The sequence below is a fragment of the Miniopterus schreibersii genome, assembly GCF_964146895.1.
Source record: "Miniopterus schreibersii genome assembly, chromosome: X".
Lineage (NCBI taxonomy): Eukaryota > Metazoa > Chordata > Mammalia > Chiroptera > Miniopteridae > Miniopterus > Miniopterus schreibersii.
Window position 1 is genome coordinate 62,240,967 of NC_138104.1, and position 288,358 is coordinate 62,529,324.

The following is a 288,358-nucleotide window of genomic DNA, read 5'->3' on the forward strand; positions in this document are numbered from 1 at the left end:
GAACAATCATATACCAACAAATTAGAAAACCTGGAAGAAATGGATAAATTCAAAGAGAGCCAAAATATTTCAAAAGAGAAAGAAAAAATCTGAATAGACCAATGCTGGCTTCACAGGTGAATTTTTACCAAACATTTAAAAAAAGAATTAATACCTGTCCTCATACTATTCTAAAATCCTGACTATGAAGGAAGGTTCCTAAACTCATTTTACAAGGCCAGTCTTTTCCTGATAAGAACACCAGACAAGGGCACTACAAAAAAGAGAATTATAGGCCAATATCTCTGATGAACATAGATGTAATAATTCTCAACAAAATAGTAACAAACCAAATTCATCAATACATTAAAAAGATCATACATCATGTTACAGTAGGATTTATTTTTGGTATGCAAATTTGGTTCAATATCTGCATATCTATTAACATGACATGCCACTTAAACAAAACAAAGGACAAAAAAGATATGATCATATCAATAAATGTAGAAAAAATATTTGACAAAATCCAACACCCTTTTATAATAAAAACTTTCATCAAAGTTGAGATAGTGGGAACATACTTCAACATAATAAAAACCATGCCTGAGGAACCCACAGCTAACATTATACTCAATGGGAAAAAACTGAAAGCTTTTTTGTTAAGATCAGGAACAACACACAGATGTCCTCCATTTTCATCACTTTTATTCTTTATATTGGAAATCCTAACCACAATAATCAAACACACACCAAAAAAAAAAGAAGAAGAAGAAAAACATTGAAACTGGATAGGAAAAAGTAAAACTGTCAGCATTTGTTGATGCCATGATACTATATATAAAAAACACCAAAGAATCCACCAAAAAATCTATTAGAGCTGATAAATGAATTCAGTAAAGTAACAGTATACAAATAAATATTCAGAAATAAGATACCTATTTTTATACCAATAACACTGTCAGAGAAAATAAGAAAATAATTCAATATAATTGCATCAAAAAGAATAAAATATCCAGGAATAAATTTAACCAAGGAGATAAAAGACCTATACCCAAAAATCTGTAAGACAATAAAGAAAGAAATTGAAGAAAATACAAATGGATGGAAAGATATACTATGCTCATGGATAGGAAGAATTAATATTGTTAAAATGCCCATACTACCCAAAACAATTTACAGATTCAATGCAATTCCTGTAAAACACCAATAGTATATTTCACAAAAATAGAACAAGTAATTCTAAAATTTACATGGAACCACAAAGACCCTGAATACCCAAAGCAAATCTGTTTTTAAAATATATTTTTATTGATTTTTAGAAAGAGAGAAAGGAAGAGAGAAACATTGATTGACTCCCTCCTTTACGTCCCCTATTGGGGATCAAGCCCACAACCCAGGCATGAGCTCTGACTGGGAATTGAACCTGTGACCTCTTGGTGCATGGGACAATGATCAACCACAGAACCACACCAACCATACCAAAAACAATCTTGAGAAAGAACATAGTTGGAGGTTTACTGTGGTGATCATTGTGCAGTATATACAATAACAAACCCTTATGTTCTACACCTGAAATAAGAGAGTTGTCCCATCTGTCCATGGAACTTAGTGTGCTGGTCTGTTTTATTTGATTCTTAAATAAAGAGACTTGCCAGCTTAGAGACTCTTCTATAGCCCCAACTGTGCAGGGAAGCTAAGATATAGCCACTTCAAAGAGCAATACACTTAACAGGAATCCTAACCAGATCTCCCAGAAATCTATGTAGCTCATCTTGAAACTCCAATTCTAGTGGAACTTAAGCAGAGAATCTAGCTGGCAGCACTTCCCATCTGCAGAGCTAGGAGAGTGGTCCATCAGTCCAGAGAACCTGTTCCAAAGTCCTGCCTAATTTTATACACAAAGTAGAGCATTGCCAGCCTTGGGATTGTACAGTGTCCCACATGGACAGAAAATCTAATTCTTAGTCCCACATACTGCTAAATATAGGTTTCTGCATAGAAATCTGCATAGTTCATCTTAAAACCATGCTTACAGTGGCACTTGAACAGAGAGCACAGTCTAGGACTTTCCCCATTTGCAGAACAAAGCCAGTGTCTTGTCTAAGGAATTCAGTGTGCCATCTTACCTGATTTGGTTTCTCAAACAATGAGCAGTGCAAGTCCTAGAGTGTGTTTTGCTGCCCTGCCAAAGCAGGAAAGCTTATTCATAGCCTGCCAACTGCTGATTATAGTACCTAACTGCAATTGGTTAGAAAGCCTGATGAGTGAACCCAGGCAACATTTGAGCCCATTCCACACCCTCACATCTGCAGGAAACCAAGCCGTAAGTCCTGTCCAAATGTTCTGAGGCAGCAGCACTCCCCTATTAACCTCAAAGCACAGGCAAAAACCTCACCAAAAAATAGACTCTGATAGCAAGACCACATGGGCAAGGACATTATCATCTGAAATATCCAGAAACCCAAGCTGGGAATACTGGAAAAGTACTGCATTTGCCAAAGTGAACCTGTAAAGCCTGGAAAAGTAAAGTGCTTACTTAAATGTGCACATACTAGTGTAACACTGCAAGGATCACAAAATATAAAGTAAACATGATATCACCAAAGAAAACTAATAAAGTGCGGATAACTGACCCTTTTTTAAAAAGTTTAGTAAACTATAAGAATAAAGAGAGGAAAATGAATAAAATTAGAAAAATAATGCATGAGCCAAATGAGTTCAACAAAGAAATAGAAGCCATAAAAAAACAACAACACAGAAATGCTAGAGCTGAAGATGAGTAAACTGAATAATGAGTAAACTGAACAATGAGTATACTGAATAATTTTATGGAAAGCTTCAATAGACCACTTGATTATGCAGAAGAGGGAATCAGTGATATAGAGGAAAAGACATTTGCAATGATCCAGTCAGAGGAGGAAAAATAAGAATAAAAAAATGAAGAAAGCCCACAGGATTTAAGGGACACGATCAAAATAAACATAATTCACTTTAAGGAAATACCAGAAGAATAAGAGAAAAAAAAGGACAGGAAGTATTTTTAAAACAATAATGGCTAAAAGCTTTTAAAACATGGGGAGAGAAATGGACAGTCAGATCTATAACGCCAAAAGGACCCCTAATAAGTTATACCTAAACAGGGCTACACCAAGACACATTATCATTAAATTTTCAAAAGTCAAAGACAAAGAAAGAAATATGAATGCAGCAAGAGAGAAAAAAAACAATGTATGCACCCCTATGCTCATAGAAACACAATTTACAATAGCTAATATCTGGAAACAGCCCAAGTTCTCATCAGTACATGAGTAGATAAAAAAGCTGTGGGACATTTACACCATGGAAAACTATGCAACTGAAAAAAAAGGATCTCTTACCCTTTGGGACAGCATGGGTTGACCTGGAGAATATTATTCTAAGTGAAATAAGCCAATCAGAGAAAGACAAATATCACATGATCTCACTCATATGTGGAATATAATGAATAAAAGAAAGTGATGAACAGAATAGATTCAGAGACATAGAAGCATGGAACAGGCTGATGAACCTCAGATGGAAGACAGGGGTGGGTCGGTGGGGTGAGATTAATAAAATAACTTATATGCATATATGCATAACCCATGGACACAATATTGTGGAGAAGGCCTTGGGGGCAGATGCAGGATGGAGGGGATCAATGGGGGGAAAAAGGAGGACATCTGTAATACTTTCAACAATAAAGACACATTTTTGAAGAAAGAAAAAATTTATAAGCAAAGAGGACTCCAGAATCCCAGCAGTGCATTTCCCAACAGAAACTTTTCAGGTAGGAGAGACTAGGATGAGATATTCAAAACTCTGAAAGAAAAAAACCTGCTAATCAGAAACGCTATACCTGCTGAAGCTGTCCTTCAGAAATGAAGAGGGTCTAAAGACTTGTGAACACACAAAAGCTGAGAAAATTCATCACCACTATACCTGCCCTACCAAAAATGCTAAAGGGAGTTCTTTGAGTGGAAGTAAATGCATGCTAATTAACATCATAAAAACATAAAAAGATAGTGTAAAGTTACTGCTTATAGGAAATATATAGTAAAAGTTAGATTCTGTAATATGATAATGGTGGTATATAATTCACTTACAATTTTATTATACATTTTATTAAATTTATCAGAGTGACATTGGTTAATAGGATCAAATAGGATTCACTTGTATCATATTCCTATGATACAAGATCTGTATATAGTACTGTGTGACCATCACCCAAAGTCAAACCATCTTCTGTCACCATATATTGGGCCCCATCCAACCCCCATTTTTTCCCCCACCATCTTCCCTCTGATCACCAGAAGGCTGTTGTCTCTGTCCATGAGTTTCAGTGTTATATCATATATATGAGTGAAATCATATGGTTTTTAGCTTTTTCTGACTCACTTATTTCACTTAGCATAACATCTTCAAGGTCCATTCATGTTGTCACAAATGTCAGCATTTCATCCTTTCTTATGACTGAGTAGTATTCCATTGTATATATGTACTACATCTTCTTTTTCCAATCCTCTATCAAAAGGCACTTTGTTTGACTCCATGTCTTGGCCACTGTGAACAATGCTACAATGAACATAAGGGTGCATATATCTTTGGGAATACGTTTTTGAGTTTTTCAGGTAGACACCCAGGAGAGGGGTTGCTAAGTCATATGATAACACAATCCATAATTTTTTGAGGAACCTTCATACAATTTACCATAGTGGCTATACCAGTTTATATTCCTACCAGCAGTGAATGAGGGTTCTTTTCTCTCCAAAACCTCTCCAACACCTATTTTTATTGTCTTGTTGATAATAACCATTCTAACAGGTGTGAGGGGGTATCTCATGGTAGTTTTTATTTGCATTTCATTAATAGATAGTAAAGTTGAACATCTTTTCAAATACCTGTTGTCTATTTGTATGCTTTCTTGGGAGATGTGTCTGTTCTGGTGTTCTCTCTATTTTTTAATTTGATTGTTTGTTTGTTTGGTGTTGAGTTTTAACACTTTCTTATATATTTTGGATATTAACTCTTTCTCAAAGCTGTTGTTTTCAAATACCATCTCCCACTCAGTTGGTTGCCTTTTTGTTTAATTGTCAATTTTTTTGCTGTGCAGAAGCTTTCTAGTTTAGTATAGTATCATTCATTAATTTTTCCCATTACTTCCCTTGCCTTTTTGGTCAAAATCATAAAATTATCTCAATAACTAAGGTGCATAAGTTTAGAGCCTATGTTTTATTCTATGTAATTTATTGTTTCAGATTTTATATTTAGGTTTTTGATCAATTTTGAATTAATTTGTATACATGGGGAAAATGTGATCTAGTTCATTATTTTGCATGCGACTTTCCAATTTTCCCAGTGCCGTTTATTGAAAAGGCTTACTTTTTTCCATTGTGTGTTTATGGCTACTTTGTAAAAAATTATTTGCCTATATACATGTGATTTATTTCTGAGCTCTCAATTCTGTTCCATTGGTCTGTGTGTCTGTTTTTCTGCTAATACCATACTGTTTTGATTATCATAGTTCTGTGGTATAATTTGAAGCCCGGTAGTCTAATACTTCTGGATACATTCTTTTTTCTCAGAATTGCTTTGGTTATTCAAAGTCTTGTGTTGTTCAATACAAATCTGATGATTTTTTAATCTATTTCTTTACAAAGTGACATTGGGATTTTGATGGGGATTGCATCAAAACTGTATATTGCTTTGGGTAATATGGCCATTTTAACTATGATGATTCTTCCAATCCATGAACATGTGATATCTTTCCATTTTGTTGTGTTTTTTTATCTCTTTTAATAATACTTTGTAGTTTTCAGTATTTAGGTCTATCAAATTCTATATTAAATTTATTCCTAGTTATTTTATACTTCTGTCTGTAATTGCAAATTTTTTTTTCCGTTTCTTTTTCTAAAGTTTTGTTGTTCATATACAGGAAGGCAATGGATTTTTGTACATTGATTTTGTACCCTGCAACTTTACTGTATTTGTTTATTGTTTCTAATAGATTTTTTTGGTGGAGTCTTCAGGGTTCTCTCTATACAGAATCATGTTGTCCACAAAAAGTGACAGTTTTATTTCTTCCTTCTTTATTTGGATGCCTTTTATTTCTTTCTCTGACCTTATTGCTCTGGCTAGGACTTCCAGAACTATGCTGAAGAAGGGTGGTAAGTATGGGCATCCTTTTCTTGTTCGTGATATTAGAGAAAATGTTTTCAGCGTTTCACCATTGAGTTTCATATTTGCTGATGGTTAATGATATATGGTATTTATTATATTGAAGTACTTTTCTTCTATACCTAGTTTATTGAGTGTTTTAAGTATAAATGTATGTTGTATCTTATCAAATGCTTTTTCTGAATCTATTGATAAATCACATATTTTTTTTCTTTTTCAAAAATTAATTTAATTTTTTTAATCCTCACCCAAGGATATTTTTCCCCACTGCTTTTCAGAGAGCATGGAAGGAGAGAGAGAGAGAGAGAGAGAGAGAGAGAGAGAGAGAGAGAGAGAGAGAGAGAGAGAGATGTAAGACAGACATCTTGATTTGTTGCCTCCCACACATGCCTTGACTGGGGCCAGGGATTGAGCTTGTAATTGAGGTACGTTCCCTTGGCTGGAATCAATTCCCAGCCCCTTCAGTCTGCAAGAGACCGTTTTAACCACTGAGCAAAACCAGCTAGACCAGGTCATTTAAATTTTATTCTTTGTTTTCTTTAAGTGGTGTATTGATTGATTTGTCTGTGTTGAAACATCCTTGTGTCCTGGAAAGAACCTCACTTGATAGTGAAGTATTATTTTTTAAAATGTATTGTTATATTCAATTACCTAGTGTTTTGTTTAGGATTTTTGCATCTACATTCGTCAGAGATATTGGTCTGTCATTTTCTTATTTGTGTTATCCTTGCCAGGTTTTAGTGTCAGGTTATGTTGGCCTCATACAATGTGTTAAGAAGAATTGTCTCTTCAATTTTTTGGAAAACTTTGAAAAGAATAGGTTTCAAATTATCTTTGAATGTTTGGTAGAATTCACTAGTAAAACCATCTGGTCATGGAATTTTATATTTTTTCAGAGGTTTTTGATGGTTTTTCAGTTTCTTCACTGTTGATCAGTTCATTTAGATTTTCCAGTTCTTCATGATTTGGTCTAGGAAGGTTATATATTTCTAGGAACTCATCCATTTCTTTTAGGTTATTGAATTTGGTGGCATATAGTCTTTCATAGTATTCTAGTATGATCCTTTGTATATCTGTGATGTCTGTGGTGACTTCTTTTATTTTGATTTTGTTTATATGGGCCTTTCTCCTTTTTTCTTCAGTGAGTCTAGCTAAGGTTTGTCAATTTTATTAATCTTTTCAAGACACAACTCTTTGTTTTTTAAATTTTTGTATAGTATTTTTTTCTCACTTTTATTCAATTCTGCTCTAATTTTTATTATTTCCTTTCTTCTGATCACTTTGGGTTGCTTATGTTCTTCTTTTTTTAGTTGTTTAAGATACAATGTTAGGTTGTTTACTTTAGATTGTTTCTTGAGACATGCTTGTAATGATATAAACTTCACTCTCATTGCTGCTTTTGCTGCATTCAATGAGATTTGATACATTGTATTATCATCTTCATTTGTCTCTATATATCTTTTAATATCACTTTTTATTTCTTCTCTGACTCAGACATTCTCAAGGATAGAATACATGGTAGGATACAAAATAAGTCTTTACAAGTTCAAGAAGATTGAAATCATATTAAGTATCTTCTTGGATCACAATGGCATGAAATTAGAAATCAACAAGAAAAACCTCAAAAACATTCAAAGATATGTAGTTTTAAATACAGTGTTATTAAACAATGAATGGAATACTAATGAGGAAAAAAAGGAAACTAAAAACATCCTGGAAACAAAACAAAATGAATACACAAAAAGCCAAAATCTATGGGACACAGCGAAAGCAGTCCTGAGAAGGAAGTTCATGGCATTACAGGCTACCTCAGGGAATAATAAAAAAAAAAAAAAAAGCTCAAATGATCAATGAAAACAAGACGTGGTTCTATGATATGATAAACAAAACTTATGAACATTTAGCCAGACTCATCAATAAAAAAAAAAGGATCCAAATAAATAATATCAGAAATGAAAAAAGCAGGGTAGGAAAAGCATACCTTGGTGCACATCTTGGTCCAGTCCAAACACACCTAACCCCAGCAGAGAAGGTGACAAGCTGTGGAGGGCAGAAAACTTCAAACAGGGTACTCAAGGCCAGTCACAGTGTCTGACATTGGCCTGCACCAGAGACCATCCAAAAAACTGGGGGTCCTAGCAGATCTACCTAATACATAGAAACAAACCTAAGTAGGCAGCCAAAATGGAGAGACAAAAAAACCCAAATGAAAGAATGAGAAAAGTCTTCAGAGAAAGAGCTAAATGAAATGAAGATAAGTAGCCAATCAGATATAGAGTTCAGAATACTAATTGTAAGGATACGCAACAGCATGAGAAAAGATATGGAAACTATGAAGGATGACATAGCAGAAATACAGAATACATTGGAAGGAATAAACAGCAGATTAGAAGAAGCTGAGGATTGGATCAGCAAACTAGAAGACAGGGTAAAAAAGCTGACTCAATCAGACATCTAAAAAGAAAAATCAATTAAAAAACAGGACAATCTAACGGAGCTGTGGGACAACATTAAAAAAAGCTATTCACATTATAGGAGTGCCATAAGGGGAAAAGAATAAGCAGAAGATAGAGAATTTGTTTGAAGAAATAATGGCAGAAAACTTCCTTAACCTAGTGAAGGAAAAAGTAACACAAGTTCAGGAGGCACAGAGTCCCAAGCAAGAGGAACCCAAAAAGGTTTACACCCAGACCATCATAATTAAAATGCAAAAAATTCAAGACAAAGAGAATCTTAAAGGCAGCAAGAGAAAAGCAATCTGTTACCTTACAATCTGTTACCTACAAAGGAGCTGCCATAAGGCTATCAGCTAATTTCTCATCAGAAACTCTACAGGCCAGAAAGGAATGGCATAAAGTATTCAAGGTAATGCAAAACAAGGATATGAAATCAAGAGTACTCTAGCCAGCAAGGCTATCATTCAAAATAGATCGTGAAATAAAGAGCTTCCCAGGCAAAAAAAAAAAAGTCTTAAGGAGTTTATCACCACCAAACCAGCATTGTATGAAATGTTAAAGGGACAGCTATAATAAGAAGTTGAAATAGAATAAGAAATATAGGCAAAATGAAGCAATATGTAAGTACCTATCAACAATAACCTTAAATATATATGGATTAAATGCTCCAATCAAAAGGCACAGGTAGTTGAATGGATAAGAAAACAAGACCCAAATATATGATGTCTACAAGAGACTCACCTCAGAACAAAAGAGGCTGAAAATAAACAGCAACTACAAACTTCTGGAGGTCTTTCAAGGAGAGATCAACAGCAATACAGTCATTTTAGAGGACTTTAACACACCACTGACTTTATTGGATAGATCTTTCAGACAAAACATCAACAAGGAAACAGTGATTCTTAATAACATACTAGATGAAATGGATTTAAGTGACTTTTAGATAACATTTCACTTCAAAGCTAAAGAATATGCATTCTCCTCAAGTCCACATAGTAAACTCTCAAAGACAGACCATATGTTAGGACACTAAGTCTCTACAAATTCAAGAAGATTGAAATCTTATCAAGCATCTTCTTGGATATTTACACCATGGAATACTATGCAGCTGTAAAACAAAGAATCCCTTACCCTATGAGAAAGCAGGTTGAGACCTGGAGAGTATTATGCTAAGTGAAATAAGCCAGTCAGAGAAAGACAAGTATCACATGATCTTACTTTTATCTAGAATCTTAAGAACAAAATAAACTGAAGAAAAGAGATCCAGAGACAAAGCATGGAATCGACTGACAAATCTCAGAAGGAAAGCAAGGCTTGGTGAGTGGATGGGGAGAGATTAACCTAAAAATTTATATGCATATATGCATAACCCATGGACACAGACAACAATGTTGTGAAGGCTGGGGAGGAGGGATGCACTGTGGAGGAAATCAATGAGGGGAAAAAAATGGGATATTTGTAAAGCTATCAACAGCAAAGATGAAGTAAAAAAGAAAAAAAAGAAATGAAAGAGGCAAAGTAACAATTAACAAAAAATACAAAGGATTTTAAGAAAAAAATACAAAGGATTTTAAGAAAATACTATGAACAATTATGTCCCCAAAAGTGGACACTCTGGGTGAAATGGAGAAATTCCTGGAAACATGCAATCTTCCAAAACTGAATCAGAAATCATCAGAAAACCTGAATAGACTGATGACAACAAATGAAATTGAAGCAGTAATCAAAAAGTTCCCAGAAAACAAAAGTCCTGGACTGGATGACTTTACAGGAGAGTTTTATCAAACATTCAAAGAAAACTAACACCTGTCCACATCACTGTACTCCAAAAATTTCAAGAGGATGAAGACTTTCAAGCTCTTTGTTTAAAGCCAGCATTATCCTAATTCCAAAACCAGATAAAGACACTATCAGAAAGAAAATTAGAGGTCAATATCCTTGGTGAACATAGATGATAAAATCCCCAACAGAATATTAGCAAGTCAGATCCAGCAATACATTGAAATGAGCATACATCATGACCAAGTGAGGTTTATTTCAAGAATGCAAGGCTGGTATGATATTTGCAAATCAATAAATGTGATGCATCATATAAATAAATTGAAGGATAAATATCACATGATTATATCAATAGATGTATAAAAAGCATTCAACAAAATTCATCACCCATTTTTGATAAAAATTCTCAGCAAAGTGGGAATAGAGGTACTATACCTTAAGATAATAAGAGCCATATATGAAAAAACTAAAGCCAGCAACATACTCAATGGACAAAAAATTAAAAATTATACTTAAGAACAAAAACAAGATAGTGATGTCTCCTTTCATCACTCTTATTCAAAGTAGTACTGGAAGACCTAGCCCCAGCAATCAGGCAAGAAGAAAAACTAAAAGGCATCCAAATTGGAAAAAAGGAAATAAAACTGTCATTATTTTCAGATGGCATGATATTGTACATAGAAAACCCCGAAGAGTCCTCCAGAATACTACAAGATTTAAGAAATTAATTTGGCAAAGTAGCAGGATACAAAATTAACATCCAGAAATCGATGCTATTTTTATACACCAATAAATGATCTCTCAGAAAGAGAAATTTTAAAAAATAATCCTATTTACCATTGCAACAACAACAAGAAAATAAAATATATAGGAATAAATTTAACCAAGGAGGTTAAATACCTGTGCTCATAAAACTATAGGATATTGAAAAAAGAGAGGAAGATACAAGCAAGTGTAAGAATACAGTGTATTTATGGATTAGAAGAATTAACATCATTAAAATGTCTATACACTCCAAAGCAATCTATAGATTCATTTCAATCCTTATTTAAATACCATGGCATAATTTACAGATTTAGAGCAAATATTCCAAAAATTTATATGACACTGAAAAAGTTCCCTGATAGCTGCTGCAATCTTGAGGAAGAAGAATAAAGTTGGAGGAATCACAATACTTGATATCAAACTATTCTCCAAAGCCATTGCAATCAAAACAGCCTGCTACTGCCACACACACACACACACACACAAAGGCATAGAGATCAAAGGAATAGAACAAAGACCCCAGAAATCAACCTAAACCATTATGGTCAAAAAATTTGTGACAAAGGAGGCAAGAGCATACAATTGAATAAAGACAGTATCTTCAACAAATGGTGTTGGGAAAATTGGACAGGTACATGCAAAAAACTGAAACTAGACCACTAACTCTCATCATACACAAAAATAAAGTCAAAATTGATAAGACTTACTGTAAGTCATGAAATCATAAAAGTCCTAGAAGGTGGCATAGGCAGTAAAATCTCAGACATCCCACATAGCAGAATTTTTACAGATACATCTCCTAGGGCAAGAGATACAAATGAAAAAATAAACATATTGGACTACATTAAACCAAAAAGCTTCTGCACAGCAAAAAAAACCCCAATCACTAGAGTGAAAAGAGAACCCTCTGTACAGAAGAACATATTTACCAATTTACAAACTATATAAAAAACGCAACAACTAGAAAAGGAAGACAAACAATCAAATTAAATAATGGGCAAAAGACCTGAATAGACCCTTCTTTATTGAGGATGTAGAGATGTCTAATAGACATATGAAAAAATTGCTCAACTTATCATCAGAAAAATGCAAATTGAAACCACTATGAGGTGTCACCTCACACCTACTATAATGCATACAATCAGTAAATCAACAAATAACAATACTGGCAAGGATGTGGAGAAAAGGGATCCTTAGTTGCACTACTGGTGGGAATGCAGGCTGATGCAGCCACTATGGGTAACAATATGGGGTTTCCTCAAAAAATTAAAAATAGAACTTCAGTTTGACCCAGTGATCCCACTTCTGGGAATATATCTTTAGAATACTGAAACATCAGTCAGAAATTGTCTATGAACCTCTATTTTCATAGTAGTGTTATTTACAATAATTAATATCTGGAAACAGCCCTAGTTCCCATCAGTAGATGAGTGGGTAAAAGAACTTTGGTACATTTACACAACAAAATACTATATGGCTATAAAAAGAAGGATCTCTTTACCTTTTGCAATGGCATGGATGGACCCGGAGACCATTATGCTAAGTGAAATAAGCCAGTCAGAGAAAGACAAGTACCACATGATCTCATTTATATTTGGAATCTTATGAACAAAATACACTGGCGAACAAAATAGGTCCAGAGGCATGGATGCATGGAACAGACTGACAGATCTCAGAAGGGAAGGAAGTAAGGAGGGATGTGAAGTGATTAACCAAAGGACTTATATGCATATATGCATAGTCTAAGGACACAAACAATAGTTTGCTGAAAGCCTGGGGTGGAGCAGGGGCTGGTTGGACAGGGGTAGTTGGGGTGAAATTGGGAACATCTGTAATAATGTCAACAATAAAGAATGAACTCAAAAAATTATTGGAAGCATATGGCCTTCCAAGATTGAATCAGGAAAAAATAGAAAATCCGAACAGACCATTTACTAAGGAGTTTGAATCAAAAAACCAAAACTCACAAGGAAGAAAGTTATAGGACCAGATTACTTACTCTTGAATTTTACCAAAGTTTTAAAATAGATTTAATGTCCATTCTTCTCAAACTTTTCCAAAATTTTGAAGAGAATTGAACATTGTCAAATGTATTTTGTGAGGCCTGTATAACCTTGATACCAAGTCTAGAAAAGTACATTACAAGAAAATAACACTACAGGCCAATATTCATGATGAATAGATACACAATTCTCAATATAATACTAGCCTATCAAATTTAGTAGCATATTAAGTGCATCATTCATCCTGATTATGTGGTATATATCCCCAGGGATACAAAGATGGTTCAACATACTCAAATCAATAAATATATTTCATCACATTGATCAACCAAAAGGTAAGATGATGTAATCATCTCAATGGACACAGAAAAGCATTTGACAAAATCAACATTTGTTCATGATAAAACCTCTTAACCTATTAAGTATAGAAGAAACAACAAAATAAAAGCCATATATGACAAGGCCAAAGCTAATATCATACTCAATGGTGAAAGGTAGAAATCTTTTTTTCTAAGACCAGGAATAAGACAAGGTATCCACTCTCCTATTTAACGTAGTACTGGAATTTCCAACCAGAGCAATTTGGCAAGAAAAAGAAATAAAAAAGAGCTGAATTGAAAACAAAAAAATAAATAAAATTACCTCTATTTGCAAATAACATGATTCATATATAGAAAATTCTAGACTCCACCAAAAAACTCTTAAAACCAATCCACAAATTATTTAATGTTGCAAAATACAAAACTAACAAAAATAAGTGGCATTTTATACACTAACAGTGTATTATATGAAAAATAAATAGAGCAAACAATCCCATTTACAATTGTATAAAAAACAATAAAATACTTAGGAATAAATTTAACTAGAAAGTGAAACATCCGTACACTAGAAACATATAAAACATTGATGAAAAAACTTGAAGAAGACAAAAATGAATGAAAAGGTATATGCATTAAAATAATTAATATTCTTAAAATATCCAAATAATCCAAACACATCTACAGATTTATTGCAATACCTATGAAAAATTCAATGGCATTTTTACATAAGTAAGTTAAACAATCTTAATGTTTATATAAAACCTCAAAAGACCTTAATAAGGCAAAGCAATCCTGAAAAATATAAAACAATATGGGAGGCACCACACTTCCTGACTTCAAGCTATATTTTTATGGTATAGTAATCAAAACAGTATGGTACTGGCATAAAAACATATACATGGACTAATGGAAAAGAATCAAGAGCCCAGAAATAAACAAATGCATACACAAGCAACTAATATCTCACACTGGATTCATGAATACTCAATAGAGAATAGACAGTCTCTTGAATAAATGGTGCCATGTAGTATTTCATCTTTTCTTATGGCTGGATGGTATTCCCTTGTGCATACATTTTAATTAACAGGGATCAGCCTGGAGCAGGTCTTCCTCAGGCTGGCCTGTAGTTTATGGTTTTTTGACTTCATGTAGGAAAGATTTCACAACATGAGCCCAGATGGGTTTGAGAGTATGTCTATTAATGTCGGGGAAAATAAAACAATGGAAGAAATTAGGGTAGAAGAAAAAACAGAGGAGAACCTAGGTGGTGTCCTATATATATAATATATATATAATATTTCCTAGAAATATTATAGGAAAGAAGTGAGTCAAGGCTGGACTGCTGTTAGCTCACTGAGAAGGCAGAGAAAAAGGGAGTCTTGGAGACAATGTCAGGGGGTGTGAGCTGGGGCCAACCAGCCTGCCCTCCACTCCCTTGGCTGCAAGTCTCATGGGGACACTTAGAAGTAAAAAGCTCAGCCAGGCCAGCATGACTCTGTGGTTGAGCATTGACCTATAATCCAGGGGATCGAGGTTCAATTCCCAGTCAGAGCACATGCCCAGATTGTGGGCTCAATCCCTGGTAGGGGGCGTGCATGATGCAGCTGACCAATGACTCTCATTGATGTTTCTCCCTCTCTCTTTCCCTTCCTTCCTCTCTCTGAAATCAATAAAGATATATCTTTAAAAAAAAAAAAAAAGTAAAAAGTGGCATGGGGGGTGCTCTAGAGTGAGCAAACATTGAACCTTACTCCTAAGGACTTTTTATCCTTGCTTTTTTCCTGCAGGTGAGAATCTTAGGGGAGGGTTTCAGTAGAATATTCATCAGCTTTCTAGGTGCATTTTTATATGCTGATTCATTAAAATAAGTGTTTAGGGGAGTTTTGGATAGTGCTTTGGTCAGCTTTACTGTTTTACTTTTTTCTTAGGTCTTCCTGGCTTTAATGGGGTTTTTGTTATTTGTTCTGCACCTTCATCTGTCCTTGGGTTTAGGTGGAACAAATGGCATTAATTGGGTCTTTGTTTTCTATTTTCCCAGACCAGGGTGACAAGCTATGCATTTTCTGGTTAGGGAGGAGGGCATAAACCATTAGCTCTCAAGTGTAGTTTGTAAGGGAAGATAAGGTCTTGCAATTCATAAGCTGGCTATAAGTTGCCTAAAATATTTGGTCTTGTTTAATTTTATTGTCTCAGTTTTCCCATTCCACTTGCCCAGGAATTTCCTTAGCTTCTAACTATCCTGACACATATGTACCACATATTGTTTATTCAATCTTCTATCCAAGGACACCATGGTTGTCTCAATGCCTTGGCCACCATAAATAATGCTGCAGTGAACATAAGAGTGCATATATCTTTGCAAAAACATGTTTTCAAGTTTTTTGGGTATATACAGGAGGATAGCTGGGTCATATGGTAGCTCTATGCTTAATTTTTTGAGGAATCCCCAGACTGCTTTTCATAGTGGTTGTACAGTCTACATTCCCACCAGCAGTGAATGAGGGTTCCCTTTTCTCCACAACATCTCCAACACTTGTTATTACTTGTTTTGTTGATAATAGCCTCTCTAACAGGTGTGAGGTGGTATCTCATTGCAGTTTTGATTTGCACTTCCCTAATTACTATTGAGATTGAACATCTTTACATATATCTGTTGGCTGTTTGTATGTCTTCTTGGGAAAGGTGTCTGTTCAGGTCCTCTGCCCATTTTTTAATTGAGTTTTTATTTGGTGTTGAGTTTTATGAGTTCTTTATATTTTTTGTATAGTAAAACTTTGTCGACAACATGTATGGACCTTGAGGATATTATGCTAAGTGAAATAAGTCAGGCAGAGAAAGCTAAGAACCATGTAATTTCACTATATGTGGAATATAAAACAAACTCATGAACACAAACAACAGTGTGGTGTTTGCTAGAGGGAAGGAGGACGGAGTGAAGGGGATGAGGGGGATCTAATATATGGTGATGGAAGATGGTTTGACTTTGCGTGGTGGGAACACAGAGCAATATACAGATCTTGTAATATAGGACTATACAATTGAATCCTGTTTGATCCTATTAACCAATGTCACCCCAATAAATTTAATAAAATAATAATAATAGTACATGATGCTGAGAAAATAAGATATTTACATGTAAAATTATAATAAAAACTATTTTATATGACTCACAAAGATTAATGTGAAATGAATTAATATTTAACATGAGAGCAAAAAACCATAACACAGAAAAAAATCAAATGAATAAATCTCCTCAACATGGGTCTTGGCAAAGATTTTTTGAATATAACACTTAAAGCATAAGAACAAAATAAAATAAGCATGTAGGATTGCTTTATTTATCTGTGCTTTTACATATGTTTTTATTGATTTCAGAGAGAAGAAGGGAGAGAGACAGAAACATCAATGAGAGAATTATTGAAAAGCTGCCTCTTGAAAGTCCCCTGCTAGGGATTGAACCTAAAACCTGTGCATGTGCCCTGACTGGGAATTGAACAGCTATCTCCTGGTTCCTGGGCCTAAGCTCAACCACTGAGTCATGCCAGGGGGCATGTAGAATCACTTTAAACTAAAACTTTTGCACAGCAAAAAAACGTTCAACAAAATTTTTAAAAAAACTTGCAAAATGGCTGAAAATATTTGCAAACCGTATACCTGATAAAGGGTTAATATCTAAAATATATAAAGAACTTATACAATTTAATAACAGAAAACCTCAATTAATCAAATTATAAAGTAGGCCAAGTGCTTGAATAGATATTTTACAACAAAGCTATGCAATGAACAACAGGTACATGAAAAAGCATTCACCATCGTGAATCATCAGGGAAATGCAAATTGAAACTGCAAAGAAGTATCAATTTATGCCTGTTAGAATGGCTAACATCAAAAAGACAAGCAATAAAAAATGCTGGTGAGGATGTGGAAAAAGAGATTCCTTGTGTGTTGTTGGTGTGATTATCAATTGGTGCAGCCATTTTGTAAAACTGTATGGAGTTTCCTCAAAAATTTAAAATTAGAATTACCATATAAACCAGCAATTCAATTTATATGCAAAGAAAATCCAGTATATATGCAAAGAAAAGGAAATCACTGTGTCAAAGAGATATCTGCACCCCCATGTTTACTGTAGAATTATTTACAATAGCCAAGGCATGCAAACAACCTGTGTCCATCAATATATGAATAAAGAACATGTTATACATGTATATAATATATATATGCACAGACTATTACATTATGAAATACTATTAATCCATAAAAAAAAAGTCTGCCATTTGCAATTACATGAATGGATCTTGAGGGCATTATGTTAAGTAAAACAAGTCAGAGAAAAAATATTACATGATATTACTTATATGTGAAATCTAAAACACCCAACAAAACAAAAAAACTCATTGAAAAAGATATCAGATTTTTTGTTATGAGCAGTGGGGGGCTGGCGGGGGCTGTTGTGCAGAAATTTGAAGAAAGTGGTCAAAATGTACAAACTTCCAGTTATAAAATAATTAAGTCCTGGGGGTGAAATATACAACACAATGACTATAATTAACAACAAAAGAAATATTTTTTGTTTTCTGTTTTTCTTTTGTATGTATCTGAGATGAATGGATGTTGACTAAACTTACTGTAGTAACTATTTCATAATATAGGTAAGTCAAATCATTTTGTTGTACATGTTAAACTAATGCAGTGATGGCTGCAAAGTATGTCTCCATAAAGAAGAAAAAAAAGTAATTAAAAAATTTCAACATAAACAATTCAATTAGAAAATGGGCAAAAGTCACTCAGCAGGCATGGCTCAGCCGTTTGAGCATCAGTCTATGATCCAAGAAATCTCAGTTCAATTCCCCTATCAGGGCACATGCTCGGGTTGGGGGCTCAAGCCCCAGCAGCAGTCATGCAGAAAGCAGTTGATCAATGACTTTCTCATCATTGATGTTTCTCTCTCTCTTTCCCTCTCCCTTCCTCTCTGTGAAATCAATAAAAATATATTTTTAAAAAAAATAAAATGGACAAAAGTCACGAAAAAAGACATTTCACTGAAGAAGATATACAGATGGAAATAAGCACATGAAAAGATGTTTAGTGTATTTGGAAAACAGTTAAATGCAAAATAAAGCCATAATGTAATATCACTACAAACCTAGAGAAAGGCTAAAATAAAAGTAGCAATCATATCAGATTTTGACAAGGATACATGCTGGTATGGACCACTCATATACTGCTTGTAGAAATGTGAAGTGATAAATCCTTCCAGAGAAAAATTGATAGCTTAAAAAACTGACCTAAACATATATTTACCATATAACAAAGCAACTCCTGGGCATTTATCCCAGATAAGCAAAAGTGTGTACACAAAAGCCTGTACATGATTGTGTGTAGCAGTTTTATTTGTAATAGTCCTTAACTGGAAACAATCAAGATTTCCTTCAACAGATTAATGGTTACACAAACTGGTGAATACATTCCATGAAATACTACAAAGTGATAAAAAAGAATAAATTATTGATGCACAAAACAATTTTGGTGAATCTCTGGGGGCTTATGCTGAATGTAAAAAGCCAATCCACTGAGGTGGGTGTGTTCAATGAAGAAGCCACTTGAATTATAGAAGTGATTCTTGTGCCATCTGCTGATTCAAGTTGCTCATTCCATTACCTTGACTAAGTTATATGAAGCACAGTTAGGGATAATTTGCATGAAAAGTGGTGAATACTAGGTAAAAGACATGGCACTGAAGTCACAAACATGTGAGTTGCCCTCATATCTGAACTTCTGGCAAATTGTTCTGCCATCCCTATTGCCACTTTGTTAGTATAGGTTTTTGTAAACTCTTGTCTGGGATACCCACCATATTTTATCTTGTTTCCAGACTGTGCTCAGGGTTCCCTCCAACCCAGTTTCTACACAGTAGCCAGAATGGTCTTTGTGGCACCCTAAGCACACAAAAATCTTCACTGACTACCCATTCTTCAAGGGTAAAATACAAAATCTTTGGTACAGCATATAGGGTTCACATGGACATTTATTTTCCTACTTTTTCAACTTGATATCCCACCACACTCCTCCAGGAAACTTACAGTGGACAATAACCTCCCTTGTAAGTTTTCCTTTGCATATACTGATCCCTCAGAAGTGTCTTTCTTCCCAAATACATTTATTTACTTGATACTTCAAAACTTAGCCCTTACATTTCCTTTCTTGACCACTGCCATAAATCAGTGTCTTGCTAGAATATCTCCATTTTAGAGAGAGAAGCCCATATGAAACAAAACTGAGTTATAAACCCATCAAAGTGCTCATCCTTTTCTAAATAACTGCATTGTTAAAATACCTACAGAAATACTATAGGTATTTCTATAGTTGCTTTTACTACAGAGAAAGCTTTACAAAATTACCCACTCTTGCTGATTAAAAAAGATTGATATTAGTAGAGGAAGAATACAGTGGATACCAGGTGATACAGTGGTTATATTTTAGTGTTAGCATTCCTTGTGGACATTTGTCAGTTTTGTGATCGTTTTGAGTTCCTGCAGTTCTATGTTAAAGTTACATAGGATGAAGTAAGGCCAGAGGATATGTCTGAAGTGATTTAAAAAGTGAAGTAAACAAGAAAAGGGTTGTGTACATTCATCAAAACATGGTGTGTAGCCCTGGCTAGTGTGGCTCAGTTGATTGGAGCATTGTCCAGTCCACATAAGTGTCATAGGTTTGATTCCCTGTCAGGGTACATACCAAGGTTGTGGGGTCAACCCCAATTGGGGTGCATGTGGGAAGCAACCAATCTATGTTTCTCTCTCACATAGATTTCTGTCTCTCTCCCTCTCCCTTCTGTCTATAAATTCAATAAGAAGGAAGGAAGGAAGGAAGGAAGGAAGGAAGGAAGGAAGGAAGGAAGGAAGGAAGGAAGGAAGGAAGGAAGGAGGGGGAGGGGGAGGGGATGGGGAGGGGGAGGGGATGGGGAGGGGCATGGGGAGGGGAGGGGAGGGGAGGGGAGGGGGAGAGGCATGGGGAGGGGGGGAGGGAGAGGGAGAGGGGAAAGAAAGAAAGAAAGAAAAGATGGTTTACCAAACATTTCACCTCAGCATTCTGCAGGTAGATATGTTTTCTTAAAAGAGATTTCTTGTAAAACAGGATTTATTTTATTTCATTTTATTTTTTCAATTACATTTTATATTCAATATTATTTTTTAAATTTTATTTATATTATTTATTTATTTTTAATTTATCTTTACTGTTGAAAATATTACAGATGCCCCCATTTTTTCCCCACTGACCCCAGTTGAACCTGCATCCACTCCCCACCCAGGCCTTCACCACACTATTATTTGTGTCTATGAATTATGCATATATGCATATAAATTCTTTGGTTAATCGCTCCCCAACTACCCGGCTACCGCCAACTTCCCTCTGAGATTCAACAGTCTGTTCCATGCTTCTATGCCACTCAATCTATTTTGTTCCTCAGTTTAGTATGTTCTTTAGATTCCACATATAAGTAAGATCATGTGATATTTGTCTTTCTCTGCCTGGCTTATTTTGCTTGGCATAATATTCTCCAGGTCCATCCACACTATCTCAAAGGGTAAGAGGTTATTCTTTACAGCTGTGTAGTATTCCATGATTTAAATGTCAAACAGCCTTTTTATCCACTCATCTACTGATGGGAATTTGGGCTGTTTACAGATCTCAGCTACTGTAAAATGTGCTGCTATGAAAATAAGGATGCATATATTCTATATGAATACTGTTTCAGGATTCTTAATATATGTATCCAGAAGTGGGATCACTGAGTCAAAAGGCAGTTCCACATTTGATTTCTTGAGGAACCTCTGTACTATTTTCATAGTGACTGCACCAGTCTGCATTCCCACCAGCAGTGTACCAGGGCTCCCATTTATCCAAATCCTCATCACCATGTGTCATTTGTGAATTTGTTGATGGTAGTCATTCTGACACGTGTGAAGTGACACCTCATTGTGATTTTAATTTGCATCTTTCTGATGATTAGCGATGTTGAACATTTTTTCATATATCTTTTGACCATCTGTATGTTCTCTTTGGAGAAATGTCTATTCAGGTCCTTTGCCTATTTTTTAACTGGTTTTTTGTCTTCCTCTTGCTGAGTTGTGTGAGTTCTTTGCACACTTTGGAAATTAGCCCCTTATCAAACATATCCTTGGCAAATATGTTCTCCCATCCTATCGGTTTCCTTTGTGTTTTGAGGATGATTTCTTTTGCTGAGCACAAGCTTTTTAGTTTGATGTAGTCCTATTTGTTTATTTTTTTCTTTGATTCTCTTTCCTAATAAGATTTATGGGACAAAATTCCCCTATGTGAGATGTCTGTGAATTTACTGCCAATGTTTTCTTCCAGGATTTTTATGGTTTCTTGACTTACATTTAACACTTTTACCCATTTTGAATGTATTCTTGTTTATGGCATAATTGGTGATCTAGTTCCATTTTTCTGCCTGTACCTGTCTAATTTGGCCAACACCATTTATTGAAGAGACTCTCCTACTGCATTGTATGCTTTTGCTTCCTTTGTCAAATATTAATTGACCATAATGGCATGGGTCAATTTCTGGGGTCTCTGTTATGTTTCATTTATCTATATGTCTTTTATTGTACCAATACCAGGCTGTTTTAATTACAATAGCTTTGTAATATAGTTTGATATCCAGTAAAGTGATACCCTCAATTCTCCTTCTTTCTCAAGATTACTACAGCTATTTGGTGTCTTTTTTGGTTCCATATAAATTTTTAGAAAACTTGTTCTAGCTCTGTGGATTATGCTGTTGGTAGTTTAATTGGAATTGCATTGAATCTATAGATTGTTTTGGGTAGTATGGACATTTTAACAATACTAATCCTTCCAATCCATGAACATGGTATATTTTTCCAATTGTCTATATCTTCCTCTATTTCTTTTTTCAGTGTCTTGTAGCCTTCTGAGTACAGGTCTTTTACATCCTTGGTTAAGTTTTTTCCTAGGTATCTTATTTTTTAGTTGCAATGTTAAATGCTATTGTTTTTCAGTTTCTCTTTCTGAGAGTTCATTGTTGGTGTATAAAAATGCCATCGAATTTCAGATGTTAATTTTTTATCAAGCTACCTTGTTGAATTTATCAAATCTTGTAGTACTTTTGTGGACTCTTTAAGGTTTTCTATGTACATTATCATGTCATCTGTGAATTATCACAGTTTTACTTCCTCTTTTCTCTTTTGGATTCTTTTTATATTTTATTCCTGTCTGATAGCTGTAGCAAGGACTTCCAGTACTCTGTTGAGTAATAGCAATGAAAATGGACAACCTTGTCTGGCCGTGTTTATAAGGGGAATCACTTTAGCTTTTGACCACTGAGTATGATGATGGCTGTAGGTTTGTAGTACATGGCTTTTAGTATGTTGAGGTATGATCCTCTTTTTCTACTTTGCCTAAAGTTTTTATCAAAAATGGATGCTGGATTTTGTTAAATGCTTTTTCTACATCTATTGATATGATCATATGATTTTTGTCCTTCATTTTGTATATGTGATTTATCCCATTTATTGATTTACAAATATTATACCAGCCTTGCATCCCCAAAATAAATCCCACTTGGTCGTGGTGTATAATCTTTTTAATGTGTTGCTGGATCTGGTTTGCTAATATTTTGTTGAGGTCTTTAGCATCTATGTTCATCATGGACATTGGCCTGTAATTGTCTTTCTTTGTAGTGTCTTTATCTGGTTTTCAGGTTAGGATGATGCTGGCCTCATAAAAGGAGCTTGGGAGTCTTCCCTCTTCTTGAATTTTCTGCAATTGTTTAAGAATAGGTGTTAATTCTTCTTTGAATGTTTGGTAAAACTCTCCTATAAATCCATCTGGTCCAAGACTTCTATTTGCCTGGAGTTTTTTTTATTACTGCTCCAATTTTATTAGTTGTGATCAACCTATTCAGGTTTTCTTATTCTTCCTGATTCAGCTTTGGAATATTGTATGTTTCTAGGATTTTGTCCATTTCACCCATGTTGTCCAGTTTGTTGGCATATAGTTGCTCATAGTTTTGTTTATGATCCTTTGTGTTTCTGTTGGGTCAGTTGTTATATCAGCTCTTTCTTTTCTAATTTTATTTATTTGGGTCCTCTCTCTTTGTTTCTTGGTGAGCCTGGCTAAAGGTGCATCTATTTTATTTATCTTTTCAAATAAACATCTTTTGGTTTCATTGATCTTTTGCATTCTTTTTTTAGTCTCTATGTCATTAATTATTTCTCTGAGCTTTATTATTTTCTTCCTTCTACTTCCTCAGGGCTTTTCTTGCTGTTCTCTTTCTAATTCTTTTAGTTGTCATGTTAGATGGTTTAGTAGAGCTTTTTCTTATTTCTTGATATATGCCTGTAATGCTATGAACTTTCCTTTCAGGGACTGCTTTTGCTGTGTCCCATAGATTTTGGGTTGTTGTCTGTTCATTTTCATTTTTTTCCAGGAAGTTTTTGATTTCTTCCTTGATTTCATTGGTACCCCATTCATTGTTTAATAGCATCCTATGCTGCCTCCATGTGTTTGAATATTTTTTAGTTTTTTTATAGTGATTGATTTCTAGTTTCACTTCATTTGGATCTGAGAAAATGCTTCATTTGATTTAAATCTTCTTGAACTTAAAGAGTCTTGTTTGGTGTCCTGACATGTGGTCTATCTTTGAGAATGTTCCAAGTGCACTTTAAAAGAATGTATATTCTGTTGCTTTGGGATGAAATGTTCTATATATGTCAACTAAACCCATTAGCTCTAGTGCATCATTTAAGATCTGTTTCTTTGTTGACTTTTTGTCTGGCTGATCTATATAATGATGACAGTGGGATGTTGAAGTCCCTTTTGATTGTGTTGCTGTTGATCTCACCCTTAAAGTCCACCTTTTTTTTTTTATATATATTTAGGTGCTCCTATATTGGCTACATATTTATTTATAAGGATTATATCCTCCCGTTAGATTGATCCCTTTAGTATTAGGTAGCGACCATCTTTGTTGTTTTTTATGGGCTTTATTTGGAAGACTCTTTTGTCAGAAATAAGTATTGCTACCCCAGCTTTTTTTTTCATTTCCATTTGCATGGAATATTTTTTTCCTTCCCTTCACTTTCAGTCTGTGTGAATCTTTTGTTCTGAGGTTGGTCTCTTGTAGACAGCATATACATGGTTCATGTTTTCTTATCCATTCAGCTACCCTTTGTCTTTTGATTGGAGCATTTTATCTATCTACATTTAAGATTATTATTTATATGTACTTGTTTAACACCATTTTCCCCTTTCATGCCTATGTGCCTTACTCTCTATATTCTTTTTCTTCTTAGAGCAGTCCTTTTATCATTTCTTGCAATGCTGATTTGGTAGTACTGAACTCCTTTAGCCTTCTTTTGTTTATAAAGCTCTTTATTTCACCATGGATTTTGAATGATAGCCTTGCTAGATAGAGCAGTCTTGGTTGCAGGTTCTTCCTTTTCATTATTTTGAGAACTTCATGCCAATCCCTTCTGGCATGAAGTGCTTCTGTTGATAAATCTCCTGACAGCCTTATGGAAGCTCCCTTGTAGGTCACTTATTGTCACTCTTTTGTGGCCCTTAGGATACTCTCTTTGTCCTTAACATTTGCCATTTTAATTATGTGTCTTGGAGTGGATCTCTTTGGGTTCATCTTGACTGGGACTCTCTGCTTCCTGAACTTCTATAGCTTTTTCTTTCACCAGGCTAGGGAAGTTTTCTAATTGCTTCTTCAAACAAGTTCTCTATCCTTTGCTCATCCTAATGTTCTCTTAAACTGTCCTCCTTCTTCTTAATTCTTTTTGTTGCTCTATTTGAGATTTTTTTTTTCTATCTTGTCTTCTAATTCACTGATTATATCCTCCACTTCATCCAGCTTACTTTTAATTCCTTCCACTGTGTTCTTGATAACAGAAATGATATTCTTTATTTCTAACTGTTTTTTTATCTAGAATTTCTACCTCCTTCTTTACATTGATGTGGTTGTCATTGAGTTATTTGTAGTTCTCACTAAGTTTTTTGAATATCCTTATAACCATTATTTTGAACTCTGATAAATCGCTTGCTTCTATTTCACTTAGTTCTTTTTCTGGAGATTTTTCCTTTTCTTTCATTTGGGAGTTGTTTCTTTGATGCCCCATTATAGCTGTTTGTTTGCTTTTGTTCCTATGTGTAAGATAGAGCTACTATGACACCCATTCTTTATGGGATGGTCTTATGGAGTAAGTGTCCTGTGGGACATGGTGTTAAAGTCTCCTTGAACTCCTGAGTTGACTGCTCTAGTAATGTCCCTTGTGTGGGTTATGTGGAACCTCCTGTTGTGATTGGGAGCTGATTGTTGTTGGCCCATTTGTGAGTGGGATTGGCTTTCACCCCATAGGATTGAGCTTAACAAATTGGAGTCAGCTGGAGATGGGAGTGCAAATCCAATGTTCTCTTTGAATGGGTTGACACAAGCTCTCAGTCCTCGAGAGGAGAGCTAGTTGTTTGCCTTCTAGCTCAGCAGTGCCCTGTCAGAAACCCTGAGGGGAGGCTCTGAGGGGATCACACCAGATTCCCCAGCTCTGTTACATGTCTCCTTTCCCCTGTGTGGCTTCCCCAGCAGGGATGTGCAGGTGGAAATTGTAGGAAAAGAATAAGGCTGCCCTCCTCTACTTAGAGTGTCACCTTACCTTGGGAGGAGAAAGAGCTACTGCCTTTCTTCTGTCTGCAGTGTTCTGCCAGAGGCTTTGTTGGATTTCTCTGAGTCAGGTCCAATGTCCAAACTCTGCTTTACACCCCCTTTCCCCAGTGGATATGAGATTAGCAGGGCATTGCCAGGATAATCTGGAGATGCTAGCCTAATCCACCATCTGATTGAGGCGGTGAGGGTCCTTAGCCCTCAAGACAGGAGGCAGGTGCTCTCCTTTAAGTTCCATGACAGAGCTCTGGAAGTGAAGCTCCTAGGGGGATGCACCACGTTTCACAGTTCTGATTTGTGACCCCTTTACCCTGTGAATCTGTTACCAGGAAACCCCAGTGGGGCTTGGGGCTGCCTGTCACTGTATCCAATTCAACAGAGGCAGGGTTGAATCATATAAGGCGTTTATTGTGAAGGCCGGCCAACCAAGACAAGGAGCACGTAAGCATCCAAAATCTGTCTTCAGGAATGGCCTGAGGGATCAGGTTATATGGGGCAAACTGAGGTTGGGAATGGAATGCACCTATGTGCAGTCCTAGAAGTCATTCTTTTGATCTTGCCTACCTGGGGATGTCTGGACAAGGTGATATCTTCACTATTTTAATCTTGGTAGCATGGCCATGTCTGGAAGAGGTGGTATCTTAACCCATTGTTCACAGCTGCACCACCTCCTTAATTGCTTTAGTCCAGGATCAAGGGGAGTGCAGAGTGCAAAGGCTTAGGAGAAAGAAGCTTAAGGAAAAAAAACTTAAATCCTTGCTTACATAAACATATGTGTTCTATAATATTATAAGTAATATAATTATATTTCAGATTAATTCAGGTGCTCAATCTTTGGAAATTTTAGGTGCCCCTATCAAGGCTTCACTTGCAGGACAGTGCAGGTAAGGCTTGGGGTAATATATCAAGGCTGTCCCTTCAGCTTGGGGTAGCACCAGCTCTTGTGTGGGGTGTGAGAGAACTTGTCACCGCCCTCTCTCATTGCAGCTCACTGCGAAAGACCCTGATGTAGACCTCCAAGGGGGTAACTCCAGATGCCTTAATTCTGACCTGCAATTCCTACCCCCTTATAATCTGCACTTGGCTGGTGGTGTGGAGGGGTTTTGGGAATGCAAATCCAGGTGGCCATGTTGGAAGTGGTACAGGTCTTCAGACCTCAAGAAGGGAGCTAGTTGCTTCCCTACAGCTCATCAACACCCTACCAGAGCTCTTGAAGGGAGACTTTCGGTCACACCAAATTTCACAGTTCTGATTTGTGACCTATTTTCCCAGCAAGCCTGCCCCTGCAGGGTGGTGCATGTGGGGTTTGGAGTGATAACACAAGGCTACCTCCTCTGTTAAAGGTTTCTCTGGCTCTTGTGGAAGGAGTAGAGAGCTTGTCACCTTCCTCTATCCCTGCAACTCACTGCCAGAAGCCCTAGTGAAAGCATCTGATGGGGGAGTTCCAAAGATCCAGTTCTGGTTCACACTTTGTTCCTGCTATGATTTGTTCTTGGCTTGTGGTACAGGCCACTTTTGAAATGCAAATTTAGGCTTTTGGAATGCACATTCAGAAGGAAACATGTTAGGGGTGGTGCAAGGGATTGGCCCTCAAGAAGGGAGCTAGGCACTTTCCCTACAGCTCAGGGGCACCTCACCATAGATCTTGAAGGAAAGCTCCTGGGGAATGCACCAGTTTCACAGTTCTGATTTGTGACTCCATTTTCCCAAGGAGTCTGCTCCCACAGGGTGGTGCAGGTGGGGTTTCAAGTGATAGCACAAGGCTGCCTCCTCTGCTTGGGTTGGTCCAGCTCTTGGGCAAGTAGAGAGCTTGTCATGTCCCTCTATCCCTGCAGCTCACTGCCAGAGGCTCTGGTGAAGGCCTCTGAGGAAGGGATCTCCAAAATCCCAGTTCTGGTTTGCACTTTGCTCTGGCTGTGGATTCCTGCTTGGCTTGAGGTGTAAGCAAGTTTTGGAATGCAAATCCAGGCTTTGGGAATGCAAATTCAGTTGGTCCCTGTTTGGGGGTGGTGCAGGACCTTAGCAGGTTAGTTAGCTGCTGGCTTTCTAGCTACTGTGGTGCCCAGACAAAGATCCTGTAGGGAGGTTTGCAAGGGCAGTACTCCCCTTATTCCCCAGCTGTTAGTAGCCTGAGGCCCTGCCCAGGGCAACTTCCTTTGGAGTTTGAGCCCGCCTACCCCATGAGAGGGGGGAAAGATGGGCTCTTATTCCCCAGCCACTCAGTTCAATGTTAGTTTATGGCTGTCTATAGTTTCTCCAGAGGAAAAAGCACTTTTCAGGTCCCTTTTGGGTACAACTCTCAGTTCTTTAAGCCAGGCTCAAGCTTCAGAGAGTAGTGTCAGCAGTATTTGGAAGACAGGGTTAGTGCACTTTCGGCAGCTGGTGCTGTAAGAATAGAAGTGCTGGACCCTGGGAGTTGGTGCGGGATGTTGGCTCAGGACTGGGACCTCAGCAGCCTGCCTTCCTGATCTCCAGTACTATGCCACCCTGATCTCCTTTTGACTTTTTTACACCTTGAGTCTCCATCCCCCCACCAGAGATCTGGGTGAGTGCCTGAGAGTGATCCCCTGTGTGGTGGCCTATACAGAGATGTTCTGGATTCAGGCAGACTGCCTCTCTTTTCCAGTGGGCCAACTCCTCACTTATTTTTTGCCGCCAAATATTATGTAGGCTTTCTTTCAGTCCCTGGTGTTCAGTGTTGGGAGTCTTGGCATGGGATTGAGACCCTTTTTTCCTCTGTGGGGTCTTTTGCAACCTCAACATTTCTCCTGCTAAATCTGCTCCCCCTGGGTGCAGACACCAGCCCTTTCCACCTCTCTACCCCTCTTACCAGTCTGTGTGTAGCTTCTTTTTTTCAATCCTTGAATATAATACTCCTGTTCATGTATCTTTCTGTTGTTAATTCAGGTGAATTGCTCTATGTTTTAGCTGTATCTTTACATTGGCCATGGGAGCAGGAGTATATTGCTTTCACCTATTCTGCTATCATCTTCTGACCTAATTATATATTTTTTTATTACAATTTGTATTCAACACTTTTTTTGTATTAGTTCCAGGTGTAAATCACAGTGGATAGACATTCATATAGGTTACAAAGTGTTCACTTGAATAACTCAAGTGTCCACCTGACACCATAGATAGTTATTACAATATTGTTAACTATATTCTCTATGCTTTACCTTACATCTCTCTGCCTATTTTGTAACTACCAATTAGTACTTTTTAATCACATCACATTTTTTTTATCCCTTCCCACAAAATCCTTCTCCTCTGGCCTTCATTAGTTTTTCCTATGAGTTTATAAGTCTGTTTCTACTTTGTGTGCTTGTCTATTTTGTTCTTTAGATTCTTCATGTAAGTGATATAATATGTTATGTGTCTTCCTCTGTCTGACTTATTTCACTTAGTATAATACCTTCTAGATTTATCCATGCTGTCGTAAATGGTAACATTTCATTGTTTTTCATGGTCAAGTAACATTCCGCTGTATGTATTAACCACAACTTTTTATCTACTTGTCTACTGATGTACTCTTGGGTTGTTTTCATGTCTTGGCTATTGTAAATAATGCTGCAGTCAATATGGGGGTGAATATATTCTTGCAAATTAATGTTTTGTGTTTCTTTGGATATATACCCAGAAACAGAATAGCTAAGTATAAGGCAGTTTCATTTTTAATTTCTTTGAGAAAACTCCACATTGTTTTTCATAATGGTTGCACCAACTGGCATTTCCAACAGTGCACTAGGGTTCACTTTTCTCCACATTCTTTCCAACACTTGTTGTTTTTTTGTTGATGATAGATTTATTGATGATAGATTTTCTGACAGGTGTGAAGAAATATCTCATTGTGGTTTCAATTTGTATTTGAGCAACTTTTCATATGTCTGCTGGCCATCAGTGTGTCCTCTTTGAAGAAGTATCTATTCAGGTTTTGTGCTTACTTTTTAATGGGTTGTTTGTTTATCTGGTGTTGAACTGTCTGAATTCTTTGTAAATTTTGAATATTAACCCATTATCAGATTTATCATTGGTGAATATCTTCTCCGATTCAGTAGGTTGTCATTTGTAGATGGATTTCCTTGTTGGGGAAAAAAAATTTAGTTTGATGGAGTCCCACTTGTTCATTTTTTAATTTTGTTTCCCTTGAAAGAGGAAATATGCCTGAAAAAGAAATATTGCTAAGAGAAATGTTTTCAATATTACTGCCTATGTTTTCTTCTTAAAGTTTTATGATTTTAGGTCTTACATTTAAGACTTTAATCTATTTTGAGTTATTCTGATATATCTTGTAAAAAGGACTAGTTTTGTTTTTTGCATATATCTGTCCAATTTTCCCAGTACCATTTATTAAATAGATTGTCTTTACCCTATTGTCAGTTCTTGCTTCCCTTGTCATAATTTAATTAACCTTGTAAGCATGGATTTAATTTTGGGGTTTCTATTCAATTTCTTTGATCTATGTGTCTATTTTTATACCAACACCACACTGTTTTGATTACTATAGTCCTGTAGTATAATTTGATAATAGGTAGTGTGATACCTCTCACTTTATTTTCCTTTTTCAAGACTGCTGTCACTATTCAACATCTTTTGCATTTTTCCACAGATTTTTGTTTTTCCTTTCTTTTTTTATTGTACTTATTAGGGTGATATTAGTTAATAAAATTATATATGTTTCATGTATAATTCTATAATACATCATCTGTATATTGTATTGTGTGTCATGTCTCCTTCCATCCCCATTTATCCCTCTAAAAGCCTTTTCTACTTCCCCCCCCCCTTTTCCCTCTGTTAATCACTATACTGTTTTCTTCACACAAATTTTTGAATTATTTGCTCTAATTCTGTCAAAACATGCTATTGGTATTTTGATACTAATGGCTCTGAATCTATAGATTGCTTTGGGTAGTATGGATATTTTAATGACGTTAATTCTTCCTATCTTTAAGCATGGTGTATGCTTCCATTCATTAGTATTTTAAAAATCTTTTTTCAATGTTTTATAATGTTCTGAGTGCATGTCTTATGTCTCCTTGGTTAGGTTATTCTTAGGTACTTTAATTGTTATGCAGTTGTAAATTGGATTACTTTATGTTTCCCTTTCTTTTTATCTTTCTTTTAAAATTCTTATTGATCTCTAGAGAAAGAGGAAGGGGGAGAGAGAGAGAGAGAGAGAGAGAGAGAGAGAGAGAGAGAGAGAGAGAGAGAGAGAAATATCCACATGAGAGCAAAACAGCAATTGGCTGCCTCCTGTACACCCTCTACCAGGGATCCAACCAGGAAACCCGGTGTGCACCCTGACCAGTAATCAAACCAGCATTCTTTCAGTGCATGGGACGATACCCAACTAACTGAGACACTGGCAGGGCTCGCTCTTTCCCTTTCTGATAGTTCTTTATTGGGGCAACCGATTTCTGAATATATAGTTTATATCCTGCTATTTTACTGAATTGATTAATCAGTTTTTGTACTCTTTCAGTGGAATCTTTAGGGTTCTCCATTTATAGTATCATACCATGTGCAAATAATGACAGTTTTATCTCTTCCTTTTTAATTTGGATACCTCTTCTTCTTGTCTTATTGCTTTGACTAGGAATGCCAGTACTATGTGGAATAAGAGTGGTGAGAGTGGACCACAACCCCTGACATTCCTGATGTCAAGAAAAACACTTTTTGTTTTTCCCTGTTGAGTATGATGTTAGCTGTAGTTTTGTTATATAAGGCCTTAAATAAGTGAGGCGTGTTCCTTCTATTCCCACTTTGCTGACAGTATTATCAAAAATGAGTGTTGGACCTGGCCGGGTGTGGCTCAGCGGTTGAGCGTCAACCTAGGATCCAGGTGATCGGGGCTCGATTCCTGGTCAGGGCACATGCCTGGGTTGTGGGCTCAATCAATGACTCTCTCATCATTGATGTTTCTGTCTCTCTCTCTCCTTTCCTCTCTCTGAAATCAATAAAGATATATTTTTAAAAAAATGGGTGTTAGATTTTGTTGAATGCTTCTTCTGCATCTATTGATATAATTACATGATTTTTATCCTTTTTTTGTTTGTTTGTATCACATTAATTGATTTGTGGATGTTAAGCCATCTTTGCATCCTGGGAATAAATTCTATTCAATCATGGAGTGTGATATTTATAATGTATTGCTGAATTCAGTTTGTTAATATTTTGTTCAGGATTTCTGCATCTATGTTCATCAGGAATACTGGCCTATAATTTTCTTTTTTTTGTAGTGTCTTTATCTGGTTTTGGAATCAAGAGAATGTTGGCCTCGTAAAATAATATTGGGAGTCTTGCTTCCATTGGAATTATTTTAATAGTTTGAGAAGGATAGGTGTTAATACTTCTTTGAACATTTTGTAAAATTCACCTGTAAAGCCATCCAGTTTAGGACTTTTGTATGCTGGAAGATTTTTTTTTCTATTTTTTTAAGTTCCATTTATTGGAGTGACATATTATGCTGAGAGTTTCTTTGCTACTACTTTAATTTTGTTGTTTGTAATTGGTCTGTTCAAATTTTCTGTTCCCTCTTGATTCAGTCTGGGGGATAGTATGATTTTAGAAATTTTTCCATTTCTTCCTGATTGTCCAATTTGCTGGCATATAATTGTTCATAGAATTTTCTTTTGCTTGTTTGTTTGTTTGTTTGTTTGTTTAGGGTATTAAAGGTTTATTTTTTGGAAGAGGAGGAAGCATAATTTAAGGCATGACTTGTAGCATAGTGCATTTGAGATTCATCCATGTTTTTTACATGTATCAGTAGTTTGTTCCCTTATATTGCCCTGTGGAATCCTAATGGGTGGATGTATCACAATTTCTAAAATCATTTTTATTTTTCAATTACAGTTGGCATGTATTATTATATTAATTTCAGGTTTATACCCCACTAATTAAACAGTACATAACTTACTAAGTAACCACACTTATGCTGTATTTTATCTCCTTATGACTATTCTGTAACAACAAATTTGTACTTCTTAACCCCTCACCTTTTTCGCCTATCTCCCCAATCCCCTTCCCATCTGACAACTGTCAAAATGTTCTTTGTATGGATGAGTTTTTTTCTGTTCTGCTTCTTTTTTTATTTTTTTATTCAATCATTGATAAACATGTATTTATTGACATTTTATTGTTCAATGTTTTTATCCTTTTTGTCTTCTTCTTAAAGAAGACACTTTAACATTTCATGTAACACTGGTTTGGTGGTGATGCACTCCTTTAACTTTTTATTCCCTGAGAAGCTCTTTATCTGTCTTCATATTCTAAATTATAGTTTTGGTGGGTAGAGTAATCTTAATGATAATTCCTTGCTTTTTATCATTTTGAATATTTCTTGCCAGTTCCTTCTAGCCTGCAAAGTTTCTGTTGAGAAATCAACTGACAGTCATATGGGAGTTTCCTGGTAGGTAACTAACTGCTTTTCTCTTCCTGCTTTTAAGATTCTCTTTTTCTTTAACCTTTTGTATTTTAATTATGATGAGTCTTGATGTGGGCCTCTTTGGGTTCATCTTGTTTGGGACTCTCTACAACTCCTGGACTTTTATGTCTATTTCCTTCACCAAGTTAGGAGAGTTATCTGTTATTATTTTTCAGATAAGTTTACAATTTCTTGCTCTATCTCTTCTCCATATGTCACACCCATGATGTGAGTGTTGGTATGTTTCGAATTGTCCCAGAGGCTTCTTAAAATAGCTAAGATCTGGAAACAGCCTGTGTCCATCAGTTGATGAGTTGATAAAAATGCTATGGTACATTTACAGAATGGAATACAATGAAGCTGGAAAAAGAAGAATCTCTTACTTTTGAGAGGGCATGGAGGAACCTAGAGATTATTATGAAAAGCAAAATAAGCCAGACAGAGAAAGACAAATATCACATGATCTCACTTCTATGTGGAATATAATGAACAAAGTACATTGATGAACAAAATAGATCCAGCATCATGGAGGCGTGGACCAAACTGAAGAACCTCAGAGGGAAGAGGGAAAGATGGGCAAGCAAAGATTAACCAAAGATCTTATATGCATATATGCATTGCCCATGGACGCATACAAAAGTTAGGTGAAGACCTGGGGTGGGGCAAGAACCTGAGGTAGGGGGACAATCGGGCAAAATGAGGGGAGACATCTATAATACTCTCAACAATAAAGATAAATAAATAAATACTCATATTTTTTATTCTTTTTTATTTTTGCTATTCTGATTGTTTGTTTTTTTCTATTTTCTATTCTAAATCATTCATTCAATTCTCAGCTTGATCTACTCTACTGTTGATTCCCTGTGAATTATTATTTGTTATAGTTTAATGTATCCTTCATTTCTAACTGGGCCTTTTTTATGCTGCTGATGTTTTCACTAAGTCGCTTGAGAATCCTTATAACCAGTGTTTTGAACTCTGTATATAGTAGATCACTTGTCTCCATTTTGTTTAGTTCTTTTTTTCTTTTTTTTGAGTTTTGGGATTGTTCTTTTATTTGGGACATGTTTCTTTGTCTCCTCATTTTTACAGCCTCCCTGCGTTCGTTTCTATGTATTAGGTAGAGCTGCTGCATCTCCTAGGCTTGGTAGAGAAACCTAATATAGTAGGTGTCCTGTAGGGTCCAATGGCACAGCCTCCCAATTCAGTTGTGCTAGTTGCCCAAAGTGCACCTCCTGTGTGGGCTATGTACACCTTCCTCTTGTAGTTGAGCCTTGACGGCTGTTGGGATGTCAATGAGAGGGATTTACCCCCAGGTTAATCAGCTTCAAAGACTGGCTGTGACCACCTGCCACCAACTTCCAACCACTATGGAGGATCAGATGTGCAGGAACCCACCCTACAGAGCGAGACTTACTTTAGCATAACTCTGGTGCACTCTGAGTTTACCCCTTGTGTGTGTCTCTTGTGGAGTTGTTTGGGTGGTGGTGTTGCGATGTGGTCTGAGGCTGTTCACTGAGTGCGCTGGGTCTGGGGCATCTTAGTTAGTACAGGTCAAGGCATTGCAATCAATGATAACCAGGTTGATGGAGATTCAGATATGAGCCCTTGTGTCAGCTTTTTGTGGGGGAGGTTCATCAAAGGAACAATTTCTTCTGCCAGCACTTCTGTCTGGGAGAAAGTTGCATGCCCAGCTCTTGCTCTGATGCTGGGCAATTTGATTCCTCTCCACATGCCTCTGGTGAGTCCAAGTAATTCTGTGTGCAGGACCTTTAAAAAAAACTGCCTGGGACTCCAGCAGGCCTCTGTATTCCTCAACTTTAGTCTCTGATGGTTTAAATAGCCAAAAATTATAAGGACTTCTCTTTCTAACAGTGGTACCCAAGACTGGGGCTACTGGTGTGGGGTTGGGACTCCTTGCTTCTCAGGGGTGATGTCTTCTGTGGAGATTTCTCTCCCAACTTTTATCCTCTACATGTGGGTGTGAGACCAGTCCATTCTGTATCTCTGCCCCTTCTATTAGTCTTGATGTTGCTTTTTCTTTAATTCCCTAATTTTAGGTCTTCCAATCATCCACATTTCAGGTGTTCCTGAATGATGGTTGTTCTGTAGTTTAGTTGTAATTTTCACATGTCTGTGAGAGGAAGTGAGTACCTCATTAACTATGCTTCAATCTTGACCAGAAGTCTGTCACAGTAATTTCTTATGATCCTTTTTCATTTCTGTGATGTCCATTACTTCTCTTTCAGTACTGGTTTTATTTCTTTGGATTCTCTCTTTTTCTTGATAAGCCTAGTTAAACCAAACATGTTTATTTTTTTCCAAAAAACTAACTTTTTGTTTCATTGATCTTTTGTAGTGGATTTTAGGTTCTATTTCGTTTACTTCCACTCTGATATTATTTCCTTCCTTCTAATCACTTTGGACTTTGTTTGATGTTCCTTTTCTAACTCCTCTAGATGTAAAGGTAAATAGTTAATTTGCATTTTTTTTCTTTTTTTTCTCACCTGAGGATATGTTTATTGATTTTAGAGAGAGGAAGGGAGAGAGAAAGAGAGAAGCAGAGATGTGAGAGATAAACATCAATTGGTTGTTCCTTATACATACCTCAATGGGGGATCAAACATGCAACCAGGAATAGACTTTGACCAGGAATTGAACCCATAGTCTTTTGGTATATAGGATGATGTACCAAACAACTGAGCAACACTGGCGAGGGAACTTTTTTTTCTTGAGGTAGGCCTGAATTGCTATGAATTCTCTTCTTAAGACTGCTTTCACTGTGTCCCATAGAATTTGCTTTAATGTGTTCCCATTTTTATTTGTCTAAAGCTACCTTTTTATTTCTTCCTTGATCTCATTATTAACCAAGTCATTGTTTAGTAACATTGTATTTAGCCCTCATTCGTTTGTGTGTTTTTCAGGGTTGTTTTTTTTCTAGTAATTGGTTTCTAGTTCCATACCATTGTTTTTGGAAGAAATGCTTGAAATAATTTCACACTTTTTAAATTTATTGAAGCTTGTTTTATTGCCTAACATTTAATCTAATCTGGATATTATTTTATGTACACTTGAAAAAACGTATATCTTGCACTTTTGAGAGGGGAAATGCTCTGATTAAATTCATGTCCTCTAATGTGTTTTTTGAAGTGATTATTTCCAACTAGAATTTGACAAAGGAGGCAAGAACATACAATGGAGTCAAGACAGGCTCCTCAATAAATGGTGTTGGGAAAATTGGACAGGTACATGCAAAAAATATAACAAGCTCTTGTAGGAGTTGATCAGTGGTTAGAGCATCACCCTGAGAATCAGCCATAGCACCAAAGGGCCATGGGTTTGATTCCCAGTTAAGGGCACATGCCTGGGGGGCAGGTTAGATACCCTGCCCTAGTAGGACCTCAAGCTTGAGGTTACTAATTAATGTGTCTCTCTCACATACATGTTTCTCTCATTCTCTGTTTGTTTCCCCCTCCCTCAATCCCTTCCACTCTCTAAAAAATAAAAAAATAAAAAATCCTTAGGTAAGGAATAAAAAAAGGTAACTGGACCACCAACTACACCATACACAAAATTTAAAATCAAAATGGATAAATGTTTAAATTTAAGTCATGAAACCATAAAAATCCTACAAGAAAAGATAGGCAACAAAATCTCAGACACCACTCGCAGCAAGGAAAACTCAGGAGAAGATAAACAAATGGAAATACACAAAGCTAAAGGATAAACAACTGTGTGGGAAAACATATTTATCAATGATTCATCCAACAAAGGTTTAATTTACAGAAAATATAAATAACTTACACAACTCAACATGAGAAACACAAACAATCTAATTTAAAAATAGCAAAGTACCTGAATACACACTTCTCCAAAGAGGACATACAAATGGCCAATAGACATATGAAAAAATGCTCAAGGTCACTGATCATCAGAGAGATGTAAATTTAGATGACAATGAGGTATCACCCTGCACCTGTCAGAAAGGCTATTATGAATAAATGAACAAACAACAAGTCTAGTTGAAGATATGGAGAAAAGAAAATCTTATTGTGTACTATTGGTGGAAATGCAGGCTGGTACAGCCACTGTGGAAACAGTACAGTTTCCTCAAAAAATTAAAAATGGAAATGCTTTTTGACCTATGTCTGGGTATATATACTAAGAATCTTGAAATATTAATCAGAAAAAATATATGTACCCCTATTTTCATAACAGTGTTATTTACAAGAACCAAGATCTGGAAATAACCCAAGTACCCAGCAGCAGATGAGTGGATAAAAAAATGTGGAACATTTACACAATGAAATACTCCATGGCTTTAAAAAAGAAGGCATTCTGGTGCTTTGTCATAGCATGGATAGACCTGGAGATTACCATGTTAAGCAAAATAATCAAGTTCAAAAGCCAAACACCATATCACCACATTAGTATGTGGAATCTAACAAACAAAATGGAACTAGAAGCATGGATATGTGCAATAGACTGGCCAATGCCAAACAAGAGGTGGTGGGGATGACTGCAAAAAGAAGTTAAAGGGATTAGCTAAAGAGCATATATGCATGTCCTATGCATAACCCAAAAATAATGTGGTGAAGTACCAGAGTGCTTTGAGATTTTACTTGATCTGCTTCTGGAACTGGGCCTTGGAAAAGCATACTTTCATGAACATCTTGGTCCTGTAAAGCCCACCCAGACATAGCAGAGGGAACAACAAGCCATGAGTTGTTAACTCCAAACAGGGTACTCAAGACCAGTCACAAACAGCATCTGGCATTGGCCTGCACCAGAGACCCTCCAAAAAGACTGAGAGTCCTAGCAGATCTACAAAATACATAGAAACAAATCCAAATAAGTAGCCAAAATGTGACAAAAAATACAACCTGACAAAATGTGACAAAAAACACAACATGAATGAAAGAACAAGAAAATTCTGAAGAAGAGTTAAGTGAAATGGAGATAAACAATCTATCAGATAGAGAGCTTAGAATACTGATTGTAAAGATGCTCAACAGTTTGAAAAAAGATGTGGATACTATGAAGAAAATTAAGAATGACATAGCAGAAATAAAGAATACATTGGAAGAAATAAACAGCAGATTAGAGGAAGCTGAGGATTATTTCAGAAAATTACAAGACAGGGTGGGAAAACTCACTCAATCGGATATCCAAAAAGAAAAAACAATTAAAAAACAAGAGGACATTCTAAGAGAGCTGTAGCACAATATGAAATGTAACAATATTCATATTATAGGAATGCAAGAAGAGGAAGAATATAAGCAAAGGATAGAGAATTTGTTTGAAGAAATAATGGCAGAAAACTTCCCTAACCTAGTGAATAAAAAAGACACAAGTTCAGGAGGCACAGAGAGTCCCAAGAAAGAAAAACCCAAAGAGACCCACACACAGACACATCATAAATAAAATGCCAAAAATTCAAGACAAAGAAAGAATCTTAAAGACATCAAGGGAAGAGCAATCTGTTACCTACAAATGAGCTCCATTAAGGCTGTCAGCTGACTTCTCATCAGAAACTCTACAGTCCAGAAGGGAATGACATGAAGTATTTAAGGTAATGCAAAACAAGGATCTGACCCAAGATTACTCTATCCAGCAAGGCTATCATTCCAAATAGATGGCAAAATAAAGAGCTTCTGAGACAAAAAATAAATTAAAAAGTCTAAAGGAGTTTATCACCACCAAACCAGCATTGAAGAAAATGTAAAAGGGACTGTTATAATAAAAAGTAGAAATTGAGAGAGAAACACAGACATAAAGAATTAAAAGGGCAAAAGATAAGTACCTACCAATAATAACCTTAAATGTAAATAGCTTAAATGCCCCAATAAAAAGATACAGGGTGGCTGAGTAGATAAGAAAACATGACCCAAATATATGTGGTCTACAAGAGACCCACTTCAGAACAAAAGACTCACACAGGATGAGAATGAAGGGATGGAAAAAAAAGTTCCATGCAAATGGAAATGAAAGAAAGGTGGGTTAGCAATACTCATATTAGAAAAAATAGACTTCAAAATGAAGACCATAACAAGAGAAAAGAAAAGTCATTATATAATACAAAAATGATCAATCCAATACTCATATCTGACTAGGATTCAAAATGGAGATCATAATGAGGTACAAGAAATGTCACTACATAAAACTAAAGGAATTGATTCAACAGGAGAATATAACACTAATAAACATATATACACCCAATATAGGAGCACATAAATTTATTTTAAAACTTCTGGAAGACATCAAGAGAGAGATTGACAGCAATACAGTCATAATAGGGGACTTTAACACTCCACTGACTTCACTGGCTAGGTCTTCCAGACAAAATAAATAAAGAAGAAAACAGTGACCCTATATGATACACAACATCAGATGGAATTAATTGACATTTACCAAATATGCACCCCAAAACTGAAGAATATATATTCTTCTCAGGTGCACATGGGACATTCTCAAACATAAACCACACGTTAGAATGCAAAACAAGTCTCTACAAGTTCAAGAAGATTGAAATCATATTAAGCATGTTCTTGGATCACAATGACATGAAATTAAAAATCAACTACAATAAAAACACTAAAAGACATTCAAACACATGGAGGCTAAATAGCATATTTTTAAACAATGAGTGGGTTACCGAAGAGATCAAGAAAGAAATAGAAAACTTCTTGGAAACAAATAAAAATGAAGACACAACATCCCTAGATCTGTGGGACACAATGAAAGCAGTCATGAGAGAGAAGTTTATAGCACTACAGGCCTACCACAAAAAACTAGAAAATCTTTGAATAAGCTCTCTAGCCTCACAACTTAAAGACTAAGAAAGAAAACAATAAAAGCCCAGAGTAAGAAGAAGGAAGGAAATAATAAAGATCAGAGTAGAAATAAGTGACACAGAGAGTAAAAAAAAAAAACAATACAAAAGATCAATGAGACCAAGAGATGGTTCTTTGAAAAGATAAACATGATTAATTAACATTTAGCCAGACTCATCAAGAAACAAAGAGAGAGGACACAAATAAACAAAATAAGAAACTAAAGAGGTGAAGTAACAGCTGACCCAAGAAAAATTCAAAGGATTCTAAGAAAATACTATGAACAATTATATGCCACCAACCTATACAAGCTGGGTGAAATGGAAGAATTCCCAGAAAAATAAAACCTTCCAAACTCAATCAGGATGAGCCAGAAAACCAAAATTGGTAAATAACTGCTGAATAAGTTGAATCTGTAATCAAAAATACTCCCAGCACACATAAGCTCTGGTCCAGATGGCTTCACAGGGGAATTTTACCAAACATTCAAAGGTGAACTAACACCTATCATCGTCAAATTATTCCAAAAAATCCAAGAAGTAACACTTCCAAGCTCTTTGTCCAAGGCCAGAATTAGCATAATTCCAAAACCAGATAAAAACACAAACAGATAAACAATGAAAGGCCAATAATCCTGATGAATATAGATGCTAAAATCCTCAAGAAAATATTACAAATCAGATCCAGCAATATTTTAAAAAGATTATACACCATGATTAAGCAACATTTATTCCAGGGGTACAAGGTTGGTACAATATTCCCTAATCAATAAACATGATAAATCACATAAACAAATGGAAAAGCAAAGATCACATGATCATATAAATTGATGCAGAAAAAACATTTGACAAAATCCCACACCCATTTTTGATAAAAACTCTCAGCAAAATGAGAATAGAGAGAACATTCCTCAACATAATTAAGGCCATATATAATACACCTACAGCCAACATCACATACAATGGGAAAAAACTAAAACCATTTCCCTTAAGAATAGGAACAAGAAAGGGGTGTCCACTTTCACCACTCTTATTCAACATAGTACTGGAAGTCATAACCACAGCAATCAGACAAGAGGAAAACATAAAGTCATCCAAATTGGAAAGGAAGAAGTAAAACTGTCATTATTTGGAGATGACATGATATTTATTGTACACAGAGAATTCTAAAAACTTCCCCAAAAAACTACTAGATTAAATAAATGAATTCAGCAAGGTAGGAGGATAAAAAATTAACACCCAAAAATCAACGACATTTTTATACACCAATAATGTACTCTCAAAAAGAAAAACTATGACACAATCCCATTTACCATTGGAACAAAAAATTAAAGTACTTAAGAGTAAGCTTCACCGAGGGGGTAAAAGACCTGTATTTGGAAATCTACAGGATGTTGCAAAAGTAAATACAGGAAGATATAAAGAAGTGGAAGAATATACCATGTTCATGGATTAGAAGCATTAACATTATTTAAATGACCATATTGCCCAAAACAATCTATAAATTCAATGCAATGCTTATTCAAATACCAATGGCATATTTGACAGATCTAGAACAAATATTTCCAACTTTAATATGGAACCAAAAATACGCCAAATAGCCATGGCAATCTTGAGAAAGAGGACAAAGTTGGAGAAATCACAATACCAGATATCAAGTTATACTCCAAAGCCTCTGTAATCAAAGCAGCCTCATACTGTCACAAGATCATTCATATAGATCATTGGAACAAAATGGAGAATGCAGAAATTGACCCAAGCCATTACCCTCAATTAATATTTCACAAAGAAGGCAAGAACATACAATGGAGGAAGGACAGTCTCTTCAATTAATGGTGTTGGGAAAATTAGACAGATTCATGCAAAAAATGAAACTAGATCACCAATTTACACCATACACAAAAATAAACTCAAAATGGATAAAAGACTTAAATGTAATTTGTGTATCCATAAAAATCCTAGAAGAAAACATAGGCCACAGAAATCTCAGACATCTCTCATAGCAATGAGTTTGCTTATACACCTCCTACTCTAAATGAAACAAAGGAGAAAATTAACAAATGGGACTACATCAAAATAGGAATTTCTAGTGCTTGCTTCTGCCTCAGAAACATCAATTAGAGAAATCATCTGGGTATAAAATTACTTTTACAAGAGCCAAGAATTCAAGATTTGGGTTTACCACACCTGGGTGAAACAAATAAATAATAAAAAATGCAGTAAGTTGGATAAGAAAGAGATTCACACCATTCCCGCACCCCATCCCCAATCTCTGGCAACCCAGCATGTAAAGAGATACCCTCTTAATGGGACAAAGAAGTAAGAGTCTCATATCACCACAGACCCTAGAACAACACTCTCTGAGCATTAGACTTGCTCCCATGGTTGTAGGTGGTTCCTTGTATGATATCACAAACACAGGACCCTGGATCATCCTGGCCGATGTGGTCACTGGTAGCACCCTTGGCACCTAGTTCCAAGAAAGCTTTCTAAAATCCAGATCCTTGGCTCACTTTGAAGCTTATGGGCTTCAGCAGCCCCAGGAAGCATCCTTGATGCAAGGTTTCCAGAAAGTCCAATGAATATAGGCCCCAGGCTCAACACAATGCCTGCCAGCTTCAGTAGCCTCAAGTGGCTCCATAAAACCCAGGGGGCCTTCATGTCACTTGGCTCTGGAAAAGCTCCTATAAAACATTGCCTCCAGCTTTTCCAGGCACCTGCTGACTTCAACTGCTCCAGGAAGCTCTCACAGCTCCAGGTGGTTTCTTTAGCTTTGGGTACATGCTTCCACCTTATTTCCTGCCAGTTCCCATGGGGCCAAGTGGCTCCTGTGTCCCTATGCTCCAGATGGTCTCATACAACCAAGTATGTGACCTACCATTATGACAGCTGGGATTCATGGCACCAAGCCCCAGATGGACACCTAAGAACACTGGCTCCTGAATTCTCCCAGTCCCAAGACAGGACTCATGGATCTAGTTTTGAGACTGGCTTCCAATCATCAAGCCAGCTCCTGATTCCACAGATTACAGGTTATTTCTTGCAGCTCAGGCTTGAGATTTCTCCTAGAACTAAACCAGCCAACATAACTCCAGCCTACAGGCTGGTCTCAACAAACCCTGATACTGGGCCCATCCCAGTGGCCACCAGTGAATGTTGTCTGAGGATTGAGGTCTTCCCATGCACATCCAGGTCCTAGGCCCATTACCACAGTCTCAAGCACCAGGACTTCTCTAGTGAATCCAGGCTCTAGGATCACTCCCACAGACCTAGGCACTAGGGTGGTCCCTGTGTAACCAAATATACCATTTGCTTATACTTACTAGTCAACAAACCTGCTCACCAAAGGATTTCAGCAGCAAACATACCCACAGACCCCACCAGATAGCCCACACAGTATCTCTGGACAAGCTGATTGGTGAAGGACTTAACTCATCTAAAAAAGTTTAAAAGAGGCTTATGCTTCCTCAAATTTGAAGGCACCAACATAAGACAACAAAGATTATGAATAATAAAAAGACATGACTTAACCAAATAAAATTAATAAACCTCCAGTGATAAACTTTAAAAAATGGAGATGTATGAATTATCTGACAAAAAACATCAGAAAAATCCTCTTGAAAAAATTTAGTGAAGTACAAGAAAACAGATATAAACCACTAAATGAAAGTAGGAAAAAATGCATCAACAAATTAAGTTCAACAAAGAAATAAAAACATGTTTTAAATCAAGCAGAAACCTTAAGGATGAAGAATATATTCAACGAACAGAAGAATTCAAAAGAGAGCACCAAAAATAACTTCAACTAATTGCAAGAAAGAATAAGTGAACTAGAAGACAGGTGATTTGAAACCTCAAGTCAGAGAAGTAAAATAAATGAATAAATAAAAAAGAGTGAAAACAAGCAACATATCCCCCCAGAAGATCTTGGAAGACAAGCAGTCCTGTCTTCCAGGTCTGTTGGACAAAATCTGCTTCATGGTGTCAGCCCCTACGCAGCAGCTCACACATTGTGGTTGGGGTCAATCCTCATAGCAGGCCAAAAAGACAACTCCATCAACTAAGAAGCAAACAGAAATCAAGACTGAACTACAACAGGAGGGCTCACATAACCCACACAAGGGATGTTCCTTAGAGCACATAGCTCAGATGATCAGGGAGATTGAACAACTGAGCCCCAAAAGACACCTAGTACATAAGGCCACCATACCAAGACAGAAGCATAGCAGATCTGCCTCATACACAAAAACAAATACAGAAAGGCAACCAAAAGCGGGAGAAAAGGAAACATGCCTCAAATGAATGAACAGGAGAAATCTCCAGAAAAAGAACCTAATGAAATGGAAGCAAACAAACTACTAGTGTTTCAAAAGAATGGCTATAAAAATGCTCAAAAAACTTAGGGAAAAAATGGATGACCTCAGTGAAAATTAAACAAAGAGATAGTAAACACTCAGAGGGAGGGATGTGGGGGTGGGAGAGATTAACCAAAGAACTTATATGCATATATGTATAACCCATGACACAGACAATAGTGTGGTGAAGGCCTGGGGGGGTAAAAGTGGGGTGTAGGGGTCAACAGGAGGAAAAAAGGAGACATCTGTAATACTTTCAACAATAAAGATAAATTTAAAGAGAAATTACATAGAAACAATAAAAAGAAAATAGTCAGAAATAAAAAATAAAGTATCTGAAATGAAGTACACATTTTTTTAAAAATCAGCAGCAGGCTAGATAAAGTGAAGAATCAGATGAGCAACTAAGGAAGACGTGATAGCAAAAAATGCCCAGAGCATATTTTATTTTATTTTAATTTTATTATTTTATTTTATTTTAATTTTATTATTTTGTTTTATTTTACTTTCTTATTTTATTTTATTATTTTTAAATAATACTTTATTGAAAGTATTGGGCTGACAATGGTTAATATGAATATATAGGTTTCAGGTGTGAGTTTTTATGTTACAAGATCTGTATATTGCTCAGTGTGCCCACCACCCAAAGTCATATCTTCTCCCATCACCATATATTAAGACTCCCATCACCCCCACCCCTCACCCCCTTTCCTCTAGAAATCACCACACTGCTGTTTGTGTCCACGAGTTTCAATTTTGTATCCCACATATGAGTGAAATCATATGGTTCTTAGCTTTTTCTGACTGATTTATTTCACTTAGCATAATATTCTCAAGGCCCATCCATGTTGTTACAAATGGCAGTAGTTCATCCTTTCTTATGGCTGAGTAGTATTCCATTGTGCACAGGCACCACATTTTCTTTATCCAGCCCTGTATCGAAGGACACTTTGGTTGTTTCCGTGTCTTGGCTACAGTAAGCAATGCTGCAATGAATATAAGGGTGAATATATCTTTTCGAATACATGTTTTCGAGTTCTTCAGGTATATACCCAGGAGAGGTCTTGCTGAGTCATATGGTAATTCTATTCTTAATTTTTTCAGGAATTGCCAGACTGCTTTCCGTAGTGGTTGTACCAGTCTACATTCCCACCAGTACTGAATGAGGGTTCTCTTTTTTCCACAACCTCTCTAACACCTGTTATTACTTGTCTTGTTGATAATAGTCACTCTAATGGGTGTGAGGTGGTATCTCATTGTAGTTTTGATTTGTATTTCCCTAATTGCTAGGGAGGTCAAACATCCTTTCATATATCTATTGGCTGTTAGTAAGTCTTTTGGGGAGAGATATCTCTTCAGGCCCTCTGCCAGCTTTTTGATTGGGTTGTTTGTTTGGTGTTGAGTTTTATGAGTTCTTTATGTATTTTGGAAACTAAACCTTTGTCGGAGCTACTGTTTGAAAGTATCATCTCCCATCTGGTTGGCTGCCTCTTTGCTTTGTTTTCAGTTTCTTTTGCTGTGCAGAAGCTTTTTACTTTGATATAGTCCCATTCATTTATTTTTGCCTTTACTTCCCTTGCCTTTGGGGTCAAATTCATAAAATGCTCTTTGCAACCAAGGTCCATAAGTTTGGTTCCTATGTTTTCTTCTATGTAACTAATAGTTTCAGGTCTCACATTTAGATTGTTGATCCATTTTGAGTTAATTTTTGTTCATGGGGGCAAGCTAATCTAATTTCATTCTTTTGCATGTGGTTTTCCAGTTTTTCCAGCACCACTTATTGAAGAGGCTAACTTTAGTACATTGTGTGTTTCTGGAGCCTTTTTTGAAATTTATTTGCCCATATACATGTGGTTTTATATCTGGGCTCTATTCTGTTTCAATGATCTGTGCATCTGTTTCTGTGCCGATATCATGATGGTTTGATTATCGGAGTTCTGTAGTATAATTTGAAGTCAGGTAGCATGATAGCTCCAGCTTTGTTCTTTTTTTTTCAAGATTGCTTTGGCTATTGGGGGGTCATCTGTGATTCTATACAGATCTGATAATTTCTCGTTCTATTTCTTTAAAAAATGGCATTGGTATTCTGATGGGGATTGCATTAAATCTGTATATTGCTTTGGATAATATGGCCATTTTAACTATGTTGATTCTTTCAATCTATGAACATGGGATATTTTTCCATTTGTTATATCTTTTCCAATCTCTTTTAATAATGCTTTGTAATTTTCAGTTTATAGGTATTTCATGTTCTTTCAAGTTTATTCATAGATATTTTATTCTTTTGGTTGCAATTTGAAAATGAATTGTTTTTTCATTTCTGTTTCTGAAGTTTTGTTGTTATTATACAGGAAGGCACTGGATTTTTGTAAAATGATTTTGTATCCTGCAACTTTACTGTATTAATTATTTCTAATAGTTTTTGGTGGTGTCTTTAGGGTTTTCTAAATACAGAATCATGTTGTCCACAAAAAGTGAGTTTTATTTCTTCCTTCCCTATTTGAATGCCTTTTATTTCTTTCTCTTTCCTTATTGCCCTGGCCAAGACTTCCAGAACTATGTTGAGTAAGAGTGGTGAAAGTGGATATCCTTGTCTTGTTCCTGATCTCAGAGGAAAAGCTTTCAGTTTTTCACCATTGAGTATGATATTAGCTGAGGGTTTCTCATATGTGGTCTTTATTATGTTAAGATTCTTTCTATTCTTATTTTATTGAGTTATTTAATCATAAATAAATGGTGTATCTTCTAAAATGCTTTTTCTGCATCTATTGATAAGATCATATGATTTTTATCCTTTCTTATGTTAATGTGGTGTATTGCATTGATTGATTTATGTATGTTGAACCATCCTTGTGCCTGTGAAATGAACACCACTTGATCGTGATATATTATTTTTTTGATGTACTGTAGAATTTGATTTGCTAGTATTTTGATTAGGATTTTTGCATCTGTATTCATCAGAGATGTTGGTCTGTAGCTTTCTTTTTTTGTGTTATCCTTGCCAAGTTTTGGTATCAGGGTTATATTGGTCTCATAAATATGTTAGGAAATATTGACTCTTCTTTACTTTTTTGGAAGAGTTTGAGAAGGTTAGGTTTTAAATCTCATTTGAACTTTTGGTAGAATATACTTGTGAAGCCATCTGGTCCTGGAATTTTATTTTGGGGGAGGTTTTTGATGTTTCAATTTCCTGCTACTGATCAGCCTATTTCGATTTTCCGATTCTTAATGATTTAGTTTAAGAAGGTTATATATTTCTAAAACCTTATCTATTTCTTCTAGGTCATTGAATTTGGTGGTATATAGTCTTTCATAATATTCCAGTAGGATCCTTTGTATATCTGTGATGTCTTGGTGACTTCTCCTCCCTCATTTCCGATTTTGTTTATAGGAGTCTTTTCCCTTTTTTCCATAGTGAGTCTAGCTGAGTTTGTAAATTTTATTAACCTTTTCAAAGAACCAGTTCTTTTAAAAAAAATTTTGTATAGTTTTTTTGTTTCCTATTTCATTCAAATCTTCTCTAATTTTATGATTTCCTTTCTTCTGCTGACTTTGGGTTGCTTTTGTTCTTTTTCTAGTTTTTTAAGATGTGATGCTACATTATTTACTTGGGATTTCTCTTGTGTCTTGAGATAGTCCTCTATTGATATAAACTTCCCTCTTATTACTGCTTTGGCTACATCCCAGACATTTTGATTGTCATTCTCATTTGCCTCTATCTATCTTTTGATCTCATCTTTTATTTCTTCTTTGACCAAGTCATATTTTAGTAGTATGTTGTTTAATCTCCATGTATTTGTGTGTTTCTTTACTTACTTTTTGCAGTTGATTTCTAACTTCAAGGCACCGTGGTTAGAGAATATGCTTGGTATAATTTCTATCTTCTAGAATTTGTTTACACTGGTTCTGTGACCCAACATATGGTCTGTCCTTGAGAATGTTCCATGTGCACGGGAGAAGAATGTATAATCTGATGTTCTGCGATGAAAAGTTCTATAAATGTCAATTATGTCCATTTGGTCTAGTGTTTCATTTAAAGTGAATATTTCTTTATTGATTTTCTGTTTGGTTGATCTGTCTGGAACCATCAATGGAGTATTAAGTTCTCAAACCATGATGTGTAGTTACCATTAGGTTTATAAAAAATAAAGTTGCATATATATGAAATAGTGTTTTTCCTTTCTTTCTAGTGCATCTGATGTTCATCTTCCTTTGCCAGGTCAGTCTTTTACCCCTTCTCTTTTTATGTTTTTGTTGTCACAAATTATCCCTGTTTATGCTATAAGTTTTTTGGTGATCTTACTCATAGTGTTGTGACCTTATGTTTTTTGTTTCAGGTAGAATATCTCCCTTGAGTATTTCCTGTAATGGAGATTTTCTGGTGATAAATCCTCTCAGCTTCTGTATATCTGGGAATGTCTTTATTTCTCCTTCATATTTAAAGGTTAATTTTTCTGGAGTATACTATTCGTGACTGGTAATTTCTCTTTCTCAGATGTTTGAATAGTTGGTTCCACTCCCTTCTGGTCTGTAGAGTTTCTGCTGAGAAGTTGGATGAAATTCTGATGGGTTTTTTTAGGTCACTTCTTTCTTTTCACTGGCTGCTTTGAGAATTTTTTCTTGGTCATTAATTTTTGGCAGTTTTAATACAATATGCCTTGGAGAGGGCCTCTTTGGATTAAAGTAACTAGGTGTTCTATTTGCTTCTTGGATTCAAGGATCTAGTTCTTTCCATAGCTTTGGAAAGTTTTCATCCAGTATTTGCTTAAATAGAGTCTCTGTTCTATTGTCCCTCTCTTCTTCTTCAGGAATGTCTATTATTCTAATATTGCTTTTTTCCCCAATGGATTCAGATAGTTCTTGAAGAGTTCTTTCATTTTTCTTTATGCTCAGGTCTCTCTTTTCTTCCTTCTGTGTCATTTCTAGATTCTTATCTTCAATATCACTATTTTCCCCCTCTATCTGGTTGTTTCTGTTTCCTATTCTCAATAGCTCCTTCCTAATTTCCTAATTGCATGCTTCATTTCCAGGATTTCTGATTGGTTCTTTTTTAAAGTTTTGATCTTTTTGGTAAAGTACTTGTTTTGTTCATTGATTTGTTTTCTGAGTGTACTGAATTGCCTGTCTGTATTTTCTCACATCTCACTGAGTATTTAAAGAACTGTAATCTTGAAATCTCTGTCATTTATTTCACATATTTCCATGTGTTCCAGCTTGCTTTCTGGGGATTTCTCATTTTCCTTCTGATCATCCTCATGACAATGGTTGATCATGGTATTTACTCCTCTCCTTTGTCTAAGCATCAATGTCCCTTCTATAGCAGTTATCTGAAGAGGTCTTTCTACTATTTTCCAGTGGATGAGGCTGAATCCAAAGATTTTTTTACCTCTGTGATCTCCCAGACATGACTTCCATGGGCTTTCATAAGACAGTACAGTCATGCTCCTTGGGGGTGGGTTTTTTTCCCCCTCACCATAATGACAACCCAAACTTCTGTGGGGTCTAGACCAAAGCCGTAGATCAGTCACAGAGTGAAACAATGGTTCTACTATAATAGCTCTTGGTTTATAGATAAAATATTCCTTCACCCAACACGGAAGGCAATGGGAGGTGAGTTTTGGGAGCCCAAGGGGCAGAATGGCTCTTTGGTTCCATTTCTTTGTCAGAAACACCCCTCCTGACAGTGGAAAGCCGTGAGGCAAAACCCCGGTGCTCTGTCAGACATCTGCTGGCTCAGTCATTATTCACTCTGCTCACCCTGCTGGGCTGCCCCAAGCAACACTGTCTTCCTCCTAGCTGGCAGAAGGAAACACCTGCTACTGCCAGCTTCCTCCCCTCTCCAAGCAGAGCCACAAGACCCCAAATGCAGGGCTGCTTCTGAGGTCTTCTCCTTTCTCAACTCCCACTTTTTCCTGTTGCCCACCTTCAGATGTTTCAGTACGCAGGTCTCTCAGGTATGCCTCTGTGTTGAGTAGGGAATTCTTTGTTGAATTATAGTTAGTTAATTTGTTGAAATTTCAGGGGGAGAGACCAAGGGTATCTCTCATGCTACCATTGTTCTTAAGTCACTCCCATAATTTTTTTTTTTAATAAAATAGTCTAAGGAACATTTGGGACAACATAAAGCATAATAACATCCACATCACACAAGTACCAGAAGGAGAAGAGAGAGAGAGAGCAAAAGATCAATAACATATTTGAAGAAATAATGACTAAAATATTTCTTAATTTCCTAGGAAAAAAAAGACACACATGTCCAGGAAGAGCAGAGAGACCCAAACAAGATGAACCAAAAGAAACCCACACCAAGACACATCATAATTAAAATGGCAAATGTTAAAGACAAAGAGAGAATCTTAATAGCAGAAAGAAAAAGATATTTAGTTACCTACAAGGGAGCTCCCATAAGATATCTGCTGATTTCTTTTTTCTTTATTTACTTTATTATTTTATTTATTTTTCTTTTCTTTTCTTTTTTTCTTTTTTCTTTTCTTTTCTTTCTTTTCTTTTCTTTCTTTTCTTTTCTTTTTCCTTTCCTTTCCTTTCCTTTCCTTTTTTCCTTTCCTTTCCTTTCCTTTCCTTTCCTTTCCTTTCCTTTCCTTTCCTTTCCTTTCCTTTCCTTTCCTTTCCTTTCCTTTCCTCTCTTCTTTTCTTTTCTTTTCTTTTCTTTTCTTTTCTTTTCTTTTCTTTTCTTTTCTTTTTTCTTTTCTTTTTCTTTTTCTTTTCTTCTTTTCTTTTATCACCATGCCAGCTTATTTCTCAACAGAAACATTTCAAGCCAGAAGGGACTGGCATGAAATAACCAAATTAATAAAAAGCAAACACCTACAACCAATATTACTTTAACCAGCAAGGCTGTCTTTTAAAATTGAGAGAGAAATAGAGCTTCCCAGTCAAGAAAAAGCTAAAGAAGTATGTTAGCACCAAACCAGTGTTCCAAAATGTTAAAGGGTCTTTGTTAAAAAGAAAACACACACACATAGTTTTAAAGTATAAAATGGCTAAAAATATGTACCTATCAATAATAATTTTAAATGTAAATGGTTTAAATGTTCCAATCAAAAGACATAAGGTAGCTGAATGGATAAGAAAACAAAACCCATACATATGTTGTTAAAATAAGATGCAACTCAGACAATAGATGCACACAAACTGAAAGTAATTGGATGGAAAAAGATATTTCATGTAAATGGTAACTAAAAATAAGCAGAGATTGCAATACTTATATCAGACAAAATAAACTTTAAAACAAAGGCCATAATAAGAGACAAAGAATGAAATGACATAATGATGAAAGGATCAATCCACAAGAGGATATAACACTTGTAAACATTTATGCACCCAACAAACGAGCACGTAAATATTTAAAGCAAATCTTGATGGACATAAAGGGAGAGTTATAGTAGCCTTAAATGGCACACTAGGCCAGATGGATTTAATTGATATCTTAGAGCATTTTGGTTTCATATATATATGAAACCAAGGGACGATTCTTTGAAAAGATTAACTACATTGACAAACCTTTTATGAAACTCATCAAGAAAGTAAAAGAAGGGGGACCCCAATAAATAAAATCCAAAATTAAAGAGGAGAAGTAACAATGGAAACCACAGAAATACAAAAAATATTTTGAAGAAAATATTGTAAGAAAATATTACGAAGAACTACATGACAAAAAATTGGAAAATCTGGGAGAAATGAATAAATTCCTAGAAACATATGATCTCCCAAACCTGAATCAATAAGAAACGGAAAACCTGAACAGATCAATTACAACAAATGAAATCTGAACAGTAATGGATAAACTTTCAGCAAACAGAGGTATTGGACCAGATGGCTTCACAGGTGAATTATAACAAACATTCGAAGAATTAACATCTAATCTCAAACTCTTCACAAAAATTCAGGAGGAAAGAAAATTCTGAACCTCATTTTATGTTTATCATTATCCTAATTCAAAAACAAGATACACTACAAAGAAAGAAAACTATAGTCCAATATCCTGATGAACATAGATGCAAAACTCCTCAATAAAATATTCACAAAATTAATGCAGCAATACATTAAAAATATCATGCACCATTATCAAGTATAATTTATTCCTGTAATTGAAGGTTGGTACAAAATTCACAAATCAGCTAACTTGATACACACATAAACAAAATGAAAGATAAAAATCATATGATCATATCAATAGATGCAAGGAAAAGCATTTGACAAAATTCAGCACCCATTTATGATAAAAACTCTCAACAAAATGGGAATAAAGAGAACATACCTCAACATAATATAGGCCATATTTGACAAACCCACAGCCAACATCACACTTAATGGGGAAAAACTAATAGCATTTCCCTTAAGGTCAGGTTCAAGACAATGATGTCCACTCTCACCACTCTTATTCTTGGTAGTACTGGATGTCAAAGCCACAACAATAAGAAGAGAACAAGAAATAGAAGACATCAAATTAAACAGGAGGTAGTAAAATTGTCATTATTTCCAGATGACATAATATTGTTTAAAGAGAACCCAAAAGGTCCCTTTAAAAAAATATTAGAACTAATAAATGAATTAAGTAAAGTAGCAAGAAACAAAATAAATATCCCTAAATCTTTGCATTCTTATACACCAATAATTAATTATCTGAAAGGGAAACCAAGAAAACAATCATATTCACAATTGCATAAAAAAACTAGGAATAAATTTAAACAAGGAGTAAAAGACCGATACTTGGAAAATCATACAATACTGAAGAACATACAAATAAATGGAAGCATATATCATGTTCACGTGTAGAAAGAATTAACATCATTAAAATGTCCATACTACCCAAAGCAATCTATATATTTAATGCAATTCCTATAAAAATAAATGGCAAATTTCACAGAACAAGAACAAATAATACAAAACTTTGTACTGAAAAACAAAAGATCCCGAATAGCCTCAGAAATCTTGATAAAGAAGAACAAAGTTGAAAGTTTTGTGTTACTTCATATAAAACTACACTACAAGCCCATAGTAGCCAAATCAGCATGGTACTGGTGTAAAGCAGATCAATGGAATGGAATAGAGACCCTAGAAATAAACTCTCTCTTATATGGTCAATAAATATTTGACAAAAGAGGTAAAAACATACAACTGGGTAATGACAGCCTATTCAATAAATGGTGCTGGGGAAATTAGACAGATACACACAAAAAAGAATCTAGATAACCTTCTTACACCATACAAAAGAAGCTCAAAATGAATTTAAGACTTAAATGTAAGTTTTCAAACTATAAAGGAAAATATAAGACAGTAAAATCTCTGACATTTCTCTTAGCAATATTTTTTCTGATATATATTCTTGTCAAGACAAAAGATAAATAAATGTGACTACATCAAACAAAAAAGATTTTCCACAGCAAAGAAAACCATCAAAAACCAAAAAGACAATCTACTGAATGGAAGTAAATATCCACCAATTATACACCTGATAAAGGGTTAATATTTCCATTTTATAAAAAAAACCTGTAGTGCTCAAAACCAAAAAAAGACACAATCCAATTAACAAATGGGCAGAGGACTTGAATAGACACTTTTCTAAAGAGGACATATGAAAAGATGCCCAACTTCATTAATCATCCAATTAAAACCACAATGATATATCAGAAAGGGAAACTAACATTCTCACATCTGTCAGAATGGCTACCATCAACAAATCAACAAAAAATAAGTGCTGGTAAGGAATCGGAGAAAAGGGAACCCTAGCACATTGCTGGTGGTAATGCAGACTGGTGCAGCCACCATGGAAAGCAGTACAGAGTTCCCTCAAAGATTAAAAATTGACCTGCCATTTGACCTAGTGATCCCACTTCTAGAAATATATCCTAAGAAACTCAAAACACCAATGGCATTGAACTTATCCTATGTTCATAGAAGTGCAATTTCAATAGCTAAGATCTGGAAGCAGTCCAAGTGCCCATCAGTAGATGAGTTGGTAAGAAGGCTGTGGTACATTTACACCATGGAATATTATGCAGATATTAAAAAGAAAGATCTTTTATTCTTTGAGACAGCATGGAAGGAACTAGAGAGTATTATGCTAAGAGAAATAAGCCAGTTAGAGGGAGACAAATACCACATGATCTCACTTATATGTGGAATGTAATAAACAAAATAAACTGATGAACAAAATAGAACCAGAGACATAGAAGCATGGAACAAACTGAGGGTTCTCAGAGGGAAGGTGGGGATGGGGGAGTGGGTAGGGAGAGATTAATCAAAGAACTTATATGTTTATAAGCATAATCCATGGACGCAGACATTGGTCTGGGGAAGGCTTGGGGGTGGAGTGGATGTGAAGTGGAGGGGATCAATGGAGGTAAAAAGGGGACATCTCTGTAATATTTTCAACAATAAAGATAAAGAAATGTTTTAAAAAATTCCATTTTATAAAAAAACCTTGTAGTACTCACAACCAAAAAAAGAAACAATCCAATTAACAAATGGGCAGAGGACCTGAATAGACACTTTTCTAAAGAAGTCATACAGATGGCCAATAGACATGAAAAGATGCCCAACTTCATTAATTGTCAAATTAAAACCACAATGATATATCAGAAAGGGAAACTAACGTTCTCACACCTGTCAGAATGGCTACCATGAGCAAATCAACAAATGAGAAGTACTGTTGAGGCTGTTGAGAAAAGATAAGAGAACCTTGTGCACTGTTGGTGGAAAGGTAGATTGGTGAAACTGCTTTGGAAAACAGAGGTTCCTAAAAAATGTTAAAATGTAATTGCATTATGACCCAACAATTCCACTTCTTGCCATTTATCCAAAGAAACCCAAAACACTAAATTCAAAAGAATATATTTATGCCTATGTTCATTGCAGCATCATTTACTATAACCATGCTATGGAAGCAATACAGGTGCCCATCAAAGAACAAGTGATTAAAAAGTTATGGTATATACATAAAATAGAATATAACTTGGCCTTAAGAAAGACTGAAATCTTACCATCTGTGACAGCATGGATAGACCTGGAAGGTACTATGTTAAGTGAAATATGTCCATCAGGGAAAGACAAATATATGATTTCACTTATATGTGGAATCTAAGGAACAAAACAAACAAAATTGGGACAGACTCATAGACACCAAGACCAGACTGTTGGTTGAAAGAGGGGAGAAGGTTTTGGGGACTGAGTGAAAGAGGTGAAGTGGTTAAGAAGTACAAATTGATAATTACAAAATAGTCGCAGATATCTGAATTAGAGCATTGGGAATATAGTCAATCATGTAATAACTATATATGGTGCCAGGTGGATACTGGAAATATCGGGGGAAACATTAAAATATATGATTGTCTAAACTTCATGCTGTACACATAAAACCAAGATACAGTAATATTGAAAGAATTAACAAAACAAACAAACAAAAAAGAATTAAGAAAGCCTACCTGGATTATGGGATCATATTTAAAGAAACAATCTCTGCATTATTGAAGTCCCAAAAATAGAAGAAAGAGAGAAAGAAACAGAAAGCCTGTTTTAAAAATAACTGCTGTGAGCTTCCTAAATTTGGAGAAATATTTAAACATTCAAGTTCATGAAGCTAATAGGGCATCTGAAAACCCAACCCAAAATTATCTTCTCTGAGACACGTTATAATAAAACAGTCTAAAATCAAAGACAAAGAAAAAAAAATTTAAAACTCAAAGAGAAAGAAATTTCTTACATATAAAGAAACTACCATAAAGCTAACAGTGGATTTCTTAGCAGAAACATTGCAGGCCAGAAGAGAGTAAGAAGATATAGTCAATGTGCTGAGATAACAAAACTGCCAACCAAGAATATTTTACATGTCAAAGATGTCTTTCAAGAATGAGATACACAGATTTCCCCAAACAAAACCTGTGGGAGGTCATCATCACTAGACCTGCCTTACAAGAAATGCTGAAAAAAGCTCTGCTAACTGAAATAATATAACACTAATTGGTAACATGGAATATATTTTAAAATACTGGTAAATGTAAGAATTTAATCAAATTCAGAATACTCTAACACCATAATATGGTGATAGGTTAATAATTTAACTTTAGTATAAAAGTTCAAAGGACAAAATTATTAAAAATAACTAGTGCAATAATTTGTTCATGGATGCACAACATAAAAAGAGGTAAATTATGACATCAAAAACATAAACTATGGGGAAGGAGTAAAAAGGTATAGTGTTTCTATGCAATATAAGTTAAGTCATTATCACCTTAAATTAAAATGTTATATCTTTAAGAAGTTTTATGTGAATCTTATGGTAACCACAAAGAAAAACCTACAGTAAGTAGATACACAAAAGATAAAGAGAAGAAAATCAAAGTAAACCACTGTAGAAAGTTACCAGCCCACAAAGACAGTAAATGAGGAAGAAAGGTACAGGGGAACTTCATAACAGCCAAAAAACAATTCATCATATGGCATTAGTAAATTCTTACCTGTGAATAATTATTTAAAAAATATATGGACTAAATTTTCCATTCAAAAGACATAGAGTACTGGAATGGGTTAAAAAAATAAGATCCAGCTATATACTGCATACAAGAAATTCACTTCAACTTTAAGGACACATATAGACTTAAAGTGAAGGGGTGGAAAAAGATATTCCATACAAATGGAAACCAAGAGAGCAGTGGTTTTATATATATATATGTTAAGTGGTTATATATATATATAAAAACAAAATAGAGTTTACTTCAAAAACTAACAAGAGACAAAAGTCATTTTACAATGATAAAGAGATCAATTTATCAAGAGGCTGTAACACTTGTAAATATATATGCACTCAACATTGGAGCACCAAGTATATGAATAAAATGCTACCAGATCTAAAGGGAGAATTAGAGAAATAGACAATAATACAATAATAGTAAGTGACTTAAATACCCCTTTTTCAACTTGGGAAGGTCATTCACACAGAAAATCAATAAGGAAGTACTGTACTTGAGCTATACCTCAGATCAGTGAACATAATAAACATACACAGAATATTCTATTTAAAAGCAGCAAAATACGCATTCTTCTCAAGAACACAGAGAAAAATTTCCAAGATACATCAAATGTTAGGATACAAAACAAGTTATAGCAAATGTGAGAAGATTGAAATGATACCAAATATTTTTTGTGATCAAAGGATATGAAACCAATAACAGAAGGAAAGCTGGAAAAATCACAAATATGCAGAAATTAAACAGCACATTGCTTAACAACCAACGTGTCAAAGAAAACAAAATAAAATCTTGAAACAAACTACAGTGTAACTGCAATATGCCAAACTTTTTGAGACATAGAAAAAAAATAACCCTGAGAGAGTTTATAACAATAATTTCCTATATTTGAGAAAAAAAAAAAAATCAAAAAAAAACAACCAAACTTTACAACTTAAAGAATTAGGAAAAAAAGACAAATCAAGCCCAAAGTTAAGCAAAAGAAGGGAAATAACAAAGACCAAAGCAGGAATAAATAAAATCAAGTCCAGAAAAGCAAAAGATCTAGAAAACCAAGAGTTATTTCTTAAAAAGATTACAAAATTGACAAACCTTTAACTGCATTAAAAAAGGGATAACACTCAAACAAAGAAAATAATAAATTATAACTGAAAGAGAAAACATTATAAAGGACACCACAGAAATATAAAGGATCAAAATAGACTACTATGAATAATAATAAATGAATTCGGCAAGGTAGTGGGATACAAATTTAACACTTGAAAATCGATGGTATTTTTATTCACCAATAATGAACTCTCAGAAAAAGAAATTAAAAAATCAATCCCATTTACCACTGCAACAACAACAACAAAATATAAGATACCTAGGAATAAATTTAACCAAAGAAGTTAAAGACGTGTACTCAGAAAACTACAGGTCACTGAAAAAAAGAAATAGAGGAAGATATAAACAAGTGGAAGCATATACTGTGTTCATGGATTGGAAGAATTTACATCATTAAAATGTCCATGCTACTCAAAGCAATCTATAGATTCAATACAATACCTATTAAAATACCATCATCATATTTCACAGGTCTAGAACAAATATTCCAAAAATGTTTATGGTATAGAAAAAGGACCCCGAATAGCAGCAGCAATTTTGAGAAAAAAGATCAAAATTGTAGGTATCACAGTACCAGATATCAAACTGTACTGTACGCATAAAGATCAATGGAGGAGAACAGAGACCCCAGAAATAAACCCATATAATTATGGTCAATCAATATTTGACAAAGGAGACGATATTGTACAATGGAGTAAAAGATGGTCTCTTCAATAAGAGGTGCTGGGAAAATTAGACAGGTACATGCAAAAAAATAAAACTAGACCACCATATTACACCATACACAAGAATAAACTCAAAATAGATAAAAGACTTAAATGTAATTGAAACCATAAAAATCTTAGAAGAAAACATAGGTAGTAAAATCTCAGACTTTTCGCATAGCAGAATTTTCACCAATACATCTCTTAGGGCAAGGGAAAAAGAGGAAAAAATTAACAAATGGGACTACATTAAACTAAAAAGTTTCTGCACAGCAAAAGAAACCATTCTCAACATGCAAAGGGAATCCATGGTGTGGGAGAACATATTCGCCAATGATACATCTGATAAGGGGTTAATTTCCAAAATATATAAAACACTCATACAACTTAACAAAAGGAAGACAAACAATCCAATTTTCAAAGTGGGCAAAGGATCCAAATGGACATTTCTCCAAAGAGGACATACAGGTAGCCAATAAACATATGAAAAAATGCTCAATGTCACTAATCATCAGAGAGATGCAAATTGAAAAGACAAGGAGGTATCACCTCACATCTGCCAGAATGGCTACCATCAATAAATTAACAAATGACACATGCTGGCAAGGATGTGGAGAAAGGGGAACCCTGGTGCACTGTTGGTGGGAATTCAGACTGGTACAACCACTGTGGAAAACAGTATGGAGTTTCTGCAAAATATTAAAAATGCAACTGCCAGTTGACCCAGTGGTCCCACTTCTGGGAATATATCCTAAGAATCCTGAAACACCAGTCAAAGAGAATATATGCACAACCTCCTTTCATAGCAGTGTTATTTACAATACCTAAGATCTGGAAACAGCCCAAGCGCCCATCAGTTGATGAGTGGATAAAAGAGCTGTGGGACATATACACAATGGAATACTTCATAGCTATAATAAAAACAAGACTTTCTTACCCTTTGAATGGGATGGACTTGGAGACTATTATGCTAACTGAAATAAGCCAGTCAGAGAAAAGCAAATATCTCATGATCTCACTTCTATGTGGTATCTAATGAACAAAATAAACTGACCAACAAAATAAGTCCAGAGTCATGGGAGCATGGAAAAGACTGACAGATCTCAGAGGGAAAGGGGGAGGGAGGTGGGAAGAGATTAGCCAGAGAACTTATGTGCATAGATGCATAGCCCATAGACACAAACAATAGTGTAGTGAAGGCCTGCGGTGGAGTAGGAGCAGGAGGAAGGGGGCAAAGAGGAGAAACTGGGTGACATCTATAGTACTTTCAACAATAAAAATAAATTAAAAATAATATGTCAACAAATTGAATAACTCATAAGAAATGAACAAATTTCTAGAAACATATTACCTACCAAGACTGAATTGGCAAGAAATACAAAATCTGAAGAAACTAATAATGAGTAAGGATATTGAAAGTGTAATCAAACACTTTACAACAAAAGAAAGTCCAAGAACAGATGGTTAAACTGATGAATCCACTAAACCTTTAAAGCAGAATTAACACCAATCCTTATCAATCTCTTCAAAAAAAATTGAAAACAGGAGAACATTCTCAAACTCATTGTATGGGGCTAGTATTACACTGATAACTAATTTAGATGAGGACACTACAAGAAAAGAAAATTACAATCCTGATAAATATAGTTGCAGAAAATTCTCAACAAAATATTAATAAACCAAATTCAATAGCTCATTAAAGGTATACAACATGATAAAGTGTGATTTATACTTGGAATACAAAGATTATTATTCAACATAAATAAATCAACAAATGTGATACACCGCATTAACAGAAAAATAAAAATCATATGATCATCTCAATAGATGCCCACAAAAGCATTTTAAAAATTAATATACTTTCATGATAAAAAAAAATAAACCTCGAAAAATTGGGTATGGAAATTATATACCTCAACATTGTAAAGGTCATATATGAAAGTCCCACAATTAACATCATAGTGGTGAATGTTTGAGAGCTTTCCTGTTAAGACTATAAATAAAACAAGCATTTCCATTCTCACTACTCATATTCAACATATTACTAGAAGTTTAAAGATCTCTCCACTAAAAAATACAAGATATTGATGAAATAAATTGAAGACACAAATAACTGAAAAGATATCCCATGTTCATAAATCAAAAAAAATGATCTTATTAAAATGCCCATAGTACCCAAAGCCATGTATCCCTATCAAAATTCCAATGACATCTTTCACAGCAATAGAAAAAAAACAGTCCTAAAATTTGTATAAAACTGCAAATGACCCTGAATAACCAAGCAGTATTGAGAAAGGAAAAGAAAACTGGATGCATCACAATTCCTGATTTCAAACCTTGTTACAAAGCTATAGTTATCAAAATAGTATGATATTGACATGAAAAAGGGACACATAAATTAGTGGAACAGAATCAAGAGCACAGAAACAAACCCATGCATATAGGGTAAACTAATATTTGACAAGGGAATCAAGAATATTCAATGGGGAAAAGATAGTGTCTTCAATAAATGGTGTTTTGAAAACTTTATTTCACATGCAAAACATGAAATTGGACCCATATGTTCTTCCACTCACAAAATTAACTTAAATAAATTAAAGACTAAAATGTATGACCTAAAATCACACAATTAATACAGGAAAATTTGAAGGAAAACGTTCCTTGACATTGGCCTTGGCAACAATTTTTTGGATATAACACCAAAAGTGTAAGCAACAAAAGCCAAATTAAACATATAGAAATACATCAATCTAAAAAGCTTCTGCACAGTAAAAGAAATAATCACAAAAATAAAAAGGCAATCGGAGAAAATATGTCAAAATCATCTATCTGATAAGGGGTAATATCCAATATATAAAAGAAACTCCTACAACTCAATAACAAAAACAAATTTAACTAAAATATGGGTAAAGAACTTGAATAGACACTTTTCCACAGAAGACATCCAGTCATTAGGGAAATGCAAATCAAAACCACAAAGAGATCTTATTGATGAAATATATTGAAGACACAAATAAATGAAAATATATTTCATGTTCATAAAATGATCTTATTAGAATGTCCATACTACCCAAAGCCATATCACTCCTGTTAGAATTGCTATTATCAAAAAGAGAAGAGACGATAAGTGCTGACGAGACTGTAGAGAAAGAACAACACTTATGCACTGTTGGTGAGATTGTAAATTAGTACAGTCATCATGAAAAACAGTATGGATGGTCTTCAAAAAATTAAGTATAGAACTACCGTATGACCCCAGTAATCCTACTTATGGGTATATAGAAAAGAGATACCTACACTTCTATGTTTACTGCAGCTTTACTTCCAATAGTCAAAACACTGAAATAACCTGTGTCCATTAGTGAAGATTAAATGCATTAATGCATACCACCACGCACTTGCAACAATGTTTGGCACACAAGGAGTTCCCAATGAATGTTGGCTGGCATTATTTCCAGAATGAGAAAAAAGATTTCCTTATTCTAAGTTTGGTGGTGCCTATGAAATGAAAGAGATGGACAGAACTAAGTAAATCCTACCTTTTAAGTGTGCATCTCTTCAAATTCACCTGTTCTTCATCCCCACTGCCTGGGACCTTATAGGGTCCTTATTATTTCTCACCTGGTCTTATTATACATTGACTGGGACAAGTAGGATATTATTTGAGGAATAAGAAGTAATTGTGTTAGCCTGAAGCATCAGGTTAATGAAACATCAGGTTGCAGAAGGATCTTGATTGCCTGGTGAAAGAGTTCGGACTTTATCCTGTAGGAATAGGGAGCCCTGGAAGATTATAGAACAAATAATAGTATTGCAGAATTGTGTGTTAAGAAGTATTAATGGGAGAAAGACTGGGTGTGGCAAACTAGTTAAGAGTCTTCTGATTCTTTTGCTTTCCAGTTTTCCCAGAACCATTTATTGAAGAGAATATCTTTACTCCATTGTGTGTTTCTGGCTCCTCCATCAAAAATTACCTGCCCATATACATGTGGTTTTATACCTGGGATCTCTATTCTTTTCCACTGATCTGCATGTCTTTTTCTATGCCAATACCATGCTGTTTTGATTATCTTGGCTCAGTAGTATAATTTGAAGTCAGATAGCTTGGTTAGTTTTTCTCAGAATTGCTTTTGTGGTCCCATACAAATCTGACGATTTCTTGTTCTATTTCTTTAAAAGATGACATTGGAATTTTGATGAGGATTGCATTAAACCTGTATATTGCTTTGGGTGATATGACCATTTTAACTATATTGATTTTTCGAATCCATGAACAAGGGATATTTTTCATTTTGTTGTATCTTTTTCAATCTTTTTAAATAATGCTTTGTAATTTTCAGTACATAGGTGTTTCACGTTCTTTGTTAAGTTCATTCCTAGGAATTTTATTCTTTTGGTTGCAATTGTAAAATGAGTTGTGTGTTTTTTCCATTTCATTTTGTGAAATTTTGTTGTTTTTATACAGAAAGGCAATGGATTTTTGTACATTGATTTTGTATCCTGCAACTTTACTGTGTTTATTGTTTCTAATAGTTTTTTGGTGGAGAATAATCATAGTAGAGATCATTATTTCTTGACCTGGTACTGAAAGAGGAAGGACAGATGCAAGATATATTGGGGAAGATGATGAGTTTTTTCAAATTCATTTGTTTATTCATTTAATATTCACTGAACAAGTACTATATCCCTGGAGTGGTAATAGGCAATGATGATGCAGCAACATATAATCATTTATTCATTCAACAAATATTTATTGAACAGCCATAAACTGCTATGCATTGCTCTAAGAGCTGGAGATTCAGCAGTAGTTCCTAATTTCAAGGAGCTCACAGCTTAGACTAGGGGAAATATAACTAAACAGATAATTATTGTACATTTTTACAATGTTGACATGAAGATTAAATGAGCATCTAAGTCTATTTTGGGAATGGGAGACATGTTACCTAAACTGTGCGGTGTTTGGGAGTAACAGGGCAAGAGTGGAGGTTCAAAAAGGAAGAAGAGACCAGATTGTGAAGGTCTTTGATTTCACAGTAGTGAGCTTGAGCTCTTTTTTGTGGAAAAAAGGGGGCAGGTATTAGGGGATTTAAACAAGGGCATCTGATCTAATTTTAAATAAGTCGCTCCAGGAGTAAAGGCAGGGTGGAAACGTTTGGAAGTGTAAATAGTGTAAAGGACAGGGAAGACTCCTAGAATTTTTGCAGGTCAGAAAAAGCCTATAGAGATCCTCCAAAATTGGCCAACATCTTTCCATTTTATAGACTGAGACCCAGAGAGATCACACAACTAATAAAGTGGCAAAGCTTAAATTTGAAAGCCAGTCCTGATTCTCATTCTGCTGCTCTGATTACTACTCCTTGGTTTGGAGCTAAATGATGGTCAGCAAAAAGGACTGCAAAGGTGCAGGTGGCAAACGTGAACAACAAAATAATGAGAGATTAAGAGACTGGGTCTTAAACTGGGGCCTGGGTAGACTTTTCTTTTTTCAACATTTTTAACTACACAGTTTTGCAAACCTCACTACTAAAAACAAACAAACGAAAGAATATTCCCTAGTTAGAAGGCAAAGAAATTGTGAAGTGGTTAGAAGATTGGAGGGGATCCGCGGTTAGAAACTTTATCCAGCCTGAGAAGGAAACATGAGGTTCAAACCCTAAAGAACAGATCAGAAAGTTGTGATTTCTGCCTATTTGGCTAACTACAGGGTCTTCCACAAAAGATGTACTCCAGCACCCTCTGCCGAGCCCTAAAGGATGTCTCCCTAGCTCCTGATGACGCAGACTGTCCCAGAAGCTAAAATGGAGGCTATACCTCCTCCCCCTAGGCCCCCCTGCACGCTGTGCCCTGGAGCATGATGGGACCGATTCAGCGGCAATGACAAGAATGGACCCAGGGCCCTGCCCACAGGTTTGGCCTTTTAAACCCGCGAGCTGTGACAGCACCTTGCTGTGAAAGCGTTTTGGAAAATCTGAAGATGTCTGGAAGTGATAGGTATGGCGATTTTGTCATTATTGCGGCAGTCCAGTAGGCGGCGGTAGAATGCTACATGAGAGACACAGCCATTTCTAATTTTTTTTCCTACAAGGCTGCTAGGACAAGATTTGAAGCTGTTTTAAAGATTAGTGGAGTTTAAACTTTAGAGCAAGAATTTTTAATGAGATATCTGGGTGAGCCAAATGGCAGGAGTTTATTGCAGTAGTGAAGATCAGTGAGTGAACTGTAATTGAAAGACAAAAACAAAAATAGGGGGAGGGGATCCTTCTTTTTTTACATCTACGTATTATTCGAAGGTGTAAATATCCAAGAAGATGCCTGATATGATTTCAATCTTCTTGAACTTGTAGAGACTTGTTTTGTGTCCTAACATGTAGTCTATCTGTGAGAATGCCCCATGTGCACTTGAGGAGAATGTATATTCTGAAGCTTTGGGATGAAATATTCTGTAAATGTCAATTAAATCCATCTGATCTAGCGTGCCATTTAAAGTCACTGTTTCCTCGTTGATTTTTTGTGTGGAAGATCTATCCAGTGAAGCCAGTGGGGTGTTAAAGTCTGCTACTATGACTGTATTGCTGTTGGTCTCTCCCCGAAAGTCCTACAGACTTTTGTTTTGTTTTGGGGTTTTTTTCAGCTTGTGTGAATCTTTTGTTCTGAGGTGGGTCTCTTGTAGACAGCATATATTTGGGTCTTGTTTTCTTATCCATTCAGCTACCCTATGTCCTTTCAATGGAGCATTTAATCCATTTATATTCAAGGTTATTATTGATAGGGCCTTATCTATTGCCATTTTATTTCTTTATATCCCTTGGCATCATTATAACATCTTTTGTTCTTACCCTTTCAAATCCATTATCTTTATTGATTCTCATTATGATTTTGTGAGGTTGGTTTATATGTAAGGAAATTTGAGAAAGAGACAGGATAAATAACTTATATGAGGTTGTTAAGCTAGTCAGTGAAAGAGTTCAGAATCTAGAACCAGACCCACGAGATTCTTGGCCTAGTGCTCTTTCCATTATACTGTGTTGGTCCAGTGCAAAAGACCTTATAGAAATTTGAGTTATACTTTCTAACTCTGATTCTCATAATAGTTGCAAAAAAGAATCATCGGGTAGCTCTGCATCCAACTCGGGCTTCAACACATGTGATAGGGAGCAGATTTCATATTGGGCAACTCAATCTATTTTATAGACGGGTCACTTTATTGCTATGTGCCCTATTAACATTCAGACTTCTCCAGATTTCTCATGTGTTAGAAGAAAATAAAAGCTTTACTTGATGCTGGTTCCTCTCCAGCTATCACCTTCTTTCTCTCTTTTTCTTCTCAGCAGGCTTTAAGAAGAGGACTGTTTATTCAGGACTTCAGAGCCTTCACTTTTGCTTCACCTATCAGCTCACTTCCCTAAGTATTTTATCAGTGTCCTTCTTGGGGTACTTTTCGGACCCATGTGCTACATTTAACAGTGTTGAACCTTGATCTCTAAAGTACCATACTGTTCTCATATTTTTTTAGCTTTTCTGTCCTTTCCTTCTCCTTTTCCTTATGTGGTTTATTTTCCTCTTCCTATCCCTTAAATGTTGATATTCTACAAAGATATGCCCTCAGCCTTTTCTCCTTCTTATGTTACTTTCATTGTCCAGATGATCTCATTCCCTTACCCAGTTTCAGCCAACACCTGGAGTTATTGGCTATTAAATTTATGTCCACAGCCCAGGCTGCTTTCCCCAATTCTAGACACACATGTGAAACTGCCTACCATATATCTCAGAAGCATCTCCAACTCTTTCTTCTAAAACTGAATTTGTCACTTGTCTCTTGCCTCATCCCTGATGTGCTATCATTCATCTTAGTCACCAAAGCCAGAAACTTGGCTATAATTCTTGATTTATTTTTCTACCTTAACTCTTACATCCCATCAGCCATCAACTGATTCATTCATATAACAAATACTAACTGAGCACCTAATTTCTTCCCAGCATTATCTAGGTGCTGAGGATTCAGCACCTAGCTCAGTCCCTAGCACAGTGTCTGCCTTCATGCCACTTTCATTCCAGTACCAATCCCAATATTAAGCTGCTATTTACATACTAAATCATTTACAATTTTAAATTCTGAAAATGAAAAGAGTGGTATGCTGAGGGCATGTGTATTGGGACAGTGGAAGACTTTCCTTAGGAGGTGATTTTTGAGTTGAAGGCTGAGGAATGAATAAGAGTTAATTAGATAAAGAGAAGAAGACCTTGTACACAGAGGAGAGAGCATGTGTACAAGGTCCTGAGGCAGCAGGGTGGGTGACACATTTGAGAATCAAAAAACCAGTGTGCTCTTGGCACTTACAGAACATAGGACAGATTGTCATGAGACAAGGCTGGAGAGGTGGGCAGGGGCTTTATAGGTAAAGGCAAGAATTTTCACTTTTTCTAAGAGTTATGATGAGCTACTAAAGTGTTTTCATCAGGGAGGTGACATGGTCAAATTTGGGCTTTGAAAAGATCACTCTGCCTTGCTAATAGCAAATCAGAAGATTGGGGAGACCAGTTAGGATGCTTTTGAGGTAAATCAGACAAGAAAGTTGGTGGCTTCTATTAGCTTTGTTACAATGAGGGTCAGAGAGATGGGCATATTTAGGGATTATTTAAGAAGTAAATGCACTAGGACATTGAGACTGATTAGATATGATGGGTAGAAGGTGGTGAGGTAACAGAATAGAAGTCCCAGGTTTCTAGTTTCTAACTTGAACAACTAATGAGGAACAAGTTTGGAGTACAGTAAGAAGATCAGTGCAATTTGAGATATCATAGTTTTATTGGAAGCATTTTGCTTTCTTAGTGATACATAAAATAATGGGATTTCTTGAAACAGATGACGTATTAATTTTAGTTAGATTTTCTTGTTGAAACTAAGAACACAGATGATGAGTTCACTCAGGGAGAGACTATAGACTCAGAAGAAGAGACTAGAGGTCTGAGCCTTGAGGATTTCTGACATTTAAAAATCCAAGAGAAGGATATGAACTAACAAAAGAGACAGAGAAAGAGCAGGCAAAGAGATAGGAAGAAATCTAGAAATGTCTGTTGTTTTAGAAGTCAAGAGAAGACAGTACTTTGAAAAGAAATGTCAAGTAAGAGGAGGCCTGAAATATTTCTACTGGCTTTATTGCCGTGGAGATCATTGGACACTTTGAAAGAACTGAAGTTGGGTGGTGCTGTGGAGGCAAAAGCCAGATTAAATAGGTTTAAAATACATGAAAGGTGGGGAAGTGCTACCTGCTAGTGCAGGCAGACAGGTCTTTTAAAAATATCAGCTATAAAAGGCACACAAAATTGGGGAAGTATCTGTATGGGGATCTGAAATCTGTTTTTACTTCCTAGTTAGCTCTTAAATTTTTCTGTTCCTCAGATTCTTTATTGCTGCTGCTTTGATTCACATCCTCATCTGTTGCCTGAACTATTGCAGTGGCATTCTCTGTGGATCTATTTTCCACACTGCTGCCAGAGTGGTCTATCTAAAGCCAAGACTTGACCAAGTAACTTCCTTGCTTGAAGCCCTTGAATGGTTCTGTAGCAAGTACAAGATAATATCCAAGATTTTAAACCCCGGCTTATTTCTTGCCCTTTGCAATTCCATGAAAATACCATGCAGTCTATGTTTCTATGCCTTTGATTTTACTATTTCTTCTTCCTGTAATGCTTTGTCCTCACCTTGTTTGCCTAGTAAATACCTGTTTGTCCCTGTTCAGGCCTTCACCTCCTCTTTAAAACATTTCTTATTCTTTCAGACAGTTTATTACTTTCTTTTACTATTTCTGTATTCTGTATATGTTTCTTTTTAATTACATAGAATTTACTATGTTATAATTATTTGCTGACATATTTGTCACCCCTAGTAGACTATAAGTATGCAAAAGTACTGGCTGTTCCTTTTTGCTCTTTTATCTATCCCAGTGCCACACACTGTACTTAGCCCATAATAAGCACTCAAACAAGAATGAAAATTTGATTTTAAAGCACAAGCACAAAAATCTGTAGAGTAAAATATTGAGAAATTTGAATATATTAATGCTAAGATGAAATGAGAAACTGTCCATATCACATACCCTTCTCAGAGAGGACTTCTTAAGTGTTTTCACCATTCTTTACATTCTTCACCTCATCAGCCTCATGATTTTTCTAACTCCTACATCAAAGACTGGTGCTACCCACAATGCTTTGCAATTTCCAAAATCTCATAATCCTCTAAGACCTTGTGAAACCATCATCATCCTAGACTTGTACAGCTCTCCTTGAGCCAATTGATCTTCATCACTGTTCAGTTTGCTGAGAGAAAAATGACCCAAATTTATGTCTTGCTTGGCCAAGTACAACTTTTTCTCATTTGTCTTAAATCTACCCCCATTCAAGTATTCCCCCTTTCCAAACACTTTGGATCTTAATTGAAGAAGCAAAGGCCCCAGAAAGCTACATTTTCCTTTTAGTGTGTATTTATTTTTTATTGCCAGTTCAGTTGCACTCCAAATATAATTATATTTATGAGGAGTGTTAAGTACCAAAATTAAATACCTGTGCTGTTTCCTCAATTTACATTCCATGGGACATTGCATCTAAAATAACCACAGAGAAAATGGTATTATACTGTGTGTGTGTGTGTGGTGTGTGTAGACTTCCCCAAAGGATGTTGTTATTGAAGTAATGGAATTGAGAAACCTCAGTTATAGTCCTGAATCTGTTACTATCAAAAACAGTCAAACTGAGAGAGTGTCTCCCTTACACTCTTTTGTTCTAGTCAGGCCTTCAACAGATTGAATCCTTAACCTGTTATTACTAATTTACTCATTTATTCATACAGTCAACAAAAGTATTAAGGTCCTATGATGTTCCAGATACAGTGCCAAGTTTTATAAGGGACTAAAGGCCAATATTTTTCTTTCCTCAGTGTACTGTGATTTAGCAATCTCAATAAGTATCACACAAAGTTAGATAACTTCATTCATTTACTCAGTAGATAATTATTGAAAACCTATCTCATGACAGGCAAGTTATTGGGAAAAAGTGATAACCAAGACAGATGTGTGATTCCCTTCCATTCCTGCCTTTCTTCACAAGATGATACATAGCCGACCCTTTGCCATCATACTGCTCTGAGTTCCATATCAAAGTGAACATTGCTAATAAACACTTTCAACAATCTTAGCAAACCACAGTTACATACATAAAACCTATACATAAATAAACAGCCTAAGTGGGGTATGGAAAATACAACAAATGCCTTTACAGAAAATCTCCTTTTTCAGATGCAAAATACCATAGTTTTCCAAATGTTGTTTGATGAACTGCGACTCAGTTTGTTGGAGCCCATAGTCCACTGGATACTCTTTGTAGAAAGTTGTCAAACAACAAACTGCAGTCCACCCATAATGATGTGGTTGATGCATTTTTCCTGAATATTCTGGTTTATGTCAAAATACATTCCCAGGGACCAGTGGCCAAGCTGGATCATTTATTTTTCCAGGGATTTCAAGCCAAGGTGAATTACCTGTGGACTAGAGGGCAGAGAGGAGGTTCTTCCAGTAGGGAGACATGAACTGAATTTTCCAATTTAAAATAATTACTAATTATGTATTATTTATATCTTGTGTTGCTCCAGAAAGTAGTTAAGATGACATATACCTTCTTGCACCTTTTTTCCTGTATCTCTTCTCTTGATTTTTGTGGTAGTTGGCCCTAGTGATTTCCCCACATTTAGGTTTATCTCTGCCCTGTAGTGCAGACTAATTCTGGATTGGAGCAAGAAATACTAAAGAAGTCTCTTTCCATACCCCTACCTATCTACCTACATAAAAAACAAAGTTAAATCTATATGTATGTGGGGAGTGAGGTGGGAAGGCTTAGTATATATTTTTTTAATTTTTTATCATTGACACTATTACAGATATTCCTCATTTTTGCCCCCTTTGCCCACTTCCACCCAGTCCCCACCCCCATTCCCCTGGCCTCCACCACACTGTTGTTTGTGTCCATAGGCTATGCATATATATTCTTTGGCTAATCTCTTCACTTTTTTTATCCAGTCATACCCACCCACCTCCTCTTTGAGAACTGTCAATCTGTTTCAAGTCTATGTCTCTGGATTTATTTTGTTCATCAGTTTATTTTGTTCATTACATTCCACATATAAGTGAGATCATGTGGTATTTGTCTTTCTCTGACTGCCTATTTCTCTTAGCATAATACTCTTCAGGTCCACCCATGCCTTCACAAAGAGTAAGAGTTCTTTCTTTTTTACAGCCACATAGTATTTCATTGTGTACATGTACCACAGTTGTTTTTTAATTTTTTTAAATAATTTTTTATTGATTTCAGAGAGAGGAAGGGAAAGGGAGAGAGAGAAATATCAATGATGAGAGAGTCATAGATCGGTTGCCTTCTGCAGGCCCCCTACTGGAGATGGAGCCTGCAACCCGGGCATTTGCCCTGACCGGGAATTGAATCTTGGCCTCCAGGTTCATAGGTCAATGCTCAACCACTGAGCTACACTAGCTGGTCACCAGAGCTCTTTTATCCACTTATATACTAATCAGTTCTTGGGCTGTTTCCAAATCTCGGCTATTGTAAATAATGCTTCTGTGAATGAACATAGGGGTGCATATATTCTTTCTGATGTTTTAAGATTCTTAGGATATATTCCCAAAAGTGGGATTTCTGGGTCAAAAGGCAGTTCCATTTTTAATTTTTTGAGGAAACTCCATGCTGTTTTCCACAAGTCTGCATTCCTACCAATAGTGCACCAAGGTTCTCTTTTCTCCACATCATCAGCACTTGTTCTTTGCTGATATATTAATAGTAGCCATTCTGGCAGGTGTGAGTCTATATCTCATTATCATTTTCATTTGCATCTCTCTGATGATTAGTGACATTGAGCATTTTTCCATATAGCTATTGGCCATTCGTATGTCCTCTTTGGAGAAGTGTTTATTAAGGTCCTTTGCCCATTTTTTTGACAAACTTTTATTGTTGACAGTATTACAGATGTCCCCTATTTTCCCTCTTCTGCCCCCCTCCACCTCCTGTCTTACCCTAGGCCTTCACCACATTGTTGTCTGTGTCCATGGGGTATACATACATCTTTGTACATTTTTAATTAGATCGTTTGTCTTCTTGGTGTTGAGTTCTATAAGTTCTTTATTTTGGAGATTAACTCCTTATGAGATTTATCATTGGCAAATGTGTTCTCCCATACAGTGGGTTCCTTTTTTATTTTGTTGATTTCTTTTGCTGTGCAGAAGGGAGGCTTAACATCAAGTCACCTTCTCTGTTAACTGGATCCAGGGACTGAACATTCAGGCAACATAGTCCTTTTCTGATGGTGGGGACTCTGAAGAGACAGATGCTCACCTTCCATTCTCTTCCTTCCTTGTTCCAGTAAGGAACCAAGAGTGTGGGTGGATTTTTCAGAGCCAGGAAATTATTATCCTCCCCACAAACAATAAAGAAGCACAAAGAACCAGAGAAGTATCCAAAACCAAACTGTAGTCAAGTCAGGAGCCCAGATGCCAGGAAAGACAATGTATGGAAGAATTCTGAATTCTGCTAGGATTAGAGCCAGTGGGCTGGAGTCAAAGTAGAGAACCATGAATTTAACACATAAATGAGAATGAGAACAGAGGAGGTCTGAAGCAATTGTCCTGAATGTTATCTAGCAATTATAACTAGCACCTATGGGATATATATAATATGGACAACAGACATTTCTAGGCCAAAATGTGCCTTCATGCACCCCAGTTCTTAACAATAGGCAACTGACCTGTTTTCCATCATGAGGATGGGAGGGAGGGAAAAAATATTTTCTGCCCCTCTTAAATGTCAGCTGTGCACTAAGTGTTTTCATTAGTCTTAAGAATTCTATGAGGTGGTTATTATTACTATTTTACAGATAAGAAGACAAACCCTCCTAACTCTCAGGCTAGTGCACTTCCCCCTGTGAACCGTCAGCCCTATTGTCAGTGTTTCAGTCTTTCTCCCCCATACTAAAACTATGCCAGTGAAGGATGCAGATTTTACTTCCTGTTTCTGGCTGCCTCATCTCTGCTAATGCTCTAGTCTCTGCCTGCTTTACAAGAGGGTCTCCTTCCCTGAGTCATGCCTCTAATTTAAACCTTGCCACTTGTGTGGCAAAACTAGTCACTGTCAACTTGATAATAATAACAATGATGACATGTATCAGTTTTTGAGCACTTACCATGTGTCAGACTTGTATCAAGTTCTTAATATGCATTATCTCAGTTATTTCTTATAAGTGCTATTATTATTATTCCATTTTACAGAAGAGGAAAAATAAACTCTTGCTTACATCACATATCTCATCTTTCATCTTTCCCCAGCCAATTGCCTTTCTTGCTTTCCTTAGATAGGTCAAATATGTTCCCACCTCATGGTCTTTATATTTGCTATTTCTTCTGCCAGGAACTCTGTTCCCTCATATTTATTCTCCATGACTGACTCCTTCACATCATTGAAATCTTTGTCCACCTTATCTAAAACAGCTTCATGTGCACACACCCCTATAACTTTTTTCATGATCCTGATTTTTTTATACTTGATATCATTCATGAAAGTGTTTAAATTTGTTTACTTATTTATTGCTTTTCCCCCCTACCAGACTGTAAGCTCCATAAAACCAGGGATTTCATATATTTGTTCATAGCTACATATTGCCTTTAATGCATGGTAAGCATTTAACTTGTATGTGATGGATTACCCTAGTGCTGTCTGACTCCTATCAGTGTTCTTAATCAATACACTTGACTCCTACTGTGAAAAAAATGTATGTCACTTCCCTTGGGGCAGAGGGAATTTCTCCCTTAAGATTTTTAAGTGAAATAATTAGACAACAGTTTTCTTTTCAACTAACTAGGCTGTGTGTTGCCCAAGTACAAGGACTTTATCTTCCCTCCTGTGCTGCAATCGAAAGAAGATGGACTTTAGGGTCAGAAATAAATAGTTTCAAATCCCTGTGCTGCCTTAGGTCTTTTTAAAACTTTAAAGTGTTTAATCCAGTTCCACTGGGCATGGCTAAGCAGTTGAGCATCGACCTATGATCCAGGCAGTCACAGTTCAATTCCCCATCAGGGCACATGCCCAGGTTGTGGGCTTGATCCCCAGTAAGGGGGCGTGCAGGAGACAGCCGATCAATGACTCTCTCATCATTGATGTTTCTATCTCTCTCTCCCTCTCCCTTCCTCTATCTCTGAAATCAATAAAGATATACTTAAAAAAATAAAAATAAAATATTTAATCTCTTGTGAGCCTTAGTTTTCATAGACAGTACTTGTAGTTATGGTGACAATTAAATGAGCTATCATTAAGCCTGCCTAGTTTACTGCCTGCCACATAGTAGGCACTCAACATATGTCAATGCCTCATCTCTTGGCATTTCCCTCAGAGTGAAGCTTATCACAACATTTTTAAATTAGTAGATTGACTGTTTCTTTATTCTCTACCTTTCAGTAGCATCCAGTATAAAACTTTGCACATGGAGGGTACTGAGAGCTTTTCCTTTAATTAACTTGCTCAATTAATATTTATTTAATTCCTACTTGGAGACAAGTCTGGAAGTATTTTCAGTATGGGAATGTTATAAAGCTGGAAAGAGGAGCAAATAAGCTAGATGACAAAGGGAAGATCCAAAAAATACCTCCACAAGCCAATCTAATTAAGACAAATATGATTATAATGTAAAGTTCTTCATTTGACTCCAAAAATACATTTATTCAAGTTCAGGCTGGAAAAGGCATGGCATAGACCCATATGTGCCTGAAAACTTTAACTTGGGAGTGTCAGCTCAGTACGAATGAGCAATGTGATATGATTACTAAAAACAAGTATCATCTTGACTTAAGGGTACCCGTTGGACTTATAATTGATCCACTTACACAATCTTAAATAACATTATCTTACTTGGACCACAGTATCCTTCTAGCTTTCTCTTTTGTTCCTACTCAATACATTTTCCTCCTGCTTAACATTTCCAGTGTCATTGTCCTGGTATTTCTTTCTGGTCCACTAACTCTGTGTGACTCTACCTCTTTCTCTATGAAGCCTAGACCTTACAACAGATCATATTAACAATAGGTTTAACGTTATAGTCCCCTTGTATCTTACCCACATGTACCCTTTTAAGTGATTCTCAACAAGGTCATCTCAGAATATCTAAAATGGCTGATCCAGGGGGCAGGGTGTGGCAAGGGAGGGATATTCAAAGTCAATATAAGTTTTTCCAAAAGACTCCATTCCGCACCCACTCCAGACTGGGCTGATAATCACTGCCCTACAATGGGCTACAGTTATAGTGTTGCGGTTACAACATGGTCTCATATTTATATCACCTGTGTTTGAATCTTGGCTCCTCAGTTTACTAGCAGTGTAGCTAACCTCTACATTTCAGTTTCTTTATCCATAAAATGAAAATAGACTCTTAAACCCTAGAATTGTTGCAAGGATGAAATGAATGAATATATATAAAGCATTTAGGACAGTGACTAAGGTATGGTAAGTGCTCAGATAATTATTTTCTTGTTCACACCCTTCAGGAGTGTTGGGGTGGGAAAAGTTTGAGAACCTTTGCTGTGTGCCCGCTTTCCACAATATAGCTGTGAAGCTACAAATACCATGCAGCAAGGCACATTAGGGCACTTGCAAATCTATATGCTCCATCCTCAGTTGAACTTTCAGTGTAGACTTGGTAGTCTTTTTAATGTGCCTTTGGTCAACCCCCTTTGCAGTTGTCCACTCAGGTATTCCATATCTGTACACACTCCTCAAATCATTTATCCCACTCTACCCACCACCTCTTCTCAGTTGGAAGAAAAATCTCTCTGTCATGAATCTCTCTCAAACTGTCACCCTGTCACTCCCCTTTCCTTCACTGGGAAGTAGCTCAACAAAAGAGTATCATATCATTCTCTGTATTTCCTCAGTTTAAAACCCACTGCACTCCAGTTCACACTCACAACTCCCCTAAGAGTGCTCTGGTAGAGACCATCAACAACCTCCTTATTGCTGGATTCAGAGGTCTCTTTGCAGCAATCTTATTTACTTGCCCCTCCCTTTGACTCTGTTGTCTACTTTCTTCTTCATGAAATTCTATACTCTCTTGGCCACTGCCATATCTTTTAAGCCTGCTTCACCTCATAACACTTTAATCATTCCTTCTTAGTCCCCTCTGTAGGCTTCTTTTTTACATATACCTGAAAGCTTGTTGTGCCTAGAGATTTTACTCCTTGGCCCTCAGTTTGCATGGATATCTGGGACAATCCCATATACTGTCAATACTTCATTTACAGCAGTGACTAAAATGCAGGCATTAAATCCAGATTGACCTGGGTTCAAATCCTGGCTCTGCCATTTACTAGTTATGTGAATTACTTAAAAAGGGAACAGTATGCTTCCTAAATCATTAGGTCTTAGTGAGGATTAAATGTGATAATGTTTGTTAAATACTGGATATATAATAAGTATTGTACTTGATAAATGTTAAAAATAATAATTCCAAATTCACAGCCCAGCATTTTCTCCTGACTTCAGTGCCATATAACTGATTGCCTACTGGACATATCCCTTAGGAAACTCAAACTTGCTGTGTCCAGGCCTGCTCTCATAATTATTTCTCCCAATATTGTTCATCATGTGTTCTTGGCTTAAATAAATGACATCATTTATCGAGTCACCCAAGCCACAATGTAAACTTGCATGTGCATAATCTTAGGTTCCTCCCTTTTGCTTACTCCCCATATGTCCAACTAGCACTAAACCCTACTTATATTCTCTTGTTAATATTTGCCTTGTCTATGCTCTCCTCCCCATCTATCTTGCTGCTGACTTAAGACCTTCAACTACATATTCTTCTAATTGGTTCTTCTTTCATCTGCATGGTCTTTTAATTTGTCTCCCTGCATCCTGCAACCTTGTTTCTTTTTAGTCCATTCTCTAAGCTGCTGCTAGAATGATCCTCTACTGGTTCCCTTATGCTTATAAGATAAAGTCCAAATTATTTAGTCCAAATCACTGTGTTCCTCAGTGATTTTACACTTCCATGTGGAACAGCTATAGTGCTTTTTCTACTGGAAACACTTCCTCACCTTGGACTTCTAAAAAGAACATGTACTAAATGGCCAGGATTAAGCTCCAGGCTCACCTTTTTCAGAAGGATTTCCATGACTTCATTACCCTTTGCCCCAATGAGAACTGACTTCTCTTTCTTGTGTTCTTCCATTTTACCCATGAATATTTCCTTAAATGCTTATGTTTTTCTTAAATACTTTGTCTCCCATATAACATACATATTCCATTTTTGTCTTTTAAGTTGTAAGCTATTTGAGGGCAGGACTTTGTTTTGATTCCTCTTTGTTTTGACTTTGTTTTAATTTTCTGCTTACTATAGCACCTGATACCACAGCATTATTTGCCAAATGAATGAACAACCCATGAGCTGTATTAATTTAAAAATATGCATCTTCAGAAAGATGGAAGATAATCTTTGTGATTTTATCGTTTTTTTTTAAATCTTACCATAGTCAGACAACTATTGAAAGAAGAGTTCCAGTTAAAAGATCTTTCAGATTCCTTTTACTTCTAAGAGTTTGTGATTCCCACTTGTCCTTATAATGAGAGATAGCAAAGTATGAGGCATAATGTGTGTTCTAGTGAGCTTACAATATATCTGAAGAGATGAGTCTAATATCTATGAAAAATGTAAATAATAATACTTTAAGGGTGATATGGCAACAGGGCTAGAGATTAAATTTGTCATATACCAAAATAACAACTCAGAGGAAGGAGTATTTACAACTGGCTGAAGTGGTTAGACAAGGCTTCCTGGAAGGGATGGAACTTAGTTGGACTTTAGCAAATGAGAAGGTATGCGTAATGTAGCAATAACAGCATAGAAGCAATATAGCAAGTGGTTAGGAGCATGGACCCTCTAGTTCAACTTTCTGGCTTTAAACCAAGCACTTACTAGCTATATGATTTTGGGCAAATAGCTGCACCTCTCTGAGCCTCAGCTACTCCCATACATTTAAGGTGGTAATCTTGTTTCCCTCCTGCTGTGAGAGATAAATAAGATACTGTATATAAAGAACTTAGCAGAGTGCCTAGTTTATAGTAAGCACTTACTAAGTCACTTAAAAACATTGATTGTTGTTATTATACCTTATATATACTGAGGGCTTCCATTTTGAAGAATTTTTTATAGCTGTCTTCAACAATGCTATGAAAGCAGTGAAATTATTACTATTCCCATTTGACAGATGGTGAAACAGGCCCAGTAAAAGACATTGACTTATCAAAGGTGAGCTAATAGAAGAGTCAAGCCTTTTGAATTTCTGGCAGGCCAGCACCCTTCTTGAGACTTCCCTTTGACCATGGGTTGGTCCTTCATACTCAGTGACATCACAGCTTCTGAAAAGCTGTTTTATTCAAGTTTGGGAAATAAAGCAGGGTTTAGTACAGTGAGTTGGGGGAATATAAAAGAGGAAGAGTGTTGGGAATAACCTAGAAACATCTTTAGGATTTGTTATTTGTTAAGGACCAGTGAGTTCAATAGAGAAAGTCCAGGATCTGGTTTCTAGGACATAAAAGAGACACAACAGGCTACTCACCCCACTAGGATAACAATCATTTGATGGGGAGGGTATAAAAGTAGGCTAGGCCTCACCATTCTTATCAGTTCATAAAGGCAAACAGAAAGTCCTGAAAGGGTTGAGTCAATTTCCTGAGGAGGAAAAGAGAGCTTTAGTGCAATAATTAATAACATCTGGCAAAACTGGTTCTGATTGGCCAACATGGGTTCTTAGGGTAAATATCCAAGATTCAGTGTTGTACAGTTCGTGTTTGGTTCTCACAGTAAGACAAATGTAACAATAAATATATATTCCTTACTCAGGTCACTCACTCATCAGAATCCCCCACTCAAGGAGAAAAACAATTCTTGGGTTAGCCTTTATTTTTATAAGCACCACTACAAATGGGCCCTTCCTCCCTGTTACTAGGCAAGGCTAATTCAGACCACAGGAAGACGGCTCCACTAATTCTGTTTCACCACCACCCATCTCAGTTATTTTTCTCCCACTCCCCCTCCCTCTCCTTTCATCCCTTCCTCCCTTCTCTCACAAGCACACAAGCAAACATATGCACACACACACACACACACACACACAGTCTCAGTGCTACCTCTCTATGATGACCTGGGAGATTGATACTCTCTAACTATAGGTATGGTGTGGTTTTTAAATGTGACAGCCTAGAATGTCAAAAAAATTTAACTCTACTAACTGCCTACCATATGCCAAGTATTGTATAGTTTTTAATGAGGCCACTGTAACAAAATTGGTTAGAGGGTATTTTTTATTTGGAAATAATTGACATATAACATTATATTAGTTGCAGGTAAATAACAATGATTCAATATTTATACATATTTAATGGTTGGGGAATACTATTAATCTCCATCTTACAGATGAGCAAACTGAGACTTGAAAAAGGTGAAGGAGGCAATGGAACTAGAAGTCAGTGCCAACTATCTCTGGTTCCAAAGCCACATGCTCTCTGCATTAAAATTTTTCATTTTGGAAGAAACAGAGCACCAGCCAGGAACTAAATATGATAAAATTATATCTGTTTTATTTAATTCTCACAACAAACTAATGAGTTTGCTAGTTCTATTATCTTCACTTTACTGATGAAGAAACTAAGGTTCATACTCATTTCCTTAGCACATAAACTAAAACTGGACCACTGGATAGATGATGAGTATGGCTCTATATAAAGAGGACATATAATTTTGCAAATTATACTATATTTTTATATATTTGTACTAGAAAATGATGACTAGCAACAAGAATGGGTAACTGTAATACTCACTATCTTGAATTTATCTCACAACCATAATATTGAGTAAAAGACATGAGATACAAAAGAGAAAATAGCATGATTCCATTCACATAAAATTTTAAAGCAATCTTAAATTACAATGTTAATATAGAGAGAAAAGCAAGGAAACCATTATGTATTGTTGTTTATTCTCATTTATATTCCCTCTCTCCCAACCTCCAGCCCTCCCTTCATCTCTCCCTCTTTACCTTTTTTTCTTTGTATTACATATATATCAAAATTAAGTGTTTACTTTTCCAGAACCTAGGGAAAGGCCTGGGACATTTTTGAGAGAAATTTTACATGTGATACCCCACATTCTTGGTCTAAGCATGATGACTGTAAGAAGGCCAAGGTAGTGTAGAACAGTGGGTTGGGGACAGTTACCATGCATGGCCTTATTGTGAGTAAAGCAGTGAGCTCATAAGAGACAAGTGGGTCGTTAAAAAGGGTATGCCCAGGGCAAAAAGTGCTCCTTGGCTCTCTGTACTCCAAATCCCCAGAGTGAAGAAATTTAAGAATCCTAAGTAGGCTAAAATGTTAATCTTGAAACTTCATAAATATAAGCCTCTATTTCTTACTCTAGTTCAGGAGTTGTAGGGACCAAAGAATAATTACTAATGACATGGTATAGTATAAAAAGAACAGAGTTTGGGATTCTGACTGACTTGAGGTCATATCTTGACTCTGACTCAACTGAGTAACATTGAGCAAGTTGCTTCCTCTCTTTGAGCCTCACCTTCTTCATAAATACAGATAATGATAGGCTTAGCATATACATACAAATCAGTACAATTAAAAGAAGCTAATAATTATATGTGGAATTTAAATAGCAAAATAAACAAACAAGCAAAATATAAACAGACTCATGGATACCGACAATAGACTGATGGTTGCCAGAAGGAGGGTGTTGGGGTGAAAAAGATGAAGGGATTAAGAAGTACAAATTGGTAGTCACAAAATAGTAACAGGGATGTAAAGTACACTATAAGGAATATAGTCAATAATATTTTAATAACTATGTACAGTGCCAGGTGGGTACTTGAAATGTGGGGACCACTTTGTAAAGTATATAATTGTCTAACCACTTTGCTGTACAACTGAAACTAATACAAAATAATATTAAATGTAAACTGTAATTGAAAAAATAAAAAATGAATTTCCTATTGTTAAAAATTAAGATTGTTTCTATTTTTAATGTAATAAAAGTGTAACAGAAAGGGTAATAATACAACCTAATTTACAGAATTGTTTTAAGAAAGTACCTAGGGGGAAGCAAAGATGGCTGCACTCTAATAAGAGGCTGACTGCCCTTGCTCCTAGCCACAGACTGGATTTACAGCTAAAATACTGCATAGTCACCTTGAAAAAAACAAGAGCAGTGTAGTTGATTGGACACATTTTGTTTAAGGAACACTGAAGTAACAACATAGACTGGTAAGAGGGGGTAGGTCACAGAAAGGAGGAGTACCCCCTCGAGCTGGTGCTTGGCTGAGAGGCCCTAGGGATAGTGGTTGCAAAGTTCCCTCCCTTCGGGAGTGTGGACAGGTATCCAAAAGCCGAAATCTCACACCCTGAGTGGTGGAAATGGGAAAGAGAGCCCGTGTCAGGCAGAGGGATGCAGGGGAACAGTCTGCCTGGGAGGTGGGGTCTGTACCTTCCCAATAAAAGAATACATCTAATGGAGGCAGCCCCAGCAGAAGAGATTCACCCCTGGCTCTGACTGCTGGAAAGGTTGTTCTGCAGTGTGTGGCTCCAGAATAGAAAGGGGCCTGTGGGTTGCACCCAGCAGTGACCTAAAGGGACCCACTGCTTTCCTGTAAGACATTGTACGGAACCCTAGAAAGCATCTAAACTGTGTGGCACTGGGAAGGGCACCCTCCCATCATCAGAGAAAGACTGGAGCTGCTGGCAGGGCAGAGTGGGGATTTTTGACCCACACTGAAGAGAGGTGAGATTGTGAGAACTGGGAATCTTGCACCAGTTTTATTGAGATCAGCTGTGCAGAAGACGTGAGTGGGTCTGACTTTGTAACCCCTGCTGCTTGGACCGGAGGCACAAGGGTGCCAGGTCCTCGCAAAGCAGGTTTTCTGCTTGTTTGTTTCTTTATATATTTTTGATTTTTGGACAGCACCCCATGGGCTCCACCAGGAAGGCTTATATTAGGAAGACAGACCAGCAAAAGCTGAGCTTTGTGTCTGCAGTATGGAAAGGCTGACCTTAGCGCCCTGTGAGATCAGCCAGCTAGAACTGGGAAAGGAGAGGTAGAGTACATCTACTTAGCCTGCAGGCTATGAGCACTTCTACCAATAGTAAAGGGGCTGGTTCAACTCACTGAAGCCCCAGATACCTCTGCAGGGCACATTTTGGTGGGGTAAGGGAGAACAGTTCACAAGAGGGCATTCCAAGAGTAAGACTCTCAGGGACTATTTGGGACCAGGAGGAAATGCTTAACACCCCTCCTGGGGCCTGGGCAGGTGCTCACCAGAAACTCTTTTGATCAATTCCACTGAGCCCAGGGCATCTAAAACTGCCCATACAAAAAAGGCAGTGAGTTGTATCCAATGTGAATCTGATTCAGGCCATTTAAGGGGGAACTAGAGTTGGAAGTTACAGTAGAGACTGAAGAGTTGGCTTTGAAGCAGAGGTTATTTTCCCCTCAGTGAGTGCCTTATAGTGAAATCTCTGAGTAAGGGGCCCACTAGCCCTAGTTACACTAGCCTGCCTCCACTCTTCGGAAGACACTGGAGAAAGACCAGGCAACTACAGGTGGAGTAGCTGACAGGTAGAGGCAGTCTGCAGAGAGCCTCAGACTGGCCAGCTACAAAAGGACACAAAGAGCCAAACTTGGAAAGCTTCTGACATTGGCTAACATACTACCAGGAGTCCTGAATTCAACATACAAAACAGTGAGCCTCAGACATCATAAGCTGCCCAGAAGAACTTCACTTGGCTGGCTTAAAAAAAAAAAAAAAATCTGCCCTAGCCAGTTCAGTCAGTGGTTAGAGATTCGGCCCTTGGAACGAAGGGCTCAATTTCTGGTCAAGGAAAGGAACCTTGGCTGCAAATTCAATCCCAGCCCCAGTTGGGGCACATGCAGGAGGCAACCAATCAGTGTGTTTCTCTCACATTGATGTTTCTCTCTCTGTGTCTCTCCTCCTACCTTCCACTCTAAAAAAAAAAAAAAAAAAAATCAATGGAAAAAATCTCTTCCAGTGAGGATTAACAAAAAAAATCTGTTTTTTGGGTTTTATTTTGGTTTGCTTTCCTTGATTTTTGTTCTCTTTTTAATATTTTCTTCGTATTTTTTGCTTTATTGCTTTGATATTAAGGTTTTTGCTTTTCTCTCTTGTTTCCTTCATATCTCTTATTGTCATCTTCCTTACTCTATTTTTTTTCTTTTTTTCTCCTTTTCCTTTTCTATTAATTATTTTGCTTTACCGTTTTCCTCTTCTTGTTACCTTTGCATAACTTTTTTTCTTTCTCTCTTTTTTTACTGTTTTCCTTTTCTTACTCTCTATTCTTATTTTTTGCTCTCCCTTCTTTGCTTGTAGGATCTTTTTTCTGCTCCTTTTATTTCCCAGTAGTCTTTTTTTTTTTTTAATTTTAAACAATAATATCCCTTTTTTTCTTTTTTGCCTAAGTATTTGTGTTCTCTCTTCTTTTTCCTAATTCTCTTTTCTTTTGGGTTGTTTTCATCGTGGTTTTCGAGATATTTTGTATGTTCTTGTTTGTATCTTGTCAGTTTGGTTTGGTTTTGTTTTGCCCTGTCAGCACCTGTACAATAGCTTACACAACATGGTAGTGGCTGAGTCTCACAGTTAACTAGCCTAAGAGTAGAGTCTTCCCACAAACGGATCAACAACAATCTAGACCAATCACAAAAGGAAAGCCCAAAGAACCCACAAAAAGTAACACCTAAATCATACAGCTCAGAAGTACAAGGAGTTTTTTTTTTTTTTACCACCAAACCAGCATTGCAAGAAATTTGAAAGGGACTGTGGTAATAATAAGAAGAAATAGAGAAACATAGGCATAAAGACTTAAAATGGCAATAGATAAGGACCTACCAATAACCTTAAATGTAAATGGATTAAATGCTCCTATCAAAGACATAGGGTAGCTGAATGGATAAGAAAACATAACCCACATATATGCTGTCTATAAGAGACCTACTTTGGAACAAGAAATTCACACAGGATGAAAGTGAAAGGATGGAAAAATATTTTCCATGCAAATGGAAAAAAGAACAAGGAAAGCAATAGTTATATCTTAAAAAATAGACATCCAAGAAAAGGCCATAAAAAGAGAAAAGCCACTACATAATACTAAAGGGATTGATCCATGAAGAAGATATAACCCTGGTAAAGATATATGCACACAATATAAGAGCACCTAAATATATGAAAAAGCTATTGGAGGACTTTAAAGGAGAGATTGACAGTAATACAGTCTTGTAGGGGTCTTTAACAACCCACTGGCTTCACTGGATAGATATTCCAAACAAAAAATTAAAAAGGAAACATTAAATGACACACTAGATCAGATGAATTTAATTGACATTTACAGAACATTTCACCCCAAAGTTGCAGAATGTACATTTCTCTCAAATAAACATGGGACATTCTCAAAGATAGACCACATGTTAGAAAACAAAACAACTCTACAAGTTCAAGTGAATTGAAATCATATCAAGGAACTTCTCAGATCACAATGGCATGAAACTAGAAATAAACTACAATAAAAACATTCAAAAATATTCAAACACATGAAGGCTAAATAGTAAGTAATTAAACAATGAATGGGTTACCTATGAAATCGTGGGAGAAATAAAACACTTCCTGGAAAACAATGTAAATGAACACATAACAACCCAAAATCTATGGGACACAACAAAAGCAGTTCTGAGAGGGCAGTTCACAGCATTATAGGCCTACCTCAAGGAATAAGTAAAAGCTTTAATAAACGATCTAAGCCTACAACTAAAAGAATTAGAAAGAGAACAAGAAAAGTCCAAAGGAAGCAGAAGGGAGGAAATAATAAATATGAGACAGAATGGAAATAAATGATATAGCCCAGCCGGGCGTGGGTCAGCAGTTGAGCGTCGACCTAGGATCCAGGTGATCAGGGTTCGATTCCCGGTCAGGGCACATGCCCGGGTTGTGGGCTCGATCAATGACTCTCTCATCATTGATGTTTCTGTCTCTCTCTCTCCCTCTCCTTTCCTCTGTCTGAAATCAATAAAGATATATTTAAAAAAAAAAAAAGGAAATAAATGATATAGAGACACACACACAAAAAAAAACAATACAAAAGATCAATGAATCCAAGGGCTTGTTCTTTGAAAAGATAAACAAGATTGATGAACATTTAAGCAGACTCATCAAGAAACAAAGAGAGAGGACCCAAATAAATAAAATCAGAAATGAAAGAGGTGAAATAACAAGTGAAACCCCAGAAATACAATGAATTGTAAAAACTACTATGAAAAACTGTACTCCTACATGCTGGACAACCTGGACAAAATGGACAAATTTCTAAAAAATACAATCTTCCAAAACTGATTCAGGAGGAATCAGAAAACCTGAATAAGTGGATAACAACTGATGAAATTGAAACAGTAATTAAAAAAAACTCCCAGCAAACAAAAGGCCTGGTCTGGACAGCTTCACAAAGGAGTTTTAACAAACATTCAAAGAAGAACTAATACTTATCCTCCTCAAATTATTCCAAGAAATCCACAAGGAAGGAACACCTCCAAGTTCTTTTTATGAGGCCAAAATTATCCTACACCCCAAAACAGATGAAAACAATACAAAGAAAGAGAATTACAGGGCAATTTCCCTGATGAACATAGATGCAAAATCCTCAACAAAATATTACCAAATAGGATCAAGCAACATATCATACATGATAACCTAGTGGGATTTATTCCAGGGATGTAAGGCTGGTGCAATATTGACAAATCAATAAATGTGACAGATCACAAAAACCAGCTGAAAGACAAAAATCACATGATTATATCAATAGATGCAGAAAAAGCATTTGACAAAATCCAACACCCATTTTTGATAAAAACTCTCAGCAAAGTGGTAATAGAGGGATCATACCTCAACATAATAAAGGCCATATGTGACAAACCTACAGCCAACATCATACTTAATGGGCAAAACCTAAAAACATTCTCCTTAAGAACAAGAGCAAGACAGGGATGTCTGCTTTCACCACTCTTATTCAACATACTGCTGGAAGTCTTAGCCACAGTGATCAAACAAGAAGAAAAACTAAAGCTCATCCAAATTGGAAAGTAGGAAGTAAAACTGTCATTATTTTCAGATGACATAATATTCTACATAGAAAACCCTGAAGACTCCACCAAAAAAATTAGTAGATTTAATAAATTTATTTGGCAATGTAGCAGGATACATAATTAACACACAGTAATCAATGGCATTTTTATACACCAATAATGTACTCTCAGAAACCAAACCAAAAAATATAATCTCATTTACCATTGCAACAAATAAATTTAGATACATAGGAATAAACTTAGCAAAGGAGGTAAAAGACCTGTACTAATAAAAGTACAGGATGTAAAAAAAAAAAAAAAAAAAAGAGAGAGAGAGATAGAGGAAGGTATAAACAAGTGGAAGAATATACCAAGTTCATGGATTGATAGGATTAACATCATTAAAATGGCTATACTACTCAAAGCAATCTATAGATTCAATGCAATCCTTATTAAAATGCAACCGGTATAGCCCAGCCGGGCATGGCTAAGCAGTTGAGCATCAACCTAGGATCCAGGCAATTGGGGTTCGATTCCCTGTCAGGGCACATGCCCGGGTTGCGGGCTCGATCAATGACTTTGTCATCATTGATGTTTCTCTCTCTCTCCCTCTCCTTTCCTCTTTCTGAAATCAATAGATATATTAAAAAAAAAAAATGCAACCGGTATATTTTACTGATCTAGAACAAACACTCCAGAAATTCACATGGAACAAAAAAACACCCCAAATACCCACAGCAATCTTGAGAAAGAAGAAAAAAATTGGAGGGATCACAATATCAGTTTATCAAGTTATACTGCAAATCCACTGTAATGGAAACAGCCTGGTACTGGCACAAGAACAGGCACATAGATCAATAGAACAGAAAAGGAGAACCAAGAAGTCAACCCAAACCAATATACTCAATTAATATTTGACAGTGGAAGCAAGACCTTGAAATAGAATAAAGACTATGTCTTTAATAAATATTTTTGGGAAATTTGGACAGGTACATGAAAAAAATTAACTTAGACCACCAACTTACACCGTACATAAGAATAAATTCCAAATGGATAAAAAAATTAAATGTAAGTTATGAAGCCACAAAAGTCTTAGAAGAAAACATAGGTTTCAGGCATCTCATGTAGCATACATATCAGGTAGCAGGATTTTCACAGATGCATCACCTAGCACAAGAGAAACAAAGGAAAAAAATAAACAAATGGGACTACATCAGACTTAAAAGTTTCTGCACAGAAAAATAGATAGGCATCAAATTGAAAAGAGAACCCATTATGTGAAGAACATATTTGCCAATGATATATCTGATATGTAAATTCCAAAATATATAAAGTACTCATACAACGCAGCAAAAGAAAGACAACCAAATTTAAAAATTGGCAGAGGACCTAAACAGACATTTTTCTAAAGGGGACATACAAATGGCCAACAGACATATGAAAAAATGCTCAATGTCACTAATTTCAGAGAGATTCAAATTAAAAGGACAATAAAGCATCATCTCACACCTCTCAGACTGGCTACCATCAATAAATCAATAAACATCAAGTGCTGGAGAGGATGTGGAGAAAAAGGAACCCTACTGCTTGTGGGAATGCAGTGGTACAACCACTATGGAAAACTGTGGAGTTTCCTCAAAAAATGTAAAATGTTACTGCCATTTGATCCATGTTTCCCCTTCTTAGAATATACTCTAAGATGCCTGAAACACCAATCAGAAAGAATATATGCATCCCTATGTTCATAGCAGCCCAATTTACAACAGTTAAGATCTGGAAACAGTGCAATTGCTCATTAGTAAATGAATGAATTAAAAAGTTGTGGTACATTTACAAAATTGAATACTATGCAGCTGTGAAGAAGAAGGAGCTCTTACCCTGTGGGACAGCATGGAGGGACCTGGAGAGTATTATGCTAAGTGAAATAAGTCATTCAGAGAAAGATAAATATCATATGTTATCACTTATTTGTGGAATCTAATGAACAAAATAAACTGATGAAAAAATAGATCCAGAGACATTGAAGCATGCAATAGTTGGGCGTATTTCAAAGGAAAGGGAGTGGGGCTGGAAGAGATTAACCGAAGAATTTATATGCATATATGCATAGCCCATGAACAAATAATAGTACCAGGAAGGCCAGGGGAGGGGCAGGAGCAGGTTGGAAGGGATAAAAGGGGAAAAAAATATAAAGTACATGCCCTTGGTTGGAATCAAACCCAGGCCCCTTCAGTCCATGGACAGGTGCTCTAACCACTGAGCCAAACCGGGTAGGGCTCATTGAGTATGATCTTGATTGTAGGTTTGTGATATATGGCCTTTATTATTTTGAGTATGTTCTTCTCTTCCCTCTTTGCTGAGAGTTTTCATCAAAAATGGGTGCTGGATTTTGTTGGATGTTTTTTTCTTCACCTGTTGACATAATCATGTGATTTTTACCCTTTATTTGGTTTAAGAGATATATCACATTGATTGGTAAATATTGTACAAGCTTTGCACCTGTGGAATAAATTCCACTTGGTCATACTGTATGATCCATTTAATGTATTGCTGGATTTGAATTGCTAATATTTTGCTGAAGATTTTAGCATCTATATTCATCAGGGATTTTGGCTTATAATTGTCTTTCTTTGTAGTGTCTTTATCTGATTTTGGAATTAGTATGATGTCAACCTTATAAAATTAGCTTGGAAGCTTTCCTTCCTCTTGAACTTTTTAGAATACCTTGAGGAAAATATGTGTTAGTTTTTTTAATGTTGGGTAAAACTGTCCTATGAGGCCATATGGTCCAGAACTTTAGTTTGCTGGGAGATTTTTATTACTGTTTTAATTTCATAAGTTGTTATCTGCCTATTAAGGTTTTCAAATTCTTCTTGAGTTTTGGAAAACTATGTTTCCAGAAATTTGTCCACTTATCGCAGTTTGTCAAGTTTTTGGCATATAGTTGTTCATGGGATTTTCTTACAATCCTCTGTATTTCTGTGGGGTAAGTTGTTATTTCCCGTTTCATTTCTGATTTTATTTATATGGGTACTCTCTCTTCATATCTTGCTGAGTCTGACTAAAGGTTCATTAATCTTATCTTTTCAAAGAACCAGCTCTTGATCTCACTGATCATTTGTGTTGTTTTCTTTTAGTCTCCATGTCATTTATTTGTGCTCTTTATTATTTCCTTCTTTCTACTTACCCTTGGTTTTCATTGTTGCTCTTTTTAAAATTCTTTTAGTTATAAAGTTAGATTGTTTATTTAAGCTCTTTCTTATTTCTTGAGTTAGGCCTGTAATGCTATAAACTTTCCTCTGAAGACTGCTTTCACTGTGTCCCATAGGTTTTGGTTTGTTGTGTGTTCATTTTCATTTGTTTTCAGTTAGTTTTTTATTTATTCCTTTATCTCATTAGTAACCCTTCATTGTTTAATAATGTACTATTTAGCCATCATTTGTTTGAATTTTTTTTTTTTTGTAGCTGATTTCTAGTTTCATGCCATTGTGATCCAAGGATATACTTGATGTGATGTCAATCTTCTTGAACATATAAAGACTTATCATGTGTCCTCACAAGTTGTCTATCTTTGAGAGTGTCCCACATGCACTTAAAAAAAATGTATATTCTGCAGCTTTGGGATGAAATATTCTATAAATATCAACTAAATTCTTCTGATCTAATGTGTCCTCTAAGGTTACTGTTTCCTTGTTGATTTTTTTGTCTGGAGATATATCCAGTAATTTCATTGGGGTGTTAAAGTCCCCTAGTATAACTGTGCTGCTATTGATCTCTCCCTAAAAGTCCTTGAAAGTTTTTAATATATTTCGCTTCTCTTAATTTTGGTGCATATAGGTTTACCAGGCTTATATCTTCTTCTCAGATGGATCCCTTTAGTATCATGTAGTGGTATTCTTTTTCTCTTACTAAGATCTTTGTTTTGAAGTCTGTTTGGTCAAATATAAGTATTGTTACCATGCCTTCTTTTTTCTTTCCATTTCCATGGAAAAAAATTTTCCCTCCTTTCACTTTTACCTTGTGTGATTCTATTGTCCTGAGGTTGGTCTCTTATAGACAGCATAAATATAGTCATGTTTCTTATCCATTCTTATACCCTATATCTATTAATTGGATCATTTAATCTATTTACATTAGAGGTTACTATCAATAAATATTTATTGCCATTTTTATTCTTTATGCCTATGTTTCTCTCTTTCTCTCCATTTCTTCATCTTACAACAGTCCCTTTAGCATTTTTTGCAATGTTTGTTGAGTGGAAATAAATTCCTTTAGCCTTTTTTTGTCTGAGAAGTTCTTTATTTTTGACCATCAATTTTGAATGATAGTTTTGCTGGATACGGTAGTCTTGCGTTCAGATTCTTGCTTTTACTTGGTATATTTCATGCCATTCCTTTCTGGCTTGTGGCTTTTCTGTTGAGAAATCAGGAGACAGCCTTATGTGAGCTCCTTTCTCTATCTCTCTCTTGCTGCCCATAATCTTTCTTTGCCCTTAATGTTTACCATTTTATTATGATATATGATATGTCTTAGTGTTGGTCTCTCTGTGTTCATCTTGATTGGCACCCTCTGTGCTTCCTGAACCTGCATGATGTTTCCCTGCATCATGTTAGGAAATTTTTATGTCATTATTTCTTCAAACAGGTTCTCTATCTCTTGCTCACTTTCTTCTCCCTCTGGTATACTTGTGATGCAGATATCGTTCCATTTCTTGTCACAAAGTGGTCTTAAACTATCCTCATTCTTTTTAATTTATGTTTTATTTTTTTATTTTTATTTTTAAAATTTTTATGTTTGTTTAAAGTATTACAGATGTCCCTTTTTCTCCCCAATGCCCCCTTCCCCCCGTTCCTTCCCCCTCCCCAGTCACTCTCCCCACCATTATCTGTGACCTTGGGTTGTGCATATATGCATATAAATTCTTTGGTTACTCTCTCCCCCTCCACCCACCAGCCACCCTCCATCCCTCTGACATTTGGCAGTCTCAACTATGCTTCCATGTCATTGAGTCTATTCTGCTCATCAGTTTATTAAGTTCTTTAGATTCCACATATAACCGAGATCATGTGATATTTTTCTTACGCTGCCTGGCTTATTTCACTTAGCATAATATTCTCCAGGACCAACCGTGCTGTCCCAAAGGGTACGAGGTTGTTCTTCTTTACAGCTGCATAGTATTCCATGGTGTAAATGTCCCACAGCTTTTTAATCCATTCATCTACTGATGGGCACTTGGGCTGTTTCCAGATCTTAGCTATTGTAAATAGTGCTGCTATGAACATCGGGGTACATATATCCTTTCTGATGAATGTTTCAGGATTCTTAGGATACATTCCTAGGACTGGAATCACTGGGTCAAAAGGCAGCTACATTTCTAATTTTTTGAGGAACCTCCATACTGTTTTCCATATTGATTGCACCAGTCTGCATTCCCACCAGCAGTGTACTAGGGTTCCCCTTTCTCCACACCCTCACCAGCACATGTTGTTTGTTGATTTGTTGATGGCAGCCATTCTGAAAGGTGTGAAGTGATACCTCATTGCGGTTTTCATTTGCATCTCTCTGATGATTAGCGACGTTTAGCATTTTCTCATGTGTCTCTTGGCCATCTGTATGTCCTTTTTGGAGAAGTGTCTATTTTAGTCCTTTGCCCATTTCTTGAGTGGGTTGTTTATCTTCCTCTTGCTGAGTGCTATGAGTTCTTTGTACACTTTGGAAATTAACCACTTATCAGATTCATCCTTGGCAAATACGTTTTCCCAGATGATGGGGTTCCTTTGTATTTTGAGGTTGTTTTCTTGTGCTGTGCAGAAGCTTTTTAGTTTGATGTAGTCCCATATGTTTATTTTTTCCTTTGTTTCTCTTGTCCTAGGAGATGTATCAGTGAAAAGTCCACTGCGTGGGATGTCTGTGACTTTACTGCCTACGTTTTCTTCCAGGATTTTTATGGTTTCGTGACTTACATTTAATTCTTTTATCCATTTTGAGTTTATTTTTGTGTATGGAGAAAGTTGGTGGTCTAGTTTCATTCTTTTACATGTATCTGTCCAATTTTCCCAGCACCATTTATTGAAGAGACTGTCCTTACTCCATTGGATACTGTTGCCTCCCTTGTGAAATATTAACTGACCATAATGGCGTGGGTCTATTTCACGGGTCTCTGTTCTGTTCCATTGATCTAAACGTCTGTTGTTGTACCAATACCAGGCAGTTTTGATTACAGTGGCTTTGTAATAGAGTTTGAAGTCCGGTAACGTGATCTCTCCCACTCTGTTCTTTTTTCTCAAGATAGCTGCACCTATTCGGGGCATTTTTTGGTTCCATATAAATTTTCGAAATGTTTGTTCTAGGTCTGTGAAATATGCTGTTGGTATTTTCATACGAAATGCATTAAATTTATAAATTGCTTTGGGTAGTAAAGACATTTTAATGATATTAATTCTTCCAATCCATGAGCATGGTATCTTCTTCCACTTGTTTAAATCTTCCTCTATTTCTTTTTTCAGTGTCATGTAGTTTTCTGAGTACAGGTCTTTTACATCCTTGGTTAAGTTTATTCCTAGGTATCTTATTTTTTTTAGTTGCAATGGTAAATGGTATTGCTTTTTTAGTTTCTCTCTCTGAAAGTTTATTGTTGGTGTATAAGAATGCCATTGATTTCTGGATGTTGATTTTGTATCCAGCTACCTTGCCAAATTCGTTTATCAAATCTAGTAGGACTTTGATGGAGTCTCTAGGGTTTTCTATGTACAGTATCATGTCATCTGCAAACAATGACAGTTTTACTTCCTCCTTTCCAATTTGGAAAGCTTTTATGTTTTCTTCCTGTCTGATGGCTCTGGCAAGGACTTCCAGTACTATGTTGAATAAGAGTGGTCAAAGTGGACATCCGTGTCTTGTTCCGATTTTTAAAGGAAATGGTTTTAGTTTTTGCCCATTGAGTATGATGTTGGCTGTAGGTTTGTCGTATATGACCTTTATTATGTTGAGGTATGATCCCTCTATTCCCACTTTGCTGAGTTTTCATCAGAAATTGGTGCTGGATTTTGTCGAATGCTTTTTCTGTGTCTATTGATATGATCATATGATATTTGTCCTTCATTTTGTTTATGTGGTGTATCACATTTATTGATTTGCGGATGTTGTACCTGACTTGCATCCTTGGAACAAATCCCACTTGGTCATTATGTATGATCTTTTTAATGTATTGATGGATCCAGTTTGCTAATATCTTAGTGAGGATTTTAGTATCTATGTTCATCAGGGATATTGGCCTGTAATTTTCTTTCTTTGTAGTATCTTTATCTGGTTTGGGGTTGGGATGCTGTTGGCCTCATAAAAAGATTTTGGGAGTTTTCCCTCCTCTTGAATTTTCTGGAATACTTTGAGTAGAATAGGTATTAATTCTTCTTTGAATGTTTGGTAGAACTCGCCTGTAAATCCATCTGGTCCAGGACTTTTGTTTGCTGGGAGTTTTTTCATTACTGCTTCAATTTCATTAGTTGTTATTGGCCTATACAGGCTTTCTGCCTCTTCTGGATTCCGTTTTGGAAGGTTGTATGCTTCTAGGAATTTGTCCATTTCCCCCATGTTGTCCAATTTTTTGGCATATAGTTGCTCATAATATTTTCTTACAATCCTTTGTATTTCTGTTGGGTCAGTTGTTATATCGCCTCTTTTATTTCTGATTTTATTTATTTAGGTCTTCTCTTTTAGTTTCTTAATGAGTCTGGCTAAAGGTGCATCAATCTTATTTACCTTTTTGAAGAACCAGCTCTTGATTTCATTGATTTTTTGTATTTTTTTTTTTTTTTTTTAGTGTTTATGTCATTAATTTCTGCTGTGATTTTTATAATTTCCTTCCTTCTACTTCCTTGGGGCTTTTCTTGCTGTTCTCATTCTAGTTCTTTTAGTTGTTGTGTTAGGTGGTTCATTAGATCTTTTTCTTGTTTCTTGAAATAGGCCTGTAATGCTATGAATTTTTCTCTCAGGACTGCTTCCGCTGCATCCCATAGGTTTTGGGTTGTTGCTTGTTCATTTCGTTGCTTTCCATGAAGTGTTTGATTTCTTCCTTGATCTCCTTGGTAACCCATTCATTGTTTAATAACATGCTATTTAGCCTCCACGTGTTTCAATATTTTTCAGTTTTTTTATAGTGGTTGATTTCTAGTTTCATGCCATTGTGATCCGAGAAGATGCTTGATATGATTTCAATCTTCTTATATTTGTAGAGACTTGCCTTGTGCCCTAACATGTGGTCTATTTTTGAGAATGTTCCATGGGCACTTGAGAAGAATGTGTAGTCTGCTGCTTTGGGGTGAAATGTTTTAAAAATGTCAATTAAATCCGTTAGGTCTAGTGATTCATTTAAGGTCTTGGTGTCCCTGTTGATTTTTTGGCTTGATGATCTGTCTAATGCTGACAGTGGGGTGTTAAAGTCCTCCACTATGATTGTGTTGCTGTCAATCTCACCTTTAAAGTCTCCCAAGAAATTTTTTATATATTTAGTTGCTCCTGTATTGGGTGCATAAATGTTTATAAGGGTTATTTCCTCCTGATGGATTGATCCCTTTAGTAATATGTAGTGACCATCTTTGTCTCTTGCTATGGTCTTTAGTTTGAAGTCTGTTTTGTCTGAAATAAGAATCACTACTCCAGCTTTCCTTTCCTTTCCATTTGCATGGAATATTTTACTCCATCCCTTCACTTTTAGCCTGTGTGAGTCTTTTGTTCTCAGGTGGGTCTCTTGTAGACAGCATACGTTTGGATCCTTTTTTCTTATCCATTCAGGTACCCTATGTCTTTTGATTGGACGATTTATTCCATTTACATTTAAGGTTACTATGGATATCAACTTATTTAATTCCATTTTCCCCCTTTATGCTGATGTACCATTCTCTCATTATTCTTTGTTTTTCTTAAAGCAGTCCTTTTAGCATTTCTTGCAATGCTGGTTTAGGGGAACTTAACTCCTTTAGCCTTTTTTTGTCTGGAAGCTTTTTATTTCACCTTCAAATTTAAATGATAGCCTTGCTGGATAAAGCAATCTTGGTTGCATGTTCTTGCTTTTCATTACTTGCAGAACTTCATGCCACTCCCTGCTGGCCTGAAGAGTCTCTGTTGAGAAATCAGCTCTCAGCCTTATGGGGGTTCCCTTGTAGGTCACTGCTCGTCTTTCTCTTGCAGCCCTTGATATTTTCTCTTTGTCCTTGCCATTTGCCATTTTAATTACGATGTGTCTTGGAGCGGGTCTCTTTGGATCCCTCTTGTTTGGAACCCTCTGTGCTTCCTGAGTTGGTGTGGCTTTCTCCTTCACCAGCCTAGGGAATTTTTCTTTAATTATTTCCTCCACCAAGCTCTCTATCCCTTGTTCTCTTTCCTCCCCCTCTGGCACTCCTATAATGCGAATATTGTTCGCTTAATGTTGTCCCAAAGCTCCCTTACACTATCCTCATGCTTTTTAAGAGTTTTTTCTTTTTGCTGCTCTGATTGTGTGATTTTTTTCTACCTTGTCTTCTAAGTCACTTATTCTATCCTCTGCTTCATTGAGCCTGCTTTTTATTCCTTCCAGTGCATTCTTGATATCAGATACAGCATTCTTTATCTCTGTCTCAGTTTTATTTATGGTATGTATCTCTTATTTCATATTTTCACTAAGGTCCTTGATTTTATCATCTCGAGTCTTCTTAAGTTCCTTGAAAATCTTCATCATCCATAATCTGAACTCCATTTCTGATAGCTTGCTTAACTCCATCTCATCAATGTCTTTTTCTGGCGATGTTTCCTTTTCTTTAATTTGGGGGTTGTTTCTTTGCCTCCCCATTTTGGTAGGTCTTAGTGTTTGTATCTATATATAAGATATATTTGCTGACCCCCAGTCTTGTGGGATGGGATTTTGTCTTGTAGGTCCAGTGGAGCCCAGAGATATGTTTTCCTTATACCTCTGCGCTCTTTGCTCTAGTCGTGACCCTCTTGTGGGTGCCCCTTTTGTGGTTTCTTTATGTTCTCCTGTTGTACTTGGGTCTAGATTGTTGTTGATCAGTCCTTGGGAGGACCCTTCTCTCAGGTTCCTAACTGTGTCTCAGCCCCAACCTCGATGTGTAAGCTGTTGTATGGGTGCTAGCAAGGCAAGCCAATGCACAACTAAAATTCCAGGAAACAAGAGGTATATTATAAAATATCTTGACAGTAACAATGAAAACAACTCAAGTGAAAATAGAACTGGGAGAGTGAAGGGAGAACACAACACCCCCACACCCCCACACCCACATACAGAGAAAAAAAAGAAAAGACAAAAAAAAAAACATGCTTAACAAAAAAAAAAAAAAGAGAAAAAGAAAAGTGACTTTTAGAGATAGAGAGATGTATATAGTTGTTGATACTGGTCAAAATTTAGAAACTAATAATAAACTAAAATGTAAAAAATGGAGAAGCTACTGGGAGGTAACAGAAGCAGAGAAAATATTCCGAAAGAAGGGCCAGCAAAGAATTAAGGGAGAGAATAGAAATAGGATAGTAGTTGAAAATGAGAAAACAAAAATACAATAAAGAGATTAGGAGAAACTAACAATCATACAGGAAGACAGAAGAGAGCATAATGAAAGAATGAAATAAATGTAGAAAATGGAAAAAGAAACAGAAGAAAAACGTTATGCCAATAGATTGAGAGGAGAGAGAGAGATAAAGCCCAGGCAGGGAAGGAGTCCAGTAAGAGATTTAGGGGAAACTATAGAGGGAAGCAGTAAACTTGGATATAATGATAAAGTCCCAGTCTTTGAGCAGGGATATCAAGAAATTCTTGATAATAGAAGCAAGGATACAAGAAAACAAAGCAACTATCCAAAACAAAACTGAAAAACAAGTAAAGCAAATCAAAATTCTTTTATAAAAAGGAGAAAAAGAAAAAAAAAATTAGTAAAAAAAATGTAGAAAAAAAATTATTATAAAATTTAAAAAAGAAGAAAAAACAAGTTTTCTGCCCTTTCTCTTCTTCCTAAGGGGAAAAAAAAAAAATAAACAAGCCCACAAACAAAAAACAAATAAAAATATCCCCAAAACCAAAGAAACACAAAACCATACAAAAGAAAAAAACAGCAGAAAAAAATGTAGTCTATCAGGTGAGTTTTTTCTGGGCAACTTATGTTGTCTGGTGGTCACTGTTTTGTGTGCTGATTTCAGTTTTCCTGGGAGGTGTTTGTGTATCACCCCAATGTGAGGAGCCATCCAGGTTTGGCTCTGGTGCCGTTAGGTAGATGGTTGATCTGAGGCTCTCCGTGGGCCACCTCCTCTTGTCAGCTATTTTGCAACCTTGTAGTTGCCTGGCCTTATTCCAGTGTCTTCTGTAAAGTCTTTAGGGTGCAGGGTGGCTAGTGTAGCCCAGGGTATAACTCCCCCTAGAGATGTCGCTGTCAGGCACTCTGCGGGGTTTAGTCTCTGCTCCAGTGTCAGCTCCTCAGTCCCTACCCTGTCCTCTGATTCTAGTTCCCCAGGCTCTGTCTTGTTGTAGCTTCAGACTGATTTCAGCCTGTTGCCTTTTCTGTATGGGCCGTTTCAGCCGCCTGTGCTCAGTTGATCCTAATAAAAACATCTTCTGGTGAGCCCTTTGCTTGTCCAGCCCCCAGCAGGGGTTTTCAGTGTTTCCTCCAGTTTTCAAAAAACAGTCCCTGAGAGTCTTATTCTTATAAAGTCCTCCTGTGAGCTGCTCTCCCTTCCCCCTCAGGACTGTGCCCTGGAGGATATCTGGGGCTCCAGTGAGCAGGGCCGCCCCCTTCCCTTTTGGGGGGGGTGCTCCGGGCTGCACGAGAGGCCGGTGGGCTCTGCCCCTCCCTGCTCAGTTCTGGTTGGCTGGTTGCACCAGGCCCGCCCCTCAGACCATCTCCCGTGCTGACCCCAAGCCCAACCTCTGCTTGTCTGTCCGTGGTGTGCCATCCGGGAAGGTGGGAACTGGTTCTGCAATGAAACTTGCAAGCAATCAAACTTGCAAGCGATCAAACTTGCAAATGCACAAAGCAACACACAGGCAGAGTTTGCTCTGCAGGGTCCCGCCACCCTCGCTCCAAGGCACCCAGCAGGAGGGGACCGAAAGTCAGCTCCAAGCAGCTCCCTGTGCCACTGATCTCATCAAAGCTGGAGTGGCTTCACGCGCCACCACAGTGCCCCTCAAGCCTGGTCGCAGGTCCCAGCCTCCCGGCACCTGGAGCTCAGGGCGGGGAGGGCTCCTCTCCTCCCCTGCACCAGGCAGATTCCGTGCTTTTGGGACTCAACACAATGCCCCTCGGAGGCAGAGGGTCCCCCTGTGTGGCTGCTCAGCGCAGTCCTCTGGTCCCTCACCATTCGGGTGCCACAGACCTTGGGACAGCCTTCCCTATGGTTGGCACCCCGAGCACCAGAGGCTGGTCGCAGCCACCACTAGAAGCTTTGTTTCCTAGGAAGGTGCCGTCCCCTCCTGGACTCACCGCTCCCCTGGGATCCTCTGCCCTGTGTCCGGGGCGCTCCTTCCCCTCGTTGCTCTGGGTGTGGGGTCCCCACTCATGGATGCCGTCCGCACTCCGAAGGGAGGTAGCTTTGCAGCCTCTAAGACTCTGGGCTCAGAGTCCAGCACTGGCTTCAGGGGTTCTCCCCCTTGCTACGCCCCCCCTCTCTTACGGGACTCTGTGATGTGTCTTAAGTGCTCCCCACTTGCACTCCGTCCGCTCAGGTGTGTTTCTCTGTTTTTTTCAAGCTGGTTATGTAGGATTTTAAGAGTAAATCGAGTCCGTGGCTGGGAGCGGGGCCTCTCTGCCACTTCTCACAGTGCCGCCATCTTTAGGTCTCTCCTCATTGTTTTTAAGAATTGTGGGGTTTTTTTTTAATTTGTTGCTCTAGTACAGTGTTTTTGTTTCCATGTTGTCTTTGAAATCATGATTGATTTAATCTTGTGCTTCATCCAGCTTACTTTTAATTCCTGCCAGTGTATTTTTGATGTCTTTATTTCCGACTGCTTCTTATTAATGGTTTCAATGTCCTTTTTTATTCTGGTGTAGTTCCCACTAAGTGTCCTGTAGTTACCTTTAAGTTCCTTTTAGTTATCACAAGTTCCTTGAGCATCCTTGCAACCATTGCCCTGGACTCTATGTCTGATACATTGTTTACCTCTATTTCATTAATCTCTTTTTCTGGGAATTCTTCCTTTTCTTTCATTTAGGTGTTGTTTCTTTGTGTCCTCATTTTGGCTGTCTCTTTGTGTTTGTTTCTATGTATTAGATAGAACTACTCTGACTCCTAGCTTTCATGAGTGGCCTTTTGTATTAAGTGTTTTGTGGGACCCAGTGGTGCAGTCTCCTGTACTCCTGAGCTGGATGTTTTAAGAGTGTAATGGTTGTTATTTATTTGGGATCTCCTGTCATCATTGTGTCTTGATTGTTGTTGGTTCATTCATGGGTGTGATCTCTCAGGCTGGCTGACTGTAATGCTCATCCTCAATGACAGTGTGTCAGCTATTCTACAGGTGCTAACAAGAAAAAAAATTAAAACATAGAAAAGAAGCCAACAACAACAGCAAAAACAACCCAAAAAGAAAAGAGAATAAGAAAAGAGCAAAAGAATATTAAAGACAAAGAAATAATAAAATAAAAATAAAAATAATACTGGAAGGAAAAAAAGAAAAGATAGGAAGGACACAAGATTGTGACAAAGTGGAAGCTATACTAACACTCTCCCAAGACCAAATTGGAATTACAACTAAAATATAGTAAACCCATCCTGAATAATCAACTGAAGACCAGCTGTAGAGAATCCTAATAACCAAGGAAGGAAAGGGAAGACCTCATAGAGACTGGTAGTAAGTGTGGAGGAGTGAAGCCAGACTGGGCTTCCATAGGCAGCAGCTGTTGGTGTGGAGGGATATCTCAGCTGATGGGAGCTCCCACTGAGAAGTCTGGGGTCTAAATCCCAAGCTGGGCTTCCGAACTCAGAGCACAAGAACTGAGAAAGGTACCCACATAACATCTGGTTGTGAAAAGCAATGGGGTTGATGTCTGCCAAGAAGAGATGACTGGAAATGCAGGCACCCTGTTAAAGGGCAAATGCACAAAATTTTGTTTGCAACTACTCACCTTGGGCTCTGGCAGAAGGAGGGCAGGGTGGAAAAGAACTGTGTGAGGGGAATCTGATGTTGGAGACTTTGGGGGAACAACCACTTAGACCCCAGCATGAGTCATTATCCCATACTGCAGAAGATGTTTATCTCAAGCAGACCTTAACCATCAAAGCAGCTTTAGACTGGGGGTGGGGAAGCAACTGCCCCACCTATTGGAAACCAATTCAGCCCACCCTGTCAAGTTTTTGACCTGTTGAGCTCTACAAATTGAGGCCCATTATGTGTCTGAGACTAACAATCAGCCTACAGGCAGAGGCATATCTCTCAGTGATTTGAGTCTTTGCCTAACTTGCTTCTGGGCCAGAGTCCAAGCAAAGCAGACCTTGGTGCACAGTTTGGTTCTTTCACATGCCTCCAGCCACAGATACAGAGTCACACAAGCTTTGGATTGTTGATAGCTCCAAATAGAGTACTCCAGGCTAGAAAGAAGTGGTATCTGATATTAGTCCACACTAGAGACCTTCCAAAGAGGCCTAAAACAAATATATGAAGGTTAGCTTCAGACAACAACAGAGCAGCATACAATATGCTTCAAAAGTGGTCTATACACAGAGAGATATTGGCAGGCTCCAAACCCTGGTGAGGTGAATTCCAATTTGTTTGATAAGAACCTGCACAGCAGTTTGTATGTTGTGGTGGGTGTTGAGCCTCACTGTCAGCAAGCTTGAGGGACAAGCTGATGCACAAATAAGCCAATAGAAATTAATACTCAATGACAATATGCACAAGGGACATTATTAGAGGAACCAGGTTTGGTGATCAAGGAGACTGTGACACTGGGACCCACAGGTAATCTAGTACATAAGGCCGCCCTGCCAAGACTAGGAATGGTAGCAGATATACCTAATACATAGGAAAAACAACAAGCAGGAAGACAAAATGGGGAGACAAAGAAACAAGTCCCAAATGAAAGGACAAGAGAATTCTCCAGAATAAATGGTGAATGAAATGGAGATTTCAATTTTATCAGACATAGAGTTAAGTGCAATGATTATAAGGATGATCAACAGCATGAACAAAGATGAGGAAACTCTGAAAAATAACCAGTTGGAAATGCAGAATGACATAGCAATACTAAAGAATACACTGTAAGTAATAAAACAGCAGATTAGAGAAAGTTGAGGATTAGATCAGCAAATTAGTAGACAGGGGAGAAAAAAATTACTCAATCAGAGAACGAAAAAGAAAAAAATTAAGAAACAGGTGGACAGCTTAAGGAATCTGTGGGACAACATGAAATGTAACAATATCAGCATTACACGAGTCTAGAAGGAGAAGCAAGTGAGAAAAAGATAGAGATCCTGTTTGAAGAAATAATGGCAGAAAACTTCCTTAAACTGATGAAGGAAAAATACACAAAGTTCAGGACACACAGAGAGCCCCAAACAAGAAGAATCAAATAAGCCCATGCCCAGACACATCATAATTAAAATTCCAAAAATTAAAAGCAAAGAATCTTAAAGGCAGCAAGACAAAAGTAATTTGTTTCTTACAAATGAGCTCCCTTAAAGCTATCTCTGATTTCCCAAGAGACTCTACAGTCCAGAAAGGAATGGTATGACATATTCAAGGTAATGGAAAACAAGGATCTGAAACCAAGAATACTCTATCCAGCAAGGTTATCATTCAAAATAGGTGGTGAAATAAAGAGCTTCCCAGACAAAAAAAAAGCTAAAGGAGTTTATTACCAACAAACCAGCATTGCAAAAAATGATAAAGGAACTGCTGCAATAAGAAGAATAAATAGAGAGAGAAATATAGGAATAAAGAGTAAAAATGGAAGTAAGTAGCTATCAATAACAAACCTTAAATGTAAATGGATTAAATACTCCAATCTAAAGACATAGAGCAGCTGAATGGATAATAAAATGTGACTCATATATATGCTGTCTACAAGAAAGCCACCACAGAACAGAAACTTGCACATGATGCAAGTGAAGGCAGGGAGAAAAAAATTCCATGCAAATGGGAACAAAAAAGCATGGGTAGCAATACTTATAAATCACAAATAGACTTCAAAGCAAAGGTTAAAGGGTCACTACATAATGATAAAGAGGATTGATCCAACAAGGAGATATAAGCCTGGCAAACATATATGTACCAATATAAGGGCAACAAAATATATAATAAAACTCTTGGAGGATTTTAAAGGAGAGATCGACAGCAATACAGTCATAGTAGGGGACTTTAACACCCCACTGACTTCACTCGATAGATATTTCAGACAAAAAAATCAACGAGGAAACAGAGACTCTAAATGACACACTAAATCCGATGGAATTAATTGACATTTACAGATCATTTCACTGCAAAGCTACAGAATATACATTAGTCCCAAGTGCACATGAGACATCCTCAAAGATAGGTCACATATCAGGACACAAACTAAGTATCTACAAGTACAAGAAGTTTTAAATCATATCAAGCATATTCTTGGATCAAAATGGCATGAAAACAAAAATCATCTAAAACACTCAAAAGCATCACATGGAGGCTAAATAGCATGTTTTTAAACAATGAATGGGTTACTAACGAGATCAAGAAAGAAATCAAAAACACTGGAAACATGAAGACACAATAATCCAAAATCTATGGGACACAGCAAAAGCAGTGCTGACAAAGAAGTTCATAACACTACAGGAATACCTCAAAAAACAAGAAAAACCTCTAATAAACTCCCTAACCCTACAAATTAAAGACTTAGAAAGAGAACAACAAGAAAAGCTCAAAGTAAGTAGAATGAAGGAAATAATTAAATCAGAGCAAAAATAAATGACATAGAGGCAAAACAAAAACAAAAACAAAAATCAAAAAACAATACAAAAGATCAATGAAATCAAGAGCTGATTTTAGAAAAGATAAAAAGGCCCATGAACCACTAACCAGACTCATCAAGAAACAAAGAGAGAGACCTCAAATAAATAAAATGAGAAATGAAAGAGGCGAAATAGCAACTGACACAACAGAAAAAGAGAGAATTGTAAGAAATTGTAAGAAAATATTGCAAACAACTATATGCCAAGGAGTTAAACAACCTGAGTGAAACTGAAAAATTCCTAGAAACATGCAATCCTCCAAAACTGACTCAGGGAGAATCAGAAACTCTAAATAATGAAATTGAAGCAGTAACCAAAAAACTCCCAGCAAACAAAAGTCCTGTATGGATGGCTTCCCAGGGGAGTTTTACCAAACATTCAAAGAAGAACTAACACCAATTTTTCTCAAGGTATTTCAAAAAATTCAAGAGGAAGAAAGACTTCCAAGCTCTTTCTATGAAGCCAGCATTATCTCAACTCCAAAACCAGATAAAGACACTACAAAAAAAGATAATTACAAGTCAATATTCCTGATGAACATAGATGCCAAAATCCTGGACAAAATATTAGCAAATTGGATCCAGCAATATATTAAAAGAGTATTCACTATTGTGCAAGTGGGATTTATGCCAGGGATGCAAGGCTGGTACAATATTCGCAAATCAATAAATGTGGTACATCATATAAACAAATTGAAAGACAAAAATAACATGATCACATCACAGAAAAGGCATTTGACAAAATCTAACACTCATTTTCAACAAAAACCTTCAGAAAAGTGGGAATAGATGGAAGATAACTCAACATAATAAAGGCCATATATCACAAACTTACAGCCAACATCATGCTCAATGGGGAAAATCTGAAAGTATTCATACTAAAAGAAGGAACAAAACAGGGTTGTCCACTTTCACCACTCTTATTCAACATAGTGCTGGAAGTCTTATTCACAGTAATTAGAGAAGAAAAAATAAAAGACATCACAATTGGAAAGAAGGAAGCAAAGCTGTCATTATTTGCAGATGAGATGATATTGTACAGAGAAAACACTAAAGACTCCACCAGAAAACTACTAATTTAATAAACAAATTTGGTAAAGTAGCAGGAAACAAAATTAACATCCATAAATCAATGACATTTTAATATACCAGTAATGAGCTCTGAGAAAGAGAAACTTAAAAAAAAAACAACATCCCATCTACGAATGCAACAAAAAAATTTCATATATCTTTGAATAAATTTAACCAAGGAGGTAAAAGACCTGTACTTGGAAAACTACTGGACATTGAAAATAGAAATAGAGGAATATACAAATAAGTGGAAGCATATACTGAGTTCATGGATTGGAAGAATTAACATCATTAAAATGTCCATACTACCCATAGCAATCTATAGATTCAATGCAATTCTTATTAAAATACCAATAGATGATTTCAAAAATCTAGAAGAAATACTCCAAAAATTCAAACCAAAAAAGACCCAGAATAGCCATAGCAATCTTGAGAAAGAAGAACAAAGTTGTACAGATCACTATACCAGATATCAAATTATACTACAAAGTCATTGTAATAAAAACAGCCTGGTACTGGCACAATCACAAGCATATAGATCAATGGAACAAAACAGAGAGCCTAGACATCGACCCAAGCCATTACAATCAATTAATATTTGGCACAAGACACAAGAGCATACAATGGATAAAAGACAGTCTCTTCAATAAATGATGTTGGTAAAATTGGGTAGGTACTTCCCAAAATATGAAATTAGTTAACCAACTTACACCATATATAAGAATAAATTCAAAATTGATAAAATACTTGAATGTAAGTTATGAAACCATAAAAATCCTAGAAGAAACCTTAAGAAGAAAAATATTAGACATCTCTCTTAACAATATGTTTGCTGATACATCACCTAGGGCAAGGAAACATCAAACTAAAAAGCTCTGCACAGCAAAAGAAACCATCAACAAAATAAAAAGTGATTCCACTGTATGGGAGCATATATTTACCAATGATACATCTGATAAAGTGCTGATTTCCAAATTTATAAAGAACTCATTCAACTTAACAAAAGGAAGACAAACAATCCAATTAAAAAATGGACCTAGGGCTGGAATAGACACTTCTCCAAAGAGGACAACCAGATGGCCAAGAGACACATGGAAAAATGCTCAAAGTCACTAATCATCAAAGAGATGCAAATTATAATGACAATGAGGTATCACTTCACACCTGGCAGAATTGCTACTATCAACAAATCATCAAACAAGTACTGACAAGAATGTGGAGAAAAGAGAACCCTAGTACACTGCTGGTGGGAATGTGGAATGGTGCAGCCACTGTGGAAAACATTGTGGAATTTCCTCAAAAAATTAAAAATGGAATTGCCATTTGACCCCATGATCCCACTTCTGTGAATATATCCTAAGAATCCCAAACAAGAACCAGATAGAATATATGCACCCCTATGTTCATAACAACTCTATTTACAGTAGCTAAAATTTGGAAACATCCCAAGTGCCCGTCAGTAGATGCCATCAGTGGATTAAAAAACTATGGTACATTTACACAGTGGAAACCATGAAGGTGTAACAAAGAAGGGCCTCTTACCCTTTCAGACAGCATGGAGGGACCTGGAGAGTATTTTGATAAGCAAAATAAGCCAGTCAGAGAAAGACAAGCACACTGAAACCTCAGTTCTTGAACATCTCCCATCTTGAACAGATCACTTCTCAACCTGACAACCCTTTTATACTGGTACCTATATAATCAGTCAGGGTCCCTCAGGTGACAAATAAAGGAGAGAATGCACCAGTATGAGTCAGTTTACCACTGTTAAAATCTCAGGATACTGTGTTGAGAATATTTTTGTGTTTTTTTGCTTTCTTTGCTGCTTACTACTATTATTAAATTTTTATTTTTCATTGTATATTTCATTTCCTTTTTGTTAAATTTTCATTTACATTTCATGTCCTTTTTTGTTTTAAAGTTTTATTTATAGATTAAACAGTACATTAGACATGTACTGTATCTAAGAAAGGTTCAAACAAGGATTCATTTAGGAGTTTGTAAGATTAATTCAATTTACATTATTCCTAACGGGACAATATGATTCAGTTTTTGACAGCCTTCTGAAACAAATTAAGTTCAAGAAATGAGGTTCTACTGTATCACATGATCTCACTTATATGTGGAATCTAATGAACAAAATAAACTGATGAATGAAATAGTTCCAGAGTCATGGATGCCTGGAATACACTGACAGATCTCAGAGGGAAAGGGGTAGGGGGGGGCAGGAAGAGATAAAGCAAAAGACTTATATGCGTATATGCATAGCCTATGGACACAGGCAATAGTGTGGTAAGTATGGGAGGATAGGGTGCGGGGTTTATGGGGTCCGTGAAGAAAAAAGGAGAAATCTGTAAAGCTTTCAACAGGAAATATAAATTTAAAATAAAATGATAAATTATAAACTAAAAAAAAAGAATACTAGAAAAGGGGAAGAAAAGGGATTATGAAAAGAAAGGAGAGAAAAAAATAAGAATAAAGAATAGGAAAAGGAGCATGCTGAAATAGAAAAGAAAGAAAAAAATTATAAAAATGTAAAAAGAAGAGAAAGGAAAAGCAAAAGAAAGAAACCAAAAAATAGAGTAAGGAATGAAAAAAATAAGATATATGAAAGAAACAAGAGAAGAGAGAGAGAGAAAAAATGATACCAAAGCAATTGAAAAGAAAAAATAAAGAAAATAATGAAGAAAGGAAGGAAGGAAGGAAGGAAGGAGGGAGGGAGGGAGGGAGGGAGGGAGGGAGGGAGGGAGGGAAGGAAGGAAGGAAGGAAGGAAGGAAGGAAGGAAGGAAGGAAGGAAGGAAGGAAGGGAGGGAGAGTTCCTCTAGGCAGATTTTAGTGCTTGCTAGTATTTCCCTTTGTATCTTGCTCTTATGTTGTCTGAGGCTGTTTTGTATGCTGATTTGGGGCCTCCAGGGAAGTACTTTTTTTTTTTTTTTAAATATATCTCTATTGATTTTAGAGAGAGAAGAAGGGAGAGGGAGAGAGAAACATCAATGATGAGAGAGTTGTCATTGATTGGCTGCCTCCTGCACGCCCTCCACTGGGGATTGAGCCTGGAACCTGGGCACATGCCTTGACTGGGAATCGAACTGCGGATCTCCTGGATCCTAGGTTGATGCTCAACTGCTGAGCCACACCCAGCATGGCCAGGGAAGTACTTTTGTACTAGCCAGTGGCAGAAGCTATCCCTGTTTGAAGTTGCAAGGCATCCACAGCTTGTGGCTGCCTCCACTGTGCTTGGCTACCTCTGGGAGGGGCCAAAGCTGAGCTCCCAGGTCTGCTTTTTAGCAGCATGCCATCCTGGGGTGGGACAGCAAACTTTCAGACTTCTGGGAAGATGATGCTTACAAGTTCTTTAGTTAATCTCTTCCTGCCCTCCTTACTGCTTTCCTTCTGAGATTCATCAGCCTGTTCCATGGTTCTATGTCAATGAATCTATTTTGTTAATCAGTTTATCATGTGCTTTGGATTCCACATATAAGTGAGATCATATGGTATCTGTCTTTCTCTGCTTGGCTTATTTCACTTAGCATAATACTCTCCAATTCCATCCATGCTGTCCCAAAAAGTAAGAGATCCTTCTTCTTTACACCTGCATAGTATTCCATGGTGTAAATGTCACACAACTTTTTTGTCCACTCGTCTACTGATGGGCACTTCATCTGTTTCCAGATCTTAGATATTGTAAATAATGCTGCTATGAACGTAGAGGTGCATAAGTTCTTTCTGATTGGTGTTTTGGGATTCCTAGAAGTGGGATCACTGTGTCAAACAGCAGTTCCATTTTTAAATTTTTTTGTGGAAACTCCATACTGTTTTCCATATTGGCAGTACAAGTCTGCATTCCCACCAGCAGTGTATAGGAGTTTCTATCAGCTCTCCATTGATGGGGAATCACCAGCCAGGTTTCTGGGAATAAGGGTGAACGGACCTGCCCCAAAGCGAGTCACTCAGGCTCCCAGAGACTACTGCCCCCCTCAGCAGGGGTAGAGATGCAGGCTTGGATGAGCTGGATTCCAGAGGGTTTCAGGGAGTGGGATTCCTTAAGGTGGGGCATCCTGTATCCTGGGGAGGCAGGGTGTTTGCCTTTCACTAGACTTCTGCTGCTGGGTGGGGCCTGTGCCTCTCAGGGAAAATGGCTGCTGTGATATGCAGAGGGTGAGGGGATGACCCAGCACAGGTATTCAGAGAACCAAGATTCTCCCCAGTTCCTTTCACCCCAGTCTCTCCTCAGCAGTTTCCAGTGGGCACCGCCCTACCTCTGCCAAAACCTATGAATATCTGGGAACAAAATTCTTGTCTAGCAGCCCTTTATAAAAGTGGCTTTGTCTCGGGGAGGCTCAGACTCTCCCTAGCAGGTAGAAGCCCCACCACTGGATGCTGCATGACTGGCTGTTCCTGGCTCTGGCCATGCGGGTTGGGGAGCCCAGCCTGGTGTCCAGGCCTCTCTCCTCTCAGCGGGAAGCTGCAGCAGCCGAGATATCCCTCCTCAGCCTTGGCCAGCAGCTCTCACACACTGCCTTCCTACCAGTTTTAAGGTGGTTTCTGCTCTTCTTTGTTTAAAAGTCTTTTCAACTAGTCTTCAGTTGGTGATTCAGGGTGAATATTCCCCATTTTAGTTTTAATTCCAGTTTGGTTCTGGGAAGAGGTTCTAGAAAGATCCACCTACTGTGGTCTAGCTGGTTAGAGCATCGGCCTATGGACTGAAGGATTCTGGCTTCAATTCCCGCCAAGGGCATTTACCTTGGTTGCAAGCAGGATCCCAGCAAGATTGGGGCACGTGTGGGAGGCAACCAATCGATGTCTCTCTCCCCCCCAACTCTCTCTCTCTTCCACTCTCTCTGAAAAGCAATGGAAAAAACACCCTCTGGTGAGGATTAAAGGAAGAAAAAAAAAAGATCCACCTACTCTACTACCATCTTAATCCTCCCAGATTAAAATTTATTTAATACATGAAAAAACACACACTTGAATTCCTACCCTCATAAAACTTGATCCTCCCACAGTCTTCTCAACTGAATAAATGGCATTACCATTCACCCACTTGCTCAAGACTAAAACCTAAGTGTCATTCTTGATTCCTATTGTTCCATACCAAATCCAGTAGCAAATTAATAGCAAATTAACTAAGCCTTACATCCAAAGCAAATACGGAATCCAATTATTTTTTAACAATTTAATCTAAGCCCAAACCAACATTATTTTTTGCCTGGGCTAATCTTATAGCCACCTAGCTTTTGTCCTCATATCTACTATTGGACCCTAAAGTCTGTTTTCCACAGAGAAACCAGTTATCTTTTTAACATGGAATTCAAATCATGTCTCTTCTCACAGGAATACCCTCCAGTGGCTTCTTACCACACTTACAATAAAATCCAAACTCCTTACTATGACCTATATAAGGCCCTAAATGATCTGTCTCCTGCAAATCTCTGACTCTATTTCTAAGACTTACATTCTTCTTATTTTTTGAACATCTCTATGCTTATGATCAGGCATTTCACTCACCCTGGAATACTCTTTACCCAGACGTTTTTATGGTTTGATTTCCTACACCATTCAGATCTTTGCTCAGATGGCACTGGCTCAGAGATACCTTCCCTGACAATCTTATCTGGAATAGCCCCTATCATCATATACTCCCTTTCTGTATTTTATTTTTGTTCCTGGTGCTTATCAATACTTGAAATTATGTTGTATATTTACCATTTATTTATTTTTATATATATTTTCAATAATAATAGGTATCCTTTGATCTGTCAGATATATGGCAGATCTCAAGATGAGATTAGGCTCCACTATTGTCTCTCCTATCAAAGAAAATATTTGGGGACCAGAAAAAAAACACACCTATTTGAAACCAATGACACACATTGAATATGTCTCAACTAGAGCTCTTTATAACTCTTATAATGCAAGCTAGGCTCAGAAGAGATAACAATTACAAGATTACTATTTCACCAAAACTGCAGGGACAAAGTCATGTTAACAAGGAATACATGTTTTCTTAGTGTGGGACTAGATTGTCTTGGGAAAAACTAATGCTCTGATTGGTAAGGTGCTTACTTCTTAGATAATTAATGATGAAATTATCTGTGGTTTTTACTGGTGATGTGAATGAATTTAATTCATAACACCTACCACTCAGACACAAGACCAGAGTTCACTCTTTTTACTTTAGGGTAGAAACAGGGCAGAGAATCGTTTTCATTATAAACCAGCCAAAGCCTGAGGAAATAGAATTTTCAGAACGATACAAGGGCAAGACCTATGGAATGGGTGGGGAACTAGAATGAAGAATATTGCAAAAGAGGACTCTAAGAGCAGTAGGAGGAGAAATATTGGAGAGAAAGTGAGATCAGAAGATAAGGAGTGTCTGCTTGGGGCATGTGCTTGAAGACCAAAGTGTTAGGCCTTCTTCCCACTGAGTGGTGCAAGGAAACTAGAAAGCTGTTCAGTAAAAGCACACTGTACCCCTTCTGCACTCTGTGGAATCCATTTCATTTACCTTTTTCATTGTCAAGTGTATGTTTGGTTAAGGGAAAATGGGTAAGGTAGGAGATATTAGGGGTGAGGGTTGTTCTAGAAGAGAAGCATTCAGGCCATACAGAGAAGTATTAGGTGGCATCACCACAGAGTATCTCTAACTCTGGAGGGGCCTGTGGACAAGTAGCTGTAAAAAAGAAAAACTTACCAAATGATGACAATTTACTACCCACCCAGCACCCCCACCAAACAGCTCATCTATAGGGTAGCAGGGAGAATTCCCAAGAAATTTAAATAAGGGACTTCACTTCATCTAATAAAAAAATTATGAGGTAAAAAGATAATAAATTAATAGATATTCAGTTATTGAGCACTTACAAAGACATTTGATTATCAAAAACCTCTAGAAACATAGTATTTCTAACATATTTCAGATGAAGAAGAAATGTTATCAAAGCCATACAGTAGGTGAACAATTCAGGGTCTGAGCTCCCGAACCTCCTAACTAAAACCCTTGCCCTTTTTACTATATTCTAATACCATCTCATTATTGATCTATAAGAGCCAAGATGCTGTACTTGAAAGAGCAAAGGTTTTTCAGTCAGAAACATCTGTTCCAAGCCCAGTTTTATGTGCTTTCTAGCTTAATGGTCTTAGTCCTGTCACTTCCCATGTCTTAGTTGCATAATTTGTGAAGTAAGAATATGTGATCTGTCTAAACATGTAATTATATTAAATGAAATAATGCATGAAAAGGGCTAAATATAGCACAGGGCACATGTAAAGTTTTACTACTATTTTCAAAATGAACCTGGCAAAATACATACTACATTATTAGATAATGATTTTATGGTAGCTAATGTTATTCAGGGGGTTGTTGTCAGAAAAAACTATATTTAAATCTTTATGTTCTTACTGCTTAATTACATATCGTTAGGTAAATCACCTAACCAGTCAGAATATCAATTTGATTATTTTTTAATAGCCTTTTGGATAGGTATACCTCAAGATTCTGTTGAGGTTCAGATAAAGTACTTACATAATCCTAGGCACTCAGTTGACGCCGAAAAAGTATAGCTATTGCTGTTAATGTCAGGCTAATGCATTAAAATACTTCAGAGTTTATGCCATGTGCAGTGGGAAGCTGCCATGCACTTTCTTGGGAAAATGGTAGTAAAGGAAGTGGGTGAATGCTTATTCTTGATTTAAGTGTAGAGGTCCCCAGCAGGGGCAACGTGACAGTCAGTGTTCTTGTGTTGAAAAGTGGTTTCTAGATGGGTCTGGATGACCCTTTGATTTTAGTGAGGACATTTTTTCATAGGTGGAGGGCAGGGGTGAGGGCGATGAGGTTGTCAGAGGAAAATGGTTGGATGGAAGCATACATAAGGTTATTGCTGGAGAACGTTAAAGTCTCTCGGTATAAACTCGGAGACATAATTATTCCAGGAATCAAAGTAGCATGAAGTAATTAAAATATGTTTGTGGCTAGAAGGGCTGGACACAAAAAGGAAGGTGAATAATAAAGGTACCAGTGAGAGAGGAGTAAAAACTAAAGTATGGTCCATAGGGAGCAGGGGATGGGAAAGAAGCTCATGCTCTCCTCTTTCCAAGAGGAAAGGCTGGCATGAGTGGAGAGAGAACCTTATAGGTGTAAGAGAAAGAGGTGGAAGGACTTCATGTCCAACAGCATCTGTTTTCTTGATGATAAGAAGAAGGGTTGATTTTACTGGACTGATTAAGCACCAAAGTAGGGACTTTTGGAAAAGGGTAGAAGTTTAGAACAGCTGTGCAAGGAAGATGGGAAGAACCTGTGATTGGTAAGGAGAGAAAAGGTTTTACTTAGAGAGTGCTTTAGAACAGTGGCATTCAAACTTGAGCAAGCATCAAAATCACCCTGGAGGGCATGTTAAACACAAATTTCTGAGGCTACCCCTAGAAATACATGATTCATTACATTTGGGGTGGGAATAAAGAATTTGCATTTCAAACAAGTTTCCAAGTAATGATGATTTTGCTGATCGAAGACCTGAATGAAGTTCTTGAATCCATTCTTATTTTCTGGCTACATGATCATGAACAAGCTCCTTGGTCTCTTTGTATATTGGTTTTTCATCTGAAAGATAAGGATGACAAATATTATCTATTTTATAAGGTTATTGTGAAAATTAAATTTGTGAAGATACATAAAAAAGAACAATCTGATGGTAGCTTGGCAGCAATGTTAAGGACTCAAGAAGAGTTGGAAATCAAACAAGACTGGGCAGTCATTTTTTCTGGCAACCTCCCTTCTCTGTCATACCCCTATCTTTAACTCAAGACCCCAAGACTTCCTTCACTTCTCTCCTGTTGCCTGTTTTCTAAAGATATCTCTGGAGAGGCCTGCTTCCTTAGGCTCAGTAATAATTCTGCCTGTTATTTCTATACCTGAGTCACCTGCATCCACTTCCTAAGATCATCCATTAGAATTGCTCCACAGCAGACTGTGAAAGTACCAGCTTGCCTAGTTAACCTTCAGCTTTCACATGAGGGGCCAACTTGTACCTCACTGAGTGATGATACAGCCAAGTCCCACAAAGCCAGTTGGGGAGAGGTCTTGAGAGGTATCTGGAGGGGAATCTTAGATCTAAACTCTCCCCTGGATGAATCACTCTGATTCCAGATAGGCTGGAGGCAGACACTAAGGAGAATGACTGCCTGACCAACTCTAGGCTGGTAACATTATATTAGTGAAGATAAATGGAAGAGAGTGTTATCTGGAGCCCTGGAGACTGACCTGACCCTTCACTGTGATTATTAGAAAAGTATTGCTTATATTGAGCACAAATCTATATGTTTGTACATTCTACCCATAGGTCCTCACTCTGGTCCCTTAAACTTACAAACCTTGTCTGTTTCTTCTACCCTGTGATAGCCCTTTAGATATTGGCAGAAAGGGATGAAGTTCTCCTGAGTCTTTTCAAATCAAACACAGTGTAGAGGGGTGGCTATGCAATGCATGTCTGGATGTCTCTCCAATACTAAGGAAAATAAGAATTTAAAACCTGCCCTCTGGACATTAGATAAATCTCTTATATGACTATGGATATTTTATACGATTACGTATCCTTAATGTTGCCACTCACCACAATGACTTTCCCTTCCCTCCCCTCCTCTCCCCCCACCCGCCCCCAGGCATATCATTCTGCAGATTCATTTTGAAATTGAAGTGAGCTAAAGAGTCCTAATTTTTTGCACAAATGCTGGCATTGTGGGCCTCATCTTATAAGTAAGGTCTTAGAGAGGAGTACCTAAACGTTTTTGTGTCCCTGTTGAGAGTTTTCTATCCCCACAAGGCTGCTGGAAAGTGAAAAATAGCATAGTGCAGTGAACAGAGCTTTAGGGTAGGTTTTAAATTAGGTTCAAATCTCAACACCCCTGCTTAGCAATTCTGTGCTCATTTAGATGTTACATAATGTTATATTTATTAATTTGTTTATTTTTTTAAATGGAGCTATTAATCCCAGGTCATGGATTTTCTCTAGAAGGGCTAGTGAGATAACAAACAAATTGCCTATAATAGTTCCTGCATATAGTAAACCTCCAAGAGATGGTATTTCTGCCCTTTCTAATTAGTAAATTATTAGCACAATAGCAGTAATACCACCTTCCTGAGATTATAAAGATTGAATGAGATACAAAACTCTAAAGGGCTATGCTACCCATTAGTTAAAAGTAATATTATAAACAAATACACATGTAGAAGAGTCAGAACTGCACAGCCTTCTGGTCAGTACACGCTGAGTTTCCAAGCCTTGGCTTACAGTGGTAGTGTGTAGAGGAGACGAAGGGGTTTGGCTACTTGCCTCAGTTGAAATTACATTTTCTCAGAGGAGGTTTGAGTCAAACAAAAACAGAAACAACTGACAAGAAAGTAGATTAATAAAGTTAAGCAAAGGGTAGGAAAATTAGTTGGGGGCAAAAGGTTAATAACGGTAGTAGTCATTATTACCATCATCCTAACAAATCTCAGTTATTGAGTTCCTATGTATGGACTTAGGTTAGGAAATCTATCAATATTCCTCTTTAATCTTCCCAGCAACCTTGTTTCTTTTCATATTTTATAGATGAAGAAAATGAGTCTCAGAAAAGTAAGTATTTGCCCAAGATCACACAACATGCAAATTAGTGACAGATCTAGGATCCTCATTCAAAATTCAGAGCCACTCTACCACAATAGTTTTGGATTAAGCTTTTACTTGCTGTGTGTCCTTAAGCAATTCAGTTAACTTCTCTGATCCTGAATTTCCACATGTGCACAATAAGGAAAATAATACCAACTTCAAACGGCTGTTCTATGAGATAAATAAGATTGTGTGTATAAAGTGTTGTGAGGGTCCTAGCCTCACTAATGTCATGGAGTGATATAAGGGAGAATATCTAATGACACAATGTGAGAAAGAAGGGTTTGAGGAATATAGGGAAACCAGGAGACAGTGGTGTTTCCAACACAAGAAAGACTGATGAATCTCAGAGGGAAGGCAAGAGTGAAGGAGTTGGAAGGGGGGAGATTAATCAAAGAATTTATATGCCTATGTGCATAACCCATGGACACAGTCAATAGTGTGGAGATGGCTTGGAGGGATTTGGGGTGGATGCTGGGTGGAAGAGATCAGTGGTGAAAAAAAAGGGGACATCTGTAATACTTTCAACAATAAAGATAAATTTTTTTACAAAAACAAAGTATTTCTCAAAGATAAGAATGTCCAGTACTGGAGAAAAGCTGTAAATAAATAGGAAAATTAGTGAAAATATTCCCTAAAATTTGCCAGTAAAGAGATCATGTGTTATTTCCGGGAGAGATCATAAGGTTAAAAGCCATATTACAATAGATTGGGAAGCCAATGGATACTGAAGACATGGAAATATTGAGTGGACACTACTCTGGCCAGAAGTTTGGCTGAGAAAGGAAGAGAGATGAGGTTGTTATTTGAGGAGGAGGTGGTGTGGAAGAAGGTTTGATTTTATAATGAATTGGTAAGAATCTGAATATGTTTGGAAGTAGAGAGAGTGGAGACAAGAAGGAAGGTAAATGTTAAAGATATCAGTGAGAGAGGGGTTAAAAATGAAGTATGGTTCATAGGGGGCAGGGGATGGGGATCAGGCTCATCCTCTCCTCTTATTCTTCCAGAGGAAAAGCCAAAGTTGGATGAAGGGAGAAAGAATATTATAGGCATAAGGGAAGAAGTTAGAGGGACTTCATACCTAATAACATCTGTTTTCTTGATGAAGAGGACAGGAGTGCATTTTCTGGACTGAGAATTAAGTGCCAAAGTGGGGACTTTAGGGGGAAAAGTACAGGTTTAGAATAACTGTCCCAGGAGATTTAGAAAGAGCACAGGTTTAGAATAACCTCTGGTTGGGGAAGAAAGAAAGGATAGTATTTTTTTATGTGGCAGTAAATCAGGAATCAGCTGTTTTTGAGAGTCTTGGGTCAATTATCACCTACTGGTTGTGGCACCATAGGCAAATTACCTCTTATTTCTGTGCTTCGGTTTCTTCATCTATGAAATATGAATGTCACGGTATTTATCTCATTGGCTTATTGTAAATGCTGAATTAGATATTGCATGTAGAACATTTAGCATATGTTCTGACATATAAAGTTGATTAAGTACTGATCAAGTGTTGGCTGTTATTATTTTGACTGTAAGCATCAATGTTATTTTTGGCCATCTTCTTTGTATGATGCTCCCCCTCCCTCCAGGGACAAGAAGCTTCTTAAAGAAGGATGAATTCAGAATCAAGCATTCTTTTCCTTGGACGCACCCATTTAGTTATTTATTTACTCATTTATTCAACAAAGATATATTGAACACTTAGTATGTTTTAGTACTGTTGTGCGTGGGAATCAATCAGTGAAATGACAGATGTGATTCCTGCCACATAGGTTCACACCCCAATGAGAGAAGTTAGAATCAAGAAAGAGGACTAAAGGGGTGGCTCTGAAAAACCCCAGCATTAGAAGGGCAAGTGAGAAGGAGAATCTGGGAGGTTATAGAGGAAGGAGTGAAACCATGGGTTCTTTGAAAGTCAAGAGAAGACAGTCGGTAAGGAAACAGTTTTAAGTGTCTCAGAGAATTCAAATAAGAACACAGGAAGAATCCATGGGTTTGATAGCAAGGAATATATAAGTTATCCTGAGGAGAACAGAATGTAGTGAGTTTAGAAATGAAGAGATAGAGGTGAGGATATGAAAACAATGTTTGTGGAAAACACCTTTACATAATATTGGCCCAGAATGCAAAGGCAGGGTTTAGGGGAGACAGAGGAAGAGAGAGTGGGAAGACACAAGATAAAGCAAAGTAGAGCATACAGGAGGAGTGGACAGATGTAGAAAGATTAATCCAGGACAGTAAGAAGCTCTGAGATAAGAGACAAAGTGGAGGGATTAAGCAAAAAAGAGAAAAAGAAAAAAGAAAGAAACTCATGGACATGGGCAATGGTGAGGTGATTGAGAGGGAAGGGAGGAAGTGGAGGAGGGTATAGGGGCGATAAGTGGTGATGGAAGAAGATTTGACTTGGCAAACACACAGTATAGTGTACAGATGATGTATTATATATTTGTACACCTGAAACCTATATAATTTTATTAACCAGTGTCACCTCAATAAATTCAATAAAAAGGAAAAAAGACAAGGATAAGCTTAAAGGCGGAGGGATCAGAAGTTGTTTAGAGGATTCTACCCTGGTGCTCTTTTACGGTCTCACAGGAATTGGAGGTGAAGTCATCTATTAGGAGTTCAGAGTAAGATGTATTCATTTTAGATGATTGAAAATGAGGAATGAGTTTTAAACAGCCATCTTGGGAAGGTGGGAAAGAAGATAATTAAGAATGAGAGAAAAAACTGTTGAACTAACCTAGCACCCAAGAGAGGTCTGAAAAATCCCAGGGCTGAGAGTAACTCTTTCTTATATCCCAACATTCTAATCCATGCCTGAATAGCCCATTGCCTCAGACATGTATGGCAAAGCTTATCTAAACACATCACACAGGCTGGGGACATCCCTAGAGAAACTGGATTCCATAGGGCTGACACACAAGCCTCAGTATACCCGGATGCCTTCAGTCTCTGCTTATGCTCTTTGTTCCCAGACTCCAGAAGGGCTTTAATGGCTCCAGTCTTCCTGAATAACCTGGAGAATCTCCCATGAGGAGTCCTGCCTGTGTTGAACTCTGGAATTAGAGGCTGTTCAGGCTTCTCTAAGACAACGCCAAGTCCAATATTCTCCTGAGTGAACCTAGGTGACCACTGACAGAGACCTGGGGATGGCATCAGAGAGAACTGCATCTTTCACTGGGCTCAGAAGAACATCTCTAGCTCCAGAGATAGGTGGGGGGAGGCTGACCCTGCCTATGAAGCTGTCAGGCCAGGCTGATTCCAGCAGTGAAGTATAATCGGAGAAACATTTTACTTGGGAGTAGTTGTTTTGAGTTTATGAAGTGACTTCTGCTTATATTAAGAGGAGATAGGAAGAGCTCCCAATTAATGAGCTGATTCAACCTCACTTCTACTGCCCTAGCACATGAGGCCAGAGTGGCTCCCCCATAAAGTGCAGTGTTGAGAGCCTTAACTCTACTGATCCCCACAAGTACCTCAGGTCCTTGGGGTTGGTTCTGAGAAAAAGTCCAAAAGGGCCTGGTAATCCTATTATTAGATAGGGTGTTTAAGAAAGTACTCTCTGAAGAGATGAAATTTGAGCAGGACTGTGGAAGAAGTGAGGGAAAGACATGCAGATATCTGGGGAAAGAGTTGCCCAGGATGAAGGGACAGCAAGTACAAAGACTGGGTTCTTTTAGTGTTCAAAGAAACAGCAAGGATGCCAGTTTGATTGACTATGGTGGTCAAAGAGCAGTGGTAGGAGATGAGAATAGAGATATAGGGGTAGAGTGGTGGGGATGGGATGGAGTAGCCCAGAGTGTAGACTATTGAAGACTGTTGTTAAAGATTTTGGCTTTTAATCTGAATAAGAAGCCAACTATTGGAGTGGTTTAGACAGACTTGGATTGATTTACATTTTCAAAGGATCAGTTTGGCTGCTGTTCTGAGAATTGACTGAAATGGCATAAGGACGAGAGCAAGGAGACCCAATGGAAGCTATGGCAATAATCTGGGTGAAAAAATAAAGGTGGTTTGCAATGGAGTAGATGCAGTGAAGGTACTGATAAGTTCTGGGACTCATAATATGTTTTGAAGGCAAAGTTGATCAGTGTTGCTGATGGATTACTTGCGAGATGTGAGAAAAAGAAGCCAATGTTTTTGGCTTCATAAAGTTTCTGTAAGGATGAGATAAATTAATCCATATAAAACACTTGGAACAGTGCCTATCAAGTTCTTGGTGCATGTTAGCCACTAGTATAGTGTTATTAGACAAGTTATGGTGGAGGGTAGATGTTTCATAGTTGCCGTTTGAGGTCATTGTCCAAATAAGGCTATAACATTTGGACCCTGAAGCTTCCCTAGTACTTTTACCTCAGGATTCCTCCTGTCCTCCAGGAAGCATCATGGAGCACGAGGAGCTCTTTCATCTGTAACATGCGGATAGTAATTCCTATTTCATAGGACTGTTGTAAGCTACGAAGGGGAACATGTGAATGTTTTATAAATGCTCAGTAAATATTGTTTCTTCTTACTTTCTCTTCAAAGAATAATTCTGATGGTACTGTCCCCTACCCAATGCACTAGCAAATGTCCTTCCAATTAAGTTTACTCAGAGAAGTGTTGCCAGTGGCATGGCATGGTTCTCTGTTTTTGTAAAACACTGTATCTGAGAGCACAAAGTTTGGATGAGCCCTTGAGGCTGGAGTTGTTAAAAGGCCCTTAATCCTGGCCTTGAAGGATGTTCCCATCTCAGATGGAAAAGAATTGTGTTTAAAACATCAAAGGCAGTGTGGTTGTTCCAGCTGGGAGTGTCTCAGGCTAAAGGGTCCTTCTTGCCCCCAGCTTATATTTCTTTCCCTGCAAGACATTTCAGTATAGGGGTTTTCTTGGAAACTCAAGTTCAACATGTTTGAAGTCTTCCTGATATTTCCCATTTTGTCCTTTGAACCCTGGCACACTCCTTAATTTGTTTACTCCTTTGGCTGTACACCAGAAACTCATTCCCAGCCCTGCCACTTGCTAGCTGTTTCACATTGAGCAATTCAGTCTGTGCCTCAGTTTTCTCATCCTTAAATTGTGAATAATACTAAGATAGTTATAAGGATTAAATAAGTTAATATATGGAAAATGTTGAGAAGAGTGTCTGGCAGGTAGCAAGTGCTTTATAAGTGTTCATTATTAAATATTAGTCCATCATGTCTGCCAATTAGTGGAAAGGAAAGAACAGACATTAAACAAGTAAGAAAATTAATTAATTAAATGATTAAAGTTTATAATTGAATGCCAGTAAGGAAATGAACAAGGTACAAGAAAAAGTGAGAGGATTGGATCATGAGGCTTATATGAGAAAGTGACTCTGCCATGAAGATTCAAATCCTCCTTTGACACCACATATCTTAACTTCACAATTTTAACTGCAAAATCCCTCTTGCTTCCATTCCCCTTCTTCATCATCATAGATCAGCCCTTTATTACCTTTTGCCTTTATCATAGCAGTAATATACTAATCACTATCTACCACCAGCTTTTACTCCAACAATCCATAGCCTACTCTGCCGCCATACCCATCTTCTAGATCTCTGGAACCTAGAATATCTTTTGAGTACCTACTGTATTCTACTTGCATTATGAACATCTGCTAATTTCACATTCACAACATCATGAAGAAAGAATTATTAGCTTTTATCTGCAGAGAAGATAACTTCTCTGCTGAAGAACCAACAGCTCAGAATTGAAAGAGAGGTCTCTGGATTCTAGAGTCTATATTCTTTCCAGCTGCCTCCCTGAACATTTATTTTATTCATCATGTGATGACTATGGACCCAAGGGAATAATGATAACAGACATAATACATATACCATATGTTTCATACATTAATTCATTCCATCTTCAAAGCAACTCTATAGTTGCTTTGTAATAGGAACTACTGTAACCTCCATTTTAGACATGAGGAAGTTGAAGTACAAAGAAGTTAAAAAAAAAAACTTGCCTAAACTTCCACAAGGGCTGAGGGCTCAGCCAGGATTTGAAATTAGGCTCTCTGACTCCTGTGTGCTTAGATTTTATTTAAATTCAACACTTATATGATAGTATATGTCAGACACTGTTTTAAGCTCCTTGTACATATTAACACTATTTTATATACTAACTCGTGAGTCCTCAAAACAACCTTATGAAGAAGAAATTATTATTGTTCCCATTTTACAGTTGAGATTACTAAATCACAGAGCAGTTAAGTAACTTCCCCAAGGTCACACAGCTAGTAGGGACAAATCCAGTATTCCAGCTCAGGCAAGTTTCCCTCCTTTTAAGCCTCATCTCATAGTAGCAGTGTAAAAGGCCACAATCTGGCCCCAGATCTAACCAGGGGCCATATGTCTAGTTAACTTGGGATCTATTCAAAGTCACCTCAGGGCCTATTCAGCCTGTTTTACTACCAAAGACTTTGCTGCCCCTGTACTGAGACTCCACCATAAACTCCTAACATACAGCCTTTGCCCACGTCAAGTGGGGAGTCTGATCATGGCGCATTGTTTGGTGTCCTCCGCCCCCATGCCTTGGCTGAAACTTCCCTTTCTCTCTACCCATAATGATATTTGCTTCTCCATGTTTTTTATGCCCCTCTATCTCTTTCCCTCTCCCTCCCTCCCCTCCCCTCCCTCTCCTCTCTCTCTCTCTCTCTCTCTCTCTCTCTCTCTCTCTCTCTCCCCCCTGGCCCCTTTCTGCCCTCCTAGCCTGTGCCTCATACTATGGCCCTTCATTCTATACTGTGTGCTGTTCTCTGACTATTCAGTATCTTATCTCCCCAACTCCTCTGCAAGTTCTTCAAGATCAGGGCCTAGTAATATTCCAGGACTTCTTCACTGCTGCCTCTGAGATCATAGATTCATGAACTCACATAGTGTCATTGTTGGAAGAGCCCTTAGAGGCTATCTAGCTCAATTCTTTCTTTGCACAGAGACTCTGGGGCACAGGGAACATGATTCCAAGCCAATTCTCCTTGATTTTAGTGGTCCTTCCTCTGCTTTATGTCTCCTCTCCTTCCCCTGTCCAAATCTTACTTACTCTTCTAATAGGAAGAGTGTTTTTCATTTGTTTTTAAAAGTCAGAGCCAGAACTGGGAAGTGGTTTTTCCATGAGTTTGAAAACTGTTACTTTTCCAACACTAATTCTCTCTGCCAAGCCCCAGGCCTGCTAACACTCGTGTACAGAACTTTGAGGAGCTGAGCTGCATCCTACTGTGAAATAGTCACAAGAGGTGGAATCTTCAAGGTGCCTCCAACCACTTGACCTTCCCTCTGTTTCCACTGCCCATCTACCATCTCACTCTTGCTTCAGTCCTGGAGCTTTTAGGTTCCTGCCATAGGAATGGTTTGGTCCCTGTTTACTGCCGCCCCTTTTATCACTCCAGCACAGTGCCCCTCTCAGAGGAGGCACTTCTTTGCATAGCCACACCTACACACTCGAGTAGTCCAATAGCTGCTTCTGGAGCCTCACAGAAGTGAAGAAGTGGGCATAACATGAAAGGAAAAGAAGATGGTTTGGGGCTGTTGTTACATGTGGATCTGAACTGAGTCAGAGAGGAACTTTGATTGCAAAGGATTTCATCTACTGTGAGTGTGGTATGCAGGTTGGGGTCTGAGTGGTGGGGGCTTGTTGGGATGTCTGGCCTGCACTGAGGTACATTTGTCCAGGAATTCTGTTGCTAGAACAAGATCCATCTATCCATCCATTTACAGGGTAAATATGGGAACACCTCCTGGCATGGCAAGGTAGCTCAGACCTATGGGAAATAGGGGTGGAAGTTCAGGATCAGGCTAGGATTACCCTTTTTAGGCACTACAAAATCAGAATGGCTGGGAAGGCATCCTGTGGCCATCTGTCTGTCCATCTATCTGTATCCAGAGAGTGCTTTCAGGTGACAGGGACCTGGGTTAGTGCTCTGATGGCCTTGGCAGCAAGTTCCTTCCTGTGTAGACTTTTACTGGATTCCTAGAGCCTCGGGGAAAAGACCTGGATATGCCCAACCACCCTGAGCATCTGAAGTTGGGAGAAAAGGAAGAGAGGGTGGATGAAAGCTCAGGGAAGGGAGCTAGAGGTTGGATCAGACATGTGAAGCATCCAGAGGGAAGTTGAGCTGCCAGCCCCCCCTCCCATGTTGCCCTTAAGCAAGTCAGGGCTTGTGTAAAGAGCACACAGTCTCTATTTGGGGGCTTTCAGTATGCCCCCTTATGCAGCTGGCTCGGTTTCACTTGATCCCTCACTCCTGGAATCTAAGCCCAGGGCAATGATATTTTGATCCTGCCATACCCCAAACACTGGCCAAGACAGAGGCAGCTGTGAGAACTAGAGGCCAAGAAGAGACCCGCCAGAAACCAAGCTGGGAAAGCAAAGACATCAAGGTCTGGTTTAAACAGGTGTTGGCATGTCATGCAGGGTGGCTAAAGCAGGAGAGTGGGGAACATCTCTTACATATCAGACTCACTGAGCACCTACTCTATGTCACCACTGTGTGAGATAGAGAAATGCTTAACACATAGGCTGTGCTCACTGAGATCTGACAGTTTCAGCATGGGTATAAGAACAAATAAATATAATACAAAATAGGTTTTAAAGGTTCAGTCAAAATGTTTTGAGGTTGTCAAGTAAGGGTCATTCATATCAAATTGAGCCAGGGAAAATCAGAAAGGTTTTTTTTATTGTTTTTTGAAATTGTAACTCCTTTCAGGGCTCCAGAACCAGACTACTTGAACTCAAATTACATTTCCACCATTTATAAACTTGTGTGACATTGGACAAGTAGAAATACTCCCCCCTCTTTAAACTCTGATTTACTGTAGGCTAAAATGTAGATAATAATAGAGCTTACTTCATCATATTTCTTGTGAGGATTAAATTAGATAATCCATGTAAAATATTTGTATACACTTAGCATGGCTGCTGAACCAAAATAAGCACTCAATAAATGTTAACTATTATTATTATTTAAGAAGGAGCATGAAGCACAGATAGGATTTCAACAGGTGTAAATAGGACAGGATGCAATCTAAGCAGAGCAAACAACAGGAACAACTGTTTGGAGGCAGGGAAGCTCAGGGCATGTGAAAAGAACACTGCCTGAACTGGATTTTAAAGTACAGTTAGGGAAAAAGTGTAAGTTAAAGTTGCATGGTTAGATTTTGGAAAACTGGAAGATTTTGGATGCTATACTTTCTGTTTAATTCAGCAGAGAGTGGAAAGACTTTATAAGTGTCTGAGCTAAAAAAAAAAAAAAAAAAGTTGAATCTGTATTTCAGGAAGAATAATCTGGTAAACGTGAGTCAACTAGATTGAAACAGGGAAACATGAGAGGTGGATAAACCAGATGCAGAAAGGAGGTAAGTTATTCCAACTGAAGTGGTGGCAGTGGGAATAGAAAGAAGGCAATGAATTTAACAAGGCATTACAAAACTTTAAACTACCAAATTTAGAAAGTGATAAATTATATGAGATTGGAAAAGAAGAAATGAATCAGAATCTCTTGGGATTGGCTTAGACTTTGAAATGTTGTGCATTGCATTCCTACTTTCATCTACTTCTGTGGATAGTGCATTAGAAAATATACCCATTTTCTAAATTAGATGCAGCTATGTATAAGTCCTGGGTCTGCTGCTTACCTGCTGTTTGTGATGCTAAACATATTATTTGTCTGTCATTCCTGACCAGCATTGCATTTCCATAGGGCATTTAGAAATATGCGTGGGGAGTGTGCTGGGTTTCTTTTTGGCACAAATACTGAGGTACTACTGCACTTAGTGCCAACCAGTTTGATGCAACAAAGAACTGTTCCTTCTACCCACTTACAATACCAGTAGTAAGCCCAGTGAGAAATACTGAACTTCTCTGATCCTCAATTTTCTATGTTGAAAAACATGAATAGTAACACTCATGTTATTGTTTTGATGGGAGGATTAAAAGAGATAATCCCTGTAAAGTATCTAGCACAACATCTTATACATAGGCTTTCAATAATCGTAATGTTTTTTCACCCCACTTGACTTTATTTTAAAACATGCATGATAGTTTCTGCTTTGAATGCTTCCAGAGGGGCTATACTTACTGACCTCTGAAATAATCCATTCCCTTCATGGAAAGACTCTTCAAAAAGTATTCCTTTTGTTAAGTAGAACACAGTCTTCCTATGGCTTTTACCCAGAGATCCTTGTCAATCTCACTGGAGCCACTCATGACCAGAGACCAGATCTTCCTGCATCCTCCATTCCCAGGTCAAACAGCCCAGCTCTTCCACCATTCATCAGTGTCAAGTCAAATAAGACTGTGGTTTTGAGCTGTAAAAATTGAGGCAATGGTCATGATTTCAAAATGATGGGAAACATTGCAAAAAGAACAGGATGGGTGAATATGAAAAGTTGCTTTGTAATATACTAATTATTTTTGTGTGTGTAATGTACTATTTCCTAAGTTCCTACTATGTGCCAGTTTATTTCCAATCCATCATCCAACTGACTCCTCACCCCAGCCCAAGTGCAGGTATTCTTGTCTTAATTTTACCAGTGGCCAAACAAGCCCAGAGAAAATGAAAATTGCTAAAGATTGTTTAGTTTAGTCAGTGTTTGAGCCAAAACTGGAATCCATATTTTTCTTACTCCCAGGTCAGTGTTTATTTTTATTTATTTATTTATTTATTTATTTATTTATTTATTTATTTATTTATTTATTTATTTATTTATTTATTTTCATTTCCTATGGTTCTTTAGATTTAAGGAGCAGGCCGGAAATTAGGCTAACTTTGGCAGTAGAGAAAGGATCTTCTAATTACCTTAAACTAATTGTTCCTTCTTTGACGGAACTGATTTAGAGATCTCTATTCTCAGAAGAGAATCAAGCAATACCTCTCTACCTGGGAACACAAGCCAGGCCAAAATACCTTACTTTAGATGTCTTCTTGAACTGCTCCACCTGAAGGCTTCCTACAGAGAGGGAGATGTCTTTTGTAGCCATTCCTCAGATCTGAAGCTTGATATTAAAAGAGAAACATTTTTTTTCTCTCCTTTCTTTCTGGAAACTAGTCCCATTGATCAGCTCTCCCTTTAGGTTATTAACAAGAAGGGTATGAGTCGGTTTTACCATCAGTCTTTAAAATGGAAGGAATATTATTCTGTGCTCATGTGAGATATGAGGATGGCTAAAACTTGTCTTGTATTAGAATTAACTGTATATGTTTTCTTACAAGACTATGATTTCCTGAAGGTAAAGAAGATTCTTTATTCATCTCTGTTTTTTTCTCTTGTCACCAAGTCCTAACAGAATGACTATAATAAAAGGTTCTTGCCAAGTGTTTTTTAACTGTCAGATAGCCATTCTTCCTATCCTAGGGTGACCACAATTATGATATCTCTCAAGCGCCCCAAAATATACCCTGATATTCTCAAAAATAAAGGAATTGATGGAATCAAAGAGTAAGATGTTTTCACTTTTAGGAGGTTGTTAGTCACCATGTGGATAAGCCAAAGGGAGTGGACAGCACCATTTTCTTCCATGGGCCACCTCTCCTGACCCAGCCCACCCATTGGAATAGCTTCTGTTGAGGGTAAAACAAACCAAGATTAGACTTTGGAAGTACAGAAAAGAGAGAGAAGCTTGAGCCTTGGTAATATACTCACTGAGTAATCAATCAGTCCTGAAATTGGGCCTACCCTTTTCTTTAATTATGGGAAGCAGACAAGACTCTTCGCCTTGACTTTGGAGACTTATATTCTAGTCTCGGCTCTGCCACTGACCAACTGTGTTACTTTGGGAAAATTCTTTTTTTAAATTATTTTTTAAATTTTATTTTTGTTTAAAATATTACAGATGTCCCTTTTTCCTCCAATAACCCGTTCCACCAAGTCCCATCCCCCCCCCTCAGTCCCTCTCCCCACCATTGTCCATGTCCTTGGGTTGTGCATATATGCATAGAAATTGTTTGGTTACTCTCTCCCCCTCCACCCAGCCACCCTCCTCCATCCCTCTGACATTTGTCAGTCTGATCTATCCTTCCATGTCATTGAATCTATTCTGTTCATCAGTTTATTAAGTTCTTTAGATTCCAAGTATAAGCGAGATCATGTGATGTTTGCTTTCTCTGACTGGCTTATTTCACTTAGCATAATTTTCTTCAGGTCCATCCATACTGTCCCAAAGGGTATGAGATTCTTCTTCTTTACAGCTGCGAAGTATTCCATGGTGTGTATGTCCCATAGCTTTTTTATCCACTCATCTACTGTTGGGCATCTGGGCTGTTTCCAGATATTAGCTATTGTAAACTGTGCTGCTATGAACATCGGGGTACATAAATTCTTTCTGATTAGTATTTCAGGATACTTAGGATACATTCCTAGGAGTGGAATCACTGGGTGAAAAGGCAGCTCCATTTATAATTTTTTGAGGAACCTCCATACTGTTTTCCATAGTGGCTGCACCAGTCTGCATTCCCACCAGCAGTGTACTAGGGTTTCCCTTTCTCCACATCCTCGCCAGCACATGTCCTTTGTTAATTTGTTGATGGTAGCCATTCTTACAGGTTGCAGTGATACCTCGTTGTGGTTTTAATTTGCATCTCTCTGATGATTAGTGACATTGAGCATTTTCTCATGTGTCTCTTGGCCATATGTATGTTCTCTTTGGAGAAGTGTCTATTCAGGTCCTTTTTCCCATTTCTTAATTGGGTTTTTTGTCTTCTTCTGGCTGAGTAATATGAGTTCTTTGTACACTTTGGAAATTAGCCCCTTATCAGATACATCCTTGGCAAATATGTTTTCCCAGACCATGGGATTCCTTTGTATTTTGAGGCTGTTTTCTTTTGCTGTGCAGAAACTTTTTAGTTTGATGTAGTCCCATATGTTTATTTTTTCTTTTTGTCTCTTGCCTTAGGAGATGTAACAGTGAAAATTTCACTATGTGGGGTGTCTGTGACTTTACTGCCTATGTTTTCTTACAGGATTTTTATGGTTTTGTGACTTAAACTTAAGTCTTTTATCCATTTTGAGTTTATTTTTGTGTATGGTGAAAGTTGGTGGTCTAGTTTCATTTTGCTGCATGTATCTGTCCAATTTTCCCAGCACCACTTATTGAAGAGACTATCTTTACTCCATTGTATGCTCTTGCCTCCTTTGTCAAATATTAACTGACCATTATGGCATGGGTCTATTTCTGGGGTTGCTCTTCTGTTCCTTTGATCTATATGCCTGTTTTTGTACCGATACCAGGCAGTTTTGATTACAAATGCCTTTGTAATACAGTTTGAAACCCAGTAATGTGATCCCTCCCACTCTGTTCTTTTTTCTCAAGATGACTGCAGATATTTGGGGTCTTTTTTGGTTCCATATAAATTTTCAAAATGTTTGTTCTAGGTCTGTGAAATATGCTGTTGGTATTTAAATAGGAATTGCATTGAATTTATAAATTGCTTTGGGTAGTATGGACATTTTAATGATATCAATTCTTCCCATCCATGAGCATGGTATATTCTTCCACTTGTTTAAATCTTTCTCTATTTCTTTTTTCAGTGTCACGTAGTTTTCTGAGTACAGGTCTTTTACATCCTTGGTTAAGTTTATTCCTAAGTATCTTATTTTTTTAGTTGCAATGGCAAATGGTACTGTGTTGTTTTTTTAATTTCTCTTTCTGAAAGTTCATTGTGGGTGTATAAGAATGCCATTGATTTCCTGATGTTAATTTTGTATCCAGCTACCTTGCCAAATTCCTTTATCAAATCTAGTAGTACTTTGATGGAGTCTTTAGGGTTTTCTATGTACAATATCATGTTCTTTGCAAATGACAGTTTTACTTCCTCCCTTCCAATGTGGATACCTTTTATGTTTTCTTCCTGTCTGATGGTTATGGCGAGGACTTCCAGTACTATGTTGAATAAGAGTGGTGAAAGTGGACATCCCTGTCTTGTTCCTGTTTTTTATGCAAATGGTTTTAGTTATTGCCCATTGAGTATGATGTTGGCTTCAGGTCTGTCATATATGGCCTTTATTATGTTGAGGTATCATCCCTTTATTCCCATTTTGCTGAGAATTTTTAACAGAAATGGGTGCTTGATTTTGTCAAATGCTTTTTCTGCATCTATTGATATGATCATATGAATTTTGTCCTTCATTTTGTTTATGTGATGCATCACATTTATTGATTTGCGGATGTTGTACCAGCCTTGCATCCCCGGAATAAATCCCACTTGGTCATGATGTATGATGTTTTTAATGTATTGCTGGATCTGGTTTGCTAGTATTTTTGCAAGGATTGTAGCATCTCTGTTCATCAGGGATACTGGCCTGTAATTTTCTTTCTTTGTAGAGTCTTTATCTGGTTTTGGGATTAGGATGATGCTGGCCTTATAAAAAGAGTTAGGGAATTTTCCTTCCTCTTGAATTGTCTGGAATAGTTTGAATAGAATAGGTGTTAATTTTTCTTTGAGTGTTTGGTAAAACTCACCTGAAATCCATCTGATCCAGGACTTTTATTTGTTGGGAGTTTTTTGATTACCACTTCAATTTCATTAGTTGTTATCAGCCTATTCAGGTTTTCTGCCTCTCCTTGATACAGCTTTGGAAGGTTGTATGTTCCTAGGAATTTGACTATTTCCCATATGTTGTCCAATTTGTTGAAATATACTTGCTCATATTACTTTCTGACAATCCTTTGTATTTCTGTGGGATCAGTTGTTATATCACCTCTTTCATTTCTGATTTTATTTATTTGGGTCCTCTCTCTTTGTTTATTAGTGAGTCTGACTAAAGGTGCATCAATCTTATTTACCATTTCAAAGAACCAGCTCTTGGTTTCATTGATTCTTTGTATTGTTTTTTCAGTCTCTATGTCATTAATTTCTCCTCTGATGTTTATTATTTCCTCCCTTCTACTTCCTCAGGGCTTTTCTTGCTGTTCTCATTCTAGTTCTTTTAGTTGTTGTGTTAGATGGTTAATTAGATTTTGTCTTGTTTCTTGAGATGGGCCTGTAATGCTATGAATTTTCCTCTCACGACTGCTTTCACTGTGTCCCATAGATTTTGGGTTGTTGTCTGTTCATTTTCGTTACTTTCCACGAAGTGTTTGATTTCTTCCTTGATCTCATCGGTAACCTATTCATTGTTTAATAACATGCTATTTAGCTTCCATGTGTTTAAATATTTTTAAGTTTTTTTATAGTGGTTGATTTCTAGTTTCACAGCATTGTTATCTGAGAAGATGCTTAATATGATTTCAATCTTCTTGTATTTGTAGAGACTTGCTTTGTGCCCTAATATGTGGTCTATTTTTGAGAATATTCCACTGCACTTGAGAAGAATGTGTGTTCTGCTCCTTTGGGGTGTAATGTTCTGTAAATGTCAATTAAATCCATTAGCTCTAGTGAGTGATTTAAGGTCTGTGTTTCCCTGTTGATTTTTTGTCTTGATGATCTGTCCAACGCTTACAGTGGGGTGCTAAAGTCCCCCACTATAACTGTGTTGCTGCCAATAGCCCCCTTAAAGTCCCCCAAGAAAATTTTTATATATTTTGGTGCTCTTATATTGGGTGCATAAATGTTTATAAGGGTTATTTCCTCCTGTTCGGTTGATCCCTTTAGTATTATATAGTGACCGTCTTTGTTTTGAAGTCTCTTTTGTCAGAAATAAGAATTGCTACGCCAGTTTTCTTTTCCTTTTCATTTGCATGGAATATTTTTTTCCATCCCTTCACTTTTAGCCTGTGTGAGTTTGCTCTCAGGTGGGTCTCTTGTAGACAGCATATATTTGGGTACTGTTTTCTAATCCATTCACCAACTCTATGTCTTTTGATTGTACCATTTATTCCATTTACATTTAAGGTTACTATTGATATAAACTCATTTAATGTTATTTCTCCCCTTTATGCTGATGTACCTTTCTCTCACTATTCCTTCTTTTTCTTAAAGCAGTCCTTTTAGCATTTCTTTCAGTGCTGGTTTGGTGGTACTGAACTCCTTTAGCCTTTTTTTGTCTGGGAAGCTCTTTATTTCACCGTCAATTTTAAACGGTAGCCTTGCTGGATAAAGCAATCTTGGTTGCATGTTCTTGCTTTTCATTACTTGGAGAACTTCATGCCACTCCCTTCTGGCCTGCAGAGTTTCTGTTGAGAAATCAGCTGTCAGCTTTATGGGAGTTCTTTTGTAGGTCACTGCTTGTCTCTCTCTTGCATCCCTGAATATTTTCTCTTTGTCCTTGACATTTGCCATTTTAATTATGATGTGTCTTGGAGTGGGTGTCTTTGGATCCCTCTTGTTTGGAACCCTCTGTGCTTCCTGAACTTGTGTGGCTTTCTCCATTGCCAGCCTAGGGAAGTTTTCTATCATTATTTCCTCTACCAAGTTCTCTATCCCTTGCTCTCTTTCCTCCCACTCTGGCATTCCTGTAATGCGAATGTTGTTTCACTTCATGTTGTCCCAAAGCTCCCTTAGACTGTCCTCATGCTTTTTAAGTGTTTTTTCTATTTGCTGCTCTGATTGAGTGATTTTTTCTACCATGTCTTCTATGTCACGTATTCTATTTTCTGCTTCATTGAGCCTGCCTTTAATTCCTTCCAGTGTATTCTTGATATCAGGTACGGCATTCTTTGTTCTGTCTGATTTTTGTTTATATTATATATCTCTTTCTTCATGTTCTCCTTAAAGTCCTAGATCTTATCCTGTATTGCTGTGTTTTTCTGTTTAAGTTCCTTCAACATCTTCACCAGCAATACTCTGAACCGTGTTTCTGATTACTTGCTTAACTTCATCTCATCAAAGACTTCTTCTGGCGATGTTTCCTTTTCTTTAATTTGGTAGTTGTTTCTTTGTCTCCCCATGTTGGTAGGTCTTAGTGTTTGTATCTATATATTAGATATATTTGCTGTCTCTCAGTCTTGTGGGATGGGATTTTGTCTTGTGGGTCCAGTGGAGTCCAGATGTATGTTTTCCTTATACTTCAGAGCTCTTTGCTCTAGGCGAGTCCCTCTTGTGGGTGTCCTTTTTGTGCTTTCTTTATGTTCTCCTGTTGTGGTTGGGTCTAGGTTGTCATTGATCAGTTTTTGAGAGGACCCTCCTCTCAGGTAGGCTAACTGTGTCTCAGCCCCAACCTCACTGTGTAAGCTGCTGTATGGGTGCTGGCAAAGCAGGACAATACACAACTAAACTTCCCAGAAACAAGAGGTATCTAACAAAATATCTTGACAGTCTCAGTGGAAACAACCCACATGAAAACAGAACTGGGAGACTGAAGGGAGAACACACATAGAAAAAAAAAAAAGCTTAAAAAAAAAGAAAGAGAAGGAAAAGTAATGCTTAGAGAGGGAGATGTATATTGTTAATAGTGGTGAAAATTTAGAAAATAATAATAAACTAAAATGTAAAAAATAGAGAAGCTACTGGGAGATAACAGAAGGAGAGAAAAGATTCTGAAAGAAGGGCCAGCAAAAAATTAAGGGAGAAAATAGAAATAGGATAATAGTTGAAAATGAGAAAACAAAAATACAATAAATAGAATAAGAGAAACTAACAATCGAACAAAAAGACAGGAAGACAGAAGGGAGATAACAAAAGAATGAAAGAAAAGTAGAAAAAGAAAAAAGAAAAAAGGAAAGTTATGCCAATGGATCAAAAAGAGAGAGAGAGAGAGATAGCCCAGGCAGTGAGGGAGTCCAGTAAGAGATTTGGTGGAAACTATAGGGGAAAGCAGTAAACTTGGTTATAATGATAAAGTCCCAGTCGTTAAACAGGAAATATCAAGAAGGTCTTGAGGGTAGAAGCAAGGATAAAACAAAACAAAGCAAATAGCCAAACAAAACAAAACTAAATAAAAGCTAAGCAAGACAAAATTCTTTTATAAAAAAGAAAAAAATTTAGTTAAAAATGTTTGTTTTTTTTTAATTAAAAATAATTATAAAATTTAAAAAAAGAAAAAGAAGTATATTTTCTCCCCTTTCTCTTTTTCCTAAGGAGAAAAGAAAACAAACAAACAAAAAAACATCAAAGCAAACTAAATCAAAACCAAAACAAAACAAAAAAAAGAAGAAAAAAAGACAGTCAATCAGGTGAGTTTCTTCTGCTCACCTTATGTTGCCTGAGGCTCACTGTTTTTATGCTGATTTCAGTTCTCTTAGGAGGTACTTGTGTATCACCCAATGTGAGGAGCCGTCTAGGTTTGACTCTGGTGTCCTTAGGTAGATGGTTGATCTGAGGTTCTCTGTGGACCACCTCCTCTTGTCAGTTATTTTGCAACCTTGTAGTTGCCTGGTCTTACTCCAGAGTCTTCGGTAGAGTCTTCAGGGTGCAGGCTGGCTAGTGTAGCTCAGGGTATCACTCCCCTTACTTAGAAGTTTTGTTGTCAGGCAGTCACTGTGAGGAAGTTAGTCTCTGCTCTACAGCCACCTCCTCAGTCCCTACCCTGTCCTCTGATTCTAGTTCCCCATGCACTGGCCTGCTGCAGTTTCAAATTGATTTCAGCCTGTTTCCTTTTTTGTATGGGCTGTTTCAGCAGCCTGGGCTCAGTTGGTTCGATTAAAAAAAATTCTGGTGAGCCCTTTCCTGCCCAGCCCCCAGCAGTGGTTTTCAGTGTTTCCTCCAGCTCCCAAACAACAGTCCCTGAAAGTCTTATTCTTGTAATGTCCTTCTGTGAGCTGCTCTCCCTTCTCCCTCAGGACTGTGCCTTGCGGGGGTATCTGGGGCCTCGGTGAGCTGGACAAGCCCCTTTCCTGTTAGGGGCGGTGCTCCTGGCTGCAGAGGAGGCAGACGGTTCCACCTCTCCCTTCCCAGCTCTCGTTGGCTGGTGGCACCAAGCCCACCCCTCAGACAGTCTACTGTGCAGACACCAGTCCCAGCCTCTGCTGATCTTTTTGCGCCATGCATGCCTGGAAGGTGGGAGCCAGTTCAACCATCAAACTCACAAATACACAAAGCAACACACAGGCAGAAAGTCCACCCTCCAAGGTCCTGCCACCTGCACGCCAAGGCTCCCCACACCGCTGGTCTTGGCAAAGCTGGGGTGGCTTCACGTGCTACCACAGCACCCCTCAGGGCTGGTCACAGATCCCAGCTTCTCAGCACTCGGAGCTCAGGGCAGGAGAGCTCCTCTCCTCCCCCATGCCATGCAGATTCAGTGGTTTCTGGGGCTCAACACAATTTCTTAAAGGGAGGCAGATGGTCCCCATGTGCAGCTTCTCAGCACAGCTCTCTGGTCCCTTACCACTCAGATGCCCTCACTTTATGACAGCCTTTCCTATGGTTGGCACCCCGAGCACTAGACACCGGTCACAGCCCCCACTAGAAGCTTTGTTCCACTAGGAAGGTGCTGTCAGCCATTAGAGGCTTTGTTTTCTAGGAAGAAGACGTCCCCTCCTCACAGACTCACAGCTTCCTTGGGTCCCTCTGCCCTGTGTGAGGGGCACTCCTTCCCCTCTCGTAGCTCCAGGTGTGAGGTCCTGGCTCTTGGCTGCTGGTCCTCACTCCCAAGGGGAGAGAGCTTTGCAGCCTCCAAGCCTCCAGGCTTGGAGCCCAGCACAGGCTTCAGGGGGGATTCCCCTTTCTACTCCCCCTTCTCTTACCGGCCTCTAGGATGTTTCTTCAGTGCTCCCTACTTCACTCTTTCCACTCAGGTATGTTTCTCTGATTTTTCCAAGCTGGCTACCTAGGATTTCAGGAGTAAATCGAGTCCATGGCTGTGAGCAGGGGCACTCTGCTGCTTCTCACAGTGCTGCCATCTTCCCTCCCCCTTTGGGAAAATTCTGATCCTACTCTGGGCCTCAATTTTTTCATCAGGATCATCAGGGAATATGATTAAATTATCTTGAAGAATCCTTTTGGGATTCCATGACAATATGTTTCCAATTTTCTGATGGCTTGAAGTTTTAACCAGTTCCAGAAGAGAAGAAAATATAAACCATAATGAAATGTGCTGTCTTGTGAGTTCTTATGTGACTGTTGCTAAAAGAGTTCAAGTAGACCTGGGTGGTATATTTTTTATTGGACAACAGGAAGCTGGGACTAAGATGAGTTAAACTCCTTTCTAAATCCAAGATTGTAGAATTCTGTAAATTGTCTTACAAAGTGTGCACTTACATATGAAATCATAGACTTCTTATTATATAAGTGTCATCTTTCCCCCACTACCCTGCCAGGCCTTATACCTTTTTTTTCCTCTTGAGCATCCTAAAAAATGCAAGGAATATTTTATTATTTTAATTTATTTTATTTATTTATTTTTAACTAGTTAATTTTTTATTTTCTTAAGTTTCTTTATCTTTATTATTGAAAATATTACAAATGTCCTCTTTTTATTCCCATTGATCCTCTCCACTTTGCATCTATCCCACCCTGAGGCTTTCCCCATATCAATGTCTGTGTCCATGGGTTATGCTTATAAATATATAAGCTCTTTGATTAATCTCTCCCCACCCACTCACCCCTCCCCACCTTCCCTCTCAGATCCCTCCCTCTGTTCTATGCTTCTATGTCTCTGGGTCCATTTTGTTCATCAGTTTATTTAGCTTATCATATTCCACATATAAGTGAGATCATGTGGTATTTGTATTTCTCTGACTGGCTTATCTCGCTTAGCATAATAATTTATATTTCCCTCCATGATGTGTCAAAGGATAAAAGATCTTTCCTCTTTACAGCTGCATAGTGTTTCATGGTGTAAATGTGCCACAGCTTTTTTATCCACTCATCTACTGATAGGCACTTGGGTTGTTTCCAGATCTTAGCTATTGTAAATTGTGCTGTTATGAACATAGGCGTGTATAAGTTCTTAGTAATTGGTGTTTCGGGTTCCTTAGGATATATTCCGAGAAGTGGGATTATTAGGTCAAATGGCAGGTCAATTTTTAATCTTTTGAGGAAACTGCATACTGCTTTCCATAGTGGCTGCACCAGTCTGCATTCCCATCATTGGTGTTCTAGGGTTTCCTTTTCTCCACATCCTTGCCAGCACTTGTCATTTGTTGGTTTGTTGATGGTAGCCATTCTGACAGGTGTGAAGTGATACCTCATTGTGGTTTTAATTTGCATGTCTCTGGTGATTAGTGATATTGAGCATTTTTTCATATGTTTCTTAGCTATTTGTATGTGCTCTTTGGAGAAGTGTCTATTTAGGTCCTTTGACCATTTGTTAATTGGTTTGTCTTCCTTTTTTTAAGTTGTATGAGTTCCTTATATATTTTGGATATTAACCCTTTATTGGCTGTGTCATTGACAAATATGTTCTCCCATACAGTGGGCTCCTTTTTCATTTTGTTAATGGTTTCATTTGCTGTGCAGAAGCTTTTTATTTTGATGTAGTCCCATTTGTTTATTTTCTCCTTCGTTTCTCTTGCCCTAGGAGATGTATCAGCAAACATATCGCTATGAGAGATGTCTGAGATTTTGCTGCCTATGTTTTATTCTAGGATTTTTATGGTTTCATGTCTTACATTTAAGTCTTTTGTCCATTTTGAGTTTACTTTTGTATACAGTGTTAGTTGATGGTCTTAGTTTCATTTTTTTGCATGCACCTGTCAAATTTTCCCAAGACCATTTATTGAAAAGACTATCTTTGCCCATTTTATGTTCTTGCTTCCTCTGTCAAATATTAATTGTCCATAATGGCATGCATCAATTTCTGGGTTCTCTGATCTGTTCCACTGATCCATATATCTGTTCTTGTGCCAGTGCCAGGTTGTTTTCATTACAGTGGCTTTGTAGTGTATCTTGATATCTAGTATTGTGATCCCTCCAACTTTATTATTCTTTCTCAAGATTGCCGTGGCTATTCGGTGTGCTTTTTGGTTCCATATAAATTTAGAAATATTTGTTCTAGCTCTGTGAAATATTCTGTTGGTATTTTAATAGGTATTGCATTGAATTTATAGATTGCTTTTGGTAGTATGGGCATTTTAGTGATGTTAATTCATCCAATTCATAAACATGGTATATTTTTCCACTTGTTTATATCTTCCTCTATTTCTTTTTTCAGTGTCCTATAGTTTTCTGAGTAAAATCTTTTACATCTTTGGTTAAGTTTATTCCTAGGTATCTCATTTTTTTTAGTTGCAGTGGTAAATGGGATTGTTTCTTCAGTTTCTCTTTCTGAGAGTTCATTATTGGTGTATAAGAATGCCATCAATTTCAGAGTGTTAATTTTGTATTCTGCTACATTGCTGAATTCATTGATTAAATCTAGTAGTTTTTTGGTGGAGTCTTTAGGATTTTCTGTGAAAAATATTATGTCATCTGGAAACAATGACAGTTTTATTTCTTCTTTTCCAACTTGGATGCCTTTTATGTTTTCTTCTTGTCTGATCGCTGTGGCTAAGACTTCTAGTACTATGTTGAATAACAGTGGTGAAATTAGACACCCCTGTCTTGTTCTTGTTCTTAGGGGAAATGGTTTTAGTTTTTGCCCATTGAGTATGATGTTGGCTGTAGGTTTGTCAAATATAGCCTTTATTATGTTGAGGTATGATCCCTCCATTCCCACTTTGCTGGGTGCTTTTATCATAAATGGGTGTTGGGCTTTATCAAATGTTTTTCTGCATCTATTGATATGATCCTGTGATTTTTGTCTTTCAATTTGTTTATGTGATGTATCACGTTTATTGATTTTCGAATATTGTACCAACCTTGCATCCCTGGAATAAATCTCACTTGGTCATGGTCTATGATCTTTTTAATATATTGCTGGATCCAATTTGGTAATATTTTCTTGAGGATTTTAGCATCTATGTTCATCAGGGATATTGGCCTGTAATTCTCTTTCTTTGTAGTGTCTTTATCTGGTTTTGAAATTAAGCTAATGCTGACCTCGTAAAAAGAGTTTGGAAGTGTTCCTTCCTCTTGGATTTTCTGAAATAATTTGAGGAGGATAAGTTTAATTCTTCCTTGAATGTTTGATAAAACTCCCCTGTGAAGAAATCCGGGCCAGGGCTTTTGTATGCTGGGAGCCCTTTGATTACTGCTTCAACTTCATCAGCAGTTATCAGCCTATTTAGGCTTTCTGACTCTTCCTGATTGAGTTTTGGAAGGTTGTATTTTTCTAGGAATTTATTCATTTTATCCAGGTTGTCCAGCTTGGTGGCATATAGTTGTTCATAGCATTTTCTTAAAATCCTTTGTATTTCTGTTGGGTCAGTTGTTATTTCACCTCTTTTATTTCTGATTTTGTTTATTTGGGTCCTCTCTCTTTGTTTCTTAATGAGTTGGCTAAAGGTTCATCAGTCTTCTTTATCTTTTCAAAAAACCAGCTCTATGTTTCATTTATCTTTTGTATAGTTTTTTTTAGTTTCTATGTCATTTATTTCTGCTTTGATCTTTATTATTTCTTTCCTGCTGCTTACTGTGGGCTTTTCTTCTTGTTCTTTTTTTAAGTTTTTTAGCTGTAAAGTTAGAGAGTCTATTAGAATTTTTTCTTGTTTTTTGAGGTAGGCTTGTAGTGCTATGAACTTCCCTGTCAGGACTGCTTTCTTTGTGTCCCATAGATTTGGAGTTGTGTGTTAATTTTCTTTTTTTTTTTCCCCAGGAAGTTTTTGATTTCTTTCTTGATCTCTTTGGTATCCCATTCATTGTTTAAAAACATGCTTTTCAACCTCCATTTGTTTAAATATTTTTAGTGTTTTTATTGTAGTTGATTTCTATTTTCATGCCACTGTGGTCCGAGAGACACTTGATATAATTTCAGTCTTTTTAAACTTGTAGAGACTTGTTTTGTGTCCTTTAAGAATCTCCTGTGTGCACTTGAGAAGAATATATATTCTGCAGCTGTGGGGTGGAATGTTCTGTAAATGTCAATTAAATCCATCTGATCTAGTGTGTCATTTAGGGTGACTGTTTCCTTGTTGATTTTTTGTCTGGAAGACCTATCTAGTGAAGACAGTGGGATGTTAAATTCCCCTAGTATGACTGTATTGCTGTCAATCTCTCCCTTAAAGTCCTCTAGAAATTTTTTAATATATATAGGTGTTCCTATATTGGTTACATTTAAGTTTATCAGGGTTATATCCTCTTGTTGGATCAATCCCTTTAGTATTATGTAATGACCTTTCTTGTCCTCAGTATGGTCTTCATTTTGAAGTCTGTTTTGTCAAATATGAGTATTGCTACCCCAGTTTGTTTGTTTTTTCATTTCCATTTGCATGGAAAATTTTTTCCATTGCTTCACTCTCATCCTGTGTGAGTCTTTTGTTTTGAAGTGGGTCTCTTGTAGACAGCATATATTTGGGTCATGTTTTCTTATCCATTCAACCACCCTATATCTTTTTAGTGAGGCATTTAAACCCTTACATTTAAGGTTATTATTGAAAGATACTTATCCCCTGCCATTTTGTTTCTTTATGCTTATGTTTCTCATTCTCTTTATTTCTACTTCTAATTATAGAACTTCATTTAACATTTCCTGTAATGCTGGTTTTGTAGTGATAAAGTCTTTTAGCCTTTTTTTGCCTGGGAAGGTCTTTATTGCACCACCTATCTTGATTGATAATCTTGCTGAATAGCATAGTCTTGGTTTCAGATTCTTGTTTTGCATTACCTTGAATACTTCATGCCATTCCCTTCTGGCCTATAGAGTTTCTGATGCGAAATCAGATAACAGTTTTATGGGGGCCCCTTTGTAGGTAACAGATTGCTTTTCTCTAGCTTCCTTTAAGATTCTCTCTCTGGCTTAAATTCTTGGCATTTTAATTATGATGTGTCTGGTTGTGGGCATCTTTGGATTCTTCTTGCTTGAGGCTCTCTGTGCCTTTGAGCTTGTGTGCCTTTTTCATTGATCAGGTTAGGGAAGTTTTCTGCCATTATTTCTTCAAATAGGTTCTCTAACCCCTACTTACTTTTGACCTCCTCTGGCACTCCTATAATATGAATATTGTTACATTTCATGCTGTCTCATAGCTCCCTTAGACTGTTCTCTTGTTTTTTAGTTGTTTTTTTGTTTTTGGGTCTCTAACTGAGTGATTTTTTTTTCTACTCTGTCTTTTAATTCACTGATCTGATCCTCAGCTTCCTCTAATCTGCTGTTTATTCCTTCCAATGTATTCTTTATTTCTGCTATGTCATTCTTTATTTTTGACTGGTCATTTTTCATACTTTCCATATCTTTTTTCATGCTATTGAGCATCCTTACAATCAGTATTCTGAGAGATTGCTTATCTCCATTTCATTGGCTCTTTTTCTGGAGACTTCTCTTGTTCTTTCATTTGGGGCTTGTTTTTTGGTTTCCCCATTTTGGCTACTTTAAGGGTTTGTTTTTAAGTGTCAGGTAGATCTGCTAGGACTCTCAGTCGTTTTGGAGGGTCTCTGGCGCAGGCCAATGTCAGACACAGTTTGTGACTGGCTCTGAGTACCCCGTTTGGGGTTATCAACAACTTTAGGCTTGAGCTCTCCACAGCTGGGGCTGGGTCCATTTGGACAGAACCAAAATGCACACCAAAGTCTGCTTTTCTAAGGCCCGAATCTGGAAGCAGATTAGGCATATTCAAAGCACCCTAAGGTCTGCCTCTGCCTGCAGACTGATTCATCTGATTCCCTTAATGATCCTCAGGCTGTAGAAGAGCCACAGGGTGGAGTGGCTGGTTGTTACCAGTCTCTTAACATGCCTCAGGCTATAGAAACTCCCCTGGGCCAGGCGAGAGGCTTTTCTGCAGGGTGGGGCAATTGCTTCCTCCCTCAGGCAAAAGCCGAAAATTTGCGGCAGGAGAAAGATATCCTCCACAGTCTGGGGGAATGACTCATCACAGGAATTTAGACAGATATCCCCTGATCTCATTCTCCAGAGCCCACAACCCCAGACTCTCCCCCCAGACAGCTCCACTCTCCCTCCACCAGGGCCCAAGGTTAATGGCTGCACAAGAAACATTGTGCATTGTCTCTTTAAGAGGGTTCCTGCAGTTCCAGCTGCCTCTCCCTGGCAGATAGAAACCTAGCTGCTTTTCATAGCAAGATTTTATGTGGGCACCTTTCTCACTTCTGGTGCTCTGGGCTGGGAAGCCCATCCTGGGGTTTAGGCCTCAGAGTCCTCAGTGGCAAACCCCCACAGCTGAGATCTCCCTCCGGATCTCCAGCTGCTGCCTGTGGGAGCGCAGCCAGCCCTCTCACGTCCGCACTTCCTACCAGTCTCTCTGTGGTCTCCACTTTTTCTCCTTGGTTATGAGGGTGCTCTCCAGCTAGTCTTCAGTTTGTTTTCAGGATGGTTTTTCTATGTTTTTGTTGGAAATCCAGATTGGTGCCAAGAGAGTGTCAGTGTAGCTTCCTCTCAGTCTGCTGCCATCTTGGATCTCTTGCAAGGAATATTTTAGTATCAGTATCCCATCATGTACAGGCAGGCTTCATTCTATGGACTGATTCTCCCATTACGATTGGAAGGTTAAATGGTCCTGAGCTATACTTGCAAATGCCCATCAGTTTATATGCCTGCTTCTTTAGCATATTTTATTTCCTGGCCTGTGAGGCAGGGATAGTGTACCTGATATAATTTAGATTGCTATAGGAGGAAAAGCACTGTTCTTATTGACATCTTCAAAGAGATACAGCTATTTCAGATTGCTTGATAAATTGGACAGAGTAGAGAGAATGTGGGGCAAGACCAAAAACCCTTTAGCAGAAGTCAGAAATTAGTGTACATGACTGAGTTTTATTCAGTCCCAGGCCCTGCAAAAGAAAAATCATACCCTGAGTTCAATTTTCAGCTAGGAAAACTTACCCAAAAACATCTTGAGTAATCAATTAATATCCACCTCCAGTGCTGCTGATGGGATAGTTTTTGATAATACCATAATTTCACGGTATGTTTTCATGGTTGGTACATGAATAAGTGAATCACTTTGACTAGGGCCACAGCAAAGCAAAGCAAGGCTTCAGGTATTAGCTGAGTGTTCATCTGGCCTGTGACTTGTCTCCAATGTCCTTTGTTCCCCATCTCTTGGTGGGATACTACAACATCATAACAACCCCCTACATGTGTAGCACAACCCAGAGTTTCCAGAACACTTTCACAAACTTTATCTCATTTTCTCCTTGAACATCATCTAGGGGAGTTTCTGTGCCTTTGCTCCCACTTGGGAAGACAGTTTTAGCACTCATTAAAAGGATATTTTCCCATTATATTCAACCTAAAGTTTGCTTTCATTAATTATATTGCTATAGTCTTGGCTACACAGTGTTATTTCTCCTCCATTGCATAATTATTCCTCAGCCATTGTCATTCACTAACCAAATATTTATATACTTTTTAGCTCTTAGTCTTCCTCAGCTTAGAGACATTTAAGTTATGTTTATCTTTTTAGATTTGTAATTGTTGGGAATGTGTGTGTATACACATGTTTTGAAGGAGAAAGAATTTAATTCATATGGTTAGCATTTACTTTTGGATGAATGAGAATGGCACAGTTGAATTGGTTATTAATTGCATCTGTACAGGGACAACTGCTTTTAATAAGATTTTTCTTCTTTTTATTTCAACATTTTTATCATTATGCGTTGCTCTGTACACTTAAATAAAAGACAAGGTATGAAAATAAGTGAAGCTTCTTTAATTTTGCACAGCTCCCTTCATTATCTTCTTTTGATATATTAATCCTGGCATTACTGGAGCAGATGTTGCTATCACTATCAGTTGAAATTCTTTAGTCACTTTGGAAATGAAAAGAGAAGCTTGTTATAAACTGTAATAACCATCTGTGGTTTCTGAATAGTTTCTATTTCATCCACATATAATATACTTGAACATCACATGTTTAAATGAAATCAAAAGAATGCATTCCCAGTCCTGATGTTCCTCCACCTCCCTGTATCAACAACTGACATTGTTGTTCAACCCCTAATCCTTTTTTAAAAATTATTTATTTATTTATTTATTTATTTATTTATTTATTTAATAATTTTAGATTTATTTTCTTTAAAAATATTACAGATGTCTCTTTTCTTCCACAATGGCCCATTCCACCCCAACCCACCCCACTCCCCAGCTTGTCTCCATACCATTGTCTGTGTCATTGGGTTGTGCATATATGCATATAAGTTCTTTGGTTAATCTCTCCCCCTCCACACATCTACCCTCTTTCATCCCTCTGAGATTCAACAGGCTGATCCTTGCTTCCATGTCATTGAATCATTTCTACTCATCATTTATTAAGTTCTTTAGATTCCACCTATAAGTGAGATCATGTGATGTTTGTCTTTCACTGACTGGCTTATTTCACTTAGCATAATATTCCCCATGTCCTTCCATACTGTCCCAAACGGTATGAGATCCTTCTTCTTTACAGTTGCATAGTATTTCATGGTGTAAATGTCCCACAGCTTTTATATCCACTCATCTACTGATGGACACTTGGGCTATTTCCAGATCTTAGCTATTGTAAATAGTGCTGCTATGAACATAGAGGTGCATATATTCTTTCTGATTAGTGTTTCAGGATTTTTAGGCTATATTCCTAGAAGTGGGCTCACTGGGTCAAAGGCAGCTCCATTTTTAATTTTTTGAGGAACCTTCATACTGTTTTCTATAGTGGCCACTCAAGTCTGCATTGCCACCAGCAGTGTACTAGGGTTCCCCTTTCTCCACACCCTCGCCAGCACATGCCATTTGTTGATTTGTTGATAGTAGCCATTCTTACAGGTGTGAAGTGATACCTCATTGTGGTTTTAATTTGCATCTCTCTGATTATTAGTGACTTTGAGCATTTTCTCATGTGTTTCTTGGCCATCTGTATGTCCTCTATGGAGAAGCGTCTATTCAGGTCCTTTTCTCATTTTTTAATTGGATGGTTTCTCTTCCTTTTGCTGAGTAGTATGAGTTCTTTGTACACTTTGGAAATTAGCCCCTTATCAGATTCATCCTTGGCAAATATGTTTTCCCAGGCCGTGGGGTTCCTTTGTACTTTGAGGTTGTTTTGTTTTGCTGTGCATAAGACTTTTAGTTTGATGTAGTCCCATATGTTTATTTTTTCTTTCTTTTCTCTTGCCCTAAGAGATGTATCAGTGAAAATTCCACTACGTGAGATGTCTGCGACTTTATTGCCTATGTTTTCTTCCAGGATATTTGTAGTTCCGTGACTTACATTTAAGTCTTTTATTCATGTTGAGGTTTTTTTTGTGTGTGTATGGTCAAAGTTGGTGGTCTAGTTTCATTTTTTTGCATGTACCTGTCCAGTTTTCCGAGTACCATTTATTGAAGAGGCTGTCTTTTCTCCATTGTATGCTCTTACCTCCTTTGTCAAATATTAACTGATCATAATGACTTAGGTCTATTTCTGGGTCTCTGTTCTGTTCCATTGATCTATAGGTCTGGTGTTATACCAATACCAGGCTGTTTTTATTACCATGGATGTACTAGTACAGTTTGATATCTGGTAAAGTGATCCCTTCCATGCTATTCTTTTTTCTCAAGATGGCTGCAGTTATTCGGGAATTTTTTTCGTTCCATATAAATTTTTGAAATGCTTGTTCTAGATCTATGAAATATGCTGTTAGTATTTTTTAAAATTTATCTTTATTGTTGAAACCACTACCGATGTCCCATTTTCCCCCCAATTGACCCCCTCCACCTAGCTCTCACCCCTTGCCCAGGCCTTCACTCCATCATTGTCCATGTGCATGGGTTATGCATATATGCATATAACTTCTTTGGTTAATCTCCTCCTACCCTCCACCCCTTCCCTCTTTCCCCTGAAATATGATCATTTGTTGCATGTGTCAGTGTCTCTGGATCCATTAAGTCTGTCAGATTCTTTTGTTCATTAACTTCTTAAAGAAGACCCTTCAACATTTCCTGTAGTAGTGGTCTGGTGGTGATGAACTCTTTTAGCTTTTCCTTGTCTGAGAAGCTCTTTATCTGACCTTCAATTCTAAATGATAGCTTTGCTGGGTAAAGTAATTTTGGTTGTAGGTTCTAGCTTTTCATCACTTTGAATATTTATTGCCACTCCCTTCCAGCCTACAAGGTTTCTGTTGAGAAATCAGCTGACAGTTGTATGGGTACTCCCTTGTAGATAACTGCTTTTTCTTGCTGCTTTTAAGAATCTCTCTTTGTCTTTAACCTTTGGTATTTTAATTATAATGTATCTTGCTGTGGGCCTCTTTGGGTTCCTCTTGTTTGGGACTCTCTGTGCTTCCTGGACTTGTAAGTCGATTTCTTTCCCCAGGTACAAATAATTTTTGTAATTATTTCTTTCAAATAGGTATTCAACTTCTTGGTCTCTTTCTTCTCCTTCTGTCTTTCCAATAATATGAATGTTGGGCAGCTTGAAGTTGTCCCAGAGATTCTTTACACTATCTTCATATTTCTGGATCCTTTTTTCTTTTTGCTCTTCTGGTTGGGTGTTTTTTGTTTCCTCATGTTTCAAATTGCTGATTTTATTGTCAGCATCATCTCTTCTACTGTTGATTCCCTGTAAATTATTCTTCATTTCAGTTCATGTAGCCTTCATTTCTGATAGGTATTTTATTAGGTCATCAATGGTCTCACTTGTTTTTGTAATAGTCTTAATAAAACACTTGAGCATCCATATAACCCAAATTCTGAGCTCTGTATCTGTTAGCTTGCTTGGTTCTATTTTATTTAGTCCATTTTCTGGAGATTTCTTCTGTTCTTTCCTTTGTGACATGTTTCTTTGCCTCCACATTTTGGCTGTTCTTAGGTGTTTGTTTCTATGTATTAAGTAGAGCTGCTATGTTTCCTGGAATTTGCAGAGTTGCTTTGTGTAGTAGGTGTCCTGTAGAGTCCAGTGGCTCAGCCTCCCCAGTCACCTGAGCTGGGCTTTCTAGGTGCTCTCCTGTGTGGGCTGTGTGCACTGTCTTGTTGTAGTTGATCTTTGGTTGCTGTTGGCATCCCTGGGAGGAATTTGCCCCCCCAGACCAATTGACTGTGAGGACCAGATGCAACTAGAGGCAAAGATCTGCTGTACTGGAGACACCCCTACGGAGCAGGATTCACTTCAGTGGAGCTCTGGTGTTCACCAAGTGCACGCCTTGAGTTTGTTACTTGTGGACGTGGTAGGGTTGTAATCCAGCGAGGTTGAGTCTGACCACCAGGTGCACTGTCTCTGGGGCCTCCCGGAAGTGCAAAGTCAGCCTCTGCCAGTGTCTGTCCCAGGGCCACCAAGCATGAGCTACACAGCAAACCATAGCTGGCTGCTAATTGTGCTGGTCTTGGAGGTGTCAAGGAAATGCCAAGCTATATGCCAATACAGGCTGCCACTAGTGCCAGTACTGGAGCCACTAATCAAGCTGTATGGGGCATGCTGCTGCTTGTTTGAGAGATTTTAGGAAAGTCCTAAGCATGAGACTTGAGAGGCCACTAGCATAGAAAAACCATTGGAAATAACTTGGATGAGTCTACAAGTAGGGAGGGGTGGGGTGTCTGGGAATCACCAAGGTGGGGTGAAATGTGTGAGTCAGATGCTGGAGATTCAAATATGGCACCTGCTTGCCAACTCTTTGGGGGGAGGGCTCGCCAAAGGAGCAATGGCCTCTGCCAGCTCTTCTCTCTGGGAGAAAACTGCCCTTCCAGCTCTCACCCCAATTTCAGGCAAGTTAGTTCCTCCCCAAATGTCCAAGGTTCCTTTCAAGATGCTGCCCAGCACTTGAGCTCAGAGGTAGAGCATCTGAATGAGTCCATGTGCGGGCCATTAGGAGGAAAACCTGGTGCTCCTGCAGCCTTCGAGTCCCTCAGCGACAGTCCCCACTGGTTTTCACAGCTTGAAGTTGTGGGGATTTCGCTTCCAGGCCCTGTTGCCCTGGGTTGAGGTCCCAATGTGGGGCTGGAACCCCTCACTCCTCCAGGAAACCTCCACCACCAAGATACCCCTCCTGGGTTGAAACTTTGCACCGGGTGTGGGCCTGCTACCTAGTTCCTGGGATTCAGCCCCAATCCGCCAGCGTCTCCGCCATTCCTACCAAACTCCATGCTTCTTCAGTTCTCTGGTCGCAAGACTTCTGTGCTGCTAGATTTTAGGAGGTTCTGAGTGATGATTGTTCTGTAGTTTAGTTGTAATTTTGATGTGGTTGTGGGAGGTGGTGGGTACAGCTGTTAACTCCGCCATCATCTTGTTTCTTTCCCTACTGCTGTTGGTATTTTAATAGGAATTGCACTGAACCTTTAAATTGTTTTGGGTATTAGAGACATTTTAATGATATTAATTCTTCCAATCCATGAGCATGGTATATTCTTCCACTTGTTTATATCTTCCTCTAGTTCTTTTTTCAGTATTCTGCAATTTTCAAGTACAGGTCTTTTTATATCCTTGGTTAAGTTTATTCCTAGGTATCTTATTTTTTTAGGTGCAATGGTAAATGGTATTTTTTTAGTTTCTATTTCTGAAAGTTCATTGATGGTATATAAGAATGCCACTGATTTCTGTATGTTGATTTGGTATTCAGCTACCTTGCCGAATTCACTTATCAAATCTAGTCGTGCTTTGATGGAGTCTTTAGGGATTTCCATGTACAATATTATGTCATCTGCAAATAATGAGAGTTTTATTTTGTCTTTTCCAATTTGGATACCTTTTATGTTTTCTTCCTGTCTGATGGCTATGACAAGGACTTCCAGTACTATGTTGAATAAGAGTGGTGAAAGTGGACATCCCTGTCTTGTTCCTGTTTTTATGGGAAATGGTTTTAGCTTTTGACCATTGAATATGATATTGGCTGTATGTTTTTATATATAGCCTTTATTATGTAGAGATATGATCCCTCTATTCCCACTTTTCTGAAGGTTTTTATCAGAAATGGGTGCTGAATTTTGTTGAATGCTTTTTCTGCATCTATTGATATGATCACATGATATTTGTCCTTAATTTTGTTTATGTGATGTATCACATTTATTGACTTGCAGATGTTATATCAGCCTAGAATCTCTGGAATAAATACCACTTTGTTGTGTTTGGTCTTCTTAATGTATTGCTGGATCTGTTTTGCTAGTATTTTGTTGAGGATTTTAACATTTACGTTCATCAGGGATACTGGCCTGTAATTTTCTTTCTTTATAGTGTCTTTATCTCATTTTGCTATTAGGATGATGCTGGCCTCATAATAAGTGTTTGGGAATTTTTCCTCTTCAATTTTCTGGAATAGTTTGAGGAGAATGGGTGCTAATTGTTCTCTGAATGTTTGGTAAAACTCACCTATAAATCCATCTCGTCCTGGACTTTTGTTTGTTGGGAGTTTTTGATTACTGTTTCAATTTCATTTGTTGTTACTGGCCAACTCTGGTTTTCTGCCTCTCCTTGATTCTGCTTTGGAAGGTTGTATGCTTTTAGGAATTTGTCCCTTTCACCTATGCTGTTCAGTTTGTTGGAATATAGTTGCTCATAGTATTTTCCTACAATCTTTTATGTTTCTGTTAGATCAGTTGTTATATTGCCTGTTTCATTTCTGATTGTATTTATTTGGGTCCTCTCTCTTTGTTCCTTAGTGAGTTTGGCTAAAGGAGCATCAATCTTATTTATCTTTTCAAAAAACCAGCTCTTGCTTTCATTCATTTTTTGTATTGTTTTTTTTAGTCTCTATGTCATTGATTTTTGCTCTGATCTTTATTATTTTTTTCCTTCTCCTTCCTCGGGGCTTTTCTTGCTGTTCTTGTTCTAGTTCTTTTAGTTGCTGTTTGAGATGGTTTATAAGAGATTTTTCTTATTTCTTGATATAGGCCTGTAATGCTATGAACTTTTCTCTCAGGACTGCTTTTCTTTTTTTTTTTTTTTTATAATTTTTATTTTTGTTTAAAGTATTACAGATGTCCCTTTTTCTCCCCAATGACGCTTTCTCCCCCATTCCTTCCCCCTTTCCAGTCCCTCTACCTACCATTGTCCGTGTCCTTGGGTTGTGCATATATGCATATAAATTCTTTGGTTACTCTCTCCCCCTCCACCCCTTCTTCCCCTTCCCTCTGACATTTCGTCAGTCTCAACTATGCTTCCATGTCATTGAATCTATTCTGCTCATCAGTTTATTAAGTTCTTTAGATTCCAAGTATAAGCGAGATCATGTGATATTTTTCTTTCGCTGCCTGGCTTATTTCACTTAGCATAATATTCTCCAGGACCATCCATACTGTCCCAAAGGGTACGAGATTCTTCTTCTTTACAGCTACGTAGTATTCCACAGTGTAAATGCCCCACAGCTTTTTAATACACTCATCTACTGATGGGCACTTGGGCTGTTTCCAGATCTTAGCTATTGTAAACTGTGCTGCTATAAACACTGGGGTGCATATATCCTTTCTGATAAATGTTTCAGGATTCTTAGGATACATTCCTAGGAGTGGAATCACTGGGTCAAAGGGCAGCTCCATTTTTAATTTTTTGAGGAACCTCCATACTGTTTTCCATAGTGGCTGCACCAGTCTGCATTCCCACCAGCAGTGTACTAGGGTTCCCCTTTCTCCACACCCTCGCCAGCACATGTTGTTTGTTGATTTGTTGATGGCAGCCATTCTGACAGGTGTGAAGTGATATCTCATTGTGGTTTTCATTTCCATCTCTCTGATGATTATCGACCTCGAGCATTTTCTCATGTGTCCTCTTTGGAGAACTGTCTATTTAAGTCCTTTGCCCGTTTCTTAATTGGGTTGTTTGTCTTTCTCTTGCTGAGTAATATGAGTTCTTTGTACACTTTGGAAATGAGCCCCTTATCAGATTCATCCTTGGCAAATATGTTTTCCCAGACCGTGGGGTTCCTTTGTATTTTGAGGCTGTTTTCTTTTGCTGTGCAGAAGCTTTTTAGTTTGATGTAGTCCCATATGTTTATTTTTTCCTTTATTTCTCTTGCCCTAGGAGCTGTATCAGTGAAAAGTCCACTGCGTGGGATGTCTGTGACTTTACTGCCTATGTTTTCTTCCAGGATTTTTATGGTTTTGTGGCTTACATTTAAGTCTTTTATCCATTTTGAGTTTATTTTTGTGTATGGAGAAAGTTGGTGGTCTAGTTTCATTCTTTTGCATGTATCTGTCCAATTTCCCCAGCACCACTTATTGAAGAGACTGTCCTTACTCCATTGTATGCTCTTGCCTAATTTGTCAAATATTAACTGACCATAATGGCTTGTGTCTATTTCTGGGTTCTCTGTTCTGTTCCATTGATCTATATGCCTGTTATACCAATACCAGGCCGTTTTGATTACAGTGGCTTTGTAATATAGTTTGAAGTCTGGTAATGTGATCCCTCCCACTCTGTTCTTTATTCTCAAGATGGTTGCAGCTATTCGGGGTCTTTTTTGGTTCCATATAAATTTTCAAAATGCTTGTTCTAGGTCTGTGAAATATGCTGTTGGTATTTTCATAGGAATTGCATTAAATTTATTCAGGACTGCTTTTGATGTGTCCCATAGATTTTGAGTTGTCAGTTCACTTTCATTTTTTTCCAAGAAGTGTTTAATTTCTTCCTTGATCTCATTGGTAACACATTCATTTGCTATTCAGCCTCCATGTGCTTTAATATTTTTAAGTTTTTTTTATAGTGGTTGATTTCTAGTTTCATAGCATTGTGATCTGAGGGGATGTTTGATATGATTTCAATCTTCTTGAATTTGTAGAGACTTTCTTTATGCCCTAACATGTAGTTTATTTTTGAGAATGTTCTATGTGCACTTGAGAAGAATGTTTATTCTGTTTCTTTGGGGTGAAATGTTCTGTAAATGTCAATTAAATCTATTAGATCTAGTGTGTCACTTAAGGTCTGTGTTTCCCTGTTGATTTTTTGTTTTTATGATTTGTCCAATGCAGACTGTGGGGTGTTAAAATCCACTGCTATGATTATGTTGCTCTCATTCTTCCCCTTAAATTCCACCAAGAAACTTTTTATATATTTAGGTACTCCTATATTGGGTGTGTACGTATTTATAAGGGTTATTTCCTCCTGTTGGATTGATCCCATTAGTATTATGTAGTGACCATCTTTGTCTCTTGTTATGGTCTTTATTTTGAAGTCTATTTTGTCAGAAATAAGTATTGCTACTCCAGATTTTTTTTTTTTTCCATTTCCATTTGCATGCAATATTTTTTCCATCCCTTCACTTTTAGTCTTTGTGAGTCTTTTGCTCTCAGGTAGGTCTCTTGTAGACAGCATATATTTGAGTCCTGTTTTCTTAACCATTCACCTACTCTATGTCATTTGATTGGACTATTCTGTTTACATTTAAGGCTACTATTGATTCATACTCATTTAATGCAATTTTCCCCCTCTATGTTGATGTACCTTCCTCTCACTATTCTCTCTTTTTCTTAGAGCAGTCTTTTTAGTGTTTCTTGCAATACTGGTTTTGTGATACTGAACTCCTTGAGCCTTTTTTTTTTTTTGGTATTGGAGCCTATTTCATCTTCAATATTAAATGATAGCCTTGCTGGATAAAGCAATCTTGGTTGCATTTTCTTGCTTTTCACTTCTTTGACAACTTCATGCCACTTCCTTCTTGCCTGAAGTTTCTGTTGATCAATCAAATGTCAGCCTTATAGAGGTCACTGCTTGTATCTCCCTTGAAGCACTTAATATTCTCTCTGTGTCTTTGACATTTCCCATTTTAATTATGGTGTGTCTTGAAGTGGTTCTCTTTGTGTCCTTCTTGTGTGGAACTCTCTGTGCTTCCTGAACATGTGTGGGTTTCTCCCTTACCAGCACAGGGAACTTTTCTGTCATTATTTTCTCCATCAAGTTCTCCATCCCTTGCTCTGTTTCTTCCCCATCTGTCACCGCTATGATCCGAATGTTGTTTCCCAAAGCTTCCTTAGAGTGTCCTCATGCTTTTTAGAGTGTTTTTTCTTTTTGCTGCTCTGATTGATTTTTTTCTACCTTGTCTTCTAAATGCCTTATTCTATCCTCTGCTTCATTGATCCTGCTTTTAATTCCTTCCAGTGTATTCTTGATATCAGATATAGTATTCTTTATTTCTGCATGATTCTTGTTTATGTTATGTATCTCTTTTTTCATGTTTTCACTAAGTTCTTCGACCTTACCATCAAGTGCCTTGCTGTTTTCATTAAGTTGCTTGAGCATCTTTAAAATCATTACTCTGAACTCTATTTCTGATAACTTGCTTAAGTCCATCTCATCAAAGTTTTTTTCTGGCAATTTTTCCTTTTTTTTGGTTTGAGGGTAGTTTCTTTGTCTCCCCATTTTGGTGGCTCTTAGTGTTAGTATCTCTATATTTGATATATTTGCTCTATCCTAGTCTTATGGGGAGGGATTTTGTAGTGTGAGTGCAGTGGAGCTCAGAGCTGCGTTTTCCTTATACTTCTGAGTTCTTTGTTCTAGCCATGTCCCTTTTGTGTCTGTCCCTTTTGCTGGGTTCTTTTGGATCTACTGTTGTGATTGGATCTAGATTGTTGTTGACCAGTCCTTGGGAAGTTTCTCCTCCGAGGTTGGCTATCTGTGTGTCTCAGCTTCAACCATGTTATGTAAGCTGTTGTATGGGTACTGGCAAGGGAGGACAATACACAACTAAACTTCCAGGAATAAAAGGTTTATCTTACAAAATATCTTGACACTCACAATGAAAACAACCCAAGTGAAAATAGAACTGGGAGAGTGAACAGAAATTTTAAAGCAAAAAATAATAATAATAAAAAAATGAAAAGAGAAAGAAAAGTAAAGCTAGAGAGAGAAAAGTGTATTGTTGTTAATGGTGTCAAAAATTTAAAAAATAAACTAAAATGTAAAAACTAGTGAAGCTACTGAGAGAGAAAAGGAGCAGAGAGAAGATTCTGAAATAAGGTTAAGCAAAAAATTAAGGGAGAGAATAGGAATAGGATAATAGTTGAAAATGAAAAAGTAAAAATACAACACAAAGAATAACAGAAACTAACAAAAAAAAAAAAAGGAAGACAGTAGGGGAAAAAAAACAAAAAGGAGAAAGAAAAGAAGAAGAAGAAAAAAAAGTTATGCCAATGGATTGAGAGGAGAGAGAGAAATAAAGCCAGGGCAGGAAGGGAGTTCAATAAGAGATATGGGGAAAACTAGAGAAAAGCTGTAAACTTACTGATTATAATGATAAAGTCTCAACAATTAATCAGGGGAATACAAAAAAATCTTTATAATAGAAGCACAGATAAAACAAAACAAAGCAAATAAACCCAACAAAACAAAGAAACAAAACAAAATACAAACTAAGCAAAATAAAATTCTTAAAAAAAATTAATTAAAAATTAAAAAATCTTTATAAAATTTAAAGAGGAGAAAAAAACTTTCTTCCTTTCTCTTTCCTAATGCGGGGGGGGGGGGGGGGCGGGGGAGAAAGTCAATCAGGTGAGTTTCTTCTGGGCAGCTTATGTTGTCTGTGGCTCACTGTTTTGTATGCTGATTTTCATTCTCCTGGGAGGTACTTGTGTATCAGCCAATGCAAGGAGCTGTCTAGGTTTGACTCTGGTGTCCTTAAGTAGTTGATTGATCTGAGGCTCCCTGTGGACCTCCTCCACTTGTCAGCTATTTTGCAACCTTGTAGTTGCCTGGTGTTATTCCAGAGTCTTCTGTAGAATCTTTAGGGTGCAGGCTGGCTAGTATAGCTCAGGGTATCACTCCCCTTATTTAGAGATTTCACTTTCAGACACTCATTGTGAGGGAGTTAGTCTCTCCTCCACAGCCAGATCCTCAGTCCCTACCCTGTCCTCTGATTCTAGCTCCCCAAGCACTAGCCTGCTGCAGTTTCAGATTGATTTCAGCCTGTTGCCCTTTCTGTATAGGCCGTTTCAGCAGCCTGGGCTCAGTGGGTTCCATTAAAAAACATTCTGGTGAGCCCTTTGCCTGCCCAGCCCACAGCAGGGATTTTTATCTTTTCCTCCAGTTCCCAAACAATAGTCCCTTAGAGTCTTATTCTTATAATGCTCTCCTGTGAGCTGTTATCCTTTCCCCTCAGGACTGTGCCTTGTGGGGTATATCTGGGGTTTCAGTAAGTTAAAGCTGCCCCTTTTCTATTCTGGGTGGTGCTCCCACCCTTCAGGAGAGGTAGGTGTGCTCCGCCCCTTCTTTCTTACATCTGGTTTGCTGGTCGCACCAGGCACACACCTCAAACAGTCTACTATGCAGACACAAATCCCAGCTTCTGCTGTTCTGCATTCCCAATGCAAGCCAAGAAGGTGGGAGCCAGCTGAGGCATCAAAAACTCAAAAATGCACAAAGCAACACACAAGCAGTGAATCTGCTCTGCAAGGTCCTGCTGCCCTTGTGTCAAGGCGCCAAGCAGGAGGGGACACAAAGTCAGCTCCACTCAGCTCCCCTGCACTGAATAAAGCTGAGTTGGCTCCATGTGCGCCACCAGGACATCCCTCAGGGCTGGTCAAAAATCCCAGAATCTCCCCACCAGGAGCTCAGGGTGAGAGGGCTCTCTTCCCCTTCCCCATGCCACACAGATTAAATGCTTTCTGGGGCTCAACAAAATGTCTTACAGGAAGGCAAAGCATCCCTGTATGTGGCTGCCCAGTGCAGACCTCTGGTCCTTACTGCTTGGGTGCCACACACTTTGGGAATGCCTTTCCTAAGGTCATACCCTGAGCAAAAGATACTGGTCTTTGCTGCAATTAGAAGCTTTGTTTCACTAGGAAGGCACTGTCCCCTCCTCGTGAGCACACTGTTCCCCTGGGTCCCTCTGCCCTCCCTCTGGGGCACTCCAGCCCTTCGCCTCCTCTCTGGGTTTGAGATTCCCCTGCTTTTGTATTCCAGTCCGCACTCCCAAGGGGAGGGAGCTTTGCATTGTCTAAGCATTTGGAGCTCAGAGCCCAACACAGGCTTCAGGGGATCTCCCTGTTTCTATGCCACCCTTCTCTTACCAGACTCTCTGATGTTTCTTCAGTGCTCCCTGTATGGAATATGTCCACTTGGGTGTATTTGACTGGTTTTTCCAAGCTGGATACATAGTATTTTAGGAACAAATTGAGTCTATGGCTGGGATCAGGGGCACTCTGCTTCTTCTCATAGTGCCTCCATCTTCCCTCCCCCCCCCTTTTTTAAGAAAATCAAGGACATTCTCTTATATAAGCACAATGTAAATGTGCTAAAATCAGGAAATTAACATATATAAAACACTGTTATCCAACCCACAGACTTTATTCAGATTTCACCCATTCTACTTGTCCTCTGTAGTAAGAATTTTTCAGGTTCAGGACCCAATCCAAGATCACCTGTTGCATTTTGGTTGTCATGTCTCTTTAGCCTTCCATAATCTGGATCAGTCTTAGTCTTTCTTTGTCCTCTAAACTTGGACACTTTGAAGAGATGGGGCCAGTTATTTTGTAGAATTTCCTTCGAATTGGGGTTATCTGATACTTCATTAGATTCAGGTTATGCATAGACTGCTGGAATACCCCAGAAGTGATGCTGTGGTTTTTTTTTCATTGATCCTATTAGGTAGCAGTCTATTGTGAATTGTTCCCATATTGATGACGTTAACTTTGATCACTAAGCCTGGACATGTGCTCCAAGTTTCTCTACTGTAAAGTTACTATTTTCCCCCTTGAAATAAATCACTAACCTTTGGGGAGATTACTTGAAGTTATGTGAATATCCTGTTGCTTATTGTAATTGATGGCTCTTGCTTGAGTTCAAAGTACTATGACTGTCAGATGTTGATTTTTAAGCTACATCTTTCCTTCTGTATTTATTATTTAACATTGCACTATAAGAACCTTTCTTTCTCCCTTATTGTTTTACTTCTGTCAATATGGATTCATGGATTCTGATTTTATTCAATGGGCTATAAACCATTGCTATCATTACTTATTTTGATGCTCAGATTGTCCCAGATTTGGCCAGTGAGAGCTCCTTCAAGGTGGCTTCCATGCCCGCCATTATTTGAGCACATTTTTACTTCTGGCATAAACTGGTCCAGGCTCTCTCCCAGCTCCAACCCTGGACTCAGCCATTTTGCTAAGGACCCCTGATTCTGGCTAGTTGGGACCAATATTACAACCTGAGATCTGGAAGCTAGGTGTGCTCATTGCCACTGAGGTGTCATCACTCTTGTCCTTCCCACGGACAGGCTGGGGAAAATAGCCATTTCATATCACTCTTGCCTTTCACCACTCTGTATTTGTAGCTCCTTTCTCTCACATGAGAAACCTGATTCCCAACAAAATCAATATATTTACTCCTTTGTTCAATTCCACAATACATGTAAGCTTCTTTCAGAATTACTACACCCACACCATTATTAACAATAAACCTACTAACCTATTAAGTCATTTAAGTTTTCTTTGCAGTTCTTTGGGTCCTTTTATCTTCAGACTGAGGGAAGTGAAAATACTGTAGTTAAATATTACTTGGATTCTTTCTTTTCTACTTTTCCTTTTTTAAATGTGGTTGTTACTCCTTTGGTATATAGTTATGTTTGTTTCTCTCTATTTCTATCTTTGAAGTAAAAAAAAAAAAATCCTTGTTGATTTGACTTTTGGCATTTTAGTTATGATGTGTCTTGGTGTGGGCCTCTTTGGGTTCACCTTGTTTGGGACTCTCTGCACTTCCTGTACCTGAATGTCTGTTTCCTTCACCAGGTTGGGAAAATTTTCAGCCATTATTTCTTTAAATAGTTTTTCTCTCTTTTTCTTTCTCTTATCCTTCTAGAATCCCTATGAACCTAATGTTGTTATTCTTGATGTTGTCCCAGAGGCTCCTTAAACTATCCTCATTTTTTTTTTTTTATCCCTTTTCTCTTTTTGCTGTTCCAATTGGGTGTTTTCTGCTACCTTGTCTTCCAAATTGCTGATTCTATTTTCTGCTTCATCTAATCTGCTGTTGATTCCATCTTATAAATTATTTACTTCAGTTATTGTATTCTTCATTTCTGACTTTTTGTGTGTGTTTCTTATCTCTTTTTTTGTTTCCTATCTCTTTGTTGAACTTCTCACTGAGATCACTGAGCATTCTTATAACCAGTGTTTTGAAGTCTTTATCTGATAGATTGCTTGTATCTCTTTCATTTAGTTTTTTTTCTGGGTATTTGTCCTGGTTTTTCATTTGGAACATATTTTTCTGTCTGCTCATTTTTAGTGTCTCTCAGTGTTTGTTTCTATGAATTAGGCAAAACAGCTATCTCTCCCAGTCTTGAAGGAGTGACCTTGCATAAGAGCTACTCCTTTATAGACTGCATGTTCCAGGTGTTATTGGCAAGCCAGCTGAAGTATGTCTGGGCCACAGGAAGTCTGGGGGACAGGCAGAAGCCAAGGCTTACCAAGGCTGAGGTTGTAGCTGGACCAAGTGTGAGTTGTAGGGATTCACAGATGTAAGCTGCTGGGGTTGTAACTTAAGTGGGTTTGGTCTGCAGGAAGTCCTGGGAATAAGCCATAACTGGGTGGGAGCTATAGCTAGGGCAGTGCGAGTTGAGGGGAGTCTCCGGTGGCAAGTCACTTGGCTGGAAGCTAGATATAGAGCAGGCTGCAGGAAGACCAGTTTCTGTGTTCTCTCTCTCTCTTTCTCTCTCTCTCTCATTTGATGTGCAGAAGCTGTTAAGTCAGCCTTCAGTTCTTCTGTTTGTAAGTATAAATTTGATGTGTTTCTGAGAGGGGGTGAGTTCAAGATCTTCCTATGCTGCCATCTTGGACAAGAAACCAAGAAGTGGAGAAACATGCTCCCAGGGAGGGCCTCCTCACTCTAACATAAGTGTGAAGTGACATTTGCCTTGGGAGATTTAATTCTTAAATCATTGTCCTATATTACCCTATTCAAGTTCTATTCTTTCTTTCTTAGGTTCTCCCTTCTCAGTTGCCACTGTCTGTCCTTCCTCTTCTAGCTTCAAATATGGGTGTTCCTCCATGTTTTGTTCTTCACATTTTTCTTTGCTCTAGGCCAGTGATTTTCAAGCGTGTGCTGCAAGAATTTTTAAAACATGCAACACCTGACCTTTTTAACCTTAGATTGTCAAATAAAAAAAATGATGACAGCCAACACAATAATAGCCATTCAGTGTGAATGAATCCAAATTATATCTGTTTTTTAATCCAGGTCAGCAAAAATATATTTTTTGATGTGCTGCAGAATTTTAGTAATTAGTTTATGTGTGCCATGAGATGAAAAAGATTGAAAATCGCTGCTCTAGGCCAGTGGTTCTCAACTTCCCAGAGGTTTTGATTTAATTGGGCTAAGATATAGATATTATTTTAAAGTCTCCCAAATGATTCTGATGTATATCCATGACCTTGTCTTTTTATGTATTTGACTTACCTCTAGCTCTAACCTATGTTCTACATATTTTAATTGCCTACTGGGCACCACTACTGACATGTTCCTCTGTCCCCTCCAACTCTACATACTTAAAATAATTTGAAAAACCAAGCATGTTTTCTTTTCTTTTAACAAGTGTGAAACTGCTCTCACACTTTTCATGGCCCTGAGGTTCTCCTGGTTTGCCAGGCAAAAACTCTCAGAATCTTCTCTGACTCTTATCTTTCCCTTGGCTCTCACATCCATGAAATTGTGAGGGCCTATTGACTTTCTTTGTGAGGTCTATTCTCCCTTCATTGCTTTCTTTCTATTCCTATTGTTACCACCATTTTTTCTGGTCTTTAGCTCTTAAGGCTTGCATAGTAATTCTATAGGCATTAAAGCATAGTCAGATTAATGTTCAGAAAATAATTTTTTCCAACATAAAATGTAACTGATGAAAAATTAAATTTCAATGGCAGGCTAGGAGGACCTCCAGTCTCTATTTTAGGGTTCACTACTACCTTCAAAATCACATTAAAACTCATAGATCTTAAATTACCTGTGAGTTCTGGTTTTGTTTCTTACTAGTGAAATAAATTTAGGGGAATCTTTTGTCTTTGAACTTGTGTTGTTGTTGTTTTTTTGTCTAAAATCTATCACCTGGTGTACTCTTAGGGTTATTCTAAGTATCCATTGAGCTAACTGTTGTGAAACTGTTTAAAAACTGTGAAACCATTCACTCAGGCAGAAGATTGTTACTGTTATTTTGTGGTTTTACCATGTACTAATCCAACAAATATTTATTTAGTGCCTATTATGTGCCAGGCACTGGTTTAAGCATGGGGGATGAACGAGTGAACACTATATTCTAGTTAGGGAAGGAACAGGTGATAAAGAAGTAAATATGATATGGTCACATGGTCATAAGTGCTATTGAATGAAGTAGGAAAAGAGGATAGGAAATATGGAGGGAAGTTGCTGTTTTAAAAGAGTGGTTAGAGAAGCCTCACTAAGACAATGGTATAAGAACAAAGAACCAAGGAAGATGAGGGAAGTGAACATGGGGATATATAGGGAAAAACATGCCTGACTGAGGGAACAACAGGTGTGAAAACCTTAAGGTGGGAGCATTCCTGATAATTTTGAGGAGTAGCAGAGAGGTCAGTATAGTTGGAGTTAAGAGAATAAGAGGAAGAGTATCATGGGATCAAAGAGGAACTGGGTTAAGGAGAGGTAAGCAGATTGTATAAAGCCTCATTGGTAATTGTAAGATCTTTCATTTATAATTGTGAGGTGGATAGCCATCAATGAATTTTGAAATTGGAAATGACATGATCTAACACGTTTTAAAAGAACTACTATGCCCTCAGCCCCTTTATCTTTATCACCCACTCTTTCTAGAAAAAAAAAATACATAAGCCCCAGGTTACTTCCTTACCAAGTTCCCTCTGAATTTGGGGAACTGAAAATCCTTTTTCTGACTATACCTTATAGTCAGGCAAAATATACAAGAGCAAAAAAGAGCCCCTAAAACAGTTATTTTCAAAGTTGGCTGCACATGAGGATAACATCTGTAAATGAAGAGGACACTGTACAAATTAGAAGCTTGATTTTCAAGGCCATGCTGAACAATTGCTTTAATTTTTACCAGTCCTGTGCATGTGTGGAACTGAGTAAGCTCACAGGATAAGAATGGGCAGGGCATGGACCAGGTGCTGTCTTACTCACCCTCTTTATTCCACACCTCCTTCACTGCCCATGCAAAGCAAATATCTTCCCTGAAGGCCTAAATTCTTAATTTAGCTCTGTCATCCTGTCTTGCTCACCCATCCTAGATAGAGAGAGCATGTTTCACCCTACAGGCATGTGCAAGTTGAGAAGAACAGCAGCCGCAAGCTGTGGTCAGAGGCAGCTGCACCAGCAGCTGCCTGACTACCTTATATCCAGCAGAAACTTGCCCAACATTGATTATTAAGGACACAGTGAGCTAATGTAGGAATTATTAATGTCAGCCTCATCACTTGTCTTCTTCCCTTTCTGCTTGCATTCTTACTCTTCTAAGTTATTTTTTAGGTCAATCAGGACAGGTAGATGGGCAGGGAGAGCTGCCACATGACAGAGTTAAATGAAATAAGGAGACACATTTGTCAGCCCCTTTGGTTAAACCCAATAAGAATACCCAAGTAGCACTTACTATCATCCATATTGTAGCATATATCAAATACTTCATTCCTTTTTCTGGTTGATTAATGTTTCATTGTATGGAAAGACCACATTTTTGTTTAGCCATTTATTAGTTCATTGACACGGGTTGTTTCTATTTTTTGGCTATTATGAATAATGCTGCTGGGAATATTAAGGTACATTTTTTGTGGATGTACATTTTCAATTTTTTTGAGTATACATATAAAAGTAGAATTTCTGGATCACATTGTAACTCTGTTTAACATTTTGAAGAACAGCAAAACCATTTTCCAAACTGTAAACCACTTTATATTCTCACCAGCAATACATGAGGGTACCAATCTCTCCACATTTTTGTTGACACTTAATTACCCCCTTTTTCATTATAGCCACTCTAGTGAGTGTGAAGTGGGATTTTATTGTGATTTGGCTTTCCCTTCTCCTAACTGCTTGTTAATAACTGCTTGCTAATAATCCTTTCTTGTGTATTGCCAATTATATATTTTCTTAGAGTAATGTATGTATAAATATTTTGACCATGTTTAAATGGGTTATGTGTCTTTTTTATTGTTGAGTAGTAAAATTTCTCTATATATTCTACATATAAGTCTGTTATCAGATGTCTATGATTTACAGCATTTTCCCCCATTGTCTGGTGGGTTGTCTTTTTATTTTCTTGAGAGTGTCATTTGAAGCACAAAAGTTTTAAATTTTGATTAAGTATAATTTATTTGTCTTTTGTTGTTTGTATTTTGGTGTTGGAAATAACAAAACATTGCCTAATCCAAGGTCACAAAGATTTACACCTATAAGAAAACAATCTAACAAGTATAAAGATTTTTGTTTTCTTATAAGAAAACTCTTATATGAATTTTACAGTTTTATCTTTTATATTTAGGTCTTTGTTGCATTTTGAGATAATGTTGTATATAGTGTGACATAAAGTACAATTTGATTTTTCTCAGTGTGGATAGCCAGTTGTCTTAATGTACTGTCTTGGCACACTTTTTGAAAATCAATTGAGCATAACATAGCAACTTTATTTATATTAGCCACAAATTGGAAATAGCCCAATGTTCACCAACCAAAAAAAATATATATATATATATTATGGAATATCCATACAATAGGTTACTATACAGCAATGTTAAGGAACAAATATTGCTACACACACAATGGATTAATCTCCCAGACATTACACTGAGCAAAGAAAGCCAGAAAAAAAAGAGTGCTCTTGTATGAATCCAATTTATATAAAGTTTAAGGACAGGTAAAACTAATAATGTTGACGTGAAGCCAGAATAGAAATTATTTGGGAGAATGTGATAATATTGACTGGGAAGGGGCATGAGAGGTCCTGTTGAGGTAATGGAAAGGTTCTGTATCTTTATCTGGATAGTGTTTATATAAGTGTAAACATAAGCAAAAATTTTATAGGTCTGTTTATATTGCTGACTTATTCAGCAGTTTGGAGGATTCAGCCACATCTTCTGTGACACTATAGATGATTACCTAGCTGCAGTTATGGGACAGCCCAGAGTAGCTCTGATTTTCTCAAAACATAATTATTATCTTAAAATAAAAAGACAGTACATCTGCCAACGCACACTGCTGACCACAGGGAAGAATTTTACAGAAGGTCTGAGATTGTCGCTGGATAATGACATTTAACCATTATTAGACAATTCTACCCATATGCTCAGATTTCTTCAGAACAACCAGTGTCTAGGTGATTTTGTTCTCTCTAATAAAGAAAGGTAATTTATTAAGCTTATAATGACAGACAATTTAATTTGTTTGCTTTAGATAAACATTTTGACAAAAAAGAGGGAGAGGAAAGCCCTCTGTTATTCCCTGAGACATGATATGGGGATTTGGCAATAAGCCTACCTTACTTTTACATAGGTCACAAAACCAGGGTTAGAGGGAATGTGTTGAGATTCATGCCACATGATGTATTAGATGAATGGGGCTCTAAAAACCAAACAAAATAGTGTGTCTCAGATATCCAAAGGCCAGAAGCAGCTGCTATGGAGATTTCAGATGCCTATGTCAGGAGCTTATGTCAAGGGCAGGGCTGATCTTTGGCTTCTGTCAATGTTTTTCTGTTTTTGTGGGCAAGAAAAGAATACAGGGGAATTGTTTAGGCAAGTATGCTGGACCTGTACCCATGACACTTAATTCCCTTGTCATGAAGGCTATGAGACTAGTGATGGTTTTGTTCCTTAATCTGAAGGGTGCTTAGGGAGGGGGAGCATGCCTACTGAAGCTAAAGTATTACTATAGGCCAGTAAGCAGAGTAACATAGGAGGAGGCATCTTCAGTTTGTGCAAAATGGATTGTGTAGTCCACTTTCTTCCAAATAAAGGAATGGAAAAGAATGGCCTAGTTGATGGTGGGAAAAGGTGCAAGCTTTCCAGACAGAATGACTTATTCCATTGTCATTGGGGACTTTTGAGGGAGGAGTTATGGCCTCTCAAGGTCTACATGCACAGTATCTTCTCTTCTGACTGGAAGTACACACTTGGGACATTCAGTACTTTGAGAACCCCCTGAGATTCACCTTGATATGAGGTTAAAGAGTGAGCAAATGACTCTCACCCCTGAGAGTCTTTTCTCTGAGTAGTGCAAACACTTTGTATCAGCTACTTGAGTCTCCCTCATTAAAATTCATCTTTGTAAATCACTATCTCTCTGCATACTTAACTCATTCTTATTTTGCATAGCTTTTCAAAGCCTTCAGAATGGTTTGATAGACCTTAGCTCATTTAATTCTCCCAAGAGCGATATAAGTTAGGTTGGAAACATACTGTCCCCCTTTTTCAAATTAATTGAGGCCAGAAAATATTAAGTGACTCATCCAAGGTTATAAGCTTGAAAGAACAAGAGCCAGGTAAGTTGACCAAACATCAAATGTTGCGAGACTGTCCCAGTTTTAACACTGAAAGTCCCATGTAAAGGGGAAATGTTTCATTCTTGGAGCAAACTTGGATGGTAGGTTACACTTATAGCCAGGATTAGAACCCATATCTCCAAACTCTCAGACCAGTGCAAGTGCTACTGTCCTATACCGTCCATATTCCAAGAACTATTATCTGAATAATGTTTCCCCTTCTCTAAACCTTAGTGCACCAAGACATTTATTCATACTGGGTCATTTTCCCCTTCTACTCTGCCTAAGACAGAAACAATAGCAGTTAGGTGTCCTCAAAGGTACTTCACACAATTTTGGTCAAAGAGAATCATGCTTTAGCTATCTCAACCACAAATGAAAGATGATAATCCCTGTATTGCTCACTTCACATGGATGTTGGGTGTAACAAATAATATTGGATATAGAAGTGCGTTTTAAAATGCTAATAGCTAGTCACATGTGAGAGAGCGTGGTTATTCTCTACACCCCGGGTAAAAACCAGCTTTCTGTTTTATTATTCTTTCTCCAGTTAAGCAAGTGATATAGCCACCAACTGTGTGAACTTTGGCAAATTTCTTGGCCACAGATCCTTAGTTCCCTCAAATTCAAACTAAGGCTAATAATTATCCCTGCTATAATTGTTTTAAGGATTTAATTAATTATTATTTGTTAAGCATATAAAAGAGTTGCAGGTACATGGTCAGAACTATATAAGCATTGACTGTTTCATTTTTTCTTATTTTTCTTTCTTTTCAAAACAATTTATGGTTGAAAGTATTACTGATGTCCCTTTTTGTCCCCCCTCCCCCCAATGACTCCTTCAGCTGGCTCCCTTCCCATTACCAGACCTTCACCTCATAATTGTCTGTACACATGTTATGCATACATGTGTATAAGTTCTTTGGTGAATCTCTTCCCATCTGCCACCCCACTTCATCTATCTGTTGCACACTTCAATGTCTCTGGATCTATTTTATTCATCAGTTTATTTTGTTCATTAGATTCCAAATATAAGTGAGATCATGTGATACATGTCTTTCCCTGACTAGCTTATTTCACTTACCATAATGCAATCCAGATCCTGCCATGCTGTCTCAAAGGAAAAAAGATCCTTATTTTTTACATCTGCATAGTATTCCATTGTGTAAATATACCACATATTTTTTATCCACTCATCTACTGATGGGCATTTAGACTGTTTCCAGATCTTAGCTATTGTAAATTATGCTTCTATGAACACAGGGGTGTATAAGTTCTTTCTGATTGGTGTTTCAGGTTTCTTAAGATATATGGGTCAAATGGTAGTTCCATATTTCATTTTCTAAGGAAACTTCACACTGTTTTCTCTAGTGGCTGCACCAGTCTGCATTCCCACCAGCAGTGTTCTAAGGTTCCATTTTCTCCACATCCTCACCAGCACTTGCTGTTTTTTGATTTGTTGATGGTAGCCGTTGTGACACGTGTGAAGTGATACCTCATTTTGGTTTTAATTTGCATCTCTTTGATGATTAGTGACTGAGCATTTTTTCATGTCTCTTGGCCATTTGTATGTCCACTTTGAAGAAGTGTCTGTTTAGGTCCTTTGCCCATTTTTTAATTGGATTGCCTTCTTTTGGTTAAGTTGTATGAATTCCTTATATATTTTGGAAATTAACCCCTTATCAGATGTATCATCAGCAAATATGTACTCCAAAATGTGGGATCCCTTTTCTTTTTGTTGTGCAGAAGTTTGTATTTTAATGTAGTCCCATTAGTTTATATATTCCTTTGTTTCCATTGCCTTAGGAGATATATTGGTAAACTTAATGCTAAGAGAAATGTCTGAGATTTTGCTGCCTGTTTTCTTCTAAGATTTTTATGGTTTCACAACTTAAATTTAAGTCCTTTATCCTTTTTGAGATTAATCTTCTGTATAGTTTAAGATGGTCTAGTTTCATTTCTTTGCATGTACTTGTCCAATTTTCCCAACACCATTTATTGAAGAGAATATCTGTACTCCATTGTATGCTCTTGCCTCCTTTGTCAAATGTTAATTGATTATAGTGGTTGGGTCATTTTCTAGGGTCTCTGTTCAGTTCCATTAATCTACATGCCTGTTTTTGTGCCAGTACCAGGATGTTTTGATTACAATGGCTTTGTACTATAATTTGATATCCAGTATTGTTTTTTCTTTTTCATGGTTGCTGTGGCTTTTCAGGGTCTTTTTTGGTTCCATGTAAATTTTTGGAGTATTTGTTCTATATCTGTGAAATATGTCATTTCCATTTTAATAGGGATTGCATAGAATCTATAGATTGCTTTGGGTAGTATGGACATTTTAATGATGTTAGTTCTTCCAATCTATGAACATGGTATAGTCTTTCATTTGTTTGTATCTTCCTCTATTTCTATTTTCAGTGTCCTATAGTTTTCCTTCCAAGGTAACTTATTTTGTTGTTGTTGTTGTTGCAAAGGTAAATTGCATTATTTTTTTTAGTTTCTCTTTCTGAGAGTTTATTATTGGTGTATAAAAATGCCATCAAATTCTAGATGTTAATTTTGTATCCTACTACTTTGCCAAATTCATTTATTAAATGTGGTAGATTTTTGGTAGAGTCTTTAGGGTTTTTTATGTACAGTATCATGTCATCTGTGAATGACAGTTTCATTTCTTCCTTTCCAATCTGGATGACTTTTATTTTTAGTACTTGCCTGATTGCTGTGGCTAGGACTTCCAGTACCTTGTGTAATGAGGGTGGTGAAAGTGGACATCTTGTCTTCTTCCTGTTCTTAAGGGAAATACTTTTAGTTTTTGCCCATTGAGTATGGTGTTGACTGTAGGTTTGTCATATATGGACTTTATGATGTTGAGGAGTGATCTCTCTATTCTCACTTTGCTGAGAGTTTTTATCAAAAATGGGTGCTGGATTTTGTCAAATGATTTTTCTGCATCTCTTGATACTATCTTATAATCTTTATCTATCAGTTTGTTTACGTGATGTATCATATTTATTGGTTTATGAATATTGTACCAGGCTTGCATCCTCAGAATAAATTCCACTTGGTCAAGGTAGATCATCTTTTTAATATACTTCTGGATCCTATTTGCTAATATTTTGTTCAGGATTTTGGCATCTATATTCATTAGGCATAGTGGCCTGTAATTCTCTTTCTTTGTAGTGGCTTTATATGGTTTTGAAATTACGATAATGTCTCCATGAAAGGAGTTTGGAAGTGTTCATGCCTCTTGAAATTTTTGGAATAGTTTGAAGAAGAAGATAGGTGTTAATTCTTCTTTGAGTGTTTGGTAAAACTCCCCTGTAAAGCCCTCTGACCCAGGGCTTTTGTTTGCTGGGAGTTTGTGATTGCTTCTTAAATTTCATTAGTTGTTACTGGCCTATTCAGATTTTCTGTTTCTTCTCGATTCAGTTTTGGATGATTGTACATTTCTCAGAATTTTTTCATTTTGCCTAGGTTGTCCAATTTGTTGACATATATTTGTTTATAATATTTTCTTACCACCCATTGTATTTCTGTGGTGTCAGTTTTTATTTCACTTCTTTCATTTCTGATTTTATTTGGGTCCTCTCTCCTTTTTTTTTGATGAGTCTGGAAAAGGGTTCATCAATCTTGTTTATCTTTTCAAAGAACCAGTTCTTGGTTTCATTGATCTTTTTTATAGTTTTTTGATTCTCCATGTCATCTATTTCCACTCTGATCTTTATTATTTCTTTCTTTCTATTTACTCTGAGCTTTTCTTATTATTCACTTTCTAATTCTTTTAATTGCAGAGTTAAATTTTTATTAGAAATTTTTCTTTTTCTTGAGGTAGGTCTGTAGTGCTTTGACCTTCTCTCTCAGGACTGTTTTTGCTGTGTCCCAGAGATTTTGTTTTTTTGTGTGTTAAATTTCATTTGTTTCCAGGAAGATTTTTATTTCTTCCTTGAACTCATTGGTAATCCATTCATTGTTTTATAACATGTTATTTAGCCTCCACGTGTTTCAATGTTTTTGAGTGTTTTTATTGTAGTTGATTTCTAGTTTCATGGCCTTGTGATCCAAGAAGGTGCCTGATATGATTTCAATCTTGACATTTTACAGACTTAGATCCTTTCCTAACATGTGGTCTGTTTTTGAGAATGTCTGATACAAACTTGAGAAAAATGTATATTCTGAAACTTTGGGTTGAAACGTTCTGTAAACATCTATTAAATCCATCTGATCTGGTGTGTCATTTAGGGTCACTGTTTCTTTTTTGATATTTTTGTCTGTAAGATCTATTCAGTAAAGTCAGTGGGGTATTGAAGTCCTATACAATGACTGTATTGCTGTCGTTCTCTCCCTAAAAGTGCTCCCAGAGTTGTTGTTTTGTTATACATTTAAGTGTCCTTATATTGGGTGCATATATATTTACCAGATTTATATCCTCTTGTTGGATTGGTCTCTAGTATTATGTAGTGTCCTTCTTTTTCTCTTATTATGGATTTTGTTTGAAGTCTATTTTGACAAGTAAATATTGCTACCACCATATTTTGCTTTATTTTCTGCATGAAAATGTTTTTCCATCCCTTCACTTTCAACCTGGGTGAATCTTTTTTATGAAACAAGTTTCTTGTTGAAAACATATATATGGAACATGTTATCTCATCCATTCAAATATTCTCTTTTTGATTTGATGATTTAATCTATTTATATTTAAGATAATTATTGATAGGTACTTATTTATTGTCATTTTAATTCTTTATGCATATGTTTCTCTCTCTGTCTATTCATTTTCATATTGCAGAAATCCTTTTAACATTACTTGCAATGCTAGTTTGGTGGTGATAAATTCCATTAGTATTTTCTTTTGTCTGGAAAGCTCTTTATTTTACCATATATTTTGAATGATAGCCTTGCTGGATAGTCTATTCTTGATATCAGGTTCTTGCTTTTAATTTCCATGGAACCTTCATTCCTTTCCATTCTGGCCTGTAGAATTTCTGATGAGAATTCAGCTGATAGTCTTATGGAAGCTCATTTGCAGGTGATAAATTGCTTCTCTCTTGCTGCCTTTAAGACTTTCTATTTGGGGATCAAGATGGAGGCAAATTGAGTGGAAGCTACTCTGACACTCTGCCAAGACCAAACTGGAATTACAGCTAAAATATAGAAAGCTTCATCCAGAATGATCAACTGCAACTGAAGACTAGCTGGAGAGCATCCCAATAATCAAGGAAGAACAATGGAGACCACATAGAGACTGGTAGGATGTGCAAAGGTGCAAGAAGACAGGCTTGGCTCCCACAGGAATCAGCTAAAGGTCCAGAGGGATATCTCAGCTGTGGGGGATTCTCACTGAGAAATATGGGCTCTAAGCCCCAGGCTGGACATCCCAGCCAAGAGCTCCAGAGATGAGAAAGGTGCCCACATAACATTGGCTGTGAAAAGCAGGCAGGATCCTGTCTGCCAGGGAGAGATGGCTGTAAATGCAGGCACCCTCTTAAAAGGCCAACACACAAAGTTTTTTGTGTTACCACTCATCTTTGGCTCCAACAGAGGGAGGGCAGGGTGGACAGGAGCTGTATAAGGAGAATCTAGGGTTGTGAGCTCTTGGGGAAGAGCTCAGAGGGCATCCATAAGGATTCTTATGCTGTCATTCCCCCATACCACAGAGGACATCTTTCTCAGGCAGACATTTACCTTTCAAATAGCTTTTTCACAGCAGGAAGCAATGATCCCACCCTGCTGGAAAACCTCTAGCCCCACCCCTTGGAGTTTTTACAGCCTGAGGCTTATTAAGAGACTGATAACAATCAGCCCCTCACTCTGTGGAGTTTCTACAGCTTGAGACTCATTAAGAGAATCAGATTCATTGGCCTGCAGGCAGAGGCAGACTTCCAAGTGCTTTGAGTCTTTGCCTGATCTGTTCTTGGAGCTGGGCCTTGGAAAAGCAGAGTTTGGTGTGCATCAAGGTCTTGCCCAAAGGCACCCAGCACCAGCAGAAGTGACCTCAAGCTATGGGATGTTGATACTTCCAAACAAGGAACACAATGCCAGTCACAAACAGCATCTGACATTGGCCGACACCAGAGACCCTCCTAAAAGGCTGCGAGTCCTAGCAGATCTACCTAATATACAGAAACAAACCCAAATAAGCAGCCAAAATGGGGAGACAAAAAAACAAGCCCCAAATGAAAAATAAGAGAAGTCTCCAGAAAAATGTCTAAATGAAATAGAGGTAAACAATCTGTTAGATATACAGTTCAGAATACTGATTGTAAGGATGCTCATCAGCATGAGAAATTATATAGAAACTGTGAAAGATGACAGCAGAAATAAAGAATAAATTAGAAGGAATAAAGAGAAGATTAGAGGAATAAAAAACAGATTGTATCAGCGAATTAGAAAACAGGGTAGAAAAAATTACCCAATCATGATCCAAAAAGAAAAAACAATTAAAAAACAGGAGGGCAGTCTAAGGGAGCTGTGGGAAAACATCAAATTATCAATATCCACATCATAGTAGTACCAGAAGGAGAAGAGTATAAGCAAGGATTAGAGAATTTTTTTGAAGAAATAATGTCATAAAGCTTCCTGACCTGGTGAAAGAAAAGTCATACAAGTTCAGAAGGCATAAAGAGCATGAAGCAAGAGAAATCCAAAGAGGCCATGCCCAGACACATCATAATTAAAATGTCAAAAATCAATACAAAGAGAAAATCTTAAAGGCAGGAAGAGAAAAGCAGTCTGTTACCTACAAAGGAGCTACCATAAAGGCTCTCAGCTGACTTCTCATCAGAAACTCTACAGGCCAGAGGGGAATGGCATGAAGTAGTCAAGGTAATGCAAAACAAGGATCTGAAACCGAGACTACTCCATTTACTAAGGCTACCATTCAAAATAGATGGTAAAAAAAAGAGCTTCCCAGAGAAAAAAAGGCTAAAGGAGTTTATCACCACTAAACCAGCACTTCAGAAAATGATAAAGGAACTACTGTAATAAGATGTAAAAATATAGAGATAAACAGAGACATAAAGATGTAAAATGGCAATAAATATCTATCAATAATCACCTTAAATGTAAATAGATTAAATAATCCAATTAAAAGACATAGGGTTGCTGAATGGATAAGAAAACATGACCCAAATATATGCTGTCTACAAGAGACTGACTTCAGAACAAAGGTTCACACAGGAGGAGAATGAAGGGATGGAAAAACTTTTTCCATGCAAATGGACATGAAAAAAAGCTGGAGGAGCAATACTCATATCTGACAAAATAAACTTCAGAAGGAAGACCACAACTAGAGACAAGAAAGCTCACTACATAATACTCACTGGATCAATCTAACATGGGTTAACACTGATAAGCATGTATGCACCCAATATAGGAGCACCTACTTTTATTAAAAACTTCTGAAGGACTTTAAGGGAGAGATCAATAACAATACACTCGTACTAAGGAACTTTGAAACCCCACTAACATCACTGGATAGAAGATGACATAAACAAGTGGAAGAATATACCTTATTCATGGATTGGAAGAATTAACATCATTAAAATGTCCATACTGCCCAAAGCAATTTTTAAATTCAGTGCAATACCTATTAAAATACCAACAGGATATTTCACAGATATGGAAAAACTATTCAAAATTTTATATGGAACCAAAAAAGACCCTGAATAGCCATGGCAATCTTGAGAAAAAAGAACAAAGTTGGAGGGATCACAACACCAGATATCAAGTTATACTACAAAACCTCTGTAATCAAAACAGCCTGGTACTGGCACAAGAACATACATATAGATTAGTGGGACAGAACAGAGAACCTAGAAATTGACCAGAGCCAATTGCTCAATTATTTGACAAAGGAGGCCAGAACATACAATGTAGTAAAGACAGTCTCTTCAATAGATAATATTGGGAAAATTGGACAGGTGCAAACATGCAAAAAAATGAAACTAGACCACCAACTTAAACCATACACAAAAACAAACTCAAAATGGTTAAAAGATTTAAAGGTAAGACATGAAACCATAAAAATCCTTGAAAAAAAAAGCAAAATCTCTGACATGTCTCATAGCAATTTGTTTGCTGACAGATCTCCTAGGGCAAGAGAAAAAAAGGAGAAAATGCACAAATTGGACTACATCAAAATAAAAAGCTTCTGGACAGCAAAAGAAACCATCAACAAATGAAAAGGGAGCCCACTGTATGGGAGATTATATTTGCCAGTGACATATCTGATAAAGGGTTAATATCCAAAATGTAAAAGGTACTTATTAACTTAACAAAAGGAAGACAAACAATCCAATTAAAATATTGGCAAAAGACCTAAAGAGACACTTCTCCAAAGAGGACATACAGATGGCCAAGAGAAATATGAGAAAATGCTCTAAGTCACTAACCATCAGAGAGATGCAATTTAATACCACAATGATGTATCACTTCACACCTGTGAGAATGGCTACCAACAACAAATCACCAAATGACAAATGCTGGCAAGGATGTAGAGGATAGGGAACCCTAGGACACTGCTTGTGGAAATGCAGACTGGAGCAGCCACTATGGAAAACAGTGTGGAGGGTTCTCAAAAAAATTAAAAATGGAACAAACATTTGACACAGTTATGTCCCATCTAGGAATATATCCTAAGAATCCCGAAATACCAATCAGACAGAATATATGCACCCCCTATGCTCATAGCAGTGCAATAGCTAAGATCTGGAAACTGCCATTGTGCCCATCAGTAGATGAATGGATAAAAAACCTGTGGTACATTTACACCATGGAATATTATGCAGGTGCACAAAAGAAAGATCTCTTATCCTTTGGGACAGCATGTATGGAACTGGGGAGTATTATGCTAAGAGAAATAAGCCAGTCAGAGAAAGACAAGTACTACATGATCTCGCTCATATGTGGAATATAATGAAGAAAATAAACTGATGAACGAAATAGATCGAGACATAAAATCATGAAACAGACTGAGGGACCTCAGAGGGAATGCGAGGGGTTGGGGAGTGGGTGGGGAGAGATTCATCAAAGTACTTTATGCTTATATGCATAACCTATGGACACAAACATTGGTATGGGGAAGACCTGGGGGTGGGGTGGATGTTGGGAGGAAGGGATCAATGGGGTGAAAGAAGGGACATCTGTAATACTTTCAACAATAAAGACAAATTTAAAATAAAAATTTTTTAAAAGATTCTCTTTGTCTTTAATGTTTGCTCTTTAATTATAATATGTCTGGGCATCAGCATCTTTGGTTTCTTCTTGCTTGGGATTCTTTGTGCCTCTTGAAGTGTGACATTTTCCTTCACCTAGTTAGGAAAGATCTCTGCCATTATTTCTTCAAAAAGTTTTTTTAAACTTTGCTCACTTTCTTCTCCTTCTGGGTTTCATATGATGTGGATATGGTTTCATTTTATGTTGTATCACAGCTCCTTTAAACTGTGCTCAAGTTTTTAAATTATTTCTTCTTTTTGGTTCTCTGATTGAGTTATATTTTCTACCTTGTTTTCTAATTCACTGATCCAGTCTTCGGCTTCCTCTAATTCGCTCTTAATTCCTTCCAGTGTATTCTTTATTTCTGCTATGTCATTCTTCCTTTCTAATTGATTGTTTTTCATCATTTCTACATAATTTTTTCATGCTGTTGAGCATCCTTATAATTATTATTTTAAACTCTCTGATAAATTTCTTATCTCCATTTTATTTAGCTCTTCTTCTGGAGAATTCTCTTGTTCTTTTATTTTGGTTTTGTTTCTTTGTCTCCCCATTTTGCCGTTTGTGGTTTATTTCTATGTATTAGGTAGATCTTCTTTGAGTCCAAGTCTTTTCGGGGGGACTCTGGTGTAGGCCAATGTCAGACGCTGTTTGTGACTGGGCCTGAGTACCCTATTTGGAGCTATCAGCCATCCGGAGCTTGTGGCTTTCTATACTGGGGATGGGTGCATTTGGAAAGGAGCAAGATGTGCACCAAAGTGTGCTTTTTTTAACCCAGGGTCCAGAAGCAGATCAGGCCAAAACTCAAAGCACCCAGAGGTCCACCTCTGACAGAAGGCTGATTGTTATTTTCAGTTTCTTAATGAGCTTCAATCTGTAGATGACAGCAGTGTGCAAACTCCTCACTGCAGGGAAGAGGTTTCCAATGGGTGGGGCAATTGCTTTCCATCCAGGCTTAGCTACCTGCATGGTAAATATCTGTCTGAGAATGATGTCTTCTGCAGTATGGAAGAATGACTCAGCACAAGGATTCAGGTGGCTGTCCTCTGCGCTCTATCTCCAGGGACACCAACCCTGTCTTCTTTTGACACAGCTCTATTCCACACTGCCCTCCCTCTGCTGGAGCCCAATGAAAGTGGCTGTATGAGGGCACCTACATTTCCAGCTGTCTCTCCCTGGAAGACAGATACCCTGCTGCTTTTCACAGTCAGATGCTATATGGGCACCTTTCCTTGTTCTGGGGCTCTAGGCTGGGGAACCTTGCTTGGAGTGTAGAACCAAGACTTCTCAGTGGGAACCCCCTGCAGTTGAGATGTCCCTCCCCAAATTTGGCTGTTGCCTGGCAGACTCGCCAGCCCTCTCACACCTCTGCACTTCCTACTAGCCCTTATATGGCCTCCTCTTCATGTCTTTGGTTATTAAGAGTTCTCTCCAGCTAGTCTTCAGTTGGTTATTCAAGATTGTTTTTCTATATTTAAGTTGTAATTCCAGTTTGGTTCTGGGAGAATGTCAGTGTAGCTTCCACTTAATCCACCTCCATTTTTGAATATTGTATTAGCTGTTTTAGGTAGGCTTCCCCAAACCCTCTATCTCAGAACCAGAGATAAATTTTAGAGGACACAAAGTAAAATAAATTTTAAAAAATAAATAAATAAAAATAAATAAATAAATAAATAAATAAATAATAAATAAATAATTTTAAGTGGGCACGTGAACCAAGTAATATGGAAGCTACTACTTAGCTTGCATTCTCTTTCCACTAGCTCCCTAGTTTTTTGTATTCTGTACCCACAGCTCTCCCATCATGTATTGCCAAGAAAATGAATACTGGGACCAATGGGGACGGTGTGTCACTTGCCAACTGTGTGGCCCTGGAGAAGAGCTCTCCAAGGTAAGTCCTAGTGGTCAGAATATTTCTTCTTTTCCATCTTAGGAACCATCTGGCAATTAAGAGGGTCCAAGACTGGGGGAACCCCACATGTGCTTAATACAGTTCAATGGCAAATATATGGAATCCAAAGATTATGAAAATAGTAGTCATAACTCCAACAAGAAGTCAGCCTGGCATGGTGAGGGTCAGATGAAGGTTCCATGAGATAATGGGGTATCTCAGATATAGAATGGAGAGATCTAGAAAGACTGTTTGGCATTGGGAAAATCTGTAAACTAAAGGACAGCCCACCCATTTGGAGTCAGGAGCCAGATATCAGGTCTTGGGAATAAAAAAGGGAGAACTACAAAGGCTGAGGGTGCTGTTCAGTGGATGATTAAGGAATGGTTAGGGAGGGTCTAGAATCTCAATTGGTAGTAAGTATCAGAACAAAACAACTAGCAAAGCAGGCACCTTTTGCTCAGCCCTTGTTTGCAAAATGTCCCCTTATTATTATTATTATTTTTTGCCTCAGTTTTTCCCTGTTGGTCCCAGAACCTGGAGGTGATGTTAAATTTAGGCTGCAGTTGGGGACAAAAAGTCTTGGAGCAGACAGCCAATAGTTGTTTTCTTCATACTCATTTTTATAAATATATTTTTATTAAATTTATTGGGGTGACATTAGTTAATAAAATTAGGTTTCAGGTACACTTCTTTTTTATATATTTTTAAATATTTTTATTGATTTTTAGAGAGAGAGGGAGGGAGAGGGAGAGAAAGAAACATTGAGGAGAGAGAAGCATCAATCAGCTGTCTCCTGAACTCCCCCACTGGGGGCTGAACCAGCAATCCAGACTTGCCCTGACCAGGAATCAAACCAGTGACCTCTTGTTGCGTGGGTCAATCCTCAGCCACTGAGCCATACTGCCGGGGCAGGTGTACACTTCTATAATACTTCATTTGTATATTCTAATATGTGTTCTCCATCCCAAGTCACATCTCCTTCCATCACCATTTATCACCCTTATACCCTTTTCTACTTGCTTCCAGCCCCTTTCTGTCTGGTAATCACCATACTGACGTCTTTCACAATCACATCTTATTTTCTGCAGTTGTTCATTAATTCAGCCATCACTTACTGAACACCTTCAAAGTGACACGCATGTTTGTAGGCACAGTAGATATGGTAAAACAGATTTAAAACTTTGCCCTCTTGGACCTTACCCTTTAATTCATGAAACAATGCATGAGGTTGATAAAGGATTTAGATCTGGTTTTAGGATGAAAATAAATTAGGGTGATCTTATACAGAGTGACCGGATGGCTACTTTAAATATGGTAGTGGGGGAAGGCCTCTCTAAGGAGGTGCCATCTAGGAAAAGGATACAAGTGCAGAGTCCCAAGTAGGGAATAAACTAGGTATGTTCATGGCAGAGGAAGATTAGTGCAGCTGATGAGTGAGAGGTAAGTGAGGAGAGTAGTACACAATGAAATCACAGAGGGAGGTATGGGCCAAAACATGTCTAGTGTTAAAATCTATGATGAGAATTTTTAATTTTTTTTTATGTGTGCAGGGAATGCTTTGAAATGTTTGGGGTAGGAGAGTGACATAATCCTCTAGCTGAAGGAAAATATAACAGTTATTTAATCCACCTCTTTCTATCTCCCTGTTTCACATATGAAGAGACTAAAGCTTAGTGATGTCAAGAGATACAAACATTTAACTCTAATTTTACCTCTTTACACAAAACATTCTGTACCATAGTGGGATGCTTACATGATTGATGAGGATTCCCAGGACCAAGGAAAGGTTATCAGAGGTTAGATCATGCTGGTCATTAGGATGAACCTGATGAAATTGTTTTTTACTTTAACTTTATAATTTTTTAAATTTATTTTTCATTTACAGTTTACACTCAATATTATCTTGTATTGGTTTCAGGCGTACAGCATAGTCGCCAATCATATACTTTACCAAATATTTACCCTGATATTTCAAGTACCCACCTGGCACCATATATAGTTATTACAATATTGTTAACTATATTTTCTATGCTGTACTTCACATCCTCATGACTGTTGTGTAACTACTTATCTGTACTTCTCAATCCCTTCAAATTTTTTCACCCAGTCCCTCAATCTGCCTCCCCTCTGGCAACCATCAGTCTGTTCTTTGCATCTATAAGACTTACTCTGTTTTAATAGGAATTGCATTGAATCAATATTGCTTTAGGTAGTATGGATATTTTAATTATATTAAGTCTTCCAATCCATGAGCATGGTATACTCTTCCACTTGTTTATATCTTCCTCTATTTTTTTTTTTTTTTTCAGTGTCCTGTAGTTTTCCAATACAGGTCTTTTTCATCCTTGGTTGAGTTTATTCCTAAGTACTTTATTTTTTTAGTCACAATGGTAAACGGTATTGTTTTTTCAGTTTCATATTCTAAGTGTTCATATTTTGTGCATAAAAATGCCATTGATTTTTGGATGCTAATTTTGTGTCCAACCACCTTGCCGAATTCATTTATCATATCTAGTATACTTTGATGGAGTCTTTAGGGTTTTTTATGTACAATATCATGTCATCTGCAAATAATGACAGTTTTACTTCATCCTTTCTAATTTGGATAACATTTATGTTTTCTTCCTGTCTGATGGCTGTGGCAAGGAATTCCATTACTATGTTGAATAAGAATGGTGAAAGCAGACCACCTTGTCTTGTTCATATTTTTAAGGAAAATGGTTTTAGTTTTTGACCATTGAGTTGGATGTTGTCTATAGGCTTGTGGAATATGGTCTTTATCGTGTTGAGCTATATTCCTTCTATTCCCATATTGTTTAGAGTTATTATCAGAAATGGGTGCTGGATTTTGTCAAATGCTTTTCCTGCAAATATTGATAAGATCATATGATATTTCTCCTTCATTTTGTTTATGTGATGTATCACATTTATTGATTTGTGTATGTTATACCAGCCTTACTTCCTGGGAATAAATCCAACTTGATCGTGGTGTATGATCTTTTTCATGTATTGCTGGATCCAGATTGCTAGTATTTTGTTGAGGATTTTAGCATCTATGTTCACCAGGGATATTGGCCTGTAATTTTCTTTCTTTGTAGTGTCTTTATCTGGTTTGGGGTTTAAGATAATGTTTGCCTCATTAAAAGAGCTTAGGAGTTTTCACCTCTCTTGAATTTTCTGGAGTAGTTTGAGTAGAATACGTGTTAATTCTTCTTTGAATGCTTGATAAAACCAATCTGTGTTTTTTTTCTGGGAGATTTTTGATTACTGTTTCAATTTCATTGGTTGTTATAGGCCTAGTGTTAGATTTTGTGATTCTTCCTGATTCAGCTTCTGGAGATTGTATGTTTGTAATAACCTTTCCATTTACCCATGTTGTCCAGTTTATTGGCACATAGTTGTTCATAGTATATTCTCAAGATGCTTTGTATTTCTCTTGGGTAAGATGTTATATAGCCTCTTTCATTTTTTATTTTATTTGTTTGGGTCCTCTATCTTTGTTTCTTGGTGAGTTTGGCTAAAGATTCATCAATCTTATTTATCTTTTCAAAGAATCAGTTCTTGGTTTCATTGAACTTTTGTATTTTTTTTTTTTGTCTCTATGTCAACTTCTGTTCTGATCTTTATTATTTCCTTCCTTCTACGTTGTTGGGTCTTTTCTTGCAGTTCTCTATGCAATTCTTTTAGTTGTTGTGTTAGATGATTTAGTAGAGCTTTTTCTTGTTTCTTGATGTATGCCTGAACTACTATGAATTTTTCTCTCAGGTCTGCTTTCACTCTGTCCCTTAGTTTTTCGGTTGTTGTCTGTTCATTTTTGTTTTTTTCCAGGGCATTTTTTATTTCTTCCTTCATCTCATTGACATCTCGTTTATTATTTAATAACATGGTAATTAGACTCAATGTGTTTGAATTTTTTTGAGTTTCTCTATAATGGTTGATTTCTAGATTCATTCACTTGCGATCTGAGAGGATGATTGGTATGATTTCAATCTTGAACTTGTGGAGACTTGCTTTGTGCCCTAACATGTGTTCTGTCTTTGAGAATGTTCCATGTGCACTTGAGAAGAATGTGTATTCTGCTACATTGGCAAAAAATGTTTTGTAAATGTCAATCAAATCCATTAGATATAGTGCATCATTTAAGGTCTCTGTTTCACTGTCGATTTTTTCTCTTGATAATCAGTCCAGTGATAACAGTGGGGTGTTAATGTTCCCCATTATGATTATGTAGCTATCTATCTTCCCCTTAAAGTCCACAAAGAAATTTTTATATATTTATGTGCTCTTATATTGGGTTCATATATGTTTATATGGGTTATTTCCTCCTGTTGGATTGATCCCTTTAGTATTATGTAGCGACCATCTTTGTCTCTTGTTATGGTCTTTATTTTGAAGTCTATTTTGTCTGAAATAAGTGTTGCCACTCCAGCTTTTCTTTCATTACCATTTAAATGGAATATTTTTTCCATCCTTTCACTTTTAACCTGTGTGAAACTCTTGCTCTCATACTGGTCTCTTGTAAACAGCATATATTTTGTTCTTGTTTTCCCATCCATTCAGCTACCCTATGTCTTTTTGATAAGAGTATTTGTTCCATTTACATTTAAGGTTACTATTGACATATACTTATTTAATGCCATTTTCCTCCTTTATGCCAATGTAACTTTCTATCAATATTTCTTCTTTTTCTTAAAACAGTCCTTTCACTATTCCTTGCAATGCTGGTTTGGTGATAGTGAACTCTGTTAGCCTTCTTTTGTCTTGGAAACTGTTTATTTCACTTTCAATTTTAAATGATAGACTTCCTTGATAAAGCAGTGCTGGTTTTAGGTTTTTGTTTTTATTACTTTGAGAACATCATGTTACTTTCTTCTGCCTTGAAATATTTCTGTTGAGAAATCTGCTGTGAGCCTTATGTGGATTCCCTTGTAGGTTAATGATTTTTTTTTATCTTTTTGTTTGTTTGTTTGTTTATTTTCTTGTTTATTTTTGTTTTAAATATTACAGATGTCCTTTTTTCTCCTGAATGACCCATTCAACCCCATCCCACCCCCCTCCCCACACTCTCTCCTCACCAGTGTCTGTGTCCTTGGGTTGTGTGTATATGCATATAATTTCCTTGGTTAATCTCTCCTCCTCCACCCTTCCACCCTCCTCCATCCCTCTGATATTCTTCAGTCTGACCTATGTTCCCATGTCATTGAGTCTATTGTATTCATCAGTTTATTAAGTTTTTAGATTCCAAGTGTAAGCGAGATCATGTGATGTTTGCTTTCTCTGCCTGGATTATTTCCCCTAGCATAATATTCTCCAGGTCCATCCATACTGTCCCAAAGGGTATGAGATCTTTCATGATTATAGCTGTGTAGTATTTCATGGTCTATATGTCCCACCTCTTTTTTATCCACTCATCTACTGATGGGTACTTGGACTGTTTCCAGATCATAGCTATTGTAAATTGTGCTGCTATGAACATAAGGGTGCACATATTCTTTCTGATTAGTGTTTCAGGATTCTTAGGATATATTCCTAGAAGTAGGATCACTGGGTCAAAAGGCAGCTCCATTTTTAACTTTTTGAGGAACCTCCATACTGTTTTCCATAGTGGTTGCACCAGTCTGTGTTCCCACCAGCAGTGTACTAGGGTTCCCCTTTCTCCACACCCTTGCCAGCACAAGTTACTTGTTGATTTGTTGGTGGTATTCATTCTTACAGGTTGAAGTGATACCTCATTGTGGTTTTAATTTGCATCTCTCTGATGATTAGTGACATTGAGCGTTTTCTCATATATCTCTTGGCCATCTGTATGTCCTCTATGGAGAAGTGTCTATTCAGGTCCTTTGCCCATTTCTTAATTGGGTTGTTTGTCTTTTTATTGCTGAGTAGTCTGAGTTCTTTGTACACTTTGGAAATTAGCCCTTTATCAGATACATCCTTGGCAAATATGTTTTCCCAGACCAGGGGGTTCCTTTGTATTTTGAGACTATTTTCTTTTGATGTGCAAAAGCTTTTTAATTTGATGTAGTCCCATATGTTTATTTTTTCCTTTGTTTCTCTAACCCTAGGGTATGTACCAGTGAAAATTCCACTACGTGGGATGTCTGTGACTTTAGTGCCTATGTTTTCTTCCAGGGTTTTTATGGTTTCGTGACTTACATTTAAGTCTTTTATCCATTTTGAGTTTATTTTTGTGTATGGTGAAAGTTGGTGGTCTAGTTTCATTTTTTTTTTTTTGCATGTATCTGTCCAATTTTCCCAGCACCACTTATTGAAAGACTGTCTTTACTCCACTGTATGCTCTTGCCTCCTTTGTCAAATATTAACTGACCATAATGTCATGGGTCTATTTCTAGGGTCTCTATTCTGTTCCATTGATCTATATGTCTGTTGTTGTACCAATACCAGGCTCTTTTGATTACAATGGCTTTGTAGTACAGTTTAATGTCAGGCAAACTGATCTATATCACTCTGTTCTTTTTTTCAAGATGGCTGCAGCTATCCAGGGTCTTTTTTGGTTCCATATAAATTTTTGAAATGTATGTTCTAGATCTGTGACAAATGTTGTTGGTATTTAAATCCTAATTGCATTGAATTTATAAATTGCTTTGGGTAGTATGGACATTTTAATGATATCAATTCTTCCAATCCATGAGAATGGTATAGCCTTCCACTTGTTTATATCTTCCTCTATTTCTTTTCTAAGTGTCCCATAGTTTTCCCAGTACAGGTCTTTTACATCTTTGATTAAATTTATACCTAAGTATCATAAAATTTTAGTTGCAATGGTAAGTGATATTGTTTTTTTTGTTTCTCTCTCTGAAAGTTCATTGTTGGTGTATAAGAATGCCATTGATTTCCGGATGTTGATTTTGTATCCAGCTACCTTGCCAAATTCATTTATCAAATCTAGTAGTAGTCTGGTGGAGTCTTTAGTACTATGTACCATATCATGTCATCTGCAAATAATGATAGTTTTAATTCCTCCTTTTCTATTTGGATACCTTTTATGTTTTTTTCCTGTCTGATAGCTGTGGCTAGGACATCCAGTACTATGTTGAATAAAAGTGCTGAAAGTGCACATCCTTGTCTTGTTACTGTTTTTAAGGATGGTTTTTGTTTTGGACCATTGAGTATGATGTTGGCTGTAGATTTGTCATATATAACCTTTATTATGTTGAGGTATGGTCCCCCTATTCCCACTTTGCTGAGAGTTTTTTATCAGAAATGGATGCAGTATTTTGTCGAATGCTTTTTCTGAATCTATTGATATGAACATTTGATTTTTGTCCTTCATTTTATTTATGTGATGTATCACATTTATTGATTTGCAGATGTTAAACCTGTCTTGCATGCCTAGAAGAAATACCACTTTGTCGTGGTGTATGATCTTTTTAATGTATTGCTGGATCTGGTTTGCTAGTATTTTAGTGAGGATTTTAGTATCTATGTTTATCAGGGATATTGGCCTGTAATTTTCTTTTTTTGTAGTGTCTTTATCTGGTTTTGGGATAAGGATGATGCTGGCCTCATAAAAAGAGTTTGAGAGTTTTCCCTTCTCTTGAATTTTCTGGAATAGTTTGAATAGAATAGGTGTTAATTCTTCTTTGAAAGTTTGGTAAAATTCGCCTGTAAATCCATCTAGTCCAGGACTTTTGTTTGCTGGGAGTTGTTTTTTTTTTACTACTGCTTCAATTTCATTAGTTGTTATCGGCCTATTCAGGTTCTTTGCCTCTTCTAGATTCAGCTTTGGAAGGTTGTATGCTTCTAGGAATTTGTCCATTTCCCCCATGTTGTCCAATTTGTTGGAATGTAGTTGCTCATAGTACTTTCTGACAGTCCTTTGTATTTCTGTTGGGTCGGTGTTTATATTGCCTATTTCATTTCTGATTTTATTTATTTGGGTCCTCTCTCTTTGTTTCTTAGTGAGTCTTGCTAAAGGTGCATCAATCATTTATCTTTTCAAAGAACCAGCTCTTGGTTTCATTGATTTTTTGTATTGTTTTTAGTCTCTAAGTCATTACTTTCTCCTCTGATGTTTATTATTTCCTTCCTTCTACTTCCTCGGGGGTTTTCTTGCTGATCTTGTTCTAGTTCTTTTAGTTGTTGTGTTAGATGTTCCATTAGATCTTTTTCTTGTTTCTTGAGATAGGCCTGTAATGCTGTGAATTTTCATCTCAGGACTGATTTCTCTGTGTCCCATAGATTTTGGGTTGAAGTCTGTTCATTTTCCTTTTTTTCCATAAAGTGTTTGATTTCTTCCTTGATCTCATTGGTAACCCATTCATTGTTTAATAGCATGCTATTTAGCTTCCATGTGTTTAATATTTTTGAGATTTTTTATAGTTGATTTCTAGTTTCATGGCATTGTGATCTGAGAAGATGCTTGATATGATTTCAATATTCTTGTATTTTTAGAGACTTGCCCTATGGCCTATAATGTCATCTATTTTTGAGAATGTTCCATTTATATTTGTGCAGAATGTGTATTCTGATGCTTTCAGATTAAATGTTCCGTAAATGTCAATTAAATCCATTAGGTCTAGTGAGTCATTTAAGGTCTGTTTTTCCCTGTTGATTTTTGTCTTGATGATCTGTCCAGTGCTGACAGTGGAGTGTTAAAGTCCCCTACTATGATTGTGTTGCTGTCAATCTCCCCCCTAAAGTCCACCAAGAAATTTTTTATATATTAGGTGCTCCTATATTGGGTGCATAAATTTTTATACTGTTTATTTTCTCCGGTTGAGTTCATCCTTTTAGTATTATGTAGTGACTGTCTTTGTTTCTTTTATGGTCTTTAGTTTGAAGTCTATTTTGTCAGAAATAAGAATTGCTACTCTAGCTTTTTTTCCCTTTCCGTTTGCATGGCGTATTTTATTTCATCCCTTCACTTTCAGCCTCTGTGAATCTTTTGCTCTCAGGTGGGTCTCTTGTAGACAGCATATATTTGGGTCCTGTTTTCTTATCCATTCAGCTACTCTTTGTCTCTTGATTGGACCATTTATTTCGTTTACGTTTAAGGTTACTATTGATATAAACTTAATTAATGCCATTTCTCCTTTATGCTGATGTCTCTTTCTCTCACTATTCTTTCTTTTTCTTAGAGCAGTCCTTTTAGCATTTCTTGCAATGCTGGTTTGGTGGTACTGAACTCCTTGAGCATTTTTTTTGTCTGAGACGCTCTTTATTTCACCCTCAATTTTAAATGATAGCCTTGTTGGAGAAAGCAATCTTGGTTGCATGTTCTTGCTTTTCATTACTTTGAGAAGTTCATGCCACTCCCTTCTGGCCTGAAGTGTTTCTGTTGAGAAATCAGCTGTCAGCCTTATGGGAGTTCCCTTATAGGTCACTTCTTGTCTCTCTTGCAGCTTTTAATATTTTCTCTTTGTCCTTTACAAATGCCATTTCAATTATATGTCTTGAAGTGGATCTCTTTGGGTCCCTCTTGTTTGGAACCCTCTGTGGTTTCTGAACTTGTGTGGCTTTCTCCCTCATGAGAGAAGGGAAGTTTTTCTGTCATTTTTCCCTCCTCCAAGTTCTCTCCCTTACTTTTTTTGCTCCCTCTCTGGTACTCCTATAATGCGAATGTTGTTTCTCTCCATGTTGTCCCAAAGCTCCCTTAGACTGTCCTCATGCTTTTTTAGTGTTTTTTCTTTTTGCTGTTCTGATTGTTCTACTTTGTCTTCTAAGTCACTTATTCTATCCTGTGCTTCATTGAGAGTGGTTTTAATTCCTCCCAGTGTATTCTTGATATTAAATACAGCATTCTGTTTTTATGTCTGATTTTTGTTTATGTTATGTATCTTTTTTTTTTATGTTTTCAAGAAGGACCTTGATCTTATCATCTAGTTTCTTGTTAAGTTTTTTGAACATCTTCTTAATCAAGACTCTGAACTCTGTTTCTGATAACTTGCTTAACCATCTCATCAAAGTCTTTTTCTGGCAATTTTTTCTTTTCTTTAATTTGGGGGTTGTTTCTTTGTCTCCCCATTTTGGTAGGTCATAGTGTTTGTAACCATATATTAGGTATATTTGCTATCTCTCCATCTTGTGGGGAGGGATTTTATATTGGGAGACCGGTTGAGCCCAGAAGTGTGTTTTCCCTATTCTTCTGAGCTCTTTGCTCTAGCCGAATCCCGTTTGTGAGTGTCCCTTTTGAGGGTTCTTTGGGTTCTCTTGTTGTGGTTGGGTCTAGAGTGTTGTTGATCAGTCCTTTGGAAGACTCTCTTCTCAGATTTGCTAACTGTATGTCTCAGCCCCGACCTTTTCATGTAAGCTGTTGTACGAGTGATGGCAAGGCAAAACAATACACAACTAAACTTCCAGGAAACAAGGGGTATCTTACAAAATATCTTGACAGTCACAGTGAAAACAACCCAAGTGAAAATAGAACTTGGAGAGTGAAGGGAGAAAATATTCTAGAGAAAAAAAAATAGCTTAAAAAAGAGAAAGAAAAGTAAAGCTTAGAGATTGAAACATATATTATTATTAATAGTGACTCAAATTTAGAAAATAATATCAATAATCTAAAATGTAAAAAATAGAGAAGGTACTGAGAGACAGAGAAAAGATTCTGAAAGAAGCACCAGCAAGCAATTAAGGGAGGGAATAAGAATAGGATAATAGTTGAAAATGAAAAACTGAAAATACATGAAAGAGAAAAAGAGAGAGAATAGAAGAAAAAGACAAGAAGAGAGAAGGGTGGAAAACAAAAGAAAGAAGGAAAAGAAGAAGAAGAAAAAGGAGAGGGAAAACAAAGCTAAGCCAATGGAAGGAGAGGAGAGAGAGAGAGATAAATCCTGGCGGGGAGCGTGTCCAGTAAGACACTGGGGGGGAAACTATAGAGAAAAGCAGTTAACTTGTTGGTTATAATGATAAAGTTCTAGTCATTAAGCAGGAATATCAAGAAATTCTTGATGTTAGAAGCAAGGATGAAACAAAACAAAGCAAAGAAACAAAACAAACAAACAGAGAAACAAACAGAAAAACATGCTAAGCAAAACAAAATTCTTTTAAAAAGTAAAATAAAATAAGAAAAAAATTAAAACTTAATTTTTAAAAAATTATTATAATACTTGAAAAGAAATAAAATGATTGTTTCCCCTTTCTCTTTTTCATAAAGGAAAAAGAGAAAAAATGAACCAACAAATGAACAATAATTAAAAAAAAAAAAAAAAAAGGACAATCAGGTGAGTTTCTTGTGGGCAGCTTATGTTGTTTGCGGCTCACAGTTTCGTGTTCTAATTTCCGTTCTCCCGGGAGGTACTTGAGTATCAGCCAATGTGAAGAGCTGTCTAGGTTTGGCTCTGGTGTCCTCAGGTAGATGGTTGGTCTGAGGCTCCCCATGGACTACCTCCTCTTGTCAGCTATTTTGCAACTTTGTAGTTGCTTGGTCTTACCCTAAAGTCTTCTTTAGATTCTTTAGGGTGCAGGATGGATACCCTGAGTTTAGCTCAGGGTATTATTCCTCTTATTTAGAGGTTTCTTTGTCAGGAACTCACTGTGAGGGAGTTAGTCTCTACTCCACAGCCAGCTCCTCAGTCCTTACCCTGTCCTCTGATTCTAGTTCCCCATGCACTGGTTTGCTGCAATTTCAGATTAACTTCAGCCTGTTGCCTTTTCTGTATGGGCAGTTTCAGCAGTCTAGGCTCAGTGTGTTCAATTAAAGAACATTCCAGTGAGTTCTTTGCTTGCCCAACCCTAAGCAGGGGTTTTCAGCTTCTCCTTCAGTTCCCAAACAACAGTCCATGAGAGTCCTATTCTTGTATTGTCCTGTGAGCTGCTATCCCTTCTGCCTCAGAATTGTTCCCTGCGGTGGTATCTGGGGCCTCAGTTAGCTGGATGTGCTCCTTTCCTGTTGGGGATGGTGATCCTGGCTGCAGGAGAGGCAGGGGTGCTCCACCCCTCCCTTCCCAGCTCTGGTTGGCTAGTCGCACCAGGCCTGCCCCTCAAATAGTCTACTGTGCAGACACAAATCCCATCTTCCACTGGTCTATCAGCACAGTGCATGCCTGGAAGGTGGGAGCCAGTTCCATGATCAGAAATCAAAAAACGCAAAAAAAAACACAGGCAGTGAGTCTGCCTTGCAAGGTCCTGCCACCTGTGCACCAAGGCACCCAGTGGGAGGAGACCCAAAGTCAGCTCCACGCAGCTCCCTGCACTGCTGATCTCAGCAAAGCTAGGGTGGCTCCACATGCCACCATGGCTCCCCTCAGGGCTGGTCACAAATCCCAGCCTCTCCGCACCGGGAGCTCAGGGAGGGAGGACTCTCCTTCCCTTCCCCATGCCACTCATATTCAATGCTTTCTGGGGTTGAACTCAATGCCTTACAGGGAGGCAGAAGGTCCCTGTGTGCAGCTGCTCAGTCCCGACCTCTGGTTCCTTACTACTTTGGTGCCACACACTTTGGGACAGCTTTTCCTATGGTCGGCACCCTGAGCATTAGAGGCTGGTCACTTCTGCCATTAGAAGCTCTGTTTACTAGAAAGGTGCCATCCTCTTCTCATGGACTCACTGCTCCCCTGTGTCCCTCTGCCCTCCATGCGGGGTGCTCCTTCCCCTCTCCTATGCTCTGGGTGTGAGATCTTTGCTTTTGGATGTCAGTTTGCACTCCATAGGGGAGGGAACTTTGCAGCCTCCAAGCCTCAGGGTTCGGAGCCCAGCACAGGCTTCAGGGGGGACTCTGCTTTTCTACGACCACCCTCTCTTACCGGACTCTATGATGTTTCTTCAGTTCTCCCTACTTGCACTATGTCCACTCAGATATGTTTCTCTGGTTTTTCCAAGCTGGCTATCTAGTATTTTAGGAGTAAATTGAGTCCTTGGCTGGGAGCAGGGACACTCTGCTACTTCTCACAGTGTCACCATCTTCCCTCCTTAAATACACTTCAGGTCACTGATTTCTCTCCCTTGGAGCCCTTTATATTCTCTGTCTGTCTGCAACATTTGCAATTTTAAGTATGATGTGTCTTGGAGTGGGTGTCTTTGAGTCCCACTTGTTTGGAACCCTCTGTCCTTGCAGAACTTGTGTGGCTTTCTCCATCACCAGCATAAGGAAGCTTTCTGTCATTATTTCTTCCACCAAGTTCTTTATCCCTTGTTCTCTTTCCTCCCACTCTGGCACTCCTATAATGCGAATGTTGTTCACATCATGTTTTCCCAAAGCTCTCTTAGACTGTCCTCATTCTTTTTAAGTGTTTTTCTTTTTTTTTGCTATCTGATCGTGTGGGTTTTTTTTACCTTATCTTTTAAGTCACTTATTCTGTCCTCTGCTTTATTGAGCCTGCTTTTAATTCCTCCCAGTGTATTCTTGATAGCAGGTATACTATTCTTTATTTCTACCTGATTTTATTTATGATATTGAGCTATTTTTTCATGTTTTCACTATGTTCCTTGACTTTTCCATTAAGTGTCTTGTTCTCATTAATTTCCTTGAGCAACTTTATAACCATTACTCTGAACTCTATACTTGCTTAACTCCATCTTAGCAAGGTCTTTCTCTGGTGACTTTTTTCTTTCTTTATTTGGTGGTTGCTATTTTGTCTCCCCAATTTGGTGGCTCTTACTGTTTGTATCTATATATTAGATATATTTGCTGTCTCCCTGACTTTTGGGGTGGGATTTTGTAGTGTGTGTCCATTGGGACCCAGAGGTGTGTTTTCCTTATACTTCTGAGGTATTTGCTCTTGGTGTGTTTTTTTTTTGTGGGTGTCTCTTCTGTGGGTTCTTTGGGTTCACCAGTTGTGACTGAGTCTAGATTGTTGTTGACCTGTTCTTGGGGAGATTCTCCTCTTAGGTTGAGAAGAATTGTGAGGCTCAGAGACAACCAAGTGGAGTAAGCTATTGTACAGGTGCTGACAGGGCAAAACAAAACACAACCGAACTGCTAGAAACAAACAGGAACTTATAAAATATCCTGACAATGAAAATATCCCAAGATGAAGTAGAATTAGGAGAGCAAAGTGAGAACACAAATACTAAAGCAATAAAGAGAGAAAAGGATATTATTGTTGATAATAAAAGTAAAATAAAATATAAATTAAAAAATAGAGAACCTACTGGGCAATAAAAAGGGCTGAGAAACAATTTTTAAAGGAAAGAAGGGCTAGAAAAAAATTAGAGTAGAGAGTAGGACCAGGAAAATGGTTGGAAAAATATAAATATGAAAACACAAACAACAAAGTATAGGAGACAGAGAATAAAAGGGGAGAAAAAGAAAATTGAAGGAAAAAAAGAGAAAGTTATGCCAATGGCACAAGAAGTGATAAAGAGGTAAACAATAAGTACATGGAAAACAAAGGCAAGGAAAGAGGACATTGAGAGATCTGGAGTCAACAATAGAGTAAAGCAATGAACTTATTGTTAAGCAGAGAATATCATGAAAATCTTGATATTAGAACAAAGAACAAAACAAAACAAAACAAAAATCAAAAATGAACAAGCAAAGGAAGACAAAGCAAATCTTTAAAAAAGTTGATTGAAAATTTTAAAAATTAATAAGATTTTAAATTTTAATTTTTTTTCTTTTCCCCCTTTTTTCCTAAAAAAATAATTAAATAAAAAATAAAAATAAAAGTCAACCAGGTGAGCTTGGTTTTGGTAGCTTATGTTATCTGAGGCTCACTTTTTTATATGCTGTTTTCGGGACTCCTGGGAGGCACTTGTGTTTCAGCCAATGTTAGGAGCTGTCTAGGCTTGGCTCTGGTGTCCTTAAGTAGTTCACTGGTCTGTGGTTCTCTATGAACCACTTCCATCTGTCAGCTATTTTACCTCCCCCTTGTGGTTGTCTGGTCTTACTCTAGAGTCTCTGAAGAGAGTCTTTAGGGTTCAGGTTGTCTAGTGTAGCTCTGGATATTGCTCACCTTACTTAGAAGTTTCAGTGTCAGGCACTCACTGTAGTGAAGTTAGTCTCCGCTTCAAAGCCAGCTCCTCAGTCTCTACCCTATCGTCCAATTCTAGTTCCCCATACAATGGCCTTCTGCAGGTTTAGATTGAATTTGGTCTGTTGCCTTTTCTGTATGGGCAGTTTCAGCAGCCTGGGCTCAGTGGGTTTGATCAAAATAGAATCTGGTAAGCACATTGCCTGACCATCCTCCATAAGGGGTTTTAAGCATTTCCTCTAGTTCCCAAACAATAGTCCCCGAGAGTCATACTCTTGTCTTGTTGTGAACTGTACTGTTCTCCCTTCCCCCACACAATTGTGCCCTGTGTGGGATATCTGTGGCTTCAGTGAGCTGAACCAGCCCCTTCCTTGTTGGGGGTGGTGCTCCTAGCTTGAGGAAGATATAGGAGTGCTCAGCTACTCCTTTCCCAGTTCTGGTTGGCTGATCTCACAGGGCATTCAGCTCAAACTCTCCCCAATACAGCCACAGATCCCAACCCTTGCTGGTCCATTTCTGCACTGCAAGCCAGGAAGGTGGGTGCCTGTTCAGTAATCAAAAATACACAAAGCAACAAACAGACAGAGAACCTGCCCTGCGAGGACTTGGTGTCCCCTCACGTCAGAACCAAGGAGGTGAGGCCACAAAGTCAGCCCCACTCAGGTCTCCTGCACAACTGATCTGAGTAAAGCTGGGGCAGTTCTTTGCATGCTATCATTTCTCTCTTCAGAGTAGTTAAAAAATCTCCAATGCACCCCACCAGCAGCTTCGGTGTCTAGAAACCTGATCTGCCCCACTGGCAGCTCTGGTCCCTCTCTGGCTCTAAAATGGCTCTCTTCCCCTTCCCCATGCCACACAATTCAAATGCTTTCTGGGGTCCTACACAATGCTTTACAGGATAGCAGAGAGTCCATGTACATCACTACTGAGCGCAGTCCTCTGGTCTCTTTCTATTTGGAAGCCACACCCTACAGAATATCCTTTCCTGTGGTCAGCACCTGGGGTGAAACTCTCCTGCCCAGGCTGCCACCATTTAGCATGTTGTTTCATTGCAAAGGCCCAGTCCCCTCCTCACAGGAGCACTGTACCCCTGGCCCTTCTGCCTACCTTGCATGGGAACTCCTTCCCTTCTCCTCTGCTCTAGATTTGAGATCCCAGCTTTAGGATGCCAGTCCACACTCCCAAGGGGAGGGAGCTTTGCAACCTGACTCTCAGGTCTCAAAGCTTAGCACTGGCTTCAGGGGGGACTCCCCCTTTCTATACTCCCACCCTCTTACCAGGTTCTTTGATGTCTCTTCAGTGCTCCTTACTCAAAATATGTTCAATCAGGTATATTTCTTGTCTTTTTATAAGCTGGCTGCTCAGTATTTTAGCTGTAAATCCAGTCTGTGACTGGAAGCAAGGGCACTCTGCTTTCTGTCAGAGTGCTACCATCTTCCTCCCCTAATATGTTTCTCTTGATTTTAGAGAGAGAGGAAGGGAAAGGGATAAAGAGAAACATTGATGAGAGAGATACAATTGACTGGCTGCCACCTGCACACGCCCTACTTGGGATGGAGCCTGCAACCCAGGCATGTGCCCTGGCCAGAATCAAACCAGTGACCTCTTGGTTTATGGATCAATGTACAACCACTGAGCAACACTAGCCGGACATTGTTTCTGATCTTATGGGAAACACTTTTTCCTTATTGAGTACTATGGTAGCTCTGGTTTGTGATATATGTGCTTAATTATGTTGGAATAATAAACCTCTCTTAGATGAGAGGTTTTTTTGTTGGTTTTTTTAAATCATAAATGGGTGCTGAATTTTGTAAAATGCTTATTCTGCATCTATTGATATGATCTATGAATTTATGTTTCCTTTTGTTTATGTAGTTTATCATGTTTTTTGATTTGTAGTTATGGTACCAACCTTGCTTCCCAGGAGTAAATCTCACTTATTATAATGTATCATCTTATTAATGTTTTGCTTGGTTTGGTTTGCTAATATTTTATTGAGGATTCTAGCATTTATGTTCATTGGGGATATTGTTCAATAATTTTCTTTCTTAGGTATTAATTTCTTTGGTATTAATTTTTATCTTATGGTATTTGGATAATTCTGGCCTGTTAAAATGAGCTTGATAATCTTTCCTCCTCTTGACTTTTTTGGAATAGTTTTATAAGGATAGGTGTTATTCAAATGTTTGGTAAACTTTACTTTTACTTGTGAAGCCATCCAATCCAGGACTTTTGTTTGCTGGAAATTTTTTGATTAATGCTTTAATTTCATTAGTTGCAATCAGTCATTTTGAATTTTCTATTTTTTCATGATTCAGTTTTGGAAAATTGTATGTTTCTGGGAATTGCTTTATTTCTTCCAGATTGTCCAATTTGCTTGCATATACTCTTTTATAATATTTTCTCATAATCCTTTCTATTTTGTTTCATTTCTCTTTCATTTCTGATTTTACTTGTCTCAGTCCTTTTTTTTTTTCTTGATGAATCTGATTAAAGTATTATCAACCTTGTTTATCTTTTCAAAGAACGCTCTAAGAAACAGCCTTTGGTTTCATTAATCTTTTGTATTTTTTTGACTATTTTGTTTATTTCCACTCTGATATTTTCTTTCTTTTACTCATTTTGGGTTTTGTTCGTTGTTCTTTTCCTACTTCCATTAGTTGTAAAGTTAGGTTGCTGACTTGAGATTTTTTTTGTTTCTTTTTAAAATTTATCTTTATTGTGGGAAGTATTACAGATGTGCCCTTTTTTTCTCCAATTGACCCCATCCTCCCCACTCCCTTCCATTTCCCAGGCCTTCACTGCACTATTGTCTGTGTCAATCGGTTTTGCATATATGCATATAAGTTATTTGGTTAATCCCTTCCTGCCCTCCTTCACTCTGATAATCAATAGTTTGTTGCATGCTTCCATGTATCTGGATTTATTTTGTCTTTTAGTTTATTTTGTTCATTAGATTCCACATATAAGTGAGATCATGTGATATTTGTTCTTCTTACATGGACTTTTTTCACTTGGGATAATACTCTTCAGTTCCCTACATGTTGCCTCAAAGGGTAAGAGATCCTTTTGACATCTGCACAATAATCCATTGTGTAACTGTACCACAACAATTTTATCCACTCATCTATTAATCAAAATTTGGGCTGTTTCCAATTTTTAGATATTGTAAATAACACTGCTATGAACACAGGGGTGCATATATTCTTGTTGATTCGTGTTTCAAGATTCTTCAGATATATTCCCAGAAGTGGCATCACTGGGTCACACTATTTCTATAGTAGCTATACCAGTCAGCATTCCCACCAACAGTGTACTAGGATCCCTTTTTCTCTACATCTTCACCAGCACTTGTTTGTTGATTTATTGATGGTGGCTATTCTGGCAGGTGTGAGGTGGTACCTCATTGTCATTTTAATTTGCATCTCTGTGATGATTAGTGACATTGACCATTTTTTCATATATCTCTTGGGCATTTGTATGTGCTCTTTGGAGATTTGACTATACAGACCTTCTGCCCATTTTTTTAAAATTGGATTGTTTATCTTCCTTTTGTTGAGTTGTATGAGTAGTTTATATATTTTGAAAATTAACTCCTTATCAGAGGAATCCGAAAATATATTCTCCCATACAATGGGTTCCATTTTCATTTTGATATTGGTTCCTTTTGCTGTGGAGAATCTTTCTATTTTGATGCAGTCCCATTTCTTTATATTTGTTTCTCTTGCCATAGTAGTTGTACTAGTGAAAATTCTGCTACACGAGATGTCTGATATTTTACCTCCTACATTTTCTTCTAGAATTTTTATGGTTTCACTACTTACATTTAAGTCTTTTTTCAATATTGAGTTTATTCTTGTGTATAGTGTAAATTGGTAGTCTAGTTTCTTTTTTTTTATTTTGCATGTATCTCTCCAATTATCCCAACACCATTTATTGAAGAGACTGTCTTTACTGCATGCTCTTGTATGCTCTTGCCTCTTTGTCAAATATTACTTGAGCATAATGGATTGGGATATTTCTGGGTTCTCTGTTGTGTTCCATTGATCTATATGCCTGTTCTTGTGCCAGTACCAGGCTATTTTGATTACAGTGGCTTTGTTGTATAATTTGGTATCTGGTATTGTGATCCCTCCAACTTTGCTTTCTCATAATTGCTGTGGCTGTTTGGGTTCCATATAAATTTTTGGAGTATGTCTTCTAGATCTGTGAAATACGCCATTAGTATTTTAATAGGGATTGTATTGAATTTGTGGATGGCTTTGGGTAGTATGGACATTTTAATAATGTTAATTCAACCAATCCATGAACATGGTATATTGATCCACTTGTTTGTATCTTCTATCTCTTTTTTCAACATGCTCTAGATTTACAAGTACAGTTTTTTTGTTTTTTTTTACTGTTTTGGTTAACTTTATTCCTAAGTATCTTAATTTTTTAACATAGGTAAAGGGGATTGTTTCTCTTCCTGAGAGTTCATTATTGGTGTATAAAAATGCCATCAATTTCTGGGTGTTAATTTTGTATCCTACTACATTGCAGAAATAATTTATTAAATTTAGCATTTTTTGCTTCAGTCTTTATGGTTTTCTATATACAATATCATGTCATCTGTAAATAATGAAAGTTTTACATCCTTTCTAATTTGGATACTTTTTATTATTTCTTCTTTTCTGATTGCTCTGGCTAGGACTTTCTATACTATGTTGAATAAACATGGTGAAAGTGGACAATCTTGTCTTGTTCCTGTTCTTATGCAACATGGTTTTTGTCCATTGAGTGTGATGTTGACTTCAAGTTTGTCATATATGGCCTTTATTATGTTGAGGTATGATTCCTCTATTCCCACTTTGCTGAGAGTTTTTATCAAAAATTGGTATTAGATTTTGTCAAATGCTCTTTCTGCATCTATTGGTATGATCATGTGATCTTTGTCTTTCAGTTTATGTGATATATCACATTTATTGATTTGTCAATATTGTAAAAGCCTTGTATCTCTGGAATAAATCCCACTTGGTCATGGTGTATGATCTTTTTGATATATTGCTGGATCCGATTTGCTAATTATTTTTTAATCTTAGCCCGAGGATATTTTTTCCATTGCTTTTTAGAGAGAATGGGAGAGAGAGAGGGAGAGAGAGAGAGAGAAACATCAATGTGAGTGAGACACATTGGTTTGTTGCCTCCTGCACATACCCAGACCCACAGTCTGGGATCGAGCCTGTAACCAAAGTACATGCCCTTGGCCACAATCAAACCTGGGACCCTTCCATCTGCAGGCCGATGTTGTAACCACTGAGCAAAACTGGCCAGGGCTAATTTGCTAATATTTTGTGGAGGATTTAATTTCTATGTTCATTAGGAATATTCAACTGTAATTCTCTTATTTTGTAGTGTCTTTTTCTTGTTTTGAAATTAGGATAATGCTGGCCTCATGGGAAAAAATTGGAATTGTTTCCTCCCATTGGATTTTTTGGAATAGTTTGAGGAGGCCAGGTGTTAGTTCTATTTTTAATATTTTGTAAAACTCCCGTGAAGCTGTCTGGGCCAGGACTTTTGTTTGCTGAGAGTTTATTGATCACTGCTTCAATGTTATCATTTGTTATTGGCCTATTCAGGCTTTCTAATTTTTCTTGATTTAGTTTTGGAAGATTGTATTTTTCTAGGAATTTGTCCATTTCATCCATATTGTCCAGCTTGTTGGCATATAGTTGTACATAGAATTTTCTTACAATCCTATTTCTGTGGTGTAACTTATTATTTCCCCTCTTTTGTTTCTGATTTTACTTATTTAGTTCCTCTCTTGATTTCTTGATGAATCTGTCTAAATGTTCATTCATCTTGTTTATCTTTTCAAATAATCATCTCTTGGTTTGTTGATCGTTTGTATTTTTTTTTAAATCTCTATGTCATTTATTTCTACTCTGATCTTTATTATTTTCTTCCTTCTTCTTATTCTGGGCTCTTCTTGTTCCCTAATTTTTTAAGTTGTAGGGTTGGTAGTTTGGTAGAAATTTTTCTTATTTTTTTGAGGGAAGCCTGTAGTTCTCTGAGCTTCCTTCTCAGGACTGCTTTTGCTGTGTCCCATAGATGTTTTGTTGTTTTATATTCATTTTCACTTGTTTCCAGGAAGTTTTTTATTTCTTTCTTGATCTCATTTGTAGCCCATTTATTGTTTAATAACATGCTATTTGGTCTGCATATGTTTGAAAGTTTTTGAGTGTTTTTTATTGTAGTTGATTTCTAATTTCTTCCCATTGAGCATTGAAGTTGCTTGATATGATTTCAAACTTTTTGAACATGTAGAGTCTTGTTTTGTGTCCTAACATGTAGTCTGTCTTTGAGAATATCCCATGTGCACTTGAGAAGAATGCAACTTTCTTTTAAAATTTTCTTTAAATGCGAATTAAATCCATCGTGTGTCATTTAGGGTCACTTTTTCTTGTTTACTTTTTGTCTGAAAGATCTATCCAGTGATGTCAGTTGGATGTTAAAGTCCCCTATGATTGTATTGCTCTTAATCTCTTCCTTAAGGTATTCCAGAATTATTTTTAACATATTTGGTTGCACCTATATTGGGTGCCTATATGTTTACCAGTTTTATATACTCTTTTTGCATTGATCCGTTAAGTATTATAAAGTTGTCTTCATTTTCTCATGTTATGGCCTTCATTCTGAAGTTTATTTTGACAAATAAGCATATTGTTACCCAAACTTTTTTTTTATTTACATTTGCATGGATTTTTTTTTTTTCCACCCCTTCCCTTTTGTTCTGAGGTGGATCTCTTGTAGAACACATATATATGGGTCATGTTTTCTTATCCATTTAGCTACCCTATGCCTTTTGATTGGAGCTTAAATGCTCCAATCAAAAGGTTACTTTTTACAGGTACTTACTTTTTTGTTGCCATTTTTATTCTCTATGCCTGTGTTCATCTCTCTCTATATATATATTTCTTCTTCTTACATCAGTCCCTTTAGCATTTCTTTCAATGCTGGTTTGGTGGTAATAAACTCCTTTAGCAATTTTTGTCTGTGAAGCTCTATATTTCACCTTCAATTTTGAATGATAGCTTGCTGGATAGAGTACTCTTAGATTCAGGACCTTGTTCTTTATTCTTCATTCATATACTTCATGCCATTCCCTTCTCACCTGAACTTTTTCTATTTAAAAATCCACTGACATTCCAATGAGAGCTCATTTGAAGGTAACTTTCTGTTTTTCTTGTGTAACCTTTAAGATTCTTTCATTGTCTTTAACATTTGCCTTTTTAAAAATATATATATATATATATATATATATATATATCTTTATTGATTTCAGAGAGAGCAAAGAGAGATAGAAACATCAATGATGAGAGAGTCATTGATCAAGCCCACAACCGGGCATGTGCCCTGACTGGGAATCAAACCCCAATCACCTGGATCCCAGGTCGATGCTCAACTGCTGAGCCATGGCCGGCCAGGCAACATTTGCCTTTTTAATTATTATGTGTCTTGGTGTGAACCCTTTTGAGTTCATCGTGTTTGGGCCTCTGTGTTTCCTGGACTTAGGTAATATTTTTCATTCACCAAGTTAAGGAAATTTTCTGCCCTTAATTTTTCAGAAAGGATCTCTATTCCTTGCTCAGATTCTTCTCCTTCTGGTGAACACCCCTATGATGTGGATGTTGTTACACTTCATGTTATTCCAAAGCTCCCTTACTCTCTTCTCCAGCTTTTTAATTTTTGTTCCAAATGCTGCTCTGAATGTGTGTTTTTTTCTACCTTGTCTTCTAATTCGGTCCTCAGCTTCTTTTACTCTACTGTTCATTTCTTACAGGATATTCTTAATTTCAACTATGTCATTTCCATTTGATTCTTACTCATTGTTTCTACCTATTTTTTAATTCTGCTGTAGTTCTCATTAAGTTCTTTATAGTCCCCATTAAGTTTCTTTTAGTTCTCACTAAGTAGTTTGAGCACCCTTATAACCATTACTGTGAATTCTTTATCTCACAAATTGCTTGACTCCATTTCATTTAGTTCCTTTTCTGGGGATTCTTCCTTTTCTTTCATTTGAGAGTTGTTTCTTTTTCTCCCCACTTTAGTAGCCTGGTAGTCTAGGGCACCAGGTGTGGAGGGGGGTGTAGGCACTCAGCTGGTGAAGGGGGCAGTGTGGGTCAGACACTCCACTGGTCAAGGAGGTTCTGTTCCAGGAGGCTCCATAGGTTGAAAAGGCATGGAGCACCTCTTTTTGTTTCTTGATATACGCTTATAATGTTGTGAATTTCCTTCTTAGAACTGCTTTTGCAGTGTCCCATAGATTTTGGGTTATTTGGTTCTCATTTCCATTTGTTTCAAGGTATCATTTGATTTCTTCCTTGATCTCATTGTTAACTCATACATTGTTTAGTAACATGTTATTTAGCCTCCTTGTATTTGTATGCTTATCATTTTATTTTCTGATTGATTTTTAGCTTCATACCATTGAGATTAGTGAAGATGCTTGATGTGATTTCAGTCTTCCTAAATTTACTGAGACTTGTTTTGTGTAGTAACGTATGGTCTACCCTAGAAAATGTTCCATGTGTACTTGAAAGGAATGTTTATTCTGCTACTTTTGAGTGAAATGCTGTAAAAATATCACTTAAGTCCATGTGGTCTGCAGTTTCATTTAAGGGTGCTCTTTCCTTATTGATTTTTCCTCTAGAAGATCTACCCATTGATGTCAATAGGGTGTTAGCATTTCCTATTATTACTGTATTATTGTCAATTTCCCTTTTTGTGTGCATCAAGATTTGTGTATACATACATATATATACTTCTATGTTGGGTGCATAATGTTTACAACTGACATATACTCTTACTAGATTTATCCCTTTATCATTATGTAGTTTCCCTTGTCTCATTGTAGCCTTTGGTTTAAAGTTTATTTTGTCTGATATTATTATTTCTATCCCAGGGTTTTGCATGTTTATTAATTTCTGTTTGCATGAAATATCTTTTCATTCTTTAATTACTTTACTTTTAGTTCATACGTATATTTTGTTCAGAGGAGGGAGTTTTGTAGATAGCATATGTATGAACCTTGTTTTTGGGGAGATATTTTTTAGGGGGTGGGGAAGTTGTTTTGTAAAAATTTATCTGTATTGTTGATAGTATTACAGATATCCCTTCCTTTTTCCACACTGATCCTCTCCACCCCACATCCTCTCCCCCCAGGCCCTCACCACACCACTGCCTGCATCCACAGGCTATGTATACATGCATATAATCTCCATGACCAATCTTTCACCAACATACCCATACCCGCCCCCCCACCAAGACTCACCAGTCTGTTTCATGCTTCAACATCTCAGGGTATATCTTGTCCTTCAGTCCATCTTGTTCATTAGATTCCACATATGAATGAGATCATGTAAAACTGAACCAAAAAGAATCAGAAAACCTGAATAGGCTAATAAAAACTGATGAAATTGAAGCAGTAAGAAAAAAAAACTCCCAGCAAACAAAAGCCATGGTTCAGATAACTTCTCAGGGGAACTTTCTAATTCTTTAAGTTGTAGGGTAAGATTGTTTACTAAAAAATATTCTTGATTTTTAACATAGGCCTGCAGTGTTATGAACTTCCTTCTTAGAACTGCTTTTGCTCTATCCCATAGATTTTGGGTTGTTGTGCATTCATTTTCATTTGCTTCGAAGTTATACCTTTCTTTCTTGATTTCATTGGTAACCCACTCATTGTTTAATAACATGATATTTAGTCTGCATATATTTGAAAGTTTTTGAGTGTTTTTTATTGTAGTTTATTTCTAATTTCATTCCCTTGTGATCTCAGATGCTTGATATGATTTCAATCTTCTTGAACTTGTAGACTTGTTTTGTGTCCTAACATGTGGTCTATCTTTGAGAATGACTCATGTGTACTTAAGAGAAATGTATATTCTGCAGCTTTGCGGTGAAATGTTCTGTAAATATTAATTAAATCCATCGATCTATTGTGCCATTTAGTCACTATTTCTGGGTTGACTCTTTATCTAGAAGATCTATCCAGTGAAGTTAGTGGGGTGTAAAAGTCCACAAGAATGAATGCATTAGTGTTGCTCCCTCCCTTAAAGACCTTAAAGTTATTATTGATAGGTCCTTATTTATTGCCTTTAAAATTTTTATGCCTATATTTCTCTTTTATTTTGTCTTATTATTACAGCAGTCCCCTTAATATTCCTTGCAATGCTTCTATTTCTACTGCTAATTACAACAGCCCCTTTAACATTTTCTGCAATGCTGGTTTGGTGGTGATAAACTCCTTTATCTTTTTTTTTGTCTGGGGAGCTCTTTATTTCACCACCTATTTTGAATGACAGCCTTGCTGGGTAGAGTAGTCTTGGCTTGTTTTGCATTACCTTAAATACTTCATTCCATTCCCTTCTGGCTTGTAGAATTTTTGATGAGAAGTCAGATAACAGCCTTATGGGGGCCCCTTTGTAGGTAACAGATTGCTTTTCTCTAGCTTCCTGTAAGATTCTCTCTCTGTCTTAAATTCTTGGCATTTTAATTATGATGTGTCTGGTTGTGGGCCTCTTTGGATTCTTCTTGCTTGAGGCTCTCTGTGCCTTTGAACTTGTGTGACTTTTTCTTTACCAGGTTAGGGAAGTTTCTGCCATTATTTCATCAAATAGGTTCTCTAACCCCTACTTACTTTCGACCTCCTCTGGCACTCTTATAATATGAATATTGTTACATTTCATGCTGTCCCACAGTTCCCTTAGACTGTCTTGTTTTTTAATTGTTTTTTGGTTTTGGGTCTCTAATTGAGTGATTTTTTTCTACTCTGTCTTCTAATTCACTGATATGACCCTCAGCTTCCTCTAATGTGCTGTTTATTCCTTCCAATGTATTCTTTACTTCTGCTATGTCGTTATTCATTTCTTTCAGTTTCCAAATCTTTTTTCATGCTGTTGACGGTCTTTAAAATGAATATTCTGAACTCTATATATGATAGATTGTTGATCTGCAATTCATTTAGCTCTTTTTCTAGAAGCTTCTCTTGTTCCTTCATTGGAAGCTTGTTTTGTTGTCTCCCCATTTTGGCTGCCTATTTGAGTTTGTTTCTATGTATTAGATAGGCTTCCTAGGACTCTCAGTCTTTTTGGAATGTCTCTGGTAAAAGCCAATGTGAGATGTTGTTTGTGACTGGACTTGAGTGCCCTGTTTGGAGCTTTCAACAGCCCATAGCTTGAGGTTCCCTCTGTCGGGGTTTGGTACATCTGGACAGGACCAAATGCACACCAAAGTCTGCTTTTCCAAGGCCCAGTCCAGAAGCAAATTAGGCAAAGATTCAAGGAACTCTGAAGCCTGCTTCTGCCTAGAGGTTGAATAATCTGATTCTCTTAATGAGCTTCACTCTGTAGAAAGTCCACAAGGTGGGGTGGCTCATTATCAGTCTTTTAATGAGCCTCAGGCTGTAGAAACTCCACAAGGTAGGGGGAGAGGTTTTCCAGTAGGGTTGGGCAATTGATTCTTCCTCAGGCAAAAGCTTCTTTGAAACTAAACGTCTGCTTCTGCTTTATGGGGGAATGACAGTACAGAAATCCAGAGGAATGCCCTCTGAGCTCTTTCTCCAGAATCCACAACCCTAGATTCTCCTCACATAGCTCCCGTCCACTCTACCTTCCTTCTGCTATAGCCCAAGGTAAGTGGCTGCACATGAAACTTTGTGTGTTGGCGCTTTGAAAGGGTGCCTGCATTTCCAACCATCCCTCCCTGAAAGACAGTAACCCTTCTCCTTTTCACAACCAGATGTTATGTGGGCTGTGAAACCTTTCTCAGTTCTGGTTCTTTTGACTGGGAAGCCCAGCCTGGGGTTTAGTACCCTGATTCTTCAGTGGAAACCCCCCACAGCTGATATATCCCTCCAGACCTTCAGCTGCTGCCTGTGGGAGCCCAGCCAGCACTCTCACATCTCCACACTTCCTACCACTCTCCTTGTGGTCTCCACTTTTCCTCCTTAGTTATGAGGTGCTCTCCAGCTCATCTTCAGTTGCAGTTGATTACTAAGGATGTTTTTTCTATATTTTAGTTGTATTCCATTTTGGTCCTGGGAGAGTGTCAGTGTAGCTTTCATTCAGTCTGCCGCCATCTTTCGTTTTCTGGGCTTTGTTTTATTATCAGTTCAGCTACCTCATGTCTTTTGATTGAAGGATTTAAGCCATTTACATTTAAAGTGATTATTGATAGGTATGTATTTATTACCATTTTATACTTTATAGCTATGTTTCTCTCTCTTTCTGCTTTCTTCTTTTGAAAGAAGGCCTTTTAACATTTTTTTTTTTTTTGTACCACTGATTTGGTGGTATCAACTCTTTTAGCTCTGTCTTGTCTGGGAAGCTCTTTATTTCTTTTTCACTTTTAAATGATATCCTTGCTGGATAGAGTAGTCTTGGTTGTAAGTCCTTGCTTTTCATCACTTTCAATATGTTGTGGCATTCCCTTCTGGCCTGTATGCCTCTGTTGAGAAATCAGCTGACGGACTTATGGGAGTTCACTTGTAGGTAACTGTCTTTCTCTTTCTGCTTTTAAGATTCCCTCTTTATCTCTAACCTTTGTCATTTTTAAATATGTGTCTTGGTGTAGGACTCTTTAGGTTCCTCTGGTTTGGGACTCTCTGTGCTTTGTGGACTTGTATGTCATTTTCCGTTACCAGATTATGGAAGTTTTCAGTCATTATTTCTTCTAATAGGTTCTTGATCTCTTGTTCTCTCTCTCTTCTCCTTCTGTTACTTTTATGATGTGGATGTTGTTACACATTATGTTGTCTCAGAGGTCCCATATACTATCTTCATTTCTATATTCTTTTTTCTTTTAGCTGCTCTGATTGGTTGTTTTCTGCTACCTTGTCTTTGAAATCACTGGTTTGATCTTCTGCTTCAACTAATGTATTTTTTATTCCTTCTAGTGCCGTCTTCATCTCAGATGTCGTATTCATTTATTACTTGTTCTTTTTTATGTTTCTATGTCTTCTTTTATGCTTAGTATTTCTGTGTTTAAGTCCTCACTGAGTTTATTTATTCTTCCCGTAATGTCCTTGAGCATCCTTTTAACCATTGCTTTAAACTTTGTTTCTCATAGATTGCTTGCCTCCATTTCATTTAATTCTTTTTATGGGGATTTCTCCTGTTTGTTTATTTGGGGAATGTTCCTTTCTTTTTTTTTTTTTCCTTTTTAGCTGCCTTTTTCTATCTGTTTCTGTGTATTATGTAGACATACCATGTCTCCCAATCTTGGTTTGGTGGCTATATGCAGTAGGTGTCCTGTGAGGTTGAGTAGCACAGGCTCCCTTATCGTCTGAGCAAGGTGATCTAAGAATGCCTCTTGTGTGAGTTATGTGAGCCTTATTTTTGTAGTTGAGTCTTAATTGTTGTTGGCCCTTCTGTGGGTGAGGTTGACCCTTAGGTTGCTTCACTGTGGGAATCATCCTTGACCACAGAGTATGAGCTGTTGTGCAGTTGCTGACCACAAGAAGTGGAATTCACACCAACAGGTCTGGTGCCTGCCAAGAACTCCCTTTAGATGTGCCACTTGTGAAGCTAATTGGGTCCTACTCTTATGTAGTCTGAAGCCTGTCAGTAGGTGTGTTGTTTTTTAGGCCTCTTGGGAGGAACTCTGTCGCAGGTCAATGTCAGATGCTGCCTGTGACTGGCCCTGGGCTACCTGTTTAGTGCTACAAAGTGATCCACAGTTTATGGCTGCCTCTACTGGGCCCGTCTGTGCATGGGAGAGGCCAAGGTGCACACCAAGTATAGACTTCACTATCACCAAACATAGTTGTAGGTCTTCAAAAGGCCTAAGGAACCATGAGTTCCACCTTCACTTGCCTCTGCCTGCCAGCTGCCTGTCAACTCAGTCACTGAAAGTCTCTGGTGGTATGTGAGTTGCATGAGATAGTCACCAAGTAAGGGTGAGTGGTGTTCACCAGATTGTTAAAGATTCAAACATAGTGCCAGTGATGGGTTTGAGGCCACACAGCCAAATTTCCAGGGTACACCAAGGCCTGCCACCACCCACCAGACAGATGTCTGTGGACTTTTGTTGTGGGTTTGGGTCTCGGGGATTTGTCAGGGTGAGGCTATCGGCATTCATCAGGCCTAAACAGACCAATTACTTGTGTAAAAGGAGTGTTCTGCACAGATGGGAAACAAGAAGGAAAATGACCTCATCTTAGAGCCACACAATTCAGTCCATCTCGAATTCTGCCTGGACTTCCTTGACAACCTTAGCTCCACAGAGCAGGGCTGCTGAAGTGATGAGGATGGAGCTAGTGGATCTCTCATGGAGGAATTGCACCTGTAAGGCTCATGGGAAAGGGAGGCAAATGATCTCCAACCCAGTGCCACACAACTCAGTTTCTGACACCCACTGATTCCTCCCAGACCTCTACACCTTGGACCCAGAAAGCTCTCTACCCTATGGAGATTACTCTATAGCTCTATAGGACCAGGTGACAGGAAGTCCAGAAGATAGGGCTATTGCATTCCTTCAAGCTGAAGCCTTACAGAGGAGAGTGTTCCACCCAAGAAAGATTGTGTCTGCAGTGTGGAAGAAGGACTCCACAAGGACCCTGATGGCTATCCCTTCAGCAATCTCCCCAGAGCCACACAACTCAGTCTTTTCTCACAAAACTCTATTCTGCTCAAAGCTGCCCTTTTTCTGCTGAAGCTCAGGATAAGCAACTATGAATGAGATTTTGTGCTGTGGCCCTTTAAGAGGATTTTCATGTTTCTAGCAGACTCCTGTCTCCCTGGATGACAGAATTGTTGCCGATTTTCACAGTCAGATATTATGTGAGCTACTTTTCCTTGCTCTAGTGCTCCAGGCTGAGGAGCCTGGTGTAGGGTTGAGACCTCTGTTCTGCAAGGGGAAACTTTTCAGCTGAGACATCCTTCTGGAATCTCAGCCACCAGCCATGGGTGTGGGTCCAGGCCTTTTCACGTCTCCACCCTTCTTACCAGTCTCAATATGGCTTCATCTTCAAATCTTTGGTTATAAGACTTCTGTCCAGCTGCTCTTCAGATTGTTATTCAGGTGAATTTTTTTATATTTTAGTTGTAATTTCAGTTTGGTCTTGGGAGGAAGTGAATGTGACTTCCACCTAATCCTCAGGGATCTTGGATCCCCTACAAAATCTACTTTAAATATCACATTGATCTTTATGATAAAAATTAGCTCACTCCCAGGAGACTAATTATGGTGAAAGACTGAGTGGAAGCTACAATGACACTCTCTTGTGACCAAACTGGAATTACAACTAAAATATAGAAAAACCATCCTGAATAATTTACTGTAACTGAAAACAAGCTGTAGAGCACCCTCACAACCAAGGAGGAAAAGTAGAGACCACATAGAGACTGGTAAGAAGTGTGGAGATGTGAGAGGGCTGGCTGGGCTCCCACAGGCAGCAGCTAAAGGTCTAGAGGGATATCTCATTTGTGGGGGATTCCCACTGAGAAATTTGTGGTCAAAACCCCAGGCTGGTCATCCCAATCAAGAGCTTCAGATCTGAGAAAGGTACCCACATAACATCTGGCTGTGAAAAGCAGCCAGGTTTCTTCTTCCAGGGAGAGAAGGCTGGAAATACAGGCACCCTCTTAAAGAGCCAACACACAAAGTTTCATGTGCAGCCACTCACCTTGGGCTCCAGCAGAGGGAGGGCAGAGTGGACTGGAGCTGTGTGAAGAGAACCTAAAGTTGTGTGGGCTCTTGGGATAAAGCTCAGAGGGCATTGCTCTGGAATCCTGTGCTGAGTCATTCCCCCATAGTCCAGAGGACATCTTTCATAGGCAAACATTTACTTTTTAAGCAGTTTTTGCCTGAGGGGGAAGCAATTGTCCCACCCTGCTGGAAAGCCTCTTGCCTACCCTGTGGAGCTTCCTCAACCTGAGGCTCATTAAGAGAATAGGGTTAATCAGTTTTCAAGCAGGGCAGACCTCAGAGTATTTTGAGTCTTTGCCTGATGCGCTTCTGCACCCAGGCCTTGGAAAAGCAGACTTTTGTGTGCATCTTGGTCCTGTCCAAACACACCCAACCCCAACAGAGGGGACCTCAAGCTGTGGGTTGTTGATGGCTCTAAACACTTTGCAGTCATAAACAGCATCTGACACTGGCTTGCACCAAAGGCATTCCAAAAAGACTGAGAGTCCTAGAAAGACTACATAATACATAGAAACTAACCCAAATAGGCAGCCAAATGGGGAGACAATAAAACAAGCTTCAAATGAAAGAACAAGAGAAGTCTCCAGAAAAAAGAGCAAAATTAAGTGGAAATAAGCCATCTATCAGGTATAGAGTTCAGAATACTTATTGTAAAGGTGCTCAAGAGCATGAAAAAAGATATGGAAGCTATGAAAAATGACCAGTCAGACATAAAGAATGACATAGCAGAAATAAAGAATACATTGGAAGGAATAAACAGCACATTTGAGGAAGCTGAGGTTAGGATCAGCAAATCAGAAGACAGAGTAGAAAAAAATCACTCAATCAGACATCCAAAATGAAAAAAACAATGAAAAAATAGGACAGTCTAAGGGAGCTGTGGAACAACATGAACAGAACAATATTCAGATCATAATAGTGCCAGAAGAAGGAGAAAGTAAGCAAGGGTTAGAGAACCTGCTTGAAGAAATAATGGCAGAAAACTTCCCTAACTTGGTGAAAGAAAAAGTCATGCAAGTTCAGGAGGCACAGAGAGTCCCAACCAAGAAGAATCCAAACAAGTTCATGCCCAGACTCATTATAATTACAATGCCAAAAATCCAAGACAAAGAGAGAATCTTTAAGGAAGCTAGAGAAAAGCAATCTGTAACCTACAAAGGAGCTCCCATAAGGCTATCAGCTGACTTCTCATCAGGAAGTCTACAGGCCAGAAAGGTATAGCATGAAGTATTCAAGGTAATGCAAAACAAAAATCTGAAACCAAGACTACTCTACCCAGCAAGGCTATCGTTCAAAATAGATGGTGAAATAGAGCTTCCCAGACAGAAAAAGTAACGGAATTTATCACCACCAAACCAGCATTGCAAGAAATGTTAAAGGGACTGCTGTAATAATAAAAAGTAATAGAGAGAGAAACATAGGCATAAAGAATTTAAATGTCAATAAATAAGGATCTATCGATAATAACCTTAAGAACTTTAAGGCAGAGATCCATAGCAATACATTCATAGTTGTGGACTTGAACACCCCACTGACTTCATTGGATAGAACTTCCAAACAAAAAGTAAACACAGAAACAGTGACTAAATGGCACACTAGATCAGATGGATTTTATAAATACTCACAGAACATTTCAACCCAAAGCTGCAGAATATACATTCCTCTCAAGTGCACATGAGTCATTCTCAAAGTTAGACCACATATTAGGACACAAAATAAGTCTCTAGAAGTTCAAGATTGAAATCATATCAAGCATCTGAGATCACAAGGGAATGAAATTAGAAATCAACTACAGTAAAAACACTCAAAAACAGTCACATGGAGGCTAAGTAGCATGTTATTAAAAAATGAATGGGTTACCAATAAGATCAAGAAAGAAATCAAAACCTTCCCAGAAACAAATGAAAATGAACACACAACAACCCAAAATCTATGGAACACAGCAAAAGCAGTCCTAAGGGGGAAGTTCATGGCACTACAGGCCTCCCTTAAAAATCAAGAAAAATTTTTAGTAAACTAAACCTACAATTTAAATAGTAGAAAGCTCCCCTGTGAAGCCATTTGTACCAGGGCCTTTGTTTGCTGAAAGTTTTTTTTCTTACTGTTTCAATTTCATCAGTTGTTATTAGCCTATTCAAGTTTTCTGATTCTTCCTGATGCAGTTTTACATGATCTCACTCACATGTGGAATCTAATGAAGAAGTTGAACTGAGGAACAAAATAGATCCAGAAACATAGAAGCATGGAACAGATTGATCAATCTCAGTGGGAAGGCAGGAGTCTGGGAGTGGCAGGAGAGATTAATCAAAGAACTTATATGCATATATGTATAACCCATGGACACAGACAATATTGTGCTGAAGGCTTGGGGAGTGGCAATGTGGGGTGCAGGGGATCAATGTGGAAAAAAGGGGATATCTGTAATACTTTCAACAATTAAGATTAAAAATAAAATAATAATAATAAAATTATCTCACTCCCATAAGGACAATCTCTTACAATTGTTTCTGTCATGTACGTAGCCTTTACCTGTAAAGCTATCTGAACTTCTCCAAGGGAGAAAATATGTTTTTCTATTTGTCAAACTGCTGTTATCAAACCCCTAAAAATGGTCCATGATTAAATGTACATTTGTGTAAGCATCTTTCAGGTACCATTTTTTCTATACTATTTGAAAGTGAAAATGAGTGAATTACAGTATTGTGCTCCTGCAAAATCTTTATATATAAACAGCTTATACTTCTTTAGCAGTCTATACCTAGTAAAGAGCTTTCATGTGCATTATCTCACTTGGCTCTCAGTCCTACTAAGATGGTATTATCAGCCTCATAGGTTTTTAGATGAGGAAACTAAGATTCAAAGACAGAGAATAAGTAGCTTGCAATATCAATGGAAATTAGTAAAAAATCAGAAGTGTTGGCCTTGACCAACTGATGTATTAATTCAATGATATATATTAATATATTACAAAAATTAAAATATCTTACATTCCTAGAAAAAAAGTTATTGATTGTAAGTTTGGTTTAAATGCTCTTTTATGTTTTATAAATAAATATTTTATTTATAATAAATAAATACTCTTATAGCATCATAAACATCAAAATTTGTATAATAATTGTGCTAGCTTAGTAAAATTAATTAAGAAGATCAATATTTTTCTGCTTATAAAACCAGCTACTAGCAAAAGAATTTATGGAGCTTTGATTATTTGGAAGAATTTTCTTTTCCTCCTAATTAAGAAAGAGGATTCTCAATCAAATATTTTATGACAGTTTGTTCCTTCTTTATTTTTTAAAGAAATGATTCATCCATTCATCTAAGTAATTATTAACGAGGACAATTTGTAACTGTTCATTTTATTTCAATATGCAAATCTCTATTTTTAATTTGTGTACATAGACCATTTGTATTTAAGGTAATTATTGATGTCTTAGAGCTTATTTCTGCTATTTTATTATTTTTCTTTATTTTCTGTTTCTTGTTCTTTTGTTTGTCTTTTCTTAACCTCTGCAGTATACATGAACATTTTTTTAGGATTCCATCTTGATTTATTTGTAATGTTTTTGTATAGTCTTTTAAAAGTAGTAATTAATATTATTTTGTTTATTATATCATCTATTTATTTTTTATATTTTTTAATTTTTATCAAATTTGGGTGACATTGGTTAATAAAATTATATAGGTTTTAAATGTATATTCTATAATACATTATCTGTATTTTGTACTGTATGTTCACCAACCTAAGTCAAATCTTCCATCACCATTTATCCTCCTTAACCCTTTTCTATCTATCCCCACCACCTTTTCCTTTTAGTAATCACCACACTGTTGTGTCTATGAGTATTTTTTTTTGCTTAATCCTTTCACTCTTTTAATCCAGCCCCCTAACCTTCCTCTCCTCTGACAGCTGTCAGTCTAGATATGAGTCTGTTTATGTTTTGTCTGTTTATTTTGTTCATTAGATTTCACATATGTTCATTCACATATAAGTGAAATCATATGGTACTTGTATTTCTGTGCCTGGCTTATTTTCCTTAGCATAATACTCTTTTTAAAAAGCCTTATTTGTTAAATAGTAGTCTATTTTTTGAGGTGTCTTTCCAAACTATTTTTGCAAAGACTGCCATATGTAGTCACTGAAATCCCTGTTCCTTTAGATTATATTCAGCTAATATTTTGACATAGATTTCCTGAGTGCCAAGAGTTAAAAAAAAAACAAAAAACAACGTCAAGAACCCAAATCACACACACACACCCCTCCCAGTCTTTGCAGATTGGCTCTGTGCTGAAGCACTCCTTCAACACTTGGCCAAACTTGCACGTAACCTATGGATCAGCCCAGAGTCTAAGCTTTGGGTCTTCTTCAGTCTTTTCTGGGCATGTGTCTTTCCCTAAGCATGCATGTGTTTTTCTAAATCACCCCATATATATGGGTACTTTCTTAATGTCTTAATTTCTTAAAGTATCTCCCCCAGTTTTAGCTCTCATGATTAGGCAGTCTATTGTGTGTGTTCATTTTTTGTTGCCACAGGTATCTGTGGTTTGTTAGTTTGCTTTGTGACATTTTTAAAAAACATATGCCTACCCACTTTTCAGTCTGCATTCTGAATTGAGTGAAACAGTAGTGAGCACCATGTGTCAGTTCTTCAGGTGGCCACCAGACACATTAGAGCAGACATACACGATAGTTTGTGAACATGTTTTGCTGAACTCACTTGGAAACTAGAGATAAAGATCTCACAGTAGGAACACAGGCTGATGCCACTTAAAGACTGCCACTTTAGGACTGGTACTGCTCTGGGGAGAGGGCTGTGGTAAGGGCAAGTGAAAATATCACAGAACTTTCCTGTCATTTACAAATTGCCTTTTTCTTGATTCAGCATTTGCTTCATTATGTAAACCTTTGACTGTTTCCCAGAGTTATGACAACATCGATTCTGACAGTTTCTGCTTGCTTTTCTATGTTTCTGTGAAGGAATGAAAACTTGGAGCTGCTGCCTCTTCCATTGTACTGACACCCTTGTCATTTTTAATATATCAATTTCAGCATCTCCCTGGATGTCTCTATGCACCAGAAAATCAAAGTATAAAGAATATTAAGGATATTTTAAGTATAACATAAGTATAAAGCAAAAAACATACAAGTATTGGGGGAGGTCTGGGAGAGACACACATCATTTTAATCCATTGGCTAAAAATTAGGCACATGGCCCCACTTAACTGCAATGGAGTTAGGGAAGGTTGGGTATGATATTCCCAGGAGGAAAGGAAAATGAGTTTGGGGGACAAACCAGTTTCTGCCAGAACTACCAAAGAGCTCGTATCCATTGATAACTAGAGTTGTGTCTTTGAGAAAGAGCTATGATATATCAAGCTGGATCCTTGTTCCTAGGTTAAAATATCATGGCTAGAAGAATATTTAAAGACCATCTTTTTTTATTTCCTATGACTCCCCAAAATTGAGAGGAGCTGGCCAAAGTCACACTGAGTCAATACCAGACCTCAGCTAAGAGCCAGCTGGATTACTCATCTCTTCTCTATACCATTGGCATTCAAATATATTTTACCATTGCCAAGAGTAAGTAATAAATTTTTCATCACAACCAAACTCATACTTACATATATTTTATCTGTAAAATTTTACAAAGCAATACTGAGGTAGATAGTGAATACAGCCATTTGTCAAACCTCTCCAGCTCCCCACGTTCTAGAACATTATAGAATTGCACTTTCTTTTACTTTCATAGTTACTAATGATCAGGTGATATGTGTCGTCAAGGATATGTGAGCGAAGTGACATAGGAAGAGCCGGTGCACAGTTCACAATGTTCTCTTTTCCCTGATGCTCCAATCATGGCAGCACAAAGATGAAGCCTCTGTCACCCTGGGTAACATGTGAAGCATACCAACATGATAATAAAGCAGGATAATGTAAAGCAGGGCCCCCAGGAAACTTCTGGTAGGCAAATAGTGTGAGTGAGAAATAAAATTTTGTTTTTTTAAGATACTGAGATTTGGAGTTTGCTTTTTGCCATAGCATAACTTAGCCTATGCTGACTGATATAAGTACCTAATTTTAGTGTATGCTATGCACTGTGGTTTTTGATATTATTATTTTATTTTGCCTTATTTCAATTTTCAGTGCTGCTTGCAACTTGGTAAATTGATTTCATGACTTGGTAATGGGTTGCAACTTGCAGTTTGTAAACTCTGTTACAATAGTCACTTGTAACATAGCTGATCCTTTATCCAAGTTCCTGTACAGCAATGTTAGTGACTCCCATTTTTGTGCAGGATTGTGGTTATGGAGAGGGTGGAGATGCATACTGCACAGCCTGCCCTCCCAGAAGATACAAAAGCAGCTGGGGCCATCATAGATGCCAGATTTGCATCACCTGTGCTGTCATCAATCGTGTCCAGAAGGCCAACTGCACAGCTACCTCTAATGCTGTCTGTGGGGACTGCCTTCCCAGGTGAGCCTGCTGTATGAAGTGAAACTGTTCTGGGCCTTCTCTAGCCCTTGGAGGCCTCTCTTAACCTTATCTCTCAGAGCCTATTTAAAGTAGTCTACCTTTCCATATCATGACGAGTTTAAGCTCCCACTAAGGAGAAGCAGTGTCTTGCCAAGATGCCCCTATAAAGTACCTAGCACATGATCAGCCACAGATGAGTATTTAACAGCTTTATTATCATGTTGGTATGCTTACCTGGCAAGGTAAATCTCACTGTAGACATAAAATAGATTAGGAAACAGTTGGTATCAAAGCAGTGCTCCCCTCTCTTGTGATACTAATTCCCCTTTTGACTATAGATGTGGTGAATGGGGGAAGAAGTAGAGTATATGGGACTCTGAGTCAGAATCAGACATAGTGACAGAGAATTCATGAGTGTTGGTGGGGAGTGCTGGCTTCCAGGAGGGCAAGACTCCTAAAAGCTGCCTGTGGTCTCAGGAAGGAAAAATCCAAGGGCATTGAATGTTTGGTCACCTTGCAATTCCTTCTTCTCTGACCACAGGTTCTACCAAAAGACACGCATTGGAGGCCTGCAGGACCAAGAGTGCATCCCGTGTACAAAGAAGACTCCCACCTCTGAAGTTCAATGTTTGTATCTAGTTCTCTTCTCTTTTTTCTTCCCCAACCCATTGAGTGGCAGTAAGACAAGGGAGTAAAGACTTCTACTACCCTCTCATACTCCTTCCTGTAGGCTAGATTAGCAAGGGAATCAGATTTAAAACTTGGTTTCACAATGTGTTATCTGTGTAACCCTCTGCAAATCACTGGAATTTGTTAACCTTCATCTCCCTGATCTGAAAAAATATGTCATGAAATCATTGTTTTTCATACCTTATGGGATGGCTATCTAGATCTAGTGAAATAATAGATTTAGAAAGCAGCTTATAAATTATAATATGTATACATTTGTAGATGCTGCTGCTGATGATGATGATGATAATATGAGGTTTATAAAAGCCCCTAGCGCTTAGGACTAGTAAAGGCTGAATGAAGTACTAGGTAGGATCTAGTCTATGCTTATACCATTATCCATTTATCTATCTATCATTTTCATCTGTCTACCACCTATATATCTACTCGTGCATTCCTTTAAAATTATTGATAACTTTTAAAATCATAAAGTATTTCAAATATGTAGAAATATTTAAAATGCAGAATACATAAAAATAAAAGTGCTCAGTAAAGCAACAACCATAAATCTTAACATCTTTGCATATTTGCTTCATATATTTTTAAAAGAACAAAGACTCTACAGGTTTAGTGAAATTCCCTTTTTTATCCTCTCTACTCATGTTTTAATACTTGTATGTTTTTGTAACATATACACATATTTATAGGCAATATATGCTGTTATTTATATTTTATAATGTTTTATATAAATGACATCACGCTACATTCTTTCTCCAACTTGCTTTCCCCTCTGGATTATTTATATTAATCCATACAGGTCTGTTATTGATTTACTTATCCTGTGCCTTATGGATAAACATTTTAGTTTGTTTCCATTTTTCTGGGTTATATAACTAGAGGTGACATGGAAAGACCATAGGATATGTGCATCTTTGAATATTTGTATTAATTTATACAATATTAGCAGTATATGCCAGTCTCCCTGATTTGTTCTTTACACTTTTGCCTGATCTACCAAGGAGTAAAACCAACTTATCAGCCCTAATAGGAAAAGGCCCCAAGGAGAGAGTGGTAGCCTGAGGAAGTCCAGGCCCAGTGTCAGGGTGACTGTTGACTACCCACATTGACTGACCTCCCCCAATTTCTTGTCTCACAGGTGTCTTCCAGTTAAGCTTAGTGAAGGTAGATGTACCCACTGTGCCCCTGCAGGAAACCACACTTGTACTGGTGAGCAGTCTGCTCGTGGTGTTTACCCTGGCATTCCTGGGGCTCTTCTTCTTCTACTGCAAGCAGTTCTTCAACAGACATTGCCAGCATGGTAAGTGTAGCTGCTTCACGTATTGTATTGCATGAATCAGGAACAAGGTGGAAAAGATGAATTATCTGGAGCTGAGAGATAACAGGCCTTCCATACAGTGCTGGAAAACCTCAGGGGTAGACTATCTGAGGCTGGCAATAGAAAGCAGGGGACTTCAGAGATGACTGAGGTGAAACCTGACCATTAATGAGACCTGCTTCATTAAGATGCAGGGGTTCATAAAGGAGCAAAACATCATGAGAAAACCTTTAAATTCTGAAGACTTAGGTTTTAAATTTATTTCTAAATCACTGTGTAACTTTAGACAAGTAATCTAACTTCTTTGGGCCCCTTTCTTCCTAATGTTTAGAATGGCAGGTGGAGTTAGATTAGTTGATTTTTAAGTTCTTTTACAATTTTTCATTTTTCTTTTACTAGTAGGTATAGATTCAGGAGCATGTCAAGAATTAAGGAAGACTGGCTGGATTTGAGATATGACTGTAATAAAAGTGGGTGAAGTCTTGGATAACTGTTATTGGTATAGTTATAATCCAGATGTGGGTAACTGAGAGCCCAGTGTCCAGGAGTTGGCAAACCTAAACTTTTTTCCCCAGTCAATAATGATATCCAAAAAGATCTGTCAGCCCATAGGAGAGAGCCATGTGAAATTCCAAATGGAAGGTCATATTTAAATCAGGAGTAACATTGTGATCTGCTTTCAGCACAATTTCAGCCAAGAATGGAGGGCAGAATGTCCCAATCACTGAGGCAAAGATGGGGGAGATGGGATGGTGGCTGGTCAGTACAAAGAAGGGTGCTAAAACTCCAGCCAAGGGTACTGAGGCTCAATACAGTTTAAGTGTCATTAAGGAAACGGAAAGCTATAGAGATACCAAAACAGGAACACAAGTTAGTGAATGCTGTTCATTTAGTAAGGTTTACAGGATACTGGGGTGCTTAACATTCCCCTTTAGCCCACTGGATACAAGGCCCAAAGAAGTACAAGTTTTATTTCTATTTGTACGAAAAGATCCCTTTTATATAGACCTGCTTTGATCAGTTTGGCTCTAAGGCCTGTCAACCGATCTTCAAAAAGCCTAACAGATATGTTTGTCTGTACCCCTGGCTTAACTGGAGATTAATCTAGCATTTCACGGGCTTCAGGGACACAAGGGGAACACTGTTGTCCCTTTATAACCCTTATTAAACTCTATTTTTCTCTCCTCTACTCTTTGGAAATTGTGGTTCAAAGTAGACCATCCTGTATTTGACTTTGGAGGTTAGTTTCTCAGATAGGAGCTGTTGCCCAGTCCTTGGGCATGGGCATGAAACATGAATGATGAAGGACTTGGGCCACAGAGCCCAGAAAGATGAGGCACCATCTGAGAGCTGTCTATCTCCCCTTTCTTGACTCAGAGAGAAGAAATAGGTAATATTTCTATGCTTTTTCTCTTCCCTTAACATAATAATGTAGTACCCTTCTCTGGAGAAATGAGGGCAGGAAGCTCCCTCAGGGTCTCCATGGGGCAAAGAGGGTTAGACAATTTTTCCATTGGGGAAGGTGCCTATCAGGAGTCACTGATTTTCATGCATACTGTGGTTGTATAGGTGAGATTAGCATGTGAATTAGATCCAATATAAGGTGCAATAGAGAGTAGTAGGACTCTGGCAAACTGAAGAATTCATCTCCCGTCTAAAGGGGAATTTACTATTTAGCTCCAGTTATTTGTAGCCATGTGGGAATATTCAATGTTTCAAGATCTGGATTTTCAAGAGAACCCAAAAATCAGATTTTTTTTTAAATGAAAAGTTTTAATCTCTGACAATGAATTCTAATAAAAAATAAAACCACAACCACAATGTGGAGGTCAAAAAAACATACATAGTCTCTCAGTTTGTAATCTGATGTCGAATCAGACTTAGGCATGAAGGATGTATTACTTTTCCTTCACTGGCGTAACAAATTACCACAAATTTGATGGCTTGAAAATGACACACATTTATTCTCTCTATTTCCATAAATCAGAAGTTTTGCAGGCAGCTGAATTTCTGCTTAGAGTCTCACAAGGCTGAAATAAAGGTGTAGGGAAGGCTGTGTTCCTTTCTGGAAGTTCCAGAGGAGAATACATTACCTTGATCATTCAGGAAGATAGAAGAATTCAGTTCCTTGAATTTATAGGGCTGAGGTCCCATTTATTTGTTGACTGTCAGCTGAGGGCCATTCCCAGTTTCTAGAGGCCACCCACATTCTCTGGCTTATGACCCCATTCTATTTTCGAAACTAGCAATGATGAGTCGATTCATTTGGATGACTCATCTTTCTGATACTCTCTCTGATTCTTCTGCTCCCCTCTTCTACTTTTAAGTGATTACTTTGGCCCCACTTGAGTAATCCAAGGTAATCTCCTTATTTTAAACCACATGTTAGTAATACTGTCTGAAAAGTGCCTTTGCCATATAACATACACACAGACGTAACACCAGAGGGAGAGGGTTATGGGATTGGGTGTCAAAATCTTCCTTCCCACAAAGGATTACTCTTTCTTTGGAGAAATTGACTATTTTTTATTAAATATATATTTTTTATTGTTGACAGTATTACAGATGCCCCCCATTTCCCACCTTTCACCCCTCACCTCCCCAGACCTTCACCACACTATTGTCTGTGTCTGTGGGCTATGCATATAAGTATATAAATTCTTTGGTTTATCTGTTCCTACCTCACCTCCCCTCTGAGATATGTCAGTATGTTCCATGCCTCCATGCCTCTGGACTTATTTTGTTGGTCAATTGATTTTGTTCATTAGATTCCACAAATAAGTGAGACTGTGTGATGTTTGCCTTTCTCTGACTGGCTTATTTCACCCTGTTTCATCACCAGGTAGGCTCAATATAATACCCCAATTTAAGTGTGTTTCTCATCTGTGTCACCTCAGCTTGGTGCTAGGTGCTCTGGTCCCCAGGAAGAGGAAGGCAAGCTCTAGCTCCCAGAATCTTTTTTTCTTGTACTCAGGACCAGGTTCCCTGCTGAAAGGAGCCCCTGCTTTTGGGTGACCCAGTGGCTTTCTGCTTCGAGTTGCAGGAGGTTCGCTGCAGTTTGAGGCTGACAAGGCAGCGGAGGAGGAATCTCTCTTCCCCATGCCACCTGGCCAGGAGACCAGTCCTGAGTCCCCACTGAGTGAAAGCATCTTTGAGACTCAGCCACATAATCTTATCCTGGATGACGACCGCAGCTCAACTCGTGGCTTCCCCACCCAGGAGTCTTTTACCATGGCCTCCTGCGCCTCAGAGAGCCACTCTCACTGGGTCCACACTCCCATCGAATGCACAGAGCTGGACCTGCAAAAGTTTTCCAGCTCTGCCTCCTATACTGGAGCCGAGACCTTGGGGGGGAACACAGCTGAAAGCTCTGGAGAGAGGCTGGAATTCAATGTGCGCTTTGAAGTTCCTAGCCCTTAACCTTACTGAGGTGAGCTGGAAAGATGGGGGAGAAAGACCAGAAATTGAGGACCACCCCAAAGGAATTCTCCTTTTGAGTACTGTTGTTCAGTAGGGCTAGCAGTAGAGAAACAGCAAACTAGGATCACTGGTGGATGTTAGAGCAACAGTGATAATGCGAATCTTTTGAGCCAATCAGAGATCACATTTCTGGGCCTTCAAAGAACTAGCTATATAGATGTAACACCAGTCTCTCTATTCTGGCCTTTTGCAAGGATTCTCAGGGTCCCACTATCTAATAATTATTCAGTGATCTAGATTCATGTAAACAAGCACCATGACACAGTAGAAAAATATGCAAACCTTGACATGTGGGAGCCCTATATTTCAAATCTACCTCCATTAATTAATAGCTATGTGAACCTTATGTAAATCCCTTTACCTCTCTGAGCTTCAGGCCCTTAATCAGTAAAATGTGGAAAGCACTACTCACCTAATATGTTCTGTGAGTGTTGAATGAGAAATGCATGTTCAGGTGCCTTTTATAGTATTTGATGCATTAGAGATGTTTAAACTATGTTAGTTTTTATTTCCTTTCACCACTCTCAGTAACAATCTACACATTCCTTCATATTCGCTACACTCATATTTATAACATCTCTTTATGGTAAGCAGGTCAAGGTCTGTTAGCCTTATTTTATAGAAACAGGAACTGAGACACAGAGAGGGAAAGTGATTTGTTCAAAGTCAGTCACAGAGCAAATCCGTGGCAGAACTAAGGTCAAGCCCAGGTTTTATGGCTCCAGTCCAGAGCTTTTTCAACTCTATCAATGTGACTATTCCATAGATCATGTTGCTTTCTCAAAGGCTTAAATAGCATGAGGCAGTAAGAGGCAGGAGAGTGGGTAGATTCCTACTTTTCAACTAACCAGCTACCTTTCACCACCCATTTCCACATTTCTCCAGCTAAGATATTGTCCAGGTCCTTCAATGACATGCTCCTCCCTACATTCTATCTGAGAAAATGTGAACAATATGTGGATGAATGCCAAGACTGCTATCAAAACAGTCAGGTCAAACCTACTCTCCAAGTCCTCCAATCCATGCTTGAGTTTCTTTTATAGTATTCCACCAAGTTTCGTGTCATCCTTGCTCACATACTTGCAGTGTCAATAAGCTTACCACTCACTGCTCAACATGTATTGCAACTATGACTGGTGGATTTGAACTCAACATAAACAAAAACTTTCTGTCTCTCTATAGTAACCACCATTGGGTCCTGACTCTGTTCACTGGGCCACATAGACTTCGTTTGCTTTTTCTGCCTTGTGATAGCCCTAAAGAAGTCTGGAGGCAGCATCTCCTCTCTGGAAAGTACTGCTTTTGGTTCCTCTAAAGTACATGTAACTTAGAACTGAACCCAGTTTTATAAGGAATGGTCTCATCAGTGTGGAATAAGGTAGAACTATCATCTCCTTAGCTAGATGATGTATTTCTGCTATTGCATCTTAAACCATTGGTCTAAACCATGTTAGTTTTTATTTTTGACTGATGGGGAAAGGAGGGAGCTAGCAAGATTGCACCCACAGTTTTCTAACTTGCTCTCCTCCCTCCCTAGGTCTCTTGGGCTCCTGGCAGCCTTGCCGAGTCATTCTCCCTGGACTCCCCTGCTTTGCTTCTATACCACTACAGCAGCAGGGGCCTTGGGTGTGGTGTCCTCAACAGCCAGTACTTTACAGATGAGGGATATTCTATCCCCTCCCACCAGAGAATTGGTTCTTCACAATTTTCCCAAGACTGATCTGTAGCATTTCTTGTTTAACTATTCTAGCTAGCCTGGAGAGCTGGATTCCAGAGCCATGGTACTACGAAACATATTCTTAGCTCAGTTTGATTATAGAGAAGAAGGGAGGGGATAACAATGAATGGTGTAGAGTTTTACTGAATGCATCTTTGATCAGGTGGATCTGAAGAAATGGCCTCTCAGAACTCTATTGATACATCTACCTAGCACTTTAGGGACAAAATCAAACCCTTCCCCCTTTAGATCCTCTGCATTGCCCCTCTCCCTAACACACACACACACACACACACACACACACACACACACACCCCTACACACATCTTGGGAGAGGCCTGACACCTTGATTCCCCATTCATCTAGACTGCTGTGACTGTGAAAGCTCTGGAGTTAGCCCATTTGCCATTGTCTTCCTCCCCACATATAGGTCTCTACCTTTCTTTAGTGGGGAGTTAACTCAACTCAGTGTCTTTTTTATCTTTAAAATGGTAGTTCTTTTTATTTTTATTTCTCTTGAACTCTTGCCTCTTTTGTCCCTCCCTGGTGACTGGCTTTTTAAAGTTTCAAGATTCCCTGGGCCAAACTCAGAGCTCAGAGCTTTGGTTTTGGGGGTTACAGTGAAGTTCCTGAGATCTAAGGGCCTGACCATAGGGCAGCTCAAAGACCATTGGTGCCCTGGCTGATGTAGCTCCATGGTTGGAGCATTGGCCTGCACACCAGTGCATTATGGGTTCAATTCCGGGTTAAGGGCAAGTACCTGGGTTGCAGGTTTGACCCCCAGCCTTGGTCAGGGATCGTTTGGGAGGCAACCAATCAATGTGTCTCTTTCTCCCCCTCCCTCCTTTCCACTCACTCTAGAAAGCAATTGAAAAAATATCTATGGGTGAGGATTAAAAAAAGAAGGCCATTGGTGCTTTCTTAGTTTAGAGAAAAATAATCAATTCTAATCCTTCACCACCAGCTTTACATATTTCTCAAAATGAAATTATGGAATTTTTTTCCATGGTTGATTTCACAGAGAGCCTCAGGGCTCAGATGCAGGCATCATGGATTGTTTTTGTGGTTTTCTTTTTAAGTCTACCTTATGCCCATTATGGGATATCAGGCTGATGCCCACTCCCTCACAGTGGGTCATATTTGGAAGGAAAACATGCTCAACTGAATGGAGCAACTATCTCCTTTGTTTGGGAGCAGCCTATATAGTCTAGAATGTTGGATGTGACTTAATTTGTAAAAAACATGACTGGAGATAGGTGACTGTCATCCTGGGATGGGAAGACTGAAATTCGCTACATATATGGATGCTGTACTTTGCAGTTTGCAATGTGCTTTCACAGCCATCATCTCACTGGATCTTTACACAGACCCTAAGGTGGGCAAAGGCAAGGATTACAATCCCCAGTTTACAGTTGAGAGATGAAAAATGACTGGCCTTAAGTTCCTTAGTGATGTAGGGATAAATATCAAGGCTAGGGAACTCTCTGATATCTTTAAATCTTCATTTTCTGGAAGACGGTGTTTTAGAGTAGGAGTATTTTGGTTTTCTGGCTTATCTGTTCCAGAAAACAACTCTCTTTGGAAGGAAAAATGGTGGAGACAAATAAGGTGTTATGACTGAATATAAATGAGGTAATGTTTTTTCCCATCACACCAAACCTATCCTTTCCCTTTCCCACCAGCTCCCCCAACCCACCTTGCAGTCAAACTGGATGTACATTCTCTGCAAGGTCTGACCCCAGTGCCAAGCTAAGAGACTTTCCATTCAACACTGACTCTCAAGAGATCAAAAAGAAGGGCTGCAAGGTTAGACAAGACTCTTTCTATTTGTCTATCTCTCTCCTTTTGCCCCTGGGGTATAAAGAGAAGAAATAAAGGTTGGAGCCCATAAGAGCATTCATCTTACTTTACCCCTACTAACCTACATTCCTCAGTTCAATTTAAGAGTCTCTGATCTTAGTTTGGGGAAGACTTGAGACATTAACTTTATTTAGAGGTAAGCAAGGGGCAATTATCCCATCTCTAGAAGTCTCTCCCAGCTGTTATTTGAGCAAATCTGTAAATTACAATACTTCAGTGCTTTACAGTCTAGAAAAGTTTATCCATAGATATTTCTTATTTTAAAGAACAGGAACTGAGGTCTGGACAGGAGTAATAACTTACCCAAAGCAGTTCATATTTGGGAAAAGCAGCCTGCCCCACATACCTACCCCCAGAGCCACGTGTGGATCCCATAGCTGATAGTAGAGGCCAGGAAAAGGAAAGTAGAGCAGAAACTGCTCTTGGTATGGCATAAGGACAGGCAAGGGTGTTGGAGGGCACTGGTTATTTTTCTCCACTGCTTAAACAATGCTTAAAAGATCACTGAGGAGCATAGAAAAAAATAGGAAAGAGACTTAGGATATTGATTAAGACAATTCATCTCCACACCCAGGAAAAGCAGCTGTTCCCACAGTCAAGTGTTGATGAGGAAGTCTTCTATTGATAGACAGCACATTATGTCATCTGTATTTGGGATGGAAAAGACTTTGTTAGTTTTTTGTTTCTTTGTATTTTGCTTTTCTCTCCCTGTAGCTCTTACTTTGTATGATTTATAAGGTTTCCTCTGCCTTCTTCCAGGTCCCTCTAGACTCATGGTACTCCCTAGGTCAGCTGGAAGGTCTTACACATGTTTAAAGAGCAATGGTCCTGCATTGTAGCATAGGGCAGGGCAAGCAACTTCCTTGTGGATCTCTTGGGCCTCAGCCCTTTATTTGAGGTGCTATAACTCTCTATCTCCAGCAGGGAACAGGGCTGGAATTTGCTCTCTTGGAAACTTACAGAACAATTCTGAGCCAAGGTTACCTTCCCACTAGGGCCTGATTTCTGCAAACTACCTTTCAGCAATGCCCCAAGGATACCTGCTAATCCATTTAGAGGCAGTAAGTGGGGTGAAGAAAGGGGCCCCACTTCCTTTTTCTATTCACATGTTAACTGGATCCCAGCTCTCTCATCACCACTGTCCATTTGATTCTTTCTCAAGTGTTTTGGCTTTAGCTCTTATCTATACATTCCAATACCAGGGAAGAACAAACTCCATGGATACTGTATTCTTTTAATTATTTGGCTGAATTTCTGAAATCTGTATAGCAAGTTCCTGCCCTACGAGTATCTGTTGGTTAATTAAGTACACGAGCCATCCCTAGCTTTGGAAAATGAATGCTCTCTAAGCAAGAGATGCATCTCTAAGCAAAAGGAATGCATCTTTGGGGATAGTCTTTCTATAAAAGTTGTTTAAGGGCCTTAGGGGCAACCTATTTATCAAGGTGCTAAAAACACCCTGAGAGAAAGTTGAAATACCCCATCGTATTTGACTGGGAATTAGAAGCAACCGAATTACAAGTCCACATCAAGCGGCCTGGCCTCACACATGTATTCACAAATATGTGTCAGCCAAGGGTTTAGGCCTTGGCCTTTAAGTTCCCTGTTCCTTTCTTTCTGGGACACTTTATTCTTATCTCACTGGCTTTAATTAGCCATGTCTACACCTTCTGGTAACATAATAACTAGTATCTAAACAGAAGATGATTCAGCTTTAGCAGGCCTTAGGTGTTCAAACATCACAATGTTCCTGGCAATGGTTCAGGTACAAGTCTAACACTGCTGCTCTATGGGGAAAATAGTGATTGTAACACAGTAATAATAACAATAATATAATGATAAAATGACACAGCCCTCTTTCTTCACTGCCTGCTCTAGACTTAATCATTGTAAACTTCTTTTACACTCAGCCTCATTTCATCCTCACAAACTCCCGAATCAGGGGTTATAATATCCCTATTAAAGAAGAGGAAACCAGTTCATATTAGATACCTGGCTTGTCAAGCCAGAGATCAGTCTGGCCCAGATCTCCTGATTCCTAGCCCAGGGCTTTCTCCACTGCTCAAGGCTTCCCCTTAACAAGTACATTAGGATGGTACAGTTATCATAGTGGCACTAGGGGTATCATTGCAAAAGTGCCAGCAGTCATTTAGCAAAATCCCCCAACGGAGTGTCCATTAGCACAATCACGACAAAGTTCAGTATGAATCCCACCCAAGACAACAAACTTTCTGGCTGGAATACCCAGACCTAAATAACTTCTTAGCATTGACTTTTTCTGTAGCAATGAAGACACCAGCCTTGTTTTCTTGGGCTACCTCAGTTCACAGTTGTGCCAGCCAGGAGCAAGGTCCTTATTGTATGAATATTGTATGGCTACTCCAAGCCATACCCAAAATCACTATGGTTCTTTCTGAAGTTCAAAAAATTGAGTTGACTATTGGAATATGGAAATAAACTTTTACTTGCTTTTTAATGTGTCTTGGCTAGAGATGAGGTAAAGCATGTATTTCTTCTTTAAAATTGCTATTTGGCCTTGGCAAATGTCACACTCAAGTATTTGCTCTTGGAGAGTGTTTTAAAAGATTTTCTTTCCATTGCTTTTAAAGCTTGGGCATCTTTGTTTCAGCACCTTGCTTTTATGTTTCTTTTCTACTTGGGAGTTACTGGTCAGTGGAAACACAAAAGATTATTAATAGAAATGTTTTCAACATACCCTTGAGCATAGATAATAGTTGAGTTGTCTATATTTGAACTAGAAAAAGAAAGTTGTTTTTGTTTGTAAGAGAGTGGAAGTGTTTCCTAGGGATAAGTTTGTTTTTTGGAGTACATCATTTTTTTCCCCTCTGTACATCATGATTTGAATTTTGACAGGGATAAGTTGGGGAGAGCAACTTTCTCCTCCAAAGTTCTCAGACCCAGGCTAGGTAAGAGTGTCAATATTGCGACACTCTCTCCCCAACATACTACACTACTATACTGGGAAGATGATCTCTTTTGCCTTTAAACCCCTGCTTACTTCACTAACAAGGTCTTTGGTGTTTTACATTGAATGTAGATAAATCTTAATTACTCCTCCTTTGTAAAATGAATATTTATAAAGATGTTGTTAAATCTTGAGCCATATGCATGTGTGGCTACTGATAGAGTTGTGTTTTGTTTCTGATGCTCTGGAAATATTTTATGTTAGCCAATAAACAGAAATACATAAAGATACTGTGTTTAATCCTCTACTTTCAAAGAACCAAAGCCCCTCATTTGGCTGCTGTGTCTTTGCTCAGTGAGTACAGCAAGGAAATGTTTGTCAGTGGATAAAGCACAAGTAGTGGGATCCACCGACTTGTCACCCAAGAGATCTGAGCTATATCCAAACTCTCCATCTATATTTTTTAATTGTTTAAGACACTTATTTTCTCATCTGGGCTACAGATGTGTTAGAAATTTTTCTGTTCTAAACTACTACCTCTTAAACAGAGCTCCACGACCCTGAGGACTACGCACAGTTCTTCTGAGGTCTCTAAAATCTCTAGGAATTTGTGCATGTGTATATTTTCATTTGGATCATAATAGTCTTGAAAACACAAGCATATTTTATCTACGCCATCTACATAATCACCTCTTAAGAGTTCTTCCTTGCCACTTCAGAGTCTGTGTTTGTGTTTACAATCTCATTGGATTCAGGGAACCACCTAAAGAGATACTATTTAACTTTGAATGTGGTGTTTTTACTATAGTCTTATTTAAAACTAGTAAAATCAGTTTCTTACCATCTTTAATATTATGTGATACTGACAACACATGCTGGCAAGGATGTGAAAAATGGCACCCCTCTTACATTGCTGATGGGATTTTAAAATGGTATACCCAGTTTTAAAAACAGTCTTGCAGTTCCTCTAAAGTTAAAGTTAGAGTTACTACATGATCTAGTAATTCTACTCCTAGCTATATGTGTCAAGATAATTAAAAATGTGTGTCCACACAACATTTTTATACAAATATTAAAAGAAATATAGACAACACAAATATCTATTAATTGATGAATAGATAAATTGCTCTACATACATAAAACAAAATACTATTCAGTAAAAAAAAGGATTGAACTGACACAAAGTATGTCAAAGGTGAACCTCAAGCATGTTAAGTGAAACCACAAGACCACATATTATATGATTCCATTTTTATAAAATGTCCATAATGGCAAGCTAATAGAGACCGAAGGTAGATTAGTGACCATCTGGGGCTAGAGGAGAGAAAGTGGATTGAATATAAATAGGCATGAAGGATCTTATTTGGGCATGAAAATATTCAAAAAATTGAGTTATGACAATGGCTCTAACATTCTGTAAAGTTAATAAAAATTGCTTAAATGTACACTTAAAATAGATGTATTTTGTAATATGTAAAATATATCCCAACAAAGCTGTTTAAAAAACAAACAAAACTATGATCACTGGTCTCTGAGTAGACTGGTATTGGTTTACCAATTTAATTGTTTTCCAACCACCTGTTTTGCCAGAAACAATCTCAATCCTCCTCTCTCCCCGCTCCCACACCACCCAGTTTACCCAATTCAGGATGAAAGAAAGATGGTATAATCTGTGCCCTATCCAGTTCTCTTCATTTTGAGCTCTCTATATAATTTCAAAGAAAGAGAGTAAGGATGCATCTAGAAGGAACTTAGAGAAGGAAGACTTAGAAGGTATCACTCAGACCAAAGGAGGAAGAACAAAGAAAACCACTACAGCTTCAGGGGTAAGTGAGGAAAAGAGATATTGGGAGATATCATCACAGGCTACAAAGGAGCTTACTGAAGGTGCCACCACAAAATGGGGGAGGTGTAACTGGGAATTACCTTGCAGTAAGAGAGGTCAGGGCTTGTGGTGAATCTGTTATGCCTCTTTCAGAAAACACACACACACACACACTTTTTGTCAAGCAGGCTTCCCATTCTCACTCAAAAAATTTTGAGTTCTGGTACAGTGGGGGAGATTTAACCCTCTAATTTATGGATGGTGATGAAGGCACACGAAGGGTTAGCACAAGGGTAACCCTTGTCTGTTTTGAAGTCAATATCAGTGAGTACTTATGCCAGTCAAAGGGTAGTAAACTCCTTACCCAGAAAGACATGGGGAAACCAGAGCTCTGTGAACAGATGAATTAAAATAACAAACAAGTAATCAAACTTTCAGACAGGGGATTCGTTTGGACTAAGAACCATTGCATATTTCTGGGCTGGTATGAAGCTCTTTCACTTTATGTTCACGTGATTGGCAAGCTTCTGTGAACCGAGCAGCTAGCCTTTTTAGGCCTTAGAAACAGTATGTGTGCATGTGTGTTGTTGGTTCTATGCTGCCTACCTGGACAAAATGGATCCACAGTGAGGTCAGCTGCTGAGTCACAGGGCTATCATCCCCAAAGCCTTTTTTTTTTTTATTGTGGTTTCTAGTACCAGCAAATTCCCTTCCTTAACATCTCTTTCCTAAGTTATAGTTCAGTGAAAGAGAAGAGGAAAGCATAATTAATATTTAGTGGTTATCTTTTATGTGCTTTCTCACTTTCATATTTTGTCTCATTCTATCCTTGGTGCTATGTGCTATCTAAGTGGTATATGATGTTCCTAGGTGGTAGGTTCTCTCTATATCCTTCATTTTACAAAAGAATAAACTGAAGCTTGGATAGATTTAATGATTTTCCCATGGTTATAAAACAGTAAGTGATGTGTTATAATTCTAGCTCAAGCCTGGCTAACTCTGAGGCACAAGCACTTCCCACTATGCCACAGCTGCTTCCCTAAGACAGACCTCAGGAAAGAGAATTCTACTTACCCACTAAATCCCTCTTGCTACCAACCTGGAGAGTTATATCCAAGAGTATCCCTAGGAGTTTCTAAGTATCACATAGTAGTATAAAATTACTATCATATCATGATATAATAATAATTCCTACATAATCAGAATAACTGTGTTGATTATGCTATCTCCTTGGTCACAACAGTATCATTGAAGGAGTATGCTGAGGATCTGAGTTACCACTGTCATTCATTAGCTGGAGTAAGACATTTCTCCTTTTTCTTAACCTTAGTTTCCCCCTGGTGCACAAAGGAGATTGAACTCAATGATCTCTAAGAGCCTTCCAACACTGATGTACAATAAACATAGACGACTTAGCTTTATTATAAGCTCACTTTTGATAGCAGGAGATCTGAAAGAAGAGAAAGGACAGAGAATATAACCGGAAATGGTGAGTAGAACACAACTAAGTGAATAACAAGGGCTTGATTAATTTTTTAACCTATGGACTTTATTAATGTTTTCCACTCCTTTTGGAATGAGCTCTTTTTTAAAAAAAAATTTCCGCTGAGGATATTTTTTCCATTGTTTTTCAGAGAGAGTGGAAGGGATGGAGAGAGAGACAGAGACAGAGACAGAGACAGAGACAGAGACAGAGAGACAGAGAGAAACATTGATGTGAGAGAGACACATAGATTAGTTGCCTCCTGCATGTACCCCGACCAGGGCTGAGGATCGAGCCTGCAACCAAGATACGTGTCCTTGGTCAGAATCAAGCCCAAGACCCTCCAGTCCATCTGCCAACAATCTAACCACGGAGCCAAACTGGCTATGGCTGGAATCAGCTCTTTTAAATTCCCTGGCATTTTTACTAATTTTGACTAAATGTACCTCTAGGAACTATTTTCAAATCCTCCAGCTGCATCTGAGAAAGTAAGCTCATAAGTAGTAACAAAAGAGACATAGGTCACAGTGTACTTTTCTGCTCATTTTTGTGTTGTCTATAAAACCAGATCTATTGGTTGAAGTAGTAAATCAGTAACAATATTAAACAATATTATATTATACTGAACAATGCATATAAAGATTAAAAAACCTGGGCTTGATTAGAAATTCTTTTTCCACGAAGCCATAGTTTTTGCCAATCACTGATTAATCTCTTTTTGATTCTACCTCCACACTGTCTTATATGGTGTGTGTTTCTTATTCACATTCATTGAACCCTTATATTCCAGTTGAAATTTCCTATAGCAGTGATTCTTAACATTGGCTTTTAATTTTAATCACCTGGAGATTTATAAAAACAGTGATGCATAGACCTCATCCTTAGAGATTTTGACTTAATTGTTCAAGAGTGCAGCCTGGACATAGAATTTTAAAAATCTCCCCAAGTTACACTAATGAGTAGCCAGAATATATTTAAATGTACAGGGTTTCATAATATAATACACAGATTGTCCAGCTACAACAAAAATGTTCATAACAAGAACCATGAACCATTTTTTATGATGGTGGCATTAAAACCCTTGAGAGATAATGCCAACATTTGTGACATCGCTGACATCAGCTGCCTTTTTGTATTTAAATTGATATTTTCCTGGTTCTTATTATGAACATTTTTGTTATATCTGGACAATCTGTGTATTATATTATGAGACCCCGGATATTTTAAATATATTCTGTTCATCAGCCTCTGACATCTCAGCAATGAGAAAAGTAGAGTTGCTCTTTCACTACTGACAGGTAGGGACTAGAAATTCAAGTCTTTTCCTCAGCTTTCCTTGACACCCCAGAGTTAAGGGTGGGAATGAAGACTGGTGCAGCCACTATGGAAAACATTATGGAGTTTCCTCAAAATATTAAAAATAGAACTACCATTTGACCCAGTGATCCTACTTCCAGGAATATATCCTAAGAAATCCAAAACACCAATCAGAAAGAATATATACACCCTTATGTTCAAAGCAGTGCAACTTACAATAGCTAAGATCTGGAAACAGCCCAAGTGCCCATCAATAGATTAGTGGATTAAAAACCTCCAGTACAGCCCTAGCCAGTTTTCTGAGTGGTTATAGCATCGGCCCACAGAGTGAAGGGTCCCGGGTTCAATTCTGGCCAAGGGCACATACCTCGGTTGCAGGCTCAATCCCCTGCCCTGGCTGGGTGCGAGAGGCAACCAATTGATGTGTCTCTCTCACATTGATGTTTCTTCTCTCTCTCTCCCCACCCCCCTTCCACTCTCTCTGAAAAATATCCTCAGGTGAGGATTATTTAAAAAAAGCTGTGGGACGTTTACACCATGGAATGCTATGCAGCTATAAAAAGGAAGGATCTCTTACCCTTGGGGACAGCATGGATGGAACTGGAGAGAATTATGATAAGTGAAAGACAACTGTCACATGATTTCACTCATATGTAGAATCTAATGAGCAAAATAAACTGATTAACAAAATAGATCCAGAGATGTAGAAGCATGGAACAAACTGACAAATCTCAAAGGGAAGGAGGGGGTGAGAGGGAGAGATTAATCAAAGAACTTATATGCATATATGCATAACCCATGGACACAGACAATAATGTGGAGGACTGGGTGGGGGGCATGGACAGGTGCTGGGTGGAGGGATTCAATGTGGGGAAAAGGGGGATATCTGTAATACTTTCAACAATAAAGATAATTTTTTTTAAAAAAATGGTTCAATGAGCAATTATGAACTTTCTTGAAAGAATTAAAAAAATACAAAGTTTCAGAAAAGAAATCAAAGGGCCAAATAAAACTCGTAGAATTGAAAAATACAATACTTGTATTAGCTAAATGGATTCAAGATCACAATAGAGAAAACAGAAAAGCTTAGTGAACTTGAAAGTGCAGCAATGCTAGTTATCCAATTGAGACAACAACAAAAATGAACTGAAAAACAAAACCAGATACTGGAAATAAACAAGTGGAATTTAAAATTAAAGGCACAATATCACATGCAGTAACAAACCCCAAAAGGAAATACTTAGGTGTGTAAATCTAACACACTATCTAGAAGATCAATATAAGGAAAGCTGCAAAACTCTGATGAGAGAAATCAAAGGACTCAATAAATGGACAGATATAACATGCTCACTTATAGGAAAACTCAATGTTGTCATGATGTCAGTTCTTCCTGGTTTGATCTGTAGATTCAATGTAATCTTAATCAAAATCTCAGAAAAAATATGTTCTGGATATTAAGTTGACCCAGAATAGCCTACACAATATTGACAGAGAAGAACAAAGTTGAAGGACTGATATTACCTGACTTCCAAACTTACCATGAAGCTACAGTAATCAAGTCAGCGTGTTATTAGTGAAAAAATAGCCAAATAGATGTATGGAAAAGAATAGAGATCCTACAAATATACCCACATAAATATAGTCAACGGATCTTTGACAAGGGAGCCAAGGCAATAAAACAAAGCAAAGGAAGTCATTTCAACAAATGGTGCAGGAAAAACTGAACATCCAGGCAAAAAATAAATATACACACACCTGACACTTTTCACAAAAATAAATTCAAAATGTATTACAGGACAAAATATAAAATGCAAAACTATGAAACTATAAGATAACATAGGAGAAAATCTATATAACTTTGGGTTTGGCAATGATTTTTAGATACTACAACAAAAGCAGAGTTCATGAAAGCAAGAATTGATAAACTAAACTCTTGTTACCTGCAAAAGACACTGACAATGGAATAAAAATACAAGCCACAGACTGAGAGAAAATATTTGCAAAATACATATCTGATAAAGGACTGTTATCCAAAATATAGAAATAACTTTTAAAACTCAACAATAAGAAAAAAATCTGATTAAAAAATGGGCTGAATACCTAAAGAGACATTCAGATGGCAAATAAGCTTATGAAAAGATGCTCCACATCATATGTCACCAGTGAAATGCAAACTAAAATAACAATGAGATATTATTACCCACTTATTAAAATGACAAAAATCCAGAACACTGACAACAGCAAATGCTGGTGAAGATGTTGAGCAACAGGAACACTCATTCACTCAGTCATAACTCTACTCTGAATTGTGTGTATGTGTGTGTGATAGATGTATCTATCATTTTCTGTAACATGTATAGATAGATTGATGTAACTACCACCACATCAGGATACATAATTATTGAAGGAAATTTCTTAGTAGTAACCTTCATATTTACATCCTCCTAGTATTTTATATTTAGATACATGCCACCTAATTCATTATTTTTTGTATGAGGTTTAGATCAGAGTATTCTGGTGTTTTTTGTTTTGTTTTTCTCTTTTATTTTTTTATTTTTATTTTTTTTAGCTTACGGATGTCTAATCGCCATTGTTTGAAAGAGCTATCCTTTATTAAATTGTTTTGAATTATTGTCTAAATGAAATTGGTTGTAAATGTGTGTCTATTTTACAACTCTATTCTGATCCTTTAATCTATATGCTTCCATCCCCAACTAATAACATGCTGTCTTAATTAATGTAGCTGTAGAGTAAGTCTAAAAAGAGTACAGTGATTTTACTTTCTGCTTTCTCAAAATTATTATAGCTATCTTAGTTCCTTTGACTGACCATATCAATTTTAGATTTTCTGTCAATACACAGAAAATAATCCTGCTTGAATTTTTGTAGCTATTGTGTTAAACCTATAGATAAAACTGGGGAGAGTTGATGTCTTACCTTTTCTATTTTCTTTTCTAAAAAAAATTATATGTATTATTGAAGTATTATAGATGTCCCTACTTTTTCCCGTATTTACCCCACTCCCAGCTTCCCCCAGGCCTTCATGGCACTATTGTCTGTGTCCATGGGTTATGCATACATGCATATAAGTACTTTCATTAATCTCTTCCTGTTCCCGCTTCCCCCTTCCATCTGAGACTTGTCAGTATATTCCATGCTTCCATGTCTCTGGATCTAATTTGTTCAGTTTGTTTTGTTCATTAGATTCCATATATAAGTAAGATCCAGATACTTGTCTTTCTCTGACTGGCTTATTTCTCTTAGCATAATTCTCTTCAGTTCCCTCCATGCTGCCTCAAAGGGTGAGATATTATTTTTTACAGCTGCATAGTATTCCATTGTGTAAATGTAGCACAGCTTTTTTATGCACTCATTTACTGATGGGCACTTGGACTGCTTCCAGATGTTAGCTATTATAAATAGGGCTGCTATGAGCATAAGGGTGTGTATATTCTTTCTGATTTGTATTTCCGGATTCTTAAGCTATATTCCTAGAAGTGGGATCACTGGGTCAAATGGTAATATGTTTGTCGATATATCTCCCAGGGCAAGAGAAACAAAGGAAAAAATATACGAATGGGACTACATCAGAATAAAAAGTTTCTTCACAGCAAAAGAAACCATCAACAAAATGAAAAGGGATCACTCTATATGGGAGGACATATTTGCCTTTGTTGAGGTTTCTAATCCATGAACAGAATATATCTCTCCATTTATTTGTTTAAAATTTTTTTAGTTCTTTAATCAGTAATTTGTAGTTTTCCGCACATAGATCCTACATATTTAGTTAGATTTATTCTTAAGAGTTTTATTTTACTTTGGACCTATTTCAAATGGCATTGTGCTTTAAAATGTGGTTTCTGATTTTCATTGCTAATGTATAGAACTGCAATTGATTTTTGTGCATTGACCTCTTATACTGTGGCATTGCTAAACTTCATTATTAGCTCTATCCTCTTTCTCTCTGCTCTCTCTCTTTTCTCCCTTCTCCTCTCTCCCTTCTTTGTTCTCTCTCTCTCTCTCTTTCTCTCTCTCTCTCTCTAATTCATTTGTTTTTTTCTATGTAGACAATCATGCCAACTGATAATAGAAACAGGTTAATTTTTCCTGACTAATTGGTACATTTTATTTTATTTTATTATTTTATTTATTTTATTTTATTTTATTTTATTTTATTTTTTATTTTTTATTTTATTTTAGTCTTATTGCACTGGCAAGGACTTTCAGTATAAAGCAGATTAGCAGTGGTGACAGTGCACAACATTGCCTTGTTCCCATTCTTAGAGGGAAATTGTTCAGTTTTTCACCATTATAGATAATGTTAATTGAGGTTATTGTATAGATCTTCTTTATCAGATTGAGGACATTCCTTAACATTTGTAGTTTGATAACAGTTCCTGTGCTGAATGGTAGTGAATTTTATAAAATGCTTTTATGTAATTAAATGTTTTTCTTTTTTGTACTGTTAATATGGTTTATTACACTGATTTTTGAATATTGGACTAGTTTTACATTTCTGAAATAAATTATACTTTGTCATGGTTTACTATTATTATTATATATTGATTATTTGATTTACTAAACACTTTATGAGCATTTTTTGAATTTATGTTTATAAATATTTGTCTCTTGTATTTTTCTTAGAACTGGTTCTTTGTCTTGTTTTGCTATCAGAATGATACTGGCCTCAAACATGAAGCGTGCATGTATCTTCTATCATATTTTGGAAAAGATTATGTACAATTGTTATTAATTATTTTTACAATTTTTGATAGAATTTGTCAGTGAAAACTTTTCAAAAGATTTCTAAAATAAATTCAATTCATTTAATAGCATAAGGCTATTCATATTAATTATTTTTACATGAATTTGTTAATTTGTGATTTTTGAAAGAGTTGTTCATTTTGGACTACATTATTCAGTGTGTTGGGTTGTTAATTATATCAATTTATTTTTTTAAATATCTCTGGAATCTATACTTATATCCCATAACTCAATCTTAGTAAAGGTAATTAATTTTTCTCTCTCTCTCTCTCTCTCTCTCTCTCTCTGTCACTGTTGCTAAGTCTATCAACTTTATTGATATTTTCTTTAGTTTAACTTATTTTCTCTTTTGTCAGTGTCATTGCTTCTTCTTATTTTGGGTTATTTTAATCTCCTTTTTCTAGTTTCTTAAATTGGGTGTTTAGCTAATTGAGATTATTCTTTCTTTTATTTGTATTTTTAAATTTTCTTTTCCCCCCAGGAATAGAGAGAAATATTTGACATATAATATTGGTTAAGTTTAAAATGTACAATGTGATAATTTGATATACATATATTTGCTAAGTAATTACCACAATATGGTTGGTTAACACATCCATAACCTCAAAAGGTTACCATTGTTTTGAGTGTGTATGATGAAAGCACCTAAAAATCTACTCACTTAGCAACTTTCAGGTATATAATATAGTAGTGTTGACTGTGGGATTCATGCTGTAAATTAGGTCCCCAGAACATATTTATCTGATATCTGCAAGTTTAGAAATTTTGACCAACATAACACATTTCCCTCATCCCCTAACCTTGACAACCACTATCCTACTCTCTATTTCTGTGTGTTTGTCTTTGTATATTCAATATGTGAATGAAATCATACACTATTTGTCTTTCTCTAATTGAGTATTTCACTTATCATAATGAGGACTAGGTTCATCCAAGTTATTTGAAATGTCAGGATTTCCTTTATTTTCTATATCTGAATAATATTGCATTATATATAAAAATACCACATTTTCTTCATCCATTTATCCATCAAAAGACACTTAGGCGATTTCCATGTCAGCTATGGTAAATAACATGCAATGAACATGAGGGTGCAGATATCTGAGAGAGTGATTTTATTTCCTTTCCATAATATAACCAGAAGTGGGATTGCTGGATCATATGGTACTTCTATATTTTTAATTTTTGGAGAAAACTTCATAATATTTTTCATAGTAGTTGTACCAATTTACATTCCCACCAACAGTACATGAGGTTTCCTCTCTCACCACATCCTTGCCAGCACATGTTATCTCTTCCCTTTTTGATAATGGCCATTATAACAACTGTGAGGTAGCATCACAATGTGGTTTTATTTTTAATTTCTCTCATGTTTAGTGATGTTGGGCACCATTTTGTGTACCTGTTGGCCATTTGGATATCTTCTTTGGAAATATGTCTATTCAAGTCATTTGCCCATTTTAAAATCAAATTATTTATCTTGTACTGTTGAATCGTAGAAGTTACTTGTATATTTGGGCTATTCTCCCCATATCAAATATATGGTTTGCAAAAATTTTCTTCCATCTTGTAGATTGCTTTTTAATTTCACTGATCATGTCTTTTGCTCTGCATAAGATTGTTTTAGTTTGATGTAGTCCCACTTAATAATTTTTATTTTTCATGCTTGTGCTTTTGGTGTCATATCCAAAAACTCATTTCCAAGACCAATCAAGAAGGTTTTACCATTTTCTTCCATGAGTTTTATAGTTTCAGATATTAATTTAAGTCTTTAATCATTTTCAAATAAAATGTTGTGAATGGTGCATGGTTAGAGGTACAGTTTTGTTTTGTTTGTTGCCTGTGAACAGCCAATTTACAAAACACCATTTATTGGAGAGACTATTTTTTACCCATTGAGTATTTTTGGTTCCTTTGTCCAGTATTACTGGACTCTATATGCATGGGTTTATTTTAAGCTTTTGATTCTGTTCCATTGTTCTATGTCTGTTTTTATACCGGCACCATACTGTTTTGTTTATTATAGCTTTGTAAAGTAGTTTAATCAGGAACTCTCATGCTTATGGCTTTGCCTGTCTTTGTCAAGATTCCTTTGGCTATTTGTGGTCTTTGTGATCCCATGTGAATTTTAAATTGCTTTTCCTATTTCTGTAAAAAATATCATTGGAATTTTAGTAAAGATTACATTGAATTTATAGATAGCTTTGGGTAATGTGAATAGTTTAAGAATATTAACTATTTCAATCCTTGAACACAGGATATCTTTCCATTTGTGTGTGTCGTCTTCAATTTTATTCATTAATATCATGTAAGTTTTCCCTGTACAGATTATTCACCTCCTTTGTTAAAATTATACATAATTATTTCATCATTTTTGATGCTACTGTTAAGGAGATTGTTTTCTTTTTTATGTATCTTTAAATTTACCTTTATTGTTGAAAGTATTACAGATGTTCCCTTATTACTCCATAGACATCTTCTATCCCGCACCCACCCCTCACCCCAGGGCTTCCCCAGACTATTGTCTATGTCCACGGGTTATGCATATATGTATGTAAATTCTTCGGTTAATCTCTCCCCACCGACCCACCTCCACCTTCCCTCTGAGATTCATCAGTCTGTTCCATGCTTTTCTCACTGAATCTATTATGTTCATCAGTTTATTATCTACTTTAGATTCCACATATAAGTGAGATCATGTGATACTTGTCCTTCTCTGTCTTGCTTGTTTTTTTGTTTGTTTGTTTTGTTTGTTTGTTTGTTTGTTTTTGTTTAAAATGTTACAGATGTCCCTTTTTCTCCCCAATGGCCCGTTCCACCCCGTCCCATCCCCCTCCCCAGTCCCTCTCCCCAGCATTGTCAATGTCGTTTGGTTGTGCATATATGCATATAAATTCTTTAGTTACTCTCTCCCACTCCACCAACCCACCCTCCTCCATCCCTCTGCAATTCACCAGTCTCATCTATGCTTCCATGTCATTGAATCTATTCTGTTCATCAGTTTATTAAGTTCTTTAGATTCTACGTATAAGCGAGATCATGTGATGTTTGTCTTTCACTGCCTGGCTTATTTCACTTAGCATAATTATCTCTAGGTGCATCCACACTGTCCCAAAGGGTACCAGATTCTTCTTCTTTACACCTGTGTAGTATACCATGGTGTAAATGTCCCACAGCTATTTTATCCATTCAACTACTGATGGGAACTTGGGCTGTTTCCAGATCTTAGCTATTGTAAACTGTACTGCTATGAACATCCAGGTACAAATACTCTTTCTGATTAATGTTTCAGGATTCTTAGGATACATTCCTAGGAGGGGAATCACTGGGTCAAATGGCAGCCCCATTTTTAATTTTTTGAGGAACCTCCAAACTGTTTTCCATAGTGGCTGCACCAGTCTGCATTCCCACCAGCAGTGTACTAGGGTTCCCCTTTCTCCACACCCTCTCCAGCACATGTCGTTTGTTGATTTGTTGATGGTGGCCATTCTGACAGGTCTGAAGTGATACCTCATTGTGGTTTTAATTTCCATCTCTCTGATGATTAGGGACGTCTAGCATTTTCTCATGGGTCTCTTGGCCATCAGTATGTCCTCTTTCGAGGAGTGTCTATTTAAGTCCTTTGCCCATTTCATAATTGGGTTGTTTGTCTTTCTCTTGCTGAGTACTATGAGTTCTTTGTAAACTTTGGAAATTAGCCCCTTATCAGATTCGTCGTTGGCAAATAATGTTTTCCCAGACCGTGGGGTTCCTTTGTAATTTGAGGCTGTTTTCTTTTGCTGTGCAGAAGCTTTTTAGTTTGATGTAGTCCCATATGTTTATTTTTTCTTTTGTTTCTCTTGGCCTAGGAGATGTATCAGTGAAAAGTCCACTACGTGGGACGTCTGTGACTTTACTGCCTATGTTTTCTTCCAGGATTTTCATGGTTTTGTGACTTAAATTTAAGTCTTTTATCCATTATGAGTTTATTTTTGTGTATGGTGAAAATTGGTGGTCTAGTTTCATTCTTTTGCATGTATCGGTCCAATTTTCCCAGCACCACTTATTGAAGAGACTGTCTTTACTCCATTGGATGCTCTTGCCTCCTTTGTCAAATATTAACTGACCATAATGGCATGGGTCTATTTCTGGGGTCTCTGTTCTGTTCTATTGATCTATATGCCTGTTGTTGTACCAATACCAGGCTGTTTTTATTACAGTGGCTTTGTAACACAGTTTGAAGTCCTATAATGTGATCCCTCCCACTCTGTTCTTTTTTCTCAAGATGGCTGCAGCTATTCGGGGTCTTTTTTGGTTCCATATAAATTTTCAAAATATTTGTTCTGGGTCTGTGAAATATGCTGTTGGTATTTTAATGGGAATTGCATTGAATTTATAAATTGTTTGGGTAGTATGGACATTTTAATGATATTAATTCTTCCAATCCATGAGCATGGTATATTCTTCCACTTGTTTAAATCTTCCTCTATTTCTTTTTTCAGTGTCACATAGTTTTCCAAGTACAGGTCTTTTACATCCTTGGTTAAGTTTATTCCTTGGTATCTTATTTTTTTAATTGCAATGGTAAATGGAATTGTTGTTTTAGTGTCTCTCTCTGAAAGTTCATTTTTGGTGTATAAGAATGCCATTGATTTCCGGATGTTGATTTTATATCCATCTACCTTGCCAAATTCGTTTATCAAATTTGGTAGTACTTTGATGGAGTCTCTAGGGTTTTCTATATACAATATCATGTCATCTGCAAATAATTACAGTTTTACTTCCTCCTTTCCAATTTGGATACCTTCTATGTTTTCTTCCTGTCTGATGGCTATGGCAAGGACTTCCAGTAGTATCTTGAATAAGAGTGGTGAAAGTGGACATCCCTGTCTGGTTTCTGTTTTTAATGGAAATGGTTTTAGATTTTGCCCATTGAGCATGATGTTGGCTATAGGTCTGTCATATATGGCCTTTATTATGTTGACGTATGATCCCTCTCTTCCACTTTGCGGAGAGTTTTTATTAGAAATGTGTGCTGGATTTTGTCCAATGCTTTTTCTGCATCTATTGATATGATTTTTGTCCTTCATTTTGTTTATGTGATGTATCACACTTATTGATTTGTAGATGTTGTACCAGCCTCGCATCCCCAGAATAAATCCCACTTGGTCATGATGTATGATCTTTTTAATGTATTGATGGATCTGTTTTGCTAGTATTTTGTTGAGGATTTTAGCATTTACGTTCATCAGGGATATTGGCCCGTAATTTTCTTTCTTTGTAGTTTCTTTACCTGGTTTTGGGATTAGGATGATGCTGGCCTCATAAAAACAGTTTGGGAGTTTTCCTTCTTCTTGAATTTTCTGGAATAGTTTGGATAGAATAGGTGGAAATTCGTCTTTGAATGTTTGGTGGAATTGGCCTGTAAATCCATCTGGTCCAGGACTTTTGTTTGCTGGGAGTTTTTTGATTACCTCTTCAATTTCATTAGTTGTTATTGGCCTATACAGGTTTTCTGCCTCTTCTGGATTCAGCTTTGGAAGGTTGTATGCTTCTAGGAATTTGTCCATTCTCCCATGTTGTCCAATTTGTTGGCATATAGTTTCTCATTATATTTTCTTACAATTCTTTGTATTTCTGTTGGGTGAGTTGTTATATCACCTCTTTCATTTCTGATTTTATTTATTTGGGTCCTCTCTCTATTTCTTAGTGAGTCTGGCTAACGGTGCATCAATCTTATTTACCTTTTCAGTGAGCCAGCTCTTGGTTTCATTGATTTTTTGTTTTGTTTTGTTTTTTTAGTCTCCATATAATTAATTTCTGCTCTGATCTTTATTATTTCCTTCCTTCTACTTCCTCGGTGCTTTTCTTGCTGTTCTCGTTCCAGTTCTTTTAGTTGTTGTGTTAGATGGTTCATTAGATCTTTTTCTTGTTTCTTGAGATAGGCCTGTAATGCTATGAATTTTCCTCTCAGGATTGCTTTTGCTGTGTCCCATAGGTTTTGGGTTGTTGTCTCTTCATTTTCGTTACTTTCCATGAAGTGTTTGATTTCTTCCTTGATCTCATTGGTAACCCATTCATTGTTTAATAACATGCTACTTTGCCTCCATATGTTTGAATATTTTTGAATGTTTTTATAGCGGTTGATATCTAGTTTCATGGCATTGTGATCAGAGAAGATGTTTGATATGATTTCAGTCTTCTTATATTTGTAGAGACTTGCCTTGTGCCCTAACATGTGGTCTATTTTTGAGAATGTTCCATGTGAACTTGAGAAGAATGTGTATTCTGCTGCCTTGGGGTGAAATGTTCTCTAAATATCAATTAAATCCATTAGGTTTAGTGATTCATTTAAGGTTTGTGTTTCCCTGTTGATTTTTTGTCCTGATGACCTGTCCAGTGCTGACTGTGGGGTGTTAAATTCCTCCACTATGATTCTGTTGTTGTCAATCTCCCCATTAAAGTCCCCCCCAAATTTTTTTATATATTTAGGTGCTCCTATATTGGGTGCATAAATGTTTATAAGGGTTATTTCATTCTGTTGGACTGATCCCTTTAGTAATATGTAGTGACCATCTTTTTCTTTTGCTATAGTCTTTATTTTGAAGTCTGTTTTCTCAGAAACAAGAATTACTACTCCAGCTTTCTCTCCATCCTTTCACCTTTAGCCTGTGTGAGTCTTTTGCTCTCAAGTGGGTCTCCTACAAAACAGCATATATTTGGGTCCTGTTTTCTTATCCATTCAGTTACCCCTTTTCTTTTGATTGGACCATTTATTTTGTTTACATTTAATGTTACTATTGATATCAACTTATTTAATCCCATTTTTCCCCTTTATGCTGATGTTCCTTTCTCTCACTATTCCTTCTTTTTCTTAAAGCAGTCCTTTTAGCATTTCTTGCAATGCTGGTTTAGTGGTACGCAATTCCTTTAGCCTTTTTTTTGTCTGGAAAGCTTTTTATTACACCTTCAATTTTAAATGATAGCCTTGCTGGATAAAGCAATCTTGGTTGCATGTTCTTGCTTTTCATTACTTGCAGAACTTCATTGCACTCTCTTCTGGCCTGAAGAGTCTCTGTTGAGAAATCAGCTCTCAGCCTTATGGGGGTTTCCTTGTAGGTCACTGCTTGTCTCTCTCTTGCAGCCCTTAATATTTTCTCTTTGTCCTTGACATTTGCCATTTCGATTACGATGTGTCTCGGAGTGGGTCTCTTTGGGTTTCTCTTTATTGGAACCCTCTCGGCTTCCTTAACTGGTGTGGCTTTCTCCATTGCCAGCCTAGGGAAGTTCTCTATCATTATTTCCTCCACCAAGTTCTCTATCTCTTGCTCTCTTTACTCCCCTTCTCCCACTCCTATAATGCGGATGTTGTTTCGCTTCATGTTGTTCCAAAGCTCCCTTATACTATTCTCATGCTTTTTAAGTGTTTTTTCATTTTGCTGTTCTGATTGTGTGATTTTTTTCTACCTTGTCTTCTAAGTCACTTATTCTATCCTCTGCTTTATTTAGCCTGCTTTTAATTCCTTTCAGTGCCTTCTTGATATCAGATACAGCTTTCTTTATCTCTGTCTGAGTTTTGTTTATGGTACTCATCTCTTTTTTCATGTTTTCACTAAGGTCCTCCATCTTATCATCTAGTGTCTTCTTAAATTTCTTCAACATCTTCATCATACATACTCTGGACTCCGTTTCTGATAACTTGCTTAACTCCATCTGGTCAAAGTCTTTTTCTAGCAATTTTTCCTTTTCTTTAATTTGGGGGTTGTTTCTTTGTCTCCCCATTTTGGTCGGTTTTAGTGTTTGTATCTATATATTAGATATATTTGCTTTCTCCCAGTCTTCTGGGATGGGATTTTGTCTTGTGGGATGGGATTTTGTCTTGTGGATCCAGTGGAGCCCAGAGGTGTGTTTTCCTTATACTTTTGAGCTTTTTGGTCTAGGCATGTCCCTCTTGTGGGTGTCCATTTTGTGGTTTCTTTATGTTCTCCTGTTGTGGTTGGGTCTTGATTGTCATTGATCAGTCCTTGGGAGGACTCTCCTCTCAGATTGGCTAACTGTGTCTCAGTCCCAACCTCATCCCATAAGCTGTTGTACGGGTGTTGGCAAGGCAGGACAATACACAACTAAACTTCCAGGAAGCAAGAAGTTTTTTACAAAATCTCTTTATAGTCACAATGAAAACAACCCACATGAAAATACAACTGAGAGAGTGAAGGGAGAACACACACACACACACACACACACACACAAAAGCTTAAAAAAAGAGAGAGAAAAGAGTAACACTTAGAGAGAGAAAGGTGCATATTGTGTTAATACTGGTGAAAATTTAGAAAATCATAATAAACTAAAATGTAAAAAATATAGAAGCTACTGGGAGATAGCAGAAGCAGAAAAAAGATTCTGAAAGAAGGGCCATCAGAAAATTAAGGGAGAGAATAGGAATAGGATAATAGTTCAAAATGAGAAAAAAAATAAAATAAAGAGAATAAGAGACACTAAAAATTGAAAAAAGACAGGAAGACAGAAGGGAGGATAATGAAAGAATGAAAGAAAAGTAGAAAAAGAAAAAAGATAAAGAAAAAAAGTTATGCCAATAGATCGAGAGGAGAGAGACAGATAAAACCCAGGAAGGGGGGGAGTCCGGTAAGAGATTTGGGGAAAACTATAGAGGAAAGCAGTACACTTGGTTATAATGATAAAGTCCCAGTCATTAAGCAGAGATATCAAGAAAGTCTTGATGTTAGAAGTAAGGATAAAACAAAATAAAGCAAATAACCAAAACAAAACTAAAAACAAGCTAAGCAAGACAAAATTCTTTTATAAAAGAGAGGAGAAAAAAAAATTAGGTAAAAAAGTGTTTAAAAAAAATTTTTATATTATTATAAAATTTAACAAAGAAGAAAAAACCAATTTTCTCCCCTTTCTCTTCTTCCTATGGAAAAAAAAGAAAAAGTAAACAAACCCACAAACAAAAAACCAAAAAAAACCCCACCAAAAACCAAAAAAGCCAAATCAAACCAAAACAAAACAAAAAAACAGAAGAATAAAAGGTAATCAGTTGAGTTTCTTTTGGGAAAGTTATGTTGTCTGAGGGCCACTGTTTTTGTGCTGTTTTTAGTTCTCCTGAGAGGTACTTGTGCATCACCAAATTGGAGGAGCCGTCTAAGTTTGGCTCTGGTGTCCTTAGGTAGATGGTTGATCTGAGATTCTCCGTGGACCACCTCCTCTTGTCAACTATTTTGTAACCTTATAGTTGCCTGGTCTTACTCCAGAGTCTTCTGTAGAGTCTTTAGGGTGCATGGTGGCTAGTGTAGCTCAGGGTGTCAGTCCCCGTAGAGGTGTCGCTGTCAGGCACTCACTCTGCGGGAGTTAGTCTCTGCTCCACTGCCAGTTCCTCAGTGCCTACCTTGTCCTCTGATTCTAGTTCCCCATGCACTGGCCTACTGCAGTTTCAGATTGATTCCAGCCTGTTGCCTTTTTTGTATGGGCCGTTTCAGCAGCCTGGGCTCAGTGGCTTCCATTAAAAAAACATTCTGGTGAGCCCTTTGCCTTCCCTGCCCCCAGAAGGGGTTTTCAGCATTTCCTCCAGTTCCCAAACAACAGTACCTGAGAGTCTTATTCTTGTTGTATCCTCCTATGAGCTGTTCTCTCTTCCCCCTCAGGACTGTGCCCTGTGGAGGTCTCTGGGGCCTCAGTGAGCTGGGCCCGCCCCTTTCCTGTTGAGGGTGGTGCTCCTGGCTGCGGGAGAGGCAGGCAGGTTCTGCCCCTCCCTGCTCAGGTCTGGTTGGCTGGTTCACCAGGCCTGCCCCTCAGACAGTCTACTGCACAAACGCCAATCCCAGCCTCCACTGGTCTGTCCATGCAGTGCACACTGGGAAGGTGGGAACCAGTTGCACAATCAAACTTGCAAATGCACAAAGCAACACACAGGCAGAGAGTCTGCCCTGCAAGGTCCCGCTGCCCATCCACCAAGGCACCTAGCCAGAGGGGACCCAAAGTCAGCTCCATGCAGCTCCCTGCACCACTGGTCTCAGCAAAGCTGGGGCAGCTTCACATGCCACCATGGAACCCCTCAAGGCTGGTCACAGATCCCAGCCTCCCAGCACCAGGACCTCAGGGCAGGAAGGGCTCTTCCCCTCCCCCATGCCACACAGATTCAGTGCTCTCTGGGGCTCAACACACTGCCCCACAGGGAGGCAGAGTGTCCCCGTGTACGGCCGCTCAGTGCAGTCCTCTGGTCCCTTACCTCTTGGGTGCCACAGACCTTGGGACAGTCTTCCCTATGGTCTGCACCCTGAGCACTAGACGCTGGTCGCAGCCACCACTAGAAGGTTTATTTTGCTAGGAAGGCGCCGTCCACCATTAGAGGCATTTTCTAGGAAGGCCCCAATCCCTCCAGGACTCACCGCTCCCCTGGGTCCCGCTGCCGTGTGCGCAGGGCGCTCCTTCCCCTCTCATCGCTCCGGGTTTGAAAGTCCCACTTTTGGAGGCCATCCGCACTCCCAAGGGGAGGGAGCTTTGCAGCCTCCAAGCAAATCAGTTCTTGTATGATTGTTTTTATTTTGCATTTATACTGAAGTTATTATTAGTTCTTATAGGTTTTGTGGAGTCTTTCCACATTATCTTTAATATATAACATCATGCCATCTTCAACAGAAATTATTTTACCTCTTCCGTTCTGATTTGAATGTCTTTCATTACTTTTTATTGCCTAATTGCTCTGGCTAAGACACCCAATGCTATGCTGAATAGAAGTGGTGAGACTGGGTATGCTTGTCTTGTTCCTAATCATAGAGGATACACATTCAACATTTTAACATTAATTGTGTATGATGTTAGCTGTTGTTTGTCATATACAGCCTTTATTATGTTGAGACATGTTCCTACTATACCCAATTTATTGGGAGTTTTATTATGAAAATGTGATGGATTTTGTCGAACTATTTTTTTGGCATTTATTAAGAAGGTTATGTGGGTTTTATCTTTCTAGGGTGTATGATTCTTTTAATGTGTTGTTGAATTTAGTTTCCTATTTATTTTCAACTTTTGAATCTATGTAATCAGGAATATGTACCAGAAGTTTCCTTTTCTTATATTATCTTTGTCTGGGTTTGGTATCAAAGTAACGTTTGCCTCGTAAAACGAATTCAGGCATTCTCTTCATATTTTGGGCAAGTTTGAAAGGGATAGGCACTAATTCTTTAAATGTTTGGTAAAATTCACCATTGAAACCATCTGGTCCTGGGCTTTTCTTTGTTGAGAGATTTTTGATTAGTGCTTTCATGTCTGCAGTTATTTGTTCAAATTTTCTATTTCCTCATGACTCAGTCTTGATATGTTGTATATTTCTAGGAATTATAACATTTCTTCCAGGTTATTATGGTGTAAGATTCCCGACAAAAACTTTTTTGAATGTAATGTAAATGTCTGACAGTAAGCTTTTAATTGTCGAGGCATCCATTTCTAAGAATTTCATTTGAAATAAACATATTGCCAGCTACACTAAAGAGCTGGGCTGCAGTACCCATAAAGTTCCCCTTTTAGAAAGCCCTGGGTAGGTAACTTAAATAACTGATTGCTTGAGTAATCCAATTTTTCCCTTCCCACACTTTAATTTCTGTTCTTATGTTTTAAACTTGCCAATAGTGAACCCACAAAATCCTAGGCAGCCCACCCTCAAAGCCAGTAAAGGTGGATCCACAGGTCTCTTCTCCCTCTCTCTCTCTCTCTCTCTCCCACTACATCTCATGACCTCGCTGTATGGCCCTGGATATGATGTGTAATCTCAAGAACTTGTGAATAATAAACCTTGCTTTTATAAAGTCTTCCTAATGGTTGTTGCTGAGGTTTTTCATGCAATTACCATAAGGTCTAGTTCAGTCACAACACTGAGTATGGCCCAGGAAATGTCTGTGGGTCCTGGCCAAAAGTGGCCCAGGCTTAGGTGAGTTCCCCCAAACATTTCTACCTATTAGCATCGCTGTCAGTAGACTGAAACTGAGACAAAACTGTTATTCAATTTGTTGTTGTATACTTTTTTTCTAAAAGACTTTTTTTTTTTTAATGTATCTTTATTGATTTCAGACAGTAAAGGAGAGGGAGAGAGAGAGATAGAAACATCAATGCTGAGAGAATCATCATTGACCGGCTGCCTCCTACACATCCCCCCACAGGGGATTGAGCCCACAATCCGGGCATGTGCCCTGACCCAGAATCAAACCATAATCTCCTGGATCTTAGGTTGATGCTCAACCTCTGAGCCACACCTGGCTGGGATGTTGTATAATTTTAAATAGTAGTCTCTTATAATCCTTTGCATTTCTGTATTGTCAGTTTTAATGCCTCTGCTTTCATTTATAATTTTGTGTCCTTTCTCTTTTTTCCCTTGGATGATGTAGATACAGGTTTGGAAATTTTGTTAATTTTTCAAAAAATCAACTCTGAGTTTCATTGATTTTTAAAAAAAATTCTTTATAGTCTCTATTTCATTTATTTATGTTTCGATCTTTGTCATTATTTTTTACTGTTGTTAACTTTAGGTTGACATTTGTTTCTTTCTGTCTAATTACTTGAGGTGTAAAGCAAAATTTAAGATTTTTCTTAAGTTTGTTATTTTTGTTATAAACTTCTGATACTGTTGTAATTACCTAGTTATTAATAATAAGAAAGGAGCAAAGGGAGACCAGACATTATAAACATGGCCATCTGGGCAGTTTCACCAGAAAGCTGCAACTTCTCACTTCCTAGTGAACCAGCAGTCCATTTCCAGCAAGTCACTGGGGGAAGGGGTCCAACAAAGGGGAAGATAGAACCATGTGCAGTGAAATTGGGGTAACATAGGGAAGGTACCTATCAGCATAACCTGGAACAGAAATCATGTAACCAGAGGGGGTGGGGCTACACTGCAAACCCAGAAAAATTTGGGAATAAATAATTCCCCAGACAAAGGATCACACTCTCTTGTGGCTCTTGGATCTTGTAACTCTCTTGCATTTACCTGTGTCTCCTTCATAGTCATGTGGCCTTATAGAGGCCGCATGGCTTATGGCCATGGAGACCCCCTACATGATGAACTGATGGACTGCAGCTGGGAACACAAACTAAGCTAGCCTGATGCTGGATTTGACTTTGTAAATATGGAACAGAATCTCTGGGCAATGGCTTTAATCCTAGCCCTGCTAAAGACACAGATGAACTTTTTCCTTGGCTGGTCAAAGGGAAATGGGATCTTGGAAGCTCAGGGGTGTAATTCCACAGAAATAAAGCTTTCTGCAATATCATCCTCCCTTGCAAGTCTCAGAAAATTATTTTTCTCATTACATCATAAGAATCCTACTTCTACCAGCAACAGGTGTGGAAAGGGAGAGCTCCCCAACAATAATACTTCCATCTGCATCCAATAAGTTTTGATGTGTTATCATTTTAATTTGTCTCAAGACACTTTGTGATTTTCCCTTTGGTTTCTTCTTTGATGCACTGGCATTCGGGAGTCTGTTTTTTAAATTTCTACATATTTGTATGTATTCCAGTTTTTCTTCTGTTACTGGTTTCTAGTATTATAACATTGTAGTCAGAAAAGATACTTGATATAATATCCATCTTCCTAAATTTGTTAAGGCTTGCTTTGTTATCCAACATATTCTGTTGCTGTTGGATAGCATTTTTTGTATACTCTTGTTAGGTCCATTTAGTCTATAGAGTTATTTGGTACACTAATTCCTCATTAGTTTTTGTGCAGTTAAAGGATTCATTATTGAAAGTGAGATACTGAAGTTCCCTAGTATTGTTTTATTGTTGATTATTTCTCCCTACAGTTATATGAATATTTGCTTTAAATATTTAGGTACTCCAATGTTGAGTCCATATATATTTCCAATTGTTATATGCTCTTGAAGAATTGATCCCTTTATGACTATATAGTGACCTGCTTTGTCTCTTGTGACCAATTATGACTGGAAATCTATTTTAGCTGATATAAATATAGCCCCTCTAGATCTCCTTTGGTTTCTATTTGTGTGGAATATTTTTCCACTTCACTTTAAGCCTATTGTTGGATTTTTTTACTTAATTTTTATTCAATTGTAATTGGTATACAATCTTATATTGGTTATATGGGTTTCAGATGTATAATATAGTGATTCAACATTTTAATACTTTACAATATGATCACCCCACTAGTTCTACTAATCATCTGTCACCTTGTAAACTTATCACAATATTATTGACTATATTCCCCTTCCCCTGTTTACCCATCCGACATCCATGTCTTTCTGGTAACCATCCCTTTATCTTCTGTTTCTATGAACTGTTTTTGTTTTGTTTATTTGCTTGTGTTGTTTTGTTTTTAGATTCTATATATAAGTGAAACCATACAGTATTTGATTTTTTCCCCCCCTGAGTTATTTCACTCATCATAACAGCCTTAAATCCATACATGTTGTCACAAATGGCAAGATTTCATTCTTTTTTAATACTACATAATATTCCATTGTCTATATATATTGCATCTTCTTTATCCATTCATTTATTAATAGACACTTAGGTTGCTTCCATACATGGACTATTGTAAATAATACTGCAATGAACATATGGATGCATATATATTTTTGAATTAGTGTTCTCATTTTCTTTGGATAAATACCCAGAAATGGAATTTCCGGATTGTATGGTATATCTATTTTGAGTTTTTTGAGAAATTTTTATTTTGTCTTCACCTTTTTAAATAAATTATTTTCTAGACATGTTTAGGTTCACAGAAAAATTGAGCAGAAAGTACAGAGATCCCATATACTCCATGTCCCCCAGCTTCCACACCAGAGTGGTACATTTGCTACAATTGATAAACCTACATCGACAAAACATAAGAACTTAAAGTCCATAATTTGCATTAGGGTTCATTCTTATTTTTGCACACTCCATGGATTTAAACAATGTATAATGATGTATATCATACAAAATAGTTCCAATGACCTAAAAATTCTATTATTCTCTGACTCTTTATCCCTCCCTCCCTTCAAACCTCTGGCAACTACTGATATTTTTACTCTCTCCATAATTTTGCCTTTTCCAAAATATCATATAGTTACAATCATACAATATGTTGCCTTTTCAGATTGGTTTATTTCACATAGGAATATGTCTTTAAATTTACTTTATGTCTATTCGTTGGTTGATAGCTCATTTTTTGGTGCTGAATAATATTCCATTGTTAAATGTATCATAGTTTATTTATCCATCTACCTACCAAATGGCATCATAGTTGTTTCCAAGTTTTGGAAATTATAAATAAAACTGCTATAAATATCCATGTAAAATTTTTTTATGGACATAAGTTTTCAACCCATATGAGTAAATACCAAGGACAATAATTGCTGAAACCTATGATAAGAATATATTTAGTGTTATAAAAACGTGCCCAACTCTTGCTAAGTGACATTTCACATTCTAACCAGCAATGAATGCGAGTTCCTTGAAATCTATATCCTTGTCCACATTTGGTCTTATCAGTGCTTTGGATTTTAGCCTTCCTAATAGGTGTAGATTGGTAACTCATTGTTGTTTCAATTTGAAATTCCTTAATGCCATAAGATATTGCGTACCTTTTCATATTCTTATTTGAAGTATGAATGTATTTTTGGTGATATATATATTCGGATCTTTGGCCACATTTTAACTAGATTTATTTACTTATTGTTAATTTTAAAGGTTTTTGATATATTTAAAACAACAGATATGGATTTTGCAATTATTTTCTTCTAGTTTTTGGCTTATCTTTTTGTTTCCTTAAGTTGTATGTACTTTTTATTTCCTTTGAGACTTCCTCTTTGAATCATTGATTAGCTAGAAGTGTGTGCTTTAGTTTTCAACTGTTTGGTATTTTTCTGGTGTCTTTATGTTACTGATTTCTAGTTTGATTCTATTATGACCAAGGAAGATACTTTATATGATTTCAATTCTTTTAAGTTTTTGAGTTATTGTTTTAAAGCTTGGAATTTTTTGTTTATTGATCATTTTTACTTTGGCATTTGAAAATATGTGTAAAATGCTGTTGTTGGGTGAAGTGTTTAAAATATGGTTAATTAGATCCTGTTTAATTTTTTTGTTTCAATTTATGTATTTTGCCAGTTGCTCACAGGGGGTGTTGAAGTCTCTGTTATAATTATGCATTTGACTTTTTCTCCTCTAAGGTTCTGTTATTATTATTATTATTTGCCCCATGTATTTTGAGACTCTGTTGTTTGGTGTGCATACATTTTAGGTCACTATGTCTTCCTAATGCATTGATCCTTTAATGTTATAGACTATTCTTTGTTTCTAGTATTTTTTTTCTCTGAAGTCTTCTTATCTGATATTAATGCAGCTACTCCTACTTTTTTTTAGTTAATATTTGCATGGTATATATATTTCCATACTTTTTTTAAAAGAATTTTTAATGATTTCTGGAGAGAAAGGAAGGGAGAGTGAGAAAGAGAGAGAAACATCAATGTGAGAGCAAAACATAAATCAGCTGCCTTTCACATACCCTCCAGTGGGGATCAAGGAGACAACCCAGGCATGTGCCCTGACTGGGAATCAAACAGGCAACCTTTGTGTTGCAAGAGACAACTCCCAACCAACTGAGACACACTGGCCAGAGCTATTTTTCCATACTTAAAAATAAATTAATTTATCTTTATTGTAGAAAGTATTACAGATGTCTCCTTTTTCCCCCATTGATCTCCTCCACCATGCACCTGCCTGCCCCCCACTAGGCCTTCATCACACTAATGTCTGTGTCCATGGGTTATGCATATATGCATATAAGTTCTTAGGATAATGTCTTCCTACCCACTACCCAACCCTTGCTTTCCCTCTGAAATTCCTCAGTCTGTTCTATGCTTCTCTGTCTCTGGATGTATTTTGTTCATCAGTTTATTTTATTCATTAGATTCCACAAATGAGTGAAATTATGTGATATTTGTGTTTCTCTGACTAGCTTATTTCACTTAGCACAATACTCTCCAGCTCTGACCATGCTGTCTCAAAGGGTAAGAGATGCTTTTTTTTTTACAGCTGCATAGTAATCCATGGTGTAAATATCCGAGAAGACGCTTGATATGATTTCAAACTTCTTGAATTTGTTAGAGACTGGTTTTGTGTACTAACATGTGATCTGTCTTTGAGAATGTCCCATGTGCACTTAAGAAGTGCATTTCACTTCAGGGTGAAATGTTCTATAAATGTCAATTAATTCCATCCAATCTAGTGTGTCATTTAAAGTCACTGTTGATTTTGAAGTCAGTGGGTGTTAAAGTCCCCTACTATGACTGTATTGCTGTCAATCTCTCCCTTAAAGTCCTCCAGAAGTATATTTACATGCTCTTATATTGGGTTCATATATGCTTACTAAGGTTATATCCTCTTGTTGGATCAACTCCTTTAGTATTATGTAGTGACCTTTATTGTCTATAGTTATGGCCATTTTTTAGTCTCTCTTGTCAAATATGGGTATTGCTAACACAGCTTTTTTTTTTTTTTTTTTTTTTTCATTCGCATGGAAAAATGTTTTTCATCCCTTCACTCTCAGCCTGTGTGAGTCTTTTGCTCTGAGATGGGTCTCTTGTAGAGAGCATATATTTGGGTCATATTTATTTTTTTATCCATTCAACTGCTCTATGTCTTTTGATTGGAGCATTTAAGGTTACTATTGATAGGTACTTATCTATTTCCATTTCAACTTTTTACACCTATGTTTCTCTCTCTATTTCTACTTCTTACCACAGCAGTCTCTTTAGCATTTCCTACAATGCTGGCTTGGTGGTGATAAACTCTTTTAGCATTTTTCTGCCTGGGAAACTCTACTTCACCATCTACTTTGAATGATAGCCTTTCTGAATGGAGTAGTCTTGCTTTCAGATTCTTGCTTTTTATTACCTTGAATACTTCATCCTATTCCCTTCTGTCCTCTAGAGTTTCTGATGAAAAATAAACTGACAGCCTTATGGGAACTCCATTGTAAGTAACAGATTGCTTTTCTCTTGCTGCTTTTAAGATTCTCTCTTTGTCTAGAATTTTTGCCATTTTAGTTATGATGTGCCTGTGCATGGGCACATCTTTGAGTTTTTTCTTGCTTGGGACTCTCTGTGCCTCCTGAAAATATGTGACTTTTTCCTTCACCAGGTTAAGGAAGTTTTCTGCCATTATTTCTTCAAACGGATTCTCTATCCCTTGTTCAAATTCTGGTAAATTATTTCTTCAATCAGATTCTCTATCCTTGTCTTCACCTTCTGGAACTCCTATGATGTGAATATTGTTATGTTTCATGTTGTACCACAGTTCCTTTAAAATGTCCTCCTGTTTATTAATTGCTTTTTAATCTTCAGTTTTCTGGTTGAGTGATTTTTTTTCTACCCTGTGTTCTAATTTGCTGATCCGATCCTCAGCTTCCTGTAATCTGCTGTTTATTCATTCCAATGTACTTTTTTAATTCTACTATGTCATTCTTAATTTCCTTCATAATTTTCATATATTTTCTCATGCTGTTGATCATTCTTACAATCAGTATTCTGAACTCTATATCTGATAGATTGCTTATCTCCAATTCATTTATTTCTCCTTCTAGAGAATTCTCGTTTTTTTCATTTGGGGTTTGTTTTTTGTCTCCCCATTTTGGCTGTCTGTTTTGGTTTATTTCTATGTATTAGGTAGATCTGCTAGGTTCCCAGTCTGTTGCAGACCAATGTTACATGCTGTTCATGACTGGCCTTGAGTACTCTGGAGCTATCAACAATCCACATGTTGTGGCTCCCTCTTATGTAGCTGGGTGCATTTGGAAAAAACCAAGATGTGCACCAAGGTCTGCTTTTCAAAGCCCTGGGTCCAGAGCATATCAGGCAGAGACTCAAAACACATGGAGACCAGCATCTGCCTGCAGGATTATTGTTATTCTAAGTCTCTAATGAACCTCAGGCTGTAGATCACAGCAAAGCGTAAACTCCACAGTGTGAAGCAAGAGGTTTTCAATGGGTGGGGCAATTTCTTCCCTCCCTCCCAGCTGCCTGGATTGTAAAGATCTTCCTGAGAAAGATGTCCTCTGCCATATGGGGGAATGACTCAGCACAGAAATACAGATGGATGCTCTGTGAGCTGTATCTCCAGAGCCCAAAACCCTGGATTCTCATCACATAGCTCTAGTCCATTCTGCCCTCCCTCTGCCAGAGCCCAAGGCAAGAGGCTGCACACAAAACTTTGTGTGTTGGCCCTTTAAGGTGATGCCTGTATTTCCAGCCATTTCTCTCAGGCAAACAGAAACTCGGCTGCTTTTCACAGCCAGATGTTATGTGAGCACCTTTCTCAGTTCTGGTACTCAGACCTGGGGATTTCAGCTTGGGGCTTAGGCCCCTGAGTTCTCAGTGGGAACTCCCACAGCTGAGACATCCCTCCAGAATTTCAGCTGCTGCCTGTAGGAGCCCTGCCAACCTTCTCATGCCTCTCCACTTCCTACCAGTGTCTCCACAGTCTCCACTTTAAGTCTTTGGTTATGAAGGTTTTCTCCAGCTAGTCATCAGTTGATTATTCTATATTTTAGTTGTAATTCCAGCTTGGTCCTGATAGAGTGTAAGTGTAACTTCCACTTATTCCACTGCCATCTTAGAATCTACTTTTCCATACTTTTATGTTCAACCAACCTATGCCATTATATTTAAAATTAGTTTCTTGTAGACAACATATTGTTGGGTCATGTTTTTATTATTATTATTATTATTATTATTACTATTAATTTACTCTACCAATCCCTGCCTCTTTTAAAAAAAAGTTACATTTAAGGTAATTCTTTATATGTTAAGTTTTAAGTCCACCATTTAACTGTTTTCTCTTTGTTTGTTCCAGTTCCTATTTCTCTGTTTCTCTTTTCTTACCTCCAATCTTTATTTATATATAGTGGTTTTTAGAATACCACCCTATATGATTTTATTAGTGCTTTCTTTGTATTTTAACATGTACATACATAATTTATCAGTCTACTAGTATAAACGTTTTATCACTTTTTGTGAAGTATAAAAACTTTACTTCCATTTACTTACCTTTGTCCTCCTACTGAATGTTTGCTAGAGAAGCAGAACTTCAGAATTGAGTAGCTTCCCTTGAAATACTCCATACTGCCTGGCATGACTAGGGCACCCCAGACCCTCTTTTTCTCCCCCCAGCAAATACTCTACTAGAACCTCATGAGTAGTAGTAGAAATACAGAATTTAGTTCACAGAAAATTGAGTTTAGCCCTTGAATGCTAATTTCCATTTTTGTTACCTTGATGAAATAACCACCTCTTTGAGCCTCATTTTCTCATAGGTTTATCATAAGGACAGCATGACTTGATATTATACTAATGTGAGTGCAACCTCTTGGTCCAGTGCTTTGACAACTGCCCTCTGCTATTTACCCTACACTTTCTCCCAGGCATACGTACCAGTCTGAGACACCATGTTTCACTACTCATCTCCACTGCTGGCTAGTCTCTTAGTCTGCCTACTCCCTCAGCTTAGTCATAGTCTTTCAAAAGGCTCTTAGATAAGGTCCTTGCTTGCATAATAAATACTTTCCAGAACTGCTGTGTATCAACAAAATTGCTGTAATTTAAATGCTTTAGAGTAAAAAACATTTAAAGCAGCTCCTGAGTTTATTGAAATGGAAACAGACTTTCTCTCATTTATGTGGTTTATAAGTTGGTAATCATCCTTCATACTTAAGTATTCCTTTACCTGTTACTAAGAACTCTTCTATATATAATTTCATTGCAGCCTCCCAGAGGCCCCACAAATGTGGTATCAATAACCCCATTGCTCAGGTGAGGAAAGTACCAAATTTGGATTGTAGCTTTGCTTTTCTGTTTTGCTCCTACTGACATCTATTCTGAGACAGCTGGCTCTTTCTTCTTTGTGGGTTTGGCTACCTAAGTAACAGCGTCTACTACCCTTACTTAACTAAAGTCCCAGGACTAGTTTGAGTGTCAGACCACTGTCTCAAAGCTCTTTCCTAAGCTCACTCGGTTATCCTGTGTTTGTCCCTTTGGGACCTTGCCAGGAGCTCTCCCTTTAACCTGGGGTTATCCTCTTCATCCCTTACACCTGTAGAATCATCACAGCATTTGTTTTCCCAGAGTACCAGCAAAGGAGAATAGTTTTTGGAATATACAAGTTGTTCAAGGTTTCCCTGCCTCCAGTTACTCAAAGTAGAAGTCTTCTGTCTTTCTGAGAGCAAACATAAGTCCTTATCTGTCTCCACAGCGTGATCTCCTAGCACTTTTTTTGACAGACTGACTATTGTTCTTTTTTTGGTTCTTCCTACTATGAATTCAGAGCTGTCTCTGCCATCCCCCAACTCAGTTGAATACTAACCTCAGTTGAACAGCTTTTCCATAAGGCCTGCACAAGGGAAACAGGGAGACACATAAGCATTTATACTTGTTCAATTTATATTAGGCCTTCTCCATGCATACTCCCTTAGAGTTTACGCAGACTTATAGAATATATACTGAATGTATGGCCATCGTCAAGCCTTTTGTTGTATATAGTTCTCAGTTTCCTTAAATGTAAGGAAGAAATAACAATCCTCTAACCTCCATCCAAGATTCTTATACATATTGAATGATATGCTTTATATGTTAAGATTCCTAGCACAGTGTTTGACACAAAATAGGTATTCAAAAAACTGTAGTAAATTCATAGGCAGTGTAAAAGTCATTTGCCATGATTTCTAGATAAAGTAACCTCCTTATATTGCTCCAAACTTCCATATATTTGGGTTGTTTGACTATCCACAGAGCAGTGCACAGATGTGTATACCCACACATACACATGAACATTTATTCTGAGAAATATTCCATATGTACTTTATTCACAATAGAAACCTGCTATATAAGGTTAAATTGCAGCCCAATGTGGTAGAAATATTACTGAAAATAGAGATAGATGGCTGTGGTTCAATTTTTAACTTCACCAAATATTAGCAGTGTGACCTTGAGCTGGTCACTTTCTTTGACTCAATTTTCTTATTCTCCAAAGGAGCATTATGCTTTTAATTAGGGAAGCTTGACTTTGGCTTTATGAGTTCCTTTGTAGAATAGTTTAAGAATTGCTACTGAGTTGTTGGTCACTGTCAGCTACAATTGTGTTGAAATGACATCCAAAAGGACCACCGACAGTTAATAATTAAGTATCACAGTAAGAAACAAGAGTGGCTGAAGATGATAATGTCTCTGTATCTGGGAATCTTCATACATTTATTTTTTCGCTGAAGGCAGGAAGATAGCTTACATGACCTCAGATTAACTGTAGTTGAAACCATCCTGGACTGTGAATCTGAGTTACATATGTTCCTGTCTCAGTTCTATTCCCAGTGAATGACTTTGGACAGGTGTCTTTGACAACTTCCTTGTTTGTTCTGTTGAGATGAGAGAGAAGAAATAGAGGTTTTGAAAGTGAAAATTTCTGCCATTGCTCAGATAAACTACAGGTCTACCTGAAGGACCATTATAATTGTTGGCAACAAAATGGCACCAGGTGTTAGACCAGTGAAGTCAGACCGGACCTTCATTTAGCACCATCAGATCTTGAGTTCTGGCTAAGAAAGAATTCAGAGCCAAGACTCAAACTATAAGAGAAAGTGTATTTAGAAAGTCACAGAGGCAGAGTGAGCTGTAGAAGAAATGTGATCAGGAAACAAGTTACAGAAGCAAAAGGAGGGTGCTCAGAGCTCAGGAGAAAGAGAGGGGCAAGGTAAACCTGCCTGGCGCAAGGGGAAAGTGATACCCTATAGAGAGAGCCACACTGGTCCTCCATTCCAAGGGCTTTTAAGAGTGGTAATATTAGGGGAGGCCCCAAGAGAGGATCTTGATGGAATATTCATTAGCTTTCTAAGTGTGTCTTTTCAGGGTCAAGGTCTCCACTGATTGGTTGGTGCCAGGGAAAGGGGTCATTAGTCAATGCAGCTGGTCTTCTGGTTTGTTTCTGCTGCTTTTCTGAGCCTGGAGCTGAAACACAACTGAGGCTTAGATGTGTTTGATGTGTGTCAGAACCTCATTGTCCTGGAGGCTCAATGCTTAAGAGCTATTCTCTGACCCACTTCTTTGTTCCTCCTCAAAGGGCATCTAACCCACATGACTAGCAACATGCCAAGGGAAGAAAGTTCAGGTGATAGAATAAACTGAATAACACATGACCAGAGATATGCTAGGGCAGGTAAGGTTTCCCTGGAGGTGAGATCCATGTTTCCCAGTTTTTTCCACTGCTAAGCAACTGAGGTTTTCTGACCTGGTGACCTTCTGCACCTGGCCCATTTTCTTGCTCTGCTCATGTCTGTCTGCCTACCACAATAATCTGACACTATAATGATAGGATCTGACTGGTAACTGTCTCCTACAGTGCCTTTACCACTTCCCTTTTTCCTCCCTAGACAGAGAGATAAAGTGGAGATAAGACCCAACAAAATTGGAATATTCCTTGGGGCTACACACATGCCATTGAAACCAAAACTAATAAGTCTTAAGAGCTGCAAGGGGCTCCTAGGCCAGTATTCTGTTTATTTTTCTCAAGTTTTTACCTTCATATTGCTTGGTTTAATGTCCAAAATTACATGGCTTCTAGCAGTGGGGAGGGAAAGTAAGGTCAGTTTTACAAAGAAATCTCCAGAAATGGTTGATATGCAATTTAGTTATATGTTATGTATGTGTGTATTTATACCAGCCAACTCCCTCAGCTATCTCTGCCACGCATTAGGTGTTGTGTTGGGTGATAAGGGGAGGATAGGTAATAGTAAAGAGGAGAAATCAAGGGGGAGGGTGAAAAATTACCATTTAGTGAGGATATGCCAAGAATGATGCAATGTGCTCTGTACTTTTAAAATGTATTAGTGACTTGCAATGTTGAGATGAGTATCACTCTCATTTTACAGTTGAAGAAACTGAAACTCGACAAGTGAAGTGGTATGGTAAAGCCAATTTCAAAACCACTGTGTTTTCCAGTAAGATCTAATATTTATGTTTCCCAAGAGAAAGTATAGCCTCTTGCTCTTCCTGTCTGCTCAGTATGCAACCTATTTATGTTTCCAGGCCTTTGTTATTATTTTCCCAGTGCCTAGAAGACCTCCTTCTCTTCTTATTCAAATTCTATCCACTTGTCTTTCCACTTTCAGAAATCTATTCCCTACTTATTTAAATGGCCTGGGATCTTAACCCATTTTAATTGCTTTAAAATTAATTGTTATTGGTTTCAAGATGGTGGCCAACAGAACCTGATGGAAGCTGAGAGTGAGAGTGGGTTAGTGCGTGTGAGGAAGTGTGTGCATGGGTGTGAGTGTGGGGGGCATCTGTCAGTTAGTGCCCCCCTACAGCAGGCACAATAAAATGGGGAGACAAAGAAACAACACCCAAATGAAAGAAAAGGAGAAACTGCCAGAAAAAGAACTAGATGAAATCGAGGCAAAAAATGTATCAGATATAGAGTTCAAAATAATGGTTATAAGGATGCTCAAGCAACTTAATAAGAATCAATTGGAAATGAAGAATGACATAGCTGAAATAAATAATACACTGGTAGGAATCAACAGTAGGTTAGAAGAAGCTGAGGACCAAATCAGTGAAATAGAAGACAGGGTAGGAAAAAACACCTAATCAGAACAGCAGTCAGAAAAAAAATTTTAAAGCAGGAAGACAGTTCAAGGTAGCTATGGGACATGAACTGTAACAACCACATCATAAGAGTAACATAAGGAGAACACAAGCAAGGATTAGAGAATGTGTATGAAGAAATAATGACAGAAAACTTCCCTAACCTGGTAAAGTAAAGACTTACTTAAGTTCAGAAAACACAGAGAGTTCCAATCAAAATGAACCCTAAAAAACCCACACCTAGACACATCATAATTAAAATGGCAAACATTGAAGATAAAGAAAGAATCTTAAAAGCAGCAAGAGAGAGACAGAAAGATACCTACAAAGGAGCACCCATTAGACTGATAGCTGATTTCTCAACAGAAACACTTCATGCCAGAAGGCATGAAGTATTCAAAGAAATGAAAAATAAGGGACTGAATCCAAGACTACACTATCCAGCAAGGCGACCATTCAAAATTGAAAGTGAAATAAAGAACTCCTTTGGCAAAAAAAAAAAAAAAAAAGGCTAAAGGAGTTTATTACTACCTGAGGAGTGCTACAAGAAATGCTAAAGGGGCTGATGTAAGAAGAAGAAGAAAGGTAGAGAAAGAAAGGAACACAGACATAAAGAAAGAATGGCACCCGACCGGGCATGCCTCATGGGTTGAGCTTCGACCTGGGATCCAGGCTATTGGGGTTCCATTCCCCATCAGGGCACATGCTGGGTTGCAGGCTGCAGCCGATCAATGACTCTCTTATCATTGATGTTTCTATATCTCTCTCTTCATCTCCTTTCCTCTTTCTGAAATCAATAAAGATATATTTAAAAAAAAAAAAAAGAATGGCAATAAATACATATCAATAATAAACTTAAATGTAAACAGCTTAAGTTCTCCAATCAAAAGACATAGTATAGTTGAATGGATAAGAAAACATGACCCATATATATGCTGTCTACAGAGACTGACCTGAGAACAGAGGACTCAGGATGAAAGTGAAGGAATGGAAAAACATTTTCATGCAAATACTAATGAAAAAAAGCTGGGATAGCTCATATATGACAAAATAGACTTCAAAATGTAGCCATAACAAGAGACAATGAGGGTCACTAGATAATACTAAAGGGATTGACCCAACAAGAGGGTAGAGCTCTGTTAAACATATATGCAACCAATTTAGGAGCACCCAAATACATTAAAAAAAAAAAAAACTTTTGGAGGACTTTAAGGGAGAGATTGACAGCAATACAATCAATAGGAGACTGCAACACCCCACTGACATCACTGGATGTCTTCTAGACAAAAAAATCAACAAGGACACAGTGATCTTAAATTACACACTAGATCAAATGGAACTAAATGACATTTACAGAAGTTTCCACCCCAAAGATACAGAATATAAAATCTTCTCAAGTGCACACTGGACATTCTCAAAGATAAATCACATGTTAAGACACAAAACAAGTCTCTCTAGGTTCAAGAAGATTGAAATCATATCAAGCATTTTCTCAGATCACAATGGTATGAAATTAGAAATCAACTACAATAAGTACACTAAAAACCATTTGAACACATGGTGGCAAAATAACATGCTATTAAACAATGAAACAATTATCAAAGAGATCAAGGAAGAAATCAAAAACTTCTTGGGAAAAAAATGAAAATGAACACACAACAACCCCAAAACTATGAGACACGATTAAAGCAGTGCTGAGAAGGAAATTTGTAGCACTACAAGCCTAACTTAAAAAACAAGAAAAACTTCTAATAAATTATCTAACCCTACAACTTAAAGACTTAGAAATAAAACAAAAAGAAAAGCCCAAAGTAGAAGGAAGGAAACAGTAAAGATCAGAGTGGAAATAAATGACATAGAGACTAAAAAATAAATAAATAAATAAATAAAAGATCACAAAACCAAGAGTTGGTTCTCTGAAGAAATAAACAAGATTGATGAACCTTTAACCAGATTCATCGAGAAAGACTAAGAAAGAGCCCAAAAAAACATAATCAGAAATGAAAGAGGTGCAGTAACAACTGACCCAACAGAAATACAAAGGACTGTAAGAAAATACTATGAAAAACTATAGGCCACTGAGCTGGGACAACCTGCATGAAATGGACAAATTGCTAAAAAATACAACCTTCCAAAACTCAATCAGAAAGAGTCAAAAAACCTGAATAGGCCAATAACTACTGATGAAGTTGAAGCAGTAATCAAACAGTTCCCAGCACACAAAAGCCCTGGGCTGGATGACTTCACAGGGGAGTTTTATCAAACATACAAAAAAGAACTAAGACTTATTCTCAAACTATTCCAAAATAATCCAAGAGGAAGGAATACTTCCAAGCTCTTCTTATTAGGCCAGCATTAGGATTAAACCCAAAACCAGATAAAGATACCGCAAACAGAGAATTACAGGCCAATATCCTTGATGAACGTAGATGCTAAATTCCTCAACAAAATATTAGCAAATTGGATCCAACAATATACTAAGAAGATCATACATCATGACCAAGTGGGATTTATTCCAGGCATGCAAAGCTGGTACAATATTACCAAATCAATAAATGTGATAAATCAAATAAACAAATTGGAAGACAAAAATCACATGGTCATATCAATAGATGCAGAAAAAGCTTTTGACAAAATCCAGCACTCATTTTTGATAAAAACTCTCAGCAAAGAGGGAATAGAGAGATCATACCTCAACATAATAAAGGCCGTATGTCACAAACCTATAGTCAACATCATACTCAATGAGCAAAAACTAAAACATTTCCCCTATGAACAGGACCAGGACAGGGGTATCCACTTTCACCACTCTTATTCAACATAATACTGTAAGTCTTAGCCACAGCAATCAGACAAAAACCCTAATGACTCCACCAAAAAAACTACTACATTTAATAAGTAAATTTGGCAATGTAGCAGAATACAAAATTAAGACCCAGAAATCAATGGCATTTTGATACACCAATAGCGAGCTCACACAAATGGAAACTAAAAAAGCAATCCCATTTACCATTGCAACAAAAAAATTAAAACACTTAGGGATAAACCTAACCAAAGAGGTAAAAGACCTGTACTTGGAGAACTACAGGACATTCAAAAAAGAGTTAAAGGAAGATATAAACAACTGGAAGAATACGTCGTGTTCGTGGATTGGTAGAATTAATATAAAAATGTTCATACTAAGCAAAGCAATTTATAAATTCAATGCAATACCTGTTGAAATACAAATGACATAATTCACAGATCTAGAACAAACACTTCAAAAATCTATATGGAACCAAAAAAGATGTTGAATAGCCACAGCAATCAGAAAAGAAAAAAAAAAAATGCATCCAAATTGGAAAAGAGGAAGTAAACTGTATTTATTCACAGAGGACATAGGAAAACCATAAAGACTCTACCAAAAACTATTCTAGTGTGGTAAAGACCTGGGACATGGTGTAGGTATGGAGTAGAGGGAGTCAATGGGGAAAAAAAGAGGAAATTTGTAATACTTTCAACAACAAAAATAAATTTTTAAAATAATATATTTAATAAATAAGTTAGGCAATATAGTAGGACACAAAATTAACAGCCAAACATGCAGGACATTTTTATATACCAAAAATGAACCCTTGAAAGAGAAACTAAAAAAAACAATCCCATTTACCATTGCACCAAAAAAGTAAGATACTTGAAATAAACTAAACCCAGAAGGTAAAAGACCTGTATTCCAAAAATATAAGACACCGAAAAAAGAAATAATAGATAATAGAAATAGAAATAGAAATAGAAATAGAAATAGAAATAGAAATAATAGAAATAGAAATAGAAATATAGAAATAGAATAAAAGAAATACAAATAAGTGGAAGAATATACCATGTTCATGGATTGGAATACTTAACATCATTAAACAGTCCATACTACCCAAAGCAATCTTTAAATTCAATGCACTGCTTATTTAAATACCAATAGCATATTTCATAGAACTAGAACAAATATTCCAAAAATTTATATGGCACCAAAAAAGACACCAAATAGCCACATATATCTTGAGAAAGAATAACAAAGTTGGAGGGATCACAACACCAGAAACCAAACTATACTACAAAGCCATTCTAATCAAAACAGTCTGGTCCTGGCACAAGAACTGTCATATAGGCTAATGGAAGAGAGCAGAGACCTTAGAAATTGACCTATGCCAATATTTCCAATTAATATATGACAAAGGAGGTAAGAGCATACAATAGAGTAAAAGGAGTCACTTCAATAAATGGTATTGGGAAAATTGGATGAATACATGCAAAAAATGAAACTAGACCACCAACTTACACCATATACAAAAGTAAACTCAAAAGGATAAAAGACTTAAATGTAAGTCATGAAACCATAAAAATAATAGGACAAAACATAGGCAGTAAAATCTCAGACGTGTCACGTACCAGTATTCTCATTGACACACCACCTAGGTCAGGGGAAGCAAAAAACAATAAAGAAAAAGGAGAATCAGGAACAAGATGGAGGTGTAGGTGACCACTGTAGCCATCGCCTCCCACAGCTACATCAAAATTGCAAGCAAATTACAGAACAGCCATCACTCAGAACCTCCTGAAATCTAGCTGAACAGAAGTCCTACAATCAGGGAACTGAAGAAGCAATGAGACTGTTGGAGGAGCAGAGATGTGGGCGGATCAGGGGTGAATTACAGATATTCAGCCTCAGCCACACACCCAGGTGCCACAGTTTAAAACCAGGAGGGTTATCTCAGCGATGGAGGTTTCCCAGAGCAATGAGGGGTCCCAGCCCCACAACAGATGCCCCAACCCAGGGTTCTAGTGCTGGGAGAGAAACCCCCACAACTTTGTGCTGTAAAAACCAGGGGAGACTGTCGCTGAGGAGCAAGGGAGCTGCGGGAATCCCAGGCTATCCTCTTAAAGGGTTGGCTCCTGGACTTAATCATATGCACTCCCTCTGAGCTCTAGCATGGGACAGCAGCTTGAAAGGAACCTAGGACAGTTGAAGAGGAACTAACTTGTCTGAAATCAGGGCGAGAGTAGGAGGGGCAAATTTCTCCCAGACAGAAGAGCTGGCCGAGGCCATTGCTCCTGTGGCAAGCCCTCTCCCCACAGAGCCAGCAGGAAGACGCATATTTGAATCTCCAGCATCTGACTCATACCTTTGGCCCCGCACCCATGATTCCCTGAGGCCCCACCCCTCCTTACCTTCAAGCTCATGCAAGCCATTTCCAGTGGCTTTTCTATGCAAGTGACCGCTCTAGCCTTATGCTTACAACTTTCCTAAAATTTCTCAAACAAGTAGCAGCATGCTCCATACATCTTGATAAGTGGCCCCAAGTCTGGGACTAGTGGCAGCCTGCATTGGTTCATAGCTTGGCCTCTCCTGGACACCTCCAAGCCCAGCACAAGTAGGAGCCAAATATAGTTTGCTGTGTAGCTCATGCAGGGTGGCCCTGGGAAATGCACAGGCAGAGGCTGACTTTGCACTTCCAGGGAGGCCCCAAAGACAGTGCACTTGGTGGTCAGACTTGACCATGCTGGATTACAACCCTACCTCATCCATGAGTGACACACTCAAGGGGCTCACTTGGTGAACAGCAAAGCTCCACTGAAGTAAATCCTGCTCCATAAGGGTATTTCCAGTACAGCAGCTCTTTGGCTGTAGTTGCAGCTGGTCCTCATAGCAGATTGGCCTGAGGTCAATTCCTCCCAGTGACACCAACAGCAACCAAGGCTCAACTACAACAGGACAGAACATACCCCACACACAGGGGAGCACTTAGAAGGCCCAGCTCAAATGACTGAGAAGACTGAGCCACTGGACCCTACGGGACACCTACTACACAAAGCCACTCAACAAATTCCAAGAGACATAGCAGCTCTACCTAATACATAGAAACAAACACCTGGAAGCAGCCAAAATGTGGAAGTAAAGAAACATGTCGGAAAGAAAAGAACAGAAGAAATCTCCAGAAAAGGAACTAAATGAAATAGAACCAAGCAAGCTACTAGATACAGAGCTCAGAATAATGGCTATAAGGATGCTCAAGGATCTTTGTAAGACTATTAAAAAAAACAAGTGAGACCATCAATGACATAATAAAGTACCAATCAGAAATGAAGGCTACACGAACTGAAAGGAAGAATAATTTGCAGCGAATCAACATTACAGTAGAGGATGTTGAGATTCAAATCAACAATTTGAAATATGAAGACACAAAAAACACCCAACCAGAAGAGCAAAAAGAAAAAAGAATCCAGAAATATGAAGTTTTGTGAGGAGTCTCTGGTACAACTTCAAGCTGCCCAACATTCATATTATTGGGGTGCCAGAAGGAGAAGAAAGAGAGGAAGAAATTGAAAACCTATTTTAAAAAATGACAGAAAATGTCCCCTACTTGGTGAAAGAAATAGACCTACAAGTCCAGGAAGCCCAGAGAGTCCCAAACAAGAGAAACCCAAAGAAGCCCAAAGCAAGGCACATCATAATTAAAAGGTTAAAGACAAAGAGAATCTTAACAGCAGCAAGAGAAACATAGTTTGTTGCCTACAAGGGAGCACCCATACGACTGTCAGCTGATTTCTCAACAGAAATCTTGAAGGTCAGAAGGAAGTGGCAAAAAATATTCAAAGTGATGAAAAACAAGAACCTGTGACCAAGATTACTCTACCCAGCAAAGCTATCATTTAGAATTGAAGGTCAGATAAAGAGCTTCTCAGACAAGAAAAAGCTAAAGGAATTCATCACCACCAGACCAGTACTACATGAAATGTTAAAGGGTTTTCTTTAAGAAGCTAAAGAATATAAGGACCTGACAAACGAAATAGATCCAGAGACATTGACACATGGAAAAGACAATCATATTTTAGAGGGAAGAGGGAAGGGGGATGGAGAGTGGGAAGAGATTAACCAAAGTTGTATGCTTACATGCATAAACCATGGACACAAAAATAACTGGGTGAAGGCCTGGGGAGGGGGTGAGAGGGAGGTGGAAGGGTTCAATTGGGAGGAAAAATGAGACACCTGTAATACTTTCAACAATAAAGATAAATAAAAAATAAAAATAAAAGTGGGAATAAAAACAGCAACAAAATGAAAAAGGAACCTACTCTATGACAAAATGTATTCGCTAATGATACATCTGATAAGTGTTTAATTCCAAAATATACAAAGAACTCATACACATCAATACCAAAATGACAATCCAATTTTAAAAAGTGGGGGAAGGACCTGAATAGACACTTCTCCAAAAAGGACATACAAGTGGCCAAGAGCCATATAAAAAAATGCCCAATGTCACTAACAATCAGAAAGGTGCAAATTAAAATGAAAATGAGGTATGATACACCTGCCAGAAAGGCTACCATCAATAAATCAACCAATTACAAGTGCTGACAAGGACGTGGAGAAAAAGGAACCCTAGTACACTGCTGGTGGGAATGCAAACTGGTACACCCATTATGGAAAACAGTGCGGTATTTCCTCAAAAAATTGAAAATAGAACTGCCGTTTGACCCAGTGATCCCCCTTCTAAGAATATATCCTAAAAAGCCTGAATCACCAATCAAAAAGAATATATGCACCCCTATGTTCATAGCAGTATTATTTACAATTGCTAGTATCTGGAAACAGTCCAAATGCCCAACGGTAGGTGAGTGGATAAAAAAGTTGTTATACAGTTACACAATGGAATACTATGCAGCTGTAAAAAGTGATCTCTTAACCTTTGAGACAGCATGGATAGACCTTGAGACTATTATACTATGCAAAATAAGCTATTTAAAGAAAGTCAAATATCACATGATCTCACTTATAAGTGGAAGCTGAAGAACAAAATAAATTGGCAAACAAATAGGTCCAGAGGTATGGATGCATGGAACAGAATAACTGATCTCAGTTGGGTGGTTAGTGGGGAGGGAACTTGGAGAGATTAACCAAATGCTAAGCGAAGTAAGCCTCGCAGAGAAAGACAAATAGCACATGATCTCACTTACAGGTGGAATCTGAAGAACATAATAAACTGAACAAAATAGATTCAGTGACATAGAAGTATGGAACAGACTGCTGAATCTCAGAGGGAAGGTGGGGGTGGGTGGGTAAATATTGACCAAAGAATTTATATGTATATATGCATAACCCATGGACACAGACAATAGTGTGGTGAATGCCTGGGGCAGGTGGTGGGGGCAAGTTTGTAAGAGTCAATGGGGAAAAAGGGGGACATTTGTAATACTTTCAACAATAAAGATAATTAAAAAAAAAATGTATATGCATATATGCATAACCTATGGACATGGACAATAGCATGTGGAAGGCCCGGGGTGGGGCATGTGTTGGGTTGAGGGGGGAAAAATGGGTGAAAATGGAAGACAGCTGTAATACTGTCAACAATAAAATAAAAAAATAAACTAACTCACTTAAAATATATATATTTAAAACTATGTATATATAGGTTGTCTCTAAAAAATATGTAGGCACTTTAACATCTAACAGCTGAATTTTGAAAATGAAATGTGTTTTAATAAACACCACCTTTATGATTATTCAAAGTGCATGTATACATTTTTGGAAATATATATATATATATATATATATATATATATATATATATATATACACATACATACATACATACATACATACATACATACATACACATATCCTGGATCTCAACACTTTGTTTTGCTTCTACTGCTATCACTGTAGACTAAATCATCATTTTTTCTCACCCAGGCTGCAACCATAGCCAGATAACTCATTTCTCTTTTTTGTTTCTTACTACCCTAAATCTTTTCCACATGGTGGCTATAGTTGTTTTTGAAAGATATAAATCAGATTATATCACTCTTCTGCTCAGAAACTTCTGGTGGCTCCCATTCACTCAGAATGAAATTAAATTAAATCTGACGCCTTTACCATGCTTTACAAATATCTGTGTGATCTGGTCTTTAGCAACCCCTCTCATCTTATCCCCTACCTTTATCCTGCCCTTTACTCTGTGCCAATTAACCTTGCCTTCCTTGGTTGTTTATTGAATATCTCAGGTATGCTACCACTTCAAGGCTTTTGCAGTTACCATTCTTTCTGCATTGCATGATTTTCCCCAGACATCATTAAGACTCAATTACTTATCTCCTCACTTATTTTATGTCTCTCTTAAATGTGATCTCCTCAGAAAGGCTATTTCCACCATCCTATCTAAAATAGTCACCCTTCTTTTGGCTCACTTTATGCTCTTTTCTACATTATTTTCATCATAGTGCTTATTACATTATATGTCTATTTATTTTCTGTCTCCCTCCAGTATCAATAAACTATAAGCATCATGAAAGCAGAGGTTTTATCTAATTTATTCATTGCCATAACCTCAGAGCCCAGAACAGTACCTAGAAAAATATAATTTCTCAATAAATATCAGCAACATCTTTGGTGACTCTTACCACATTTACCTTAGAGATAATCATATTGTAATCAAGGGAAATTTTTATTAAGTCCACTTAGTAGTTAAGTTAAAAAGAGAAAGCAAAATAGATGTGATTTGCCCCAGGTTACCCAGTCAGTCATTAACAGTGCCCACATAGAACTCCTATCCCCTGAAATAAGTATTTGCCAGAGAAGCTCCTCACTGCAGAGTGCCTTTGAGGGACATCTTTGCTTGCACACCAAGGCTGATTTCCACAATTGAAATGAACTTGTTGAGATGTTATGAGCTTTGCATGTTTGTTCACAGAACCTGAGAAAACAGTGAAATTTCAGAACACATCTTGATCAGTCAATAATCAAATTTTGGCAGCTGAGAATGGAAAGAATGCAAATAAACCCTACATTTGTTCATCAGGTTCCTTACAGGTAAGAGAAATGACTATTTTGCATTATTCATGCAATGAAAGTATCTCGCACTGAAATGGAATAATTTTTAAAAAGAAAACATCTTTCTTAATAAAAGCAGGTTTGTTGAGGACCATATGGACAAAAATAAATTACATAATAAAAATAAAATACCACAAAGCTAGCTTTGCCTTGAATTATTTATCCAGTGACTTTCTTTTCAATATTATTTTTTATGTCCCAAATCATCTCTCCTTTTTTCCCTCTAACCCTTGTACTTTCTGCATTATAAAATCAGTTATCCCTGAAGCAGAATAGCTAAACAACTTATTTTGGGTAATACAGCATGCCAGTGGAAGAGCTAGAAGGACCACTATTGGTTTCCAATCCACCAGTACCAGGTTCTTTGTGTGCACTTCCACTCCACCTTCACCATTCACATCCCCACATTCAGCAAAAGAGTAACCACTAAACAATCATAAGGTCTTGAATAGAGCAGATGAAAGCAAAGCCTTGATAGACCAATGGCCTAGGTTTGAATTTCAGCACTGACTTTAACTTGTAGATCCAAGATGGCAGTAGAGTAGTAGAAGCTACAAACACCTTCTCCCAAGACCAAACTAGAATTACAACTAAATTATAGAACAATCATTTTGAATAGCTAAGTGAAGACTAGCTAAACAGAAGTCTTATAACCAAGGATTTACAGAAGCCACATCATACTGGTAGGAAGGGCAGAGCAATGAAAATGCTGTCCTCACCCCCATGGCCTGTGGCTGAGATTCCAGAGGGATTTCTCAGCTGTGGAGAGATTCCCCCTGACAAGTGTAAGATCCAAATGCAAAGCCAGGCTCCCCAGCCCAAAGCATTAGAGCCAAGAACAGGCAGACAAATATATCTGGCTGTGAAAAGCAAGGTTTCTGTCCAGCAAAAAGAGGCTACAGTCCAGTAGAGACACAGACATCATCTTAAGGGGCCAACACACAAAATTTTGTTCATAGCCACTCACCCTGTGCTCTGATGGAGGGAGGGTGGGGAAGACTAGAGTCATGTGAGAAGAGTCTGATGTTTGTGACTCTGGGGCAAGAGCTGAAGGGACAGGCACCAGTATCCCTGTGCTGAGTCCTTCTCCCATAACCCAGTTACTATTATTCTTGGGTGGAGCACTCTCCTCCGAGCAGCATCAGCTTGGGGAAAAACAATGGCTCCATTCTCTGGACTCTCTCACTCCACCCTGCAGAGCTTATGTACAGCTGAGGAGTACAGCCAGTGGCTCTTTCAGTGGCTGAGCCTAACAGGCAACCAGCAGGTTGATACAGGTGGAGGCAAATCTTGGGATATCTTGGAACTTTTGCTGACCTGCCCCTAACCACTGTGCTGATAAAAGCCAGCGTTGGTGCAGGGTTTAGTCTTTCCTGTTCACACTCAGGCCCAATAGAGGCAGGCACAAACTGAGAATAGCTTGTAGCTCAAAACAGGTTGATGAGGCAAGTATAAGGCAGTGTCTTATATTAGCCTGCACCAGAGTCTCTCCCAAGAGGCCCAGAACCTTCACACCCAGTGGAGAGTTTCAGACAACATCAAAGCAGAATCCAATAAACTTTAAAAGCAGATTATTCAAATGGAAGTTTCAACAGGCACCAAACGTGGCTGAGGTGAATTCTACTTTGGGTGGTAAAGACCTGCAGAGCAGCTTGCACAACTTGGTCAAGGCTGATATTCACAGTCAGCCAGCCTAAGGTTTGAACCTATGCACAAATTGGCCAATGGCAATGAAAGCTCAATTATAACAGTAAGGCCTACATAATGTACATAAGGGACATTCCTAGAGCTCCCAGATCAGATGATCAAGGAGACTGCACCAGTGGACCGCCACAGGACACCTACTACATGAAGTCAACCCATGAAGACTGAGAGTCATAGCAGATCTATCTAATACATAGTAACAAACACAAAGAGGCAGCCAAAATGGGAAGAAAAAGAAACAGACCTCAAATGACAGAACAGAAAAAATGTCCAGAAAAAAAAGCTAAATGAAATGGAGATAAGCAATTTATCAGATGTAGAGTTCAAAGTAATGGTTATTAGAATACTCAACAGTATGAGAAAGGACATAGAAACCATGAAAAAGAACCAGTCAGAAATGAAGACTGCAATATATGAAATGAAGAATACATTGGAAGGAATAAACAATAGGATGCATGAAACAGCATCAAATCAGCAATTTGGAACTCAAGGCAGCATAAAACACCCAACAGAAGCAACAAAAAGAACAAAGAATTTTTTTTAATGAGGATAGTTTAAGAAACCTTTTGACAACAAATATCGTAACAGTATCTATATCATAGGAATTCCAGAAGAAGAAGAGAGAGCAAGGGATCAAGAACATACTTAAGGTTGTCCCCTGCCAGCGTAGCTCAATGGATGATCATCAACCTAAGAACCAGGAGGTCACTGTTCGATTCACATTCTGGGCACATGCCTGGGTTCCTGGCTCCATCCTCGGAAGGAGGCATGCAGGAGGCAGACAATCAATGACTCTCTCTCATTACTGATGTTTCTATCTCTCTCTCCCTCTCCCTTCCTCTCTCTGAAATCAATAAAAACATACTTTTAAAAGATAAATATATGAAAAAATAATGAAAAAAACCTTCCCAAACCTGATAAAGAAAAAAGACATACAAGTACAGGAAGAGCAGAGAAACCCAAAGACAATGAACCCAAAGAGACCCACACCAAGACAATCATAATTAAAATGACAAAGGTTAAATACAAAGAGTGCATCTTAACAGCATCAAAGCAAGGACAGTTCCCTAAAAGGGAACTCCCATAAGACTGTAAGCTGATTTCTCAACAGACATTTCAGGCCAGACAGGATTGCCATAAAATATACAATGTGATGAAAAGAAAGGCCCGATGACCAAGAATAATCTACCCTAGCAAGGCTATCATTACAAATTAAAGGAGAGCCCTGGTTGGTCTGACTCATTTGTAGGGACATTATCCCACATACCAAAAGTTTGCAGGATCAATTTCCAGTCAGATCACATACCTAGGATCCAGGTTTGATCCCAAGTCACTCATGTAAGAGGCAATCATTTGATGTTTCTCTCTCACATTGATTTCTCTCTCACTCTCTCTCTCTCTCCCTTCCTCTCTAAAAATCAATGAAAAAATAACAAAATTAATTAATTAATTAAATTAAAGGAGAACACTGGCTGTGTATCTCAGTGGTTGGGCCATCGTTCCTTATACCAAAAGTTTTCAGGTTGGATTCCCAGTAGGGCACATACATAGGTTCTGCATTTGATCCTCTCTATCAGGGCACATGCAGGAGGCAACTGATCAACGATTTCCTCTCACATCAGTGTTTCTCTTCCTCTCTCAATGTCTTTCTCTCTCTTTAAAATCAATAAACATATCTTCGAGCGAGGATTAAAAAAAATTAAAGAAGAAATAAAAAACTTCTTGGAAAAGCAAAAGCTAATGGAGTTCATTACCACCAAACAAGTACTATAAGAAACATAAAAGGTCTTCAATAATCACTTTAAATATAAGTGGCTTAAATTCTCCAAACAAAATACATACAATAACTCTGTGGATAAGAAAAAACACCCCTATACATATTGTCTACAAGAGACTCACCTTAGAATGAAAAATACACCCAAGCAAAAAGTAAAGGTATGAAAAAAGATATTTATTCAAATGGAAATGGAAAAAAAAAAAAAAAGCTGGAATAGAAATACTTATATCAGACCAAAGGCTATATTAAGAGACAAAAAAGGGCACTACATAATGGTAAATGGAGCAATCCAACAAGAGGATATAATCCTTATAAAAATTTATACACCCAACATAGGAAAACCTAAATGTATAAAGAAAATTTTGATGGACATGAACAGAGATCAACAGGGACAGGGATAGAGTCATAGGAAGGTATTTTAACAGCCCATTGACACTAATGAATAGATTTTTCAGACTGAAAATCAACTAGGAAATTGGTCTTAAATGACACACTAGATCAGATGGATTTAATTGATATATACAGAGCATTTCACCCCAAAGTATATTCTTTTTAAGTTCACATGGAACATTTCCTAAGACAGATTACATGTTAGGACACAAAACAAATTTCAATAAAATTAAGATTGAAATTAGACAAAGCATCTCCTATGACAACATGGTATGAAACTGGAAATTAATCACAAGAAATAAAACACACAAAGTCATGGAGGTTAAATAACATGTTACTAAACAATGAATGAGTTAACAATGAGATCAAGAAAGAAATCAAAAGATACTTTGAAACAAATGAAAATGAGAACACAACAACCCAAAATAAATGAGATACACCAAAGCAATTCTAAGAGGAAAATTCATAGCATTACAGAACTACCTCAATAAACAAGTAAAACCTCCAATATACAATCTAATTATACACATAAATGAACTGGAAAAAGAACAACAAACAAAGTTCAGGGTGAAAAAAATCAAAATGATAATTAAAATCAGTTGAAAAAAAAAATGAAATAGTGTCTTAAGATTTAAAAAAAGGTCAATGAGCCCTGGCCGATGTCACTCAGTGGTTGAGCTTTTGTCCACGATCTGAAGGGTCATGGGTCTGATTCCCAGTAAGGGGCATGTATTTGGGTTGCAGGTTTGTTCCCTGGCCCCAGTATGGATGCATATGGGAGGCAACCAATTGATGTGTCTCTCCCACATAGATATATCTCTCTCTCTCTCCTCTCTCCCTTCCACTCTCTAATAATCAATGGAAAAAAATATCCTTTGGTGATAATTAACAACAACAAAAAAAAGGTCAATGAAACCAAGAGTTAGTCCTTTAAAAAGATAACCAAATTGACAAAAATTTAACTAGACTCATAAAGACAAAAAGAGAGAGGACCCAAATAAATAAAATCAGTAATTAAAGGAGAATTAACAACTGACAAAACAGAAATACAAATGATTGTAAAAAAATTATTACAAACAACAGTATGCCAACAAATTTGACAATCTGGACAAAATGAATAAATTTCCGAAGCACCTACAATCATACAAAATGAATCCTAAAGAATCACAAAATCTGAATAGAAAGATTACAATTAATAAAACTGAAGCAGTAATCAAAACTGCTTCAAGAAACAAAAGTCCTAGACCGAATTTTTCGCATGTGAATTTTACCAATCATTTAAAGTATATCTAACACCCTTCATTCTCACAATATTTTAAAAAAGCCTCAAGATTAAGGAAGACTCCCAAGTTCATTTTATGAGGCAATCATTATTCATATTCCAAAAGCAGATAAAGACACTACATAAAAAAAGAGAGAGAATTATAGGCTGTGGTTCCTGATGAACATAGATGCTAAAATCCTCAAAAAAATATTACCAAAACAGATCCAGCAATACATTGAAAAGATGATGCACCATGGGAAAGAAAGAAGTAAAACTCTCACTATTTGCAGATGACATGATACTTCATATAGAGAACCTTAAAGATTCCAACAAAAAAAGGACTAGAACGTATAAATGAATTTAGTGAAGTAGCAGGATTAGAAAATAAAAACAGGAAACAATTCCATTTTTATACACCAATATGAACTACCAGAAAAGGAATTTTAAAAAAAATTTACATTTGAATAAAAAAATATCTAGAAATAAATTTAACCAAAGGTGTAAAAAAAGTGTACTCAGAAAATTACAAGACACAAAATAAACTGAAGAAGATACAATTAAATGGAAGCATATACATTGTTCGTGGATACAAAAAAATAACATCATTGAAATGCCCATACTAACAAAAGCAATCTATAGATTCAATGCAATTCCTATCAAGATACCAATGTCATATTTCACAGAACTAGAGCAAATATTTCAAAAACTTATATAGAGCCAAAAACACACTGAATAGCCACAGAAATCTTGAAAAAGAAGAAAAAATTGAAGAAATCACACTACCTTATAATGAACTATACTACAAGTCCATAGTAATAAAAACAGAATGATGCTTCCATAAAAAAAAGACATAAAAATCAATGGAACAGCCCAGGCAGACTGGCTCATCTGTTGACCATGTCCAGGAGATCACCGCACGATTCCTGGTCAGGGCATATGCCAGGGTCGGAGGCTTGATCCTCAGTGGGGGGCATGCAGGAGGCAGCCAATCAATGACTCTCTCATCATTGATGTTTGTACCTCTCTCTCTCCCTCTCCCTTTTTCTCTCTGAAATCAGTAAAGACAAATTTTTAAAAAATCAGTGGAACAAAATAGACAGGTAAAAAAAACAATGCTTTTATGGTTAATTAGTATTTGAAAAAGGAGGAAAGAACATACACTGCTGTAACTTAGTCTGTTCAATGAATGTAGTAGGGAAAACTGGACAGATAACTGCAAAAAAAATGAAATTAGATCACCTAATTACACCATACAAGAGAATAAACTCAAAAAAGATTTAGAACTTAAATATTGGACTGGAAACCATAAAAATCCTAAAAGAAAACATACGCAGTAAAATTTCAAACATTTCTTAAAGAAATATTTTTTCTGATACTTCTTGGGCAAGGGAAACAGAATTAAAAAAATAAACAAATGGGATTACATCAAACAAAAAAGTTTTTGCACAGCAAAGAAAACCATCGACACAATGAAAAGAGAATCCACTGAGTAGTAGAACATATTTGCCAATGATACATCTGGTAAAGGGATATTAGATAAAATTTCTAAAGAACTTATAGAACACGATACCAAAAACCCAACAATCCAGTTAAAAAATGGGCAAAGGGTACAAATAGACACTTCTCCAAAGAGGACATACAGATGGTCAATAGACAATATGAAAAGATGGTCAACATCACTAAGCATCAGAGAAATGCAAATTAAAACCACAATGAGATATTACTCTAACTGATGGCAAGGATTTGGAGAAAAGGACACCCTAGTACACTGCTGGTGAGAATGCAAATTGGTGCAGCCACTGTGGAAAGCAGTATACAGTTACCTCAAAAAATTAAAAATGGAATTGCATTACAACTCAGCAATTCCACTTCTGGGGATATATCAGAAGAAAGCCAAAACACTAATTCAAAAGAATATATGCACCGCTAAATTCATTGCAGCATTATTTACAATAGCCAAAATTTTGAAATAGCCCAAGTGCCTATCAGTATTTGAGTGGATAAAACAGCTATGGTACATTTACAGAATGGAATACTACTCAGCCATAAAAAAGAAAATTTTGCTACAGCATGGATGGGCCTGTACTGTATTATGCTTGCTGAAATAAGCCAGTTAGAGAAAGACAAGTACCATATAATTTCACTAATATGGTGAATCTAATAAAAAAAAAATCTAACAAAATAAAGAGAAACAGACTTATACATACAACTAAGAGACAGACAGCTCTTAAAGGGGATGGGAGACTGGAGGGTAAATGAAAAAGTTGAAGTATTCCTCTGTATAAATGTATCAGAGCTCTTTTACCCAGATTTTGGCTATAATAAAAAATATTGCAAAGAACATAGGTGAGAATATACCCTTTCGAATTAGTGTTTCAGGTTACTTAGGATATATTCCCAGAATTAAATACACTGGGTGAAAAGGCAGTTTCATTTCCAATCTTTGAGGAAACCATATTGTTTTCATAGTGGCTGCACCAGTCTGCATTGCCACCAGCAGTGTACCAGGGTTACCCTTTTTCCACAACCTCGCCAACACATGTCATTTGTTGATTTGTTGATTTTTTGACAGGAGTGAAGTGATACCTCATTGGGATTTTAATATGCATCTCTCTAATGATTACTGACCTTGAGCATTTTTTCATATGTCTCCTGTCCATCTGTATGTCCTCTTTGGAGAAGTGTCGATTCAGGTCCTTTGCCCAATTAGAATTGGATAGTTTGTCTTCCTCTTGAGGTGTATGAGTTCTTTGTTCACTTTGGAAATTAGCCCTTTATTACATACATCCTTGGCAAATATGTTCTCCCATATAGTGGGGTTCCTTTTAATTTTGAGGTTAATTTTTTTTTGTGCTGTGCAGAAGCTTTTTAGTTTGATGTAGTCCCATTTGTTTATTTTTTCTTTAGTTTCCTTGCCCTAGGAGATGTATCAGTGAAAATTCCACTACATGCGATGACTGTGACTTTACTGTCTGTGTTTTCTTCCAGGATTTTTATGGTTTTGAGAGTTACATTTAAGTCTTTTAAACATTTTGAATTTACTCTTGTGTATTGAGTAAGTTGGTGATCTAGTTTCATTTTTATAAATGTATCTGTCCAATTTTCCCAGCACCATTTATTGAAGAGACTCTCTTTACACCATTGTAAGTTCTTGCCTCCTTTGTCAAACATTAACTTATCATAATGGTGTGGGTCTATTTCTGGGGTTTCTTCTGTTCCATTGATTGATATGTCTGTTGTTGTACCAATACCAGGATATTTTGATTACAATGGCTTTGTAGTATAGTTTGATATTTGGTAGTGATCCCTCCAACTCTGTTCTTCGTTTCAAGATTGCTGCAGCTATTCGTGGTCTTTTTGGTTCCATATAAATTTTTGGAATATTTGTTCTAGCTTTGTGAAAAATGCTGTTGGTATTTTAATAGGAATTACATTGAATCTATAGATTGCTTTGGGAAGAATGAACATTTTAATGACATTATTTCTTCCAATCCATGAACATGGTATATTCATCCACTTGTATACATCTTCCTCTGTTTCTTTTTTCAGTGTCCTGTACTTTTCTGAGTACAGTTTTTTTTTACATCTCTGGTTAAGTTTATTCCATGGTATCTTATTTTTTTTTAGTTGCAATGGTAAGTGGTATTGATTTTTAGTTTCTCTTTCTGAGAGTTCATTATTGGTGTATAAAAATGCTGTTGATTTTCAGATGTTAATATTGTAACCAGCTATATTGCCGAGCTCATTTATCAAATCTTGTAGTACTTTGGTGGATTCTTTAGAGTTTTCTATGTGCAATATCATGCCATCTGCAAATAACGACAGTTTTACTTCCTCCACTCCAATTTTGATACATTTTATGTTTTCTTCCTCTCTGATGACTCTGACAAGGACTTCCAGTACTATGTTGAATAAGAGTGGTGAAAGAGGACATCCGTGTCTTGTTCCTGTTTTAAAGGGAAATGGTTGTAGTTTTGTACCATTGAGTATGATGTTAAATGTTGTTTTGGCATATATGGCCTTTATTATGTTGAAATATGTTTATTCTATTCCCACTTTGCTGAGAGGTTTTATCAGAAATGGGTGCTGGAATAGTTTTGCTACATCTATTAATATGATCATATGATTTTTGTCCTTCATTTTGTTTATGTGATGTATCACATTTATTGATTTGTGAGTATTTTACCAGCCTTTGGTCCTTGGAATAAATCCCACTTGGTCATGGTGTATGACCTTTTTAATGTATTACTGGGCCCAGTTTTCTAGTATTTTATTGAGGATATTAGCATCTTTGTTCATCGGGGATACTGGCCTGTAATTTTATTTCTTTAGAGTGTATTTACCTGGTTGTGGGATTAGGATGATGCTGGCCTCATAAAAAGAGCTTGGAAGTTTTCCCTTATCTTGAATTTTCTGGAATAGTTTGAGGAGAATGGGTGTTATTTCTTCTGTAAATGTTTGGTAAAGCTCACCTCTAAGTCCATCTGGTCCCCGACTTTTGTTTGCTGGGAGTTTTTTGATTACTGCTTCAATTTCATTAGTTGTTATGGGCCTATTCGGGTTTTCTGATTGTTCCTGATTCAGCTTTGGAAGATTGTATGTTTGTTGAAATTTGTCCATTTCACCCAGGTTGTCCAGTTTTTTGACATATAGTTGCTCAAATTATTTTCTTACAATCCTTTGTGTTTATCTTCAGTCAGTTGTTATATTGCCTCTTTCATTTCTGATTTTATTTATTTGGGTACTCTCTCTTTGTTTATTGGTGAGTCTGGCTAAAGGTTCATCAATTTCATTTATCTTTTCAAAGAGCCAACTCTTAGTTTCATTACTCCTTTGTATTCTTTTTCTTTTCTATATCATTAATTTCTTCTCTGATCTTTATTATTTCCTTCCTTCTACTTCCTCAGGTCTTTTCTTGCTGTTCTAATTCTTTTAGTTGTGGTGTCAGATGGTTTAGTAGAGCTTTCACTTCTTTCTTGAGGTATGCCTGTAACACTATGAAATTTTCTCTCAGGATTACATTCACTCTGTCTTATAGATTTGGGGTTGTCGTCTGTTCATTTTCATTTTTTTCCTGGAATTTTTTATTTCTTCTTTGATCTCATGGGTAGTCTATTCATTGTTTAGTAAGATGCTATTTAGCCTCCCTGTGTTTCAATATTTTTCAGTTTTTTTATAGTGATTGATTTCTAGTTTCATGACATTGTGGTCTGAGGTATTTGATTTGATTTCAATCTTCATGAACTTGTTGAGACTTTCTTTGTGCCCTAACATGTGATCTATTTTTGAGAATGTTCCATGAGCTCTTGAGAAGAATGTGTATTCTGCTGTTTTGGGATGAAATGTTCTGTAAATGTAAATTAAACCCATTAGCTCTATTGTGTCATTTAAGGTCTCTGTTTCACTGTTGTTGTTTTTCTTGATGATTATAGTGGGGTGCTAAAGTTCCCCACTATGATTTTCTTGCTGTCAATCTTCCCTTTAAAGTCCACGATGAAATTTTTTGTGTTTTTTGGAGCTCCCATTTTGGGTGCATATTTATATGGGTTATTTCCTCCTGTTGGATTGATTCTTTTAGTATCATGTAGTGACTATCTTTGTTGCTTGTTGTGGTCTTTATTTTGAAGTCTCTTTTGCCTGAAATAAGTATTACTATTGTAGGTTTTTTTGTGTGTTTTTTGTTTTTTTTTATCATTTCCATTTGCATGGAATATTTTTTCCATCCCTTCACTTTCAGCCTGTGTGAATCTATTGCTCTTAAGGGGATGTCTTCTAGACAGTATATATGTGGGTCCTGCTTTCTTATCCATTCAGCTACCATATGTCTTTTGATTGGAGCATTAATTCCATTTATATTTAAGGTTACTATTTATAAATTCTTATTTAATGCCATTTTTCCTCTTTATGCTGATGTTCCATTCTCTCAATATTTCTTCTTCTTAAGACAGTCCTTTTAGCATTTTTTGCAATTCTGGTTTAGTGGTACTGAACTCCTTTAGCCTTCTTTTGTCTGGGAAACTATTAATGTTACCCTCAATATTAAATGATAATAATAATAAAATAAGATAAAAAATAGAGAATCTACTTTAAGATAAATAGGGCAGAGAAAAGATTTTGAAAGAAATGAATGGTGAGCAAAAAATTAATGATAGAAAAAAAAATTGATAGAGTGTAGGAATAGGAAGATGATTGAAAAATAAGAAATAAAAAGTAAATAGAGAGACAAACACAAGCAAACAAACAAAAAGACATGAATTCAGAAAATAAAAAGGGAGAAAAAGAAAGTTATGCCAATGGAAGAAGAAGAGAGGGAGAGGTAAAACAGGGGCAGGGAAGGAGTTCAACAAGAAATATGTAGGAAACAATAGAGAAAAGCAATAAAATTATTGGTTATAATGGTAATATCCCAGCAATTAAGCAGAGAATATAAAAAAAATCTTGATAATAGAACAAAAATAAAACAAAACAAAAGCAAGCAAAAAATGACAAATGAATTTTTAAAAATTAATTAAAAAATTAAAAACAACTGCCCGGCCGGGTGTGGCTCAGCGGTTGAGCATTGACCTAGGATCCAGGAGATCGGTGTTCGCTTCCCGGTCAGGGCACATGCTCGGGTTGCGGGCTAGGCAGCCGATCAATGACTCTCTCGTCATTGATGTTTCTATCTGTCTCTCTCCCCCTCCTTTCCTCTCTCTGAAATTAATAAAGATATGTTTAAAAAAAAAAATTAAAAACAACTGAAAAGAATTTTTATTTCTTTTCTCACTTTTTTCTAAAAACAAACAACAACAATAAAAACAAAGTCCACCAGGTTAGTTTCATCTGGGCATCTTATGTTGTCTGAGGCTCACTGCTTTGTGTGCTGATTTCGGGTCTCCTGAGAGACCAATGTGTCAGCCAATGTCAGGAGCTGTCTAGGTTTGGCTCTGGTGTCCTTAAGTAGTTGGCTCGTCTGAGGCTCCCTGTGGACCATCTCCACTTGTCAGCTATTTTACCTCCCTTTTGTGGTTGCCTGGATTTACTCCAGAGTCTTCTGAAGAGCCTTTAGTGTGCGGATCAGCTAGTGTAGCTCAGGATATTGCTCCCCTTACTTAGAGGTTTTTCTGTCAGGTACTCACTGTTGGGAAGTTAGTCTCTGCTTCAAAGCCAACTCCTCAGTCTCTACCTTACCATCCAATTCTAGTTCCCCATACAATGACTTGCTTCAGGTTCAGATTGAATTCATTCTGTTGCCTTTTCTGTATGGACAATGTCAGTAGCCTGAACTCAGTGGGTTTGATTTAAAAGATTCCAGTGAGCACCTTACATTCCCAACCCCCAGAAGGGGTTTTAAGCTTTCCCTCTAGTTACTAAACAATAGTCCCTGAGAATCTTATTCTTGTCATTCTGTGAGCTATTCTTCCTTCCCCCTCAGGACTGTGCCCTGTGGGGGATATCTGGGGCTTCAGTGAGTTGAATCAGCCTTTTCTCTGTTGGAGGTGGTGCTCTTAGCCTTTGGGAGAGGTAGGCGTGCTCTGCCCATTCTTTCCCAGATCTGGTTGGCTGATCTCACAGGGCATTCAATTCCAACTCTCCACAGTGCAGACATAAATCCCAACTTTTGCTGGTCTGTCTTTCCAATGCAAGCCAGAAAGGTGGACAGTCGTTCAGCAGTCTAATACTCAAATACACAGAAAGCAACAAACATGCAGGAACCAGCCCTCCACCCCCTAGCCTCAGGATCAAGAAGTCCACCCCATGTAGGTCCCCTGCAAAGTTGATCTCAGTAAAGCTGGAGCGCCTCCTTGCATTCTATCTGGGTTCCCCTCAGAGCAGGTGAAAATTTTCTGTTTCACTCCACCAGCAGCTCTGGTTGCTGGAGTCCTAATCCACCCCACTGGTGGCTCTGGTCCTCTGTCTGGGTGCTCTAGGGCTCTCTCCCCCTTCCCTGTGCCACACAGTTCAAATGATTTCTGGGGTCCTACATAATATCTTACAGGAAAACAGAGGGTCCCTTTAGGCCATTGCTGAATGCAGCCCTCTGGCCACTTTCTGTTCGGAAATCACACAGTGCGGGACAGCCTTTCTTGCAATTAGCACCTGGGGTGAAAGTCTTCTGCCCTGGCTTCCACCATTAGGTGTGTTGTTTCACTGGGAAGGTGTGGTTCCCTCCTCACTGGCATACTGTTCACCTGACTCTCTCTCCCTGCCCTGCATGGCCTTTCCTTTCCTTTTCCTCTTTTCTGGGTTTGAGACCCCAGCTTTTGGATGCCTGTTCACACTCCCAAGGGGAGGGAGCTTTGCAGACTTTAACCCTCGGGCCTTGCAGCCCAGCACTGGCTTCAGGGGGGACTCTCCCTTTTAACAGCCCTTCTCTCTTACCAGACTCTTTAATGTTTCTTCAGTGCTCCTTACTTTGAATACGTCCACTCAGGTATATTTCCCTTGTATTTCCAAGCTGGTTATGCAGTATTTTAGCAGTAAATCCAGTCCATGACTGGGAGCAAGGGTGCTCTTCTTCTTGTCAGAGTGCTGATATCTTCCCTCCTCTTTTGATTGGAACAGTTATGCCATTTACATTTAAAGTGATTATTGTTAAGTATATATTTATTGCCATTTTATTCTTCATAACTATGTTTTTCTTTTCTTCTTCTTCTTCTTCTTCTTCTTCTTCTTCTTCTTCTTCTTCTTCTTCTTCTTCTTCTTCTTCTTCTTCTTCTTCTTTTCCCTCTTCTTCTTCTAAAAAACTTTTGAACATTTATTTTAGTACTGGTTTGATGGCAATGACCTCCTTTAGCTTTTTCTCATCTGGGAAGCTCTAGTTTTTCTTCAAATTTAAATGATAAGTTTGCTGGGTAAGTGTTGGTTGTAGTTCCATGCTCTTCATGATTTTGTATATTTCATTGCAATCCCTTCTGGCCTGAAACGTGGACCATCTCATGTAGACCAGCTTGTAGGTAACTGTTTATCTCTTGAAACTTTTAAGATTCTCTCTTTGTCTTTAATCTTTGCCATGTTTATCATAATGCATCTTGACGTGCAGCTCTTTGGTTTCATTTGTTTGGGACTTTTTTAGTTTCCTGGAACTTGTGTGTCTTTTTCCTTCACCACCTTAGGGAAGTTTTCACTTGTTATTTTTTCAAAGATATTCCTGATCTCTTTTTTTCTCTTTCTTTTCTTTTTTCTATTTTGATTTTAGAGAGAGAGAGAGAGAGAGAAGGATTAGTGTGAGACAGGAACATTTATCTGTTGCTTCCTGTACGTGCCCTAAGGGGGGGATTGAACCCATAACTTGTTTATGTGCCTCGACTGGGAATAGAACCTGCCACCTTTAGTGTATGGGTCGATGCTCCAATCAACTGAGCCACACTGGCAAGGGTTCCTTTGCTTTTCCTCTTCTCCTTTTGGGAGTTGTTGTTACACTTCATGTTATCCCAAAGACTTATTAAACTATCCCTTATTTTCTATTTTCTTTTTTTTGAGAATTTTTATAAGTTTATTTAAACCAAAATGGTGACATGCCAGGAAGAAAGATCTCAAAATGCTCCCGAGAATGACAGTTTTACTGTTCTTTTTTTCCCCATCACCATTTATCCCCCCTATACCATCTTCCACTTCCACCCACCACCGTCCCCCTGCAATCATGTCACTGTTGCCCATTTCAATGACTTATTTCTTTTTTTCTTTTTTGCTCAAACCCCCAACCCACATCTCCCCACCCTACAATCCCCATCCCCCCAACTCTCGTTTGCTTAATTTTATTTATTTTTGATGCTCTGATTAGGTATTTTCTGCTACCTTTTCTTCAAAATCATTGATTTGATCTTCTGCTTCATCCAAAGTACTGTTTTTTCTTTCTCATGCATTCTTCATTGTGGATATTGTATTCTTCATTTCTGACTGGTTATCTTTTTATTGTTTTTATGTCCTATTTTATGTTGTTGTAGTTCTCACTAAGTTTCTTGAGCATCCTTATAACCATTTTTTTTTTTAAATACTCTATTTGGTAATTTGCTTGCTTCTATTTTATTTAGCTCTTTTTCTGGAAATTTCTCCTTTTCTTTTAGTTCATCTTCTCCAATTTTGGTTGCATTTTTGTGTTTATTTTTATGTATTAGTTTGATCTTCTGTTCCTACCCATCTGGGTAGGTTGGCCTTATGTAGTAGGTATCCTGTTGGATCCAGTGACGCTGTCTCTGGCCATCACTACATTATTGTCTGTGTATAGGGGTTATGTATATATGTTCTATGGCTAATCTCTTAAATTTCTTTCATCCAGTACTGGCCTACACCTTCCCCTCAGATATCTGCCAGTTTTTTCCATGTAGTCATGCTTTTCTTTCTATTTTGTTTATTTATTTTGTTCATTAGATTCCACATACAAATGAGATCATATGGTATTTGTCCTTCTCTGACATCCTTATTTCACTTAGCATTGTGGTTTTAATTTCCATCTTTCTGATGATTAGTGACATTGACCATTTTTTAAAATTGATTTTTAGAAAGAGAAAGAGAGAGAAGATCATCAATGTGAGAGAGAAACACTGATCATTTGCCTCTTGCATGTGCCACAACTGGGGATTGAACTCTGAACCTGAGAATGTAACCTGACTGGGAATCAAACCTTTCACCTTTTGATGTACCAGATGATATTCCAAGCAACTGAGCCATACTGGTCAGTGCGTGAGCATTTTTTATATGTCTATTGTCAATGTTTATGTCTTGTTTAGAAAAGAGTTTATTCCGATTCTTTGCTTACTTTTCAATTCTATTTTTTGTATTCCTGGTGTTGAGTTGTATAATTTTTTTTAAATATATTTTGGAAATTAACTCCTTTTCAGATGTCCCATTGTCAAGCATGTTCTACCATAAAGTGGGTTCCCTTTACATTTTGTTGATGGTATTCTTTTGCTGTGTGGAAGTTCTTTAGTTTGATGTTGTCCCATTTGTTTATTTTTTGTTTGTTTCCTTTGCCATAGGAGATGTATTGGCAAACATATTGCTACCAGAGATGTCTGAGATTTTACTGCCTATGTTTTCTTCTAAGATTTTATGGTTTCATGACTTACATTTAAGTATTTTTCCATTTTGAGTTTATTCTTGTGTGTGGTGTAAGTCGGTGGTCTAGTTTCTTTTTTTTTCTTTTTTCTTTTTTTTTTCATGCAGCTGTGCAATTTTCCCAGCACCACTTATTGAAGACACTGCCTTTTACCCCATTGTACACTCTTACCTCCTTTGTCAAATACTGAGTGTAATGGCTTGGTTCAATTTTGGGGGTCTCTGTTCTGTTCCATTGATCTATATGCCTATTCTTATATCACTACAAAGCTGTTTTGATTACAATTTTCTTGTATTTTAGTTTGACAGCTATTGCAATCCTTCCAACTTTGTTCTTCTTTCTCAAGATTGCTGAGGCTATTTGAGATCTTTCTTAGTTCCATATAAGTTTTTGAAATATTTGTTCTAGATATGTGAAGTATGTCACTGGTACTTGAATAGTGATTGCATTGAATCTATAGATTGCTTTGGGTAGTACGGACATTTTAATTATGTGAATTCTTCCATTCCATGAATACAGTATATGCTTCCTCATATTTGTATCTTCCTCAATTTTTTTTATGTCATATAGTTTCCTGAATACAGATCTTTTACCTCCTTGGTTAAATTTATCCCAAGTACCTTATTTTTTTGTTGCAGTAGTAAATGGGATTGTTCTATTAGGTTCTCTTTCAGAGAGGTTATTATTGGTGTATAAAAATGCCACCAATTTATGAATATTTATTTTTGATCCTGCTGCTTTCCTGAATTATTATATCTAGTAGTTTTTTGGTGGAGTCTTTAGGGTTTTCTATGTACAATATCATGCTGTCTGTGAATAATGACAGTTTTCCTTTGTGCTTTCCAATTTCCATGCCTTTTTTTCCCTTGCTGTGGCTAGCACTCCCAGTACCATGTTGTATAAGACTCAGGAAAGTGAATGTCCCTGTCTTGTTCCTAAACATTAGGGAAACACTTTTAGTTTTTGCCCATTGAGTATGATGTTGGCTGTAGGTTTTTCTCATATGGCTTTGATTATGTTGAGTATAAGCTCTCTATTCCCACTTTGCTGAGAGTTTTTTTAAATCATAAATGTGTATTAGGTTTTATCAACTCTTATTTCTGCATCAATTGATATGATCATATAATTTTTTTATTTTGTTTATGTGATGTATCATATCTATTGATTTGTGAATATTGCACCAACCTTGCATCCTCAGAATAAATCCCACTTGATCATGGTTTATGATCTTTATTTTTATTTTTACTTTCATTGTTGACTCTATTTCATATGTTTCCCATTATCCCCCCTTTTGCCTCCCTCCACCTGCTTTGGCCCCTCCTAAGCTTTCACATTATTGTTTATATCAATAGGCTATGCATATATGCACACACACACACACACACACACACACATACACACACACTTTGGTTGATCTATTCCCATTCTTACCACCCTCATCCAATCTGAGATCTATCAGTCTGTTTCATTTATCCATGCCTGTTTCTCTTTTGTTGGTCAGTTTACTTTGTTCATTAGATTCCATGTATAAGTGAGATCATATGGTATTTGTCTTCCTCTGACTGGCTTGTTTCGCTTAGAATAATAGTCTCCAGAACTATCCATGCTGTCTCAGAGGTTAAAGGTTCCTTCTTTTTTAAAGCCTTGTAGTATTCTATTGTGTAAATGTACCACAACTTTTATTTCCACTCAGCTACTGATGGGCATTTGGGCTGTTTCCAGATCTTGGTTATTTTAAACAACGCTGCTATAAACCTAGGGACATATATATTCTTTCTTATTAGTGTTTTGGGATTCTTAGGCTATATAGCCAAAGTGGGATCACTGGGGCAAAAGGCAATTCCATTTTTAATTTTTTGAGGAAGCTCCATACTGTTTTCCACAGTGGCTGCAACAGTCTGCTTTCCCACCAACTGTACATTAGAGTTCTATTTTCTATACATCCTCACCAGCACTGTTGTTTGTTGACTTATTGACAGTTGCCATTCTAACAGGTGTGAGGTGATAGGTCACTGTAGTTTTAATTTGCATTTCTCTGATGATTAGAGATATTGAGTGTACTTTCATATGTCTCTTGGCCATATGTATGCTCTCTTTGGAGAAGTGTCTGTTCAGGTCCTTCGCCCATTTTTTAATAGGATTGTTTGTCTTCCTGGTGTTGAGTTGTATAAGTTATTTATATATTTGGAGATTAACCACTTTCTGATGAATCATTGACAAGTATGTTCTCCTATCTGATGAATCATTGATAAGTAGGTTCTCCCATACAGTGGGTTCCCTTTAGTTTTGCAGAAGCTTATAAGTCTGATGTAGTTTCATTTTTTAATTTATTTCTTATGTTTCCCTTTCCTCGGAGACATATTGGCAAACACATCACTCCAAGAGATGTCTGAGATGTTGTTGCCTATGTTTTCTTCTAGGATTTTTCTAGTCTTGCTATATACATTTAAGTCTTTCCATTTTGAGGTTATTCTTGTGTATTGTGTAAGTTGGTGGTCTAGTTTAATTTTTTTGCATGTACCTGTCCAATTTCCCCAACACCATTTATTAAAGAGACTGTTTTTACTCCATTGTATTTTATTGTCTACTTTGTTGACTATTAACAGAGCATAAAGACATCGGTCAATTTCTCGTTTCTATGTTCTTATCTAAAGATCTATATGCCCGTTTTTGTGCCAGTACCAGGCTCTTTTAATTACAATGCCTTTGTAGTATAGTTTGGTATTTGGCATTGTGATCCCTCCAACTTTGTTCTTCGTTCTCAGGATTGCTGCAGCTATTCAGGATCTTTTTTGGTTCCATATAATTTTTTGGAATATTGGTCCTAGATCTGTGAAATATGCCATTGGTATTTTAGCAGCGATAGCATTGATCTATAGATTGCTTTGGATAGTATGGACATTTTAATGATGTTAATTGTTCCAATCCATGAAAAGTGTGTATGTATCCTTCCACTTATTTGTATCTTATTCTATTTATTTTTCAATGACCTATAGTTTTCTGAGTAGAGGTTTTTTACATGCTTTGTTAAGTTTATTTTTAGGTATCTTATTTTGTTGTTGCTGTTTCAGTGGTAAATGGTATTGTTTTTTAGTTTCTCTTTCTGATAGTTCCTTATTGATGTATAAAGATGCCATCAATTTCTGGATGTTAATTTTCTATCCTGCTAATTAGCTGAATTAATTTTATTAAATCTAGCACCTTTTGTTGGATTCCTTAGGGTTTTCTGTATACAATATAATGTTATCTGTGTATAATGACAGTTTTACTTCCTCCTTTCCAATTTAGATGCCTTTTATTTCTTCTTCTGGTCTGAATGGTATTACTAGGACTTTCAGCACTGTGTTGAATAAGAAAAACACTTTTAGTTTTTACTCATTGATTATAATGTTGGCTGAAGGTTTTTCATGTATGGCTTTTATTATGTTGAGGTATTATCCATCAATTCCCACTTTGCTGAGAGGTTTTACCAAAAAAAAATGGGTGCTGGATTTTGTGGAATGCTTTTTGTTTATCTATTGATATGATCATGTTATTTTTATCTTTCATTTTGTTTATATGATATGGCACATTTATTGATATGGAAATATTGTACCAACCTTGCATCCCTGGAATAAATCCTACCTGATCCTGGAATACTATCCTTTTAATGTGTTGTTGGATCCAATTTGCTAATATTTTGTTGAGGATTTTGGTATCTATGTTCATTAGAAATTTTGTCCCATAACTTTCTTTTTGATTGGTGTCTTTGTCTGCTTTTGAAATTAGGATAATGCTGGCCTCCTAAAAAGATCTTGAATGTCTTTCTTTCTCTTGAATTTCTTGGAATAACTTGAGGAGGATAGGTGTTAGTTCCTCTTTGAATGCGTGGTAAACTCTCCTGTCAAGTCATCTTGTCCAGGGATTTTGTTTCCTGGGAGTTTTTACATTACTGTTTCAATTTCATTAGTTGTTATTGGTCCACTCATGGTTTCTGATTCTTTCTGATTCAGTTTTGGAAGACTATGTTTCTAAGAATTTGTCCATTTCTCCTAGGTTGTCCAATCTGATGACATATAGTTGTTCATAATATTTTTGTACAATCCATTGTATTTCTGTGGTGTCAGTTGTTACCTTCTTTCATTTCTGATTTTATTTATTTGGGTCCTCTGTTTGTTTCTTGATGTGTCTGGCTAAAAGTTCACCAATCTTTTTATCTTTTCAAAAATTCAACTATTAGCCAGGCTGGGCATGGCTCAGCAGGTAAGCGTCGACCTAGGATCCAAGCGATCGGGGTTCTATTCCCGGTCAGGGCACATGCCTACTTGAGGGCTTGATCAATGACTCTCTCCTCATTGATGTTTCTCTCTCTCTCTCCCTCTCCTTTCCTTTCTCTGAAATCAATAAAGATATATTTTTTTTAAAAATCAACTATTGGTTTCATGATCTTTTGTAAATTTTTTTTTGTCTCTATGTCATTTATTTCCACTCTGATCTTTATTATTTCCAGCCTTCTACTTATCCTAGGCTTTTCTTGTTGTTCTCATTCTAAAACTTTTAGTTGTAGGGTTAGATAGTTTATTAGAGATTTTTCTTATTTTTTAAAGTAAGTCTGTAGCGCTATGAACTTCCCTCTCAAGACTGCTCTTGCTGTGTCCCATAGATGTTTGGTTGTTCATTTTCACTTGTTTCTAGGAAGTTTTTCATGTTTCCTTTGAACTTTTTGGTAACCCATTCATTGTTTAGTAAGATCTTATTAAGCCTCCATGTGTTTGAATGTTTTTGAGTTTTTTTTATTGTAAATGACTTCTAGTATCATACCTGTGATCCAAGAGGAAGGTTGATGTTTTCATTATTTTTGTTTTTATTGAAACTTATTTTGTGTTCTAATATGTGATCTGTCTTTGCGAATGTTCCATTTCCCATTGAGAAGAATGTATAGTATGCAGCTTTAGGATAAAATGTTCTGTAAATATCGATGAAATCCATCTGATCTAGTGTGTCATTAAAGATCATTGTCTGTTTGT

General features: G+C 37.4%; 1 protein-coding gene across 1 annotated transcript; it reads left to right on the top strand.

Annotated features, from left to right (window-relative positions):
* Positions 1 to 64,957: 64,957 nt before the first annotated feature.
* EDA2R (ectodysplasin A2 receptor) lies at positions 64,958 to 216,736 on the top strand (the record flags this gene model as incomplete). The annotated part of the gene is made up of 6 exons (XM_081126507.1): positions 64,958 to 65,097; positions 174,173 to 174,269; positions 211,133 to 211,311; positions 211,853 to 211,938; positions 213,137 to 213,298; positions 216,354 to 216,736. The coding sequence occupies exons 1-6, from the start codon at positions 65,081 to 65,083 to the stop codon at positions 216,734 to 216,736; spliced, it is 924 nt and encodes a 307-aa protein (XP_080982633.1). The 5' UTR covers positions 64,958 to 65,080.
* Between the last annotated feature and the right edge of the window lie 71,622 nt (positions 216,737 to 288,358).